This window comes from Copadichromis virginalis, linkage group LG13 (genome assembly GCF_057382275.1).
Source record: "Copadichromis virginalis isolate Kocher_CV1m ecotype Utaka linkage group LG13, C_Virginalis_male_GT1.1, whole genome shotgun sequence".
Lineage (NCBI taxonomy): Eukaryota > Metazoa > Chordata > Actinopteri > Cichliformes > Cichlidae > Copadichromis > Copadichromis virginalis.
The window spans coordinates 29,471,636-29,743,272 of record NC_140630.1 but is presented as its reverse complement, the minus strand read 5'-3'; the positions used below and the strand labels follow the sequence as shown (position 1 = coordinate 29,743,272).

At 41.0% G+C, this 271,637-nt stretch overlaps 16 protein-coding genes, 2 long non-coding RNA genes and 1 other non-coding gene across 27 annotated transcripts in view; 10 read left to right on the top strand and 9 right to left on the bottom strand.

Moving 5' to 3' along the window:
- The window catches only part of sertad2b (SERTA domain containing 2b), a 41,736-nt gene extending 16,542 nt beyond the window's left edge, over positions 1-25,194 (bottom strand). The window contains exon 1 of the mRNA XM_085478422.1: positions 25,022-25,194. The gene's annotated coding sequence lies outside the window, so the exon portion shown is untranslated. The remainder of the gene's footprint in view (positions 1-25,021) is intronic.
- Positions 25,195-28,569: 3,375 nt separating this feature from the next.
- LOC146695938 (alpha-internexin-like) lies at positions 28,570-37,533 on the top strand. The gene is made up of 5 exons (XM_085478420.1): positions 28,570-29,023; positions 33,575-33,805; positions 34,110-34,637; positions 36,392-36,516; positions 36,916-37,533. Exons 2-5 carry the CDS (start codon positions 33,596-33,598, stop codon positions 37,088-37,090), a joined length of 1,038 nt encoding a protein of 345 aa, XP_085334546.1. The 5' UTR covers positions 28,570-29,023; positions 33,575-33,595; the 3' UTR covers positions 37,091-37,533.
- A 1,219-nt stretch (positions 37,534-38,752) lies between these two features.
- pcgf6 (polycomb group ring finger 6) lies at positions 38,753-47,837 on the bottom strand. Its single transcript, XM_085478419.1, has 10 exons — positions 47,326-47,837; positions 46,967-47,066; positions 46,611-46,707; positions 43,920-43,975; positions 43,766-43,825; positions 43,076-43,193; positions 42,321-42,348; positions 41,805-41,903; positions 39,760-39,846; positions 38,753-39,641 (listed from the first exon to the last, which is right to left on the bottom strand). The coding sequence occupies exons 1-10, from the start codon at positions 47,398-47,400 to the stop codon at positions 39,591-39,593; spliced, it is 771 nt and encodes a 256-aa protein (XP_085334545.1). The 5' UTR covers positions 47,401-47,837; the 3' UTR covers positions 38,753-39,590.
- A 4,288-nt stretch (positions 47,838-52,125) lies between these two features.
- On the top strand, positions 52,126-53,504 carry LOC146695936 (uncharacterized). The gene is made up of 5 exons (XM_085476755.1): positions 52,126-52,403; positions 52,489-52,574; positions 52,652-52,906; positions 53,024-53,116; positions 53,238-53,504. Exons 3-5 carry the CDS (start codon positions 52,682-52,684, stop codon positions 53,409-53,411), a joined length of 492 nt encoding a protein of 163 aa, XP_085332881.1. The 5' UTR covers positions 52,126-52,403; positions 52,489-52,574; positions 52,652-52,681; the 3' UTR covers positions 53,412-53,504.
- A 4,251-nt stretch (positions 53,505-57,755) lies between these two features.
- LOC146695935 (RING finger protein 122-like) lies at positions 57,756-69,809 on the top strand. Of its 2 annotated transcripts, none has more exons than XM_085478417.1 (6): positions 57,756-58,719; positions 62,504-62,660; positions 63,808-63,850; positions 63,975-64,016; positions 65,901-65,983; positions 66,850-69,809. In XM_085478417.1, the coding sequence occupies exons 1-6, from the start codon at positions 58,695-58,697 to the stop codon at positions 66,962-66,964; spliced, it is 465 nt and encodes a 154-aa protein (XP_085334543.1). In that variant the 5' UTR covers positions 57,756-58,694; the 3' UTR covers positions 66,965-69,809. The 2 variants fall into 2 exon arrangements, with proteins under 2 accessions (XP_085334543.1, XP_085334544.1); XM_085478418.1 differs by lacking the exon at positions 57,756-58,719 and adding an exon at positions 58,732-60,586.
- A 3,610-nt stretch (positions 69,810-73,419) lies between these two features.
- LOC146695934 (uncharacterized) lies at positions 73,420-85,926 on the bottom strand. 2 transcript variants are annotated; one of them, XM_085478415.1, is made up of 6 exons: positions 85,810-85,926; positions 74,528-74,692; positions 74,350-74,442; positions 74,018-74,272; positions 73,808-73,900; positions 73,420-73,686 (listed from the first exon to the last, which is right to left on the bottom strand). In XM_085478415.1, the coding sequence occupies exons 2-6, from the start codon at positions 74,618-74,620 to the stop codon at positions 73,513-73,515; spliced, it is 708 nt and encodes a 235-aa protein (XP_085334541.1). In that variant the 5' UTR covers positions 74,621-74,692; positions 85,810-85,926; the 3' UTR covers positions 73,420-73,512. The 2 variants fall into 2 exon arrangements, with proteins under 2 accessions (XP_085334541.1, XP_085334540.1); XM_085478414.1 differs by lacking the exon at positions 85,810-85,926 and having other exon boundaries at positions 74,528-74,805.
- On the top strand, positions 84,633-109,906 carry xpo1b (exportin 1 (CRM1 homolog, yeast) b). 3 transcript variants are annotated; one of them, XM_085478411.1, is made up of 25 exons: positions 84,633-85,517; positions 86,977-87,108; positions 87,339-87,440; positions 91,399-91,471; positions 92,822-92,883; positions 95,013-95,057; positions 96,724-96,905; positions 99,973-100,021; positions 100,131-100,250; positions 100,379-100,507; positions 100,597-100,755; positions 100,875-101,072; positions 101,562-101,700; positions 102,806-102,987; positions 103,120-103,276; positions 103,392-103,555; positions 103,668-103,802; positions 103,890-104,073; positions 104,762-104,868; positions 105,297-105,491; positions 106,106-106,274; positions 106,541-106,675; positions 107,193-107,352; positions 107,430-107,526; positions 108,460-109,906. In XM_085478411.1, the coding sequence occupies exons 2-25, from the start codon at positions 86,983-86,985 to the stop codon at positions 108,604-108,606; spliced, it is 3,216 nt and encodes a 1,071-aa protein (XP_085334537.1). In that variant the 5' UTR covers positions 84,633-85,517; positions 86,977-86,982; the 3' UTR covers positions 108,607-109,906. The 3 variants fall into 3 exon arrangements, with proteins under 3 accessions (XP_085334537.1, XP_085334538.1, XP_085334539.1); XM_085478412.1 differs by lacking the exons at positions 84,633-85,517; positions 86,977-87,108 and adding an exon at positions 92,294-92,342 and having other exon boundaries at positions 87,375-87,440; XM_085478413.1 differs by lacking the exons at positions 84,633-85,517; positions 86,977-87,108; positions 87,339-87,440 and adding exons at positions 88,593-88,659; positions 92,294-92,342.
- A 1,634-nt stretch (positions 109,907-111,540) lies between these two features.
- On the bottom strand, positions 111,541-132,810 carry sanbr (SANT and BTB domain regulator of CSR). 3 transcript variants are annotated; one of them, XM_085478406.1, is made up of 21 exons: positions 132,059-132,810; positions 130,961-131,112; positions 130,634-130,808; positions 129,320-129,416; positions 128,901-129,139; positions 128,649-128,707; positions 128,066-128,226; positions 126,944-127,030; positions 126,710-126,820; positions 126,408-126,531; positions 126,122-126,274; positions 124,473-124,615; positions 124,287-124,383; positions 124,159-124,191; positions 123,926-124,025; positions 116,767-116,852; positions 116,339-116,391; positions 113,587-113,660; positions 113,400-113,488; positions 113,058-113,140; positions 111,541-112,981 (listed from the first exon to the last, which is right to left on the bottom strand). In XM_085478406.1, exons 2-21 carry the CDS (start codon positions 131,108-131,110, stop codon positions 112,945-112,947), a joined length of 2,151 nt encoding a protein of 716 aa, XP_085334532.1. In that variant the 5' UTR covers positions 131,111-131,112; positions 132,059-132,810; the 3' UTR covers positions 111,541-112,944. The 3 variants fall into 3 exon arrangements, with proteins under 3 accessions (XP_085334532.1, XP_085334533.1, XP_085334534.1); XM_085478407.1 differs by having other exon boundaries at positions 116,339-116,367; XM_085478408.1 differs by lacking the exon at positions 132,059-132,810 and having other exon boundaries at positions 130,945-131,001.
- Positions 120,153-123,392, top strand: LOC146695932 (uncharacterized). Its single transcript, XM_085478405.1, has one exon. It carries the CDS (start codon positions 120,231-120,233, stop codon positions 122,796-122,798), a length of 2,568 nt encoding a protein of 855 aa, XP_085334531.1. The 5' UTR covers positions 120,153-120,230; the 3' UTR covers positions 122,799-123,392.
- Positions 132,811-132,871: 61 nt separating the features above from the next.
- On the bottom strand, positions 132,872-138,521 carry pex13 (peroxisomal biogenesis factor 13). The gene is made up of 4 exons (XM_085478409.1): positions 138,233-138,521; positions 134,364-135,082; positions 133,976-134,098; positions 132,872-133,807 (listed from the first exon to the last, which is right to left on the bottom strand). The coding sequence occupies exons 1-4, from the start codon at positions 138,304-138,306 to the stop codon at positions 133,422-133,424; spliced, it is 1,302 nt and encodes a 433-aa protein (XP_085334535.1). The 5' UTR covers positions 138,307-138,521; the 3' UTR covers positions 132,872-133,421.
- On the top strand, positions 135,420-136,502 carry LOC146695930 (uncharacterized). Its single transcript, XM_085478410.1, has 3 exons — positions 135,420-135,984; positions 136,071-136,188; positions 136,320-136,502. The coding sequence occupies exons 1-3, from the start codon at positions 135,829-135,831 to the stop codon at positions 136,478-136,480; spliced, it is 435 nt and encodes a 144-aa protein (XP_085334536.1). The 5' UTR covers positions 135,420-135,828; the 3' UTR covers positions 136,481-136,502.
- An 11,721-nt stretch (positions 138,522-150,242) lies between the features above and the next one.
- rel (REL proto-oncogene, NF-kB subunit) lies at positions 150,243-163,825 on the bottom strand. The gene is made up of 11 exons (XM_085478403.1): positions 163,746-163,825; positions 163,292-163,330; positions 161,570-161,709; positions 161,314-161,462; positions 160,435-160,526; positions 154,739-154,879; positions 153,957-154,061; positions 153,559-153,777; positions 153,397-153,462; positions 153,226-153,300; positions 150,243-153,141 (listed from the first exon to the last, which is right to left on the bottom strand). Exons 1-11 carry the CDS (start codon positions 163,750-163,752, stop codon positions 152,312-152,314), a joined length of 1,863 nt encoding a protein of 620 aa, XP_085334529.1. The 5' UTR covers positions 163,753-163,825; the 3' UTR covers positions 150,243-152,311.
- Positions 163,826-165,765: 1,940 nt separating this feature from the next.
- Positions 165,766-184,673, bottom strand: papolg (poly(A) polymerase gamma). Its single transcript, XM_085478400.1, has 24 exons — positions 184,317-184,673; positions 183,458-183,616; positions 183,090-183,156; positions 181,744-181,825; positions 179,667-179,776; positions 179,511-179,564; positions 179,181-179,292; positions 178,977-179,066; positions 176,905-177,043; positions 176,739-176,811; positions 174,760-174,880; positions 174,558-174,642; positions 173,850-173,903; positions 172,474-172,593; positions 172,276-172,385; positions 171,119-171,240; positions 170,887-171,044; positions 170,601-170,761; positions 170,220-170,410; positions 170,059-170,142; positions 169,895-169,954; positions 169,706-169,809; positions 169,470-169,570; positions 165,766-168,228 (listed from the first exon to the last, which is right to left on the bottom strand). The coding sequence occupies exons 1-24, from the start codon at positions 184,331-184,333 to the stop codon at positions 168,053-168,055; spliced, it is 2,550 nt and encodes an 849-aa protein (XP_085334526.1). The 5' UTR covers positions 184,334-184,673; the 3' UTR covers positions 165,766-168,052.
- A 54-nt stretch (positions 184,674-184,727) lies between these two features.
- On the top strand, positions 184,728-194,847 carry haao (3-hydroxyanthranilate 3,4-dioxygenase). 2 transcript variants are annotated; one of them, XM_085478401.1, is made up of 12 exons: positions 184,728-184,764; positions 186,710-186,848; positions 187,425-187,571; positions 187,757-187,835; positions 189,199-189,282; positions 190,498-190,604; positions 193,011-193,100; positions 193,187-193,230; positions 193,305-193,450; positions 194,157-194,225; positions 194,308-194,390; positions 194,526-194,847. In XM_085478401.1, the coding sequence occupies exons 3-12, from the start codon at positions 187,483-187,485 to the stop codon at positions 194,596-194,598; spliced, it is 864 nt and encodes a 287-aa protein (XP_085334527.1). In that variant the 5' UTR covers positions 184,728-184,764; positions 186,710-186,848; positions 187,425-187,482; the 3' UTR covers positions 194,599-194,847. The 2 variants fall into 2 exon arrangements, with proteins under 2 accessions (XP_085334527.1, XP_085334528.1); XM_085478402.1 differs by lacking the exon at positions 186,710-186,848 and having other exon boundaries at positions 184,749-184,764; positions 187,422-187,571.
- Positions 194,848-198,390: 3,543 nt separating this feature from the next.
- Positions 198,391-201,860, bottom strand: LOC146695925 (transmembrane protein 229B-like). Its single transcript, XM_085478399.1, has 2 exons — positions 201,593-201,860; positions 198,391-199,000 (listed from the first exon to the last, which is right to left on the bottom strand). Exons 1-2 carry the CDS (start codon positions 201,639-201,641, stop codon positions 198,519-198,521), a joined length of 531 nt encoding a protein of 176 aa, XP_085334525.1. The 5' UTR covers positions 201,642-201,860; the 3' UTR covers positions 198,391-198,518.
- Positions 201,861-202,027: 167 nt separating this feature from the next.
- Positions 202,028-207,187, bottom strand: LOC146695924 (uncharacterized). The gene is made up of 3 exons (XR_014923644.1): positions 207,019-207,187; positions 206,852-206,939; positions 202,028-203,216 (listed from the first exon to the last, which is right to left on the bottom strand). It is a non-coding gene; the product is annotated as an uncharacterized LOC146695924 (long non-coding RNA).
- Positions 207,188-215,045: 7,858 nt separating this feature from the next.
- Positions 215,046-218,077, top strand: hcar1-3 (hydroxycarboxylic acid receptor 1-3). Its single transcript, XM_085478398.1, has 2 exons — positions 215,046-215,191; positions 215,742-218,077. The coding sequence occupies exon 2, from the start codon at positions 215,809-215,811 to the stop codon at positions 216,763-216,765; it is 957 nt and encodes a 318-aa protein (XP_085334524.1). The 5' UTR covers positions 215,046-215,191; positions 215,742-215,808; the 3' UTR covers positions 216,766-218,077.
- Positions 218,078-225,699: 7,622 nt separating this feature from the next.
- trnai-uau (transfer RNA isoleucine (anticodon UAU)) lies at positions 225,700-225,793 on the top strand. Its single transcript has 2 exons — positions 225,700-225,737; positions 225,758-225,793. It is a non-coding gene; the product is annotated as a tRNA-Ile (tRNA).
- A 38,582-nt stretch (positions 225,794-264,375) lies between these two features.
- Positions 264,376-268,086, top strand: LOC146695921 (uncharacterized). 2 transcript variants are annotated; one of them, XR_014923475.1, is made up of 3 exons: positions 264,376-264,465; positions 266,213-266,493; positions 266,663-268,086. It is a non-coding gene; the product is annotated as an uncharacterized LOC146695921 (long non-coding RNA). The 2 variants fall into 2 exon arrangements; XR_014923476.1 differs by having other exon boundaries at positions 266,660-268,086.
- Positions 268,087-271,637: the final 3,551 nt, after the last annotated feature.

Genomic DNA, 271,637 nt, shown 5'->3' with positions numbered 1-271,637 from the left:
GGCAACAAGGATGTGTCCTATTGTTTCTTAATCATGCAAACAGACCCGAATGAAGCCCCGGCTGCTGTACAGATAACCAGTGGGTTAGCCAGGGTGCATACGTAGTTTCTGTGGTGAATGGAGATCTGATTTTAGTAGCGCGTTCATCTCTCTGGACTCTGAGTTGACTCATGAATGCAGAGCAGCGAGGAGGGATGGCTCTAAATAAAGATTTCAGGTCAAAAACAGGAAATGGCTCAGTGAGCAGGGAGGGCAGGGCCATAGCAACACCAACTGGAGAGAGCTGCACCCACAATATCCCTCCCTCCCTCCATTTATCTATTTATTTCTCCTTTGCTCTTTTATTTCCCTCACTGAGTAAAAGTTTTTGCTGATGCCTTAACCTTAATTTTCTTCCTGTGCCTCTGTTTTTGTCTCTCCGATTCTACATATTTTCCTGCCATTCAATTATTTCATTTTTTCCGAGGTTCTCATGTCAGACCAGGAACTAGATAACTTACTCATCACATATCAGGTTGTGTGTGTCCGTGTGTGTGTGCGTGTGTGTGTGTGCCACTATAACTGTGAACCTGACTCACGGTGAGTTCACTGGTCCAACTCAACACCCAGCGCATGAAGCTGCATCCATCCATCACCGCGCTTTCATCCATCACTGTGTTGCACCTTTGGGTGGTAACACAGGGATTATGGCAGTCACCAGAATTAGATCACGAACATCATGTTCCATTTATACTCAGCAGGACAACACGAGGTGCATTTTCATATCATCAGGCTCTCTAAATTCATACAGACACATGAGCTGAAAAATGCCACCGAGCACAACAGTTGATTCACACTCGTGTGTCTGTTAATCATAAGTGCCGTTGACCTGAACAATGTATTGATTATGTCCTCAGGTGTGTATTTTTCTTAGTAATACAGGAAGTATCACAGCAACTTCCAACCATCTGCTGGTGACTTATTCACTGAAGTAAATGTGGTCCTGCATGGCAAGCAGTCTTGAGTTTAGTTGCTGTGTTAAAGGCACATTGCTGTGGCTGCTGAACCCTTTAACACCTCTGCTACTTGTATTACTACAACCATTACAACAACAGCCTACTGTACATTTCCAGTTATTACTGCTACAATTGCTGTTACTACTGATACTGAGTCCATCTGATACTTCATTTGCTTATTTTAAGGGGGAGGAAAATTCTGATATTGATATATCAAATTGTTTGGTTGTTTATCTCTCTGTGTTAATCCCGTAATGGACTGCCAACCTATCCAGCATGTAGCCCACCTTTCACCCTATTTAAGCTGGGATAGGCTCCAGCAATTTCCACCAATGTACATCACAAACTAGTGAAGACTGTGAAGACAACACCTGTCTTCACACCTTTAACTGATGCTCTACTGAATGTGCCACAGCTACAAATGTGGAAACAGTCAGATTTGTGCATTTGTGTTTCTAAAATTACCCTCTGAATGCATTATATTCTATACACAAGTTTTCCTGCATAGAGACAAATGCGATCAGTCGCTGTCACTATCAGCCTACTGATATTTGGGTCAGCTTCCAGAGTGGGTGAAAAAGAATCAGGATAATAAGGATAAGAATTTCGATTCTTGTGAATGGAATTCAGCTGGATGGTTACAAACGAACTGTCATTTTGAGTTATTTTTAATTGGTCTTCAATAAACAAATAAATAAATACTAAATCTTCAGTGCTTTTTTCATTCAGCGACTTAATAATTAACTCAACAATGATATAGTTTTTGAGTGCGTCATCTGTCGCCACTAATAGGCTGTATATAAAAGATGGAGATGGGCACTGTGAGGTCAACCATTGGTTTGTTACGTTTTGCTGTGAAGCCTTGAGCTGAGTGTTTCCACCATCGCCCTCTTCACTTTTTGAAACTAGAAGTCAAGAGGAGATCTGACTATAAACGCAAATCTTGTGATTGATACACTAAGTCGTTACCAAATTAGATAACAAATTTTTTTGTGTTGTTATAATAAGATGACCATCAAAATTTATTAAGACTTGAACATTTAAAGGGCGTTTTTTACTGGGATCATATAGCAAGAGAGCAAAGGACTGTTTTCTCAGAGACTTCTACAAAACCTGCGGGTTTTTTGCAACCACGGTATTCGCCCCCTGCTGGTCATTAAAAAGAATGTAGGTTCAAGACACTTCTGCATTGGGTTCGCCCTTCACAGGTCAATGCCAACTTTAATAGCCAGTGCATGAACCAGATGTAGTTATATGGTAATTATTACATCTTCTATAAAATATAATTCATATAAAGACCAGTACCATTGCCCCTTGATCGAGCAAGCAAATGGCTTGTGGTGAACTACATTACAGTGCTAAAATACTTTGTCCCCATTGTTTGTTATGGTAAAGGATTATTACTCTGTCATCCCACACAAGTGGACCTTAATCTAATGTCAAAGTACTTGTGATTTACTGTAAAGGGATTGTGCAACAGAATGTTTACGTTCTATCACAAGTGGAAACTACACCGCTGATCATCTTTGGTTATTCTTCTCCCCTTTAAGTTTATGTCTTAAAATGAAGAAGAGTAAAACCAGCAGAAACATCCGTGTGTGCTGACAGATTTGGGGTGGGTGTGTGAAGAGAATATTATTAACACTATTAGACATGGGTGTGGCACACAGGCCCAACATGGAGAAAACATTGGGGTGGGGGGAGCAGGGAGGGGAAGGGCTCCACACCAAAAAACACCCATCTGCTTTCTTTCCCATTCTCCCTCTTTGTCTCTACCTCCTCCTCTTCTCTCTCATTGTCTCTTTGCCCCGTCTCTTTATCAGAGTCCACCATTGCCCCCTCTTTGGCCCAGACACAGCTGTTACCTCGGTCACGTGCATACACACAAAATCCTTTATCCTTGATGTGATATATCCGCAGTTAGTGGCACAATTTTGTGCTATACAGTCTAAACTGATATAACTGCCCACACAAAGGTGGACAGAGCCTGTTCCTCCTTCTCTCTCTCACACACACACTTCATCATCTTTTTTCTTCTCATTACATTGAGACTTCAAACACTTGTTAAGTGCCTTGACTCATGCACTTCAAAAGGGGAAGTACAAGTAAGCAAGGCGACTCGGCCTCCTACAGTGCTTCCATTTTAGTCGAATATGCTTCCAAAATGCAGTCATGGCGCTTAAACTCCCTGATGGTTTTTCTTATAATGCTGGTGATCTGTGCACGCTGCTGTGACAGTCAATGGCCGGGTATGTCTGCCGATGTTATACGGAGGCTGTCACAAGCCAAATGAGCATTAATGAGATCTACAATTAATGGCATAGTCAGAAGAGCATTAATAAAATGTTGAATCTCCGAGTAGAAAATTTAGGAGCCAGTCCGTACTGCTGTAAGAGTGCAGCAGGAAAAAAATACACGAGTGCGAGCAGGCTTTTAGGACTTGTTGCACTGCATCCTACTGTTCTTCAATCACAGAGCAACCCTCACATCAAAAGAGAACACAAATCTTTAGGCCTCTCGCATGACTTGAAACTGCAATCTCATGGTTGACATGACCCAATTATATCATTACGTATCCACAGAGATGACAAATGGGGCTTTTCAGTCTTTTTAAGCCTATGACTTGACTGCACTTGAATTACTGCGCTGTTGCTACATAATAAAAAACTGTTGTCTAAATATGATAAATGTGTGCTTATCTTGGGACAACAAGCTTCTGTACACCATGACCTTTACAAGCTGCTTTCATTAAAGAGCTCTTCCCTTTATCCTTAGGATAAAGTTTGTTATCTAAACTAAATTGGACAATTAAGCGGTGATCCCGGGTAAACAGTTTATTTCACGATTACGGGATTAATTATCTTGAGATACTGTAACTCAGAAACCACAGCTGCCACTGGTTTTAGTGCAAAAGCTGAGATGTCAGGTTTTATAGCTACACTGTTGGCCAAGCAGTCCAAATCAGTTTCATTCATGAAAATAGACTACGTAGGCTTAAATAAAGATGAGCTAAAATATGTAAAAACATTTAATAATAATTTTAAAAAAAGAAAAATTCAACAATTCAAATGAAATTAACAAAAATTATCAGGAGAAAGTGAAGACTTAACAGCTATGATGTTGTGTAAACGATTATGAGAAGGCTATTAAAGCTAACCAGCAAGCGTTGAGTATTACCACTTTATACCTTGAGACTGGATAGTGACTCATTAAGGTGTTCATTCTGAAAATGCAGTTAAACAGGTAGTGGATGAAAGTACACGCAATGATGGGGAAAGTTCTCAGCTCTGCAAAGGACGAACAGGAGAACTAACCAGCTCGGGCTGGATTTTAGCCTTCCACCAGCATCAGGATGGCAACGAGGAGTCCAGAGGAGATGGTTCAGTTTCTCCATTTGGTCTGAATGGATAGTTTCCTCACTCACATCAATAAAAGAAAACTATAGCTGATCGCTGTGTGGTAACTAATTAAAGTCACTGAACTTAGAAGTCACTTAGAGCAGCGGTCCCCAACCCCCGGGCCACGGACCGGTCCGTGAGTCATTTGGTACCGGGCCGCGAGAGTCTCAGGTGTGAAATTTATGGTTTTCAGGGTTTTTATCGTAAACTCGGTTTCCCTGGGTCTTTTCCTGTGTTGTATATGTGTGTCATATATTGAAATAAATATTTACACGTTACCATAGCGACCAGAGAGCATTAAGGGGCAGAGAGGAGGACTTTACTCTCAATGTTGTTGCTGCATTTCAGGAGGACGCTGCTAATAAAGTTACAGAATTACAAAGTTAATTCGCGTTTATTATTATATTTACAAAATACCACAGTTTTTGTCTTGGTCGAATTATTTTATTTTGTTGTATTTATCCGGGACACCTCAATGGCCGGTCTGTGAAAATATTGTCTGACATTAAACTGGTCCGTGGCACAAAAAGGTTTGGGGACCGCTGACTTAGAGCATTTTGCTGGAATTGTTCTGTGTAGAACGCCTCATTCAATAAGTTTATGCTTCATTCTTGTGGTTTGAATTCTATTATTAAAAAAACAAACTACAAAACTCATGGATTGATTCATTGGCTACTCCATCATGCATATCAGAGTATCTGAGGACAAAATACTGATCCTTGAGTTTCTGCCAATGTGTGTACATAAATGGGTGGATACTAGTAAGCAGTGATGGGAATAACGGCGTTACAAGTAACAGCGTTACAATTAACGAGTAATCTAATTACTATTCCTATCATTACAACGCCGTTATCGGCACAGTCGCGTTACTATTTTTCAACAAACAGACGGTTGAAGCTGTGTTCAGCTTACCGCATCTTATATCAGTTGCACGGAAGTAGCTGTAAGTAATCTGGGCGCTACAGCTTTAAGCAGCTGTGCACTCCCGACAGCGGCAATCACTTTCTGGCAGACGATCACTTTTTGGCAGACGATCACTTTCTGGCAGACGATCACTTTTTGGCAGACGATCACTTTTTGGCACAACACCTGGAGCTAATGGGGCAAAACAGTCGCATGAGTGCTGCTGTTTGACTGAGGAAGAATAAAGTAGTCGTGGTAAGCCAATCACATGACCACTTCAAGATGACAAAGCAACAAGGTGATATATACCAGTTTTTAAATTGTGTTGATAGGCCACGTAAAACCAGAGTCATGATAAACAATATATATGCAGAGTTTTTGCTTATGAGCAACCAAAAAGCAGCCCGTTCGTGTTGGTGGAAAAATGCACCGTGTTGACCAATCAAAAATGATATGGCAACATGACATTTGGTTGTTTAGGAAGAGGGGAAAGTTTTAGGAGTGACGGTGAGAGAGAGAGAGAGAGACAGCAGAAAAAGAGAGAGAGCGAGTTTTGAGATGTGAGAGATTTGTGACGTTTAGCATGTTTGGAGTGTGTAGTTAGTGTGTAGTGTTGTGGATAGTTTTGTGTTGTGTGTTAGAACAATGAGGTGACTGCTGTCTCCAGGTAGAAACAGGCGCAGTGATACACCTGCTGCTGTCAGACCTGCAGGTATCAGGCTGTGATGTTCTCCTTTATAGTGGACAGAAATTAATTTTTTGGAGTGGCAGAAATAATTTGTGTGGCGTCTTATTGAACAGCTGGTTGTTGTGTAAATAGTTTGAAATGGTTATTTTAAAAAAAAAGGTAAAAGGTATATGGCTGCAAATAACTTTGTTGTTTGCAAAACTTGTGCATAGGATTTTAAAATTGGCAACTGCATTTAAAGTTATGAAAGTTATGAAATATGATTCATTAAACATGTTTGTGGTTGTTACAGTAAAAAAATTAACTTTTTCTACTCTGATTTTATGTTTTCTGTCTGATTTTAGATCAATTGTGTTAATACAGTGTGTCAAAATAAAAACATAACTGTAAATTCAGACACGTGAGGTTGTGCTGAAAAGAATGATGCCAAACAAGGCAAAGTAAATAGTTTTTAAAGGTGAAATGTGGAGGGAAAATCAAAAGTAGTCAGAAATGGCCAATTATACCCTGGACCCCAGAGGGTTAAACTTTTTTTTTTAAAGTAACACAATAGTTACTTTTCAAGTAATTAATTACTTTTAGAATATTGTAACTCAGTTACTAACTCAGTTACATTTTTGAAGCAGTAACTATAATTAATTACTTTTTCAAAGTAACTTGCCCAACACTGCTAGCAAGCAGCTATTTTGATAGGGTCCAGTTAAGGAAATCCGAAGAAGTTGATTCTGTTCATCTGGACGTAGCGTTTCACTCCTGCTCCAAAATTCAACACGGCAGTGACCAAAACACAGGCAGCAGACAGATGCATCCATCTTTTATATACAGTATTTAGAGCAACAGAGACACCATCTAGAAGAAGTTACTCTTCACGTTATACTTTTACATTTGTTCTCGTTCAGCTGTGATTGGATAATTCAGGCTATTTCAACTGGATGGTTTCACATCCCGCCCATTAGTCATGCAGTGAGATCAAATCCGCACACCTCAGGCTGCTGTGAATGCAAACATCTGCTCATAACCGTCTGATTTCTTCCTTCTCTTCATATTGCCATTCTTAAAAGTCAAGTTAGTCATGTTCTATTACTGTATGCACTCTCTATACTGTATACCACGTTTTGGCTGGAAATTGGTATTTTTATTGGCAAATCAAGATAATCCTCCAGTTTTTATGAGCGTTGTGATGGAAGGGTCAACCAGACTATATTTAATATATTTCTTATCGTCATATTTCCATCACCAAAACAATCAAACGTTTCCTGCTAATAGGCATGTCTAATATATCTCTTACCTCTGTGCCATAAAGCTCTACTGTTATTCCAAAAATTGTAAAAATTAATTTTTATTACAATGGTTTATTACAGTAGACTTAAATTACTTAAATTAGACTCAATTACTGCTGTAAATATCTAACCAGCCTACAGCACGCAGTACTGTCAGCGTTAATCCACAGCAGAAAAAAGCCACATTGGTACAAACTGCAGTACCTCAGTTTCAGGAAACGATTTCTGCTTTTTTATTCCTTTTTCTTTAAAAATAAAAAATAAAAAATTCAGATCTTAAAATATTTTGAGGCTTTTTTTCAAAATTGCATTTCATTGAGAGGAGTAAGCTCGAGGTTGAGATCCAAGAGCAAGGTGACCATTTCTTGTAAAACAGACACATTTTTTTTTACTTTTTCAAAACACAAAATGCAAAGTATGATCTTTAAATAAAAGACATTTCCGAGTTGCCATTTTTCCCAAACAAAATAACACCGCTTTTTTATTTTCTGTCCAGTGACTGAAGAATTCCGAGCGACAGCTCTATAAATAGAAAAGTTAGGTCGCTCTGCACAAAACTTTTCATCTTGCAAAGAGAGGGCTTGTGACTTGACTTGAGCATGGGTGAGAGAGCCATACAGAAAAACAGAGACAAAGAGAAAGAAAGGGAGGGAGGGAGGTATGTTTATTCACGACTGCTGTAACGCCTCCAGTGTCAGGTGACTTACAGGAAAGAAGTTGTTGTTCTCTCTCCCTCTCTCTCTCGTTCTTGCTCTGTTTCTCTTTCATTTGGGAACTTTTCTCTGTTTTCCTTGTTTCATAACTTCTGACATGAATTGTTTTTCTCTCTCAAGTCCCTGACTTTACTGCCCATGTTCTATAACGGATTAACAAATCAGAGTACGAATGCCAAAAACAGGCAAGAGGCAGATTACCAAAATTATATATGATAATGGACTTAAAGCGAAGTTGAAAGGAAAATAAAGCCATTATTTGAGGCTAAAACAACTATTTTAGATGTATCTTAGACCGTACTCAGTTATGTGTTTAATGAGGAGTTTCCCCAAACCTTTAATGTGTATGTGTGTGTGTATACCCATCCATAGCAAACCAGTGAGTGTGTGAGTGTCACACATTCCAACAGAAAAGCTTACCATTAGTAGTTAGGACACAGAAACCTCTGTCCACCAACTGAAAACACTGAATTCAGTCAGGGGTTAGCTCTAGCATGACTAGTCTGAACAAAGTTCTAAGTACAGAAAATAGCAGCTGATGTGAGAAATACTGAAAGTGATGGCAGTCATAGCAGTAAATGTGTTAGTCATAGTAAAAAGAGGTGGAGTAGTAATAGTAAAAACTTGAGTGTTATTGCTTTTACCAACTCACTGCAGTGTCATTTCATGTGTGAGTGAATTCCTCCCACATGCATATCTTTGACGCTTTGCCTCCAACAGTAAATTCTGCAGCATTTTCTTTCTTTCCTTTCCTTTTTTTTTTTAATGCACTTCATGTCAAAGCAAACTGCACTGAAAACTCTGTGGGGGGATATTGTAGCTGAAAACAGGAAGGTCATTAATCTTCGAGAGAAAGCGAGCTGACACACAAGTCAGGGCACACAAGGAAGCAGCTTTAGAGACTAGCAGCTAGTAGCTATACGGCCTAGCTGGTTATCCATCTTTCTTTTTCTCCCGATTTTCTGCTACCAAGCAGCTTCATTTTATGCGCCCCTATTCCTTCCAGTCACGAGATCCACAGAGAGATATTCTTCCTCTCTGGTGTAGCTTTTGAAAAACCAGGATGCACTCGGAACAATGTACAAAAGTAACAAGCAAAACAACGGCGATAAATTTATCGCTTAACACCCACCAAATCGCCGGGGGACTTGCCTGGGGGTTAGGGTTTCGTTTTTGCCACATGCAAAAATGGGCACATTTTGACAAACCTTTCTGTTAAAACAGGGGTGAAACATAAGGCCTAGGGAGCCAGAATTGGTCCTGCAAAGACTCCAATCAGGCCCACTGGACAACTTTGGAAAATGAGAAGGAGGGCATCAATTTTGGACTTTTTAACTGTATGTTAACAAATTTTACACCTAGTTAACAAAGACCTCCCCCACAGCCATTCATATAACAGCAATGAAGTGATAGACAAACATTTAAATTACACAAAAAAATCATGTGTTTTCACTATATAAGTATACAACAAAAATGCTGTACTATAGAATAATATGTAAAACAGTAACAGTAAAGTATCGCATTTTATGTGGATCATCTATTTTATTTAACAAAAAAATTCTGCTTTGTGATTACAGGAAAGTCCTTGCAGTGAGCTGCATTTAGACATTTATTTCTTACAACTTAAGACCAGTGAGTCATGCTGACAGGTTTCTTTCAGTAACTACTTCAGCATTTCTGTATTGTGTAAAAAAAAAGTCTTTTTCCTACATTGAGATACCTCCAGGATTAAATGAGCAGTTAAACTTCTTTACACTGACAGAAAGAGGAGTTTCACTGGTCCGGCTCGGCTAAGATCAAAGTGGGCCGTATTTGATTCATGAGGTAAAATGAGCTCCCTCTGACATCTGTCTGTTAAAGGATTTTCCATTTGGGTGTTCCAAAGAGACAAAATTATTGGAGACAGATGGAGATTAGCCTAACCCTACCTCTAATCCTAGATGAGTTGCCGGTGACTCGTTCAGTGCTAAGACATTGGAAAAAAAAGAAATTTCTGCCTTACACTTGTTTGCCACTGTCATCCAGACAAGTGTCAGTTTACTTCCATGTCCGCCTGAACTCACATGAAAACTTTGAAGTGAAAGCTGAAGGACAAAAGTCACGTCCACAACATCAAGATGTTACCAGTTCAGTGTTCCTGGGTGTTCCTGGGTTATCGCATTAAATAACAGCCAGAAACTTAACAGAGTTCCTTCTACTAATATGAATGTGATGGACGGCCATGGTTATGAAAAACAAAAATCACACACTTTCACATCTCCTTAACAGAACCACCCCTCACACCGCTTTGATTAAAATGTGCTTCTTTGGTTTTCAGTTCACACGATACACTTCCATCAGCAAAAATGCCGTCATATTTAGATGTTATAACAAAGTCTTTCACTTCAATTCAATTCAATTTTATTTATAGAACACTAAGTCACAACAGCAGTCGCCTCAAGGCACCTTATATTGTAAGGTAGACCCTACAATAATACATTCAGAGAAAAAAAAACCAACAATCATATGACCCCCTATGAACAAGCACTTTGGCGACAGTGGGAAGAAAAAACTCCCTTTTAACAGGATGAAACCTCCAGCAGAACCAAGCTCAGGGAGGGGCGGGGCCATCTGCTGCGACCGGTCGGGGTGAGAGAAGAAGAAGAAGACTTGTACACTTTTGTACACTTGTACAATACTGTCTTATTTTGTTTTTGGTCACACAGCACTGCAGTTGCAAGCCTGGTGAAAACCCTCACCGAGCCAACGGAAGCATCTTAAAATCACCGCTGTACACTCGTTTCCGTGACACCTGTGTGACACTGACAGAGAACAAAACAGAAAGTCACAGGGTGAGCTCGAGGTGTCAGAATATGAGTTTCATCTCTTACAACCAAGTGGACTGACGGCGTTTAGGGAGACAAAAGGTGGATTCTTGTACTGTTCACTCCGAACAGTGCTGTTTTCTGAAAGTCCAAATTTCCCAAATCTCTCCAGGGATCATTTATTAATCGGTTTACTGGAATAATCTGGCAATAGGAAAATGTTTGCTGTGTCGACAAGAAAAAAAGTGCATCAGAATTGTGGTTATAGTAATCCATCCTCAGTAATCTATTACTTCTTTCCGTACTGCTGCCCTCCTACACCAGACCAGACTGGCTGAGTCAGCTCCACTGCTCTATCACGATTCAGCCTGACACACTTTCCCTCCCTCCGTCTCTCCCCCCCAACTTTCCTTCATGAATCTCTTCATTCATCCTGAGCTGGTTCAAAACTTCCTCGCCTCTCCACTATTGCTGCGAGCCTCTTTCTGTTTCGCCTGATTGCGTTTGCTCCTTTTAAATCTCATGCAGAGATCCTGCGTCCACATACTCTACGGTTCTCTCCTCTTTTTCTTCCCCCCCAAACCTCACCATCTCTCTCCATCCCTCCCTCCCTGCTGGCTGCCTTCAGGGTAGCAGAAGGGAAGTGAATGGCTTCAGCCCTCCCAGCTGGTCCCATCACCCAGCAACCCAGAGCAAAACAAAAGAACACACACACAGAAACACACACACACACACTTGCACACAAGCCTCCAAACAGACAGGCAGTGTACACACGCGCACGGGTTCACCGGCAGATGAGTCTGCATGTTCTTAGACACATGCAGACAGATATGCAGATGTATGCACACACCCACACACACCCACCTTTGCCCTCACAAACTCACATCTATAAACATAGCCAGCCAGCCAGCCAGCCGTCCCCTGCAGACTCCCACCCATCATCCTTTCGTCCAGTCCCCCACCCATCACCCATCGTCCCCTTCTCCCCTCCCCGGCACCTTCTCCAGACACCCAGTCCTTTGTCCACATTCTGCTCGGCACATACACACAAAAAAGACATATTTGGGGGAAAACAGATGAACATGTGTTGACCCCCCTGCTCCCCTCCCACAAAAAAGAAGTCGACACAAAGCACATTCACACACATGCATAAAAATTGCGTTTGAGCAACAAAACAGAGCTCAGTTGTTATCTCAAACTCTGTAAGTAGTCTTGTAGCAAATCACAGCTCCAGAAACCTGCATGATCATGATGTGTGTGTGTGCACTTTAAGCCAAACTGCCAGACATCCTCTGCAATATATCATAAGTGTGCAGGTCGGCGCATTCCAGCAGATATGTTGTGATTACGTCTCTGACTACTCTGTTTGTTTTTCCACTGCCTGATTCTTCTGCCTGGCCTTTCATAGTTTCACCGGATGACTTCTTACAAACCCCAGAGAAGAACTAGCAACTTAAATGCGCCTCTGTTAGAAATGAATATGATGCAAGCAGAATACAACTCAATGGGAAATCAGCTTTTATCATCAGTGAGATTTTTGTTGTCATGATCAAAGTTAACGACAAAGTCAGGGTCACTTAATATCTGATCGTGGCCATGTTAACCCACCAGGGGGCCCTGAGTAAAATGTTCTTTTCAGAGTTTTAATGTAAAAAAGTGTTTTATATGTGTAGTCGTCGTAAATATATGGATCTACAAGGTTAGTGCATGTTTATAACTGTTCTACAGCACACCATCTACAACTGTACTGATGCTGAGGTGGGATCACAGTTGAACTGTGTTTTACACACAAGCCAAAACTTAAGGTGAACAGATGAAGTGAACAACAATAATTACACAATAAAACTGGTCCAGGATACCCACGTGATGGCGTGTGAATAGTTGTTCCCTGTGCTGGATGTGGTAGAAAACAGGCACATATAAAGGACCTGAGTCACAAGAGCCGTGTCATCATAACCATCTGATCTGAGCAACTCTGAAGCCCAACTTGGTAAGCAGTAGTCACAATCCACCGACAGAACAAAACATAACATAATAATGACAGGGAGGGTTTTGCTACTTGAAGACTTTACCGTTTCCTTTGAGTTAAATGAAAAGCATTTCATGCATGATCTGCAAGTTTCATTCTGAATCTGCGTGCTATGTCAGCAGCATGGCGGTGCTCAGGTCAGCACTGTTGCCTCACGGCAAGAAGGCTGTTGGTGCAAACTCGCCTTGGTTCTCCCCTGATATAGCTGCGAGCTTTTAGGAAACACAAAGGACCGACATTCAAGCTGAAACATTTCCCTGACTATTTCGCATCTACACCGGGCGTGGAAGTAGATTAAGTACGGCTGGGAATTTTACCCAGGTGTTGATCCACCCTTTAGTGTGGATGGCTGTAAACTTGCACCTTCATAAAGCTGAGGACTAATGGTGTCAATGAATCATGTGACACTGATAATAATGGAAAGATGTTCCTGGCTCCTATACATTTTTGGTTGCTGAGCTGGTTAGCAGTTGACACAGAAAGCCCCTTGCTGTACTGACTTGTATCTGCAACAATAATTCGAAAGTACCGATAAACATTTAGTGAAGATGGGAAATTGTTCTGACCTTCAGGGTGACGCTTTACAAATCAATGCAAGCTCCATGGTCCATTAATGGAGATGTCTTGAACTTCATGCAACTGATAGGTGTCTAGGTCACAATGAAACCCATGCCCAGTATTTCAGGTGGACTCCATATATGGGCAGACTGTCAAAACAGGTAGTAGTCTTTCACAATGAGTCAGCAGTCAACACAACTCATTTACCGCCCTATGATCTGTATGAGCACACCCTAAAAAAACCCCAAGAGGAAAACTGGGGTGATGTGCGACATCAGATGTGATTCAGTCATTTACTTAATGAGGCTGAATGAAAAGAAACACATGCACACTCACTCAGCTGTCTGGTAACACCAAACCAGAAGCAGACACAGCATTGAGGACGTAGACGATAATATTTACATGAGATGGAGCTAAAAGTTGGATGTTGACCTTGAAAAGAAAGGTTTGACCAGATAAATCGGACTCAGACTATTTCATGGCATATGAAAGTTATTTTCAGAGCTTTGAGAGTTTCCTTGTCTTTCCCAGTGGATCTCGTTGTGCTTGGTTTTCATGACTCATCATCGCTCAATATGAATACGAATGAATATTGAATATGGAACTAGTAATTACAAATGTTTATATAAGAACTGAAAAAAAAATGTCCTCCATATTTTTCTACAAACCTTTAAAAAGGCTCAATCAGGACAGGATCTTATTGTATATCCCATTTTTTCCATTTTCTCTTTTGTCCAAAACATGAGCACACAAACACATTAGCTGCAGAAAGCCAAAGCAGCTAATTATAGTGGACAGGTCTAGCAGGGGGACTAAAATAGAGCCGTTTGTGCAACAAAATAAAATCTGTCTTCATAAAATCAGGGGGAATGCAGTCAAAGCAATGACTGGAGGGGGGAAAAACACACACACGCACAAAGAACGGCCTGCTAAATATTTAGTTTAACTTTCTCCTTCACCATAGCAATTGTGAGCCAAACCAAACCTGTAAGAAAAATGCTTTGCTTCCAACCTTCTTCAGCCTAAACCGCTGAAACAAACAAACTACCACAGAAATGAAATGAAGTGAGATGTTTTGGAAGCACCACAACATGGAAAATCTGAGAATGTGAGCTGCTTCTTGAGGCATGGGAATGTTAAATAGGAAGGGAAACTGGGGAAAATGACTTGACTGAATAAAACCAAGACTAATCTGGTTCAATCCTGTCCGAGCACACTGTTCATGCACAGTTCTGGCAGCAACTCTATAGATAGATAGATGTAAGGAGGACTCTTCCATCTCTAGTACTGTACAGTTGGCTGGACAGCTCTGTTCACCCTGCACACAACAGAGCAAAAAATGTAAAAGAAAAAAGGGTGGAGGTGGGTTGCAAAGTGGCTTGCAGAAGGAAAGCAGGATAAAGCAGCTTAAAACAGCACCCCCTATATGCCAAATATAAGTGTTGCTGATTGTGACTGAGCTTGATTTCATGGCCTAGCTGAATTAACCACCAGTTTACCACCAGTCAGGCTCAATCCAGTCCACCGGAGACCAATCCAATCGGTTGGGGTTGGGCTAATCAGTGTGGTTTGACTCATCTTTAAAGTGTCCACTTCAGCCCAGTCCAAACCAGTATGTCCCAGTCTTGTCTACAACAGTCTTAATCAAATCCCTTTGTGGCAATCTGGCCCAGTAAACTGGCCCAGCACCAGTTCCAGCAGTAAACACAAGGAAACACAATACAAGCCAGAACAAACACCTGATCACACACAAACGCACACACACACAAACTGTCCTTATTCAGCAGAGGGATGTGTTTGCTTTCCTCCTCATTAATTATTGAAAAGAAAAATCCATCCAATAGCTACGAGTCATGAAAACCAGCTTCTGCCACACAGACACAAAAACACACAAACACACACAAGCAAACCTAAAACACGATATGGCTGCGGCCCAAGCTGAATGTTGATATTAATTGCAGGCACAATTCCACAGTCAACACAGTTTAAAATCAGGTGATTATTGTGACCTGTCGTGATGCAGGTGTCCATTTAAAACCAACCACATGGTTAATTATCCAAACAGTAACGCAGTTTCAGTTTTACTATTAGCAGAGAAATATTGGACAGCTTAGAAAAGCAGGGAGAGCTCATGTGAAATTCTTTGCAGCAGATACCGTCCATCCACGCAGCCACTGATTGGTTTTATCACACTAAAGCACGTCTTACAGCGCTCCCAGATATTTTTAGACATCTAAATTGAGAGATGTGAGGCTAGGATGCTGCATGGGGTCGAACCGACAGGTGCGTACTCATGATCAGAAACAAAAACAACGGGATTTTAGTTATTGTAGTTCGGCCAACTTATCACGGTCAGCAGTTGGAGCTGCAGCAGTGGCTGTGACACACAACACACAGAGGCATTAAGCAACATAAAAAAGGATAACAAAATTTTTAAAAAGCTGGCTGAGAATCATCAAGTTTTGAAGTTTTCTTCAGTTTGTCAGTAACTTAGCGACAACCAGCTTTGTTTCTCCAGGAACAACTACCAGCTGGTGCCAAAAAATGTGAAAGGATAAAAAAATAATACCAGTAACAAAAACAGATATGAGAAAAGCATTAAGTGGCCAACTAGTAGGTAAGGACCTTAATCCACTAAACAATGTGAGACATGCTGCAGAATACGACCGCTTTCCTGCTTTTCACTTGTTTAAAGCGTTCGCCTGACCAGCTGCGTGAGTTTGCTACCCAAAGGATACGCTACTGGCTTCCACACGAGTTTTAAATTATGGCGTTACACACATCATCATTCAGTCAAATGCCCAAACAGTAATCTCTCCAAATGCTACTCTGCACCACTGACACAGATATCAGCCTCCTGAATGGCAGCCAAGCTGACACAGCACTGTATAACAAAGTATATAATCATTAGGCCGTAATCATACAGTGACTGGAAGCCAAATATCCCAGTATCAGGGCTGGCATGTTAATGCTCCCTAACTGATTCGACTCATTTGCCATGCTGATTTGTTGTCCAGTTCCAGCTCAAAGCTTTCTGCAACCCTGTGTTACTGATCGTCCTGTAGGCTAGTGAGAGGAGGCTATAACAATACAGAGTTTGTACGCACTTTTAAAGAGAGTGTATATACTTAGCATACCCTTGTAATATCTTATGTTTCAGGAGGCAACGTGCTTTTAATGTCTCAGCAAACACTTTGAGTGAACACATAACATCTCAGCACACACCTTTGCAGATGGAGACTGAATGATTAACGAAATGTTTAAAGTACGACTGAACAATGAACACAGTCCTGCTCAACAGACATATTCATCTGCCAGACTCTCACAAAAACACAAATAATATAAATTGTAATTTAACTTGTTTGAAGATAGGATTCAAAATCTTAAAAGGTGTGTTTTGATATCACACAACTGTGTAGGTTTCACATTTTGGTGGAAGAAGATATGTGAACCTATATACATTTGAATTAAGGTTCATATAATTATTTATCATGGCGCTGATTATCGTTTTAAAATACTCTTACCTGGAGCCAATAAAATTCAGCTTACATACATCAAGTTCCTTAAAGGTCAGCTCACTGATTCATTGGCCAAAAACTGACAAAAAGTCTTATACCTGCAAATTTCTTAAAGCACTTTTAAAAAGAAAATACAGCAGTCTTTCTTTAAAAGTAAATACCCAGAGAGTGAGCTGCCTGGGTGGAGGTGTCCGCCCTCTGAGACCTTCTTGTTGCTATAATGCATCGTCCTTCACTGGACCATCTTTGATTAATTTGATTCAAGCCCATCATGTTTTCTTCCTCTTCTTCTCATTTCCTAGTGTATACGTAAATGTCAACAATGCAGTACTTCTGTGTGCTCAACCCTAACAGCCACCATCGCATGATCATGGTCAGAAAGTCCAACGTGGGCACATGGAACTTATTTCTCTCATCATTGCTGTCATCATCGACACGTATCACACACTCACAGAAGAAGCGCCCCCAACCCCACTCCCCTCATGACTCCCCTCTATGGTCTCTGCAGTTTCCCCAGGAGAATAATGCAGCTGACACAGAGCCCAACACACTCAGTCTCACTCCACAGCCTACAAAGTCCAAATCTGCTGCTAACAACTTGGTGCTACAACCCTCAGGCAGAGCCTTTGGACATGACTTACACCTATTCAATGTGGCTGATCTCTCTCGCTCTGACTTTGAACAGTTAGTCTTCGTTAAACAGCTGACTCCAGTCATTCCTATCGTGTTTTTCTTGCTATTAGCTTACTGGCCAGGTCATTGCAGTCCTCAATAACTTTCAGCTACAGCGAGTCTCTCGTACTGCAGATGAATCAACTTCAACTCCAGCATCATAACCTGCAACTTTATGGCTTTGGTTCTGTTCTTGAGCTCCACTGTGAGCAACAGCACTGCTCTAAGCAGAACCGGCAGCAGGTGGAGACCTGCTTTATGTTAACAGCAATGACTACAGAGACCAGCTGCTGTCCAAAATGTTGGCTTTGTTGTCCATAAGAAACACACTTGGGAGACAGAATACTAATAATTTATCACTTGTCCCGAGTTCTTGGTTAATAAATTACTTCTATCTGAGAACCTCAAAGGTCCGCTGCTGTGGCTGTAGGAGAGTCTTGAAATCTATTATGATGTAACTGGAAATGGAACTGGCGATCTTAATCCTAGACCAACGGTCACCAACCTTTTTTGCGCCACGGACTGGTTTATGTCCGACAATATTTTCATGGACCAGCCTTTAAGGTGTCACGGATAAATGCAACAAAATAAAACCAGTACAAGTACCAAAAAAAGAAGATTTATTCATAACACACGGGAAAAGACCCAGAGAAACCGAGTTAATTATAAAACCGATTAAAAAATGATGCTAAAAACTGATTTAAAAAAAACCCCTGAAGACCATGAATTTCACACCCCAGCCTCAATTCTTGCTGCCCGGTACCAAACGACTCATGGACTGGTACCGGTCTGTGGCCCAGGGGTTGGGGACTGCTGCCCTAGACCATAACCTTCTAATCCAGTAAGAGTCGCGGAGTGAGTCGTGCATTCAGGAAACAATGTGTGCTCAAAAACGGGACCTGTTCGGATATTAGGTTATTTTTGCACTCTACTAGAGCAGCTCTGAAAAATAATAATTTACAATATCGAGGAGAAAGCCCTTCAGTTCATCCCCCAGCTAAAATAATCAGTTTTTAGCTCCTCCTCCCTTTAAGCTCCCTTTATTCTGCCCAGCAAAAGATTTGAACAGGAAATGGGCGGAGCTGTGTGCCAGAGATCACCATATTAGGGATATCCCTTTTTTGTGACATCACACAGACCATAAGTTTAAAAAAGCTGTCTGAAATACAACATTTAGAGCAATCTCAAGTATGAGCTTCTGGCTAACAGGGATTACCTGCACTTACACTAACCTCATTATCTGAAACCTTAGGCATATCTAACATGAGCGGCCACAAACAGCACAATAGGTCCCCTTTAAAAAGAATATATTTATAGGACACTTGACTAAGGTGTTTACTGTACAACATTTTCTGATCATAATCTTTTCATTTCAGACGATCATCGCACCAAAAAAATTGTAGAACAGTAAACTAGTTCTGAAAAACATGCTGGTATTCATGCAGCATGATGAACCGAGTGTGTCAGAGTCGACCGCATTACGTTAGCATCGAGCAGCATTCTCGCTGTCTTACAGAGTAGGAGGAAGAGTGTGTGTGGGAGGGGGTATTCCAACTGAGTACATGATGTAACTCAGCGTAGTATACAGGTAGTGGAGCAATGAGTCAGTGTGCTAGGGGATGCAACATGATAACCTCCCAACGAGTCAACATCTGTGCAAGCGGCTCAGTTAGGAGCTCCTTATTTTCTCAATGGACACTGGAAATCTGCTCTTTACATCTGTCTGTCTTTCTCTGAATGCAGTTGTTGCTCCTGTTAAGAGGCCTGCTCTGCAAATGCTCCTTCTCTGACATCTGATCCCCTCAGTCGTGTGTGTGTGCGTGTACAGTATGTGTCTCCGATCTCTGCTTGTTGCGTCTTGTTTCCTGAGGATCTCTGAATCCAGCACAATGCTCCCTCAGTTATTAGATCCTAAGTGCATTGCGGTGCACGTCGTAAACATGCTGTAAGCGTAGCAGAAAACAACACCGACGCTGGTGTAATGCTGTAACACAACGTGCTTTTACCACGAGGTCTGTTCTGGGAGTTAAAATACCGCCTCGAGTTACAGTATTTTGTCTCACGACATTTCAACGCTAACTCTTGCACACAGACAAGCCCCAACGTTAAACCACCCCCTGATTTTTTAAATTCTCCTCCCATGCTGCTAAAACAGCTCTGACCCATCAGCACATGGACAAGAGACCAGTGGGCACGTTCTGTGGCGTCTAGCACACAGACGTTCCCTGGTGCCTGTGACATTGGCAGGAGTTAAAAACACAGGAATGGGGGGTGTTTTGAGGTTCAGGGAACATCTGCGGCTGTCCTGTTGGTGGATGGTGGATGGATGGTGGATTCAAACCCAGGGCCTTATTGCACCACCATGTTGCCCCTGCTCTGTTTGGCAAATATGAAATTATTCCACCACTGAAATTCTTGTCCGGTTTTCTTTCCTGAACATTTCCTGACTTTACAAGATCTCAAAAGATAAGAAAAAAAGGCATGCAGCATTCACACAATGAAGCCTTTATCGCAGCTTTACACATTCCCACACTACAAACTTGAAAAGCACATCCATGCCAATAAAAGCCTCTTAAACACATCAAAGTATCAAATATCTAAAATAAAATCTCCTACGATTGCCACTCTTTCTCCCTGTAATGTTGCACAGTTGATCTGTTGGTTTAAAAACATTAAAAATAAAGTTGTATCCGCGTCAACATGTGAGAAAGAAAGAAGGAATGAAACAAGAAAAAGTTGCTGTTTGTTTGAATAATGAAAAAGAGGTCAGTGCCTGAAGGGGCGGGGCGATGGTGAGCGCTCTGTTCAAAGTAAAAGCACTAAAAACAAAAATGCAGAGCTGCTACACAAACACACACACGACTGCTGACTGTGGCGATGGAATGAATGGTAAGGCAGCAAAATGCAAGTGTGTGTCTGTGTGTGAGTGTGCGTGTCTCCTGTTTGCACCTGCAAACCTGTAAGTGCAGTTTATGGACAGCAGTCAAACACTTACATCACACACAAGCGCTGCCACCATGAAACGCAGCAACAAAAGAGAGACGTTTTCATTACAGCTTGACAATCTGTGTCGAGCATGTTTATATCTGTGTGTATATAAAGGGTGTTGAAGGTCCTAAAGCGTGCACTGGCCCTTTAAGATGATCTTCACTACATCTGCTGAAGGTCATTAAGCTTAACACCAGAAATATTATGGAACAGCTTGAGATTAGTTCTTAAGATTGAGACTTTCAAATTAGTAAATCACAGGAAAAGCACGGATGGGCATTTTCATCAGTGTCATGACCACATTATGACTTCCTTAAAAAAAAACAGCAGCCACTGATTTGCCTTTTAGATATAGCTAATATCTGTTTGCATGAAGATTAGGCTTCTAATAGTCTCCAAATGTTTATATTGCTGCATAGCTACACCTCAAACAAAGACATTACAGGGACACTAAAGGACTGAGCTGCAGCTTCCCCCACTATTGAAAAACATGCTCGGTTAATACTATAATGACTGTGACAAAGCATTTACAGAGAACTATGTTAGCAGAGATATTTGCTATCTGCAGAGTTTGTCAGATTGATGGTTTTTATGCCTTTTGTGCAAAAGTACATCAGTCTAAATCAGGGGTGTCAAACTCCAGGCCTTGAGGGCCGGTGTCCTGCAGGTTTTAGATCTCACCCTGGGTCAACACACCTGAATCAAATGATTAGTTCATTACCAGGCCTCTGAGAACAAGACATGTTGAGGAGGTAGTTTAGCCATTTAAATCAGCTGTGTTGGATCAAGGACACATCTAAAACCTGCAGGTCACCGTCACGCGAGGCCTGGAGTTCGACACCTGTGGTCTAAATACTACAATACCCATGACCTCTAGGAGCCAGTGCTGTGGAGAGGGAGCCAATTACAGCTGCTTAATTTTATCGCATGAGATTAAAAAAAATTCAAACTGATTTTGATACACAGACTTAATTTCCTGACAGAATCTGAAGAACCCAGTTGTTCTTGTGGAAATGCAAATAAGGATTTAAGTTAACTTTCTTACCAGGAAGTTTTATTTGCACAACCTTACACTGTTGACTTTTTTTAATTAAAAAAAATTTATAAATACTTTGTAACACCATTGTTAATGGTTTGATGATTGAATCAGATGATTTTGATGGTAATCCAAGCTGTAGAGGCGCTCCAGCTATGAGTCACCTTACATTTTCTGTGGGAGAAATGAATGGGACTTTACTGCTGGATCAGGATTGCCCAAAATAGCAGCCACCACTTTGCAACTCTATAGCAACAGTGAGGCAGATCAAGATAAGCAAACTTTAAGTTCTATGGTAACACTGCAATGAAAAGCACTCTGTGAGTGCCTTCATTGATCCATTTCATTTGTAATTTTTGCAGTTAGAGCTTATAGTTAGCTTTCCAAGACAAGGAAATGATCTGTGGGTGCTGAAACTGATCATAGCCAATATTTGCTTGCTGAGATGTAGCTGATATGAGCGGGAGTCCAGGATGGCATTCAACAAATGGCAGTTTATGCCCACAACTGCAGGAACATGATCTGCCCCCCTGCCTGTTGTCTGACTGACCAGTGAGCTCCATCCACCCTCCAACCTGTTCAGGCTGAGTGAAACACGTTCCATATTACCAAGCTTAATACAGCATTTATGCACACAGACTTTTGGCATAAGGTCAAGGGTTCACAGGATAACCCTGCTTACTGTATAGGGGGAAAGTAGAGGGGATACCTGCTCCCTGTTAGAGCCAGCACAGTGCAGTGGAGCAATGCCAGTCTTGCTGAGGGATTATTGTGTGGTGATGCTATCATCACAACCACTCTCCCACTGTCTATTTATAGTTCACAGAGCTCTCCCTCCCTCTCTCTCTCTCTCTCTCTCTCTCAGTCTCTGTCACATTCTCCATACTGAATGCCAAATGCATTAAAAGCAGAAGGTCAGGAAAAACAGAACCACTAACCAGTACTTAGCGGTTTGAGCCTCAGAAACAAGTACAACACCTGTCCTCTGTCTTACACAGATTTGTACCCTGAGGTTTGCAGACTTCTTATGTTCACTTCTATGAGGCCAAGAATGCAACTTTCACCACTGGAGATTATGACACATTTGTAGGTCAAGATTTCTGCAGCTGGGAGCCAGTTTAGCTCACAGGGTGAGCAGGTGATGCTGCAAGGCTAAACGTAGCAGCCTGAGTCTGACTCCGACCTGTGGCCCTTTGCTGCTCGTTTTCCCAGGTCTCTGCCTCTTCCTGTCTACTCTTCTACTCTTGACATGAGGACAGTCAAAGAATCCTAAGTTTGAAGTGTATGGAAGAATTACAGTTGACCAGATCTGACTAGTGATTATATCCTTTTCTGATCTAACCTGTTAACATATACCAGGTCATTAGTTACCCATGTTGTGTTACAAGTAAGGGGTAGAATTTGTGTTTGGATACCATACAACCCCAAGAAAGAATTGTTTGCCTGCTTGGACAGCAGGAACATCTTTTAGTTTCTTAACATCCACAGAGTCACCGCTGACCTGTTTAGGGTTAGAGGTAGGTTCACACCTTCCTCTTTAAATGGAACTTTACCCCAGTAGAAATGCATATCATTTTTTATGTAGCATGTGGCTTAAAGGGAACCCTGACCCCATCCCTGAGTGGCTTGCTGGATATAAAGAGGCAAAGTTCATTTCCATAATGACTTAAAACACCTGAACAGATAAGTGTCCAGAGGACTTTCAAGGTAGCCGCTCAGTGGTGAGACTTGCTTCTGGAAGGGCTTTGCATCTGTTCAGTGTGGCTACTGAAACGTTTTTGGCCCAAAGCGACTCCAGATTTGATCATCAAGGTAGCTTTTAGCAACATGGTGTTATCTTTACTGTGACGGTCAGGTTCATGATTATACTAGATCAGGTATTTCTGCTTTTTAGTGTACTGCAGGATTGTAAGTACAGCAGAGTCTTGAAAGTAGGGAAAGCGACAGCTCATGCTGGACGGTTTGCTGATTTTGCCTGCCAGACGGGCCACAGTGTCTGAGACCCAGGCTGGGAACACTGAAGAACCACAGCACCTTAATCTGGATTAGCTGCTGAGTTAGAGGCCTGGATGCTTGTGTAATCCCTTTGCCAAAGTTCCACCAGCCAGCCCCGCATTGGCCATTTGACGGCAGGAGTGTTCATTCAGGCCGGTCAGCCCGGGCTGCACTCAGATATGAAGGTCTATGCTCCTAGTGAGCAATGATGATTTAAAAAACCCAATAAACACGATCCTAAACACGCGTTTCTTCCTTCGGTTTGACATCGACGGCACATAAATTATAAGTACATGTGTGTATGAAGTCCAGGCACGAGGGAATACTGTGCCGCACTGGAGCAGCGCAGCAGCGCAGCGCGATCTGCCTGTCAGTCAGTCAGTGCTGGTGTGTGAGAGCTTAAAGACAACTCGGTTATATAATGAAGGCAGTAGCAGAACAGCAAATGAGCGCTGATTCTGTGTGAGCGTCAACTGAGAACACCAACCTGAGTTCCTCCAACTCCAGAAGAATCAGATCTCCCTGAAAGCCCTTTAAAACTATACCCCCCCCCCCCCCCCCAAAAAAAGTTCCTGTGCTCCCTTCATGATTAAGAACTTGAAGTGACGAAGTGACGCCTTTTAATTATGGTAAATGGCCTGTATTTATATAGCGCTTTACTAGTCCCTAAGGACCCCAAAGCGCTTTACATATCCAGTCATCCACCCATTCACACACACATTCACACACTGGTGATGGCAGCTACATTGTAGCCACAGCCACCCTGGGGCGCACTGACAGAGGCGAGGCTGCCGGACACTGGCGCCACCGGGCCCTCTGACCACCACCAGTAGGCAACGGGTGAAGTGTCTTGCCCAAGGACACAACGACCGAGACTGTCCAAGCCGGGGCTCGAACCGGCAACCTTCCGATTACAAGGCGAACTCCCAACTCTTAAGCCACGATCGCCCGTTAAACTTTTTAAACACGCAAAAATTACAATGAGCGATGTTTCATTTGTCAAACATAGGCCGATTTCAAGAGCATCGTCATTTCACACGTAAAACACATCTGCGCGCTTGACCTGTTATGCATTATCGTTCAGCAGCATGTTCGCTCCATAAATCGCTATTTTTCCAGTGAAGTTTGGCGCTGAACTGTCTACGCGCGTTATGATCGTGCGTAACGGGAATTCCACGCTGCGCTTTTCCACTTCTGACAGCCTCTGCTGATGTACACAGGCAACGTACTTGCTCCTTCTTTGAACCAGTTTATGATGGGTTATTGTTTTTTTTTCTTACAATGCTGAAAGCTACTTGTGGAGATGTTTAAGGTGTTAAAGATAAGAAGACTCATAGAGATGGAAACATAAACACAAAAATACATCACTTACGATCACAACCAAGAGGAGCCCCAGACAGCGAGTGTCTGTACAAGAGTTCATGATGCAGTTTCAGACACTCACCCTGTATGGCAGATCCGTCCAGCACGGTGCTGAAGTAGAAAAATGGATTTGAAAAAATGGACTCTGAAGCTTCTGTGATGGGAGAAAGGTCACACGGCCAATGCCGGGATGTCTAATTTCTGTTCTACCTAAAATCTGGTGGACTACGTACGGGCTCAGTCCAACGTCTCCAATGTCACACAGACCGCCGCCAATGCGAAGTCTTGTAATATCAGCCAGCCTCGTGCTGCATTCAAGTGTCATGGGACAAATAATATTCTTTGAATTCTGCTCCTGAACGAAAAGAAATCACTCAGTGTGGAGGTTCAGTTGCCTACGAAAGCCTATTAAACATATTATACATGTGGTTCATAACACGGAGATGTGTTTTGTAAAATTCGCTATGTTTCAGTCTGACTTTGAGTCTGTTTATCAGTCGTTTGTTCCTGAAGTCCGTGAACGCGTCACACTTCGCTCTGTGACAGACATGTCGTGCAGTGACTCAGAGCTGAGTCACTGTTTCGTGTCCCGCCCACACAGCGGTGGCGGCCAATCGCGCCTGTGCGGAAGCGGGTACGGCGGCGAGGAGTCACGCAGCCCTCAACAGTAACTCAGTGTGCAGTTTAAAGGGACGCCAGCCCCGTACACACACCCACCCTCACTCCAAGCTCCCGCTCCGTCCACGGAAATCGTTCCCATTGACCATTAAAGGCAGGTGGGTGGGAGCGCAGGGGACACATTCACATAAATATAAAGAAACATGAAGGATGATTTCTGAGTCAGTGAATTCAGACCAAAGACTGACTTGCATTGGCCACAGTCTGTGAAATCTATGGATGACATGTATCCTCCCAGTTTGGGGGGGGGGGAAACAGATCTTGTTGGTCCAGATGAAACTTAATGCTTAATGCTTAACGTGCCCTGTGGAGCACCTTTTTCATTTTTTATTCCTAAATTCTGACCTGAGCAGGTAGCTCCTGTCCATTTATGCAGCTCTTGGTGGAAACCCTCTAAAAGAAAAGTGTCAGTGTGTAGAGAAGACTGTAAGCTAAGAACCAAACCCTCAGAATATAGTTGGATTTGAGCATTTAAATGGGGCTTTCACAGTTGACGGGTCGTGGTCAGTCTTCATTCTGCCTGGCTACAGGTTGGGGAAGGTGCAGGCGTCCTGCAGACTAGAGATGATACTTTGTGTGTCATAGGTAGGAAGACATATCACGGCCATCTGATGGTCGAGGTATAAAACCACTGTCACCTCTATTTCTTATATGAAATAGCTCTTTCACGCAGGAGCTACTTTGGAGAATGGACTTCATTTTTGCTGTCGTTACTGAGCTGCTTCTCCTAGAGTGTTGAAAGATATCCGTGGACATGCCTGATTGCACTCCACCCTGCTGGATCCCTTACGGGGCCTCATGCAGCTGGCTTTGGCTGGGAGATAATATCCTACTGTGTGCTGGCAGCATCACTGAGAGGTTAATCTTCCAAAACTGGAGTTTTACCCCATAAGATTGTTGTAATTCTCTTTTTCTTCCCATGTCCATCTCTTTTGTATCTACCTGATATTTCTGTCTGATGTCATAGAGTTTGTAGCGGCTCAGTTCTTCTGATGCTTGCCTGTTTCTGGGCTTCTTCCGCATAACAATCGGGGACTTTTACCTGACAGTCTTTGTCGTAACCCTGCAGAGGTCTTAGGGAGAAGCATTTAGTCCTGGGAGTTGTTCTGCATGGTGCACTTTGGTTGTGTGCCGAATGTTTTTGCTGGTCTGCAGCAGTTTGGGAGCTGTCAAGGATCTTCTGAAGCTACACTAATATATTTTTCTACAAGGACTTCTTCATCATTAACGCCCCTGTGTTAGCGCTCTCAGCACTGCTTAGTAAGGCTCTGAGGACAAGTATGAGTGGCCGACCATAGCAGGTAGTTTCTGGAGCAGCGTTTAGTTTCACTTTCCCACTGTAGAGTGATGATTTGTAGACAGCAATGAAGCTGGAGGCAGTTTTACAAATATGTCTGTGGAATAAAAACTGAACTGTAAGCTAACTGGGCCACACAGTGGCACAGCGATTAGCACTGTTGCCTCACAGCAAGAAGGTCCTCAGTTTGATTCCACCATCTGGCTGGTTCCTTGTGTTAGGTTAGGCTGCTTAGGTTAACTAGAGATTCTAAATTACCCATGAGTGCAAATGGTTTTAGCCCTTCGATAGACTGGTGACCTGACCAGGGTGTACCCTGCCTAGTCCTATGGTAGCTGGGACAGGCTCCAGCACCCCCACGACCCTAGTAAGGATAAGTGGAAGAAAATGGACGGATCTAAACTGTGGTCTGACCAGCAACCATAGTTATCTGACTGTTAGTGAGCTGAAAAATGGTTAAAAAAAAAAAGCTTTGCCACTCAGTAACTGGTGCTCCAACGAGTTTCTGACTTCACCTATTTCACTTCCTATAAAACTGACAAGAAACAGAAATAGCAGTGGGATGCAGTTCAAGTAATACACGATCATTTTGAACTCTCAAATTCAAGTCAGCGCTTCATTTTTAGATTTGTCTGAATGAAAACACACACACACACACACACACACACACACACACACACACACAATTGGACAGTATTAGCGTTGAACTTCTAAAGTGTGAGATGTGTGGAAAATAACTCTGGATTTCTGTGACATCTACTGGAAATGTGAAGGAACTGCATTATAAATTTCTTTTTGTTTTTATTGCCCCAGACCAGTATAAGTAATCATCAACCACAACAGTGTAGCTGTTATTGTTTTCACGTTGTCAGTGTGTGTATGTGTGTGACATTAAAAAAAGCCCTCTGAAAGTCCTCAAATGTGCCTTTGGAGTGTTTAATGCAGCAGTACCCAGGAGACAAACACGTGAAAAAGCCCCAAACTCTTTAGGGAGAGCTTCTGAAACTAATAAGAATCGTTACGGTTGACAAAAATCCACCTATGCTGGAATTTCCATTGAGTGGACAAAGTAAAAACATCCTTAGAGATAGGATCTTCGTAAGGATTACAAAAATAAAAACATTTACAAGCAGACACCAAGTTCCCCATGAAATGCATAATAACTGAGACATTTTACAATTTAATGAGGAATAGCCCACCTTGATTTTGTTGGCAGCAACATAACTCAAAAAAGGCCCTGACATTAACCACATCAGCCCTCCCTGTGTTGTCAGTAAGCTATGACACATTAAAGGACATCAGCTGAGCATTTGCGCACTGGTTGCAGTCTCCGTGCACGAAAATAAGAAAACTTGTGAGAAACTCACAACAAGAAACTGTGTTGATGTGATGTGCTGGAAGTGAGACGGATGAAAGAGTTAGTTTAGGTGAGCTGATATGTAGCAGGATTTATCCAGACGATTAAAATTTGGCGTTTACGTGGAGATCCACGATAAATATTTGTTTGGACTTTTTTGGGTTACCGCTTTCTGATTCGTGTCCTGCTGCGCCCTCAGGCGGTGGGGGCGTGCACAACCGCAAATACTCCTGGGAAATGTTGGCGTTCAGTCACACTGATTGTATTAATGTGACATAGCTTCAGTTTGCATGTGAATTCATTTAGAGGAAGTCTCTTTTACGGCACTGATGTTCATGTGTTTGCAGACACACGCCGGTTCGGTGAGCTACAGGCGACGAATGAAAAGATGTAAGAGCTGAACCACCACAATGGAGCAGCAACGGCTAGAGTTAGTGTATCGATCCATTTATGGTCCAGTAATATTTGTTTTCATCGCTGTTGTCATATCGCGTTGTTATCCTTAATGATGTAACAGGCGTTCATCACATCAAGCCCTCATTGTGCGCCTTTTTGCCTCTGAGACGCTCTGATCTGAAGCGGCAGACCTTTAAACTCAGACAGAAGGATGTTTGATCGTCCGAAGGAAATGCTCTTTGGATTCAGCTGAAAATAAACGTGCCCACAGCGGTGACAGAGCTGGACTCGTCATGGAGACGCGGCTGTGTTCCAGATGTTGTTTTAGACTTCAGATCTGCGCGTAAAAGCTGTCCGTGAGTAACAAATCACTGCACGTGAACACTGTGGGATTAATCTCGTGTTAGGAGATCTAAATATATCCTTCTGAATGAAGTTGCGGCTGCTGCGCCACGTGCGTAAAATGCGCCCCGAGAATGTGGAAACGTCATGCTTTGATTTTCATTTGGCTGAAAATAAACAAGACCAGGAAACGCTGCTGCAAAGACACGCGCAGATACAGCCATCCACTTAACTAACTGTCCACAGACTGAGAACAGAGTCAGGGCAGAAGCTGTGTGGAAACTTTCTTCCTCACTTGATAGGAAAAGGCGTCATTAAATCATCATCACCGTTTACACTCACTGTGTTTATACACCACTCTCCATTCATTTATTGGTTATTTTTAATTTATGGCTCTTTTCCACAGCATGTCTTTGTCTTGTCTTCCTCCCCTCATCCCAACCGGCCAAGGCAGATGGCTCAGCCAAATCTGCTGGCGGTTTCTTTCTGCTAAAAGGGAGTTTTTCCTTCCCACTGTCACCCAAGCGCTTGTTTACAGGGGGGGTCGTATTGTTGGGTTGTTCTCTGTATTACTGTAGGATCTTTACCTTACAACATAAAGCGCATTGAGGCAACTGTTTTTGTGGCTAATAAAGTGTCTGCTTATTTTTATTTGTTCTCTAAATCGCGTGAAAATCATTTGCTAATGTTGCCTATATCACTAGAGATTATTAGCGTTGACCTTCTGATCCACTAGTTTGCTGATATATCTTGAGTTGCCAGCCAAGGAGCTGATGAACTTTATTATTTTAGTTTGTTAAAATTTTTTGTTCCTATTCTGGTCGAATTGGGCGTCAGTGTTTGTTTAGCAGTTCCACATCCAGGAAGTCAAAATGACCTGTCTATGTCCAAATATTCAAACTGTATTCAGGCATTTTACAGGATTCGTACTCTGTCACTCTAAACGTGGCTGAACACGATGGTGCCACTACGTTCATGTGACGGAGTACAAATCTGTTCTCCACTCGTGAAATTGGGGTACATGATGCTTTATGCTGAGTCTGCATAATAAAGGGAGGGTTTGTATGAATTCAAAAACTTTAATATGAAACATAATATTACCAGTTAATATTTAATATTACCAGTTAGCTTGGCTTACAGGTCTGTGAGCAGCAGGGTGATTTTCCATTGTCTGTACAGAATGATGCTACTTTAAGTGCTTGATGATTTGGTGGACTGCCTCTATGTGATTAGCAGTCTGAAATAATGTTTCTCATTTTGTCTTCTTTGCCACAAATAGTTCTTTAACTTCTTTAATGACTGAGCCTTTGCCTCTGGTTTGATAAGGAAAAGCTCCACCCTACAAGAGGTGGATTAGATTGAAATCTCTGATTATTCACTCTGATTATTCTTAAACACTATAATTGGTCATCCAACTAATTAGATTAACATTGTGATGTTTATCCAACTGAATTGAGGCTTACAAATGTGAAAATAGTTGATTACATTTGCAAACAGCATATTCCATTAATATTAATTACAAGGCACTGCATGCAGTCCCCCTAAAAGTTTGAACCTAGAATGGCATAGAAAGTACAAAGATATAAATTTAAAAAAAAATGTTACATTTGACCTCTAACCTCTCCTTCAAGGTGAATAGATTGATCTAAAGTGATTATAATGTTATACAGAGCTATTAAAAGCTATTTTTCGTACTGGCATTGTTGTATTAACAACATATGTGAATATAGGACTGATACATGGGGATTTTAAATATCGCGTTACTTTGGACTTCTGGCGTCTTCTTCCATATAATATCAAACTTTCATTAAATGTGAAAGTTATAACTTTAAACATATTATTTAATGTTTCATTTAGTTCAGTTGTTAATAGCTTTAACATCTGACCAGCTCTGTCGGGTTCTTGGAAAGCTTTAACAACGGACACGGAGACACGAACCGCGGAAGCAGTGTTCAAAGTGGCAGAGAGGAGGAGCTGTTAGGGTGAGGATGCCAGTTTGGCATATTTTTATTCTTCTTCTTTTTTGTTGTTGAGCCTTTAAAAATGCGACCATGCACAATATTTGTGACTTGAAATCTGTAAAGTTTGGGACTGAGAGTCACAACGAGAGTGAGGAAGTTTAAACACGGTTTTAGGTTTGGCTGGGGTCCAACATGCACAATTAGGTGGGTGTTACAGCCCTGCACAGTGAAAAGAAACATCTAAAAACATACATACAAGTCAAAAATGGAAACCAGGAAACATGGAGCACTTTTTGGGTCTGGAAGAACTCCAGTGATTTTGACCGTGAGCCGTTGTTGTGCCAAAAACTGATTTCCAATGTTTCCGTGTGTTTTTTATGTGTAATATCGTTACGTATGTTGCTAAACAGACTTTGGTGAACAGGTATTACAAAGGGGTATATATAAAATTAAAAAATTACCTGTTTTTCAAGTATCTTTGTGACTGTGTTATTGTACTTACGTTATAATTTCTGTAACTGTGAGACATCTGCTGCTGCCTATCTTGGCCAGGTCTCCCTTGAAAAAGAGGTTTTTAATCTCAATGGGATCTTCCTGGTTAAATAAAGGTTAATAAATAAATAAATTATAATCAATCAGCTCCCTTTTGTCCACTTTATATATTTACAGAACTATTTTTGCATTTGTTGCAATTTCAGCTGTCCTCTTGGCCAGATTACTCTTAAAAGAGACATTTTTAAAGTCAACAATTTTTTTTTTAACTGCATACATAAAGGATACATAAAACTCACTGCCAAAAACTGATTGCGGCTTCTACCTTGTTACAGGAATGTTGTTTGTTGCTCAAGATGACGTGATATCATTCATGATACATTTGACATATGTTTCACATATTATACACCAACAAGTTATTTATAGCAGTTTAAATACAAGCAATCCGTTTTTGGCAGAACACCATCATTTGATTTGGGCCCGAGGAAGACAGGAAGACTCATGTTCGTCTCTTTCTGTCAGACAATTTTTTTCACGTCTCTGAATTTAAGCGACTTTTGCTTGGCTCATACTACAAACTTTTCTTCTTTCTCCCCTCAACCACAGAGCTTGATCTGCGCTAATAACAAGTATCCATCAAACAAGACACACACACGCACAAACACGCGCGCGCACACACACACGCACAGATAAGGAGAGGTGAAGTCTTCGTGGCTAATTCCATCTGTTCCTTCATGTTTTGTTTTCTCAGTGCACACAAAATAAAACACAGACGAAGTTGAAATATGGGAAAAAGTTATCAGCTTGATTTTTCTTTTCTTGAATGGCTAAACTTCGTTCAGCGTGTTCGTTCCGCTGGGCAATTATTACCATTCCCGCTGTGCGTAAATGGTTCGCTCCACCCGCAGTTTTATAAGCTCCTGAAAATCTCTTTACGCGTCACGGTGTTATCTCTGAGTCACAGCAAAGATGAGCTACGGAGACCGCTACACGTCGTCCTCCTATCGGAAGATTTTCGGGGATTCTCCGAGATTCCCCGTCTCTTCCTCTCGCATGAGCGGTGGGTCTCCGCGGGGCTCCCCGAGCCTTCGATCCATGGCAGCGTCGCGCAACAGCGCGTCCTCTGTGACCCTGTACAGACGGGGAGGACGGACCTCCACCTCTTTCTCTACGGTGCCTACCGCCTCCCTAGACTTGTCCCAGACCTCCGTGGTCAGCAATGAGTTCAAAGTGATCAGAACCAACGAGAAGGAGCAGCTGCAGGTAGGTGTGATCACAGCCCGAGAAACGAAGAGGAGTTGCAGGAAAGAATGCGCAGCAGTGTAAAGGGGCCACCCCTGACGACGAGCTCACCGTGGACCGTTACACCTTACTGTTTACTTACCTGCGTAGTTCAGACAAGGTTGCAAGACTTAATGACAAAGAAGCAGATACTTCCCTCCGAGTTAGATGAAGACCAAAATAGAGCCCAAAGGAAAGTGACAGATTAATTCTGAAGGGCAGCAGACACATTCTGGACATGGATACAACAACTGCTAACACGAGAGCCAACTTTGTTGGCCAGTAAATAAATAAATAGATAAATGCGCCTGTTTCTAAAGGACTTTGGGTCAGCTTCTGTTGTTTAAATGTGTTATTAACAAAATAGATGTGACAGTCAACAAAAAAGCTTCTGACATTTTTTACAGTGCATGTTTAAGGTATAATTATTCATTTATTATCAAAAAAAATATTTAACATTATAGAGTGGGCTACATACTGAAGTTAGAGGACAGAAACAAAGTGGACTGATTCTTATATAGCGCTTCTACTCTCCCAGAGCACTAAGCGCTTTATACAACATGCCACATTCACACAAGCACTTTCTTCTAAGTGATTTCTAACTAACATTCACACTCCGATCTATGCATTGGAGAGTAACTTGGGTTAGTATCTTGCCCAAGGATATTGGGCATGCAGACGGGGGGAGCCAGGAATCGAACCACCGATCAGCAGATGATCTGCTCTACTTCTTAAGCTACAGCCACAGGTAGCTTCCGGTTTGCTGCCTGTCATGTATTGAATATGCCAAATATTTTTTGGTAGTAAAAAAGTGTTTATTCTGTTGCACAGGGTCTCAATGACCGCTTTGCCATGTTCATCGATAAAGTCAGACACCTGGAGCAGCAGAATAAAGTGTTGGAGACAGAGCTGGTGACCCTGCGGCAGAAGCAGAGCGAGCGGCCCCACGTCGCTCATCTCTACCAGCAGGAGATGAGGGACCTGCGCTCGCAGCTGGAGGAGCTGAACAGGGAAAAGAACCGAGTGCTGATCGAGAGGAACAACATGGAGGACGAGCTGCAGGTGAGAGAAAAGGGCAGGTTTGAAGAGGCAAAAGGAAGAAGTTTCTCCTCTGTTCGAATTTGAGTTAAAACAAACAAAAACATAGACTGTACTTAAAAATGGACACAAACATTTAAATGGATGGTATTAAAGAGATCATCTCCAGCACAGTTGTTACAAAGGGGGGAAATAAGAGGAACTGCAGTTTTTAGCTTGATTCTTTCAGGCATGAAGGGGGCAGCTTATTTCAGAGCTAGAATCCACATTAGAATCAAACTTCTAGCACTTTCTCACTTCTTAACCCTGCTGTTTTGTCTCATTTTAGAAGCTAAGTGCAAAGTATGATGAGGAGGTGAGAGCGAGGGAAGAAGCTGAACAGACCCTGAGGTCCTTCAGAAAAGACGTGGACGATGCCGCCGCTGTCCGCCTGGACCTGGAGCGCAGGGTGGAGTCCCTGATGGACGAAATCGCCTTCCTCAAGAAAGTCCACGAGGAAGAAATTGAGGAGCTGAGCAGCATGATGGAGGCGCAGCAGGTCTCTGTGGAGGTTGAGCTCGCCAAACCAGACCTCACCTCAGCGCTGAAGGAGATCCGCAACCAGTACGAGTCCATTGCCTCCAAGAACTTGCAGTCGGCTGAGGAGTGGTACAAGAGCAAGTTTGCGAGCCTCAGCGAGCAGGCCACGAGGAGCAACGAGGCCATGAGGGCCAGCAGGGAGGAGATCAGTGAGTTCAGGAGGCAGCTCCAGTCCAAGACCATTGAGATAGAGACCCTAAGGGGTGCCAACGAGTCTCTGGAGAGGCAGATCTCAGAGATGGAGGATACACACAATGCTGAAGTCACAGCAATGCAGGCAAGCAAACAGTACCTTTAAAGCAGTCTTTTGTACATTATGTTATGATTCATGCATAAACCTACAGTTAAAGCAGAACTAGAACCACAAATTCCATGCAGTTTTTGTGAGACATAAACAGCAACCATAAGAGGCAGAAATACTGTGCTACTCATATACGCTCGCTGGATGAAGGATTATTCGATCAAATCTGAGTAAGAACTGAAACTGTAAAAAGCCAAAGTTGAGACAACTTTTTTTTTAAATCGTTTGGGAGAAATCCTGGAAGGAGGTCATAATTATCTATAAACCTGTAGAATAATAGGATTGAAAGTCTGCAGATATCAAGGTCAAGTTAATCATCAATTATGTCACAGCTTGAGTAAAGCTTTTGGCTAACATCACACACCCCGGTGTCCCCATGGTGTCAAGGATTTAGTAGAAGGAATCCAGCATACAGATAATCCTACAGAATAATTGTGATCAAAGACTCTCTGAAAGCTATTTTTTAAATACTCTCAGGGTTTACCGTGACATTCATTCAATAATTAGATCAGATTGATGGTGTGCCTGTTAATTAGAACCCATTTCTTATTTTTTATGTATCTCAACTAAAACCCAATCTGAACAACTCAACTGTAAACATAATGGAAAAAATTTACAGCCACACTCAAAGTTTTAGCTAAAGATAGGCTTAGCCTTGGTTGTTTAAACCCATAACTTCCTTACACTTCATGTAACTATTGCAAATTAACAGCCCTCAGCATCTTAGTGGTGTTCGCTTTATTAAATATTTTTCAGGCATACCTGAACATGACATGCACATCTGATTATCTCTTTCTCTAACTGAAATTTGGGGGCTTGGGTTTTATTTTTGTGTCTGCCACTACCAAACCCACCACTGACCACTGGAAATTGACCACTCATCTTTATTTGAGAAGATGCAATATTCACTACAATATAGTTCAATGAAGAAGAAAACTACCACTTTCATGTTTGTACTATTAAAAACGATGCTATGGCGGTGAGATTGTTAGCTTAGTTTAGCATAAATTAGATCATAAAGAAACAGGGGGACTCTGAGAGCCTCCTTATGAATCAGAAAAAAGGCATATTATTCAGTGAGCTTTAGAGATGCTAATAAAAGCATTTATTACATTTGGAAAGGTCCATGCTAGTTGGTTTTTTTTTTTTTTCATGTGCTAGGCTATGCAAGCTACTTGCTAGCTTTAGCTTCAGAATTAGCAACATTTTTTCCTCTAACAACAAAAAATTTAAAAACAAATTCACAAAATTATGTATTGAGGCTAAAATAGGGGGACACTTGACTATCTGTAAAAAGTTCTGGCTCTGTTTTTTGGGGAAATGAATATTTAAAACATGTGTAAGCTGTGGCACAGAGTTGACCTTTGGTGTGTGGTCGGCAGTCTAATCAGCCTCTGTGGCTGTAGCAGTTCTAGTGAATTAAGTCTGAATGTCTATTAGCTTAACATCTGACCTGCTCAGTCGGATACCGGAAGGCCATCTGGCTTTCACTGGCTTTTTACGGGCAGTAAAGCTTAGTCCAAAGGTTGTTGAGACAAAAAGGAAATCCCTTAATAAGCTTTAGAGGTGTCTTTATTACAGGAAACTACAGGAAAAAGAAATATCACAGAAAATGACTCAGAAAACAGAAAAAGTACGGCTACTGATTTAAAAAAAACAACTCTGTTTTGGTGTCATTCATTTGACAGTGCTGATATTCTACATCTATTGTCTCATTTCCATTGTAACAGGACACTATTAGCCAATTGGATACTGAGTTGAGGAACCTGAAGAGCGAGATGGCTCATCATCTGAGAGAGTATCAAGACCTGCTCAATGTCAAGATGGCCCTGGACATCGAGATCGCTGCTTATAGGTGCTAAGTGGATTCAAGAAAATGCAACCCTATCTTTTAGCTTAAAGAGCAAATAACATATGTATTGATTAAAGGTATTGCTTTAGTTCAAAGACCACGCAGAATAGCACTGTCTGATGAGGTTTTCCCAAAATAAAGTTCAAATAAACCCTCTTCAAGTTACATGTACTCCCTCAGTCTCATTGAAACTATAACTACGAATACATAAATATCGTTCCTAACAATTAATTGGCACGTCCATACAGTAGGGAGGCTTTAATTTACCCTCATACCAGTTGCAGAAAAGTAAATGTCAGTGTGTTAACCTTTTATTGAAGTTCCTCTGAAAATCAAACTGGCTATCTCTTGATGTACTCTATTTGTGTGCAGCTTGACATTTGTTTCCTATGATCCTATAAGGAAACTGCTGGAAGGGGAGGAGACCCACTTTAACTCAGGGATGTCCTTCAACTACACCTACCAACCTCGAGCCTCAACCAGCTCCTCCAGGAGGGAGAAAGAAGGAGGCGCGAAGGAAAGCTTCAAAGACGTCAGCGAGGATAAAGACGAGGCGGACATCAACTCCAACAACTGAAGATATACGGGGAAATCTGACATCATAGTTGTTAAGTCTGAAACAGACGTTTTGGAAGTAGTCTCTAAAGTCAGTGTTTTGAGTCATAGTCAGCATCCTGTATTTGACATTTTTGTTGTAGTTTTAAATATCTCCATTAACAACCGAAGAGAGCTAACATGACACTCCAAACATTAACCTTAGTACTAAATGTTAATGGGGAATCTTTCATTTTGCTGCTGCAGTTTCATGCACTCAAACCTGTATGAAATGAGGAAACAGACATTGCTTAGACTTGAAGGCATGGAGTTTATTTACCCACAAATTAAGGTTGTCAGTTCCACTTGGATATCACTAAAATGATAAGCAAATAAAATTACATGACTGGAACTGTGGTTTCTTATGATGACTCGAGGTGGCAGACAGATGTTATACTTTAATGAATGGAACAATAAATCTAGCTTCTCCAACTTCTTTCGTGAGTTTCTAACAATTATCAACAAGCTCCTAATCATGTGTTAAGCAAATAACTGTCGCCACATGCTTTCTATAATCTAATGCAGGGGTGGTGATCATAAGGCTTGGCTTTGCTTGGAAAAGACTCCAATCTGGCTCACTGCATGGCTTTGGAAAAATAGTTAATAGAAAATCAAATGATGGAAAGTTCATGTTTTTTTCACTACCTACCATAGAAAAAATATTTGTGAATGATTTTACAAGGTAATCTGGGCAACCAGAACCTTTTCTACAATTGTACACATTTATTTCTTACAATGAAAACCCAAAAAGTCGTGCTGGCATATTTCTTTCATTTACTATAGCTGCTTTGGTTTTTTTTTTTTTTTAAACATGTAGAAACACAGATGCAAGGTTAAAATTGTCCCTTTTCTTATATTAACCTCCTAGGACCTGGCGTCCACAAATGTTGACATCACACTTTGGGTTATTTAGACCAAAATACTCAATTTTGCTGTACAAGGGCCTGATATCCACTTACGAGGACATTATACTGCTACTGTTCTAGCAAAATTTTAAACGAATATCCTCATATGTGGCTCTTATTTTTGTTAGAAACAAAAATTGGGCAAAAAAAAAAATCTGCTTCTTTGTTTTTACATTCATCAGGACCCAATCAGCCCAAATATCAAATAGAAATTAAAAATGCATGCTGTGGAAGAGTTCGGGTCTTAGGAGGTTAAAACATTTCAGAGACTAAATGAGCAGTTAAACCTCTTTACACTGACAAAGAGGAGAGTTTGACTTTGAGACAACAGTTGTGATTTGCCACTTTATATATGACTGACTTGAACTGGAACGGTCCACTTTAAATGCAAAATGAGTTTGACGTCCCTGATCTACAGGCTTTTATTGCACAGTATGTAGTGGCAGTATGTGCGTCACTGGTGGAACATTGACACTAGTGTCATTTCCCCCATAGGAACCATGTAGGTTAGGTGTACTGTTTATGGACAAGTGGATCCATAGTGTAACGCTTTACACGTTTGCCTAACGACAAGCAATTTCACAGATTTGAGCCCAGAAGGAGACAAATGCTTTTGGATTTTTCATAGGAAACTACTTAATACGATAAATTATAAAATCTGAACAATTTAAAATGCTTTAGTCCATCCATTCATTTCTTTCTAAATCTCTAAAAACAGAGACCAAGGATGAATCAGGAAATATTTCTCAGTTGTGCTTTTATTAATTCAACCTGACAAAAGCAAGTACAAATATTTTTTTTACCAAACCATATCAAAGACTTTATACAAACTCCCTTTAAATAACTGTTTTTGTACTCAAAGTATTTTTGAGCTGATCAGTTTTTTCTATTAACAGCAGAAGGAAGTCAACAGCTCTTAAAAAACTATCAAGCTCTAAGAAGCAAGCGTTAACATACATAAATCTTTGGTAGTGGCAGTCCTTTTCTTGCAGCCCTTTAAATCACAGCTTTGTAGTCAACATAAATCATTAAAGACAATCCCTGGGTTGCAAAAAGTTGGGTAAACTAGACAGATGCTGCCTATACTGCTATAGCAGCTTTAAGAGTTTCAGATCCAGTCACAGTGGTTCAGTCCAGTTTCCGCTACAGAAACAGTAGCAAACAGTTTTAAACAAATCTTCAAACAACAGCCTAGCAGGAACAGAAATGTGTCATCTTCATTTATCAGGTCAAATTCATGTTATACACGTGGGTACCAAGTAGTTCAGATGGATGTCATCTGTGTCCAGCAGATTTGTGGTAACTATGAACTAAAGATAATCATCTTGTTTGTTAAAAATTCAATCAAAACAGTTCATTTTCCAGTCTGCTCAATGAAGAAGTAATACATTAAAGTTTGCCAGGTGCCAAATGTGGCTATGTTCAGGTTTGAATTTTATATGTTTTGTAATCAGCTAGCAACAATTCATTAGAGTCTAAAATCCAAGACCTTTATGAAGACACGAGTCTTATAAAGAGAAACAAAGACCAAAATGTCAGTTCAGCAGTTCAGATCATGGCTAAATCCACGCCTCATATTTAAGACTGGGAGGGCAGCACCAAGCCAAAGTGTAGCACCAACAAACCGTCCTGGAGGAAAGACAAACAAAAGCAAAGTGATTACTCACAGGATGATAACCCCCAGCCTTCTGTAAAACTTCCAATGTTATTACAGGTTAGTCCTACTACGTGCTTTTCTGGTTCTAACCTGTAGTGCATCTTCGCCCACAAAGTTCTGTACTTCTTTGAGTGACTGGTAGTGATCTAGGAGGTGATCTCCACAAACCACATCTACCTGCCGGACACACACAGACAGCATTACAGACCATCACAGTGATTCCAAGCGAGAACATTGGGTAAAAATCAAGGCATTCAATCCAGACCCCCAAGCTGAGGTACAAAATTCTGGATTCGCAGTTTGTAACAGATCCTGACAAAGAAAAAGACCTTCAGGAGGAGTGTGGCCATATTTATCAGGAGGAAAGGTAAAGTCTTTAATCTCAAGAAATCTGTACCAACTGTTAAACACGATGGCGAAAACAGCTTCAGTGGTTTAGATCTAAAAAAAGTTCAGGAAGCCTTGAGAAGGCTGAAGTTGGGACCTCAAACCTACTCACAATACAAAGCCTGTATATAAGTCCCAGCTGTGCTAGCAAAGCAAGCATTTTAATACAAATCCACAAATCCTGCGCAGAAGACAGGTCAAACATCCTACCAGTTATCTTACCACAAGTATAATTTGGACACTTCTCAGTAAACGCAAAATAAAGAAAACTTTGCATCAAATTCATGAGTTTTCCCCCCCTCAAAGACATAAACATACTTCAAAGAAATGATTCTAATAGCGACATCGCCTTGACATTTCTCAGTGTGTAAACTTTGGAAGCAGGACGTAGACACCTGGCAGTTATAAATTAAAGCGCAACAAGATGTAAAAGCTAAGGTTGAACCTCAGATTGTTGGAACATCTCCTTCATTAAAAAGTGACCTGCAGGTTTGTCCAGACAGGAAACCTTAGTGTCACACCGAGACCAGGAAATCAGTGTAAGCTGCTAATCCTCTCCCCTGTGTTACGAAATACAAAACGCACAAATACCTTAAAACTCTGATCACACTTAATGTTTCTCTTCTGGAAATGAGGACAATTCTGATATTAAGTTTATATATTTGCAGCACAAATCATCTCCTACTGCAGGTTCACTACTCTGAGACAGAAATATGGTATCACTGTTCTAATAACTAGACTCTAATCAGATTACAGTTGTATTTAAGGACTCTCTGTTGTCCTTTAGAAGCCGGCAGCCTGCTGAGTTTTGACCTGAGCTGCTGAGTCGTCAATGTTCAGCTTGTATTCCCTGACGTGTACACGTGCACTCCTCATTCCTCTTATATTTTGATGTCTGGATAACTTTTCCACTTGTCTCCCATCAAGATGAACCGTTGGGAAGTTCTCATCAGCCAGTGAAACTGAAGAAGCCTCATAGAAGAAATGGGAAACATCCTCCAGACAATCCTGATAAACACTCAATAATTCTCATCATACGGCTTTTAGCAGAGCTCAGACAGACAATGTGTGATGGTAGTTACCGGGTTACAACAAGGACCCTACAGCGCCACCAGACACCACTCCTCTCTCTTGCTTGGGCATTGTTTACCTGTGCTCAGTTTTCAATGTTCTCCAATGAGTTTCTGTATTTTAAACTACTCGACTGGTCTTCTCTCTTGTTTAATCCACAATGTATGAGTATAACATTATACATGTTATACTCATGTATAACAAACAAACGTATAACAAATGAGTCACCCTCGACATCCCTACTTACTATCAAGATATGCAGAAATGCATCTCTTGCCCCACTGCAGCTAATAAAGGGTCCGGTGAGTTTATGTCAACCAAATATCATTAAAATAAACTGCAGGAACAAATCAGAGCGTTAAAAAGCCTTAATGCTGTAACATTCCTGGAGTGCAGGTTTCCATGCAAAACAAACCGATTCAATGTGCATCATCCTCCACAGGTGTATGCTGCCCTGAAGTGTGCAAAATGATTGAGAATACATTTCTTTATTGGATCATGCATTTCCTGTCTGCACGCCCTTTGACAGCCCTGTGGGCTCATAGATTGTTCCTACTTTAGAATAATATCCACACACTTGTTGTTCTCTTTAGTGTAGCGCTAAATTCTATTACTGTCCTGCTTCCAAGTCTGTAAGTGTGCAGTCTTGCACCGAGCTGTAAGCCTGGCAGATTCACCTGGCAAGATGGGCTCAGCTCCATCTTCCTCCTGATGAAGAGCTCCACGTGGCGAACGGTGGCCTCACCTGACACACGGACGTACCGCCTCTCCAACGGCTAAACGGAAAAAACAGAAACTGTATAAGACACATTTATAAAACCAAGACAACATTTTCACCCTCTCAAACTCTGACACCGATTTCTTGTTGTTAAACGTTACACTGAAACTGTAAGTGAGGTACTTTTTGCTCACTGTTTCTTGTAGCCTAGCCATGTCAATGCCCCCTCCCACCCACATAAAACCCCAAACTAATGTTACAGTAAGCAGGCTTGAAGTTAGTGAGGAACGCGCTGCAGCTGCCAGCATTGAGTCCTAAAACACGGGAAAAGATTGAACCATTTAAACTTTGCAGCCTATAGATATATGAGAACCACAAAGGAAAACATGAGACACAACTAGCCTTTAACAGGTCCTGAAATCAACGGCACATAAGTGTTATAATCATCTAAAAGCCTTCATATTAAAGACTTTACCTTGTAGTTGCAGATGCCCTCTTCAGCCCTGAAAACAAAGAAGAGATTCAAGAGATGTTCCAAGTTTTTGGCTGTAAAGAAGCTGTCAGTTTGAGACAGTGGAACCACCTGCTGGTATTTCTATGTAACTGCACAATAAACCTGAAAAACCCATGTTTAACTTCATTCATCTCAATCGTTTTTCAAATCAGATCTTTAATGTAGGTCAGATTTGAGTATCTGGATGTCAACTTATCTATAAAACAAAAACATTAAAATCGCGTTCTGCTTGACCTGGCTGCAACTGACGCCGCCACCAGATTTAAGCAGCAGGGCTGAAGCACTGTCCAAATATGACTGAAGCACAGTTCAAACCACCTCCAATTGGTTTGGATTTTTCTAAAAATAGTATTTCATTTATTTTTTGTTTTTTCCCACCAGTACAGCCTTTTTCAATTCAATCAGGGAGCAATCTATAAATCTGCCCCCCAAAAAAGATTTGGACAGAGTGTCTAAAGAAAGCCTTGAGATGTGGAGCCAAAAACTAAAGGCACCCATCCTTTTACGAGTCTCTCATAAAAGCATAAAAAGATCGTCCACCATCCTGCTGACAGCAGTAACTGCTCTAATCAGGAACCACAAAGCAGTGACTGAACTCTCAAAACAAGAGCTAGAAAGACTGACCACAAGTAAATTGATTGGGAACAGTGTTATTCTCACTAATGATTAACAAATAATAAAATAAAAACAAACAACCATACAGTACAAATGTTTACCCAACAAATTCCAGGAGCAGAGACACATCCAGCTCTGGAGGAACGGTAAACACAGACTGAGGAACGTTGTCCTTCTTCTGCCTCTTTGTAACAGCAGGACATGGAGGGGAGACGATCACTGCAAGAGAGGAAGGAGAACCCTCAGCACTGCTGTGCTCCATCTTTACACTTACAGTTCTTGATCTGTAAATCTAAAAAGCATTTTTACTCGTTTCTAGTCTGACATTACTACGTTTAAGGAGTAACACAGGCTGCACAATTATAGCACAGCTCTAAAAATGTCAACCCTTAGCACTCCGTCTATCTTAAAGTAGCCCTTTAACGAATTCAAATCAGGATATGAGAGCTGACAGAGCAAACATCCACAGCAACAGAAATTACAGCGATACATCAAATTTGGATTTTGCATTTCAATCATAAGGCATCAGCAGCAGAAGAGAAAAATGCTTGAAAATGAGCGAGAGGGGGGAGCGCTGAGGCTTCGGGCTTCTCTTGGAAATGTGTCTGTGTTTAACATGACAACCCAGTGCTGTCAAATTATAAGAGAGAAAAGAAGAAGAGCACAGCAGCTCCTCGTTAAACACTAAACTGTCAAAGGTCATGTGGTCAGTTATTACTTTAGCTGGTACTTACATACTGTATATTACAATGTATTGGCCTTACTACACTTCAACAGTTGAAACATGTTACCTGGTTTTGGTACATCCAGTCCTCTCTCTTTGTAAAAGCTGCACATTTGTTCTCTTTCAACTGCATTTTTGGGGGGAGAAAGAGAGAGATCACATTAAAATGTGGACTGGAAAATGCAGCACATCAGTTATGCTTCATATGCCTGCATACTCACGCTCTTCCAAGAAGGGAACCATTTTATAAACTATATCCTGAAGTTGTCTGTCAGGCCTGCAGGGAAACGAGACAAACCTGTGAATCTCATATCTCAATGCATACTCGTATTAAACATGGCTAAAGTTTCCATTGGGGAGGTCAATGCGTGTTCAAGTAGTCCCTGGAAAAAGGCGAGCATCCCTTACAGCATTTTTTCACTAGTACCTACTCAGCTTGAATCGGTTTTAGGGTTTTTCATTAGGTGGTAGCACCTGGTATCAGGTAGAGCAGGGCGAGATGACCAAAAATATTTATCACGATATACATTTGAAAATTTGCGATAACGATATAACTGATGATATAATTGACACTAGACAAAATACTTTACAACTCCACAACTTTATTAGTGCAAAAAAACAAAACAAAACAAAAAAAAAACAGCTGTTTTTTTATGTGCATTAAAGTTATATAAAAATGTAACAGTGCAAATTTCTTGCTGACAGTTTAACCAAAAGGCATTTCCAGTGGAAACTGGCCGACATATCCTCAGCATAACCATGTATAATATCCACAAAACTTAAAGAGGTTATACACACACAATACGGTAATATTATGTTGAAGCACAGTACGCATCACTCTGCGAGGCTCCTGCCTACGATAGCCGTAATGCTCCGACAATCCATCAAGCATTGCGGCTTCGTAGCTTAGCAAAGTCGTACTAAAACATTTGACAGATTTTCGAGCGCCGTGTACATAAAATCGTTTCGAGGTCAGTAAACACAACCAGAACTCATACATAAGGCACACGGGATTATAAGGGGCGCTGTCGATATTCAGAAAAATCAAAGGATTGATTTTAAGTGTGCCGTATTTTGCAAGAAAAACACGGTAATAACGACGGCCTGCTAGCATGCTCTACCAAAAATAGTGCTTTGTTGTGTATCTGACGGTCGAAAGCTAAACCAGTTCCACACTGAAGTTGCAGCATTTTTACAAACCACTTCTGCTTCATCCGTTTCATTCAACGATCCGCTTTCGCCCTCATTCTCCGTCGCCGCCATGCTTTTTCCACCATGTGCGTATGAAAACAAAGGCACTGCGCATGCGCGTTTTACCCATTTTCTATCGCGATATTTCTTTTTTTTTTTCGTTGCCCAACATTATACAGGTATTACCGCCAACGGTATGATATGGCCCAGCCCTAGTACCAGGTACCTTTTTAGTGCCTACTCAGCCAGGGTTCCACGTGATTTGAATGTTCTGAAATGTGACATCAAAAGACTGACTGGGTAGCCAGTGGCATCATTCAAGTCATGAGAGCGACTCCATTTTTGGAGACATTTTTGAAACCCGGCTACACAAAAGCCAACACTGTGCTCCCAGAGTCTGATAAAAGTCATAGACAGAGCAGCAGGTATTCCATCACCTCGATGTCCTCCATTGTTGTGTTGTGTTTGTGTTATGTACAAATGACGTAATAAGACTTTTAGCCGCGTTGCTATAACAACCCCATGCACATTTAGGAGGTACTCAATTTTAATGGAAAACAACCAAAACTGAGTCAAGTTGACACTAATGGAAAAGAGACATTAGTTACACGTCTCTAGGCTCAGGCTGCTGGGGTCACTGTGATAGACTAAAGCACTCATTTCTTCTCCACTCCCCTGATTTCAGTCCTGTCCCAAAGTCTTGAGCCACCCTTATTTCATCATATTCTGCTATGAAAATATGAAATCGTTCCATTTTTTAAAAAAAATGTGCACATAATGGTTATTCAGCATATTAAGCACTTTACAGATGGAACTGCATGGCAGATCAGCCTCATACGATACAAGACAAATCAACATGATTGGCTGAAACGCAGCACCAAACCATGACAGGCTGTAAGAACTCACTGCTGTACCTCTCTCCTCACCTGCTCCGTACTCTGTACAACCATCTGAACCAAAACTGTCTACTGATAGTACTGATCTGGCATAAAAATCTGCCAAATCACAACATGAAGAGCTACTCTACTACTGACATCTGACCCACGTTAAACTCATGGACTGAACATACACACACCCACAATGGACAACTGTACCCTCAAACACACAATAATAACATGGACTGAACCACCACTCACAACCACTAGCACTTTATATAGCCTCTGTAGAAACTATCTACACCCTCACTTATCTTAACTGCACTACTGTATAGCTCTGTGTAAATAATCATTCTGTACATTCAATAATCTTTAATCCTACAACTGTTTACAACTTGCATAGTTCCCATTTCTGTATAGCTGTATATCTCAGATTTCTGTAAAGTTATTTATTTCATATTCTGTATAGTTTTTCATATTTATATCCTGTTCATAGCCTGTACATAGCTTGTACTCACTACAGCCTTTACATACTTAGTTATAGAATATTCACAACATACTTCATACCGTGTACATTATAACATACCATAATAGACCCATTTCTGTAGTATACTTACATATCTATACTATTGCTAATATATATTGTAATATATCTATATCACTAAAGCACTTCTGGATGGATGCAAACTGCATTTCGTTGCCCTGTACCTGTGCATGTGCAATGACAATAAAGTTGAATTCTATTCTAATTCTAATTCTATTCTACTCGCTGTGCTGACCCCTTTTGAAAAAAGCACCTGAAAGTTGCTTAGATGATTCCTATATGACCAAAATAGTCAGACTCACCTGATGTTGTAAAGAGGTTGCGTCTGATGGACAACAATGCTGCATGTGGGACACTTGTTGCTGTAGAAGAAGTGCTTCACAATGCAGCTTTTGCAAACTTGGGGAGGAAAGAAAAAGCACAAAAAATACTTTTCAGACATCAAATACCCATTTCTCACATGCCCACAAAATTTTTTAAGTATCATTTAAATAAATCATTTACAATGCAAACTATGCAAACAGACACTGCTTCATATACATATTTCATGTATTTGTGGCAGTTACAAGAGTTTTGCACAGCACTGCATAAATGCTGATACCACCATTATTCCCACCACATTAAATCATTAAACGCAGCAGATAAAGATGTAACTCACATGTGTGCAGACACTCTGTGATGGTGGTGGCATCTATGAGGAACCCACAGCAAAGGGCACAGCGGATGTATGGATAGAACTGATTAAGGGGGAGCGTGGGCTGTGGAAATATAAACAAACCAACGTAAATGATTACATGATTTAAAAAAAAAAATCACTATAACCTTATAATTACTTTGCGTCAGCTACTATTTATATTAACGTGTACATTCCGTGTAGTGCATTGTTCTGCTAAGTTCAGTGGGCAGGACAGCTCTTGAACAGTAGATATAACTGTCAGAACAGCATGAAAAGCCGCCTCCATTATGAATAAACAGCAGGAAAAAAAAACAGGTGAGGGAAAACACCTGTAAACGCACCTCGTCCTCGGAGTCGCTGTCTGATGCGTTCGCTGACCCTTCATGACTCGTGCGACCTAACGGAGGCGATGACATTCCCGCTTCAAAACCCTTCACTCGTCTCTTTTAGTTACGGCCAAAATGGAAACTTAAACAGCTTCCTCTGGCTAAATTTCAACTTTGCACTAACGAGCGACGTTTTCTTTAAGGCTGGCTAAACTTGTTTTTAAGTTAGCCACGCTCGGCTAGGCGGCTAACGTTAGCTGGCTTATTACATGCAACACCAGAAAAAAAAACGCACGTGAAAGCGGCAACCGTCTAGCAGCTAACGTTACTGAAAATGACTAAGTAAAAAACATCCTTCAGACGTACTAATGCCTAAAAGTTACATTTAACATAAAACGATATCACGTCCTAACTTAATGCACTTTGTTGCTTTCTTCATGCTCATATAAACAACTCAATTTCCCTCGCTCGTGTTCGGCGAATGGCGACTACATTACAACTTCCGGTCTGGGTACTTCAAAATAAATGTCATCTGACCCTAGACTTGAGCATAAATTATACATAAAACCTACTATTTTCTTTATCACTAATATATAATTAATATACTGTATTGAATATATAGTGGCTCCCAAGTGTTCTTTAAAGAAACTTTCAACAAACAATTGTATGCCTGTCTTTATGTGTTTAAGTAGCTGCTGTTGTTAGAAAGCAATTGAACCTTCACAGACTCTGACTCGTTAGGCAGGTTGACATGTGCCCGTGAATGACTCTGAAAGTGTTGTACCGAAGGGTTGGCTGCGCTGTATGAGATACTTATGGCTCATGGAAATGGACACTTTGTAATGAATCAGTGAAATTCCTGTTAATCCTCCTGCACAGAAATTGGCTGTAATTCAATAGGCGAACAGCAGAGGGTGCTTCTGAGACAGTCTTCAATGAATAGCTAGTAAAGGAGCTGAACGGCTAAACTAATTACCAGAGCTCCATCCACACGAAATAAAGTCCAGGCAATGTAGTGACCAGAGATCATAGATAGAAAGTTAACTATAGGCTGCTGCTTGACTGAAACGTGGCAACAGCCTATTGATTTTGTTTCACTTAATGGCTCTACTCCATCTGAGTTTGTTTACATCTGTCAACCTCGCAACTCCGGGCGGCCTCGCGATAATTCACCACAAGCACTGGAAAGTTCTCCCTGTCACCCTTCCACTCATTTGATAACGTCGCTACTTGGATCTACTCCCACTATTATATGTACTGTGTACCGGCCACCTAAGCCAAATAAGGATCTGATCATAAGTTTATTTCTTTTACTGTAAATACAACAGCCTCAAAAACCTGTACTCCCCGTGACATCACATTTAGGAAAATTAATAATATTAACCCTGCTGATCTTTCATCTGCCATTTATGATTTTCCATTTGTTCACAGCACCTCATCCCCAGATGAACTTGTTTCTCACTATAATGTCAACCTCCACAACCTTCTTAACATATTTGCTCCACTTAAACACCAAACTGTCTCATTTTCCCGTTCAGCACCATGGTTTACTCTTAACCTGCGCCATCGCAAAGCTAAAGGACGCCAAATGGAACATCTGTTCAAGAAAACTGGACTTACCATACACAAAGAAATGTATAACGATCATATCTGCATTGCTTCAGCCAAATCTGCATACTATTCTGGTTCAATCAGCTCTAGTAAAGGTAACTCCAGGTCTCCCTTTTCATTGTTTAGTAAAATTACAAAACCTCCGGACTGATTCCCCTCTCATATAGACTCTGCTGACTTTCGCAACTCTCTTATATAGTTTTTCACTCATAAACTGTGAGGTAGACTTTCTGTCTTCCTCCCAGTCATTTTCATTTTTACTCTTCCCTCCATAGCTGATGTATCAAATCTTATTCAAAAATCTAAATCATCCACTTGTCAGCTTGACCCTCTTCCCACTGTGTTAGTTAAAGCTTGTCTTCCCTCACTGGCTCCTCTCATAACTAGTATTATCCACTCTTCCCTTAACACTGGAATTATTCCTCTCTCCCTGAAAACTGCTCCTGTCTCTCCAATTCTCAAAAAGCCTGCTGCAGATCCCAATAATTCTGATAACCTTCACCCTATATCAAACCTCCCCTTTATTTTGAAAATCCTTGAGAAAGTTGTTGCCTCCCAGCTTCACTCATACCTCAATGACCATAATCTCTACAAACAATTTCAGTCTGGTTTCCGCCGCATTCATAGTACAAAAACTGCTTTGTTAAAGATTACGAATGACCTTCTGATGGCAGCTGATTCTGGTCTTTTAACCATTCTCATCCTTCTTAATCTTAGTGCGGCATTTGACACAGTTTCTAATAATATCCTCCTGAACAGATTAGCATCCATTGGCATTAGTCACACCTCCCTTGCCTGGTTCACCTCATATCTCTCAGACCACACTCAGTTTATCCAATTTAATTCCTACTCTTCAAGTCTCTATCCTGTTTCTGCTGGTGTGCCCCAGGGTTCAGTATTAGGGCCTCTTTTATTCATTATCTACATGCTCCCTCTTGGCCAAATATTCCAAAAATATAATATAAATTTTCATTGTTATGCTGACGACACCCAGCTCTATATTTCCTCCAAACTTAATTCATCCCTTCCACCTACCTCCCTCTTGAAGTGTCTTATGGAGATCAGATCTTGGTTCTCCTCCAATTTTCTCAAACTTAACAGTTGGCGTGTGTCGTTGGCACAGCCTCTACCTTAACCAAATCTCACAGTTTCCCCATTAATATTGAAAATTTCCCCATCCTTCCATCCCCACAGGTAAAGAGTTTGGGTGTCATACTTGACAGTACTCTCTCATTTCAGCCTCACATTAATTACATAACCCAGTCTGCATACTTTCACTTACGTAACATTAACCGACTTCATCCCTTCCTTACTCCCTGGGATGTTGCCATCCTTGTCCATAGTCTTATTACTTCCCAAATCAATTATTGCAACTCCCTCCTATTTGGTCTCCCCAGGAAGTCCCTCCATAAACTTCAACTTCTTCAGAATTCTGCAGCTCTGGTCATAACTCGTACTCCCTTTAGAGCACAGGTGTCGAACTCCAGGTCTCATGGCCGGTGTCCTGGAGGTTTTAGATGTTTCCTTGATCCAACACCGCTGATTTAAATGGCTAAATTACCTCCTCAACATGTCTTGATGTTCTCCAGAGGCCTGGTAATGAACTAATCATGTGATTCAGGTGTGTTGACCCAGGGTGAGATCTAAAACCTGCAGGACACCCCTGATTTAGAGACTATATCACCCCACTTCTTCAACAGCTTCACTGGTTGCCCATAGAAGCCAGGATAAACTTTAAAATATTAGTTCTCACGTTTAAGTGTATTCATAACCTTGCCCCTCATCTCTGTGATCTGCTTCATATCACCACAGTTTTCCGCTCTCTCATCTGCTACACACAGCCTCCTGCGTTAAGTCACCTTTGTTTCCATGGTAACATAGAGATAAGCAGTCCTAATGGAGTTACACGTTGCACTGATATGACCAACACAGTTAAGACATGCTGTTATAGATAAACCAAAGCAGCATTTAGAACAGACCTTACATCAGTGTTAGGGGGCCTTGTGTTAATGTAGCACCTCTCTGAGGAACATGAACCGGAAGGAACCACTGAACAGGAAAGTAAACATCACACGATCAGAAATAAATCTGTAGACTTACAGAAAGTACTCTCAGCTTACTTGGACTTTATCCTGTAATTTTTTAAAAAACAAAACAACAAACAGAGCTCGTCAGCTAATTCACAAGAAAGGTTTTTTCTGTCATTTTGTGAAATACCAACAGTAAAAACATATTTTTCTATTTTTTAACGGCTGAGCTCAATGATCTCTCAAAACAGGAATTGTTTTCAGTTATGTCGTCGTTTACCTGTAGGAAGTGTATTTCAGCAGAGATGGGAACTGATAAGAATTCAACCATCCTGATTCCTTATCAGTTCCCCGGGTTCTCATTGGCTCCACTCTCAGAGTCACCGTCGTCACTAAGCAGTATATCAGGCATTCATGCAAATTAATTGCTTGCTGTGGATGTTGTCTGTGCACATTGGAGCTGTTTCTGCTCTTATCAGTGTTGTTGTTGTTACTAAAAAGTAACGCAGTATGTTAAGTACCAACTCAAGGAGAAAGTAATTCATTACAGTACTCATGACATTACTTTCACACTTCTCCATAAGAGAAGTGAAACACACTGTGTCATAACTAGCATTTAACAAAGTAAACTTATAGGCCATAGGCTAAGCCTACAAAAATCCCAATCCTAATGAGAACACAGATACGATCTTTCTCCTGGTATTTAGATATGAAAACAACAATAAAAACCAGCAAAAAGAGAATTTAAAGTGCCAGCAGCCTCGGTGCGTAGCTGCAAATTAAAATGTTGGAAAAAGAAGTTGCAGAATTCAGTTTTCCAAGGACACAAATCATACTGTTCTGACAGCCACCTTTCTGCAAACAACAACAAACAAAAGGCATTCCCAGCTGTACTTTGTATGTCTACAGTCAAATATGTGAAAACCACTTTTCTTTTCATGTCATGACTTTAAGTAACAGTAAGGCATTTTTACATTCACGCGTCACTTGAGTCCAGAATTGCTGTTAAATAGTTGAACAAAACTCATCACTCGCCCTGGACGTGTGAGTCCATGTTTTCTATTTCACAACATGAAATATTATTTAGAATATGAATGGGGTCTGAATGCCAAAATTAAGTTAGTTCTGCTGTAAGGTGCAGATTTGCATCATGTTGCTAGGAAACAAACTGGTTTGAATCAAATTTATTTTCAAAGCTGTAACGGTGTCTTACTTTTAGGATTTCTGTCACAGGCCTACACTTGGTTACAACTCTGCTTATTTTACAAATTTGTTTTTGTTTTTCTTCAGTTGACATGTGACCAAATCTGCACTCAAAAGCTGTATTCTGAAATTACAGTTAAGTTTTGATGCATAATTGCAATGGACGCCATCAGATATGAAAACTGCTATGCACCCAGTGAGGTTTCCAAACAGATGGTTCCTTCAGACTGGAGAAATGTTGAGTGGACCGACGTACGTTTCCCTTCTGCTTTCTGAGGATCATAACAGGATGTCAGCTCTGTGCTTTGCTGTCTGACTCTGTGCTTTACTCTGACAGAAAATGAAAGTCTATCTGAATTCTGACCAAGCTGTTACTGCCAAGGATCTGCTCAGCATGTTTTTGGATGTGTCATCTCTGTTCAGGTAACTGTCTTACAAACGTGCTTTAGAAATGCAAAATTCACTTTCATTTGCTTCACGATTTTCCTCTCGTACTTCAGACGATTGTGAAAAACAATCACAGATACGGGATGGTGCATTACCGCAGTGCCGATGAAGCTGCCGTGGCTTTGAGGGAAATGAAGAGCAGCACCAAAGTCTTCTTCGTAGCTCAAGTAGGCATCAGGGAGGTCAGAGAGGGCCCCAAGGATAAAAGATCCGAACGTCCCCATCGAGCACCACCAGGCAGCTGTAGTTACCGCCCACTGCACAGACGTCCCATTCTGTGGGAACCACTGTTTCCAGCTTACAGACAGGTAATGAAACATTTGGACTCCCACAAAAAAGAAAAAAAATCTAAAGGTTTGTTTTTTTTATGGCTGATGATGGATGTTTTGATAATTTTATGAAATCTTTTGTTTTTCTCTCGTCAGACTGTGTCTATTGAAATTGATAACCTCCCACGATCTTGGTATGAAAGAGACCTGCTGCTCAGCCTCCTCCCTCCGACCACCATTGATGTAAAGGTGCTTACTCTCCAGCATTTAAAAGCACTGATTCAGAGAAATACATATGTACACAGCACTGAAAGTTTTAAATACTGTTTCTATTGTTTTAACATGTATGCTCTGTATTATGACCGTGCAGATATTTAAGAGAAAAGCCTGTGTGGTCTTGCCGGACTTCTCCAGTGCCTTGAGGCTCAGAGATTTGTTAAACAGTGCCCTTCACCACCTCCGCTTTATCTTTTCACCTCGTGGAAGACGGAGGTGCCCCACAGTGAAGATATCAGCAGCCGGCACCGTGCTCTGCTCTCGGTGACCTGTGACCTCTGCATGCTGTTACATATACAGATCAACACAAAAGCAACAATAACACAACTTCAGTATAATAATAAATGTAAATGCTGCTGTAGAGCTGGACCCATTATTTCTGCATTACATGTGTTACATGATTAAAACCAGAGAAAACAGGAGCTTAAAAGATGGGAAACAATAACACAACCAACATGCACAGTGATCATGGAACCTGAGTGGGATATATTAGAGAGCAAGTGGCCATTTTTTCCTCAAAGTTGCTGTGCTAGAGTCAGTAAAAAGCAAGGTTTCAGAATACACAGAACGTCACAGTTTGCTGTGTACTGGGCTGCATAGCTGCAGACCAGTCAGGCTGCCCATGCTGACCCCTATCCACCACTATGAGCACCAACAATGGGCACTTGACCATCAGAACTGGACCACAGAGCAATAGAAGAAGGTGTCCTGGTCGGATGAATCACGTCCTCTTTTACATCACATACATGCCTCGGTGCATGAGCCTGTGTGTAGGTGGCGACTGCCTGGTACCAGGATGCACCGCGGGAACAACACAAACCAGCGGAGGCAGTGCTGTGCTGGGAAAACTTGGGTCCTGCTGTAAAACTGGGGTTAATGATTGATGTGGCATGAGGGGGAAGTTGGCAGTCACTGATCTGAGTAAACAGAAAGGTCCAAAATGTGATGGCTGGATGGCTGGGTCAGCTTTGGGCATCTCCAGATCTCCAGTTCTTGTGGGGTGTTCCTGGTCTGCAGTGGTCAGTATCTATCAAAAGTGATCCAAGGAGGTAACAGTGGTGAACCAATGATCATGGGCCAAGACACTGATACACATGGTGAGTGAAGGCTGGTGGTCCAATCCAGCAGACAAGCTACTGTGGCTCAAACTGCACAAAAAGTTAATGCTGGTTCTGATAGGAAGATGTCACAATACACAGTGTATCGGTTTGCTGTGAATGGGGCTGCATAGCCACAGACAAGTAAGGCAAAACTGGTAGTAAGCAAAAATGCTTCAGGAACGGTTTGAGGAGCACAACAACGAGTTTGAGGTGTTGACTTGGCCTCCAAATCCTCCAGGTCTCAATCCAATCGAGCATCTGTGTACCGGGCAAACAAGTCAGATGCATGGAGGCCCCGCCTCACAAGTTACAAGACTTAAAGAATCTGTTGCTAACATCTTGGTGCCAGCACAAGGTCTTTGTTAGCAACACAACACAGTTTTAGGCAGGTGATCATAATGTTATGACTGATCAATGTATAATCAGGATGCATTGTGTAATACAGGAATTAGAAACACACCTTGCCACTGAACAGTTGACAGAATAATTATAATAATTTTGTTTTCTTTTGGCCCCTGTTACATTTTATTTAAAGCCAAGGGACAAGTTGCTGTTTTTAATCAACTGAGCAGCTTTTTGGAATTAAACAACTGCTTTGATGTCTTACAATTAGCAGTTTAACCACGTTTAACCTAAACATAGTGAATGGCAGATTTTAGTATCACAGGATCTTAGTTCTGCAACTGAGACCATCGACCACAAAGCAATAACAGATCAGATGGCAAACTGTGTGGGACTTCCTGGGACAATGCTAAAGGAGTTTGAGTCCTACTTAAAGGACTGAGATGGCTTTGTGTCTGGATAATTATTAGAGTCTCGAGTTTAATGTGAATGGGTTTTCTGTGAACTCAATTCTACTTTCAGGAGCTGCACTGAGCCCGTGCTGCACTTCTGCACAACAACCACTAGATGGACCATTGGATTCTCCGAAGCAGCCGCACAGACTGAACATGGAATACGTATACTTTACATTATTGTTTCTTTTAATGTTAACTGGATATTTTTCTCAGTTATAAATATTTCTGACATACAAAAACAAATAAATCACTTTTACCTCATTCTATTTCCATTTTAATTTTATATTATAGCACTTATATCACACATCAACTGAGCAGGAAATTGATTTTGCTAGACTCACTCAGCTTAAAAGGTACAATAAGTAATTTTTTCAGGTTATGTAAAGAAAAAAAGGAATGTTGTACTCATAAATATACACTGATTAGTGTTTAATTACATCATCCATCAAATTCATGCATTGTCATAAACTTGGAATGAAACCATTAAAAATACATGGGGGCAGGCACTGGTTTGCATGTTATGCTGACTTCATGTATACAGTGACTGAGGTGGATATTGCTGTTATGCCCAGTTGTGTTTTTTTGTCTGTGGCTTGAGACCAGTAACACATGTAGTATGTCTTAAAAGTTACTTTTAATTTAAAGACCACAAATACTTCTTTCAAACTATATGTGACCATTCAATATTTTTATGTGTATATTTTCATCGTCCTTCTCATTATTCCTCCTCAACTCAAGCGTCATCTCCTTAACTGAAGTTGAAATCGTGAATGAATATGTTTGGTTATTCTCAATACTGTCGCAATTACTTTGTCAGATGATAAACAGTTTGATTAAAGTATCAGATCGTGTAAGAGTTTATTCACTAAGTGGCCGAGTCCATTGATGTTAGATCAACAAGACAGTTTCAAGTTTCTTACATTGGCTAACAGCAGCTAACAGCAGCTAACAGCAGCGCTTACTGACAGAATATTCTGGAATATTCTCCATAACTCACCTTGGTATCGCTGAAACGGACACGTGAGCTTCACTGATTCATTGATGTCACAACGAACGAGTGAACTCAGGCGCAGGACTCTGTTGATGTTGAGAATAAACAGTTTATTTACACGATCACCGAGTGCTATATACAAAGTGCGTGGGGAATAGGGCTCCAGGGAATCCAGGGAAGGAGGGGGAAAGCCACACACTTCTTTGGCCACACACACCACTCACCAAAACAATCAAGATTGCAACTCCAGGGGTGGAAACGGGGATGGGTCCAAGAAGATCTATGTACAGGGGAAGACAATTAGAAGCCAGGGAAACACGAGAAACGACGATACACAGGAAAGAGTCGGGGCTACATTGGTGAGTGTCGTACAACGATCCAGTGATGAGAAACGCTGAGCTGTCGCCTAAATAGTGGCTGAAGTTCAGGACAATGAGCTGCAGGTGCGTGATTACTTGCAAGGGCATGGGCCAGAGGTGGGAACCCCAGCAGAGGCGAGCGAGAGAGAAAGGCCAGAGAAAGCAACAACAGCAACACCGAGATCGCTGGGGAGACACAGGGAACCATGACAATCAAGGCATATCGGAGTCTTTTCGGAAAGTTTTACAGCCTCCTTCGGAGAAATAGATGTGGCATAAACAGCTAACTGACAGCAAACACTCGCTACAATTGTACTGTTGGCCGAGTTGTTTGTCCTACAGTGGCCACCATAGACAGGATTATGCACTTAAATTGGGAGGAGTAAGAAAAAAGCATTCAGTTAACCGTAATCTGCCATGTACTGACATCTAGTGGTTAGATTTTACACGTTGTACCGTTAAGAAATCACAGAAGTCCCATAACCAGTTTTTTTATAGCTACTTAAATAACTTTTTTCTTTTTAATGTGATTCTTCGTGAGATGAAACATTTATTATTCACTCCTGAACAAAAGTATTTACTGGCCAAAAGCTGAAGTCATAAGGCGGGTTGTAATTTTTCTTCTATAAAAGCAGGTCTGAGGGTAGAAACTCATTGAACCCGTTAATCCTCACTTAGCAGAGCTCTACATTTCTTCCTTTTTTTTCCTGGCCCATAACCTCAGGCTGCATTTACAGTGGTTTTTCTGGACTGTTTACCTTTGGCTAGGTTCATTTGTACAGGTGAAAGCACTGGAAAGGTGAAAGCAACAACCAGCAAACACAGTGACACACCCATCCATCTGTCTGTCAATAACAGCTGTACTGAACCTTCTGTCTTTCTGTGTCATATTCCTTCCATGTTTACCTATCATGATTAGCTATCTGCTAACATCTCTCTTCCTGTCTTATCGCCTGCAATTGACACTTATCTTTACGATTATTGAGCTTATTGAAGCTATTTTTATACATGGGCAAGGGCCCAGAGGCAGTTACATTTTTAGTTCAGTTGGAAGTTGGCTTATGGAAGTTTTGAGGGATTCAAAATTCCCCTTTGGTTCGGGTTACGAGTTTTGCATAAACAAAGCGAGTTGCTGTTTATCAGTGGAAAACACTGCATCTAATTAATCAAACTATCTTTCAACTGTCATATCGCTGACTTTCCCCTCATCTGCCTGTCTGCCATCTGCTCTGCAGCTACTTCAATAATAGCTTGCAGCTGCATAGGAAGGTGGGGATGGGGTGGGGGAGAGAGTGGGTGGAAGGAAAACCCAGAGGGGTAAAAGGAGGGCACGCAGGCGAGCTGGGAAGGAGGGAGGAAGGAGGGGGCGGTGAAAGCAGAGCTATGATGCAGACAGCAAATCACATGAGCAGGGATCTGTTTACAAACTGAGACCTTTAGACAGAGAACGTGGGGAAGAGAGACGAGGAAGGAGAGTGAATGTGAGAAGAAAAGAGAAAAAAAAGAAACCACAGGCGGAGAGAGGAGACCCTAGGTTTGAGTTACCATTGGCTGCATTGTCTTCCTGCATTGACATACCTCCCCGTGTTCTGTGTTCACAGCAGGAAGCCGGGGGAAGAGATGAGTTGCTGCTTTCCACGGGAACACTGAGAGGCTGCCTGCCTGCTTGGCTGGCTGTGCTGCCGGGAGAACCCGTCCACGTCCCTCCCTTTGTCTCTCCATAATTGGCAACGGCAGGTTTTCACAGCCAGAGAGGACGAAAGCGGCGTGGAGATCTAAAAGGAGCGGACAGAGGAGTGAGAAGAAAGGGAAAAGAGAACAGAAGAAGAGGAAGGGAAGGACAGCCTTGTCACAGTGTTTTGAAGGGGGAAACAAAGCCAGAGGCTCATAACAAAAGTGCTATATGGGATTTGGAATACATTTCCTTGTCTTGTCAGTGACATTGGTGTCTTCTCATCAGCACAACTCGGATTCTTTGTCATTTGTGGGGAATGCACAAAGGAGCACTTTAGTTTCTACCTCTGATACATTCGCAGCCGTCTGGGAGTCAAAATCTCACATAAGTGGATGTTTTTTATGACATTCATGGGGTAAAATCATCCCAGCAGACTGAAACATTGTGTTCAAGGTCCTAGGTGTCTCTGATCAGGTGTACTGACTCTAGACCACAAGGATTTAACACAGGTATAAGAGGAACCTGGAGGCGGACATCATTTTCAGTGCTGGAAACAATCCCAGAAAAGTTGTGCAAATCATAGTTTGTGATACTGGAACGGCTTACTGGGTTTGCTATATGAACATTTGATGCATCCTGTCCACTGGTGTAACGGTAAGTGACCTGGAGCCAGTTTGCCCTCCTAAAAGAGTTATATTAAGCTGTTCCACCACGATTTCCTTATACATAGTCAACTGATTTTGATTGGATAATGCTACTGGTGTTTTCTAGCAACTGATTTATACATTATTAAGCTGTTTGTAGGTAAGACATGTTTATATATAATTGTTACTATGAGGTGAGGAAGGACTTTCCAGTCACTAGATTAGTGAAGAGCTGACCCAACCCTATCCTGATGTCATGAAGTTATGACAACAGTAACAACTAGGCCACAACATGTTTTACTATTTTTATAATTTTAAAAAAATGACTGCAAAAAAGTTTTTCCTACTTAATCATCTTAAAGATTTTTATGCTACACATTTCTACAAATTTTCCATCCAAAACACATCAAAATAAAACTAGTCATGTTTAACAATGATATAAGCCTATCCCCAACTAATGCATGTGCACAGTAGCCTAGCCTTTAGTGCTCCACTATCAATGATTTACTAGCATCGTGCTAAGATTACCTCCTTCGTCCAGACGTCCTCCTTAACCCTCCTCCTAAAACCCCCTGAGACTGTCACCTGCTGCAGTGACCCTTGTCCATTAGAGAGTGACTTCTGAACCAGACTTCCTCCACTGTAGCTTAACTTCTTGCACTTTAGTCTTGTGAAAACATTAATTACTGTGGTTTAAACCTGACGTTTGTTGCATGGAATGAAAAGTGCCTTGCTCAAACCCCTCAGGCTAAGAACTTGTTTCTCCCCAAGCTAAACTAAGGGGTGTTGGGCCAAAAAGCAAGTAGAACACATTCCTTTGTGATGCAAGGAGAGATATAAAAGTTCATATAAAGTTGGTCTATTTTAGGGTGTGGAAAGCTGCTTGTTTTCTCTGTCTTCATCATGAGGATAGCAAACATCACCAGAAACAAAAATCTGACCCCAAAATCCCACAATACTTTCCCACAACTTTCCCCTGAATTCAAACACTCTATCTAAGAATGCTAACAGGGTAAGCAGTTTGCAATTTGAGACAAGAGGCTACACAGATGTAGTGTGCAGCTCGTGTGCCAGGCTTTACAGACTGCACAGACACAAGAGTGCACCCCCTAAAACCCAACCCTACATCCACTGTGGAGTAGTGATGGGTCGGTCGCGAACGAAATGGCTCTTAGAGCCGGGTGTTTGACATGAACGACGCGAGCCGGCTCCTTATCGCTAGCCGTGGGTTTTTTGTTGTTTTGTTTTTTCTCTCTCACCCTCTCTCGCACTTTTTTCCCGCTTCACTCAACATGCGAGCCTTGTGCTTTATGCTGGGCAGAGGGGGGGAGGGGCGGTAGTTATGCTCAGTAGCACAGGAACAGAGCGGGAGGGAAAGACAGAAAGAGCCAGGGACAAAGGATTCAGAAAGTTTATTCATGCAGGTCCATATGACAGAGAATATACATGTTCTTTTTATTTTCATATTATAATTTATATTTAATTGTGTTGTGGTTTGCAGTGTTTTGTGTTATTTCACTTTAAATTTGTAAAAGGAAAAAGCTGAAAATTTAAATAGTTAAAAGTTGAAATGTGAATAGTTTATTTTTGTATTATATGATTTATTTATTACATTTTATGTGGAGTGAATAAATAAACGTATATTTACAGTGGCCCCTAGAGACAAAGCGCATACAAACTTCAAATCACATACGAACTCTGAAACACGTACAAACTCCAAAGCATGTAAAAACTCAGAAGCACATAAAAACTCAAAACACATACAAAAGACAACAGAAGTGCTCCAGGATGTTAGGGGCAGTGTTTAGCTTTTGTTACCTAGTGGCTACACAAGCCAGCAAGTACCAACCACCGGATTTGGTGTGTGGTAATAACAGGTAAATTAACATTTTTTTTAAAATTATTTGACTATATATGAATGCTTGTGTATAAATACATAAACAACACACATATGCTTTCATGCTTTCAATTGTGTAATTTAAGTGATCATGGTAGCTCTGTTTTGGAAGTTCAGTTCATGCTAGAAATGTGTTTTGGAGTTTGTACGTGTTTTGTCTCTAGGGGCCACCGCATATATTTATATATAAACATATATAAATAAAACCACTTTTTTTTTGTACATTAGTAATTCCTTTTGTGCATAATTTTATATTATTGTTAATAATAAATTAATTAAAGCAACAAAACAACCTGAAGAGCCGGTTCGGAGCCGAAAGAGCCGGCTCTTTTTAGTGAGCCCAACCGAAACCTCTGGTGGAGCTGGGTGGTCTAATACTCACATAAAAATGTGTTTATACACACAGGTGTTAAACTTATGTTGTTGACCTTCATTCCCTTGATCTAAAATAGCAACGTGACACACATGGGAAGTCCAGACTAGTATATTTTTTGAAACAAGTTTAACAGCCTGGTTTTAAAGGCTAAAATGTTTGCTAATGCAGGCAACATTAACAACTGATAACAACTCTAGGCTACTTGTTGTCCAACAACTGCCGAGGAAAGTTCTGGTTGTAGCTGCTAAATGTTACACGTTGATCAGTCCTTAGCTCTTAGCTACTACTCTGGTCAAGCTAATGGCTACATAGCCTTTAGCTAAGGCTACATAGCCTTTAGCTAAGTAGCTAATGGCAACGTTTTGATATGAAGATAATAGCTAGTGTTGTGTCTTCACTGCTTATGAAGAAATCGCCTCGGAGTCTTCATACTGATTCTTTTATTCCGTATATATAGAACAAGCAATCACGCAACTGTAAACTGCTAAGCTAGCACATGAACACACAGCCGGCGTACCTATCTACATCCGGTGATTTCAAAATAAAAGTTCGAACATTACAGCTAGGTAAATGGGCATTAGCTTCCTAGCAAAGGGATAAATTTATCTGCCACTTGATGCCGGGCAAGTAGGGTACATCTGGTTCATCAGAGTTTTCTAGTGACAAGTCTGAAGAGAACAAAAAGAACCTGTTAAACAGTATAGTTATGAAGCATTGCAAAAAATTGTTTAAAAAATTAAAAAACAATTGTGTATATTAGCTTTTCCTTTCCTTTTGTGCACATATATATATGTCTCTATAACATATTGGGCTATTAGGGTCATTTCAGAACTACAGACAAAGGACATAAATTGTTCAGAATAAAATTAAATAGAAGCTTTCCCACATCTTTATGAATTTTGCAAACTATTTAGGTCATAAATATTCTGTGCAGAAAAAGCAAGCATGCTTTCTTTCTTTCCTAATGATTTCTGTTGGCATTTTAATTCCACAGCTGAATTAGCTGACTAATAGCTTTGTTTATTGTGTTGCCATACAATCAGGCATGAGAAACCATGAATCCGTATTTGCATTATCACCAACACTATATTCATGAGTGGCTTGTTCTTTGTGTCAAGATATATGAACAGTGAGCCTTACATACAGGCCACTACCAACGTATTATGGAAATATTATACACTGATATTATAAAATGATCCAGTTTAATAATTAACTGTATTTTAATTTGAAACTATTCATAAATGATTGCTGCTATAGGTATTTATTATATAGCTCAAAATACCTTTTCATAAATCTGAACAACTAAAATGTTTATTATGTCATTAAAGCAAATTTCCTTAGTATAAAAAATCAGCTGTGTTAAGCTATTGTGGTGGGACTGGTTTACACTAACGTGCAAGTAGTTATGGAAGTAGTTTTCTTGTGAGCCAAACTGTGTTGCTCTAGCTGTTTTAATACAGGTTGAGGTAGTTTATACACTGGGTGCAGTCTTTTTCCTCTGTGTGTATCCTATTCTCTTAGGGTGTCTATGTAACCTCGGACTGCAGAACTCTGATCCTTACTGCAAGATGACATCAGAAACATTGCACGAACTGCCGCTCAACGTCTACATAATCATCCTGGGCATTGGCCTCTTCATCCTCATGCTCAGCCTCATCTTCTGCTGCTACCTGTTCAGGTACAGGACAAAAGGCAGTGCAGCTTTAGAGCTCCTGCATCAGATAGCTCTACAAAACTCTTATATTTGTGTGTTTCTATGAACTAGTCACCATTTAGTCATGTGCATTAATTCATTCTAAGTCTGTCAGACTCTCAGCGGAATTGGTCTCTAATTCCAAATAGTAAATGGGTCTTTCTCTTTTAATAAACATCATAAAATCTGTTGTTAAGTAGGCAGAATTGTACACCTAACTTACAAATACAAATAACAAAAGAATCAAAAATAGTTCCAAGACATATTTAATCCTCCATTCACTTATACAGGATTTTTTTTTTACCTATATTGGAGTGTGTTACAAAACAAAACATCTTATTTCTCAGTTTCTTGCAACTGTGTTTCATCCACAGCCAGACTCATTTCTTCGTATCATCTTTTATCATTTGGCATTCATATGGGAGTTGAAATGAGTCACATGAAACTATCAGTCCAGCTGAAACAAGCTAAATTATATTATGGGGTGGGTTCACATGAGCAGATCTTAATGGCTGACTCTGAACATTAGGAGATAGTATTTTCCGCTGTCATTGCATTATGTGGAAATACATGGAACATTGTTGTTTGACAAAATGAAGTGCTGACAGAACAGGTTTAGGACAGGGTGCTGCTTTCAAGCACTAGCATTCCTGGAAAAAGTCCGTGTAAATGGATTGATGAAGTCATGTTTCATCAGTCATATTGTGGTTTCACTAGCAAAGGTGTAGCGAAGATACCCTGGAGACAAAGGTGCTTTTACTTATCCTTCAAATTTAGTAAGGGATTGGTGAACTAGCTATTTGCTTGTTCCCCAAACCCAAAATAATGCTAATCTATTTATGCTTTACACAGCTTGTGATCAGTGCAGTAAAACTGAATTTCAGCCAGATTTGTTTCCTACAAGCGCACATTCCTGACAGAGTTACAGTTCTGCTCAGTACAAGAGTGGATGGACAGGCTGATACATGAATTTCACGTTGTGTGAATTCCAGGCCTGCTCAAAGTACTATCCCAGCTGATTCCTACAGCATGACAAGACTTGTAATGGTGAAGACAGATGTGGAAGCATCAGACATAGTTTAGAGCTTTCATGTATCTAAATAATAATATGTTTCTTATTTGTGCTTCACAGACTGAGGCGACGAGGTGCTAGAGGGAAGTACGGCTACAACGAGGTAATATATTGATATTGTGACCAATATGACAAGTGCCAAATTGTAATCCAGTTACACTTGCGCTTTTTCTAGAGAACTGCCATTTATATGTATATATTTTACACAAATCCCTTCTTCTCAACAGGTTGTTTTAAAAGGAGCGGAGAAGAAACTGAGCCTACTTGGTGTAAGTTAAAGGGGCAAACTGGGCTGAGATGAACAGGAACCAGAGCCAGTGTTAACTATTTAAAAGATATTTGTTATACATCCTTTTTGTTAAGTGATTTAAACTGTGAAAAGCAAAACCAAATAAAGGGATTAAATGGAAGCCTAATTTACTGCTGAGCTGTAGTAAATCTATAATTCAACCAAAGAAATAGGGAACCATTGTTTGGTGTGACTGCAGCGTAAATATAGGATAGGATCAGATAAGTGTAAACTTCATCCTACTCCTTTGACTCTTATGACAAAATGCCATCATATTTTTAAAGGTCAAATAAGAGGAGACCATGTAAAAGCATTATACATTATGTAAAACCTGCCAGTTACTTTTAGAACTACTTTTTTAACCATTAGCTGCTGGTTTTGAGGTTTAGCTAGCTACAGCAATTACAGTCATGTGAAAGTTTTCACTCAGAGTAATCTAGGCAGTCCTGTGAAAAACTAAGTACACCTGTACTGCTTCATTGAAATTATGACAGTAAATAACAGCCACATTTTAAATAGACTCTAAAGTCTAGCATTTACCCAGTATATATGAAGGGAAGGTTTTTTATGATAGTCAGATAGTCACCTGTCTGATGCCATACTCTTCAGCGAATATTACAAGTCATCAGATGTAACTAGCAGATTTTGTTGAATATGATGCAAACTTCTACAACAAAAATGAAGTGGCAGTATGTTCTTAGAAAGAATTTTTGTCTTCTTTGCTAGAGTTATTTTTCGTTTTCCCACAGGAGGGAACTATGGTGTGAACTAACACAATGATTTTTGGGGTCATAATTGGATAAAAATGGCAAAAATTGTCAGATATGGCTGAAAAAAGTATGCCAATCTATGGATTTGGCATCTAGATTTAGATTAATCAAAAGTGAAACATACAAACTGCTGAAATAGCAGTGAAATAAAACAGGTGCATAGTTGGCCCATACATAGTAATTTACAATCTGGTAACATGCACAATTGATTGGAGTTTTATTTTCAAGTTCGACGTGACAAATTTCAGTCTACTTTTCAGCGTTGTCATCCCGCTTTCTCCTACACAAAAACAGTTTTTGCCTCACATTTGGCTTTTAGTGATCTGGTCAGTCTACAGGGCCTGGGCACCTTGCAGTCACTGAGTCAGCCATTAACTCCTTTGTATACCAAAGTATTCTGAGTCAAATATGCCATCTGTCTGACAGATAAAGCTTGACCCAAACTGGGTCATAAAACAGGTCAGTGATCCCAGGTACAGATGCAAATCTACAACCCGCATGGGTAAAAAAAAGAAAAGAATCAAAGTTACCCAGTCAAAGTCCAGACCTCAACCCAGCTGACACGCTGTGACAGGACCTTTGTGCATAAACAAATGCCCACAAAACTCAGTGAACTGAAGCCACATTGTGTAGGAGCCACTGATAAAGTCCTGCAGACTTTACTTGAAGTTATGGCTGTTACAGGTGCTCCACGGGCATGGCTTCATGACTGTAGCTACCACTTTGTGCTAGATGTTATGTATTTATAATTCATTATTTTAGCAGTTTGATACATCATAATAAGCGTAACTAGATTTTGGAAAAGTAAAGCAATCGAATAACTGATTAAATGCCAAAATTGGTATTGTGGTTATTCACCCAAGAGAAACAGGCGAGGTACTCACTGCTAGCAATAAATGTGTGCTTCAGGAGCTTCAGGAAGATCTCTGAAAAATTATAGTAACTGCTATATCTTAATGTAACTTTTAAGCTACCAATGAGCGAATGAAAAGATGGTCTCTATTGTGAAATCACACCCAGATGTTACACAATAAGTGTAAAAAAAAAGGTAGTCGTTTTGAATTTTGAATTAAACCGTCATTTGGCCTTTTCAGCAAACATGTGCGGTGTGCTTGGAAGAGTTTCGCAGCAGGGACGAGCTTGGAGTGTGCCCGTGTTCCCATGCTTTTCACAAAAAGTAAGTTGTTTAGTACATCATTCCATGGTAATTATCAAACCTTCATGAGAGCAAACAACTGACTCCATGTTACGAAAACTCCAAACTCAAAACATGTTTCATTTGTTTTAGTGGTTTCACAAACTTGTAATCATGCACCTAAGCTGACTGCCTGACCGTGGCTCCATTCGTCTTTTTTAAAGCTTAAAAGTTTTAGTGAAATGTGCAAGGATCTCGACCAGCTGGAGAAATGACATGTGCAAATTTCTTGCTGGTCTCTGCCTTCAATTAGCAGCTGACGCAGTCACCGAGGCCGTAGAATTTGGAAAAAGATGCCCAGCAACGCTCGCAGGAAATGACTACCAGATTTCTAAGAACTCTTGACCGTGCATGTTTGAACAGGAGGACCTTTGTAACTGAGCCTTGAATTTACCCTGCAGCTTAGGTGTGACAATAACAGCAGCAGTTTTAGACCAGCTTCTGGAATGTACATGCTGTTTACAAAGTGTGTGAGCTGTCACTGTTCCTGTATTTCTCTTTTGTTGTGTTTTTAACCACTAAACCATCACTGGGTCGCCAGGGATCTTTTTTGGGGCAGGGTAGGTTCAGTTCATATTGACCCTTTTATATAGACTTTTCACCTACTTGGTGTATTCAGGTTTAAATCTTAAAATAGGAAAGCCGAAAGGCCAAAATCCATGTAAAGGAGCTGAGTTAAAAGGTAACATGATCTTGCTTCTGGGACTGTGCTTGTTTAACATGTTGCTAAAATGGAACCTTAAGTATTTCTCTGGTGATCTGATGGATGCTACGTGGTTAAAACTGAACCTTTTCACATAACTTTGCAACTTTGTGTCTTTGCCTCATGTCTATCCACATTTATGCAGGTGTCTGCTAAAATGGTTAGAGATTCGCAGCGTGTGCCCCATGTGCAACAAGCCCATTTGTCGCCTCCAGCCTGACCACCAGCAACCAGTGCCTCAGAGTCTCCTGGAGGTCTGAGGGTGGAGCGTACGTCCAGCAGCACTCCACGGCTCTTCAGTCAATTGACCTGTCACTGTACAGAATCCTGTTCCACAATCTGACACACAGTACTTTTAGTAATGTGAGTATTTATGAGGCAGAGCTCTTCTGAAAGTGAAAATAAATATAGATATGAGAGTAAATAAGGAAAGCCAAAGAACATTCCCGGCAAACTGAATAAGGTGAGAGATTGGAATGGTAACCACATTTAATCTGTATGTACACGGCATTCATGATAGAGTTGCAGTAGGTTGAAATCAACCAAAAGGAGAAAGTTCAAAAATAACCAGCCATCTCATATGGCTTTCCCATCATTGAATTCACAGAACTCAAACCTCTCTCTCCCACCTGAAGGTCCTGCATGTTCCTGCTTGGAATTCATTTCTTTAGATAAAAGGTGTACACTTGCAATTTAGAGTCTATTAATTTAGTTTGGTGTTATTCTCCCTTTGTGCAGCCATGCACAGCTCCAAGTGCTCTGGGTATGTTTGGATCACCCACTCATGACTAGCTTTGCAGACACAAAACAGACTTTTTTTAAAGTCAAACTAACACAACCATGATAGCGATGATCATCACTATCGACCATAGCTGGGAATGGCCCAGAGACCAGAAAGCAGTTTCTAGTGGAGGACTTGTTTAAGGCCAAAAAGGCATATGAGGTCAGAAGGTAGCACTAAGTTTTTCAGTTTTGGCTCTCTTCAAGTTTGTCCTCTTTTCCCAGCTGGCATCAAGTGAGGTTTGACTGTTTTGAACAGAGGTGGAAGAGATTCAGTGAGCATGGGCACACCAAGAGTTAGCAATCCAAGTGGAGCAGACGTGGAGGGAGAGGTGCAGCACTTCACAGTGGGATAATCTGGAGTCAGATTTAAATAAAGCTACTTTTTAATGGTGTGGTCACAGAATTATTATTTCACCTCTTGGCGATCAGCTATTCCAGTCTGTGCGGATTGCCTCGCCGATCATGAGCTAGCTTTTTAAAGCCTGAAAACAAAACCCAGAGAAAGTGCAGCAGTCCACTTTCCTCTGCAACTGCTGGATTACAGCGTGCTGGGAGGTTATCGATTTTCTTTTTTTTCATTGTTGCCAAAACGATTTTGTCCACTGTAGCTTTAACACAGTCAAGCCAGATGTGTAAACTAATGGACAAGTGCCTTCAAGATGCATACAATGCAAAGCCCACTAAAAACAGATGAAGTATTTAAGAGACTTTGTAATATAAAAGAGAAAAAGAAACTGGATTTGAAGTGAAAAATGTAGCATCCATGTAGTTTTGTCAAAAAAACAAACAAACAACAAAAACAACAATAACTCAGACCACAAATCATGCTTCCCTTCATCAACCTGTGATGACAAAGTTGTTACGATTCGTGTTTGAAATTCAGTTTGCTGGTTATGGTGGAAGAGTCGGTGCTACATGTGAACAGTGAAAGTGAAACTTGTCAGACATAAGTCTAAACTTCAGACTTCAAAAGGCTCCAGTTTAATATAGACACAAGTTTTGCTTCAGGTTGTTGATCAAGTGGGGTCAGATAATATAGCTTTACTATAACTGAACTAATGAGATTATTTCTGCCTTCAGAGCAGCTCTGCCTCTGAGAAATGTTTGTATGACAAACTCCAGTCTGCTTGTTTTTTTTGTTCTTTTACTTTACCCAAAAATGACATGCAGCTCCTTGTGAACATGATTTGCTTTGATCGTTTGCTACATTTTCATAGAGCCTGAGAAAAAAAGTGCAGTCTCTTGACAATGTTATGAAGAGATCTGAACCTCCTTTGTCTCTGTGTGATGAGACGACAACGATGATGATGATGATGATGAATGCAGAGACTGTAAAGAAAGTGCAAAATGACCCACGGGGCTGATTTAACTTAAGGAAATGGGATTATTTTGAACTAACAAGAGGAAGAGGTGTATTTATTCAGGTGTATCTACTATTTCTCAGTCAGCTCTGTACTATACTGGGTTGCCAAGCTGAGTGAAGGTAGCCATGTCCCAAATGTCTCGAGTGACTCACCCACTAAAATATACCTGATTTTGATATTTGTTTCTTCTTCTTCTTCTTTAAAAAAAAAAATCATAACAAGGTTTCAGTAAAATATACTGTGAGTCTGTGATGACACAGCACTTTTGCAGGAGTGCTAACATGAACTAATTCATCTTTAAGGCAATCTTAGCTCCCCATGTGTGAAGAGCTACACTTGCTAAAGTAAGAAGGGACTGCAGTGACATGAAAGAGCCTGTCCGAGAACAAGTGAGGTACATCATAATTATAATTCTCTGTGTTCACCATGTTATACAGGTTAAGTACTGTGTAAACTGTAACTATAACAGTTTCTGACTTCTAAAATATATTCAGTACAATCAGCTTTTTGATAAGGTTGTCTGGACCCACGTCTTTTTTTTTTTGTCTAGATTTGTTACATGTACACAATTAAAACTGTTTATTTCTATGTTGTCATTTTAATATATGAAAGAAAAGCCTGTTGGTACTCTCGCTATATTTTAGCAACTCTGATCTTTTACAATGTGTCCTCATACAGAATAATCACAGTGTTATAACCAATGAGGTGCCACCTTATCGGTGCTATATAAATGTACCCACCAATAATTCTGTGTAAGTTTAAATGCAGTTTGTTGTTATCTTTTTAGCAGTGTCTTTGGTGTTGACAACCTCAGCCTGTTGGTTCGTCTCTCCATCAAACACTTTGAGCTTTGAAGAAACCAGACAATTATTGTACCGCTATGGGATGCTGTAAAAACCATAACTGGTCCCCAGTGGGGATCCAGATTACTTTAAAATTAAAGTATTCACATATCTGTTGACGTTTATCCAGCACCTTCATTCAGTCAAAAATTTAATCTGTGTTACATTTTATGGTTTGTGCCTAAATGTCTGTGTAGGTTCTCAGTCATAAAGTTCATGGTAGACTTAAATGCTTGAAATGAAAGCAGCTGGACCTCTTTTTGGTTTCACCTTTCATCCAAGAGGCTTCTTTGGTTTAATCCAGCAAACTGAAGAAGCCTTAATGGTTTGCAGCCACATATCAAAAGAATTACAGGCTATTTTCATCAGCGTACCTGCTAATCCACTGACATGCTAAACTAAAATAGCAAACATTACTTTTGAAACATTAGTAATGTTAGCATTATTACTGTTAGTTTGCTAGCATACTGACCTCAGCATTCAGCTTCAAAGTTCTGGTGTGCCTGTAATAACAATCTGATTATTTCATATCACCATTTCTGCCTGTATTTATTACAGGAAGTCACGATATACTGAACTCTCAGACAGTCGATTCTGTTCATCTGTAATGTTTTCAGAGGGAGAAACATTTCCTCTCTCATCCAAGTGACTTCTTCTGACTGCAAGCTTCATCAACCTGTCTCAACCCCAACCTAACAGAAACTAGCACCACTGACTAGCATTGGGCCATGAGGTCAGTTTAATGATCAATAATATGAAAACTGTCACGACCATTGATCAAACGTCATGAGTGCCTTACAGAGAGAGTTGGAAAATGGCTGCATATGTACACTTGGGCGCCGCCCTCAGTTCAGAAGTGTGTGTTTCCTTTTTTCATGTAAATGGTCTCACTGACGTCCCGCTCAAACCAGCGTTCCTCCCTGTCTAGGATGTGTACAAGTGAACAAGTGCCCACTGGCCTGTAGGTGTAACAGACTGTGGAGTCCTGACCCAACGAGGTAGTTCTTCTGTGTTGTGCCATCCACTTAGCCGGAGGTTGTTTGGTTTCCAGGAGTTAGAAATCACAGGTCCTCCTGGCTCTTCACCGCATACATTATAATCTGCTTGTGCCGGGGGATCGATCCTTGGGGTGGACCAGTTTATAATGTTTACATCTAAGTCTTCTTAACTCATAAACAGAATTTCTGGTCTACTACAGGGTCTTTACAGGGACAAATAAGCGACCGTACAGGTACAAAGATGCACGTCTTACTGCATAAATATGCACAACACAAAAGCAGAGACAAAAGAAAGCTGTTGCACAGAGTCAGCAAATGTCTGGAAATTCCCTGCTCAGGTATGACATCAGGGTATTTGTGCAAGAACACATCAATTGTGTCACGAAAAGGTTTTCAAAGATGCTAACTATTGATTGTTGACACTGATTAACCGGATTACCTGCAGACACTTGAAAAGGCAGAAATTTCATTTGAGTCCCCAAAACACCACACTACAAATGTTCTAACATCTATATTCCCACATGCCCTGAAAGTAGTCCACAGTTCCTCATAAAGTAAATATTTAACTTCAAGAAGTCTCAGATATCAGCATGCATTCAGTGTTCTGCAGACAAATTACCTCATTACAGCAAGTGGAGAGAATGATTAGAAGATAGAGAGGATAATCGCAAAGGGAGGGGATAAGCTGGTTCACAGGTTCTCTCAGTACATGACTTGTTGCCTTAATTATAAATAGATATCAAAGAGCATATGGTTCTATTTATGTTTTCGTCTTTGTCTGGAATGGTTGTTTTTGTTTCCTTGGCATCCATGCGTGTATAAGCAATCAAATCTCTGGGCTTAGTGACTCACCTAATGTCTCTTTCCTCTTTCTGGGTGCACAACTCTAAGTGGCTGTAGTCTCTCAGTCAGCAAATGGGCTGATTGTTATCCTCCTGCAAGATGATGCCACATCTGGCATAACCTGACTCGAAGAAAACAAAACAAATAAACCAGGAGGATGAAGAAAAACTTTATCGTATTTGAGAGTGTAATAAAGGATAATACATCCATCTACTCATGATACATATTGTACTTTATGGTTCACATAAAATGAACATGTGTCACATGATCTCAGATATACAATACACAAGCTAGTCACTGTTATTCCTGCCTCTTCATTCCCAGGAACTGACTGTTGTATTCCATCATCAGCACAGGGATGTACCAGAAGTCACTTCCCTAAACAAAAAACACAGAGGCAACCCGATGTCACACAACTCAACAACAACTCACTGTTGTTGCTATTTTGACTTTGTGGATTATAAAGAAGATGTGATTGAAGTTCAGCTTTAGTTTAATGTTTTTAACAAAAATAAAATGGCAAAATTGTTTTTTTACTCGGATGAAAATCCCTTGCAGCTGAAGACTGCAATACCTTAAGCTGCAGCTTGTTTGTGAGTCTTTTCGTTAACTGAAAAGTATACTAAAAAAAACAAGTTGGGTTTTTTCCATTTTTAATAAAACAAAGAGTGGAAATACCTCCAACACACAAACATTTGACAACCCAGCATGCAATTAATTTGCACAAATGTAATGTCTTTGATATGCTGCTCAGAGATGGTCGTGACTCTCAAATCGGAGCCAGTGATAACTCTTCCTCTATGCTGTTGCATGCTGGGGCGGCAGGTGGGGTGTTGCAGATGCCAACGGTCACAGGAGCACGCTCAGTGAGAGACTGAGATTACACAAATGCACCACAGAACGACACAGGAAGTCATCCATGCCTGTACAACTCCTCCATCTAATGCACAGTACACAGAGCAATAGTTACTTTTGCACATGCTCTTCAGTGAAATTAAGAAATAATAAAGTTTGACAGGTTAGAGTAAAATGTCAGTCATATGTATCTCATCTCTGTAATATTCTGGATATTTATAATTGAGCTATTTATATATATCACAGCTATTTCTTATATATTGTAAACTTTATAATATATTTTATTATTTAATTTAGTTCAGTCGGTTACTGTTCTAATTGTCTTGGATTAATAAAGATTCCGATTCTCTCCCCTGTGGAACAGAAACTAAATTAGAGTTCCTAGGCTCATTTAAACTTAGGTGGCATTGTTGCAAGGTAGCCAGAATTCTGTCACTAGTGGGGCATTGTTTTGTAAGCTTTCTGTTTACTCAGATCAGTGACTGCCAACTTCCCCCTCATGCCACATCAATCATTAACCCCAGTTTTACAGCAGGAACCAAGTTTTCCCAGCACAGCACTGCCTCCGCTGGTTTGTGTTGTTCCCGCGGTGCATCCTGGTACCAGGCAGTCGCCACCTACACACAGGCTCATGCACCGAGGCATGTATGTGATGTAAAAGAGGACGTGATTCATCCGACCAGGACACCTTCTTCTATTGCTCTGTGGTCCAGTTCTGATGGTCAAGTGCCCATTGTTGGTGCTCATAGTGGTGGATAGGGGTCAGCATGGGCAGCCTGACTGGTCTGCAGCTATGCAGCCCAGTACACAGCAAACTGTGACGTTCTGTGTATTCTGAAACCTTGCTTTTTACTGACTCTAGCACAGCAACTTTGAGGAAAAAATGGCCACTTGCTCTCTAATATATCCCACTCAGGTTCCATGATCACTGTGCATGTTGGTTGTGTTATTGTTTCCCATCTTTTAAGCTCCTGTTTTCTCTGGTTTTAATCATGTAACACATGTAATGCAGAAATAATGGGTCCAGCTCTACAGCAGCATTTACATTTATTATTATACTGAAGTTGTGTTATTGTTGCTTTTGTGTTGATCTGTATATGTAACAGCATGCAGAGGTCACAGGTCACCGAGAGCAGAGCACGGTGCCGGCTGCTGATATCTTCACTGTGGGGCACCTCCGTCTTCCACGAGGTGAAAAGATAAAGCGGAGGTGGTGAAGGGCACTGTTTAACAAATCTCTGAGCCTCAAGGCACTGGAGAAGTCCGGCAAGACCACACAGGCTTTTCTCTTAAATATCTGCACGGTCATAATACAGAGCATACATGTTAAAACAATAGAAACAGTATTTAAAACTTTCAGTGCTGTGTACATATGTATTTCTCTGAATCAGTGCTTTTAAATGCTGGAGAGTAAGCACCTTTACATCAATGGTGGTCGGAGGGAGGAGGCTGAGCAGCAGGTCTCTTTCATACCAAGATCGTGGGAGGTTATCAATTTCAATAGACACAGTCTGACGAGAGAAAAACAAAAGATTTCATAAAATTATCAAAACATCCATCATCAGCCATAAAAAAAACAAACCTTTAGATTTTTTTTCTTTTTTGTGGGAGTCCAAATGTTTCATTACCTGTCTGTAAGCTGGAAACAGTGGTTCCCACAGAATGGGACGTCTGTGCAGTGGGCGGTAACTACAGCTGCCTGGTGGTGCTCGATGGGGACGTTCGGATCTTTTATCCTTGGGGCCCTCTCTGACCTCCCTGATGCCTACTTGAGCTACGAAGAAGACTTTGGTGCTGCTCTTCATTTCCCTCAAAGCCACGGCAGCTTCATCGGCACTGCGGTAATGCACCATCCCGTATCTGTGATTGTTTTTCACAATCGTCTGAAGTACGAGAGGAAAATCGTGAAGCAAATGAAAGTGAATTTTGCATTTCTAAAGCACGTTTGTAAGACAGTTACCTGAACAGAGATGACACATCCAAAAGATGAGAACATGCTGAGCAGATCCTTGGCAGTAACAGCTTGGTCAGAATTCAGATAGACTTTCATTTTCTGTCAGAGTAAAGCACAGAGTCAGACAGCAAAGCACAGAGCTGACGTCCTGTTATGATCCTCAGAAAGCAGAAGGGAAACGTACGTCGGTCCACTCAACATTTCTCCAGTCTGAAGGAACCGTCTGTTTGGAAACCTCACTGGGTGCATAGCAGTTTTCATATCTGATGGCGTCCATTGCAATTATGCATCAAAACTTAACTGTAATTTCAGAATACAGCTTTTGAGTGCAGATTTGGTCACATGTCAACTGAAGAAAAACAAAAACAAATTTGTAAAATAAGCAGAGTTGTAACCAAGTGTAGGCCTGTGACAGAAATCCTAAAAGTAAGACACCGTTACAGCTTTGAAAATAAATTTGATTCAAACCAGTTTGTTTCCTAGCAACATGATGCAAATCTGCACCTTACAGCAGAACTAACTTAATTTTGGCATTCAGACCCCATTCATATTCTAAATAATATTTCATGTTGTGAAATAGAAAACATGGACTCACACGTCCAGGGCGAGTGATGAGTTTTGTTCAACTATTTAACAGCAATTCTGGACTCAAGTGACGCGTGAATGTAAAAATGCCTTACTGTTACTTAAAGTCATGACATGAAAAGAAAAGTGGTTTTCACATATTTGACTGTAGACATACAAAGTACAGCTGGGAATGCCTTTTGTTTGTTGTTGTTGTTGTTGTTGTTGTTGTTGTTGTTGTTGTTGTTTGCAGAAAGGTGGCTGAATACTGTGTTTCCACAAATTAAAATGTCCTCGTGGTGATGACCAGAGGGAAATGATGACAGACAAAGTCAATATCAGCAGATTAGTGCCACATTCATTCTGCAGTAGAAACAGGAGTTCTTTAAAAGATTGTGATTATTTCTGTATTTTCACAGATTAAAAGAAAACACTGAGCATTGATTCATTGTTGCCTTCAGGATCCCATCTGAACCCTTTCTTAGAGAGCATTACAATGGCTTCATTGTAGCTGCCTAACTTCCTTCAAAACTCCTTCATCACTTTAGTTTGCTGGCTTACGTCACATAAACCCTTTTCTCTAAACACCCCAAATTACTAAATACTTAAAATAACTTACAGCTGTACAGTGTAGGAATGTTTTTTTAAAAGTACTTACAGTATAATGTGTTTCTCCTCCCCCCTAAAACCCTCTTGTTCCACTGTACCTATCAAAACAGCGTGATTTGCCGGGAGTGTCTCCTCACAAAGGTGAATTCTACTTCTTTTTAAAACTTTTTCATTTGCAGCTATGCATCAAGGCTGCCGTCTGCGACATCCTGCAATTGTGAAACTGAAAAAATTTGTTGGCTTTGCAAGCAATGTTGGAGCTGCTGTGAATGGCTGATAGAGACACACTCAGGAGAGTCACACTCGTGTATAAGAAGATCAGCCTTTATACCATTTTTTAAACGAGATTAATGAGCCTCGTCTTGGAACACTTCTTTGCTTCTGCTGTTCCACTGCACCCGACTACATTTACTTCCTTTACTCACCTCTTTTCTATGTATATTCAGTTGGTCCAGCTGTCCTTTGTCGCTGATCTTAGATCTTTTTCACCCATTAATTAGATTTCACAATAAAAAAAATCTACTAACATATGATCCTGTGTAAAATTGTTGATGCATAGTGACCTTCTTATCACTTCCACAGATGGTCTCATGTGTTGTTTTGCATTTAGAAGCTGTTCTTGAGCACATGAGCTGCTGAAGGTTTGAAACTCAAGTCATTATTTTATTCAACAGTGCCACCTGCTGTTGAATTCATGAACTACCAGATGAGTTTAACTTTTCCCTAGGGGTCAGGGGTCAGATCATCCTCCCCTACATCCACAAATCTTCTCTGTGATCTTCTTTTCCTCCTGCCTGGAAGCTCCATCTTCAATATCCTTTGTCAAATATATCCACTATCCATCTTCTCAACATGTCCAAATCTCAGTCTTGCCTCTCTACCTTTATCTCCAAAACACTAACTCTGGATTCATCAGGTCATCAAAGTGCCTCTTCTATCATCTCAACATACTCTCTTCAATAGTTGAATTGTCTGTGTCCATGTTTTTAAATCCCTCCAGGCCCTGTTTGCACAAGGAAGCAGTGACAGAGCTGAGGCAGAAAACAAGTGCCAATCAAACCGAACTCGAAGGTAAAGAGACTGACATTAAGAAAAAAACATGTAATCTTAGTATTGTGCTAGTAAAACGTACCAGCACTTAAAGGAAAATACTAAAAACTGAACTTATTTAACAATTCTTAAACACACAGCTGTGTTTCGGCAGCTTTACTTTGAAAATCACAGTGGCTACTTTGGCTCTGCTCCTGCTGTACAACATCCAAATGCATTTACTGTGCGCAGATCAAAGTGTAAGAACTACACTTTCTATCAGCTACCATCCAAATGGAGTTGAATATTCAGTGTGTGTGCCGTATGACGTAGGCTGGCTGCCTGGGCAGACAGTTAATTTTTTTTTCTTTTTGACTGGCTAAACTTGACTAAACAGACAGTTGTGGCTAGAATCTGATTTGTTACATCTTATACCTCTATGGCAGGTATAAGTCAGACTCGGATCATTATAAGGCCCATTGCTTTCATCCTCTTTGCAACTGCCAAACCCAGATGTTCATTGGATTGTCAGACTGAGAAGCGTGATTTGTCACTCCAGAGAACACGTCTGCACTCTACAGTCCAGTGGCAGTGTGCTTTACACCACTACATCCAGCATTGCACTTGGAGATGTAAGGCTTAGATGCCATGAAAACCCATTTCATGAAGCTCTCTGTGCACTGTTCTTGAGCTAATCTGAAGGTCACATGACGTTTGGAGGTCTGTAGTAATTGAATCTGCAGAAAGTTGGTGACCTCGGTGCAGCACGTGCCTCGGCATCCACTGACCCCGCTCTGTGATTTTAAGCGGCCTAACACTTCATGCCTGAGCTGCTGATCATCTAACATTCATAAATTCCAGCTCCTCAGGGTACTGAATTTGAGCTAAAAAACCCAAACAAACAATCTTCAGTGTAAGCTTTCAACAGGTAACCTCTGTCGCTAGTAACACTATGTGACACTTGGATTTTAGCACTGAGCTTTTGCACAACATTTGCCTGTAACTGATGTGTTATGTGCATATACAGGGAGTGCAGAGTTATTAGGCAAGTTGTATTTTTGAGGAATAATTTTATTATTGAACAACAACCATGTTCTCAATGAACCCAAAAAACTCATTAATATCAAAGCTGAATGTTTTTGGAAGTAGGTTTTAGTTTGTTTTTAGTTTGAGCTATTTTAGGGGGATATCTGTGTGTGCAGGTGACTATTACTGTGCATAATTATTAGGCAACTTAACAAAAAACAAATATATACCCATTTCAATGATTTATTTTTACCAGTGACACCAATATAACATCTCCACATTCACAAATATACATTTCTGACATTCAAAAACAAAACAAAAACAAATCAGCGACCAATATAGCACCTTTCTTTGCAAGGACACTCAAAAGCCCGCCATCCATGGATTCTGTCAGTGTTTTGATCTGTTCACCATCAACATTGCGTGCAGCAGCAACCACAGCCTCCCAGACACTGTTCAGAGAGGTGTACTGTTTTCCCTCCTTGTAAATCTCACATTTGATGATGGACCACAGGTTCTCAATGGGGTTCAGATCAGGTGAACAAGGAGGCCATGTCATTAGTTTTTCTTCTTTTATACCCTTTCTTGCCAGCCACGCTGTGGAGTACTTGGACGCGTGTGATGGAGCATTGTCCTGCATGAAAATCATGTTTTTCTTGAAGGATGCAGACTTCTTCCTGCACCACTGCTTGAAGAAGGTGTCTTCCAGAAACTGGCAGTAGGACTGGGAGTTGAGCTTGACTCCATCCTCAACCCGAAAAGGCCCCACAAGCTCATCTTTGATGATACCAGCCCAAACCAGTACTCCACCTCCACCTTGCTGGCGTCTGAGTCGGACTGGAGCTCTCTGCCCTTTACCAATCCAGCCACGGGCCCATCCATCTGGCCCATCAAGACTCACTCTCATTTCATCAGTCCATAAAACCTTAGAAAAATCAGTCTTGAGATATTTCTTGGCCCAGTCTTGACGTTTCAGCTTGTGTGTCTTGTTCAGTGGTGGTCGTCTTTCAGCCTTTCTTACCTTGGCCATGTCTCTGAGTATTGCACACCTTGTGCTTTTGGGCACTCCAGTGATGTTGCAGCTCTGAAATATGGCCAAACTGGTGGCAAGTGGCATCTTGGCAGCTGCACGCTTGACTTTTCTCAGTTCATGGGCAGTTATTTTGCACCTTGGTTTTTCCACACGCTTCTTGCGACCCTGTTGACTATTTTGAATGAAACGCTTGATTGTTCGATGATCACGCTTCAGAAGCTTTGCAATTTTGAGACTGCTGCATCCCTCTGCAAGATATCTCACTATTTTTCTGAGCCTGTCAAGTACTTCTTTTGACCCATTTTGCCAAAGGAAAGGACGTTGCCTAATAATTATGCACACCTGATATAGGGTGTTGATGTCATTAGACCACACCCCTTCTCATTACAGAGATGCACATCACCTAATATGCTTAATTGTTAGTAGGCTTTCGAGCCTATACAGCTTGGAGTAAGACAACATGCATGAAGAGGATGATGTGGACAAAATACTCATTTGCCTAATAATTCTGCACTCCCTGTAGATGTTAGAGCACGTTTCATATGTTTTAAACTTCACTGTTAAAAGACAATATTTCATCACCACTTATAAGTCGTGTTTAAACTCAGTCTGAGGACGGGTAATAGGGTATTCCAGACAGCTTGACCTTTATCTTATTTGGCTTTCCAGATGTGAATGAAAAGTTGAAGCATTTCATGAAAACTTGAACACACCCGCTGACCTGAATGACACTTGCTGTATGAGAGCTGTTTGAGATTATTTGAGTGTGTTATCCTGTTGGAAGCAGCCGTCAGAAGATGAGAACATAAAAGAACATACATCGTAAGCAAAAACAATCAGACAGGCTCTGGAATTCAAGTTATGTTCAGTGGGTACTAAGAGACCAAAAATGTGTTAAAAAAATTCCCCAACAACTTTACACAACCACCACCAGCCTGAACTCTTGATACAAGGTAGGATGGATCCATGTTTCCATTTTTTATGCCAAATTCTGACTCTAATATCTGAATGTTGCAGCAGAAATCGAGAGTCATCAGAACAAGCGATGATTTTCCCATCTTCTGTTGTCCAGGTCTGGTGAGCCTGTGTAGCCTCAGTTTTCTGATTTTAGCTGACATGCATAGCACCCAGTGTGCTCATCTGCTTCAAGGTTCAGCATGTTGTGTTCAAGATTCTGTCTTCATACCTTGGGTGTAACAAGCAGTTATTTCAGTTACTTTTACCATCCTAGTAACTCAAAGCAATGTTGCCATTTTCCTCTGACCTTCGACAACAACTGCTGCTCACTGGATATTTTCTCTTTTTCTTACCATTCTCTGTGGTCGTGTGGAAAAATTCCAGTAAGTGAGCAATGTCCGAAAACTTACCCCCCTTGAGTTGCTGCCGTGATTGGCTGATTAGATATTTCTGTTAATGATCAAGTGATAAGGTGCTTCCCAAAGAGCTGTTAGTCAAAAACCTGGTCTATCTGGGCACGATGTGCATTTTTTGCTTAAATTGTTTTTTAGGAAAGTGGAGGTCAAAAAAAAGAAAGAAATGTCAGGCCTATCTACATCAGATGGACATTTTCCAAAAGTCATGTCAAAGGCTGAGGCATGCTAAACTGCACAAGAATTGGACTGAAAATCAGTGGAAATAGGTCTTAGAGGTACAGCAGGGAGTATCTACTGCCATCTGTAAAACACGGTACAGGCTCTGTCAACCAGTGGTGTTTGAGAGCTTGTTAAACTTGATGGAGTTCAAGTTTCAAGACTTTCAAGCTTATTAGAATAGTCTTATACACTGTGTTTCCAGTTTTGTTTGGACATGTCTCAGTAAAAAGCTGCACCTATTTTGGCAACAAAATATGCAGGGAGTGCAGAATTATTAGGCAAATGAGTATTTTGTCCACATCATCCTCTTCATGCATGTTGTCTTACTCCAAGCTGTATAGGCTCGAAAGCCTACTACCAATTAAGCATATTAGGTGATGTGCATCTCTGTAATGAGAAGGGGTGTGGTCTAATGACATCAACACCCTATATCAGGTGTGCATAATTATTAGGAAACGTCCTCTCCTTTGGCAAAATGGGTCAAAAGAAGGACTTGACAGGCTCAGAAAAGTCAAAAATAGTGAGATATCTTGCAGAGGGATGCAGCAGTCTCAAAATTGCAAAGCTTCTGAAGCGTGATCATCGAACAATCAAGCGTTTCATTCAAAATAGTCAACAGGGTCGCAAGAAGCGTGTGGAAAAACCAAGGCGCAAAATAACTGCCCATGAACTGAGAAAAGTCAAGCGTGCAGCTGCCAAGATGCCACTTGCCACCAGTTTGGCCATATTTCAGAGCTGCAACATCACTGGAGTGCCCAAAAGCACAAGGTGTGCAATACTCAGAGACATGGCCAAGGTAAGAAAGGCTGAAAGACGACCACCACTGAACAAGACACACAAGCTGAAACGTCAAGACTGGGCCAAGAAATATCTCAAGACTGGTTTTTCTAAGGTTTTATGGACTGATGAAATGAGAGTGAGTCTTGATGGGCCAGATGGATGGGCCCGTGGCTGGATTGGTAAAGGGCAGAGAGCTCCAGTCCCACTCAGACGCCAGCAAGGTGGAGGTGGAGTACTGGTTTGGGCTGCTATCATCAAAGATGAGCTTGTGGGGCCTTTTCGGGTTGAGGATGGAGTCAAGCTCAACTCCCAGTCCTACTGCCAGTTTCTGGAAGACACCTTCTTCAAGCAGTGGTACAGGAAGAAGTCTGCATCCTTCAAGAAAAACATGATTTTCATGCAGGACAATGCTCCATCACACGCGTCCAAGTACTCCACAGCGTGGCTGGCAAGAAAGGGTATAAAAGAAGAAAAACTAATGACATGGCCTCCTTGTTCACCTGATCTGAACCCCATTGAGAACCTGTGGTCCATCATCAAATGTGAGATTTACAAGGAGGGAAAACAGTACACCTCTCTGAACAGTGTCTGGGAGGCTGTGGTTGCTGCTGCACGCAATGTTGATGGTGAACAGATCAAAACACTGACAGAATCCATGGATGGCAGGCTTTTGAGTGTCCTTGCAAAGAAAGGTGGCTATATTGGTCGCGGATTTGTTTTTGTTTTGTTTTTGAATGTCAGAAATGTATATTTGTGAATGTGGAGATGCTATATTGGTTTCACTGGTAAAAATAAATAATTGAAATGGGTATATATTTGTTTTTTGTTAAGTTGCCTAATAATTATGCACAGTAATAGTCACCTGCACACACAGATATCCCCCTAAAATAGCTAAAACTAAAACCTACTTCCAAAAACATTCAGCTTTGATATTAATGAGTTTTTGGGTTCATTGAGAACATGGTTGTTGTTCAATAATATTCCTCAAAAATACAACTTGCCTAATAATTCTGCACTCCCTGTAAAGAAATGAGGGGTTCTTCATCCTCTGTTATGTGCTTTAGAGATGTTAAATCTTTGTTTTTTGCATTTAAAACTAAAAACTTAAGCATAGATTTAGAAACAAAATATCTATGTGTATTGCCTACAGCAAAGGTCTCCATATGAGCACTGATTTAAGCTTCAATTTGATAAGTTAACTTTGGTTTGGAACCCAGAATTTTTTGGTAACCCAGATAACCAACACACACTTTAAGAGACCATTAGACTTTCTACAGCTCATTAAAATGACACCCAAGATCCAAATTTGTAAGACTGTGGACAAAGCTCAGAAAATTATAATACCTCAATATTGCAAATACAATGGAAATAGAAATACTGCTTTGAGATTTGATCTCAGCGATAGCAAAAAAAAGAAGCCATTTCTCCAGCAGATGGCACTCCAAAATCACATCTTAGACGCAGGAGTGTGAAACACTTCTACAGCAGGAGATGGCGCTATTAATTGTTTATAAGGTCCTGACTTTAACATGGGCTAGAGTCAGAGGCTAATCAAAAAACAATGAGTGTTTTTATTCTCTGTAGCACAGATTAGTTTCCTGTACCGACCAGCAGCTGGTACAAGCAAGTAAAACGCATTGTTTAAACAGCCCACAGAGTTGACAACAAGTTGACTTTTTCTGTCACACTGGAATCATTGCGCAATAATACCCTGAAATTATGCACCACTTTTCATTTCTCCTTTTCCTATCATAGACCTGCATGCCAAAGCTGACCATTCGGGCACTGGGACAAGAGGAGTATGAGCCAGCACAACAACTTTCAATATGTTTTTTTTTTTAAGTTGATTGCCACATAGAGGTCAGCCCACTAGTGTGGTGCAACGATAATATATGTAAATGGCCTACTAGGCTCCAGCCAGAGAGAACAAGCTTTAACCAGCCTGTGCCTGATCGAGCTTGGTTACCTCCAAACTTCACACATGTTTGAAAATAAATTCCAGCACCGCTCTACCAGAGAACCTCATTTGTGTGGACAGTGAGGCCCTGCGGGCAGCTGGGCTCGTGTAGGGTGGGAAAATGAATGACACGATGAGGATTTTCATAGTACTACATCTATTTTTAATGATATCAGTGTGACATAAACTTTAAACAGTGTGGCCTACTTTCTATGATAAGGGCACTGGTGGACCCTACAGTGAAGACACGGCTGATGTTTAAAAAAAGCTTTTCTGGCTTTATGGGGAAAAAAAAAAAAATCAGCCTTCAGCTGTGGTATGGGTTTAGATCCATTTTTCAATATCTGAGGCTTCGCTATAAATTGTACCTGACACTTTTTCCTGCAGAGGTCACACACCTACTTGGAGGTTTGTTGATTTGCACTTACACTTTCCTGTTGGGCATTAAAAATAGCAGTCTATCATACTTACTTATTTGTTTGCATATATATATTACAACTGTCAAACTCACAAGGGTGGACAACTATGTGCATGCACTATATGTAAATGATAAGCCACCACAGTTAAAGCATATCCCAATGTTAATATGTCTTACCTTACACATAATATAAATTGGACTTCAGATAGCTTTGCCTAGTCTATTACATTCCCAAAAAGCAGGATGACCTGTTTGTATCTAGAAATGTGCACATCCTGTCCTCCTGAGGGTCAGGCACTCTGTGACAGGACGGAGGGCAAAGCAAATGGCGTGCATGACTCCACACATAGATAATAGGCTTTGAAATCTTGTTTGTTAATAACAAAGGCTCGGATATAGGCCAACTGTCTGAGGTGTGAGGCTGATCCAAGGACACTGGGACGCCATTGGCACACTGGCAGAACAGGTGAAATAACATAACTTATTTTCGACATGGAAAATATGCAAAAAGAAAAAAAACTTTTCATTAATACGAATAGCTTTGACATTACACTGCAAGTTGTGTGCAGTCAGTTCCCCTTGTAGTGTATCATCATGACATGCACTATAACATAACACATACGCTTCTCATGAGCAGCGTGCAACTCTGAAACAACCCGACTGGTAATGGTTTTTCTTGCAGTTTGCGCAATTTCACTGACTGACGTGCATCTCAGTCCGACTTGGACTTTAAAAATAGATATTACTTCCCACCTCTGACTACTTTGACATCATCATCATAATAATAATAATAAAAAGCGAGTCTTACAGGTTTCTAAGAAACATAAAGAATGAGCGGTAGATAGTGTTGCTGGGTAAACATTCAAAACGCCCTTCGAAATATCCTCTCAGAATGACTTTACTGGGCTGTGTACTGTCTCCGCTACACACCAAATCCAGTATTTTTCCATCAAGTAGCGCGCTGGACCACGTGACCACAGAGGAGGGAAAAAAAACGCTGTCACGTTTGCGTCCTCCATTGACAGCGGTGCATTGAATATATGGCGCTCAAATAGGAAAATACAAGACAGCGTTTCTGCATTTACCGTCCGGCTGCTGCTGACACTATATATATATATATACACATAATGTCCCCCGTTCACTTTGGTAGCGTTACCCATTCGGGGAAACAAATTCTGCTCCAGGTCGTTTTTCTAACCCCGTGCGTTCATGATCATGTAACCACGCCCACTCGTGGCTGGTGGAAAATTACCAGCTTACGAGCAACAGGCAAAATGAATGGTAGTTGCGGTTTATCACATCATTCAAACCAACAGGCTACCTGCATGAACTAGGCACTCTGCCTTCTGGCTATATTTGGCTTCAAAATAGCAAAACTTCCACAGAGAGGCTTAAATGGATAACAAACATCAAACGCCATTACTTTTGCTCCGCGTGCTGCACGCTCGCGCTCCAGTTATTTCTTGTAATTGCTCAAATAATTGAAATGTTTATGTTAAAGCTCAGTTTTGACACGAAAGTCGGGTCGAGAAGTTATTCGCCATTCTGTAAAACGGAGTCGTGTAGAAGTCCATTCTGCAAGGGAGTCTGCCCTCTTTTTCTCTCCGGGCGGAGTAGTCGCGTGGGCGCTTGTGCGAATTGAAATAAACTGACAGGCCGATCCTTCAATGGGACGCCAAGTAGGAAGTCTTCGCCAGAGACACAGCCAATCACAGCGCGGCCTGGGCGTAACCTAAGTCCAAACTTTACGCGGCGCCATCGGCTGAAAACTAAACCGAGATGGAATCTCCCAGTCTGAACCGGTTTCAACCGGTTGCGAGTTAGTTGCTTGAGAGGAGAGAAGAGAGGAGGCGCAGGCACACAACCTCTATACCACCCTGCTGGAAAATTATTAGAGTAAAGAATAAATTAGTGAATCAAGGTTTACTTAGTTTCGTAAAATGTATCGGAGTAACAGATTGTTAGGTCTACTGTGATAGTAGTTTTGGAATCCACATCAGTGGTTCTTACCAGCCAGACATCATTCACTACTGGAGCTGGAGATAGTCAACGCTGCAGAGATAGGAAATCTTTTGTAATCATCAGATACTCTGAAGTACTCAAAGTACCTAGTAGCTTTTTTTTTTGGCAAACGCCACTCTTTTCAGTCAGAGCCTCGGATATTAGGTAGGTAACTGGGGTGAAGTACGAACCTGCCATGCTGTGATTAACGTGTCTTGGCTTTACCCTTTATAGAGAATAAAATGCATCTTGGTGTGCACATTAACCTGTGTTATCTTGTAATTTGCCTTTAAGCTCATGTAACGACATGCTAATTCAGAATGCAATGGCATCAGTGGGGATAACCAAATAGCCATCGGCTGTCCGCTTGCTAGCATTTGCCACTTAAAAATAAGCTAACGCTGGCTGTCAGAGAAAGTGTTGTAACTTTACTGAACTAAACGCATAATCAGGCTACCTCTTTTGACGTTACGTGCGACGCTGCAGACGAGCACCAAACTGCGTGAGATTAAATCCGCGCCTCTCCCACCGAGGCAGCATCACTCGTGTACGTGATGCGAGCGGATGTCGAGTTGATGTTGCTAGGTGCTAAACGGCGTCAGTATTAACTTTACCGTACTGTACCGGAAAATGGCCCATAATCGTTTCTAGTCTTTGGAGTAGAGTCGCAGCAAGAAGCGCTAACTTCTCTAAACAGCGGTGACGACACAGCGAGTAAAATTTATTTATGAGCACCCTCCGTCCCTGGTATCCTCGGTGGGAGTGGTTGGAGTGAGAAGTGAGGGAGCACATGTGTGGGGTGAATCCTAGTGGCTGGTTAATGTGTGCGGGAGACGCGCTTGTGCTCTCTCTCTCTCTCTCTCTCTCTCTCTCTTTTTTTTTTAAATTAGCGGGTGATGCTACTAGGTAGACGTGGTTGTAAGATGCGTTTGTTGTTTTTTTAACTGTTGCTGCCAGTCATTCGCGGTGTGCTCGGTGTTTTACAGACGTAAACAACGTGACGTCGGATAGTATATGCGGCACGTGGCTCATTTAATGATACTAATGCAGTTGTAGAAATGAGTGCTTGGTTAGTGAAACAACGCAGGCACCACGGACGGATTAAAAGCCTGCTTGTAACTGTGTCTGAGTCAGCTGTTAAGTTGTTTGTTTAAAGCAAAAGCGCAGTGTCATTGACTTCGGCTTTCTGAATAGTGCACTCATCTGTTTACGGATCAATACTGGCCTGTTTTTTTTAAAGATAACGTGGCGCTGTAACTCTCTTTCTCTAATAAAAGGTTTGGAATTATACTGAGATTGATTTTAAGTTATTTTGGCTTTTGCTGCTCGAGTCCCTGGGCTCCTGGTGTAAACCAGAGTACTATGTCCAGCATTTTCAGCCAGTTTGAAGTTTCCTAAACGGAGTCCAGCAAAGGAACCAGGAGCTTTCCTGTACTTTTTGAACATGACAGGCATGTGACACCATGAGCCTAATATCTTAAAATGACATCTCAGTGGTTGGTCTAGCAGATGTTTGTTACACGGTCAGCTGTTAAGAATGGTTTCTAAACACACAGTTCACATGACTTTGTCTGTTAAATGCGTTCTGTGCACTCATGACCCCCGCCCCCTGTCCTTGTTGCAGAGCTCTATGCCAGCAGTTATGACAATGTTAGCAGACCATGCAGCACAGCAGCTGCTGGACTTCAACCAGAAACTGGATATCAATCTGCTGGATAATGTGGTGAACTGTCTGTATCATGGGGTAGGACCACAGGTATGTTATCCTTTTCTCTCTCTCTCACTCTCTCTCTCTATCTCTACACCATATCTGAAAGAAGCTGCTTGTAAATTTCTTCTTTTAAGTTCCACTTTACATTCACCTGAGAGTAACACATTGACTTTTTGTAAGACAGACAATGTTGACTTTACTGTTGCATTTTCCTTGCAATTCTTTTCATATCACCTCAGTGTTAATTCTAAAGTGTTATCCTCATCGATTTACAGCAAAGAATGGCACAAGAAGTGTTGACACACTTAAAAGAGCACCCAGATGCCTGGACGAGAGTGGATACCATCCTTGAGTTCTCCCAGAACATGAACACCAAAGTAAGTTAACTCTTACCTGCAAAATGCTGTTGAAAGGAAACTTGCATGTACTTTGAGGAAGAAGTATTTTTAGCCAGCACACAAAACAACATAAAAGCTTCACCCTACGTCACAGTGGTTAGCCTATACCATGCTTTCATTTATATAAAAGATACTTTGTAGTGGATCTTTTTGTTGGAAGCAGCCTTTATGCACTTGCAGTGTTTGTCTCATGCCCTAACTGCTGAGCTATGCAGGACCCCTGTCCTTCTGAATTCTGTTGGATCTGAACCTAGCAGACAAACAATGGAGGCTTTCTGTCATCTTACTGTTGTATTATTAAAACGTACTTCTCTAAATACAACTATCATAAAACTCCATGCATGCCAATCCTGTTTGTGTGGTAATATAAAGGGTTATGAAAGATGGTTAAAGTAACTTTCCACACCTGCTAATAATTAACATTTACATAGATGTAAAGTGTATTTGGCATTTCTGCTTATGTGGTTGTATGTTTTTTTGATTTAAGAAAACCGAATGAATCTTGGTAACTATTTAAAGATTTGGGTCTTGTGTGTTTCTAGGACATCTGTTTGCAAGTGTATGTTGTGCTGCTTCTGCATGGTGGTACCGCTAGTTAAGCAACCAGTTGTGAATGGTAAACGTTTGACTTTGTAACCATTCAGATGTCAAAGATTTACAGATGAATTGTGCTGTTAAAGCCAGTACATATCCATAATCAAAGAATAATATTTACATGGTATGAATTAATTGAAGTGCAAATCATACACAACTTCCTCAAAGTAATGTTGATACTTGTTTTTCATTTGTATTTTATTTATTTTTGCTTGCTTGTAAGACTGCTTTTAATACTGACATTCAATACTAATCTGAGTTCTTGATGTATCAATATCACTTTAAAATTCATAAATTTGCCAAATAAATAGGGATAATTGAGGAAACAAGGTAAACACTTCTCGAATCCTGCATTCTATCTTCAGTGATAAGTTTGAAAAATGCCCAGTTTCAAAGCACTTTGGGTGTCTGCCTTTTTTTGTTTGTTTGTTTGTTTTTTAATTAACTACAGTAGCTATATTTGAAATTGTCATGATTTCAAGTTGTGACTTTTTGATATTAATCACAATGTTCCATTATGTTTATGGCTTGTAATAGGAAGAGAAGGGGTGTGTCATCCTGTGCATCATGACACAGCTAGGCTTTGACGGCAGGCCTCCACAAGGTCTACCCTTTTTAAATTCCCTTTGACTGAATTCTGTTCATCCGTTTTTATTGCATCTGTTTCATTGGACAGAGGGTGGGTGCAGGCTGCAGTCAGTAGGATCTATTGTAAAGAGACACGAAAAGATTTAATTTCAACTGTAGGGATCATGGCACTGTTCCCACCTCGCTCTCATGCTTTTCCTTTTTTCTTTTTTTTCTTTCTTTTTTTTTTTAAACGGTACAGCTGAGTTCTCTCGTCATGGCCTCTTCTTAAGATGCACCTCTGTGAGCTGAAATGTTGCAAGGCATTTCGCAGTTTCCTACTTGTAATTTCTCTCTTCTTACCTTGCGCGGTGGTTTGTGTAGTCCGGTAATTAAAGGTGAAATAAAACACGGCAGAATTTAATGCAGCGCTCCAGGTGACACCTGCGAGTGGTGTACAGTCAGCTTGTTATAAGGAGCTTTCACCTTTAATCTTCCAGCATCCATTGTCCGTAGCACACTGTTAATCTTGCTTTAATAACATCCTGTAATACAAGTCATTTCTTACTACTATTTTTTTTTCTTCTTCTTCTTTTTTTTTTTTTTTTAATTTATTGACTCATGGTCTCAAGTGATGATCCCTACAGTTGAAACAGTCAGCTGAAGTAACATCAGATCATAAACTAACTTGGATTAACAAATTATATTTTTATTTCTTTATGCTTCACAAGTAAGTGATTTAAATTAGTGTAATCTGTGGTGGTCCTGCTGTTCTTTATGACACACCAGGTAAAGTTGAATTTAAGTTAGAAATGAAGCATTGTAAAGAAAATGGACTAGAGTTTAGGGTTGGGTATCGACAACATGATACTGTTGTTATTTTCTTTTCTTTTTTTGTAGCTAGGTTGGTGCTTCACTTCCTTAAATTCTGGTTATTATAAAGAAACGACCTTTAAAGGCAAAGTTTTGTGATTTGTCAGTGGGGATAACAATTTTGAATTTCATAGCGATCTGTGGCTTTAGCTTTTTGTGAACATGCTGCGTCTGGGGAAAAAAAAAAATTCAGATGTTGAAAATACTGCAATTTTAAAGGGCTTTCAGTCCCAAAAAAAATCTCTGCTTTAAAATAAGCGAAAAAATGTATGTCTCTGTTGGAGGGCCACAGTGAAATTTGATCCACGAGATACAGTTTGAAAAATGCAACTGAGTTTGATGGATTGTCAGTCTGAAGGAACTTACAATGTTATGAGGTAGTTCTGGCAAGTTATTGCATGAGCTGTAATTATATTTTTCATAGGAACAGAGACAAACCTTTGCTATTACAAAAAGTGTCAAATAAATGTGTGTTTGTATATATTTGATATCTGCAGCATTTTCAGCTAAAACTGCTTATTTGTTGGTTGGGTTTTGTTCCTTTTGTCTTTTTTTAATTGCAGGAACTAGAGAAAAAACAGATTGACTTCATACAAGTAATGACAGAGTTGTGAACCTGAGAAAATGGCATGCCTTTAGTGAAAGAGTGGTTATGTAGAATTGTGAGCAACCTAGACAGTCACTGTGTTTACACAGACTGTTAGTATCGAGGAGTTCTCAAGGTTTGATGGTTGTTAATGTTGGCATTGTTGTGACACTTTTAACAGGTATGAAAAATAGCCACAAAGTATATATCCATAAATTCTTCCTCAGTATGTATGAGCTTATATTGAACCTCTGTTTTATTTCACTGTAGCGATTGGCTGATATGACCCATTTTCCGATGTGTCAGTATCCTTTGATGAATGAAAATGTAAAAACTAAAAGAAAATGAGGTGAGAGAAACACCCTTCAAACATGTTGCCCACCAGTGGGTGCGCTGCAGCCTCCCTGTTGGCAAACACAACAACCAGCTGATCTGAGCAGAAAATAAATTTGATTTTTATATTTTGTGTGTCTGAGGTGGAGAAAAGAGGGCTATTGTCCAATATCTAATTTTTTGGTCAGGCTCTAACTAAAATGTTGCTCTTGCTAGTTGGCAGCAGAAACGCTGGTTATATTTTTAGGATATCCGGTCCTATCGACCCCACAGCAGGTTTTCCTCCCTGAAAAGAACAACAGTCAGAAAGGTAATATGAGTTCTGCAGTGGAAACCTGTACAGTTGTCCAGTTGCCCCAGAACATCCCACAGACTCCTGTGGTGGGTACTTGTATGATGCATGCTCCACCTTTAATGTAGACTGAAGCACAGTGGGCTCAGAATTTGCTTTAAGGGGTCTTAAAGCACAATCAGTTTAAGGGACAAAAGAAACCTGTAGCAATATTGCACTTGAACAAATTGTCCTTTAAAAACAGTTCTCGATGCCCAACCCTACAAAGGTCCATGTAGCCTAGATAGAGGCGTTTAAACCTTGTTGTGTCTTCTAGGCCATTTGACTCCCTTTTGAAGCAATCTGTGACAAAGCTGGTTAATGGGTTGCCTTTTTTCTTTCTTTTTTTTTTCTCCTTTTTTTTGTGTCTGGTGTGATGCTGAGAATAACAGCAGGGCTTCTGCAGTGTTCCAGCATAATGCTGCTTGTACAAATATATATATATCTATATTTTTTAAAAAAAAGAAAGTTGAAAGTGTTGCACACTACAAAATCTGCATGAAATGTGGTTCAGTGCAATCTAGTTTAGAAATGCAAGTTATTGCAGACTGGTCCACTTCATACTGTTTTTGGATTAAAGGTGGGCACTTCTTATTGTTGGATGCTGTCATAACAGCTTTGTCCTAATGCTGCTTCTTCCTTGCGTGTTACAGTACTATGCTCTCCAAATTCTGGAAACGGTTATCAAAACCAGATGGAAGATTCTTCCCAGGAATCAGTGTGAAGGTAAAAGTTTCTTTTGTGGAAAAATTCCTGAAACATTTATTCCCATGGTGTTAGTGTGTTTTGTTTTTGTTTAGTTTTTTTCTTTGTAAATGTGACGTGTGGTTGCCATGTTGAGGAGTATTCCCCCACTAAGCATGCTGGTTTGTTTTCTGCTCGACTGACTCGAACTGGCTACTCAGAAAGGTTGGATTCTGCATTTGAGCAGTAGTTTTAGAGAGGAAACAAGGAAAACACCCCAGCACTATTTTGTTTTTAATGCTTTGTGAGGGAAATTTTTTGAGAGGAAACAAAGTAGATACGTTGTTACTGTTGTCTAGCCTTACATTATTCTGATGGGATATGTTGTTGTTTCTAAAATCAATGACACATTGTGTGTGTTGCTTTGAGCCAGTTTTTCCACATTGTACCCAGGGAGGAATGAGAGATGGGTTAATGGAGTGCGGTAATTGCTGTCAGTTATATTTTCAAAATGTTTATTGATAATTTTAAACGTTACACGAAGTTGTTGACAAGGTAAATGTGCGTATGAACCTATATAAAGTGTTGCAGTGTTATCAGTATATGGCTATAGGTTCTTAATGTTCAGCCTTTAATTATTGCCTAATTGTCAATTGGACACATCAGCATTAGCACATAGCAGAGGTCTCAACACAGTGGAACAGAATTTATTTAGAAAAACATTTCAGAGGAAAAAGCAGTGATAATGAAATAAATTTGATAATCATGTGCAAATCAGATGATTCTGCCTCCCTCCATTCTTCTATAATTTTGCTCAAAATTAATTTTTTCATTGACCTAAGACTTACCTGCTTCTGACCGTAGATGCCTGAATTTTGTTCAAGTGGCAAACCCAGTGCAGGGCGACTGGCAAGTATGTCTTTTCCCCCCTTGTGTCAGAGTATTGCCTTGTTTTCGGCTCCTCTCACCACACCAAAACACACATTTTCGTAGTCAGCTGCAGTCTAGAGAGAAATGCGAGGGAGCTGAAAACGCATTTTAAAGATGCTCTGCTCACTTTGACAATCTTGAATGTCTGTGAAAACACGTGGGGGAAAATGGAACTTCCACTGAACCGACCAAAGGGTTTTGTCCTGTGAAAGTTCAGTGGCAGTTGCTGCTCACGTCCACGTGTTTATAAACTGGCTTTGCAACAGTGTGTGTATATGGAGAACCACACCTTTTTTTTTTCTACAGTACAAATGTGGGATATGATTGGCAGATTCAGCTAGTTATGAGCCCGCAGATTGTGTTAGGGTTACTGACTAATGTGCTCCAGGCAACTGCTGATGAACACATTTTTATTGGTGCATGCTAACGGACATCTTCTGATATTCTCTGTGTATTTGCCAGGTATAAAAAAGTATGTTGTTGGGCTCATTATCAAGACTTCATCTGATGCATCAAGTGTAGAGGTGAGTAAACTTTATATTTTATAAATAGGTTGTATTCTTGGGGTAATAGTACGAGATGGAACAACAAAAACAGTTCCTACTTTGTTGCAAAACCTCTTCTGTTAGAAACACCCCGTAAGAGTTGGAGAATTTGGTTTCCCATTCTCGTGACTGGATTTCAAATAGTCAGTAGTTCAGGACTGCCCGTGTCACATCTTTGTGTCCATAACGCCCCAGATGTTTTGAGTGGGTCACAGGTCTGGGATGTGCCCATGTGTCCACGAACAATTTCCCATTTTGATTCAGATCACAGGATAATTTTCCACTTCCCATCAGTCTGCCTTAAACGAGCTCAGGTCTGGAGAAGAGCTTTTTGTTCTTCTTTAAATAACATTTTATTTGTGTTTGTGAATGCATTGATGAACTGTATTCATAGTAATTTCTACAGCAGTGCAGTGCTGTCTGAGGACCCAAAGTCCATGGCTGTTAAACATTGGAGTCTTATCGCTTATGTGCAGAGATTTGTCTGGATTCTGTGAATCTTTTAATTGCTCCCGGGTTCTTTACAATTGGGCAATTTGCCCATTCAGTCAAGAACAAGGTGGTGAGACCCTCCCCATCGTAAAGTTGGAGAGATCCTGCCTGCGGTGCGTTTTTTGTACTCAGTAATGTTACAAATTAGCTTAAAGGCAAAGAAGTTCCACCAGATTCTTGTTTGATTGTTTGAGTTTCTTTTGTAAAGAGTTTAGTCCACGTTTCCAGGATTTTGGAAGCATGTCACTGGGAAATTTTAAATGGGTATATATTATAAATCATAATAAAACATAAAATGCTGGTGTTTAATATGGCTCTTATTATTTGCAGTTCAGCAAAGGGTTTAAATGATTAAAGTGTACATTTTACACAACCTCCCTGTGGTTCAAGGAAAAGTCAGACATATTAGAAGATTCACTTTAAAAACAATTTATAACAATTTATAACCTCGTCGATGTTAAAAATTTTTTGCACAAACAGCCTCTTGTTCCCTCTCTCGTTATTTGTGTCCATGTTTTATTGCAGCAGCACTTTAAACAGGCAGGTTAGTAGGGCAGCCATGACTTAAGCTGCTAAGAGTGCTGTGTAATTCAGAACAACTATGGTGACTTCAGCAGCTTTTCTCACTGTTTCAGCCATTGTGAGCACTCAAGCAGTTAAAAGGCTGGAGTTGTAAAATGTTTTAAATTTAAACTGACAGCAAGCTTTTCTGGTGTTCATTAGGAGAATGCAGTGTTTTTCTCATAAGTACAGAGATTGATACATGAAAATATGACATGCTGGCCTAGCTTTAAGGTTTTTAAGTCCAATGAAGCTTGATTTTTCTTGGTGGTTGTATTGCTGTTATAAAAACAGCAAGAAAGGGGGGTAAATTGAAAGGTAAAGGAAAATGTAAAATTTTGTTTTAGATTTGATTAATGGAAAGGATTTGTGCTTTGTAAATGTTCCTTAAATGATTTTAAATGTGAAGTCAGAAGAGCCAGACGGTGAACACTGTTAAATACTTGTTTGCTTTAACAAGAGGTTAGCTGAGGAGAAGAAGACAACATAAAAATGAAGGAGTGCAGATGCCACCTACAACAAAATGATGTCTAGTTAGTATTTAACTTCCTGCTGAGCAAGCAACTTTCCAGCCGTGTTTCAGGTGTTTGCATCATTCTCAAGTATGTAACTCTACAAAACATGATATATTTACCAAGTTTATTAAGGTTATTAAACCAACCAGATACACCAGACTAGAGGTTTTGTGAGGGGATTTTCCAAAAGAGCACTCAAAAAGAATAATTTCAGTGAGCTTTAAAAACCATAACTCTCCATTATAGAAATGACTATTTGTGTCTGGCTTACTTTACTGCAGGTTATAATTGTAGGATAAATTCAATTCTTGGTGTTTACTTTCAAATACACATGACCAGCCTTGACATTTCTGTTACAAACACCTGTGACTTTATCTCGTGGGTGAAACCCAGCCTTTACTAATTTTATATAAAATGTCAAACATCAACATGTTCATACATTTTCTCTTGTTATACCTTACCTTTTCATGATGTGTTTAAAGGATATGGTTGTGTAACTGAAACGTGTTCCTTGACTTACTTCTTTTTATTTCTTTTTAGAAAGAGAAGGTGTACATTGGCAAGCTGAACATGATCCTTGTTCAGGTAAGAGTTGCTTGGGTTCGTTTTTGGACCTACTCAGTCCTTTGTGGGGGATGTTTTCTCTTCATTTTGCGTTGTTACTGTTAGTTTACTGAATGAAAAATGTGGCCTGTCTATTGTCTGTGTGCGTGCGTGCGCTTAGATGTGTCTGAGCTGCATGTGGTAAATGTTTTCTATTTGCAAAACAATATCAGAGAATCCAAGAATTGTTAAAACAAAGGATTTGATTGTGCACTTTCAGCCACAGATTTTGTTTTCATTTCAGACCTGTTAAATATCTAACTATATCAAACATATAGTATTGGTTACACTGTAAATAATAAAGTGTGCGTTACTTTTCTTTTAAATCTATCAGTATTATCTTTACAGAGCCTCAGTAACACTGAGAAACACTTCATTGTGTTTATAACTGTGATGTTTTCCTAACCCTCAGCGTTCATGTGGGTGAATAGTGGAGAGGGATAAAGAAAGTGTCAGCAAACAGTTTCCAAGAAGCTATTCACTCTGACAGCAGTAGCGTACATCAGAGCAGAGATTCACTTAGCTAGCTACGTGTGTTGTACTCATTGCCTGGAGCATGGTAGAGCCACTGAGTCACAGAGTACTATGATATGTACTATACAGCCTGATTCAGAGCAGTATATACAGTAAAGATAACACAGCAAATGTCATAATTTTCACTGGAGACCATGTTACAGGTCCATGAGCAAAGTGGTTCTTGCTACCAAAGACACAGTGCTTTGTTAATGTCTAATAAACAAGTGGGTGTGTATTATTGACCATTATCGACTCCTAAATGGTAAAATTCTGGGTGTCGTCATATGAAGCAGTAAATCTAAAAACGCTGGGTTTGAACCTTATGTTGTTGTTGCCTCAGTGCTTCTCTTTTGCAGTGGTTCTTTTTAACCTGAAGATGTCACTCTTAATTGGTAGATCTGGCTCAAAAAACATCAGTGTCATTAAAAAGGGACATCAGTACTACTTGAATGTCTCAGCCGAGGCAAACGATGCTTAGAAAGTGACTGTGATCTTGTGATAATAAAGGATATCATCTTGAAGAGTGTGGCAGAAAAATGGATGTATGTGTCTGTATGGAAACATACAAATTAGTTAAAAACTGGCAAAGTGGAAATCATCATGGAGCTGTTGATGGCAGTATCCTTAATTCAGCAAGGCACTGAAATCTGTAAATGCAGAGTTGTAGAAATATCAGGACCATGAGACCAACAACTTAGACCTTAGTGCTTCTAAATGTGCAACGTGACATTTTTCCCATGTTTTTGCGTTTGATGAATGTGTGAGTGAGGGAGCGAGAGGCAGAGATTGGTTCACTGACTTCACAAGTGACTTTGCATTAATGCCAGTGAGAATGAGTCACCCCTTACGTCATTTGAGCTAACGTTGTTTTGGCCTGGAGGGGCTGAAGAGCTCCAGATTCCACGTTCATCGTCAGGAGGCTGGTTAAAATGGTTATGTTCAATATGGACAATTAAGTATGGAGTTTAACAAAAACGGCATTTTCTTCACTACGGGATGCTTGTAAAAGAAATGTTTTTGACTTGAGACTGATGGGGAGTTGCAGTTTGATCTCGTTTTTTTCTTCAGATTACACATTCTTCTCAGTGTGTGCCATCTCTCACTAACATGTCTGTGTCCTCTACGTCTGCAGATCCTGAAGCAGGAGTGGCCCAAGCACTGGCCCACCTTCATCAGTGACATTGTGGGGGCGAGTCGTACCAGCGAGAGCCTCTGTCAGAACAACATGGTCATTCTGAAGCTGCTCAGCGAGGAGGTGTTTGACTTCTCTAGTGGCCAAATGACCCAGGTCAAGGCCAAACACCTAAAAGACAGGTCAGTTTTGAGAGCATGGATGCCAAAATGTCTTTGATCATTACCCCCAACATACCTTAGCATAGGAAAGCTTTTCTATAGAAGGTTCACACCGAAATCAATCAAATCAACTTTTTAAAGAGTTCAGTCCTGCAACTTTGTGTTGCCACATTATTTCAGAGGCTCATGAAACACGATGTCTTTGTGCTGGCATTTGAAAATGGATTTCACTTTAAGATGAAATGTGGCTCCATGTTATCAATCAGTAATGTCAGGGCAATAAGGTTGTTATACAGTTTCTTTTATATTATTAATATGCAGTTGTGTACTTGCCTGAAAATTCTGCTATGGGGGGAAAAAAAACACAGATCAAATAAACATAGATATTTTTTTTTTATGAATATTCCTCATATCTAAAGATGTGGGTTGATTGTTTAGCACAGTTGACTGTTGTTGATGTTTAATAGCCATCCATCCATCCATCCATCTTCTTCTGCTGCCTCCGGGGCCGGGCCCCGGAGGCAGCAGCTTGAGCAGAGAAGCCCAGACCTCCCTCTCCCCAGCCACCTCCTCTAGCTTATCCGGGGGAACACCAAGGCGTTCCCAGGCCAGCCGAGAGATATAATCTCTCCAGCGTGTCTTGGGTCTGCCCCGGGCCTCCTCCCGCTGGGACATGTCCGGAACACCTCGCCCAGGTGGCTTCCTTGTCAAATATCTGAACCACCTCAGCTGGCTCCTTTCAATGTGGAGGAGCAGCGGTTCTACTCTGAGCCTCTCCCGGATGGCTGAACTTCTCACCTTATCTCTAAGGGAGACGCCAGCCACCCTTCGGAGGAAGCTCATTTCCGCTGCTTGTATCCGCAATCTCGTTCTTTCGGTCACTACCCACGGCTCGTGGCCGTAGGTGAGGGTAGGGACGTAGATCGACCAGTAAATTGAGAGCTTTGCTTTTACGTTCAGCTCTCTCTTCACCACGACGGACCGGTGCAGCGTCCGCATCACTGTCGCCGCAGCACCAATCCGCCTGTCGATCTCTGGCTCCCATCACATCAACAAGACCCCGAGATACTTTAACTCCTCCATTTGGGGCAGGAACTCATCCCCAACCCGGAGTGGGCACTCCACCCTTTTCCGGCTGAGAATCATGGCCTCAGATTTGGAGGTGCTGATCCTCATTCCTGCTGCTTCACACTCGGCTGCGAAACGTTCCAGTGCGGGCTGGAGGCCACCACCTGATGAAGCCAACAGAACCACATCATCCGCGAAAAGCAGAGATGAGATTCTGAGGCCACCGAAGTGAAAGCCCTCCGCCACTTGGCTGCGCCTAGAAATCCTGTCCATAAAAATTATGAACAGAATCGGTGACAAAGGGCAGCCCTGGCGGAGCCCATCACCCACCGGGAACGAGTCCGACTTATTGCTGGCAATAATCGTATAAGGATCGAATGGCCCGTAGCAATGGGCCAGACACCCCATACTCCCGTAGTACCTCCCACAGGAGGTATTCCTTCTCCAAGTCCACAAAACACATATAGACTGGTTGGGCAAACTTCCATGCGCCTCAAGTATCCTTGAGAGGATAAAGAGCTGGTCCAGTGTTCCGCGACCAGGACGAAAACCGCATTGTTCCTCCTGTATCTGAGGTTCGACTAGCAGACGAACTCTCCTCTCCAGCACCCTGGTATAGATTTTCCCAGGGAGGCTGAGGAGTGTGATCCCCCTGTAGTTGGAACACACCCTCCGGTCCCCCTTCTTAAAAATGGGGACCACCACCCTGGTCTGCCAGTCCAGTGGTACTGCCCCTGATCTCCACGCAACATTGTAGAGGCGTGTCAACCAGGACAGCCCTACAAAGTCCAGAGCCTTCAGGAACTCTGGGCGGACCTCATCAACACCAGGGGCTCTGCCACCAAGGAGTTGTTTAACTGCCTCAGTGACCTCGTGTGCCACATGCATTTATGGACACTCTTATGTTCGAACAAGGTGTTTGTTATGGGCAAACTGTGATTTGCACAGAAGTCCAATAACAAAACACCACTCGGGTTCAGATCAGGGAGGCCGTTCCTGAAACATGAAGCTTGCGTGATTGGGAGCTTCATGTTTTATTGTTTCCTCATCCAAAGAATCCGAAATATGTCCACTGGGGCTGAAGTCATTTTAGATTTTAGATGTTTTGGGGTTTTTTTTCTCTTCAGATGACTAAAGAAGGTCATCCCGATTGACTGTTTGGAACTACATTCAATGACAAATGAGGCTTATTATGTTTAGACTCGGTGCAGTTGAATTTACCAAGTCTAGTATAACTAAACAAGCTGTAAACTACTAAATCTGACTAAACATTTAATACACTGCTACCCAGGAATACCGTGTCACATGATACACACAAACGCCAAAGGAAAAGACATTGATAGAATATTAAAACCATCTTTTATTTCCTTCCTTTTATATGCTCTCACTTTATTTTAATGCCATCTTAAAGCCTGTAATGTATTTTCTCAAAACGTCCCTGTTCTGCTGTCACCAGACGTCAGAGTGTAGCCATTTTCTTACATGGCCTGGTTCCCTGAGTTTTTCTGGAAGTCACCCAACATCACCCAGTGCATTTACTATTGGCCAGTTGGGCATCGTGTGTGGTACCTCCTACACAGTCTGTCTAGGCAGCACCCTCCACTAAACTACAGTGTTTTTCCAGTGGTGCAACTGTGTCTGAAGCAGACCATGTCCCGTTGTGTGCTACATGTGAGGAAGGACAAATGTGAGAAATATTAACTAGACTCTCCTGAACTGGCCCAAAGTTCATGTGTGAAAACTGCTGCATGAGATGGGTGGAGTGTAACACTGGAGAGAGCGGGATAAGAGAGGGCGGTGTTACTTGAGTAGGTGGCAACTTGTTAGCTGCTGTCAGTGCAGCAAAACCTTTGAAACGGTGTTGGTTTGAAACCAAACATGAACAGACATAAAGTGATCAAAAGAAACGAACCACGGTTATTTACATTGTTTCAGGGCACAGGTTGTACATGAAACTTTCAGATTTGTCTTTCATTATCAGTGTCAGATGCTGTTTAACATGTTGTTTGTTTTCTTTCAGCATGTGCAATGAATTCTCCCAGATATTCCAGCTGTGTCAGTTTGTTATGGTATGCATTCATCTTTTTCCTTGTATCGTACATTCTTTTTATCATCGGTTACACACCAGTGTTTGTTCTTCAGCTGATTTTACTGATTGTGTTGCTGTGTGCACCTCAGGAGAATTCCCAGAATGCCCCCCTGGTCCATGCCACCCTGGAGACACTTCTGCGTTTTCTCAACTGGATTCCTCTGGGATACATCTTTGAAACCAAACTGATCAGCACATTGGTGTATAAGGTGCGGCCGCAAAGACGCACACAACACACAAAGATGCAGATTTGTGTGATTATTTAAAATATTCGATGATGTGCATAAAATCGATTTATAATGGATATTTAACATATATATATTTTTATTTTAAACAGTTCTTGAACGTGCCGATGTTTCGCAACGTGACGTTGAAGTGCCTGACAGAGATTGCGGGCGTGAGTGTCAGCCAGTACGAGGAGCAGTTTGTTACCCTCTTCACGCTGACCATGTGTCAGCTCAAACAGGTGGGTTACCCGGTGACATCTGACAAAGCCACACTGACACGTTGCTCGGTTTGAGACTCTAAGATGAATTTTAACTCTAATCTGTTCAGATGCTGCCTCTGAACACCAACATTCGGCTGGCCTACGCCAACGGGAAAGATGACGAGCAAAACTTCATCCAGAACCTCAGTCTGTTCCTGTGTACTTTCCTTAAAGAGCACGGGCAACTCATTGAGAAGAGGCTCAACCTCAGAGAGACATTAATGGAGGTAAGGGAAGCACGGTATTCTGTATTTTGTTGTTGCTCTACATAGGCTGCACAGGAGAAGATTATGGTAATTAGCTAACATGTTCACGTTACATTGCAACTCCCCTGGTTCTCCTTCAGGCCCTCCACTACATGCTGCTGGTGTCAGAGGTGGAAGAGACTGAGATCTTCAAAATCTGCCTGGAGTATTGGAATCACTTGGCCGCTGAGCTCTACAGAGAGAGTCCCTTTTCCACATCCACGTCCCCTCTGCTGTCTGGCAACCAGCACTTTGATGTGCCTCCACGCAGACAGCTCTATCTACCCGTTCTCTCCAAGGTACCTCTTAGAACAAGATGGTATTTATTCATACCACATACATGATCGCAGAGCCCCATGATTGAAGTTGAGTTTATAAATGCAGACTCTTCTTTAAGAAGCATGTCTTACGTTTATAGTGAAGATGACACAGAGGTTGCTGAAGTGTTTCCAGTTTGTGGAACCTGAAGCGTCTCAGCTCGCAGTCATACTAGAAAGACTTGGCTCAGGCCAGCGACAGGTGGCTGCTTCAGAGCTGCCAAAAGAGATGCTGGTTACAGTGTTACTAAAAATCAGCAGCTACTAAAGTAATACAAACATTTTTTTTCTACTTAATGATATTTTACATTCCATATGTGTGAAATGTGACTATAACCAGGAGACAAACCACTTGTATCGTCCTTTTACATTTATGAGAACACAAGCTAAGCTATATTTTCCTGTGTGTGTGAAAGGCAGGTGTTTTGATTTGTGTACTTGCTGACAGGTTTTTTTTATCTGGAGTAACAGGTGCGTCTGCTGATGGTAAGTCGGATGGCCAAGCCAGAGGAGGTCCTGGTGGTGGAGAATGATCAGGGGGAGGTGGTCAGGGAGTTCATGAAGGACACAGATTCCATCAATCTCTACAAGAATATGAGGGAGACCCTTGGTATGACTTAATGATAGCTTCTAATATTTTATATCCTTAAGCTTGATTTATAGTACTGTGTTAAATCTGCAGCATAATCTACGCTGCAGCAGTTGTGTCTCCGCTTGCTAGTAAAATCCTGTGTAAACGAGGTATAATGATTAGCAAAATAAGATTTTGCTAATGCAGGTACATGCTGGTTTCTTGTTTTAAAGCTCGAATAATCTGTGTAAAGGCTCGATCGCTTCTGAATTCTTTTTGGGGGGGGGGGGGGTTTCTTTTTCTTGCATTTCGATGTAGCAGTGGTATGATACTATTAGCTTGAAGTGAATGTGATTGTCTCAGTTTACCCTGGTGATAGCAGACCAGTGCAACTCAGCAGCGCTCAAGTACAAATGCAAATGATGACGACGCTACTGCAGCGTAGGCTCTGCAGGGATTCAACACAGGACTGTAAATCAAGCTTTAAACTCTCTTTTTTTCTAGGCCACTTGTCTTAAGAAGCAGTGTTTAACTGATCATAACCACAAGAAGTCATATTTTTGAATAGATCTTAATTAATGCATCCATCCAGTGGCTTCAGCAGCTGGATTTGTATTTACTGATCAGACACATCCTCCAACAGGTTAGGCGAGTTGTTCTCAGCACCACTGTAATATTTAAATATTGTAGGAGAATCGGGCGGCACCATGGCTCAGTGGTTAGCACTGCCGGCTGGCTGGGGCCTTTCTGTGCGTCTGCGTGGATTTCGTCCGGGTGCTCTGGTTTTCCCCCACAGATCCAAAGAAATGCAGGTTAGATCGATTGGAAACTCGTAGACTGGCAGAAGGATAAGCTGTTTGAATAATGGATGGATGTAGGGAAAGCTTTATCTTTGACTGTAGAACTGACTGACTATAAATTTACATTTGACTAAATTGGCTTGATCAGTGTCACTCATCACACAGGCGTCAGTGTTTTTTAGGGAAAATTCATTCCGCCATTTCTTCTCATATATGTTTCTTTCTTTTTTTGTTGTTTTTATCTCTCTCTCTGTCTTGGTTCTGAACTGTGTCTCTAGTTTTAACTCTTAATTTAGCAGAAACTGTACTGTACTCTGATACACATTTCCTCTACTGTCCTGCAGTGTACCTGACTCACTTGGATTATGCGGACACAGAACGCATAATGACAGAGAAGCTTCACAACCAGGTAAATGGTACTGAATGGTCCTGGAAGAACCTCAACACACTGTGCTGGGCCATTGGATCCATCAGTGGGGCTATGCACGAGGAGGATGAGAAGAGGTTCCTTGTTACTGTCATTAAGGTATTGATGTGTCTGTGTATTTAGGTTTAGGTGACAGCAGTCCCTCACTCATGCTTACGCCTCATATTAATTATTGTCTCACCCATAAGGTTTAACATTAAGCCTAAGTGAATCCTTTGGTGTTTGCTTCAGGATCTGCTGGGTCTCTGTGAGCAGAAGCGAGGAAAAGACAACAAGGCCATCATCGCCTCTAACATCATGTACATTGTTGGCCAGTACCCTCGTTTTCTTAGAGCCCACTGGAAGTTCCTCAAAACTGTTGTGAACAAGCTCTTTGAGTTCATGCATGGTGAGCTGGAGTATTTTTATTTGTTGAACTCCCTCTTTGCATCTATTTCAGGCAGATGGATGAATAGATGGATACAGCTCTAATGCATTTTTATTTTTCTGTCCTGCCCTCACAGAGACCCATGATGGAGTTCAGGACATGGCGTGCGACACCTTCATTAAGATTGCCCAGAAGTGTCGGCGCCACTTTATCCAGGTGCAGGTGGGAGAGGTGATGCCCTTCATCGATGAGATCCTCAACAACATTAACACGATCATCTGTGACCTTCAGCCTCAGCAGGTCATTAAGTGTTCTTACCCACAGAAATCCATCAGAGAGAGGCACAGCTGTCTCTTATTTGCCCAGTTGAGTGTCCGTGCTGACTGTTTTGTTTGTTTGTGTGTACGCACAGGTGCACACGTTTTATGAGGCAGTAGGGTACATGATCGGGGCACAGACCGACCAGGCTGTTCAGGAGCACCTGATAGAGAAATATATGCTGCTGCCCAATCAAGTGTGGGACAGTATCATCCAGCAGGCCACCAAGGTAAGATGGTGTATCACCGTTTATTCACATTTCAGAGACACACAAGCTGTTTGTTAATGGCTCTTCTGCTCCTCTTCCGTCCATGAGAACGTGGACATCTTGAAGGACCCAGAAACCGTCAAACAGCTGGGCAGCATTCTTAAGACCAATGTCAGGGCCTGCAAGGCAGTGGGACACCCCTTTGTTATCCAGCTGGGACGGATTTACCTTGACATGCTCAACGTGTACAAGTGCCTCAGCGAGAACATCTCTGCTGCCATTCAGACAAACGGTAAGACCGGCATATTTGTTTTCATCGTGCAGCAGACTGTCACAGTTGCATGGTGGTCACTGCAGACAGATGGTTGTAAACATGCTTACTGTCATGCTGCTGTCAGAGCAGTGAGGTTATAGCTGTTCTGTAAGCAGCACACAAACTGAGTTGATTTTCAGAGGTTTATACTGTTTGTTTTACTTTTATAGTGTTCATCACACTCCAATCAGGGTTAAGTCAGTGTGGTAGATGAGATGAATATCAGCCACTGTTTCAGATAATTGACGTCTTATTTGCTGATACCAGTCATCGAGAAGAATAGGGGCCAGTGTTTAGCTGATAAATGGGTGCAGCGCTAGTATAATATTTAATGATCTGTAATTATATCATACTTCTTCATTCCAGCCATTTTTCTAGCAGACTTCTGTTCCAAGTGGGCTCTTAGTCAGCTACAAAGTCTTTTCTCTCGTTTTTTTTTTTTTGCATTACAGTAATTAAGGTAATTCCACGTGTGAGATATGTGTTATGTAACATGGGATGGGTTTCATTGGCACAAAAAGCTGAGATTTGAGAGGTGTGCAGTGCACATTAAGTTTAGCGAGAGCTACACATTTAGACCCAGCTGCTATGTGTGAGACTTTTGTTGTTTTGTTTTTTTCCCATCCTCATTAAGAAGTCGCATGTTCTGCTAATGTCTGTGTTGCAGGTGAGATGGTGACAAAGCAGCCACTGATCCGGAGTATGAGAACAGTGAAACGGGAGACTCTGAAGCTGATCTCAGGCTGGGTCAGCCGATCAAACGACCCACAGATGGTGAGAAAGGCGCTCACATATGTCACTGCTGAAGGAGACAAACCCAGTTGGGGCTTTATGTTGACAAAGAATGAAGGAAGAAAGCTGCTGTACTAAAAATGCTGATGATATCAGAAGTGATATATTTACACTCTTGTGTCCTCCTGAGTTACTCCTACTGTAGCAGCCAGTGGAACAGCTGACTGTGGAACAGCTTTCGAACAATCCAATCGGTATTTTTAGATCAGACACAAAGATTGTGTTCCCCTGCGGCAGACTTTTCTGCCCCCCCCTGTGTTTGCATCTGCACAACCCTTTAATATTCACAGTTTGTCACTGTACTGAGGGGTTGGTCACCTTTCATAGTTTTATTTAAAGCATGTCTGCTCAGGTTTTTGTGCGTCACTCAAAGCTTTCTTTGCTGACGCCTCTTGTTGTTGTTGTTTCAGGTTGGTGAGAACTTTGTTCCCCCCCTGCTGGATGCCGTCCTCATTGACTACCAACGCAATGTCCCTGCCGCCCGTGAGCCTGAAGTCCTCAGCACCATGGCAACTATTGTCAACAAGCTGGGGGGGCACATCACCAGCGAGATACCCCAGATCTTTGATGCCGTCTTTGAGTGCACTCTAAACATGATCAACAAGGTACGACCCAGTGAGCCGCTGACGCATCATATGTGGATATTTGTTTTTAAATCTTTCCTGCACACGTGACCGAGACAGCAGTCTTTGTCTTTCTGTTTATCAAGTGGCCGGCCGTCTGTTCAACTGTTCGTAGTTATCAGCAGCTCTTTTATTACTGACAGTAGTGAGTAAACACCTCAGTCATCAAATCAGCAGCTTTCATTTGCATTGGGATAAGCAATCTACCATGCGGCCTTCACTGCAGTGTGTAAATCACTGGGCGGATAATTACATTCATGCACGTCATCATTGTTGATAGAAAACAAAAAATCTATTTAACTGCAGCACTGCATTGGTTTTAGTCACTATCAGTTAAGTGCTTGTGTTCTGCAGGAAAAAAAATGAAAATCTTAAATTCAGTCGGCTTCAGCTGTTGTTTACTCTGACCTGAGCCTCTGTTTCCACTCCAAAATACAACTGGGACCCATCAGGTGCCTCTCAAAAACTAAAAACCTGCAGCAGTGTGAGGCCAGATTTAAGTTAGACTGCTGATACGTTATTTCATGTGTAGCATTATGATATAACTTGGTTTGTAGATTTAAATTTTTCATCATCTGTTTGTATGTTTGTACCAGAACTTTGAGGAGTATCCAGAGCACAGGACCCACTTCTTCTACCTGCTCCAAGCTGTAAACTCGCACTGCTTCCCCGCATTCCTTGCCATCCCTCCAGCCCAGTTCAAACTAGTGCTGGACTCCATCATCTGGGCCTTTAAGCACACCATGAGGAACGTGGCTGACACTGGTAAGGGCTCAGAGATGAGTACACTAAGGTGTTTATGCTCTTATTGACCAACAACATCTTAAATACTGATAATGGGAAAACCCACTGTGGGATCCACAGGCAGAAACGTGACATGAAGGTGCACTGTGATCCTTTTCACACTGAAACAGACGTGCATCAGAACAGCGACATCACTGTGCAACCCGGCTGTTAACAATAAGCTGCTGTGGTCTTCGAAGGATGTGCAACTATAATTTTGTGTTGTTTTGTGTCTTGTCGCTGCTCAGGTCTGCAGATTCTGTACACCTTGCTGCAGAATGTGGCCCAGGAGGAGGCAGCCGCTCAAAGTTTCTACCAGACGTATTTCTGCGATATCCTGCAGCACATTTTCTCTGTGGTCACTGACACATCGCACACTGCTGGTGAGCTCACACACAATTGATGCCGTTCAGTTGTTTGAATCTGCAGTCGTCCAAATGATATTTATACTTTCAAAAAATGTTGGCGTCTGCTGTGCAGGTCAGATGAACATGTTTATGTTAAAATCATTGGCTCAGATCACAGTAAGGCTGTAGTAGTTCAGTACAACCTTTTAAAGGCACTAGTTTGAAAAATGGAAGTGACTTCTTGCTTAAAAGATCACACATTACTCAGTACTGATTTATTTAGGAGTTGATTGTAGTGTTGAATCTTCCTGGTGATGGGATCAAAAACATTTTTAAAAAGACACATTCATTATCTGAACTGGATTAAAGTCACTAAACCAGGCCAGGTAATATTAACACCTCCCCCAGAGAACTAAATCAATTTGAACGTGGCTTTACAAAGACGAGGGAATTAGGGAATCATTTTCTGTGTGTGTGTGTGCTGCGTGTGTGCTGCGTGTGTGCTGCGTGTGTGCTGCGTGTGTGCTGCGTGTGTGCTGCGTGTGTGCTGCAGGCCTGACGATGCACGCGTCCATCCTGGCCTACATGTTCAACCTGGTGGAGGAGGGGAAGATCACTGCAGCGCTGAACCCCGCCAGCCCCACCACCAACCAGGTGTTCATCCAGGAATATGTGGCCAACCTGCTTAAGACTGCCTTCCCCCACCTGCAGGAGTGAGTGTGAACATTACGCATATAAGTGAGTCTGTTTTTCAGTCGATGCTTACGTGTGTGTGTGTTTTGTCTGTCAGTGCTCAGGTGAAGGTGTTTGTGACAGGGCTGTTCAGCTTAAACCAGGACATTCCTGCCTTCAAGGAGCATCTGAGGGACTTCCTCGTCCAGATAAAGGTGAGCTCGTCAGACTGTAGCAACTTTGATTGGAGGTGTATTAAGTATTCCTTTCAGTGTTGAGGAGGTACACAAAGTGTAAGTTGTGAGACTGAGTGTATCTCAGTTGTGTATTTGAGCTGAAGCACATGGAGCCTGTCCCTCTATGGAAGCTTTGTCTCTCCTTATCACTGACTACATAGCTAACTGCTTAGCTGTTGTTTCCACAAATAACATTTTCCTGCCACTTCATGGTCAGGCGGCCATGACTTTATGGAAGCTTTGTGGGTGCTGTTGGAAACATTCAATGTTGTGTCATGTGTCCTGATTGGTCTGATTATTATTATTTATTTATTATTTATAATTATTTTTTGTTGTTTATTTTTGTGCACTGAAGTTGACATTTAGGTGGTAATTATGTCAGTAAATCAAATACTGTTAAACCAATTGCTGAGGTCAAGCATGTTGGGTTTTTTGTTTGTTTTTTGTCTAAGAGGGCGAAAAGAAATGAAAGGGAATATCTGAATGATGGGCATCCCAAGAAGCCCAACCAATCAGCCGATCAGATCTTTTGTTTGTGAGCAGCAGCCAATCAGAAGGAAGTTATCTCAAAGAAAGGGAACGTGAGCGGCTCATGCAAATTTCTAAGAATATAAAAATGTAGAAATGCTGGAAATGAGCCTAATACATGCTTTTAAATGACTTTTTATTAAAAAGCATGTGCATGCTAACCCTGTTACAAATAAAAGTCCATCATTTGGAAGAGTGAGTTCAATTACCAGCACCCATAGTGAGTATTTGATCCCTCACTCCCAAATGGGGGTTTAGTAGTGTTGCAGTTAATTGAGCAGTCTAACAGTAAAAATTAGGATCTCGGTCGCTGTGGTAGAAAAGCAGCATGGCTTTCAAACCTTGTAGCTAACAGCAGCTTTCTGTGATTGTGTCGCTGTTCAGGAGTTTGCAGGTGAGGACACCTCGGACCTTTTTCTGGAGGAGAGGGAGGCTTCACTCCGACAGGCCCAGGAGGAGAAACACAAGATCCAGATGTCGGTGCCCGGCATCCTGAATCCTCACGAGATCCCAGAGGAGATGTGTGACTGAGCGCCTGCTCAGTCTAACTGTACAGTACTCCAAACTTAACCCTAACCACAGCAAACACAACAAAACCCAAGAGAGGCACTTGAGTGTGGTGGGAGGCCGTGGGCCATCCCATTGGATGTTTGTTGACCAAAATAATGCCAATACTCTGTAAATGATTACCGCATCACCCTGTGGTCCTTTTTACATGATCTGCGTTTTCTATGGAGACTTTTTGTGTAATAACTTTCCAAAACTGTTAATCTAGCTTACGTTCTGTTGGTCTCTGGCCCTTCTCAGACCTGCAAGATGAAGTTATAACGATTAGGACAAGTTAACCATGTTGTTTTGGATCAGTTTCCGTCACTTCCCTGGTTCTATTTCCTAGTTCTTCCCTCTTTCCCATCTCTTTGTTTATATATAGATCTATTCTACACCCGGTGTGGGCAGGGGAGGGCGGGGGTGTTGTGAAAATCGGCCCATGTGTTGAGTTGGCATAGAAGCTTCTAGACCCGTGTTGTGACAGAAAGTGGTCTTTTAGAGGCGCACGCACCGCTTGTTTGGTGCCCCACGGCATTGTGGGAGAATGTGAATCTAATGGAAAATGAATGAAGGCTAAGAGACGCTGCTCGTGCAGCAGCATCTTGTTGCTCATGACTTTCTGCTTCACCCAAAAAACTGAGCTGCTGCTGCCAGCGTGAGGTTTTTCAGGGAAAGCAAAAGCGAATATGTGCATATCATCCCAATTGTATAGCATCTTTAATACCATGGGAACATTTTTTTTTTCCTCTTATTCTGTTATTTCTTTTTGTTGTGGGTGTGTGCGCGTGTGTGCTGTCGCCTAGTCGACATCAGCGTTTTGTTTTCCTCTAAGAGGATTGTTGCTCATTTGTGAGCCTTCATTAATGGGATGTTTTAAGGAAGTGGCGGAGGTATTTATGGGCTCTTTGGTTGGTTGCATCTTTATAACAACTCCTGTTTAACTCAGATGGCTTTTGATTTTGAATTGTACTAATTTAGATTGTTTACCATGCAGTAGTGCTTCAAGACACTACCTTTAGAGCAAAATGAGAAATAAACCTGGGTTTACATTTAATTTTGTATTTTTGCATTTTTCATTTGTAACTGTTTGAGTTTTGTCCAAATAAAGGCTTTTTTTTTTTTTTTTTGTCCAGAGAGTAAATGAATTGCCAGTGAGTTTAATTAGGAAGAATGTATAAATCCAAATAAGCATCCAATCTCTAATGGCAGATTTCCCTTCTCAAGGTGTTACATTTGTTGTGAACTTTTTGAACTGATTAAAGGTGAGAATTTTATAATCCTGCCTTCGCTCAGATCTCTTCATTCCACAGCAGAGACTCGAGTTTTATATGAGCAGATATTGTTTGTGTGTCTGAAGACTTCAGTGTTGGCCTTGATCAATACTGAGTAAGAATGCAGTCTTTATCGTGTTACGATACAGCAGGCTTTTTCTGTTGAATTTTAAGTCATCGCTGCCATAGCTGACTAAACTCTAAACCTAACCTAACATTGTAACATACAGCCTTTGTTAGTGAGAGCTTTGCTCACTAGCTTTTTCTTGTGTCAACAGTTGAACAATGACACTGACGTTGTGCCGAATTCAGTTGTGAGCTGATTGAGTCATCAACTCTGAGAACTTGTCCAACCCCACCTCCTACAGTGCAGGCTGCTTTCGCTTTCACTTACTATAAAAGACGATTTGCCACATGGAAGCTGGAGTAGAAGACATCTTGTGTCAGATTTGTTGTGTGAAACTAAAGCCAACCTAAACAGGTTTGTTGCGCTTTGACCTGATGCACTGTTAATCAACTCTGGAAAATGATTTCTGACCACATGGTCGTTAAGCATAGTGACTATTTTGTCCCATCTCCTGTTAGATGCATACATCTACGTGTGAAGAGGAGCGTGCTTTGAAAAGGTTTGAAAACACAAATCCTAAAAGGAAAGCTCAGTGATGACGGATGGCATCCGTCACGCAGGCAACGCGACATCCAACCGTTTCCGCCTGGGCATCTTTAGCCAAGGTTGCTGCTGTGTAAGTGGACTCCTCCACTAATCCCTGTTAACATACTGGTATTAGATTAAAGGTTATGCTGACGCCGTGCCATTGAAAGTTGAAACGCTCGTCTTACGCAATCCCAACAATCTTGTCAGCTCTGATGTAACCAGAGAGGGAGATGGAATTCTAATTTCACTCAACTTTTCATTTCCTTGTGTCCCAGAGCCAGGCTTCAGAGGAATCTGCAGCAGTAACATTTTAGTTCTGCAGGTCTTGGCACACTGAGCATCTGTCAGTTTGGCGTGTTTGCTTTGATGCTCTCGTGTCCAACCATCTCTTTATCTCTGTGGGACCATAATTCAGTCCAGTTGTAACAGGACTCCCCCACCCCCCCTTCCTGACCCAGATCCACATCCTCAGCCATTCTTGGCATCTGCTGTTGAGGAGAAGATAGAACAGCTGGGGTAGCGCCCGCCCACAGGGAGAAAAAAAAAAGCCCACATCACCTCCTCTACGCTTTATGCCCCGTTAAGCCCTGCTCTGGGTCTGTGTTGTGAGCAGCCAGGGTTATTAATACCCCTGTGAGTAAGTCTTACAGGAAGAGCCAGGTTAGCACGCCCATTGGTCAGTGCCTCTCATGCAGAGAGGAGCGGCGTGACCCCGAACCAAGTGGCACATACCAGCCCTCTCTGGGACTTTCAGTTTCCACAAACTGCTCTGGCTTCTTTTCATACAGGAAACAACACTAACACTCTTTGCTAAAGCTGAGAACCAATCAAGTGCGTATTTTTCACCTGGTAGATTGTTGGAGAGGTGAAAGGTCATGGTGAAACTGGGGCAAAGGTTGTGTCTTGGGAATCCATAGTTATTCCCCCAGTGTGATTTGCTGCCACCCAGTGGATATAAACCAGAAACAAAAGTTCACATAAGGCTCTGAATGGATTTAGCCACTTGTATTTTATTGGCCTAGGTGTGGTACATGGCACAGTCACGTTCCAGTAAACACAGGAAAGACTAGAACTACATCTCTACCAGAACTTGGTGGAACAAATGTGGCATCCTTCTCACCTACAGAATGAGCTTTACACAGAACGCAGGCAGAATTACAGTGTAAATGTAAGGCTGGGTGTAAATTTCAGTTGATGCAGTAAAATTTCCATGCGACACGTCTGACCTTCCACTATGGTGGAAATAAGATGTCAGTTTAAGAAGGTAACATCTTCAATTAGCCATCCAGGAAGATAATCAGTGCCAGTTTAAGAAAATGATTTTTCTTTTTTCATACATTTTTCTCATGACATCTTTTTGACCGATTTTCATATAACATACAATACATTTATCTCAATTTTACTTCTTAACCTCAAAATTAAATTTGATCTCAATTTAGCATTTAAAAAAATGTCACTGGAGCTTTAGACACACATGTTTTCCAGTATCCTGATGTAGTTTTTTTCTTCAGTTCAAGTCAATTTGATTTATGCTTTTTTTCCCCCTTTTTTTTTTTTTAATATCAAAACTTTTTTTCTGTTGTGGCATTTTTGTAATTTCTTTCTTTTTTAAATTTACCTTTACTACTACAGCCCATGTCCTGCTCTACTACATAAATGTATTTTTATTCTGTTACCAGGTGGTTGCCAAGCAACACGATGATATTGCATATCAAAATATTCACAACTATAACATCTGATGTAAATGAGATGCTACTGTTGTGAAACTGAAATGATACAATGCTTGTATAAGGTGAGATAGGTGCATAAACACAAAGTGTGTCCTTTTAGTTGGTCAGTAGGTAGTTGTGTAATGTGATTACACCATAGTATCTGATATAGGTAAGAACTTATAGGGGCCTAAGATGTACCTGTGTGCCAAGTTTGGTTGATTAACTCCTGATTGTGTAGGAGTTGGTGGACAGACAGAAACTATGTATTTTACAATAAGATACATGTTTGTCATTGCTATGAAATATTTTCTGAAATACAAATGACTTTTTCTTTTCCCACTGGCATGAGTGGACTTCCATACATTTCTCCTGTTGCCTTCTGTAGAAATCCCCACCTGTCCGTCTTTAAAGAAACACTGAGGAAAGTCAAAGTGCATTTCTAATGAGCCGAGATGGGTCCACAGTTCTGCTGTTTTTGTGGACTGGATGCAGCTGAACAAACACACAGTGGGCCGAGTGAAAGGAGATGTGGTTGACGGTGATCCATACATAGTCACCTGAGTTAAGCAGGGGCGGGTGGGCTGACAAGTGCTGGGGTTGAGGAGCGAGTCTCTGTCCTCTTCATCGGGTTTAATGCTGGTCTATTTAGCAGCTCCACTGCCTTTTTCCCCCATTAGCTTCTTTATGTTGTTCGGATTTGAGCGTAGCGTGTTTTAGACCTGCAGAGGTAAAGAAAGAAAAAAGTGCTTAGTTATTGAGTGAGACACCAGGGTGTGTGTAACACTGTAAATGTACCTGGGTGTCTTTTCTGAACTCTGTCTGACTTGAGAGGAGCTCCTAAATTGCACTTCAAGTCTGGAGTAGATCCCCCCTGCAGGCTGTAACACACACACACACACACACACACACACACACACACACACACGCATGCACACACACGCACACACAGAGAGAGAGAGTCCGGAAGAAAAACAATCCAACATGAGGCAGCTGCAAAAACAAGGACAGCAGGTCTGACAGCTCAGCACCAATCTTGACCACATGATGTGAAGAAAGACAATAAATCCTGGTCAAAGTCACATTTCCTGCACCCTGACAATCAATCTCATTTTAGGTGTACAGTAAATAAACAGCCACCTCTTTAGTATCCTTGGATTTACTCTGTTCCTGGTCTCCAAACCTCATCTTTGTCAGGTAGCCAATGATCTCCACCATGCGGCGCTGGTCTGGTTAACATGCAAAGAAAGTGGTTAATGCAAGACTGAAAGAACGTAGTCTGACTCAGTGGCTTAAAATAGAAAAGCATCAATGAGTCCTCCTTTACCTTCCTCTCGCTGAGCGTCCTGGTTGTAGCGCATAGAGCGAGAGCTGTCCCACTTACTCTTCTGGACGCTTACTCTACAACACACACAAACACCCACAGAGCGAGCACCAGTTAACTTCAAACAGCAAACACGAGAAATAGATTATACGTTTTTTCAATCAATGTTATTGATCCAGATTTACAGCAGAGAAATTCGTTCAGATTATGTTGTTATATCAGGTTGGTGCCGTACACTTTCAGCCCCACATGGAACAAACAGGCACTGAAAAGGAGCAGCTTCCCCTTAACCACAGAGTATTTCCCAGGGTGAGTACCCAGCTTAAGGGGACTATCTCCAGTTAAGTGTGAGAACAGGCAGCCAAGGACAATGTCCTGACCTGATTCTCCACACCTTACCTGTAACTCCTAAGTCAAAATAACTTGTGCCTGTGACGACAACCAATCAGGACACAGAGCGCCTTCCCACATGCAGTAAACATGGCGCAAACGCAGACTGAAGGAGAAACATTTCAAAACAAAACACCGCAACACACCTCTGACCAGTTGCTGTTGACATTCTTGCTACCAGAAGTCAGATCCTGCTAACTTCCACATGAAGATGGCAAAATGATTACTGACTGGGACTAATGTGTCTCAGAACAGTCACTATATCAACTTAAAATTAAACTTTATTCATATAGTACCACATCCCAACAACAGTGGCCTCAGGACACTTTATACTGTAAGGCATATCCTACAATAATACAGAGAAAACTCCAACAATCAAATGACCCCCTTCAAGTAAGCACCTGGTGACAGTGGGAAGAAAGAAATTCCCTTTTAACAGGAAGAAAACTCCGGCAGAACCAGGCTCAGGGAGGGGCGGGGCCATCTGCCACCACCGGCTGGGCATGAGGCAGGAGAGAAGAAACTGTGGAGGACAGCTTAGATTGATAATAACTAAGAATTAAATGCAGAGGGGTGTATAAACACAGAGAGTGCAAAGAGGCGAGTAAAGTAGAAACAGTGCATCATGAGAAACCCCAAGAGCCTAAGCCTATTGCAGGGTAACTAAGGTAGGATTCTGGGTCACTTGATCCAGCCCTGACCATAAGCCTTATCAAAAAAGAAAGTTCTAATGTTAAAACCAGACTGGTTGGGCTGAAGGTCGGAGGTGGGTTTTGTGTCGCTATTTCCCTCACTGCCGGATTTCAAAAATGTCAGTTTTGATTTTTGTGAAGGAGTCTGAAGCCACTGACTGGCATGCAGTCTGTTGATGTCTGTTTTCAAATTGATTTGGATCACTTGGAAACTCGGCTGAGAAACTACAAAAACATTACCTGGTACCAAGTACTACCACTAGAGCAGGGCGATATGACCAAAAATATTTATCACGATATATATTTGAAAATTTGCAATAACGATATAACTGACGATATAATTGACACTAGACAAAATACTTTACAACTCCACAACTTTATTAGTGGAAAAAAAATCAATGTATTTTCACTTAAACAAGCAGCTGTTTTTATGTGCATTAAAGTTATATAAAAATTTAACAGTGCAAAATTTCTTGCTGACAGTTTAACCAAAAGGTATTTCCAGTGGAAACTGGCCGACATATCCTCAGCATAACCATGTATAATATCCACAAAACTTAAAAGAGGTTATACACACACAATACGGTAATATTATGTTGAAGCACAGTACGCATCACTCTGCGAGGCTCCGCCTACGATAGCCGTAATGCTCCGACAATCCATCAAGCGGTGCGGCGTCGTAGCTTAGCAAAGTCGTACTAAAACATTTGACAGATTTTCAAATGCCGTGTACATAAAATCGTTTCGAGGTCAGTAAACACAACCAGAAAAATCAAAGGATTGATTTTAAGTGTGCAGTATTTTCCAAAAAACACGGTAATAACGACGGCCCGCTAGCATGCTCTACCAAAAATAGTGCTTTGTTGTGTATCTGACGGACGAAAGCTAAACCAGTTCCACACTGAATTTGCAGCATTTTTACAAACAGTTCTGGTTCATCCGTTTCATTCAACGATCGCTTTCGCCCTCATTCTCCGTCGCTGCCATGCTTTTTCCGCCATGTGCGTATGAAAACAAAGGCACTGCGCATGTGCGTTTTACCCAAATTCTATCGCGGTATTCCATTTTCTTATCGTTGCCCAACATTATACCAGTATTACTGTGAACGGTATGATATGGCCTTAACTACCACCTAATGGAAAACCCTAAAAGCTGAGCTCAGGGGATCCACTGGTTTCTACCCAGGACTGGTTTACCTGTTGTAACTGTTTACCATCACCAGAGGGCACCAGCTGGTCTATGGGCTACTATCGTTCTCTGTGGCTCTTCTGCCACAGACAAGAGCCGAGTCATGCTAGACAAAGAAATTTTTAATTGAAGTGAAGTCTGGATAGCTTGAATACCCATAATGCTTTATTCCTTCTAGCCAAATATGCAAACAAACACAGATGTGGCAACATGAATTCTGTTTCAGTCGGAGCCACGCCCAGTTTTAAAACACCAAGACTGTAAAGGCAATGACACACCCCTCACAACAGGACTTCAACAACAAGTTACTGAGAACATGGTGGCTTCATCCATCTTTTCTATACAGTCTATGAATGTGATTAATACAAAGTGCTGAACCCTTATGTATCCTTAGTTATTTTAAAGACATTTTAAAGAATTAAACTTCAATGCACAGCTACTGCTTAGCAAATTTGTAAGTAGGATAAACATGTAGATCTACTCACGTGAAAGGCGTGTTGTCCCTGGTCTGTGACTGAGGGAGGAAAAAAAGCACATTCTGAAGACAAAATAATGAATGTTGTAAAATTGAAGTAAAAAAGATAAGCAACAATTATGACAGAATATCTAAAAGGAAGTATAAGTCAGTGTGTGAGATCTTTTTATGGACACACAATAAGATATTGTGGAGTATCAATAATAAATCCAGCTTTTTCCTGTAGGATGTCTACTAATATCAGATATGCACCAAAATGCTACAAAGTCAGTTCTGTATCCATATTTAGGGCATTTCAGTTATTTATAAGACCCAGCTAAAAACAATTCATCCTGTTGTAGGTTACAGATAAGATGTGTCAGATATTTGGGTTGAACTCTGCCGTGTTTGACTCCACTAAGGAGCCGCAGTGAAATATTCATGAAACTGCTGACTCACTTTCTCAGATTTTTCTTTGCGTTGGAAGTTTGGCGAGGACAGCTGTTTTTTCAGAGGTCTGTGAGCCTTTTTGGCCTTCTTAGCAGCTGGAAAACAGAAAAACAGGATGAGATGTAGTGAAGGACTGCAGCGCCATCTGCAGGCTGAAAAGAGAAATGCCTTCAGTTTCCATTCTTAAGCTGTGAGGACTGACAATGAAATGTTAAAAATAGATGAGGTGGTGGAGATGAGGGTGGAACAGCGGTGATGTGCTATGAATAGATCGTGTTTCGTCAAGTGTCCTCATTTTGCTTTAATCACTTAGAGGCGCTCGGTGACGAGAGGATTGCAGGACTGTCGGGTTAAAGGAAATGAGTAAGCATAACATTATGCGATCATTAGTCAGAGCACATGGTAACATGAAGCCATCACGTGATTAAAACCAGTCAGTGATGAAAATAGGATGACTTTGGGTTTTTCAGCTCTCACACTGCCAACATCAAAAGCTACTTCTGATAAGCTGCCAGTTCAGCCCAGTATGTAACAGCCATGTATGTAAAGTTTCAGCATCTTGTGTTCTAAGCTGTCAGTCAAACCTGTTTTGAAGACGAATAGGTGTGCCATTTTTTTCTGTCCAGCGATTCTTATTAAAAACTTAACGTCTGAATTGCTCCTCCTATTTCTAAGTTCTAACAATATCTCTTCTTAAGCTCTTTATTAAGACCAGAGTAAACTAAATGGATGAATGGACACTAGAAACAATGCTCAGAGAGTAAAGTATCTCTTATTTTATGATGAGCCTCATCTATTTGAACGACGCAGTGTCTGTTTTGTAAATCATCAGCCTTTTACATCTGAGAGGAAACAGTCAGCTTGAGGCTTCAGAAAGAGTCATCCCTACAGCTGCAACACCCAATACCAGTATACCTGGGACTTCTGATCCTCTCAGAAGTACTACCTGATGCAGCTAGTTTTGGGTACTATGATCACCAAGCATTTAAAAAAAATCTATTAGAGGATAATAAAGTGTTTTCACTAACTTGGCCAAAAAGAAAAACATATTTTAGCATATAAATTAGCACTCTCTTCTAAACAAGTCCTTCAACATGCTGATGTTAAAAATATAATAAAAGGCATCTATCAAATTGTTAAAAGTACTAATTACAGTGTATTTTAATTGTTTCTAGTACTTTAATTCTAGCAGTGTTTTGTTTACGTAAAAGACAAAATATGTAAAACAATTAATAATGAATGAGTCTGTTTAATGAAAACACTTTACGAAAGAGAAAAAAAAAAATATCCAGCTGTAACTATAGCATTCATCAGCTCAGTAGTTGAGATCACAGCTCACTGCGAGGAAAGTCTTTATGCTGGTACACAAATGAGCCTCGAAACTGCAACTAAACTGTCACTGCGAGGCAGAGCTGTGGTGGTAATAAGGACAATGAAACCTCTGCACAAGCATTTTCCTGACAGGAACAGATCCATTATTACTATTAATATAAGATTATTTCATGTATCACAGATTATCATCACATATTATTGTTACTTCCTACATCCACCTATGAAAGTACTAAAGAAGAAGCTGAAGGCTCCAAGATAAGCTCTTTGTCTATACAAAGGATGTAGCCCTGAATTTATGAGACAGGTAAAGATACCAAAATACAAAAAAAATGTTTTTTTAAAAAGCTACATGAAAATGTAAATGTAACACATGTATAAAATATATAGAATTAAAAAAAAAACATAAGAATACAATAAAAAAAAGTTAATAAACATAAAGATCTATAAAAATATGTACAAAAAACAAAATATGTACTGAACTCCTGCTTTAAACATGTTTCCCAATGAAGGTAAATCAGATGTTGTCCTGACTGTGTGACTAAATTTTGTGCTGAACGCATCAAAATCAGATTTTACTTCATACACCTTTTTCAGGGTGACATTCAAGCAATTTGTAAGCACTATCAATCTCCATCTTCAAGCTTTTCCAGCACATTACCAAAAAAGGATGACTATTTCACTTCGCATCACCTCAGTCAGATCATGAGAAAGGCCAAATTAATAAGTCTTCTCATCAGATATTGATGCTTCTTTCTTACGTGACACAAAAGAATAGGAGACAGATGTTTGCTTGTCTTTTTTCATTCATTCAAAACTAACTGTAAGATGCTTAACTACATTGCAGTCTGTGTTGCTGAAGTCCTAAATTATCACCTTTAAACAAACAGGCAGCCTTAAGGTATGAAATATTCATTTGTCTACTGTTTCAGTGGCTGATAGTGTCCCACAGGCCTTAATGTGAGTTTGAGGCAATTATGTTTAAGTTGTTTAACGATAAACAGATTTTGAATGAAAGCGAGGGAACTTCGGTAGCATAAAAAAGTCTATATTCTTTGTGTCCATATGGATCAGCCATATTACCATTATTTCCCCGTAAGGTTGCCAAAAGCACCAAGTTAATACTTGAAAAAACTGCAGCAATACACAAAAATATAATCAATATTCTATTTATTCGGTGACAACGCCGCTTTTAGCCTTTAATCAGAAAGCCTTAAGTTGGCTAGTTAAGCATCGGGCTAACGTTTAAAGCGTTCACTTTGGGGAAGTAACTCGCAATACTGCTACTGCTGTGTAGTCTTGGTTAAATTCACAGCATATTACATAAATTACCCTGCAATAACTAACTGTTATAATAGCGGCACCGTATTGCATCACACTGAGTACATTTCAATCATTTATCCCGGAGTTTGCTAGCTAGCAAAATAATAAAAACAATTCCAAAATTAGCATGTGTAACGTACACACTCGAGAAAATTATTTACTAGCACTTACGCAAACTCCCCCATTGTGAAAACGTACAAATCCATCTTGCAGACTCCTTGTATTTTTCGTTTTCCAGCAAACACTCATTAAAACGGCAACACCGGACACGTTAGTGCACTCACCCCCGACTGTTCGGGGAGGGAGGGGGTCACACATTGAAGAGACAACGTGCAGAGCTACAAGGCAGCCCAGGCAGAGAAATGTTGGTTTTAGACTTCTGTATCTGATAAGAAAACTATTCAAAATCAGATAGTGATTTATGGTGAATGAAATACGGTTACAGTTTCACGAAGTTTTAAGCACCAAATCCAAGATTCTTCATTACTTTATACAGAAAAGCTGGACATGGTATGCAGAAAAAACAACAACAAAACAAATACAAATAAACGAAAAAAAGTTTTGTAACTGTCAGTTTCCTTTTAAAATTCTTAGTGTGAACAACATTACACAAACAACCACGTGTGTGCGCATGCGCGCATATATTAGAACGCTTTGATTCCTTGTGATGCGGCAACTTTGCTTTGATCCTTTCTGACGTGGCAACTTTGCTTTGATCCCAAAACACATAAATAGGAGCGCCCACCTATTGTACTTTATCGCTTAACGGACATTGACCTGACAGCAACAAAAACCCTTTCGAGAAGTTTTGAGAGCATTTTATGACAGAAACCAAACCAAGTTCAGTTTTGTTTCTCACCAATTCACAAAACAAGCAGACACGTTACACCATGTCAGCCAACCCATCCTTTGGCTCAGATGAGCTTGAAATAAGTCGTGGATCAGAAAAATTCAACTGCAGTTTCCAAAACTCAGTTGACTTTCCACAAAAAGAACATGTCAACACCTCAGCAAACCCATCTTCCTCTGAAATATCATCTTCCTCTGAAGATGATTCTGAAATATCATCTTCCTGTGAAGGTGATTCTGAAATATCATCTTCCTCAGAAGGTGATCTTGAAATACCTGAAGGGACCATTTTGGGAGATCACCACGTGGTAGAGGCTTTCCTTGGGGAAGGAGGCTTTGGTGTTGTGACCAAATGTCGCAATACAAAAAACAACCAAACTGTGGCTATCAAAGTCAACAAGGGTAACCCTAAAATTCAGCAACAGGCAAAACTGGAAATTTTCATCCTGGAGCAGCTGCGACGCTTGGATCCAGACAGGTGCAACATTGTTGAATGGAACGGCTATTTCCTCGATGGAGAGCGTATTTGCTTAAATTTCGAACTCCTCGACCAAAGCCTGTGGGACTACATAGGGGACCGGAAAAACCAGGGTCTCCCAATAAGAGAACTCAGTCCCATTTTGCATCAGCTCGCAAATGCTCTGTTCCACCTGGGTTCTGTGGGAATAGTGCATGCTGACCTCAAATCTGGAAACATAATGGTTGTGAATCGCCATGAGTCTCCCGTCAAAGTCAAAGTTATAGACTTTGGCCTCGCACATCCCGCTTCTGCACTGATTCCTGGTCACCGTCTGGGGACGGTTGGTTATTGTGCACCCGAGGTTATGCTTGGCATTCCATGTGATGAAGCAATTGACATGTGGGCTCTGGGGCTGGTAGCTGTGGAGCTTGCTACAGGGGTGCCTCTCTATCCTGGGGAAGACAATTATGATGTTTTGAGATTCATAACTGAAACCCAGGGTCAGCTACCAGATCATCTCCTAGATTCTGGCTTCTACACTGATTGGTATTTCATCGAAGATAACTACAACGAACAGCGCTGGACATTTAAGACCAAAGAACAATTTCAATACGAGACAGATTATCAATCCAAGGAAACTCGATATATAAAGCTTAAGTGTCTCGATGACCTCGAAAAACTAATGAAGGTTAGGCGAGGACCTGAAAATGGCCAACAATTACTTGTCAGGCTAATCAAACAGATGTTGGCCTTGGATGCAAATCAGCGCATAACACCCTCAGAGGTTCTGAAGCATCCCTTTTTCAACACTGGCCTCTCAGGGAGAGCCCCCTGCACTGACATGAATAGCACAGGGGGAGAAAACCTTGTGCTCTCTCAGCAGCCTTCAAACTGGGAAAGTCATGGATCGCAAAAATTCAACTGCAGTTTCCAAATCTCAGTTGAATTTCAGCAAAAAGGACACGTCAACACCTCAGCAAACCCATCTTCCTCTGAAGATGATTCTGAAATATCATCTTCCTGTGAAGGTGATTCTGAAATATCATCTTCCTCAGAAGGTGATCTTGAAATACCTGAAGGGACCATTTTGGGAGATCACCACGTGGTAGAGGCTTTCCTTGGGGAAGGAGGCTTTGGTGTTGTGACCAAATGTCGCAATACAAAAAACAACCAAACTGTGGCTATCAAAGTCAACAAGGGTAACCCTAAAATTCAGCAACAGGCAAAACTGGAAATTTTCATCCTGGAGCAGCTGCGACACTTGGATCCAGACAGGTGCAACATTGTTGAATGGAACGGCTATTTCCTCGATGGAGAGCGTATCTGCTTAAATTTCGAACTCCTCGACCAAAGCCTGTGGGACTACATAGGGGACCGGAAAAACCAGGGTCTCCCAATAAGAGAACTCAGTCCCATTTTGCATCAGCTCGCAAATGCTCTGTTCCACCTGGGTTCTGTGGGAATAGTGCATGCTGACCTCAAATCTGGAAACATAATGGTTGTGAATCGCCATGAGTCTCCCGTCAAAGTCAAAGTTATAGACTTTGGCCTCGCACGTCCCGCTTTTGCACTGATTCCTGGTCACAGTCTGGGGACGGTTGGTTATTGTGCACCCGAGGTTATGCTTGGCATTCCATGTGATGAAGCAATTGACATGTGGGCTCTGGGGCTGGTAGCTGTGGAGCTTGCTACAGGGGTGCCTCTCTATCCTGGGGAAGACAATTATGATGTTTTGAGATTCATAACTGAAACCCAGGGTCAGCTACCAGATCATCTCCTAGATTCTGGCTTCTACACTGATTGGTATTTCATCGAAGATAACTACAACGAACAGCGCTGGACATTTAAGACCAAAGAACAATTTCAATACGAGACAGATTATCAATCCAAGGAAACTCGATATATAAAACTTAAGTGTCTCGATGACCTCGAAAAACTAATGAAGGTTAGGCGAGGACCTGAAAATGGCCAACAATTACTTGTCAGGCTAATCAAACAGATGTTGGCCTTGGATGCAAATCAGCGCATAACACCCTCAGAGGTTCTGAAGCATCCCTTTTTTCAACCCTGGCCTCTCTAGGAGACTATCCTGCACCAACATGAATAGCACAGGGGTATAAAAACCTTGTGCTTTCTCAGCAATCATCTGATTGTCTGGGTGTCCAAAACTCTAGGGAAGCTAGCAATTCTTGTGAACAAAAGCCCAAAGTAATAACAACAACAAAAACAACCAATGAATATGGTCTTAAACTTAGGCACAATTGGGCTTAAAATCTATTCACTAATCACTCAATATTCAAAGCGGAGCAGCAGTCAACTTACCATCACATCAGTCCTTCGATCAGACCTACAACAAATGTCTTCCTTCTCTCACCCCAACCGGTCGCAGCAGATGGCCGCCCCTCCCTGAGCCTGGTTCTGCTGGAGGTTTCTTCCTTTTAAAAGGGAGTTTTTCCTCCCCACTGTCGCCAAAGTGCTTGCTCATAGGGGGTCATATGATTGTTGGGTTCTCTGTATGTATTATTGTACCATACAATAATACCATCTACCATACAATAATACATACAGCCTTGAAGTGACTAATGGTGTGATTTGCTGCTATATCAATAAAATTGAATTGAATTCAAGATGAATTTGGAACTAATTGGAAATAAACTGGATATTAATTAATTAATTTGAGCATCAAATAATTGTTGTTTGTAATTCTTTATAAATATAGTGCTACTCTTTTACTGTTTAAATTGCTACTGTTTAAAACTGACTCGTTTATTCATTCACTTGAGCATAAAAACACACACACACAGACACACACACACACATATACCAGTCAGTGCTTACATACTAGGTCTTTGCCCTACTTTTTCATGCTCACTGGTACAAATGCCTGTTACTAGAGCTAAATGCTCTCAGTGTACTCTCACAGTTATCGAACTGTACAAATGCATACAAAATAACGCTCACGTAAACATAATTGTGCACTAGTTTGCCCTTATTGCTGCAGTTTGTTTTAAATCACTTTGAATAAAGCTCAGCTTCTGTCAGTCTCTCTTTCTTACACACACACACACACACACACACACACACACACACACACACACACACACACACACACACACACTTTTTAAGCACTTTCAAGGCTCCCCTTCAGCCGTATGAAATAGAGAATGAGATCCTGCTGATGCAAGAAAACAAGAATAAATTCTCCACCTTGCTTCTTAGAGAGTTCCTCTTCATCCCCAACCTCGTCTTCAGTGACCTCTGACCCTGTGGTGTACTCCTCATCCTCTGACAGAAGAGACTGCTGTCTCTGAAAGGGCAAAGGTCAAGGCTTTTAGACACACACTTCTTTCTCGTCTAAAGCAACATTTGCAGGTTCCTCATTTGTAATTTTCAATCATTTTAAAAAAGTAAGCAGATATCATGAAAAAAGAGTGTCCTACCAGCTGAAGACTCCAGTTTTTCAAAAGGGAAAACTGGTTAAAGACACAAAGTAGACACAGTAAGAACACAGAAAGGCTGAGGGCAGACAGACAGAAGCACACAGAGAAATGGGAAGTGTGCGACTTACGGTGCTGCCATCTCCTCTCAGAGATCTGAGGACTGTTGGCTCCAAGAGAACGTCACAGTCCTGAACTTTTTCTGCACTGGACTGGCTCTCCTCAGCACTGACACACACACAGGAACATTTGCAATTAGTGCATCGATAACACACACAATGAAAAAGAACATTGTGAAAGAATCCTCACACACTCACCCCTCTGCCGATGGAGAGTTTGACACACACACAGCATCTCTGTGCAGCAGCAGGTCATTGAGGACTCGGGTCTGGGCTGAAGTCTCCTCGTCACAGTTCTCCTCATCGGGCACATTCACTATGTGATCCCGCGTCTTACAGCCCTGCACACACACACAAACACGAGCAAACTGGATCAGGATTTCTTCTGCAGGGTAAATTTGGGTGTTTGTCAATTTTACCCACCAATCAGAGAGATGTCAAACAAACTCTGCTGCAGCCAGAATGAGACTGCTTGCACAGTGTTTAATTAACATGCACCACGTCACAGGTGCACGCAAATGAGACGAAAACTGTCTTTAGCCTGTAACCACAAAACTGTGGGGGCCAACATTGGAAACCTGAGGGATGTGGCCTTGGAAGTGTTTGCTGAGCTAATATCACATCTGTACACAGACTGAGTCTGCTTAATTTCTGTTCCATATTTAATCCTTACTCTCAGGTTATTCTCCAGATTTTGCATTAAAATTGTCTTGAAGTCCCAAGTTTTCACTGATTCTTCCAATGGTAATTTGGTAAATTGTAGAAATATTTTTATACTGTATTCTACTCTGCTGCTGAGACTCTTTCTACATTGGAAAACGCATCTACTAGCACACAGGACACACACCAAGCATTTCTGTTCAATCAATCAGACTAATTTCACTTTGATCTACCGACAAAATGAAGCAATTTCCACATTTTATTTATTAGGCTTTGGGGCAGTAACCTTTGAGCCTTTATAGGGCGCTATAGTTTAGATCTTTATATGACTTATGACAGGGTTAATGTTTAAATGGATCCAGTTTAAAGTTTCAGAGATCTGATGTGCAACCATGTGTAGCATTCTGCTACAAAGTTCTTAATAACATTCTGGGGAAAAGTCACATGACCTGTGAACCACCACTTTTAGATCAGTCAGATGCTACCAACACCACCAAGTCCAGATTATAGAACGATATCCTGGTCATGTTGAACCAGCTGTATGCTACAGCAATGCAGCAGAAGCAGCATCAGCTCAGTGTGAAAGAGTACTGCTCCACTTCATAGTGGTTTTAATATGAACTCAGAGGCTTAAGGGGGTAAATTATTTTCCACTAACATATACTACTACAGTGGTGGATGCTCGCATTAAGCATTTCATTTTCAAATAACTATGTCAACGCATGTACGAGAAATTCCCGTGAGCCAGAAGTTCAGGCTTAAGCCTGATCTACACACTCAATTCAAGTAGTCTTTCTCCTACTCTTGCTTCTGAATGATGTCAGTGCTGTTTTTGAGGGGCAGCCACTCAGAAGAAGGTTGCCGTAAAGGACAGAGGATGGCAGAACAGCTTGTTTTAGACGAAGATGAACTAAGGAGCTGTACAAGTATATCGGTATCGGATAAATATGGATTAAGTGAGATATGCCTATAACTGACTTATGCCTATCTATATGTCCTCACATTTACTTGTCCTGTTTTATCAATAAAATGTGTGTTAAATGAACTCCAAGTGTGAAGGTGCCCTAAGAAAGTAAAGGCAGTATTAATGCATTAAGCATTACCTTGCACCTAGAATAGGTAAGTGTGTGTGTGTGTGTGTGTGTGTGTGTGTGTGTGTGTGTGTGTGTGTGTGTGCACATGCATACCTTTGGTATCCCAGTGGGGTCAAAGCGGAGAACCCGCTGGTTGCAGCACGGATATATTCCTGCACCGTGCCAGCCTCTCTCTGTACCCATGCCAGGGTACAGGACGCTGTCTGGGTGGTACTTGCACTGCGTCAGCTCTGCACATACAAACACCTACACACACACACACACACACACATACAAATGATTTTTAAAAGTATATCCTGCACGCACTCTTACTCTGTTCACTTTCTCTTTATTATTCATTTTGCTCATTTGTGCAACACACACACTATAACACTCCAACCTGCTGGCATCGGAAGCAGGTGAGGTAGTTGATGGTACCCCAGATTCTCCAGTAAACCAAGACCCAGGACTTGAGCTCCTCATACAGGCCTGTGATGTATTCGTGCACATCCCAACTCTTCTGTCTGCACACACACACACACACACACACACACACACACACACACACACACACACACACACACACACACACACACACACACACACACACGATCACTCACACACTGTGATCAGGAACTCAGCCAATCAAGTAAAAGGTTAAAGTAAAAGGTTTAAAACAGCCATTAAAACATGCTGCTATACCTGGTGTGTGTATAGATGATTTCTCCACGAGCGTCAATATTGATTTTGCCCGGAACACAAGAAATTTTCCTCTCTGTGTCTTTGGTCAACAGCTTAAGGCACAGACCACACCTGGGATGAAATGCAAGGATGACAAAGAATATAAATTAAATTAGCAGAGAATATTCACATGCTCGCTACACATGTCAGAGCATAAAAAGAAACACAATGCAAAAATAAAAAGCTTATACTCACCTGTACAGAGTTGAGGCATTTCCCGGTGAATCTCTGTTCTGGTAGTTTGGGTCAAAGAGACGCTCAATTTTTTTTTGAAACAGTTTGCTTTGAGGGTGAAAGACAAGAAAGGATCAAACTTGAGCTGATATTGCATATATCTTAATAAAAGGTTATAAAAGTATAAGCCACTGTTGCTTTAGTAAAATTATACCAGGTGCTTTTGTGACAGTAGCCTTTGTGCTTGTGCTTCAGTTATTTAATGCAACACATGCAATATTTCTTTTATTGGTGTTATATGGAGAAACTGTAACCTGACAAAACTTCAGCGTAGGAATCATGTAAAAAAGTCTGACACTTCCTAGATCTTTAGACTGAACTGGCTAAAAAGAGAAGTCATCGAATCTGTGGAGCTTAAAGAGACCATCTGTCTGCAGCTGAACTGCTGCAGACATCATAGTGTTACTGACAGAACTTTTAACTTCTCTGTGATCATTGAGAATTCAAGGAAATATACTATTACACTGGCAGATGCTCATACCAAAAGCTCAGGCTTCAGTCAGCGCTGAATGAGTTTAAGTTTTGGTTCGTGGTTATTTAATTAACATCTTTCTTTGCCTGTGGTCTTCATTTGTCTCAGCTATAGTTACTTTTTTACACTTCTCCCTGTGCATCTTTTGTAGATTTATTCCCAGTCTTTTCCTACTTTTTTCCTGTCCCACCTGTTCCTACCTGTGTCCCATTTCCCTACAAAGTCTCAGTGCATATATTTGTCTCCATCCCCTGTCTCCATGTTGTTCCTGGTGTTGCTTATCTGCATTTGAGTCCTCATTTTGAACTGAAACACAACTGCATTTAATGGCAGAAGAAGATGTTCTCTGCGGTTCGAACCTTCTGTTTGCTATGTGCAACAAATCAGAAGCAGTTAGCACAAATGGAGGGGTAAGAAGCTAAAATGGCTTGTTTTAGATTAAGACTAACCCTAACTGAGGGTCCACGCCGAGGCCCGGCGTTAAAAAAGGATTATTTTGAAATGCAAATGATGCAAAGCTGATTCACAGCTTTGTCCAAATATTTGTATTCACAGAGACCCAGAATACAAATACGGTGCCGAGAATAAGCAAAGCAGCTCGCCCCTCTTACCTTTTAAACTTGTCTTTTTTGTCCCTGATGTCGTCGGCCTCATTGTGGCTGAAGAGTTCAGCGATCCGTGTGGCCAGGTTGCTGTTTATGCAGTTCATGTTGCAGGGAGTAGCCACAATGGCACTCATGTGCTTGTGGCAGTACTGGATGCACTCCTCCACCTGAGCCAGACGCATATACAGAGCACTCATCAAACAAAAATGGGAAATGTCCTTTCAACAATGCTCCGTCCAAACCATGTCAACACTTCTTTAGCAGTTCTAGCTCTTCTGAGTAGTGGTGAGAAAACACTGCTACCGTAACTGCACGGGGGCAAAAGAACATCTGCACTTTCATGCAACACTAACTTAACAAAGCTCTGTGTGTAGGCCTCTTGTTTTTTTGTGGATTAGGAGCAATTACCCATTATTACCTTTGAACTATCATTCTACACACTGCCTGCGCCTTACTGGGCAAATGTGAGACTTTTGCACCTTTGCTGTAACATTTTTTTTGGATATATCTAAGAAAATGTGTTCACAGCTGAAAAACAAAAGGCCCGATGCACATCACCACACCTTGCGTCACATGTCACAACACTTACTAACGTGTCCATCTTCAAGAACTCGGAGGAGATCAGGATTGAGATCACATTGCTGGGCTCTGTAACCGACAAATACCACATGACCAACCAAGCAAACCCCACGAACGACAAACAACACAGAACACGCAGCCAGTGACGCACCAAACACACACCACGTTTAGTGACCAATAAATCAAGCGCCACAGGTGGTGTAAATGACAGCTCAGGGATGTGTAATAATGTTGATTGTTTTCTGTTCTTGTTTCTTTTTACCAAGTCGGGGTTTGTCCTTGTTTCCCTCTCCTGCTGAGTTCCTCCTGACGTAGTTCATAAGCCAGTCAAAGATCTGCACGTCACAGTGGACTGAGATGTCAACTTCCTCCCACCTCTGGGGGTCCACAGATAAATATTCAGCAAAGTAACGCATCTCCTTGACCAGAAGATCTCTGGGACAAGTGAAGTCCTGCTTCAGGTTCTTGGTCTCATCGCACACATGGATGACCATGTTGGGACTGTAGGGAAAAGCCAAAATAATATTCAATCATATTCATCCACAGGGTGTGTGTGATTAACGCTGAAAACATTTCCACTTTAAGATGGAGTCATGTTTATAGATTCGATTTTCAAAGGATGTGTGAGGAATCTCTCTTAGCTCGGTTCACTGTGGTATGAAAAGATATCTCCCAGCGTACTCTCGTGGTTTCTGAGGTTTTTCATCCTCCTCTGCTGACACTCCTTTCTCTTTCTTCTCCACAGCAGCACTTCTTCCTGTGGACTTCAACTTGGACCCTGTACACAAAAACGTTGGAAAAAACAAAACAAAAGTAAGGTTGTCATGCAGCATGAGAACAAAAATCATACTACACCCCTCTAATTTATTAGAGTCTTTCAATTATGTGTTTCATAGGGGCCTCGGAGCACTTCCGCAAGCTAAATAGCTGTACTGGAACTTACACCATCATGTAACCCATAAAAGAAATCTCTTATTCAAAAAATGTTTATGTGTTTGTGTTTATGTTAGTTGAAGTTTTCAATTTAGAGAAAAAAAGGATTAAACTTAAAATATAACCTGTGATTAGAGTAGAATGACATTTAAACTGCTTATAGTAATTCCAATCGATTATACTGTAACACATAAAATCACATCCAGAATAAGTATCTGGATGATTTTTGTATTTTTGACTCTATACACCATCTGATTGGTTCTGTAACTCAAGCTAGCAGGTCTAATTAAAATGCAGACTTAAGTTACAGAGGGTTTAACAACAGGATCACATTCATTGTTCAGGAATTGGAGCTATTTTTATACATTTATACATTTTTGGTTACTTTTGAGAGACACTCAGAAGTAACTGGACAGCATTCCTCATTATTTGATGACAGTTCAAGAAAGATATATGGCTTCCCATGTCTTTGGACTGTGGAAGGAAGCCAGCATAAAATAGGAAAATATATAAAGACCAAAAGTGGTCAAATTATATAAATAGGTTTCATAATTTCATATTTACTCAGCACTTTCTAGTAGTATGTAACAAGACAATAAATTATGTTATTATTATACTTATGTTTGCCTATTACGCTCATTTCCTGTGGTGCGTTTTTATTCTTTAATTTCACGGTGCAGCCCCCGAGTTTATCCACTGTCTGAAAGATTATTGGTTGCCTCTTGCAAACAGAAGGTTTGAACAGCAGGTGGGTGGGGCTTCTGTGCTCACAGCCAGAACTGTGTGCCTGAGATGACCAAACTTAGTATATCCTCCCTCACTGACATCATGCAGAGCCAAAAGTGTAGGAAACTGTGTGAAACAGCATATTTCGAGCAGTCTGAAGCCTGAGCTTGTGGTTCCCAGGGTTTAAACGCACACATACAGCTCTTGCTCCCCATGTACAATGAACTGTGTACTGTCCACTGTGAAGTTTGAAAGACATGAGTAAAGCTATCGATAAAACCAGTTCCTGCTGATTAAACTTATTGAAGGTTTTATCTGTGGGTGAAAGTAACTGACCTGTAACTTTGCTGCTGCTGCTCTGGCCGCTTCCTCTCTCCACTATGTCCCGAGTGTCCAACAGTGTGGAGAGGAGGTCTGACGGGGAGCTGCTTCCTTCTATCAGGGCATTGCATTGGTTATCCACATGAGGAAACCCCCCCATGCTCTTCAGCTCCTCAAACCGATGGGCACACTGCAACACAATTGCATCAGAGCCACAGAATTATTTCTCATTAAAAATTCAGGTCTCTTGTTACTAAAGCATGGAACGAACTATGGGCGGGATGGGATGGATGGAGAGGCAGGATGGATGAAGGGGTTCTAGTTACCCAGTGATCCAGTTACCTCCTTAGGAGTAAAGCCTGGTACTAGCTTGGCCACATTGTCCCAGTTTATGGGCTGGGGCACACCCCACAGGGAGCCCAGCACCATGTCCAAAACCAGGACGTTGTTGTCGTAGGGAAAGTTGTTGTTATCCGAACAGAAGCGACTCATCTCTACACACACAGAGGGCAGGAAACAATAGGCAGCAAGTCAACAATAAATTCCTTCATCTGTTTGATCATCATAGCCAAATTAGAGCTGAAATCACTGTGCAGTTAGCACCCATTTTAATTGCCTTTAAGCATTCTGCGCATAGTCAGCACATAGATTAATACAAGAGTGGCGTGATTGGCATTTTTTTTGTAGCAGTATTCAGACGTGTTATTGCAGTTGGATAAAAGCTGTGTTTAAGTCTATTAGTCCTTACACTAATTGCTCTGTACCGTCTGTCTGAGGGCAACAGGTCAAACAGGGAGTAACCAGGATGTGAGTTATCTTTTATGATGTTTTGGGCCTTTTTAAGACAGCGGGTGTTGTGTAGATCTTCCAAAACTGAATGCTTTCAGGTTTTGGACTATTTGTGAGGTAAGTAGAGTGGGCCAATAGCGTCTGAGGGACCGTTTTGTAGCCCAGATAATAAATTGCTGGATAAAAGGAATGGACCAGTTGTGAAACTGTGCACCACTGCATAAAATAATAAATTTGGCCAACTACTGAGACAAATGTTGTTTCTTTCTTTAGTATGATTTGGTTGTTATGCCTCAGAAACACATTTTCATTGAGAAAAAAAATGAAGTTTATTGTAAAAGACTTTGCTTGGCGGCTGAACTTGCCATTCACTACTATTCAAAGTTCCTGTGTTTTGTTTTTCTGTTATTAAATGCATCACAGGCTAGAGCATACTGGTGACTATGTATGAGCTGAAAGAGGAGACTGATCATTCATGTACTGTACATGATACGGGTAGATGCTGTACGTTTATGGGATGCCGTAGAGGCACAGATTAGGGTAGGCCGAGTGCCTCTGCCCTCCTGCTGAATCAACATCAGATGCTTTCAGGTCACATTAAAATCCTCAGATTTCCTAGGACACACATCCAACAACAGAAATGACACTTACTGTTCTGGTCTGTGAGATAATCCTCACCGTCGTCTCGTACAATCTAATAAGCGGGTAAATGTTTCATCTCATTGTGCGTGTGGATGATGCTGATGCTGCGGTGTTCTCCTACCGGCTAATGCTAGCTAAGTTTGCGGGACGGGACAGATCTGCTGCCTTCAGGTACTCCCTGTAAATATCAAACGACGGTCACTAGTGATGTGGTCCGTCCTATTGCGTCATACCTTCTGGTGGGATTTACACCGACGTATTTAGCTCTCTCTCTCAACGCGTTTGAGCACGGTGGCTATGCGATGACATTTAAACCAAAGGCGAAAGTGAACTAGAACATCAAAAATGTGCCTTCAGGCTCAACTCTGCCTCAGTAATTCCGATAGCCATGGAAGGTAGCATTAGCTTCTAGCTAGCATACAGTTAGCTGAGCAAGTGGCTACTTAAATTGCCGTATGTATGTCATTAAGCCGACAACACAGAAAATGCTATCGGCAGGTTACACTATCAAAATACTACATAAAAATCTACCCCCAGAACACTTTCGATTAACAAAACGCGTTTATTCGGTCTGTATCTGCAACGGTGACTCGTCACTGTTGGCGCAGTGCAGCAGGCGTCCTGTTGCTTGGAGACAGTGGTCGCAAATCAAGTGCTTCTGCCATAAAGTCAGACTTAAAAACAAATTAAATGAAATTATATTATACTAATGTGTCATTTAAATTAGCATAAACTAAACAGTTAGGTCCAAGTTTTGAAATTGAAAATCTTGACAAAATTTCTAACATTGTCACTTGATACCTTATAGCACAATGGACAAAAACGATTTTTAAATTATTTATTTTCATAATAATCATATTAAATATTCCAAAAATTTCTGAATGGTAACTGTTGAAAATGTGCAAAATTCGCCCCTTTCTTATTCTGAATAGATCAAATTAACGTCACAGAAAACTATACAGAAACCCAAACATGTGAGGGTCAAAACAAAATGTGATCACATGATCAAACAAAACACCTTAACTGTGTTCTTACACTGTCCTTGTACACATAATGTGCCAGTGCGCCTAAAAACACATTTTAGAATACTCATTTGTTTATTTTTGTAAAAGCTTTGAGTTTAAAAATAAAAATTCAGCTCAGATTTTCAGACGCAGTGAGCCTTGTGCATGGAAACAATTCTTGGCAAGTAATAAGAAGGTCCATACTGCGTTAAAAAAAATTGAATCGAAAATTACTTTAACAGTTCCTGATGAGGTCTGTGGATTGTCCACCACCCCAAAATATGAACTAACAGCAGATTATTAGTTAAGCTCCAGAGTTACACACTGAGCAAACCGCTGTTATGAATGAACATTTATGGACACAAAGATCATGGATCAGTCTTTTCAGGGATGTTAAGTGGTGTGTTGGAGGGCATGGTGGAGGTGGATGATCCCTGATTGAATGAAGCAGGTGTTTCCCTGTACGCTGACTCCAGAAGGTCCTCTGAGGAAGCCGAGGCAGAAGAAGAGGCTGAGGCAGAGGCAGAGGCGGGGTCCGGGGTAAAGCCTTGGGCTCCAGTTGTCTGCATTTGTGCAGCCAAGCTTGTTTGGGGTTCCTGTGTGTTCGCCCGCTGGGCCTGAGCGAGCCTCTCCATATCTGCGGCCCGGCGGCCTCTCCTCTTGCCGAGGATCTTAACGTAGTTGGCTGGGATGAGCCCTGTGGTCTCACCGTCCACACTGGCCAGGAGCCAGCCACGCACACGGGGCTGTAGCTCTACACACGAGGAAGAGGAAAACACTGTGATAGTTGTAAACATGGTGCACGCTCACACAAAAGAAGAGCCCTCATCTGTTATTCCCAAGATAAGGAAAACAAAAATAGAAGGTTTTTGGTCAAAGCACTCAGAATCAAATGTCCCGCAGCCAGTAAAAAGCTCATCACCTTTAGGAGCGAGGTTGAGCATCTCTCCAGCTTGCATAGAAAGCTCCTCCTGAGAAGCAGCTGTAAAATCATATTCTGCTCTGGCCACCACGTGGTCGTCCTCCCCACTTGCCCAGTTAGTGTCTAAATCAAGCAAGGAAACTGAATTAAAGACATTCATAATTTTAACTTGTTTTAATTAAAAACAAGTCCACTTGCTTTGTACTGTCAGTTGTAAAGTGACTAATGGCATATGGAGCTATGATACCCAATTTATTTGCCACAGAGTTACAGAAAGGCACATGATGTCATACAAGCAGACTCATCTTTACATGTGTATTGCAAACAACAAAACAAAATGTATCTTTATGAATATGTGAGTGCTTGCTGTTCCATCTGCAAGCCTTACCTTTGATTTCAGAGTCAGCAGTGGAGCTCAGCTTCCAGATAAGGTAGGGTACACCCAAGACTAGAGCAAAAAACATTAAGATGGGCCAGGATTTAACTGCCTGGTCCTCCATCTCTCTGGATGATCTCATACCAGTGGCCTCACTGGGGTTGGGCCACAGGGCTTCGACCTCAGGGTCTAGCCTCCGCCCAAGCAGCTTCTGCACCAAGCGGTACAAGTAGTGCAATGTGCGCACCAGAGCAAACTTTGACAAAACCCGGGTGAGGTGCACGCGCAGTCGTGTGACGTGGTTGACTACTTCCAGTACGGCACGGAAACCGTTATGTAGCGCAGAAAAGGTGGCGTCCATCATCATGCTTATTGAAGCAAACGCATGGACGATGCTCTCGATGGACTCAAAGGCACCGCGGCTACTTTCTTCTGCCTGCTGCACAAACCTGCTGGGGGGGACGTCTTCAAGGTGAGGTGTGTGTCTGTATCCTCCCAGGCTGTAGCCGCCACCATAGCCGCTACCATAGCCTCCACCATAGCCGTAGCTGTAAGGACTGTAGCCACCATAGATGGAGCTCCCATAGGGGCTGTAAGATTGGGAGAAGGAGCTGTAGGATGGACGGTAGGACTGCTGGACCTGACGAGGGGGCACCGGGGGCGCCATCCTGGGCAGGACAGAAGGGCCAGCAGAGGTGGAGGAGCCTCTAGCTAGTCCCAAATCTGTAGATCTGTTTGGTGACAACATAAAGATAGAATATCAGTAAAATCCACCCATAATTCATTGCAACATTAATTGAGCAAAGCATTAGTTCAGAAACGTCATGGAGTCAAGCTAAACCACAGTCCACAAACTGCTCAACAGCTCAAATATGTAAATATGTAAGAAAAATTGTGTACGTTTCTGTCCTGTGTACTGTTTGTTTGTATATGTGTCTTTCTGGCTGCTGTTACAACCAAATTACCCCTTGTGGGACAATTAAAGGATTATTCTATTCTATAGAGTGGCTCTCTTCCACAGCGTGTCCTTTGTCCTTTCTCCCTCCCCTCAACCCCAACCAGTCCTCAGAGGCTGCCCCTCCCTATACCTGGTTCTGCTGGAAGTTTCTTCCAGTTAAAATGGTGTTTTTCCTTCCCACAGTCACCAAGTGCTCGCTCAAAAGGGTTGTTTTGATCATTTAGTTTTCTCTGTATTACAATAGGGCCTCCACCTTGCCGTATAAAGTGTCTTGAGGTGACTGTTGTTGTGATTAATAGTGATGGGACGTTCTGTATCGAGGCTTCGGAGCGTGTGTCGAGTAATGGAGGGGGCGTTTCCGCGAAGCGCGTATCGAGGCTTGCTTCATTTATGGGAGGAGCTGAAAATGATGACGTCCGAAGCCTCGCTGCCCGGCTGTACCACGTGACTGGTTCATGAAGTGGTTCGAACTTTGCCGCGAGATATGACAGCGATATAAACCCTCAGACTTCATTCAAAATGTGGGTGTTTGATGGAGAGTTGCGGTTAGTGAGAGTTAGAGACAGTTTGGAGGTTTATGAGTGTGAGGAAAGTCAGGAGAGAATGGAGCCAGCTAAGAAGAGGAGGATGTCCTCCCCTGTGTGGGAACATTTTGATCTTATTCCTCCCAACAAGGTATGTGAATTTCTACAGAAGATGTATTTTCATGATACTGATGGTGCAATACAATTTATGTTGAGCTGTCTTGACTTTTGTACAAGGTGAAGTGTTTGCTATGTGCCAGGGAGCTGGGATATAACAGCAACACCTCATCCATGCTTAGGCACTACAGAGCTTTGCATGAGAATAAGGGGGACACCGATTGTGGAGCAAGACCAGGTGAGCCATCAAATGCAATGATAATATAGGATGCAGTAATGTTACTAAATGATATAACAATATTATACAACTGTTATAAGTTACGTGTGTGATATTTATATTTGTGCTTTGTCTTTATTGTCTTTCCTCAGGAGAACAATCTCAAATAGATGAAGACCTGGTCAGCATGGTGATTGAGGACTCCCAGCCATTTAGCATTGTGGAGGACAAAGGATTCAAAAGATTTGTTAAATCATTAAATCCTAGCTATGTTCTCCCCACTAAAAAGGTCATAAAAGCAGTGAAAATTTAGTTTTTACAGAATAAAATGTGAACAGGCCCCAACCACACCTCACCTCACAGTAAATGATCATTTCCATTTCAAGCATTTCCAAATAATCATTTCCCATACTGCCACTATAAATATACACAGTATACTGCCATCACTACAATATACATGTTTTACACACTCCTTTTGTTGTTGACATTTACAGGCTGTGTGCAAAATGCCACACTCTTCAAATTCATGCCAGCTATTATTTTTACGTCCAGTAGGTGTCCTGCTAGAGCAAATGAAGCTTCGCGTTGGGGTGAACCAATTGGATGAAAAGCTTCAGTGCTTCATGGGGCTTCATCTGCCCATCACTAGTGATTAATGCTATATACATAAACTGTAATTGAATTGAGTCAACTCTTCCTCCCGTCTCATCTCCAGCTCTGCTACTCTTCATCTGTACAGACTGTGGAAAATACACAGTAAATTCACAGTGCCGCTCACCATCAACCGGCAACTTTTAGCATGGGATGTTTTCTCATGTGAGCTGACGTTATGAACCAGTCAACACACCTCAAATATCATTATCACAGCTCTGATTGTTCAGCTTCTCCAATCTGATGACCATATTCTCTTAACCTTAAAAGGATATGTTGATATGTCCAAAAAAGATAAAGATGTGTGCAGATTTAATTCCATTTCCCCCCTTAAAGTGGAAAAAAGTGTCAGGTGGGGGGGGGACTGATTGAACTGTGATTGTGGAATTTGCCTCACACTGGTGCGTTCACTATTGCTTGTTTGAGAATACTGCTGTATATACACAAATGCCAGCGGACAGCATAAACAAACTGTTGTACATATATTTTTATAATTATCCGAATATAATAATAAGACAATTAAAAAAATATGACTTGCAGCAGCAAGCGGAGGAGTTTAATCTTCTCTGGGTCTTGTTTACGAGTTTGGGGACAGGTGAGCAGAGGACTGACAAATGGACAAAAAACCAAAAAAAACAAGAGCTTCTCTAAGGGTGGCTGGCCTCTCCCTTAAAGACAGGGTGAAGAGTTCAGTTACTCGAAAGGGGCTCAGCGTAGAACTGCTATTCCTTCACACTGAAGAGAGGCAGATGAGACGATTTAGGTATCTGGCAAGGACGCCTCCTAGGTGAGGCGTTCCAAGCATGGACAACCAGGAGGCCCCGGGCCAGACCCTAGACGCTCTGCAGAGGCTATATCTCTATATGCATTTTCTGCAGGAAATTGTCGGGCGAAGGAACTGAGTTTGTTGGCAAACAGCAACAGGAAGACAGCAGCTACATTTTCTTCTGAATTGACTGTTAACAACTACAGAACAAACAAAAATGCAATTCAAATATTTCTGGGGCTTTTATTAATTTCACTTGTTAACCAGAATTGCAACAAAACAAACAAACAAAAACGCTCAATCAACAGAAGAGAGAGAAATCTAGCGAGACGCACTGCCTAGGACACGGCCTCAGAGGACCAAACTAGCAGTTAGCCACTTATACGGCTGTGCAGATAAATAATTAGTTGCCGTTTTTGTTTTTGGGGCATTTTTAATGGCAACCAATTACTCTTACAATCGCAAACACGACTCATCGTTTTGCAATAATTTTCACCATCGTGTCAATTATTAAAACAAAATGTCAACTGTCGTCTAACAACTCCTGCACGAAGTGACAGCGACAACTTTAGCATTTCAACTGCGAGCAGCTGCAGCTGTAAACACGAGGGACTTCTCGCGACTGCGGCCCCTCCGAAATTCGCTCACCTGTAATTTAAAGGTGCACCAACTGAGCCAGGAATCCGCCTTTCCCATGGCCGTGTCGGGGGCTGTGAATCCATAGCAAAATATATGTGCACAGTACACAAATAATATAGAGCCCTCGCAGAATCTCCTTCCACTACTGCCTACCCGTATTTCCTCTTCTTCTTCTTCTTCTTCTTTCTTACAGTTATATTGGCGGTTGGCAAACAATTGAAAGGTGCATTACCGCCACCAACTGGTATGGAGTATGGTCTGGAACGACGACAAAAAAAAAATCTCAAATCCTGCCAAACAGGTTCGCCTCTTTTAAAAACTGAAATAAGGCCTGATAACTTTTACTTCCTGATTCCATTCGCAACAACTCAACCAGATCCAGTTTGATTTTTAGGTTACTCCGTATTTCCACTTCTCCTTTGGTTTTTTTTTTTTATCGTTGTTTAAAAACATAGAATAGACGCTTTACCGCCACCATCTGGTGTGGAGTTACACTGCAGTAACTGAGCTCTCACTGTCAAAAAAGTAGCCCAAAATTGGTGTTTGCCCCCGCGTTCCACTCCACTGTTCCACAGAGGAACCTTTTGACAGTGATAGCTCAGTTACTGCAGTGTGAAGTACTCTGTGGACCTGTAGTGTAATGTTGACAAAATGCATCATTTAAGTAAATTTTCTATCTATTATGCCAAAATATGACCTTATGCGGTTAATTTTGTGAGTTCTCTGACATCTGTGAGGTTAGACTTAACTTTTATTTTCTGAAATAAAATAAACAGGAAATATCTGTTTAAGGAAAAGTCTTAGTCTTGTCCAAGTCTAAATATTAATGCTGAGGTCTTTCTTGTTTCTTCATGCACATTTCTAATGCTTTCCTTTAATTCTATGAAATCATTTTTGGTATTTGAAAGTCTTTTTACATTTTATTCAGAGCTATTTTCTCTGTTTCTTTCTCTGTGTTTGCTACCTTTCCTTTCATTTCTGCCTCAAAATGCTCCTGGACAAATCATTGTCCTTTGTGGCTTCATTTTAAATCTGGAATCTTAATTTTATTTCATTTTATTTTAATTTAAATCCAAATGCCATCCATATGATTAAAAACTTCCCCACTCTTTGTCCTTAATGTCTACAGTGTTGCCTTCTGGTAGTACATTCCCCTCCTGACTCCTTTCCCTCTCTTTGTTACCATTTACACTTCTTCCAACTACAGATCCCACACTTGATGGTGACTTGTGGTATTGGCTCAAAGTTGGCCTCTAGTGATCAACAAACTCCTGATGAAGGCTCTCAGGGTCCTGTTGATCTTGTTAAACTTTCTTGGATGTCTTCCACTGTGATGCTTACTGGTTCCTGTTCAGAGAGGTTGCTGTGGTCTGGTCTTAGCTCTGCTAGCCACTGAGCATTGTTGTTATGGGTCCCTTCTCCCACATGCTCTTCCAGTATTACTCTATCTCCAGTCTCGGTGACACTGTTTTCATATTGTTCCCCTGCACTGAGTGTACACCTTGGATGGTATAAATTTCCCTCTCTCCCTGCAGGCGGTCTTTATCCTTCATCCTCCGGTCCTCTACCAGATGCTCAAGGCTCCTGCGCAGTATCTTTGCTGTTCCTAGGACTGCGTCTGATCTCCTAGAGTGACTTGCCCAGGTTGGGGGGGGGGGTCACTGTACCGAGTAGTCAGATTACCTGATTACTGAGACCACTGTTGTCTTTATCCTCCACATCTTCTCAAGCTATTCTCCCAGCCCTTGGTACTTGTTGAGCTTCTCGACTTCCTTTTTCCTGATGTTGCTATCATTCGGTATAGCTACATCTGTCACTACAGCCATCTTCCACTACTTGTCCACCACCACTATGTCTAGTTGGTTAGCCATTACCAGTTTGTCTGTCTGTATCTGGAAGTTCAACAGGATGTTAGCCTGGTCATTCTCATCCACCTTAGGGGGCATCTCCCATTTTGACCTTGGGACTTCCAGGCCGTGCTTGGCACAGTATGACCTGTATGATACTATGCCAGCCACTTGGTCATGACATTCATGACATTCCATGTATGCCCTGACTGCTAGCACCTTACACCCTGCTGTTATGTGCTGAATTGTCTCAGGGGCATCTCTACAAAGCCTGCCCCTGGGGTCTTGTCTGGTGTGGTGTATATATTTATACACCACCATATATACCGTATATATATATACAGACCTGAGTCAAAAATTCAGTATTTACAGGTAAAACAGTCATTACACCCCTGAGAGGGGAAAAAAAGCAAAGGCAGACGAAATTGGGTGACGTGTGAGGTCATCTCAGAATGTCATCAACTTAAAAAACATTTGCACCTTGTGCTTTTGTCCAACAGAGGGTGCTGTGACTCATCAGATAAGACTGACGCAGTTCTGTGGGCTTTAATATTACAGATGAAAGGGAATTTCCCCTGTTTGTACTCTGTAATTAAACAAAGAACACGTTTTTGTTTAAAAACCATGGTTTTACTAACTAATATGCAGTCATTTTTAATATAATCTGACGAGAGTCATCAACACGTTGCTGATGTTTGGATTTTTATTACAAAACCTATAACAGGCAGTCAGAATGTGAAATGTGAGTGAACAGCTTTTGGTAACCAAAGAAAATACAACACTACAAAGTCTCCTGTCCCCACTCTAATGCACCCAAGATGACACAATTTCCTCTATCTAGACAGTAAAGTTGCTAAGACCTGATAACATCTCTGTGTTATCCTCTGTAACCTGCTTAGCAAAAAGAAACAACATGCCGCTGACACAGTTTCACACCTCTGACACTAACAGAAGATGGATACTTGTTTGCCGAGTAGAATATATATCTATATATATGTCTATATCTATAGATATAGACATATATATATATATTAGCATTATAAGACTTCTGTTGTCAGAAATATTGCTGACAGCAGCTTCAAGATTTGACTTTTAACCTGTTGTGTGAGATTGGCTTGAGGATGCGTTCACTAGCTCTCGGTAACGTCAGTTAACTGAGGGGGTGATCTGTGACTCCGCTGCTGTGAGCGTGAGCAAAGGAGGTGTACAGTGTGGTTTAAAAAACCACTAAGAACCAGGAGGGAGTCCTGTGATGTCAAGCACTGTTGGTGCATGTGGGTGGGTGGGGGTGGGGTGTGCGCAGCATTGTCACATTAGATTCCCTAGGGTGGGACTACAGAAAACACCAGTGTGATCTCACAGCGTAGGTGTACAATACCGAGGCTGCCTTTTTGTGGCGTGATGGTGTCAGAATCCAGGGCCAAAGGTGCGAATCCAAGTCTCTGCCTGTGGTGACACTGAGTGGGGGAAGACTGTTGAACTGATGATGCTTCTGATATTTAGGGGTTCGTGCCATGCAACTGTGACCTGTGACCTTTTCAGATTGTGATGATATTGGAAGAAGAATGATTTTTACACTTGAGTTAATTCACAGAACTAAAGATATTTAATTTATTACATGCTAAAAGGTTGTGGATTTGTAAGTGTGATTGTTGGTTGTAAAAATACTGCATCTGCCACTCTTCTGGGAAAAATCTAATCTGGAACTTTTTGTAAATCTTGTCCCACATGATGCCAAACATGTTGGGTTGTATCAAGCTTGCATTCTTTGGTAAACACTTTTTGATGATGCACAAAAATGCTGTAACACCGAAGCAGGACTGTGAAAGCAAATTGAAAGAATACTATTATCGAAAGACAGGTTTTTCAAAATAAGGGTTAGGTAACCTCTATGGCAGGGATGTCAGATTCATTTTACGTTGTGGGCCACAGGCAACTCACTTTGATCTTAAGTGAGCCGGACCAGTGAAACGCTCCTATCTGTCACATTAAATACACTTTAAACATGAAAGTAAAAACATTAAATACACTTTAACTACACATTTAATCCCTTAGATATTTTGATACAAGAAAAAGAAGAGCAGTTTTAATGATACTTCTCAGTATTTCTACATGATAAAGAAATGCTACTTTGGGCTTAAACTGTCAGAAACAAATGTATCAAATTATCAGTTGTATCTCAGCACGACCAACACATTTTAAAAGGCTCTATTTTTTTTTACTGTAGATCAATATTCTCTGCTTCATTTTTGTCTCACACTTCTCACTGTTTCACTAGTACTTGGTTTAGTGTTTGCAGACAAGTTGGTGTCTTCAGTGCAAACTACAGGTGACTGCAACAATCTGCTAGTGACTAAAGCAATAAGATTGAGGTTTTTGCCAACCTAGTCAGGGAATACACATTTTTCCATCGTGAACAGTGGTATGTGACCAGTCTGTAGGCGTATGTCACTGGGCCCAAAGCATCACCAAAATTTCAGAAAAGTTAACATGTAGCGGTTACACGACTGCAAAACCACAATAGCTTAGCTTAGGCAGCTTAGCTTAGCATAAAACTTGGGAAAAAAAGCAACCTTTTGACAAAGCTAGATAAAAGTTTCTAGAGTTGCTTAGTTTAAAGAAAAAAACTAACCTATGAAGCGGATGCTGATTAAAGTTCAAAAGAAAAAAAACAAACCCTGACATCTGCTAGCTAACACACATTCCAAGCTCTGGTTATGTGTTGTACGCTATCACATTGTTGGTCAGCAGTTTCTTCTCTCCCACTGGATATCACTTCCACCTTTTTTTCAAAACTGAAAGAGTTTAGTTGAACTCAGTACCCACCCACAATTTTTAGCAATGACAGTAACAGTTACTGTAACTGTTCCCTTTATAAAGCTAAAAATTGCTATTTTTTGTTGACGTTCCAAGGGTTCTGGTTGCTTCATACTTCCTAGTCCCTTTTTGTTTGTTCTTCTCTTTGAGCACAAAGAACCCAGCAGTATAAACTTGGTTTGGGTCTTGGAGCTGTAAGACAGGCAATCTATTCCCCGCTAATGCTGAATGAGCAAGAAATCACCAAAATGAAGAGGAACCAAAAGAAAGTTTTTTGTAAGAGCCTCTGAGATGTACATTTAAATCAATTGGAAATAAATTTGGCGGGGCAGCCAGAAACTTGCCCTGTATATTCCTGTGTTTACACAACCGAAATAGGTGGTGATCATAGTAAAGATTAGTTCAAATAATCCCTAACCTTTCCCCAGTGCCGTATATCTGACATGTCAATTTCAGCACTCATTCTGAACTTCCAGGGTTCCTGCTGTATTTTTTATGGGCAGCACGCTGGAATGACCTGAGAGTGTTGAGCGTACTTTTTTTACACACACAGCTTCACCCTTCCTCTTTGTGTCAACTACTTGGTATTGTACAAATATACATGACAGAGGGGAATAAACAAACTCTAACAAAAGTGGAACTGCCAAGAGAAAAATGTTGGTGGAACGTACAGAAGCTATTCGAAGTCCGTGTCCACTTAATGCGTCTGTCTGCCACATTGTGTTGACACAGTTGAGTGGCTGCTTGTCAAAAAAGGGAAATGCAGTAATGTCACGACTGTAGAGGCAAAGGAGTCAAACTAGGTAACTGTGTTGTAATGCAGGCAATTATTATTAAGTCATCTGATGCGAAGGCATCATGACACTGAATCCTTTTGTTCTGCAATCAAATAATCAACAGCTGAACCAGTATCAGTGCACCAGCCATTTGCAGTTCCATGTTGATGCAGTAGGCTAGTAAAGAGCTGCAATAGTTTCAGTGGGAGCAGGCATATCTCCTTATCACAAGTGCACTTAGGATTTTCTTGACTAACCATATTGATAAATTGAATCAGCATGACATTTTTTTCAGTGGTGAGACATGATTTGGGAACTCTGGAAGGAGCTAGAAATGAAACCACAATACTCAAAAAGCAGCTGTAGTAAAGTAAATAACCTATCGCAAAAAATATATCAGGCCATGGTCAGTAAGCTGCAATCATTCTAGTAATGAATGATGGCAGTTTTGGCTTGCTTCAAGAACTTTGTACTCTGTTTTAAAGGACTAAACTAGTAAGCTCTTAGTGCTGCATTTTTGTTTGTTTGTTTTTTCTATAATATATTTTTATAGCATATTCTATTTAAATTGTATTTTTAGTTTCCAGAATAAGCTTTAGTACAATAAGCTTAAACTTAAACCTGTCTATTGGAAAATTAGCAAATTAAACTTAGGTCCGGTATAAGCTAGCTTATTCAGTTCAGTTATGTCTGGACTGAATAAGCTAGCTTAAATACTGTCCTTTCTGTTTACATTTTACTGCTTGTTCTATTGGATTAACAAGGCTTAAAGTTAAAGCTGTAGCAGTGTAACAGTGTGGCTGTTTTGTTTTTTCAAGCAGGTTCATTTTAAGCCAGTTTTTGACTAGCCAAATTTAGCATCCTTTGTAATTGCTAAACAAACTAGCTAGCCAAATAGCTGTAGGTCATTCAGCTATGGTCTCTGATTAGAAAAAACTAAATGTGGTGATTTGAAAAGACAAGTCACACAGACAAACTATACACTTGATCATGATGGAGTTCAGTCCGTCTTTGTTTGGTTCCTGCTCGTTTTAAATCGTGTTTTTGAATGCTATACATTTGGTACCAATTTTCATTGGGTAACACTGAAGTACAAAAGTCAACTCCTTTGTGTGCAAATTTGTACTTACTGCTACTTTAAAAGTATTTTCAGCAGTGGCTAATACACTTCCTGATTTGGGTTGGATTGGGTGGATGTTTGTGTGTGTGTGCCTCACATGAAAAATAATCAGTGAAAACAATGAGGCCACACATGTCTGCTGAACACTCATCAACAGACAGGTATATACTGTTTCTAGTCAAACATTCACAGCAACAGCTACATGGGATTTTCCCTGCTCTGAACATGAGTTGGGTCTTGCATAAGGAGCTGTTCTAGCAACACATACTGTACAATACCTATCATTAAAATGTGCAGCAGGAAGTTTGGAAATTGTAGGATCAGAGAATGGAAGTAAAGGCATGCTCCAAACTTCATAGACAAATCAGTGGGAAAGAGAGCTAGTTTTGATCCTGGCATTGTTATTGATCTGTTAATTCAGATCAATATTAGTCACAAAAGTGAACGGACTCTTTAAATCCCCATGCAAAACTGAGGTAACTGAAAAACACAGAGCTTTATAGTGTGAAGTCAGCTTTAGTCTAAATTTCTTATTTGTGCACAGGGTAGGACAAAAATATCCAGTTTTTGTTTCTATATTTAGTAATATATTGCAATCTGATAAATTCCCATAACTTATGTAATCGAGAAGTATGTAAGTAAATAAGGGAAGTGTATAAATGCCATTAAAATAAACCTCCTGTTTATAATAAATGCAATGAGGAAAGGACTACCCTGTAGTAATTTCTGTCTAATTTTGTGAGTTGATAGCAAATTCATTCAGGTGGAGCTGGTGTAGTCAGCAACTATTTACAGTGTGAAGGGAGAAAGAGAAAGAGGGGGAGAGAAGGGGGAGGAGGGGACCTGAGGGAAATGGGAGGAGACAGCAGCAGAGGAGGGGCATTACGGGAAATAGGTGGCTAAACAGGTCTAGCTCGCCTTTTCCAGGACATGGTTAAGAAATACTCAAAGACATACGGTGCAGTGAGTACCTGGGACAAGCTGTGTCTATCACACAGAGATCCAAACACATGCATGTGGAATCTGTGTGCAGCTAAACTCTCATTCAGTGCTGATGTTGTGAGGACCGTGTGCCTATCTCCATGCAGATCCTTGCAGAGGTGAAATGTCCTGATGAGTTACTCCATTATTTTGTCAACGTGAGGACATTCTGTCCTGTAATTATTTACCAATAAATATGATGTTGCAATATAGGACAGTTCTAGCTTAACCTGTTTCCACTTGTTTTTATTAAGTCATTAATTAAGTGCTGGATTAAAAGACTGGAAGTTAATGATAGTAGAAGAACAACAATCTTAGAAGACCAGAGTTGCGGTCTGAAAGTTTGAGAAAACTGTACTGGATATGGTGGTTGTGACATTGCTGGTGTTTGGGATTCAAAGTTAATGAAGATCTAGTAATCACAGAGCACCATATGTTGGTTTTCATCCAATTCAGAGCTTTCAGAGTCTATATAAATGGTTTGCTTCTCTGTGGCCTCCACAACATATGGAGTTGCATCTAAATAAACATCAAAAGGAATGATGTCAGCCCAGTTCGAGTATGTTATTATGAATGTTCAGTCTGAATGTCAGTACAACAGCACCATTACAGGAACCAACATCTTACATCTTTCAGCTGCAGATTTAAAAAAGCAATAAAGAACATGTTACTTACTTGTGGTTACTCTTTTTTCTTTTAAATAAAATCCAACACTGTCTTGTGGTATGTTTCAAAAACTTAGAAAAGCACAAAATCTGATTTTTTTTACAGTTTTTTTTGTCTTGTCAGGTTAATGAATATGGATTAAAGCAAATTAAATATGCATTCTTAAGTGTAATGGTAAATTCGCCATTTATTTAGCTGTCACAAATTACTGCTGATGCAGTCATCTCTGGGGGTTGTTTTAGCCTCTTTGAGCTCATTGTTTTGGTGTTGTCACTTGAAACTGACCTATTTTGCTTTCCTTAATAAAATTAGCAGCAACTAGCTGGTGGAGAACAGAACTAGAAAACTTTTTCTATTAGAAGACGTAATAAACACCAGATGAGGTGTAAACTTGAGATTCCAATAAGAATATGCTTTGTGTCTACCAATAAGTTTTGGGGGAATAAACCAAAACCAATATAACCTGTGAGTGGATTGTTTACAGTATCCTGTGCACTGAGGTTAAATTAGGGTTCGCTGTGGTTCCGTTCAACGCGACAGGAAGGAAGCTACACAGAGCATTTCTTCTCAGCCTCCTGATACGAGAGAAAACAAACGTCTCCCCTGTAGTACATCCTGGGTTCCTTGGTAATGACGCTTCAGGACACACTGATTGTAAACTACCTTGTTGGCAGTGAAAAACTGAATTTTACAGGAAAAGATGATAATCAGCTGTTGATTTGTCACCTATCGACATCAAAATCTCTTATTTGTGATGAAAATGTGAATGGTACTGATGTAAATATGAAATTCGTGAATTCCCTTTAGCTGCACTTGTTTGATGTTTCTTTCGTCATAATGGCTTCAGTATTGTCTAAGTGAGTTAAAGGTTAAGCTGTATGCCAAAGCCTTTCTCCTGATGTGACGTGTTAACCTCATAGAAACAACAGCGTCCATAACTATCTGTAGGCTCTGTCATTTTGGGCCTGCATTTTAGCCAGTGGTGATGAGCAATTTGTCAAATTGGCTTATGACATTTGCACTGTACTATATTAATTCTCCATTCTTAGTTCTTCTTGCAGCTTTTGGAGAGTTTTTTTGAGTAGCACAGAGCACACTGATATGGATTTTTCAGTGTGCACCATCTGACTCCTTTTAGAAACTGTAGGTTATTTCTTATGTTTGTATGAAGTGCTACTGAGCAAAAGGCCGAAAATTGCAAGAACCACTCTGTTTTGAAAGATTTAAAATATTCAGCAAAAACTTTACTTTCTTGCCGCCAGCTTATTGACACCTTGAGATAATTCAGTTTCACATGTGTCAGAACTGTACGTCATACGTTGAATAGGCAGAAATATGTCAGGAGATGACATAGTGACTTTACCATTGACCAAAAACGGATGATAATCTGTTTTTGGTGGTGAGGAAATGTCATACTGATAAGAAATCAAATTAACAGATTTCAAGTAAATTGCCTTATGACAATGTATTTAGCTATAGTGAAACTAAACTAAGCTTCTCTTGAGAGTGGTTAAGCCTTTACTTGGAAAAGATCACCTGGAGAATCATTGAAACCACACAAATATCAAACATATAGATTAAAGGGAACAAAATGATTTATGATTTGGTATAATACATGTAAAAGACTTTCTGCAGGATGGTTCTATGTACCTTTTTTACTCAGAAATTGTAAGTAATCAATAACAAACTACCGCACTATTCCAAAGTGTTTGGGACAAACACCGTGGCCACTTACTCAACCTACGTTGCTCAACAATATTCAAGTCACTACATTTCCCCTGTTGTGCAACTGGTCAGTCCTGATTTTGTCCATATCATGTGCAGAAACCTGACCTACAGGAATACTGAATAAAAGTTGTTTTTCTTTGTTCAGCAGTGACAGTGTTAAGGCAACGCAGCCAAGCTTGAACTTAGCATAGAACAGGGATGGAAAATGGGGAAGATTGTTAGCCTGGTTTTGTCAAAATGTGACAAAACACCACCACAACTAAAAATACAATCTCTACAAGTCTGCAAAAATGTTGTTATCTTTAGACATGAACCATGTCTGATTCGAGTCTTTTAAGTTAAGCTAAACTAGCTAAACCAATCTTAACGGTTAAATAAAAATAAATGTCTTCGACAGAAAAAATGAGACTTTGCCCAAATAGGGGAGATCATTTAAGTATAACATTCATTTTAACATTTATGTGATAATATGCCACACTACTGTTAAGCTGAGAAATTCTCCTAAACCATTCACTCTTGTTAGCTTTTATGCTAAGCTAAGCTAGGCTCGCACTTTTTTTCCACTTCACTCCGCATGCGAGCCTTGTGCTTTGCGCTGGGAAGAGGGGGGAGGGGCAGTAGTTACACTCACAGTAGCACAGGAACAGAGCGGGAGGGAAAGAGAGAGAAAGAGAGCCAGGGACAACAATGTCACATTAGAAAGGTATAGTAATCATCCACAACTATTTTTAGTTGAGGATGATAAAGGATTCAGAAAGTTTATTCATGCAGGCTCATATGACAGAGAATGTACATCTTCTTTTTGTTTTCATATTTTAATTTATATTTAATTGTGTTGTGGTTTGCAGTGTTTTGTGTTGTTTCACTTTAAATTTGTTTAAAAGGAAAAATTTAAATAGTTAAAAGTTGAAATGTGAATAGTTGTTTTTTGTATTATATGATTTATTTATTAAATTTTATGTGGAGTGAATAAATAAAAGTATATTTACGTTGCCCCTAGAGACAAAGCACCTACAAAATCCGAAGCAGATAAAAACTCCGGAGCACGTATAAACTCCAAAACACGTAAAAACTCAGAAGCACGTAAAAAACTCCAAAACACGTACAAAAGACAACAGAAGTGCTCCAGGATGCTAGGCGCAGTGTTGAGCTTTTGTTACCTACTGGCTACAAAAGCCATTCAAGTACCAGCGACCGGATTTGGTGTGTGTTAGTAACAGGTAAATGAACATTTTTTTTTTTAAATTATTTGAATATAAATGAGTGCATGTGTATAAATACACAAACAATTTAATTTAAATGATCTGGGTAGCTCTGTTTTGGAAGTTCAGTTAACGCTAGAAATGTGTTTTGTATTTTGTACGTGCTTTTTGGAGTTTGTACGTGCTTTGTCTCTAGGGGCCACCGCATATATTTATATATAAACATATATAAATAAAACCACTTTTTTTTTTACATTAGTAATTCCTTTTATATTGTTGTTAATAATAAATTAATTAAAGCAAAACAACCTAAAGAGTCGGTTCAGAGCCGAAAGAGCTGGATCTTTTTAGTGAGCCGAGCCAAAAGAGCCGGTTCTCTAAAAAGAGCCGGAAATCCCATCACTACTAAATATCAACATGAGGATGGACTCGGTCTAAATTGAAAGTTAAGAGTCATGTGCTTCAGTCTACTTATTGTTTTGTTGTTGAGACACTAATTATTCAGGAAAACATCCTCTGACAGGCTATCGACCCCTCATTATTGTCTCAAGAAAAATCACAGTGCCACACCCTGTTCATTAAATTTTTATATCTACACTATTAACTGATGTTTAATCTGGGAATTTAGCTTTAACACAGCTATTCAAATTGGGTTATTTAAACTATATTAAGGTTTTTATTTATCACATTATCACATTAAGGTAGCACTGGTGGATTTAAAATGTATTTCTTTCTGTCATGTCCAGTCACATCTATGCCTTCACACAATATCACGACCATCTATGAAATAATATGCCCATGACAATGCATAATGTTTGCAATGAGCTATAACATTTTACCATTTACAATATTATAAATAAATAATAAACAATGACAAAAATATTTAGAAATGACCGACTTTGTTTATTAAGAATTGATCTCATAGAAAAAATCAAAACAAATAAAAAATAGCAAATCTTACAAAGTAGTCATCAGAATATACGTTTATATTTTAGACCATAAAGCTTTTGGAAGGCCTACAAAGTTTGTCTAACATCAGCTTTGTGCCGTCAATGCTTTAACAAGATACTTTCAGTGATGTTTCAGAGAACATCGGCTGAATACATAAAACAATAAAACTGACATCTTTATCTATAAAACATCTGTTAGAAATGCTCTGAGAACTCTGAATACATGCAATCTCTGGTATGACATAGTCATTACAGAGGAAAGACACAGCTGAATGTGTTTCCTCCCACTTCCTCAATGGAAATTTCAGTACCTTGCCATTTCTTGAGTGTTTCGGCATTGGTATTGCTGTAACTCTCAACTATGGCTAACATGTATGTACAGAGTGCACTTAACAGTAAATGCTTTGGTACCAAATAAAAAAAAGAAAACAAAAATCAACAAAAAAGTATTGTACTATAATTCATATGTATGAAAATTTTACAAAGAGATCAATAGTAAAACAATAAGCAATATATTCCAGCATTACACATGTAATAGGTGGATTCACGGGTGGTAAGTCCAAACGGTGCAGAAACCAACAGTCCTGTCTGCCTCTTCATTCTGGTGCCAACTAAGAAAGGAGAGAGGGCCAGCGGCAGTCACCATTTTTAGATTCCACTGGAGGTTCGTTTTAGACGGGATGGATCGGGACTTAGCCCGGGGATGGGCAGAGCTCCTAACTCCGGCCGCCACAGTGTTGTGCTTCACACGCGTAGCCATAATCTCGGCGTCCCGGGGACATAAGGCACCACCCCGCTGCCTCTCAATCCCCTGCCGTGGGCCTCTCGGCGAGGAACTACCTTCCGTCAACACCAACACGGACCTCTCTGCTCAGCCCCGATCACTCTCTCCAGTGCGCGGTCATCCGCGATCTTCGGTCTCGTTCTCCTTTGCTGCACGCCTTGGGCCTCTGTGCCGCTCTGCGCGGCCGTCGCCCACACTGGTTACCACACCATGTCTCTCCCCTTCTCTCTCTCACGCTCTCTCTTATTAAATAGCTGTTGCCAACCCCAGGTGTGCCAGGTTAATGATCAGGAGGGGCGGTGGAATGGGCATCCTCCCAGAACAAATCACATAACAAAACAAAAGCATGCAAAAACCCAACAAAATAAAACACTACGCGCTAAAAAAATATCAAAGAATAAAACACATCACTACATGCAAGAAAATAAAAATACCAAGTTAAACTTTGTCCATTCCACTTTATGACATACAAAAACAATAAATTTACTCCTTTGTTTTCTCAAGATCCAAGAAACCTCAAACAAATCATTTATGTTACAGTATATTGGTAGTAATTCTAACTTTACAAAAAAATATTCAAGAAAGAAAGTAGTACATTCACTTCCTCAAAGGCATAACTTTGGCTTGGAAGCCAACGCTACTGTTTTTTTCTTTTATAGTCATTAAAAACATGGATCGTCCACTTAAAGATCCTACCCCCTAAAGAGACCAGATGAATCACTTCAACTGACTAGTATGGTGAACACCAGCAGCTGAAAGCTGAACCCCCACAAATAAAAGGCTTGTTAGACAAGCAACAACAAATCACAGGTTACAAGTTGGGGCTGAACTTTACAGAATCCCACTGTACAGAATTATGAAACAATGCATCACCAATTTAAATAGGACAAGCACTGGGAATAGCTTGTCTCCAGTTTTTCAAGAAACTAAATTTACCTGATAATGTTGATGACTAACTGGAAGTAAAGACCAACCACAAGGTACCATGTTGTTAGAATCAGAATCAGGAAGTACTCTTGCTAACCAATCAAGTGATCAGTAACCAGTTGTATCTCTGCGAAACATTGCCTAAGGCTGACTGACTGTCAATCATTTTGGTCCCACTGAGGTAACAACCCAAGCAAAGGCCTACTGAGCATAGCAGGGCCAGCGTGAGTAAAGAAATTTCTGCTCTCCTTTGAGCTGCTACTGTTTAAAAAGAAGAATTTGAGCAGCTTTCAGTCATTTTGATTCATCCAGTCCTCCAAAGTTGCATAGTGGGCTTCTGCAGTCGTGCCGTTGTTTACGTAAGGACTATGGAGATTTTTGATGGCAGTACCGTCTGGCCGCATTGGATCTCTGTTGGTGCCATTGCTCATTGGACGGGGCAGCAGGTTAGTATACGTATTTCCTTGACTTGGGGACTGCATGAGGGGAGTATGGCTCTCTTGTCCCACTGAGATCTGGGACTCCTGTTTCAACTGGAAGCACGGCTGAGGTGCTCCCGCCATGTTCTTCAGAAAATCATTCTCTTCTATTCCCTCTAAGAAAGGGAACGACCCTACCCCCTGTGATCCCCCTCCACCTCCAGATCCATTAAAGGGGTTCGGAACTGAACCCATGGTAGTAAAATTGGACCACTGAATACCTTGGTTCTGGCTGACCAGATGGTTCTGAGCTTGGTTTGGAGTTTCTGATCGGAGCTCCTCCCTTTGATTCTGCTGGTGGAAGAGCTGCTCTGGTTCTCTCATTACAGGGGCTTGAGAACCTGTATCCAAGCACTGCAGGTCCCGCATGGAGAGCTGAGGGAGGGCATTGTTCTCACAGCTGTTGTGGTCCACACGGTGTTGGTAGCTGCGGTTCGGTGGCTGTTGCCTGCTAACAGGACGTGGCAGATTGCTGGCACCTGGGTTTATGGTGACTGTGTCCATAGAGAGCGTTGGATTGGAATTCGCCCATGCATGGCTTAATTGTAGATTGGGTGCCATTAGATTCTGAGGAGCCTGTTGATAGGCTTGGGTGAACATAGAAGGTTGCTGTTGTTGTCTTGGGTATGCATTGCCCATGTCTGTAAAAAAGAAAAGAGTTTTAGTTTCACAGCAATGAAGTATATCGCCATCCTCCTTTTTATGATGACTTCAAACGTAGTTACCTCTTTTCAGGTGACTCATGGTACTCTGTGGTACTGCCTTGGGCCTATTCATTGTCAGACCGCTAAAAGGACCACCTAAAAAGAGACGGGAAACCTTAGCTGCGATGCAAACTTCGCAATCACAATGATATCACATGAGGTGTACTATATATAAATTGCCACATTGCTTACCTGACAATCCCGATATCTTCATCAAGTGCTCTCTTCTGCGCTTTTTCTCATTGTATCCATAAGGATCTGATGGAAAAACAACAATATTAACACTACGTGAGTCTAACCGGGAACTAGGTGCCACTAGTAAGCCCCCGCAGAAATAAAGCGATTGCTGCTCACCTTTGTCATCAGGCAGATACCGGAAATCCATTGGTTCACTGACTTCCTGATCAGAGGGCCGGCGTAGCTGCATGTGCACGGTCACCGAGTCCGTTATGGACGTGTTGTGGTAGGGCGGAGTCTTGAACACGATGGCAACTTGGCGATGAACATCAGCCTGAGAAAAGGAGCCTTTGGCCTCCCAGCCATCAGGGGAGAAGAACCGCACCTCAATGTCATCTGGAGCAATACAGGAACAGAAAAGTACATCAGCATGCAAAGAGACAGGCACTATGGGTGTGGGAGGTAAACTAAATCAGTGGACTGAATAAAGATGAAGAAAGAGAAAACAGATGCAAATAAATTTAGTACAGTGTGCAAAAATGCAAAGGTCTATAGTGCAGAACATTTTGATGTACCTTTTTGTACTTTGTCACACAGTAGGAAGATTTCGTCTCCTCCTCTGACACTTCCGCTATTTCTGTTGACCCGGCAGATCCTCAGCTCTGCAGTGTTTGGGGCCCCTGGTAATACAAAAAACAAGTTCTAAACACACAACGCAACAAATACTACAAGTTACAAGTTGCTCAGTACAAAAACAATATAACCAGGATCTGCTTTTGTTGACACGGTGGGCCTAGCTTAAAAAGCTGCCTTGGTTTTGAAGAACAATCCTCATTCAGTTTACAGCTAAAGCTTCAGCAGGTTGAGTCACATGTCACATGCCTGGAGCGAGAAGAGGAAGTGCTCCATGGTAACAGTGTTGTTTGAAGGTTGGTGTGTATAAAGAACTTCCCCTTTCTGTGTGTTTGTGTATGTGTGGAACAGTGAACTAGTTCACCAACTGCAACACTTGAAACACTAGTGGACACACGTACACAGGTCTTGCAAAAAGCACTTGCATTCACATATGCTGCAGCTGCTGGTACACACTGTATGTACAAACACGACTACATGTGTCACTTCTCAGTACTTACACAGTACTGTTATACTCACACAGGAAAGGGAATTAAGTATGTACTTAATCTTATATAATCACTTCTTGAAGTCTGCTGTTATCTGAACTCTACAGGTGTACAAAGCTGACCTTGGGGAGCCCGTGTACTTGTCAGGGCAACTATACGGCTATTTCATTATGTTCTCATGCAATTGCATGATGTGACGTCAGTGTATTTGACACAGACGGCGCTCGGTCACTCACTGTTGTCGTAGATGGGGTTGGTGACGATGGGGTTAAGCGCTCGGGTGTAGTGGCCGTTCTCATCCTGCAGGAAAACCTGAATGCACAGGCGAACCACATTCAGGTCGTACTCCTCTGTCTGCAACAGCTGCTCCCGTGGCACTACGATAAAACACACATCAGTTAGATGAAGCTGGTAATAAAGCAAACATTCAGAAATATAAACTAAGAAACATTTACACCAGACTTTCCCTTTAAAGGGCCAGTGCAAGTATTACCTGGTGGTTACTGTGGACCTAATTTGTAGAGACTGTTAGCACCCTTAGCACCTACCAGGTTACTGGCAAACCAGCAACATTTAGAGTTGCAGTTTGTTTAATGTCCAGCCTTTTCTTTTTTTTAAATATAATTTATATTTGTGTGGAGCACAGCTCTTAAGGATGGATGACACATAAATTGAAACGTAACATGTTCTAGTTTCTCTGACTTTGCCTATTTAGCATGGGGATAAAAATAAATGCCAGTCATTATGTCTTTTCTTTTTTGTTTCAGTGAAACAATATTTCATTATAAAAAAAAAGCTAAAACCTGCAAACTGGATAAACATCGGTCATTGTGACTAGTAAATGTCATCTGCTATTGGCTCACTGATATAGGTTACCTAGCTGCACACTGAAGTACCGACATATTTCAAACCATCAGCACAACTAAATACTTGCATTTCAAGTGCACACCATTGTTGAACAGACGTTATTACAGCAATAACAAAGGCATGCTATAAGCATACGCTCCTGCTTTGAGAAACAGGCAGACAGTGTAGTTATGCAGTCACATCTGTAGGCTGTCCACAAAACCTCACCTTTGGATCAACATAAAAACGTCACAGATAAGCTTTTTCAAACGTCCTCAGCCTACATGCTCATCTGCATCACCCGCCTTCAGAAGCAACACGCAAACACACACACACATAACACACACTCTATACTGAGAGACGCCCACGTGCCGACACACGCACGCATGCACAGAGCAGGCTTTCACATCTACCTACTTTCTATCTTCCGTGCTCATGAGGCCATCCCCACCTACAAAGTGTCGCCACTGTGACGCTCCACACGTCACCTCAGAGTGGAAACAAGTATGCGCCTCTGTGTGTGTGTGTTTGAGTGTCTACACCGCACATAAGTAAAGAGATGAGACTCTCCTGCACGAGTGACCAGGGAGCCTCCTGACGTATGTGAAAGTGGTGTGACATGAGAAAATATCTTATAAGCTTTTTAGTTTTGATTCTTTAGTAGCGTCTTACTCTGTATACTCAAGCGTGATCATTTTTTTGTTATTTTAGGCATATAAGGTGGCAATTATATGTGCAAAACCCAAACAATACAACTGCAGTCACACATTAGCTGTGTAGGGAAAGTCGTCATCCTTAGTGGGCATGCTGAGTGCCAATAGTGAGCCAGCTAGCTCTCCTGCTCTGTCTCTGCATGTGCTGCTGGCACCGGACATTAATCTTCTCTAGGTTCACAGTCTGCTTGTGTTTAGTCAGAAGTAATCAGATTCATGCTGTGAATCTGACTTGATTTCATAGCAGTAGAAGCAACAAGCAGGGAAGAACATGACATGTGCCTTGATGTGTTTGTTTGTTTGGGTTTTTCTGAGCCAGAAGTGGGCTCACACCAGGTTGCTATGAAGAGGTAAATTAGCTAAACACATAAAGAATTGTTTTATGGACACCATGACTGCAGCCCGTAGTAATGTTATTGTCATTGTTGAAGTTTTAACGCAAGAGTCTGTGCTAATTGACTTGCTTTTCCGCACCTTTTCGCCTGTGTGCATGACTACCATTCAAGAATTTTGTATTTATGTGGCATAATTAATACGAAGCATTTACCCGATGAGGGATTTACTGTTAGTTTAAAAAAAAAAAAAAACTTCATCGGCACAGTCAGATTAAAAAAAAGCAAATTCCCTATAATGCTTCTTTCTGGTCTGGTGCCAGTGTACTCTATCAACGTAACAAAACATTATTACAAGAGAGCCTCTAGAAGGAGGTAGCGTAGGTCTCCTCATTGAGAATGCACGACAAATCCTGCTAGCTTTGGACGTCTAATTGGTCTCAAATACTCTGTTCTGCGGTGTGGAGCACTGCTCTGTTGTGCAGCTTTCTGTTGGGTCATCAGGTTTGCCTACTGTAGGTGGCAGAGACACGCAGTGAGTGGAGAAACTGAAGGAGGGAGAAGTGAAGACGAAACCGTCAGAATAAATATTGATGGAACATGCTGTGTTGGTCTGCGTGAGTGTTGGTGGAGTGTCGCTGACAGAGGGAGAAGCTTGGACGGACAGGTGCAGGAAAGTGGGTTGTAGGTAGCAATGGTGGTTGATGTTTGAGAGTGTGTGGTGGAAAGAAACTGGGCCCAGGGTCATAAGATACACTGGGCTGCAAGGGAGGGGGGGGTGGGTCATGTTCAGTGACAGCGGAGGGGGGGGTTGCAGGTGGTGGGGGTGGTATGTGGCTCCGAAGGGGGGGTGTTCAGGGTAAGTGGTTATTATGACTGTGAGAGCAGAGTGTAAAAGTGAGAAAGACGGGGAGGCAGGTGCCAAGTCTCACCACAAACAATGTCTCCACTGCATGACTCACAATTTCACCACGTTTTAGGACGTGGAGCTTTTGTGTCTGGCTGAGGCTGAGGCAGTCGCTACATGAGAAGTCTGCTGTTGCATCATATAACATTATATGAACGTGTGTGCATTTACAGCACATGAGGAAGTTTCGTTAGGGAACAAAAATAAAAGCGGACCGTTTGGAGCCGAACATGATGGAAGTTAGTTTAAAGGACAATCACTGCACCTTAATCCTCTTCGGTAAAATGTTCATTTTTAAACAGCTTATTTCTAATAGAAAACTACTGTCTGCAGTGCACTGGAAAATGTGTACATGTCCACTGATATTCAGACATAATTTCACAATTAAATCTGCAAGAAATTGTGATCGTGCTGTGGCTGAATCCGATAGAGTTGGGATAAAAGCAGGATCTGTGAGATTTTCAGTTTGCGAGAAGAATGGTAAAATTCAACGCCGGTAACTTCACAAACAAAAAAATCAAAGGATGTTTAATTGAGTAGTTTTCCACTTGTTTGCAGAAGATATTTCAAAACCACAGGCTTCAGCAGAATTGTACAGGCACTTATCTGAAGCCCCGCTGTGCATTTTCTTTGGTTGTCAGTGCGGTTATAGCCACATGTATTTCTTTGAATTAATATGGACGTCGTCTTACGGCAGATTTATGTCCCGTGTGAAATAAACAAACACTTGCCAGGTGTGCAACCACAATGTTAGAATGTGACGGAGCGGTACTACAGAAAAATCTACTACGCCCTACTCAGGATGGCTGTTTGTCATCACTCGTGCAGGTGAGGGGAGCTTTGGGCCAAGAACGGACAGTGCTCACAGAGAGTCTTTTGAAAGTGCAGATGCATGTATTCACAGACAGGGAGGGGAAAGTGCCTCCAACCCCCCCTACCCACTCCACCACACCCCATCCTAACACAGGAAGCAGCTGAGTTTCAGAGCAGAAGTGAACTTAAGAGAAGGGAAGGTTTGAGCCATGTGAAAAAAAAGAGACATCAAGCTGTCCATCGCACACGTCTGTGGCAATAAATACGCCGAGTTTCTGCAGCTAAGGACATTTTAACACAAGTGCTTATAGTGGGGCTTCTATATGGCCTGACACAACAAGTAGCTCAAGTCTTTTAAGGGCCAAGTGGCTATTAACAGGGGTAAGAAACAGAGATATGATCATATCTGAGTCAGTGGTGACAGGTGCTAAAAATGTCAGCCAGGCTTACTTTTCATATTGTGCAGGACACATCTGTGTCACTTGCATATTTTGGTCTGCGAGAGCGCTCAGGCTAAGACAATTATCAGGTAAAAAGACTACAAACAAGTAAAAGATGTGCACTTTACAGCAGGCCCGGTTTTAGTAATTAAAGGCAATTCAAATTGCTCTTTATTGCCACTTGCTACCATGCAAATGTACTCAGTGCACTTACACGGTTTCTTTTCTATAACAACTGTGAGAGCTGAGATCTAAACAAAAGCTAAAAGCACACTCCCTCCACAGTTTTACAGACCTGTAAAGCACCCTATTCTACTTTTATCATCATCTCTCAGGGCTGGGGAACCCCCTCGGTCCACCCCCTCCCCCTTTTAATGAATCCTGCATTCCCAGCTCTCACGTGGCATCTCTGCACTGTGCTGAATTGAGCAACTGTAACAAAGAATGGGGAAGTAGCTCAACGCCTGTTTGTACACGAGAAGTGTCTGTCTGCTCTGGAGGACCGCAGAATGAAAGCACAGAGAGGAAATGGCATTGCTGTAGATAGCGCGGTGGCAAGAGAGCGGATTTGTGACTTGATGTTAGGAAAATCTGCTAAACTGCCTGAGAACTAGGTCAACCAACATTAGAAAACAATTCTTGTGAATTGTTTTTGAAGCTGCTTAACAGTAACAAGATCAGGAAAAGCAGCAGCAACAGGATTGATATTTATATTTTACCCACATACAATTCCATTTGCTGTTTTGTCAACTGCTGACTTTAGCGTGGATCATCCACTGGGGAGATGACAATATCAGCTAACATCAGGCTGGATATTATACCAGCAAAACTCTAGTTATTTATCTATTATTTCAATCACACAAGCGTTTGCACTTTTATTACACTTTAGCTGTAGCTACACATAAGAATCATAAAGCTAGCAAAGAATCTCTGTATGTACATTAGTGAATATTACCTGCTGCAAATGTCTGGTTATACACAATAACTCTGAAGCAGAAATACCACTGAAGTTAGCTGGATGTGTTACTGGACATAATGCTGGACAGGTTTCTTTGAAAGGTAACAGTCTTGTTTTAATTTACATATTGGCGGCACAACAAATGCTAGCCTTATCCTCTGGAGTACTAACACACTGCTTAGTAATTTACTTTTTGCTAAGAAAGAGTGTAAAAGACTCCAAGACATTCTGTAATTACTTTTTACCAAGTCCTGTAAAGCTCTGTTAATTTACAACTCCGCTGACTTGTTTGATACTTTATTAGGAGCTAGAAGGTTATTAGCCTGTTAACTACTACATGTTCTTTTAGATTAGTCCCTTGGGATTGAAAAGAGGGATTATATGAATAACTCATTTCAAATTCTGCTCGATGGGCTACTATTAAATTAAAAAAACCAAAAACATTTGCAATCATTTATGGTTTGCAAGCCTGCAAAGATTGACATATAGTTTCACAGAGCCGCTAGCATTGCTGTACACTCAGAACTGAGATTAGCTTAACTTTACACGGCTAATTTGGATTAGCTCATTTTCATGGCTGCAAGGTGCCTGAATTTAGGCCCATTAAGGCAATAAAGTCAACTTATTTTCCAGCTTTTACAAATAAAGGTAACATACAAATATGAAGGCTGTCAATTTAACTTAAATGATTCTATTTGGGGGAAATTGTACGGTTTGGGTGAGTATTTTCAACTGCGGCTTAATACACATTTGGGTTTCAATAATAAATATGTAAATAAGTAAATATAACATATCTACCAATTTTTTTTATTCAGTTTTTTTTTTCATTTTTGTCTAAAAACATGTTTTTTTCTCTCAAACATAAATAACACTGACCCTTGATGTAGTTATAGAGCCACCGTATAAAAATTCAGAGCACTCACCATTGAAAGGGTTGATTCCTCTGGTGATCCTCTGTATGATGGCCTCTTTCACTTCTCTCCTCCTCACACACTGGATACCCAAATTCTGGAAACTGTAAGAAATTTAAAAAAAAATGTCATGAGGAAAATGACAGCACTCAAACATGCTGAATAAACCCTGAGTGAAGGGATCTCTAAAACTGTAAATGAACTCAATGATTTTGTTGTGCTTAAAGGTCAAAGTAATGACGCAATTACTCTCACCTATCCAGTCAGACCGGCACATTTTTCAGTAGTAAAGAAAACATTCAGTAATGAATCTACTGGATTCATTCTGTTTGTTTACCCAGAAGGCCTGAAATTCAAAATGATTCTGTATTTACTACAGAAGTCTGTTTGGGATTTGCAAATTATACACACCAAAAGATACTGACTCATTCACACACTCACACACATGCTCCAGCACTCACACACGCGCAAAATTTTGTTTTCTCTCTCTAACACACAGCAAATATGGGTGATGTCACTTGGGGAATTCCCATATTGCCATCCTCACAGACATGGGTCGACAAATATGCTTTGTGTGTGTGTGTATGTGTGTGTGTGTGCAGTGTGCTGTAAGAGCTTCTTCAGCTGTGTCTGAGAGGACATCAGTTTACACATGATGCCTCCCGAAACCATCAAGCGAAAGACGAAATACTGTTAATAGAGAGCAATTCGGTTGTGCAGTGAGTGGCTCTGTGAGTGCGTCACAGAGAGAGTGGTTACTTATTTCGGTGAAAGTGTGCTGATTAAGATTGAGACTAGGGCTCTCAACGATAACAACTGGCAGCGAAGTAAGCAGATGCTGATAAAGAGCGAGTTTGGACAGGTGGAGGCGACCGTGGGAGGAGCACTCACGCGATCACTCTGCGGTCCGGGCCAAACTCGGCCTCGTAGAATCCATCTTTGCAGTCCTTTCCCACCAAGTCGTGCGGATGTGGTCGGTACGGCTCGTTCTTCGTCACCAGGTAAACGCGCACCTTTCCCTTCCCGCAGTAATTCAGGATCTGAGGAGAAGGAGGAATGGTGTGCGTTCAGACGCATGTAGAAAGACACATGCTTAGGTGCTTCTACGCACAAATACACAGGTTACACAGGAGGATTGGGGTCGAACCTGCAGGCTGGGGTACGTCCTGTTGTTGTCAGAGCTCTTCTCTCCCGGGATGCTTCCGGCTGAGCGACCCTCACACTTGTACCTGAAGCGCATTCCTCTCTGCTTGGGCTGCTCGAAGATCTGAATCCCTGGCTCAGGCACTAAGGAGGGGGTGACAACAAGCAGACGATAAACAGATTTGATAAGACGACAAAAGAAAACCCGAGTGTGAATCTGACACAGTTATCTGCTTTAGTTTTTTCCTGTTTGGGCTGCCACATGAGTGGTTTGGTGCTGGGAGGCAGGGGGCTCAAAACCTACATCTAACACTCAAATTTCTTTTTCTCAGCAAACATTTCGACATGTCGCAGCAGTAAAAATGCAGCTGTACAGGATAAAAAAAAATTGCTGGCTGCTTTCCATTTAGCTGCCTCAGTTTCAGATACAGTCATTGCCTTCTTGGGAACCATGATTTTAGTGACACCTGAACCTTTCCCACTATGTCGAGCCTGCTGTGAAAAAGGTTTATTATGGTTTAATACTAATCTTTAAGTACTGGTCTATGAACCTTAAAAGGAACCTATTAGGCCATTTCCTTTTTTTATTTTATATACTCTAACAATTGTGAACCTTCATATTAAATCTAGTGATTTACATCAGCACATGTGTAAATTTTTACTTCAGACTGCTTTTAAGGCTCCATTTTAGAAAGTTCATCTTGGCTCTGTGTGATGTCACTGAGAGCATCTATCCCTAATATGGTCATCTCATGCAAACAGTTCTGGCTGTGCGCACCTACTGCTGTTCCCTTTCTGAGGGGCAGCAAATGTCTCTTTACACGAAAAGGGCCTAAAACAAAGGGCCTGCACCAGTGTGATATTAAGAGGCATTATTTTGAGAATCAAATCATGTTAAGCTATTTCAGTAGAATCTGAGACTAAAAATATGGAAATTAGCAGGTCTGTTAGAAAGTGATTTCTACATACTAAAGATTGCTGCATGAACAGACCTATTGAATTCAACCCAGATGTGTAGAAATCTTTCAGCTTTCAAACAACTTAATGCTGATAGGACGTGACTGCAAATCTTAACACAAGTGTTAACTCAGAAAAGCACATTTCAGCCGTTCGGCATAATGACAAGGCATGAAATTTGTTTCCTCAACCTTTTTTTTTTTTTTCTGGGAGGAAATAAAACCGACCCCACATGATGCCCGTGCAAGAGAGGAACTAAAACTGATCCGGGAAGCGTTTCAGTTTTTGCTGTACACTGTTTCCACTGAAGTAACAACACAAAACGTGGTTATTTTTGGACATGACAGCAAGCACACAGATCAGAGTGCTGCTTGTTATTCCGGCAGGCCAGTATGAAACAAGTCAAGTAACATTTTTTGAAATGATTAAGAGAAAAAAAAAAGGAAAAGAAAAGAAAGAAAAGTGGCCCAGTCAAGTTTTGCCCTGATCACTTTGCAGTAACTGAAAGATCATGAGGCTCAAGCGCACTCACTACACACTATATAAACACACAGACCGGTAAAGACAAAGATTACAAGAACCTCAGGCTCTCTCACATCCTTACAACATAAGTCTGAAAATACAATGCTTACCAATAAAACAAAAAAGAGGAAGTGAAAAGACACTGTTCAGTGAACCATCACCCCCCCCCAACACACACATTTCTGCACTTTTAAGTTTTAACCTGTGAAGACTATTTTTGTCAGGAGCACAAATGAAATTGACTTACGTAGGTGTGCTTCGTCCCGCAGCACGGAGGACATAAGAACTGGGGAGGAAAATGTGACACAGAAAAAATTTAGGCAAATAGATATCCAAATCACACACAGAGGAGTTGTTCTGTGGCAGTAATGGCGCTATTGCTAAAACTGGTCTTGTAAGCCCAATCAGTTTAGCTAAAGCTGCCCAACCAATAACACTGCTAGTCATGCAACAACGAGGAAGTTCACAGCATTCAGCAGTGACAGTACACACAACCAGTGTCGAATACTATCAAAGTCAAGAGTAAGTACTCCAGTTCGTGGTGATACTGTACAGCACGATGACCTATAGCCAGTACTACATTTTCGACTTTTTGACTGACACAGGTACACAGGTGTGGTTATTACCGTTTGTTTCCTACCCGCTCACTCTACACGTTTATCGCTGTTATTACACAGGAAATAAAAGGTGTTGCTACTCACCGTCCATGATGCAAACACTCTTTCACTCTGTCACGGGTTATTGTGTCTTGGAGAACCTCGGGCTGAATGAGTGACAGCGGGCAGAAAACTATTTTTTGTCAAGACACTAGCGGGGGAATTCCCGTCCGTCACATCTGATCTAGCCAATGAGAAGCTTCCGTGAAAAAAAGGGGCGGGGTCCAGACGGTTCACTCTCAACTATGCCTCCTCCCTGCCCGGTCGCTCGAGGAAATGCACGGCGCGGTCCACGGGGGTCGTTCCTTCAGGGCTGGAGGTTAAAGTGGGTGGCGGAAGTGCGAGAATGAGGGTGGGCTCATACGTAAAGAAGAGCCACGCAACAGCAGCCGCAAATAAAGAACACGAAAAATTAGAGATAATAGATATCAATTAGGGAGCACCACACGCACAGCCACTGTGTGTTTACATATACACACTGTTATACACAGCAGCCGTATATATAACATATACAGCAGATATGAGTACTGAGCGATACCAAGTAAACACAGGAACAGTGCTGTCACTACCAATACTGATACTTTTAACATATAACGGCGGTAGAGGAGAGCAAGTATGTCATGATTTACGAGATGAATTTGCAAAATTCTGAACACATTTGAATGACCACCAAGTCACTGTGATTCTTTACTTTACACAGTAGTTAATACAACAAAACACACAGCTCAGCTTTTCATGTATGTTGTATCTAGGTTGTAAATGCGCTCGTCTCTAAAGCACTTTTTGTTGGCTTCTGCTGTGAACCTGTCCTTTCTGGGCTTAACTAAGCATCTCTGAGATATCCTATATGTTAAAATTTTAAGTTTTAACATATATTTCAACAGAAATAAGTCTATCAGTAAAAATATATTGGTTTAAAGTTAAGTAAATGTGCAAAATTTTATGACTCTGTAACTTACTTTGGTGTGGCATAAATGGGAACACAGAAAAAAAAACTTATGAAAATACAGGTAGAAGTCAAAAATTTCTTTATTCCTTCACATTTTCCAAAATCATCCAGTAGACCAGATTGAATTCTTTACCAGCCGATTCTGGACCCTATGCCATATGTTTGAGGTGTATTTTCTTAATTTCTGGGGGAGGAAAAAAAAAAATCGTATAAAACAATTTAGTGGGTTACATACTGAACTTAGAGGATCAAAGCAAAGTTATTATTGTTGTAGTACCAGTATCAATCCGATACCACTACCAGCATTGGTATTTATACTTTAATCAGCCCAGCTCCAGTGTTTTCTCTGCTGTTTTGTAGTTGATAGTGTAGGCAATTGGCTATTCTTTATTGAATCTGCAGCTCAGAAAAACATCTGGTATTTGTTCATGACTTTTTTAGCTTTAGAGTTGCCAGTATGCAAGTTCTCAGGTTAAGCTGCCGCACTAAGTCACATTTGCAACCTTTATGACAAGCTGAACGCTCTGTGCAAGCATGAAATTCAAATTGATTTTATATTTCTTCTAGATGATTAGAAAAACAGTACATTTGTGAGAAAGTCTTAGTGAGATTCAAGGTTTTTTAAAGATTACAAATATATTATGTTGAGGAATCAAAATGATGATGGGAAACACAAGGTGAAGGATGAGGTCAGCAGCTAACTTGGGTAAAGATGCTATACCTCATTTTAATATAGTAATGTCAGCATTACACTGCTTCTCACTAAGACAGGATCTGCTTTGTTCATTCCCAGATCTATATTTCAGTTCTTGGACTCCGCTAGAGCAGTTTTGCATCTTATACCAGGCTTTGTTATTATAGTTTCATATTTTCTAATTAGTTTTGATTTCATTTTTGACAATCCAGTTCAGTTGTTATATTAGATGTAAAAAATAATAATAATAACAACAACAACAATCGTATGGGGTAGTTGCCAGAGGAAAGATTTAGGAAATTGTGTCCCCCCCCCCCAATCTAATGATTTTTTTAGTTAACTACTGTAACCTTGGCCCCTTCAGCTCATCTGCTCCCTGACCTGCTTTGGCTTTCTTCCCCATTGCACACAAACAGACTGGATTGTATAGTTACTGGCTCTCATTTATTAATTCCTAGAAGACATTTTTTTACTTCAACGATAAACATTTCCAGGAAATCAAACACGGCACATCAGTTATCATCCAATCCCATCGCTCCCATTACGGCGTTGTCATAGGTGTAATTATAAAATTGAGGAAAAAACAAACCAAACCACAGACAGCACATTGTTTTTAGGGGTTTAATAGGTGTACAGTTGTTTAAAGGAAGTGATAAACACATACAAAAATACCCTTTCAATACATTTTTAGAAACAAACATCTAAACGACCTGTTTTGTTAAATGTTTCTGAACAGTAAAACATGAGTTGTCTGAAACAGAGTGGTGCAGATTCAAAAGACCTACCTGCTATGAATGCTATTTAAAAAATAAGAAAAAAATCAAAAAGAAAAAAAAAAAAAAATCACATGGTACAAATATGCAAATATAAATAAAGTGATAAGAAAACCCCCAAATAATGAAGAATATGCCTTTTGGAAAAAAAACTGTTCTCTGTACATTTAGTTGGGGAAACTGATGCTAGAAAGCCTATGTCCCAACTGTCAACCTGCTCCAATGAAGAGGGCGCCCCATTAGCATCGCTTTACACTTTACTATGTTTATATTTATATATCCTCTGTACTGAAATCAAATGCAAAGACACCCAGCTTCAAGATGGAGGGTTGGGCAAGGCAAGGCAAGAAAGTAGTTATCTCCCGACCCCTCTCCTCACCACCACCACTGCCACTAGTGGCCCCAGGAGATGCCTTTTAAGAACCTCCACAGGAGGCGCAGAGGGTTAACACCCATATAGAAGGGAATTTTGTCTCTCTCCAACACATAAACACAGCCATCTATGCATGCACGCTCACACACAGTCAACCAGATATGCATGCATACACTCACAACTCTTCAAAAAGCTTCGAACCATCTTTTTTGTTTTGTTGGGTTTTTTTTTTCTTGTCACAAAGCACCACAAACTTCCCAAAAGGACATGAAATGCACTCACAACCGGGACCTGGTTTTTATAAGGATCACACTTCACAAGCAAAACCAGACCACAGTGAACAGGTGGAGGGGTGTGTGTGTGTTTGGGAGGGGGTCAAGCAGTATTTCCAAACATTTTGTTTAGTCCTCCTGATGGACTAGAGCGAAATTACTACGTGTCAGACAATCAGCCAATCACAGACATAGAAAGCACTTCGGGGGAGGGGGGGGCGGTGTCTAAACCGTTCAACGCTCACTTTTTTGTGTCGGGACACTTTTCTGACATCTAGGGATTGAACGAACGTGAGCAGAAAAAGTCAGCCTTCTTGTCCAATCAGAGACGGACGGGTGCGACACTGAAGCTCAGACAAATAGAACTATAAGCGTCTGTGGCACTTTGATATGGTTCTGGTGACCGTTCCTGTTGTCATGACAACATTTTCTTGCCCTTACCAGCCCCTGAGAAGCTCTTGTGTTGCCCAAGATCATTTGCGCGCCTACACCTGGAGTCCATGCTGGTCCAATGAGCTGTGGTTTTAGTATCCAGTCACATCCAAGCACACCCTCATTAAACCCTCCCTGCAACCTATGCAGTATCTACTGAAGATATCCAGGGCACTGGACAGTTTGTTTTTGGACAAGCAGTAGAGAAAACAAAGAAAAATTACATTTTTTTTAATATACTTTTTTTCCCCATTTTTAGATAAAACTACAATAGAATGGTCAAAAGTTTTAACGGTGATCTTTTGCTCCTTTTTAAGACAAAAAAAAGTTATGTACATCAACATTTACTGTACAGGTTTCTGTTGAGGACAAAAGAAAATGAAGGAGTAAAAGAAAATCAGCATACACCAGAAATGTGTGTAGCAAGTGCTGATAAATGATCAGGGCCTTTTTTTTTTTCTTTTTTTTTTTTTAAACTGGAAAAAAGGAGACGATGAAATAGAAGGACAGCATGTTTTCCTCTTGTAATGTGTAGATTTCTAAACACAGAGTTAAGAAGAAGAAAAGAAAAGAACAAAAACCTGCTGCTTTAGTTCTCGTGTCATATCTCCGAGACTGCGGGAGGGGGGTTAAACTCCCCTCTGGCTGTGAGTGTGTGACAGCAATGGCCGAATCCCCTATCCACTGGCAAGACTGTAATCTCCAAGTCTGAGGTGAGGTGTCTGTGCTGCTTCACGCTTCAGACTGACTGACCTGAACGCCGCCGCCTGTCCCTGTGTGAAGTCACGTCCTCGGTGTTTGACTTGACTTAAAGCCCCTCACCTCGGTTATCTGTGTGAATCCAGTCTTTGTTGGCAGTTCAAGCTATATGGATTCTGGCCTTTTCTGTTTCTTTCAGCCTTTTGGCCTGTTCCTCCGACGATGGGGAGTGGGGTCTCTTGGAGGCTGCTCCGTTCAGAGGGTCGACTACTCGACTCACTAGCGTGGGGATGGAGCTGCCGATGGGAGGCACCACATGTTTGGATGTCACATGTTCTACAGAGAGAAAGATTGGGACAGAAATGGTGAGTTTTTCCACTAGCCTTTGTATTGTATCTTAGCTTAGCATGTGCTAACAAACTAATGGAGAAATTATGCAATACATTTGGATCTTCATTAATGGATAAGATAAAAAAAAAATCACTTTCTTATATACACACAATACAATCTAATAGATCACAAAGAGTAAAATCTTACTTGACCAACTCAACATCGTAAAGGAAAGCAAAACAAAGCTCTGCTTTTACTTTAAAATGATATGGAAAATGTGGTGTTTAGTGGGGCAAATCAGAAACGCAGCAGGTCGCTAAAGAACACCTGTAGTGAGCAGCACTGCAGATGCACGAGTGTGGTTTGCGATTAGCAGCACTGACGCGTCACCAAAGTCGACAGCTGAGCGGCGCGATGGAAAAAACATCTGAACTAATGTAGTGTGCATCACTCAGAAATGAGTGCAAGATCACCGTTCTGGAGGTCACAATTAATTCTAGGACAGCTGCTGGTAATGTAGGCTGAGGTGATGGTTACCATTTAAAACAAATGCTGTGCTGTAGTGCGGCTTTGGGGTTTGTTACTGCGTTTGCTCCAGCCATTACATGCTGGTTCATAAGTATTTTGTCGAAAAATCTTTAATCCAATGCTACTGCGAGCTGAAAAATAAAAGAATTGGTTGAAGTTGCCTAACCTCATTTTTTTATCTGATTAAAAAGGTTGATCTTTTTAAAGGAGTTGTTCATTTTACTTTAGGGCATGTCTTTGATCCAAGAACCAGGGTTGCTAACCCTGATAACACACATCTGGGTTATTTAGCTCTTTAAAATAAAATTAAATAAATAAATAAATAAATAAATAAATAAAAGCACAGGAGAATTTGATTACAGAAGCTTGATTAAATGATTTGATGCAATTGATGATATATGACCCTATTAATTCTTTGATATTCCACAGGCAGCAGTATGCCATGAGTGTTTTTCAAACAGGTGTCGGATTGTTCTGCCGACCTGTAAATGACCAGATCGCAGGGTGATTAATCTCTTGTCCTTTTAAAGTAAACAAGAAAGGTAAATATAGTCTCTGATAACTGACAGGACGCAGCAGTGACTTTATTACAGGTTTATTAAAAAAATAAATAAAATCTTATGGACATCGCTGCCGTTTGTTTGTTGCTTGTAATTTATTTGATTTCTAATTAATGATGTGCAGTTTTATGAAAAGAAGCTATTGAAACAAATACTCACTTGAGCCAATCACAGGAATGGACATGCCCTTTTCCTCGCTGGCAGCAGGAGCGTCTGTGGTGAGGGCGTCCTCAAACACGGGCGGCTTGGGAGGTGTGATACTGCACAGACACGTTGAAAAACAAGCAGGACAACACATACAGCACATCAGAATTGCATCAGTGAAAGCAGCACTTTCAACTACTAAATGTGATGGGAGAAAAACTCCATACATACAAATAACTGATGAAACTCACTTGTGGCGGTTGAGGGCCAGTTTAATGGAATTTTTCACAACACGACAGCTGTTACTGGCAGGGAGAGGCGAGGAGGCATCAGGCAGCTCCATGCTGGGAAGTCTCTGAGGGAGGAAGAACAACAGCAGTGTTAGAAATCACCTCAAGTCTTTTAATAAGTGATTTAACAAGTAAAGATAAAGAACTTGCTTGTGTTCTTGAGGTATCGATGGTTGGAATGGGCTTTGCCTTTGATCCAGCAAGAGAAGTCTAACGAAGAGAAAATGTAATTTGTTTTTATTGCTTTACATTACTGAGAAAATCCTTTATTATTAACAGTTAACAGAGGCAGACACAGCAGCAGTAACACCTACAATGCTGGATGCTTCTCCGTGTGTTTGGGGGTCAGACGAGGGTGGATATGGTTCTTTGAAGGCAGCGTCATCATTTGACACCACCTGCAGCAGCAAAACACAACAGTGTCAGCATCTGGTCCATTCTTTTAAATATGTCAATAAGTTGTCCAAATGCTTACGTCTGTGTTTTTTGGCCTCTTGGCCGGGTCCTCTTGTGTGGGCGAGTGCGGTCTCTTGGAAGGAGCTCCGTTGACTGAGTCCTCCAGGCCGTTGGGCTCCTCTTTGGGGCTGCTGGTGGCGGTAGGCTTTGTGCTGCTGGTGATGGAGCTGCTGGCTGGTGGGGAAGGAGGCTTTGCTTTAAGAGGAGGTTCTTCAGGATGAGGAGGTGATGGAGTTGGGAAATCAAAAGAGGACATGTTAGAGACCAACTTAACAAGTGCACAGTAACACTTTCTGCATTTCCTTAATTAAAGTATTGCAGTTTAAATCGACATTTCTGTTAGGAAGCAAAGTAAAACATGCATTATACACAGTCCCTGTGTGATTTTATTTTAACTCACTTGTACCAATAACAGGGATGGACATGCCCTGGTCTTTAGCTGCAGCAGCAACAGGAGCAGGAAGAGGAGCAGCAACAGCAGCAGGAGGAGCAGCAGCAGGAGGAGCAGCTGCAACAGGTGCTGGAGAACCCTCCACAAAAAGCTGCTTAGGAGGACTGACGCTGCAAAATGAAGAGCAGAAAACATGACAACAATTTGAAGACAACTGTATTCATGAGGTAAAAGGGGATTAGGAAAAAAAGGACAACACTAACAGTAAAAATTACACACAAGTAGTGCATCATACCTGTCGTCTGTGTCAGATGTAGGCTTGGAGGGTTTGCTGGGCGGGGAGTTAAAGGGAGTCCCTGAGTCTGTGTCTCTGGAGCTGTCCAGGTGACTGCTGTCGAGGGAGAGCCGCTTAGAGCTGCCACCATTAGAACTACGGTTCAACTCTGCTATGCTCTGCGGGAGGACAGATTTGTTAAGGAGGAGAACAAACCTAAAAACAAGACAAGCATCGCAGAGCAACATCTTACTCTCTTTTTCTTCTGCACCACTTCAGGAGGCAGGTACTGATGGAGCTGCTTCTTCTTCACATGTGTTGCTTCAATCTTCATCCCATCCTTCAGCATGTTGATGTTGTTGGCTTGTCTGTACACTGATGTGCACAATGTCACGTTAACATTGACAGGACAGACAACCTCTACAGGTGTATATAAATGTTTGTTAAACATATAAAAATCATACAAATAAGCTCCGGTCATTTCTGCCAATTTACTCAGTGAAACACCCGAGATGTATCTGTGGTATGTTTGTGTCCTTTTTTTAATGTTAAAACTCCATTTACACTAAACATAACAACATAACTACAGCAGCAGAAGCACACAACCTACACACCACTATAAACCACAGTAAATGATTGATTGTTAAAGTTGCAAAAACTAGTGTTTTTTAAAATTTTTTAATAACCATAAAAAACCAAACAAACCCAAAAACATCTCCCCCCACTTTACTTTGCCGTCAGCCCATTTTCAGTGGAGAACTGAACTCATCACCTGCGCTTTTGAAAGCCACCAGATTTGTTTGACTCATACAGAAACTTTACGTTTCAGAGCTGTATGTTACACAGCCGCACGAATGATTCATCACACTGTGTGAATCTGAGTAGTAGGACTCAAAAGCCTAGCTAAAAAAAAACAAACAAAAAACAATCTACTTGTGTATTCTGGAAATAAAACGACTGTTTCTGTGTGGATAGGATGGAGAGAGTGTGTGTATGCTCTGTTGGGAAGGACTGCCGTAAGATATGGTGCAGCAGTAAAAACATTTTTTGCCTTCGCTTCGGTACCATTACTCTCTTCAGCTTTTGCAAACTGCGGACATAGAAAAGACTATAAAGACTAAGCACAACACGGACATCTCATAGGATCCCTTTAAAAAAAACCCTCAACAACAAACATCTGAACTAAACCTTTGGAAAAAGGAGCTAAAATGTTTGGAAAGGTATTTTCTGCAGCAGTTCCATTCAGTTCATTTATAAACTCACCTGTTTTCCCTGATATATACACTAAAGTAGAGCACATGTTAATGCTGAACAAAACAAGCCATTGTCCTTTTTCCTAGAATGTTCGAAAAGATTTAGCAGCAATTTTTCCTTCAGCTCATTTAAAACGCAGAGTGAGGTTAGACCTACCAGTGTCTGTGAAAGACTGGATGTCATATGTCAAGTCTATGTTCACACTCTCTGCATTCTCCACCTTCTTAAAGATGATCCCAATAAACCACATCGACACAAAATCGTTCCTGTTGGAGAAAAACACAAAAAGAGCACGCTCCCTTAGAATATGTCTCGATGTTCTGGTTGAGCGTCTGTGGATGAAGCTGGACTCACTCGTTCCGGTTCTCTTTAGATCCCGGGAATGACTGGGGGTTTACATGAGCCAGGGTAATGTACTCGTTCCTCTCCAGGTTTCCCACCAGAACACGGATCTTTGACTCCACCAGGCCGATCCTGGGGAAAAAAAAACAAACAAAAAAAACAACAACATTAAGACGTGGTCAGGGAGGGTACACCACAAGGCTGTGCTGACAGGCAATGATGTCATCGATCGATGATGGTCACAGTTAAAGGTGATACCTCACCAATCAAGGTGATTTTTATCTATACTTATCTGATGCATGAGAGCCGCATTAAATTCAACCTACAAAGCTGCAGATTCCCGTCAATTCTTCACAGATAACTTATGCTTGCAACACAGCGCGCACACATCTACACTCTGACTCCTGCGTGCTCTGAGGTTGGCGTGTATGTGACGTGGCAACACTGATTCATCAAATAAGAGAAAACAGGAGAATAATTCTGACTGCTCAGCCTCGATTACACTTTCCGCGTCCATGAATCTGGTCTGAACGACGCAAATATGTGCACCCCATGACAGTGGACCCAGGATAACAGTAATGACTGTTATACTACTAATGACAAGTTTGCATGTCAACATACAAACTTTTCTGTGTGTTATAAATGTGACTCTTGCTGCAGCTGCTACGCTTTTTTCCCCTTTGTGTGCATGTATGAGACGTATTGTACGTTATGAATGGTGAACGGCAGCATAATCATAATGGTAGACTTCTCAGGCACCCAGTGGCAATGCAACAGGGGGAAATAGGACGACTACACTATGAAGCAAATCGCCCAGTTACAGTGCACTTGGTACAGTTTTCCAACTGATGTGCAGGACAAACTGTATACGATGGCTGGATATAGTCACTGTAACATCACCCATTAAGTGAAGGCCTGTTTTTGAAGCTTCAAGCTGAGTGTTTTGGCTCTTGCCGCAAATCTCAGAGAAACCTAAGGAAACCGGATGGGGCTCACAATCACAAGTTAGGCCTGCTAAATCCTTGTTTTGGACTTAATCGGACAAAAATGATCATTATACTGTCTTCGATAAGACCTGACACTAGTTGCTGAGACTAAACTCATCAGGAAAGAGTTTACTGAGGTTCTAGATGAAGACCTATACATCTAAACAATTTCACTTTTTGTTTTAAAAAGAACAAAAGTCACACACCGAAGCTACATTCACCTTTTTCATACACACTTTACATAGATGATCCTGTACCATGACTGTAAATACAGATGAAACTAAGCTGGCATGCAAACTGGCAGGCTCAAATGTATCAATTAATATCAAAGACAATGATGGCTGATGGTGATTTACAGATTTAGAGCTCCTGAGCTACTAGATCTTGATCTTTGACACTCACCATTCCAAGTGGTTTTCTTCTGTCGATGCACTGGCAGTGAGAACAATGTAATGTCTGCCACAAAAAAAGAAGAAAATAAATAAAGTTAGACAAGTTATGGTCAGAGTTTACCCTGCTTCTCGCCCTGAGACAGCTGGGATAGACTCCACCCCCCCTCGACCCTAAAAAGGATAAGCGGAAGAGAATGGATGGAAGTTATGCAAATAATAAATCCAGAGGTCCTGAAAGACCTCAGGCTTTCACAGAGACTGGTGTTGGTCTGCTGATGCACTACTGTGCAGTCTTAATGATCTTGTACCAATCCTCAATACCACACCGAGGAGCAAAATCCACAGTTTTTGGGCATCGACAGTCCCACCACTACTCAGGTGACCATTGTAGCTCCAGTAACAGAGCAGCACCAACAGAAAGCCAGCAGAAACTGCGTGTGGGAGGAACATTCATAAACAAAGTGAGTCACCCTAAGTGACCACAGAATGACTCAAATTTGCCCACACCACAGAAACAATAACTTGCTGGGGGGGGGGGGGTGTAGAGCAAGTTGCACTAGTTTGTTTCAGCTGCATAAAGCATTTGTGTTTTTTTAAATATGCACCTGGCAAATTCAAAATGTAGAACAAGCAAAAAGCAAAGGGGAGGGGTGTCCCACACAGGTACACTTACATTGCTATCCTCAGGCGGTTTCAAAAGCACAGACAGAGCACTCACTTGTATTTTTGGAAAAAGTTGGGCGGCTCAAACAGTTTGGACCACTCTGCTTTGCCCTGAAGAATCTCATCTGTGACGCTGAGACCTGTTCATGATAGAACGAAGATGGATTTGATGACTCAGCCCTCGTGTACACCCAGTGTAAATTGGAAAACACTGATGAAGTGACTTCGCAGTGCTACGTTGCTGATTCACTCTTTACCGTATTTGAACTCCTCGCTCATGATGGTACGTGTAGACGTGGAGACGTTGTATGTGGAGTTCTGCTGGGGATAGGCAGGTGTGATGATGGGCATCAGGTGATATCTGTCAGCTGGGTTCACCTAGAATTTAAAAAGGTCGATTAATTAAGGAAAGACGCAGCACAGGGGACTCTTGTTGGGTTCTCTGCAGATCAGGGAGCTGTTGCGTCAGTGCACTCCACCCACCGAGCTGAATGAGAAGATCAATTTCACCACAACCCACACCCACACAAGCAACATAAAGCTAAAGGTACACACATCCCACCCACCCACACAGTACATCCCAATTCACTCTGCTTGCCTTAAATTTCCCTCATTTGCATTTTTTCCCCTCAGGCAATGTGAGGATGGCGGAATTAAAGAAACTATTTCTAAAAAAACAAAAAATAAATAAATAAATAAAATAAAATGGAAAAAAAAAAAAAAAAAGGCTATGAGCCATAACTAATCTTTAACATCAAATGAGAGCTATTCATGTTTGCCAGCATTACAAAACACTTGAAATTTTATGTGCACAATGAGCCTTAACACCAGCTGCATGATAAGCATCACCAAATCTGGATTTAGCCTGTCACAAAAGTGGGACACATTCTTAAGTATCCTGCATATGATTGGTTTTACACTGGATACTTGCTTTTCTGTATTTAAGAGAGAGGGGAGGGCCTACGGCCAAATGCCAACTTACCACCAGGAAATAAACAGTTTGTGCTTTTAACAGTCCACACTGTGATGAATGTCTCAGCGTAAAACAAACATGTGGCATGAATAAAATCTAAATGGTATTTTCAGCCTACAGCTCAGCAGTCGCCAAGTGACTGAACGGAAAGGACACCAATATGCAATTAAAAAGTGTTTATTGCTGAAGGCACACAATAAACATGACACAGTAGTTACAAAGGGCTTGAGTGTTTTCAATTAAGGCAAAAAGCATTTAGTTTGAAAAGAGATTTATAAGCAAAGTTATAAAAACAAACATATGACAGCTGGAAAAGGAAAAGACTGAAAGAGACGAGCTGCTCCTGCTCTGACTGTAAGAGAACAGGCTCAATACCCCCTCTCATCAACTCTGCAGCACCCCCTGGTGTAAGGATGCGATCACCTACAGTCATTTTACATTCAAAAACAATTTGTTTTTTTACATCAAAACGCAAAATTAGGAGGCCACGTTCATTTAAAAGCCACCAAACCACCAAATACTGTTCATTAAAAACCACCTAAACTATCACAGGAACAACAAATGTTCAGACGAAAAGATTTTTTTCAAATCCCGAGAAAGTTTGATTAAATGTTCTTTATTTTTACACAGATCCAAGTCATTTATTAATAGCTTCAATGTCTTCTTCAGTTTAAGTAATTTCCCATGGCTCTGTGAGGTTGACAAGATAGAACAGAGTTACATTTGCAAAAAAAAAAAGTCTCAATATGTCCTGAAATATTCTGTACACACACCATTGCCCCACTCAGCCCTACCACTTATGGTACGGTTACCATATGTATACTAGCGCTAGAAGGTACGAAGGGCTTAGTCTCCAAAATAAATGAGACTCCCATAAAAAAAGATTTCAGCTCTATTCTGTATCTAATGCACTTTCTATTGTAGGGGTGTGTTATCTGACAAGACGTCCATGTGGGAAGTCTTCCTTCCTCCAAACTGCTCTGCTCTGGGAGGCCTCCTCCGAGCAGAGTTAAGAGCACTGGAGCTCATGAGTGGGACCCAATCAATGTCGTGGTCACGTGAGGACATAGGGATGAGGAGACATGAAATAAGAGATGTGAAATGTACCTACACACTAGCTGTCGAGCCAAATTTAAAAAACACACCAACAAACTTATCACATCTCCATCCAGATAGCTTTACCAGTGTCTACACAGCAATACATGTGCAAAACAGAGGGCATAACAATACCATAAGAAGGTAAAACACTGGTGTAATACTCACTCTCGGGTCCCACACAGGCAAATTTAAATTACTATCCTCAGGCTGTTTCAAAAGCACCGGATTCGGCCACTCCCTACAAAAGGAAGGTAATGAATGCAGTAAATAAATATATTTGGGCTGTGAGACGCTGCCAAAAAGCAGAAGACGATAAGTTGCAGAATCTCACCATTTAGAGAAAACCAAGAAGAACTTATGGACAAGTGTGGCAGCAACAGCGTTGGGGTAGAGCTGGCAGGTCCTGGCTACCAACATAGCCCATGACACTCCACCCAGAAAGCCCAGCATGTTGGAGTAGATTCCTCGACCTGCAGCCACAGGAAATGTTACAGGTTATTGAGAAGAGCATCACTAACCACTCTGAGTTATACACTGACATGTGAGAAAAACAGGAGGAGCGCTTTTGTAGTAATAATAATAAAAAATTGGATCTATATAGCGCTTTTCAAGGCACCCAAAGCGCTTTACAATGCCACTATTCATTCACTCTCACATTCACACACTGGTGGAGGCAGCTACAGTTGTAGCCACAGCTGCCCTGGGCAGACTGACAGAAGCCAGGCTGCCATATCGCGCCATCGGCCCCTCTGGCCTTATGTGATAGTAAACACAAATGTTTACATAAAGGATTTGCAGACACGTGACCGCTTACCACGTGGCATTAACTTATCGGCCATTTCGGACATGTAATTAGCCTGAAACATAGTGAAAAACCTACACCACATATAGATGAGACACACTATAGCAGCTATGAATAAACAAACAAGTGTATATACTCTCTCAGAGGAAGTGAAACACTTTGTGACAAGCATCTTGCTCGTTATGTGGAGAAACTTGGCAGCGAAGAGCTGAAGATGGATGTTAACTTCCCCTCTCCTGGCGTTCTCCCCAACATCACACCACACGATTTATATCAAACATTATATTGAACGAGATAAACATTCAAACTTTTGTCGACTTGTATATCAGTATTTTGTGTCAAGATGGGTAACAAACTCTAGTTACTGGACTGTAGTCACTGGATCAAGTGGACCACGATATTGATATTGGCACCTCTCTGTGCATTATCCCTTACATTATCAATGGGTCAACGTAGCTCATTTCTGATTAACGACAGTCACACTGAGATGAATTGTTGAGGATATCTGTAATTTTCCGTCAGTAAGTGCTGCTGTTATTTCCTGTTTGCTGCCATTTATGGTTGTTCCTGAAACTTTGGATCTTATGTGGGCAGATTCGAACTTAGAACATAAACTCTGGTGATTTGAGAATGTAATCAAAGTTTTGATCAGAGGGAAAGCAGTTAAAAGTCTTTGGACGCTAGAGTCTAATGTTAGCTGGCATGATGTTAGCTTGTGATGTTATATTGTTGTTTAGCCATCTCTTGTCAGCTGTCCAGAAACGGGAGGGTCACATGTCTGATCTGGTACCGTTAACCAATTGCAACAATATAGAGATTAAACTAAGTTTGTTCACATAGGATTACTCATGTTATAACCCTAACTTGGGGCGATCGTTGGCAGTTAGTCTTGTAATCGGAAGGTTGCCGGTTCGAGCCCCGGCTCTGACAGTCTCGGTCGTTGTGTCCTTGGGCAAGACACTTCACCCGTTGCCTACTGGTGGTGGTCAGAGGGCCCGGTGGCGCCAGTGTCCGGCAGCCTCGCCTCTGTCAGTGCGCCCCAGGGTGGCTGTGGCTACAATGTAGCTGCCATCACCAGTGTGTGAATGGGTGGATAACTGAATGTAGTGTAAAGCGCTCTGGGCTCCTTAGGGACTAAGTAAAGCGCTATATAAATACAGGCCATTTACCATTTAACTTCAACTCAGGAGTGAAGCTTAAGATGAGGAGGGTGAGAAGCTGAGTGTAGTGGTGAAGAAGGCAGATGAAGATAATAATAATAAAATAAATTTAAAAAAAAAAACAAAACGAGATAATACATGTAAAAATTTTAAATAGTCAAATATTGTTTCAAACAAACACTGGTGATTTTAAAAATTCAAGTAACTTATATTTGTTACGCCATTATACTGTTTATTTGATGCCTGTATCCAATTTCTATTTAAACTACTTGAGTAATTAGACATGATTGCTAACGCTTATTATGGCCAATATGGCAGCTCTCAAGCGATGTGTGCATGACGCCACGTCCTAAACCTCTATACAGGATACACAACCCAAGTGCAAATAAATACAATAAACGCAAACAACGGCAAACACATAGAAAGTGCAAGCACACATACGTTTTGCCCAGAGTTTGATGGCTCTCAGTGTCAGTCTGAAGTTCTCTTTGTTCGGCACCAGGTACAAAATTTCATCAGTTACTCGACAACCTGTAAGAAAAAAAAAAGGCAGTGTTACAGTTGTGGAAATTACCATTAGGAAAACTTTGGAGATGTGTCAGTTTTAACTTAAAGCCTCAGATCAGCAGTGACCACTGAGCGCACCATTAAGGCTGCGGATACATCGAATGTCCAAGTTTCTCAAGATGGAGTCTCCCCTCAGGTCCAGGTTGTCTGGAATGGATTGTAAGGCCAATCTGGCAAAAAGCAGGTCAATCTGCTCACACAGAGACATAAAACATTAGAGATAAAAATGTTTGCGTCATGGGATTAACCCTTCATACTTGTTGAAATGGGAAACATGACCAAAGCAACATGGCACAAAGTACCCTGCAGCAAGCATGTTACCAACACAGTAGTGTAATTAGTTTACTTTAATCAGTATGCATGCACTGATGTAATCATGATTATCATTTGGGTGACAATGAAACTCACCTCAATTCCATCAAATTTGAATTTTATCACTGGTACAAAAGCATCCTCAACAGCCTTGAGGGAGTAGAGAACAAACAAGAGGCCTCATCAACAACAAAGGACATCTGAGGACACTGTAGGTCAGTCTGCCCCCCCCGCTGTGTCAACAAGACTTACCCTGAGATCTTTAATCTCTTCATGCTGTTTCAATTTCTCAAAGAAAGACTGGAAAAAGTCTGTTCTTTCTACATGCCGTGGAGCCACACATAAGGCATCAATATCAGCTCCTGTAAGGAGGAGTTACTTTGATCAGTGTCATCTGGATTGATCAGCAGGATAAAGGGTTGATGAATCAAATGATAGTAAAGTTGATTCAGTCAAGATTACATGATAAAACGTTATGGTTTAAAGCACAGACTTAGGAAATACTAAACTAGGTATGTAAACATCCAAAGAAGTTCTGCAACTATTGAGCACAACAGGCCTAATGACTGCTCATGTTTAGTGTAGAAAATGTTATGGGTTTAGAGGAAGTAGCAATGTTCAAGGTGACTAAATTACTGAACATTTACATGAGGGGAAAAAAAACCTGCCAAGGGGACTAGAAAGGAAGAACACACAGGGAACATTCAAACCTGAGCAGATTTTTAACAAAGGAGTTTAAATATTGACCATGTTGATGAAAATGTTTTGATAAACAGTTGGAATTTTTGAATCACTTAAGAGACAATTTGTGGCCAGCATAACAGAAACTGTCGCATCAGTTTGTCGAACAGCAATGCCCTTCCTCTGTTTATTACACAAATTTCAAATATAAATTGAATTTTAGCACTACAATAATAAAATCCGTTGCTTTCTCAGTCTACTTGATGGTGCTATTGGTTTTTTTTCTAGTAAAGTCAGCAGAGGCAACTGTAGGTGTGTGGAAGGAAGTTGGGAAAACATTTTTGTAACACTTTTATAAGAGTGAGACATGAGATTGATGTGATACATGATTTGAAAGTGTCATATGGCAGTAAAATAGAAGAAATCTACAATAGAATTCTACGAAGATCCCAAGATGGAAAAACAAACAAAACCAAAACAAAATCAAACACACTGTGCACCCTTAGCTTAACAGAACTATCTCCAAATTTGCTCAGGATGGTGGAACTTGGGTACGCGATGCTGCAATGTTTGTGACCATAACAGCTCATTATCTCACACAGGACTGGTAACTGCTGTCTCACATTAAAACACCAATGCATAACAGTAGTTCACACGTGATTGCATTAAGTTGGACTAAACTGTAATACAGATCAGGCTGTCATACGTGACATCGCAGGTTTTTAATGACAGCATGTTTGCACTACATTTTCATTCCGCAGCAACTAAAATTACTGAAATGAAAGACAAAGAACTTCATTTGCAGTTTTGCAATATCTGATTGCTCATTACTAAGAAAAATATTTACAATTACAATAATATATAATATATATATAATATATTATAATATATAATATATAATGTGGGGCAGGGATAGCTCAGTAGGTAAAGTGGTCGCCCCATGATCGGAAGGTCGGCGGTTCGAATCCACTTAACGGCTACCCTGAGGTACCCCTGAGCAAGGTACCGTCCCTACACACTGCTCCCCGGGCGCCTGCTTAGTGGGCTGCCCACTGCTTCACAGAGTGAATGGGTCAAATGCAGAGAAAAACAAGTAATTTCCCCATGGGGATCAATAAAGTATCCATTATTATTATTATTATCATTATTATTATTATATATCAATATATAATATATTCTGTCCGAGAAAGCAAAAGGTTGAAATATAAAATACTGCAAAGTTTACATGCTAACCAGGTAACTTTAAAAAATGAGAAGAGTGCAAATCACTATTATACTCTTGTATTTAAATAAAGATTTTACCCTTTTGTCACACTGGCCAGCTGTTTAAAACAATGGCAGACTCAAACCACATTCACACCAGTGTTTGTTTACCCAGTTTTCTGACCCCAAAACTAGCCTTTTCAAAACCACTCAATAGCACAGGAACATGACAATGACAGCGACAGCCTTGTGTTTCAGTGCCGTCAGGGAGAGCTGAGCTTTTCAAAAACAATGTTGCACACCTGCTTGTACAGGGTTCTGCAATAGGTGGTAATAATGCTCAGCTAACACGCTCTTTTTGTGCCAAAAGAACCAGCCAATCATCATACACTACAGGTTTCACGTTGACAAGATGTTAAATTATTAGAGTAACAGATACACATACCTTTTGTGTGCACTCCAAGTCGGTATGAACCAAATGTAAATATCTTGCCCCCAACACAGCTAATAGCTGATGGTGGAAGGTTCTGTAGAGCAGAGATAAGAAACTGAAGTCAGTATGACTTTTAAAAAAACAGAAGAAAGTGTTAGTGTCACTTTAGTGTCTGATTAGACAGTTTAAGATTAAACACTTCATAAAGCACTAAGCCCCATCATCTTCACACAAGACGGGGAATACACTTGGTTGGAAACGTAGAGAGATGCAGACACCAAAGACCATTTGTGCTTTACTGCACAGGTATTTATTATTTTGTAGTGCAGCTGAGTAGTCACAAAAATTGGCAGGCATGTGGATGTCGTCATATGGCTCTGCATATTTGTGGACGAGGAAACTTTAAAGCAAAGATTATACTCTGCTGGTTCAATAGACACCTGTTATTTATTCTTTAAAGGGTGCTTGCGTAGTTGGTGTGTCTGTAGCACAGTGTTTCTGTGGGGTCACAAATAAAGTGCTAAACACATGGACATCTGCAGTGATACTCATGCATTGTTGATAAAGCTCATTTCAATTGAGCGCTTTCCCCTGTTAATCCAATAATTAATGTCACACAACTATAGAGAGTGGGAAATTCTGTAAAACTCTGCAAAAATTTTGCCTAACTCAATAAACAGTTAAAAAAACAAAAAACAAAAACAAGCATTAGACAGTAGAACAGCCCTAGTCTTAAATGGGATTTATGGCCCAGTGGTGGTGGTGCGGTCACTGTCCACTCCAGGCCTGCAGACAGGTTTGTCATCAGCGTAGTGGAGGTAGTGTACAGAGTATGTGGTAGAATTGATCTGTGGGCCACTCTTGCTTGTAAGATTGTTGTTCCTCCAGAAACAGAGAAGATCAAACTTCTGATGCACAAAGAGCTGAAGTGAAACCAAATGTTAAAAAAAAAGAAAAGAAAAAAAGTAGTGCCTACAGTAGCTAGGGTCTGTGTATTTCATGCTGTATTTTTTTTCTTTTTATCTTCGAATTCTTTTTCCACAGTTCACCCGTTCCCAGCGAACTCCACTGTTGCTCCCTTCTCTATTCTGGCCCACTTGTCAACTAATCAAGAGTAGGATGACACATCACCCACTTCCAGCGACAGGCAATCAGGACTTTGGAGGAGTGTGTGGAAGCAAATATGATTTAGGACAGTAGGTTTGGGGTGGGTGAACAACCCCCAAACAGAGATGCGCAAACAGGCAGACAAATTTTTGGGACCGTAAATCTCAGTTCAGCATGACCATAAAATGAACTCTGGGGGTGGAAACTGGTAATAGGGTTAGAAATCATTCAGCTTCCCAAGCAGAACCTACCTTTAACTCACTGATCTCTGCAATCCATTCTTTAACAAAGTTATTCAGCTTCCCAAGAACTGCAAGTCTGAAAAGAAAGACTTTTTAGCTGACACTTCTTTCACAATCCTTCATTTCCACAAATTCATTGAGAGAGTGAAAATGATTTTCACAAGGTCACCTGTCCTAAGAGTTTACATGCCCATGTACATTCACTTAGTTAATGTGCACATCAAATAAAATGCAGACAATAGATATCAGAGAGGCTTAGTCTAAATGCTTATAGCTCTTCAAATCATAGGTTTGTAATCAACATATTCAAAAACTGTATTGTGGTGATTGGTATATTATTAACAAAGAAAGAGGGAGAGAGAACATGCATTCCTCACCTATGGTTGAGTTCTTCTTCATCTTCAAACACTCCAAAAGGTTTCATTGCATCGCAGAGCTTCTTGGTGTAGTGGTGGTCTATTTCTCGTGGGGGCGCGAGGCTAATCGCAGAGGTGATGCCATAGTGTTTCTGAGGCTGCTGCCCACTAGGCATGGTGCTGCGATAAACGTGGTACAACAGATCAAAAAGCAGATACTACACCACCACTTAGCACACTTTTTTTAAGTTTCAAGCTCAGTAAGAACAAGACATGAACCATTCCCCAACGCGTTAACAAGACTTTAATAAACACCAGTCGGGTTTTGCAGTTAGCTTGTTCTGTTGCCGCGAACACTATACTGTGTAAACACTCCACAGACAGCAACCTGATTAAATCACATCTCCCACACACAGCAAGCTTTAAATCCATAGTTGTGTGCAATGTCGAACTTGGAAAGCGAGTTGACCAAGACAGCAAATTTAAAAAGTGCCACTATTCAACCTCTCCTTACAGCGTGCGAGCGTTAGCAGAGATGCTACAAACACGACGGGAAGCTAACAATTTGGCTAATTTAGCAAGTTGGCAAAACGTTAGCCGGATGCTACGGAAGAATTGGTTTAAGTAACGACTCGACAGAAAGACATTTTAAAAGTTGTCATTTTCCCAAATAAAACCAACAAGTGGAAACTATGCGGGTATTTTGACACATTTACTCTGCAGTTTCCCACCAGCGACAAAGCGGGACAGCCAGCAACCGAAGGCTGCAGGCCTTGTTGTGACAGTTTGCTAACGTTAGCCTTTAGCCTATTCTTCAGAATAGTCTTAAACGCGGGCAAAATCATTCATGAGGAAAAAATGTGTCACATGCATAACTTACCTTGACATTTCTTTCATGACACTCTAAAAAGCTTGCGCTGTTTTTCTGCTGCAAATCCGTAAAAAACACAAAGAAAGTCAGCAAGTGGAAATGATAACAGCCTCGACCTGATTACAACAATGGTCACTTTCCAGAAAGCAGTTCAAAGCTTCCCAGTGAACCGGAATTAGTTCTTATGTGTGAACATATCGGTTCGTGTCTCTGAAAGAATATTTATATCTAATTAATCCGCAAAAAGCAAGGACGTTTCGGTTTCTATCAGCTAAACACACGTCCAAATGTTATATGGAATTTTTTGAACCCCAAATTACAAATGTGACGGTGTTTGCTGAGACAACTGCGTGCAGCACGCTGAGCAGAAGGCACCGCCTCAGTGAGGCCACAAATCACGTGACCACCGAGGCCTAGCTTGAACCTGATGAGCCCAACAAAACACGAGCGGATGCAGGTAGCGCTAACATCCAATTTTCTCTTTAAAAAAGTGTATCAGGAATAACATATAAACTATAATCAATACTTAAATAAATAATAAGCTTCAAAACGACTAAGTATAAAAATATATAATACGTTGATTAGAGGTCACGTTACTAATTTGAGTGTACACAAGCTAATGTTGGTTGTGATGGGTTAAAAGGAACACACAGGAAGAGAACCAATTAAGTCTTTATCCCTTCATTGAATGACCCCGCTTAAACAGTTTTCATAAAATTAAAAGTACATTAAAAATATTAATTGAATTGTAATTGATAGACGCGTTCTGACTTTATGTACAGTCTGTCTACAAAATAAATACTTCGTAACTGTTGTATTGGGATGATATTTTATTACCTTTGTGACCACGAGGGGGGGACCGTCTCACAGAAAAAAACAATAAATAACAGATGCAACAAAATATAGCTTTAGTTACAATAACTAGATAGATAAAAGTATTTTCTTTCTTTTTTCTTATTTTGTTTATGGCATAGAGTTAACTCAGACTTTCACTCTTTGAATAAACTGGCGGAAATTCCTTTAAAAGCATCTACAGCGAGTTTAATATGTTTTTGGACAGTGGTAGTTTAACTTTGTACACCTCTGCACACCAGCACGATGGATTTGAAAGGATAAAAAAAATGTGCCTTAAGTGTAGACGCAGCTTTTTATTGAATGGGGTTAACAGAAGTAGTATAACCATGTTCCCAAGCTCTTTTTTGGGACAAAATACACTTTAACTGTCTAAAACATTCCACATGGCTGTGTGCACTTACACGTCTTCATTTATATACAGTTTGATAAGTTACCTAAAATTTCGTTTAAACAGCAAAATCTGTTTATGCTCTCGATAACTTACAGCATATACTTTTTTGCTGCATATGTTTAAAAAATGTGAGCTACTTGTAAAACTGTCATTTCAAGTGGGCCCACTAGGAGGCAGGTTTTTACTTACTAAATATCTCTGAACAGCACTTGAAGGACTTCTTTGTTCATATTCCACTGAACTTTAAATTTCTGATGTACTTGCTGCTCACTGGTCACATAATTCTTCAGCAAAGAATATATTAGTCACACAATATAATACGATAAGGAAGAAGCAACTGCTCTTGTGATGAATCTTGCTCAACATATCTTGGCAAGAAAACACTGAAAACACGACAGAGCTTGCATCAAAAACATTGTCAATAGTATAGTTAATTGTTTTGTTTTCATACTGAAGGTTAAGTGATTACCAGTTGATTAAATGTCTTAACTCTAAGCACACTTTGTACAGCAGATATGATACTGAACAGATTAAATTACCATTTTCACTTCAGTTTTCTTTGTGGTGGATGTTTTTGTGGCTTTATGTAAACTTGGCTGACTAAACCTGACTCTTTTTATTGGTCAGTGTATTGTTTGCCCATGACCAAATATCTCACACAGACTTTCATCTTCATTCATCGTTGATTCTCAAAAGTTAGTAAACCCTTTAGAATGTCATCTGCTGCGACCTGTTGGGGTCAGGTTCAGAGCTCTTCCGCATGCCTTGGTTGTAATGATTATTCAGTTACTGTTTCCTTTCTACCAGCACAAAGCAGCCTGGTTTTTCTCCCCTGACCTCTGGCACACACAAGGCATTTTCCCCCAGAAAAGTGTTGCTTTCTCTTATTTGGACCATTCTTTGTAAACTTCATAGATGGTTGTGTTGGAAAATCCAAGTAGATTTGCTATTTATCTAGGGATTGAGAGTAACGCAATTTCTATTCTCTGTATGTCCTGTACATGTGGCAGAATCGACAAATAAAGTTGACTTTGACTTTGACTTTGACTAGATCAATGTTTTTTGTTCACCATGTTTGTACACCCATGTGTTTTGTAGCTTTTGAAGTGTGTGCTGATAATGAGCCAGAATGGCCTCTGGTCCCTCTCCTCTTCAGGCTGGAGGATGCAGCATCCACAAATCCATCCATCCATCCATCCATCCATCCATCCATCCATCCATCCAGAAATAAAATAAAAAGTTTGATTGGTCTGACTGACCCCAGGACAGTTTTCTGGTTCGAAATGAGCATACAGGTCGGATTTTTAACCTTTATGCTATATTGAATTTTAAGAAGATGCTAAATATTTTACATGTTATACACAACCCCCCCCCCCCCCCCCCCAAAAAAAAAAAAAAAACACCACTGAAAGAACAGAGAACTTAATTTTATTACATGAATTGGTAGCATGATTTAAGCAAGTTTTTTGTGTTTGTTTTAAAGTCAGATTAACCCAACAGTTTTAGATTACACAAAATGCACAATAAGTGTAACTTGTGTGCTTTCACTTAAATAAAAATAGAAAATTAAAGGAACGGACTTTAATTACAAGTTGATTGAAACCCAACCAAAATATACAACCACCAATGAAGCAGAAAACTGAGTGAGAATAATTTTTTACCTCAACTAGACCTCAAATACCCTTTGTACAGCGTAGGCTGGGTAAAAACTGCTCCCATCGTGGCGTGCACGTTGCAAAGGATTCCATTTGGTCTGCAGGACAGCATTATGTTACTTATTAAACAACAACCTTTAACCCTTGTGCTCCACCCCGATTTGCTTACTCCCACTTCTGCATTTTGGACTTTATGTGTCCTCTTGCTTAAAGCAGTCATAACAGCTGACAGAGAGTCCCAGAGGCTACATTCTGCAGCACAAATCACATCAAAATGAACAGCAGTACTCTTCAGGTCAATGTGGAACACTGGATTACAGAAAATCAGAATGCTTTCCTGCCCCCAGTGTGCAACAAACTCATGTAAGTAACACATTTACTCTTAGCTACACTCTCACTCTTTATTCTTTGCAAATGTGAATTGAGTTTTGTAATTATTGAGCAATGTGTAATTTATGTGGCAGTTTGAACACTTGGGATTCAGTGAGTTGAACTGCGAGGACACGCAGTGCATGCACTGACATGATTTTAATTCCTCTTTGTCTCAGGCACTTCTCCCAGCTGCTTGTCATGTTTGTCGGAGGCCCTAACACCAGGAAGGATTATCACATAGAGGAAGGGGAGGAGGTGAGAGTTGGACTAGTCTCTTTTTTTCCCCTCATTCCAGCAACAAACATGGACCATGGAAGCAGAAGAACCTACAATTTAATACAAAAGACAACATTAGTTAGCTTCTTACAGTTTTTCGCAAAGTTGCTTCATTTGTCCTTTTAGGGCCAGTTCCACCCACGTGTTGCAGTGCTTGGTTAGGCTATTTGGCCAGCTGCTGCTACTGGGTTTTTTTGCTTCTGTGTCAAAGTATAAAGTGTGTCAGCTGACAGCCACTTTCACAACTTTAAACATTCACTGATACTGAATCATGACTCAGGATACCCTTTTTAGTGTTGTGGTAATTTCTGACATGGTCTAAAAATACAGATCTTTTCTGTCTTTTTTGACAGTTACTCATGATTTTTTGTGAAAGCTGCAAGTTTCTGCACATTTAATTTTAAGCTTTAAAACAAAGTTGTTGGCTTTAATTAATTTAAGTTGGTTCATATTAATTAAAACAAAGCATCACGAAGGCCCACGGTGGGTGTTGACGCAATGTGATTTCTGCCCAATGCTCTGAATGTTAAAGTGAAGAAATTCAATGAAGTGCAGTCAACGGCGGGAGTAACTATGACTCTCTTAATATAACATAATTATATGGAAACTACAGTTCTTGTAACAGAGTTTGTGTTTAAAAATAGAAAGGAAGAAAGATTAGATTAGAAATGCCATCCAGTAAGTTTTGAGGCGCTTGGCAGATTGTGGGAAAAAAGAAAAACCAAACCCACTAAATGCCTGAGCCAGTCTGAGGAATCTGACTGTCATAAATATTTATGCCATAACACAGGAAGATAAGCTTCTGGTTTGGCTCATGAATGTTATTATTATTATTATTATTTCTATGGGTTTTCTTCTTTTGATTTTAATTGAGGCTGATTATTTGATTATCCATACATTTCTTGTTCAGTGACTGAGAGAGAAACGTGTGCCTACATCCTGGAGACTGTTTTGATTTTGATCAATCAGTGTAGGATCTTTTTGTTCCTAACACGAAGCACGGAGTGTCTACATTTCTGCCAATGGAAATACTTTTGACTAAAGTAGCTGAAAGGATTCACTGCCCTTTAAGAAATATCAAGAAGCTAAACATAATATTGACATTTGATTCCTTGCATTTGGGACCCTCTGTGTTATAGCTCCCTCTTGGTTCTTTCAGTATTGATGTACTACATTATCCAGACTGAGCCTTGACTGGTTGGTCTGAGATGTCTTTATGTTAATTGTGACTAACCGTTTTTCCACAACTGAAGTATCTGCTGATGCCTGCAAATAAATATTTATAACATGTATTTAACCCACTGCCATTCTTCGTTTGTCTTTCTCTCTCTGTTTTAAGTAGTTATTCTACCAGGTGAAGGGGGACATGTGTCTGAAGGTGATTGAAAATGGTAAACACAAGGATGTACACATCAAAGAGGGAGAGGTAAGCTCTAAACTTTTATGTTTCTGCTTCGTACTTTGCTGTGCACAAATACACATTCATTCATTCAGATGGAATTTAACTGTACAATTGCATAAAACATAAAGAACACTTTTTTAAAAAGCATTAATTAAGCTGTTTATGCAAGAGCAGCTGCAGGATTCTACCTCTGGGTGGGTCCAGAGTAAATTGGTCTGGGCCTTTTAATTGCACAGATTATTATTTTTAATACTTCTGCTACACATGTGTGAAAAGATTAAGAAAACAATTCCCAATCCATCATTATTAATTGTGAAGACTGAGACAGGCCGTCTATTCACTTAAACAAAGAGATTGTAATTAAATATCAGATGAGTGAGAAAGAGTGAGTGCTGCAGAGCCACTGAACTTTACTGAAACTTTCAGCTCGAACAACCATTTATTCTCCACATTTTTTATACTTTCAAAAGAAAATATATTTGATGCATTGACTTGCATGCTGTAGCCCCTTCCTCCCATTTTACACTGACAGACCCTGAAGTATACTCCTCCTGTGAAAAGGAGGAAGAAAACCTGCGAAAACCAATTTGTTAACAATTGGGTTTTTCCCGATGAGACTGGTGTAAATATCTTTTAGACATAAGGAAGTCATACAAGTTCAGTAACCCATGTCACAACCTGAGCCGTCTACAGCAGCGCCCAAATAAAGTAGAGGAACGTTTCTTCACATTGTGCTGAACCGCGCTGTGCTGCTCAGATTTAACAGGTAATTGTAAATGTGAAACAGGCTGTAGTGAATAGTCAGAATTTGTCAGTGATAATGTCATAAAAGCCGTCTACTAAAAAAACAAACAAACAAACAAAACCACATTTAGTAACTGAAGATAAGACCTAAGAAAATTCTTCTCACAGCCAGTCGGGATGGGCCCAGGTCTCTTAGGCCCCCCACAATGTAGTGTGTTAGCTCTAAATTTGTAGTAAGATACTTATTTAACAGAGAACATAGAAATTATTTGGTCATCTTTCAAAACAGGAATACATTTTTTTTATACATAATAGTGAAATGCTGGTTGAGATAGACAACTGCACTAAACCCTCCTGGAAACTATTTTTCTGCTCCAGTTCCCATCGCTCTCTGCTGATTAGAAATAAGGAAGCACAGCAAGCTTGTGCAATAAGCTTTATCTCAGGTGAATCTGCTTCACTGTGCATTCCACTACTTTTTGTCTCAAATTCTAGATGTTTCTGCTGCCAGCTCGGATCCCTCACTCCCCCCAGAGGCAGGCTAACACCGTGGGCTTGGTGATGGAAAGGAGAAGACTGCTCACTGAAACCGACTGCCTGAGGTTCACTGCTGTGGCAGTTTCGATTTTCTGCATTTTTTCTTAGAGAGTTGTTGACAACAGAAAAATGATGAATGGTCATAAACATGACAGGACACTTAAAAAGAAAAGATTCTTTGCCCTCATAAACACGAGGCAATAAGTTTAATTAAAACTCAGCTGACATAAAAAGAGGTTTTTCAAAGATCAGTAATGAAACGTGTGGTATAAACTGTAAACCAGTTAAATATATTTTATTTGACCAGATTCGATGTAAACTTGAATGTTTACCTTGTAAGTATGTAACAAATTTACATTTTTACAACAAATAAAATCAAATTCAAATCTGACAACATAATCAAATTACAGCAGCAGCATTTTGGGGATTTAACAGTCCCCATGTCAATTGGAGGGCCAGGAGTGCCAAAATCATTAAATAAATACACAATTAAATATTAGGGGTGCAACAATACACACGGTTCGGTTCGATACTTTGGTGTCACGGTTCGATATTTTTTCGATACAAAAAAAATGTTCATGCTTTTTTAATTTGTCATTTATTAAAATTATAAATATATATTTTAACTCAAAAGTACAGTTTTTAAATTTAATGTTGCTGAAACAACAAAGTAAGAAAAAAATAAGTATCTGATTGAGGAATCACTCATCTTTGGAAAAGAGAGTTTATTACAGAGAAATGTCTCTTTCCAAAATAAAAGCTATACTATACGCTTCTTCTGGGCTATATTCTCAGCAGCATATTAAACATATCAGGTCCCCATAAGGAGAATCATGTGCTAACGGCTGTCTAAATGACTCGGGTAAAGTTTGTAGCATGCGTGCTTGTTGTTTTTGTCTGCTTCCACTTGTCTTTGCACTAGGATGATGTCGGAGTAAATGTGCAGTCATATTCATTTTGTTCCCACTAGTGCTGTCAGCGTTAATCTGAAATGACGTTAACGTCACAACACGGCAAATCTCTGTTAACGAGCTACCGCCCCGTGCGTGGGGCTGGACGGCGTCAACACGTTAACGAGCTAACTGCGCTAACCACTAGTTCCCACCCATGTAATTGAGCATTGCGTGGCACATCCAACATACTGTTTTACTTTAGTCCATGACGCGCTTACCTTCAGGGTCATACTCACATGAAAACCAAAATAATTCCAAACGCCAGATGTGAATGAGGGTGGGGGAGGTTCAATTTGCCATGTTGCAAGGTGAGCTTAACTTCTGCCTGCTAGCTTGCGCTGCTCTCAGTGAATCTGTGTTCGACTACTCCGCACTGTCGAGCGCAGATCGACTGAGCGCTCAACACAGACAGCATCATCAAAAGAAAAGTTGATAAAATAAATTAAAAATTTTGTATTGTTCGATACTTATGCGTACCAAACCGAAAGCACTGTATCGAACGGTTCAACATCGATACGAGTATCGTTGCACCCCTATTAAATATATAATTTCATTAATTAAACATGTCATTAATTAATTAGAATAGGAAATAAATAAATAAATTATTACATGTTTTGAATAAAATGAATAGGCAGTAAATTAATTATTTATGTAATTAATAAATTCCAAATTTAATTAATTTAGTAAACATTTAATTAATAATTTAATGGTATTGCTAATTAATTCATTCTGGCACTCCTGACCCTCCATAAATCACAACCCGGCTATACTCTAAAGCAGGGGTGTCCAACTCCAGTCCTACTACCACTCCAGAGCTACTGTCCTGCAGCTTTTAGATGCATCCTTGTTCCGACACACCAGAATCAAATGAATGGCTTGTTATCAGGCCTTTGCCAACCTTGATGCCATGCTGAGGAGGTAATCCAATCATTTGATTCAGCTGTGTTGGAGTAGGGTTGCATCTAAAAGCTGCAGGATAGTAGCTCTGGAGGGCTGGACTTGGACACCCCTGCTCTACAAATACTCTCCTTACTGTCTGTTTTTCTCTATACAGGACCATCATTTACTAAATAGACAGCATGCTGTATTAAGTAAGACTTAAAACTACACTCATAAAAATGTATGAATTAATCAATTTTCAAGTACAAGCAAGAACAAAAATAAGTACAATGTAAAATGTCTAACTTTATTGAATCTGGTCAAATAAAATTTATGGGACTGGTATACTTCAGATTATACCCAGCACATTTTGCTTAATGATTAATTATTTGAACAAATAAACCTTTAATGATATGTATTTACACCACTGGCTACATTTTTTATATATAAATGATAAATGTTAAGTGATGCCTTGGATTTAATTAAGTGGCTATCTTCATCAGCAGCTACTTTGTTCAGTTTTATTGTAGGGTCCTACAATAGATAAATAACAATGTTATTGAATTGAGTCTTAGATCTTAGTGAAACACATTTGTCCTGTAAACAGATTTTTATGTTAGCATGTATTTGTGCTCTCAGGTACCATGTAGACAACACCACTGACATCCTATTTGAAAAATGGTTCTACTGTCAGGATCTAGGAACCCAGCTGGTGCCAATAATCAAGGAGTAAGGCATCTTTTCATCTTTACAAGTCATACTCAGATCATGCTCTTTCTTTTAAGTATGTTGACTTGACTGTATTTTACTTTCAGGTTCATGGCATCCAAGCAGTGCAAAACAGGAAAACCTGATCCAAGTGAGTTGTTCAGAAGAAATTGTAAGTCCCTGTAAACTTTGAGCTGGTGTCAATGTTTATTATTGGATGGATAGATGAAGTCTTCAGGGAACCTCCTTTCCAGCTGAACACCATGAACGTGATGACGCCCTTCTCCTTCAAAGACTGGCTGGAAAAACAGAGGCCGTCTTTGGGGAATGGCAGGCCCATCGACATGTTCGGAGCTCAGTTTGAGACTGAGGTAAGAAACCTAGTGTCAGGTAATGATCATATATGAGATGGTTGATCAGGGTTTTTTTCAGCCATTTTCAGTAAAACATTTCATTTAGGCCTGCACTCATATATAGTTACAATTTTGGTTTCTTAAATCCATGCAGGGTCAAACGTGTACAAACACACTCAAATATAAACATACGTTCACTTATTTCTTTTAATAAGCAATCCTGAAGGTTCTGCAGTGTCCTTGAAGACCAGCTTCTTGTCAGAGATCGTGGTTGACTGCTGGCAATGGTTGTTTCTATTTGCCAGTATAAACAAGATTTGTTTGAAAGCACTAAGTAACTGTAGGTTGCAAGATCACACCTTAAATAAATATTTGTAAGTACAGGTTTAATGTGTGTGCCACCACAAGAAGACACAAATTGTCTCCCTCACATGAGAGGGTATTGGCTCGGACTTTCAGGGACAATCCAGGGGCCACAAAGGCACAAGCCTACCCTGACCTGGAAACTACTGGAACAAAATTACTATGACAAAGTTACATGCCCATGATGAGTGTCTGTAAACTTCTGACCACAACTGTATAGTACGGTCTATCCGGCAGAAAGGATGTTTTGATACTAAAAGTACAAGTCAAAGGTATAATTATTGTTGAAATAACAGGAGACTAGACGTGTTGTAGGTAATGATAGTGATAAACAAGACTCTTTTTACTGCCTCCCCAACAGGCGATGGTGTTCGGACCTGGACTCACAGAGATGACAACACCCCAAACTGATGTGTGGGTTTGGCAGTTGGTATGTATGCAGAGTCTGTCCCAACAGTCTGTCCCTGGACGCACATGTAAATCTCCCTTCCTCTTCTACATCTCTTTCTTAGGAGGGATCTTCCACAGTGACTATGAACGAGCAGGAGTTCAGTCTTCCTGCAGGAGACAGTTTGCTCATTCCCGAGCAGAGCCAGTAAGTCAATATCAAGTTGTCAGTAAATCACAAACTCTTTCACTGAGTGTACAAATTATTGGATCAAAAGTGTTGAAAGTGAACTCTCCAGGGTTTCCAGTGTGGTTTTGCATGCAGTGACTTTCTCTGTCGTAGATACCAGTGGCAGAGAGCTGAGGGGACTGTCGCCTTGGTTGTGATCCAAAACCCAGAGAGGAAGAGACCTTAAGCATCAACCGTCAAATCACACCTGCATTGAAACATATGCTGGGAGGGGAGCACGAATTCTTTAAATGAGCTCGAACAACTGAAAGTGTTTTATGTATAAAACAAATACAGTAAGTAGCATAGACCATTTAGTAAGGGTAAACAGTATTACTAAACAATTACAAAATGATGCTATATTCTCGCATTCATCAATCACTACATGTAATTTTATGTGAGTAAAATGCATAAATAAAAACATCCTCATGTCTGAGCATTTGTCTTTTCCTTGTAAGTTGGCTGTTACTCATAAACTGCATTTCTAGTGGCTCTAATGACTTAAAAACACAAGTTTCAACAGGTATCGGGAACATAACACTGTTGTCAGATGAACTTTTCCAACGAACTGCTTCATAGCCACCTACATGTTTTGCGTAGTTTCTTACAAAACTGACATGTAGAACCTGCTGCTGTTTCAAAAACCTTTTAGGTGGAGGTGCATGGAGGTGAACTGATACAGCGAGCTAACAGGAATTTGACTCATTAGCAGGCTGTCTGTTCACGTCAACCAGCAGGCTGACAGTTTCGGAGCCAAACCCAATGCTTTGTTTGGATTTTTGTAACCAAATTAATTCAGTTTAATAACATTACGGTCATATCTAGTGTTTCTTTTACAATTACTTAAAAGAAATGAATTTGATTACTTCCCAGTAAAAAGTAATTTGTTATGCTGCTTTTTGTTTTTATATTTCTTTCATGTTGCTCAGTAGCATGTCCTGAAATACACTGTGACATAATTACCAGTTACCAGTATGAACCTTCGGCTACAGTCCCAGATAATAAGATAAATCCTTTTCTTAAAAAGAGCAGTTTTTCTTTTAAGGTTACATTTGAACACAAAACAAAGTGGAAAACCACCACATAGACTTCAAAGTGTTGCCACTGTGATTCTAAAATGAATGCTACAGCGCTCTAAGCTTGACTACTCATCACTCACTTTGTTACATGGTGGTAAATAAGATGTGTCTCCGCTGGCTCTGTGCTGGCACGTTGTTTGTGTAGATGTCTGCAAAGACCTGATGTTGTGTTAGCAGTACAGTGTGGCTGTTTCTGTCCTGGACACAATTTGTACTTTACCATCACCCTCCTGTGTTTTTATGCAATGAAAATAAAAGTAATGTTGGTATTTCCACTCCTCCGTTGTAGACTGCTCCGCCCTGTCTATTCCCTGCACATCTTAGTACAACTGCACAACTGATGGTAAATGCTACTGCGCTACGTCCAGTGCAACTGTAACGCAACTGCAGGCTAAACAGAAAACCATGTTTCATATTTTTCTTTCCTCTCGTCATGTAGAAGATTGCAGGAAGACATAATGATGATGTGATTTCTCAATTTAGTACTGTGAGGCATTACATTGCTGTGTTCATGAAAAACCTATTTTATACAAAAATAGATGTAAAAACAAATTAATTTAAGCATCACACCCCAAAATTTACATATATTTGTAATATAAGTAACCTCTATGTCATACCATTTCCCTGGTCACCAAAACAGTATGGAGAAATTTACAAGGAAAATTTGATATTAAGAAAGACACAACAGCAAGTGTTTTTAGGTCTAAAATAAAGTCTTAGCAAAGCCTTTTCCTTCTGTTACCCTCATTGCTGCTGTGAGGTTTTCCTATAGATTTCAACCACCTTCATTTCTTAAAATGTCTCTGATTTTTGTGTTGTCTCACTCTCTTTTCTTTTGTTTCCTTCCCCCCGGATAGCAGAGGATGATTAAAATGAGAAAATTAATTACATTTTAAAGTATTACAACCATAAATGAATATAACTTCTTGCTCTGAAAAGTGAGTAAATCTTCATGTAAAAATTATTTATGGATACTTTTCTTTTTACTTTTCTTACTTGTAGCTGTATTAATCGATACCCTCAATCATTAAATACTCCTCAATCCAAGCATGAACTCTAAGTCACATCTGTATTAGAAACCGCTGTCCTGCTCACTGAGAAGCATTTCATGGACTAACACATAAAGACTAAAGGATGTAAACCCTGCAATAAAAGTGATTAAAGAACGTGAAAGCTGTACTCTCCCATCAGATGTAATTGTATGTGAGTGCTGAGAGAAAAATAAATAAATATCTACAGAAATAACATTATGTGCTTTCCTTGCAAGATGACTGTCACTCATAAACTTCAGTCCCAGTGGCTCAAAGGACTTAAAAACACAAGTTTCAACGAGTATCAGGAACGCAGCCTTGTTGTCAGATGACACTGCTGTTAGGTGCCAACTGCCAGGTTCCTATTTAATCACCACTGTTTAATGGAGTACGGGATTTCCCCCAGTAATGCACAAATGACTGTAAATGAGTTCAAAGCATATTTGGCTGTGAGATGCCAGTCATAATTATCGATGGCACCCAGACTAAAAAAACAAATACAAATATTTTTTTAATGAACATTTTCTGAATTGTTTTCACTACACTTTTCCCATGGACGCGTAAGCTATAAATTAAGATCCAGGAACGTTGCCCTGCAATAAAACGTTCCAGCTAGGTGGGACAATATTTATTAATAAGTAATGGGAACTATGGGTGTGGAGCTTGCTGCGCTGGACATTTCTGATTGGTTGAGTACTTGTCTTCTGCTTTTCAACCACCTACATTTGTCATGTAGTCTCTTACAAAGCTGACATTTAAGAACTGGTGACACTTTATAAATCAGCAGTGTAATTAGCCTTCGGTCGACAGTCTGAAAGAGCCTTTCAATAAAGATTTGAATTGTTCCAGATACTTTGGGGGTGGCAGTGCGTAAGCTTAATGATGTTATTGTCATATATGAAGATAATTTAAAGCCCACTTATTAGGTTTTGTCTACTATTTTATTTACCCCCAGTGCTGAAATTTGAGCTTGTTTGAATTCAGAATTTTACTGCTTTAGATGCACCAGCAAAAAATGTTACCAGGAAGGCACCAATCACAGCACAGCCAAATGTACAGGGCTAAACGCACAACGCAAGGTACGTGTTTGTGTTTTTGACTAACTGGTTTCTGGTCTGACACTTACTTTTCAGCATTTAGCTACATTTGTGGACATTTCCTGTTTTTTATTCTCACTGTTTGTTTAATTTTTGCTCCCATCTACTACTTTGCAGGACACGTTATCTGTGGAGACTTAAATAGGCTTGTGTCTTGTCTTGCATAGACAGAGCGTAAATCTATGTTTGCCTTTGTGTAATGTGCATAAAAGTGCTGAACCACGTGTGCTGTTATTGTTCAGGTTTTTTTAAAAAAAATACATACACTAACTTCCTCATTGCAAATCGGTACAAGCTGTTTTAAACAATCTTTTTAAAGGATGAAATATTGGAGAGTTCCTTGTACGCTTACGTGCATGAATTTGGCCTTGAAGCTACAAAGAGAAGAGTATTTATGTTGCATTGAGAGAATAGATTGCTGGAGTTTCTTCTACTTTCAATGAGGCTAAACGTTTAAAGTAAAACTGCTTCTTAAAGCAAAGATATAAAAAGGTGAGTGTTGACTGTATTAAGCGATTGGATTCTTTTAGCTTAGTGTGAATAATCCTTTGGGAAAAGATCAAAGGATTTAAGAAAGCTGGCTTCACTTTCTCAATAGTTCAAAGCTCATTGTTGATCATTCTTTCTGTTTTTATTCACTTTACTATAAAACTACACCTGCTGTTTCTTCATAATATTTTATTTTTCCAAGTGTCCAGGCTAATTCATATCTGTGGCTTTGTGTAGAGACTTTTTGTTATCTTATTTTCCAAAATCAAGACTACTCCTTTAATGTACTTTCCCAGTCAGGTTTATTATACTGCTAAAAACAACAGAATAGTTACTTTTAATATAATTAATATGAAATTAATTAATCAAGTGTTTTGGAAGCACATGAGTCCAGATCGTCACAACAGCGGTTCAGTTATGCAGTCTTATTCTTAAAGTGTGCCTGATCACATGCTGTTCTGCTATATATGCAGCCACAGCCCAGGGAAGTGCATAGTCCAGAGTTATCAGTCCTCTCAGGTTGTACCTATGGCCTGAGTAGTCCCATGGACAGGCTCCCAACAAACTAAGCCCCACACCCCAGCTGAACTCCCACAGGTAGATGAAAACAGTGTAGAGCACGAGCCGCACAGTCAGTGGGTGATTCTGAGCGAGCATCAGGGCCCTCAGCCTCTCCATGAGATAGATTGCTGTGGCATACATGGGCAGCGCCCACAGACTGCTGTGGCCTGCCAGCCTCCTGTCCTGGGTGCTGCACCAGTCCCACACAGCAGTGAAGGCCACCTCGCAGAGGCAGCCATGCAGCGCATACACGTAGAGACGAACAAGAGCAGAAACAGGTCGAACAGAGCTGCTGCCATGTGGTTCTGCTGGGGAGTCATTTTCAACAATCCCTGTCAAAAAGAGACAGAAATTACTGGATGTTTTCGTCTTTTCTTTTTTTTTTTCTTTTCTTATTTTCAGTTGTTACAGACGGGACAGACATGAGTGAGGGATAGGAAAGGGAGAAAGAAAGAGGAAAGAAAAGAAGAACAGAAGGGGAGAGGGACAGTGAGAAAGGGAAAAAAATCTCCTGGATCACCTGTTGAGAGAGAAAGAATAGAAAACAAGCAAAAAAACCCAAAGCAACATACTAAACACAACACCATCGCATTAATCTAGCTAAGTGTAAACAGCAGTAAATACTAAATATTCAATGTTGTTGTGCAGCACACAGGACAGACAGCGCACAATGTGCTTTGAAGTAGCAGCCAAGAAAGGTGTAATTTAAGTCTACGAACAGTGATCACGCGTGTGCACACCTGTGTGGATCAGCGCGCTTGTATTCAAATGGTTTCCACATGTAATGGTCTGCAAGAGGATGTAGGGAGCCATAGCCCCGTCCCCCAGGGCATGAAGCAGGCATGGAGGAGATCCAGGCTCCAGACATCCAGAGGCCCCAGAGTGCGAGAGCCCAACGAGGACCACCGGAGGGGCATCCGTGCCACCTTCATGGGAAGGGCTGAGGATCCCCAGACGAGGCGTTTTCGTCTTTTCTTAAACTATTTAATATGTGTAGTTTTCTAAATAACTTTTCAAAGATTTTTAATAGTTTAGAGTAAACAGATTAAGCCTGGGCTAATAAATGATGAGAATAAATTAGATGAGTGCTCTCATTTCTTTGCTGTAAATATTAAGGGCATCCAGATATTTAGCTCAGCTTAGCAGTAAGACTGTTCAACTGATTTCTCTCTGTTTTTGCAGGGTTTCACGTTATAATGCAAAGTAACTAGAGGTGCCTGTTGTTGTGATTTGACAGAAACATTTAATTGAATTCGGCACTAGTGCTGTCAGAGGTATGAACTTCTATTTGTTTCATTTGTTCAACAGTTCAAATATTAAAAAAGCCGTCAGACTATTTCTTTGCCTGGGGCACCCTTTTCTTAGAGTTGTCTGTCTACCTGTCAGCCTAATAAATTCAGTTCACTTCTAATGTTTACTGTGCACAGACAAGACTTTGACAGCCAATTGGCCATAAAGTGTTTTTATTTGAAATAATTTGTACAGAATAAAAATAAAAATTATAATAATTGCTTTACGTTAGTTTTGGGTTGTGTCAGACTAACTCCCCCCCCGTCTCCAGCTGTTCTACAATGTTCAGTCAGCCTGTAGGTTGAATGTACAGTATTACATATATTGTTATTGTATCTTTATTTCAGACATATAGAGCAAACCACTATGTACACGTACACATACTTGCATTTACACATACAAATACGAATATATATGTACACACACACACACACACACACACACACACACACACACACACACACACACACACACACACACACACACACACACACGTATGTGCTACATGGACTGAAATGAGGTTTTAAAGGAAGATGCTGCCTGGTCAGAAATATCACTGAAAATTAATATTTAGGTTGTGAAACAAATTAAATGTAAAATATGTCGAAGTAAACATCAGAAAACAATATTTACAAAATATTAACGTTAGCTGGGGGTAACAGCTAGCCTTAATTAACCAAAGTTCAAAGACTATAGTTTAGTTTTCACTTCCTATTTTCTCATTTTTTGTGGAAGGGTCAAGCTTTTGTATTATAAATTTTATCGAGATGATTTACATTTGTAAATGTTAATACAACTATTAAAAGCCAAACTTAAGAAGTTTACTGATTTCAACAAACTATTCTGTGCCACGTTTTTTTCTCATAATGTCTCTGGATTATGGGTTATGTCTCTCACTCTTTTGTTTTTCATGGATGTAAAGTAAGATGATCAAAATCAGAAAAAAATGAAACGATAAATTACTTCAACCATAGATGGAAATAGCTTCCTGCTCTGAAAAGTAATCAGATTATTTACGGATAAAAGTCTGTTTTAAAGACATTTCCCTTCCTTTTAATTACATTATTCAACGCTCTCTTTCATGAAATTGTAAAGTCTGAGCAATAAATCCTGTTTTCATAATTTCTTGAACGGGTGTCGAAGGCTGTTAAGTCTATTAATATATTAAACAGCGTGTTTAACATTAATCTCTCTTGCCAGCATTTTCCTGTCCAGATAAAAAAAAAAAATCATAAAATTTTAAGAGAAAGAAAAGTTTGTTGAATTTTGTTCTTTACATTATTACAAGTTCAAAATGAATTCACTCGCTCATTCTCAGGCCATGCAGCACAGCTGACAGCCTCTCGTGTGGATTAACAGGCTAATAGCCCTACTTAGCAAATTAAAGGCTTAGACTGACTTCAACAAGTTTTCACTTTGCTATAAATATCAGCTAGGCAACTTTCACGGTCAATTATTTTCCCCAGTCAATCCAATCAGTAATAATTTACCATCTGTACAGAATTGAACTCCATCACTTTGCTTCTTCACTCAGTGCAGAAGAAATAAAGATGCAGTGGCAGGTAGCACCACCTCAAGTTTTTTCTTCTTCAGTCATTACACATTTTAAAATGCTATTAGCAGTTATAACTCACCTTGATCGTTACCTCGCATTCGCCTCACATTGAGTTTACTCGTCTCCATTGCTTGTCGGCATATGGGTCTCTGTGCCTTTGTAATCTCTTAGCTCTCTAGTGTGTGTGTGTGTGTGTGTGTGTGCATGTGCATGGGTCTTGGGCTAAACATTAAGCTGCTCCATGTTATCAGAGTGAGACAGTGATGTCCCTGTCACAGGCTGAAGCTGTGAACTGAGGGAAAACTCGGGAAGCAAACCTGGACCACCTGAGCAGTAACTGTGTGTGTGTTGTGTGCAAATCCTAGTATTGATCCCACAGTGGCTGTTTGAATGTTTTAAGCATACAATAAGTGAGCGAAGAATTGTATCGATGAGTGTTTTCAAAGGGCAGACACGGAAGCGCCATATAATGCTGTATCTGAGTCATGCAGTGGGTCAGATTGGCGGTTATCAGTGAACTACAGTACCTAGGTGTGTCAGAGAAGCGAGTCAGAAATCATATTAATAGATCAGTTTAATATTTACATTATATAATCAGGTAAATTAAAGAATGGCACTTTGGTTGGCCAGTCCACCACTTTTCCCACCTAAGACACTTCAACAAGTCTGAAGCAGATTGCCGTGAAATCCAGAAATTTCATTGTTCAGTCATTATTTAGGACATATTAACTGGGCATTTACCTTTAAAATGATTAGTAAAGATTAGCGCAATAACACAAATTTAGAAAGTGAACAGAAAAAACAATACACCAGACACCCAGTACAGACTAATACGTTTGGTCCAAGTACAGCCTACATTCAAATAGCTTTCAATATTTTCATAGTTACATCATATTCAAATGTATTGTATTTATTTGGTGTGCATAAAAACCTTTCACCGTCCTCTCTGTAGCTAGTTTATGCATTTCTTAGTTTATTTAGGGAGCTGAATGGCTCAGGTACAGGGGAGAAATTTATATGATGTTATCATGTTTTCTTTTCTTATTATAGAAATAAGGAAGTGGATTACGCTCATTAATCACTGACACCAACTGACATGTACACAAAGATGCCAATATACAAATAAAAACATATGATACAAATATGGAAGCGAGCTCTTAACAGCCTGGTTTCACACATGCATAGTATACACTGCAACCATAAAGTGGGTCTGAGAGCAGATGTCAGTCCTGACGTGGTGGCGCTGCTTGCTTGTGTGTGTTTGTTTTATGTGTACGCTAATAAAACAGTTGAATGAATGGCAGCCGTCCAGATCAGAGTCCAGTGATTCTGGCAAACACACAGCTGACATTTTATAGTACGGCATGACAGCGGACGGGACGAGTGAATTCTGGTAGATCATGAAGTCAAGTATGGTGTAATCCAGGAAGATCAACTGGTCTCAGTGTCAGCCCACATCAGTTGATGGCTTGATTATTCTTCTATGCGTCAAAAAGAGGTCACACTATTTAAGCCGCTTCAGCCTGACTGTGTTTGCTGTGCATCTGCAAGCTACATTGCAACCCACCTATACCCTTGTTTTCAATGTTGCCTGTTGTGCTCTGTGCTGGGGTCTTGCTGCTGCTGTCCTTGCCTTACACTTCCCTTGTATGCATGTGGAAGGGAAGCACCCAGATCAGAGCAATGCCACTAAATATGAATTCCTGCAGATAGAGATAAAAATCATTCTTTGACAGCAGTGGCCCTGGCTCATTTGAAGAAAAGACAAGATTCAGTCCATAAAGGTGACTCTGTTAATCTGGATGTATCATTGATTAGCAACCATTGATCAAAGATAAAACAACCTGGACTTACCAGAAGCTGAGGACCATGAGAGAGAAAAATCACACAGACACACCAACCAACCAACCAACTTTGGACCCAAGGTGCTGTACAACAAAAGTGGAAACAACCCACCACCAAAGGTTCCACAGCTACTGGCTTATCCTCGGTTCACCTCAGTAAAAAACAAAAAAGAACATTAAAAGTCCCAAAAATCTAAAGTCTAAATGACTTACCTTATGTAATAAAGCATAACCCACTGATATATAATGCTATGTGGACGTGGGGAAAACTGAGAAAATCTTTTAACGGTAGTCTTCCGTTTAATATCTTGTCAACGTTTATAAATAATCCTGACCTTCTGCCGCAGAACGTAGGGTCAAGCTTTGTGGGATGGCATAAAGTAGGTGTAAAGAGGTTTTATGACCTCTTTAAACATGGTGAGTTTAAATCATTTGAATCCTTGAAGACAAGACATAGAATCCCAGTATTCTATGTCAAAGACTGAGTTTTATAAGTATTTGCAATTGAGAAATTATGTGTTAAAAAATGCTAAATCATTACAAATCTCAACTGCCTCTTTTCGGTTGGAGAAATTTTTTCTGGATAATAGGGAGCATAAACATTTTGTATCAAAGTTTTATTCCGAGATTTATGCCCTAATTGTGGATAAACTGGCATGGTTGAGAAAATCTTGGGGGACGCTGCTTAAATGTGAAATAGATATACAGGCATGGGACAAAATCCTGGTCCTTCCATCTAAAATCTCTGTTTGTAACCGATTTAAAGAACTGCAGCACAAAATTTTGCACAATGTGTATATTTCTCCGTATATTTATAGTAAGTATAATATGGGAACATCTCCAAACTGTCTCAAGTGTAAGGTCAGAGTGGGCACTAGATTCCACTGCTTGTGGGAGTGTGCTATTATCCAGTCATTTTGGAAAGAGGTCTGCGCCAATATTAGTACAGCCATTGGTCATCAGGTGACAGAAAACCAAATAATGTGTATATTGGGATATATTCCTGTCTCACTGGTACAACATGAGCATGTAATTCAGTCACTGTTAATGTTGGCCAGGAAAAGCATTATGTTGAGATGGGTGGGGGCTGAGCCTCCCTCCATTTCTCTATGGAAGTCGCTCATCATTGAAGTTAAGACTCTGATCAGGCTGGGACACTATATTGATGGGAGCTCCCGAATTTTTGTGGACAAATGGAAGAAACCACTGGAAGCACTGGGAGTAACCTGTAAACTGGATCCTAGTGGACAACAATTATGGACATAATGTTGTAATATTCTAGTGCTGTGTAGTGTTATTATTTTGGATGTGAACAGGCTTATATTTGTTGGGGAAAAAAGTTAAATAAAAGTAAAAAAAAAAAGTCTCAAAAATCTAATAGGACACTTAAGCCCCTTTTCCATTAGTACCTACTTGGATCGACTTGGCACGGTTTACTACGGTTTTAAGGGTTTTCCATTGTGGTCATAATACCTGCTACCAAGTACTATTTTAGCACCTCCCCACCCGGGGTTCCAAGTGAGCAGGTACTAAAATGTGACGTCGTCAGACTGCATGCCACCAAGTGGGGAGAGAGACCACACACATCAGGCTACATCTACACTAATCCGGATAAATTTGAAAACAGCGTTTTTGTCTAAAAACTCTCTGCTTTCACACTATCGTTTGTAATCGTTTACGAACAGTTGTTCATCCACACTGAAATGACTGAAACTGTTCCTGTATTGCACATGCGTGAAATGTAAGACAATTCGACCTGCGTTATTTCTATCTGCCATTTATATTTGAAATGTTGCTGCTAAATGTCGAGGAAAAGCACCGAGCTTTTTAAATGGGCTGACTGCGTTTTTGCAGTCCACACTGTGACGTGAAAACGGCGTTTTCAAATGTATCCACTTTGGAGAGTTTTTTCAAAGAGTTCAGTTTTCCTTGACTAAAAACGCTGTCTCAGTGTGGACGGAAGGCCAAAGCGGAGACATGGCCTTAGGTAGTACTGCATTGTAATGGAAAACCAGTCAACCTGAGTTGAGTCGGGGCGAGCCATAGTGAGTCGATTCGAGTAGTTACTAATGGAAAAGGAGCTTTAGCACCAGGTTCATTGCTCACAGTCAAACTAAAAAAAATCTACTCCAAGCACACAATAATAAAAGACGCACACTCTTTTAAAACAAAGAAAGTAAAGTACACAAGCCTAGGAATTTACACTCCACGGGCAAACAGTTGCCTGCACCGATGATGGTCGTTATGACATTTGATCCTAGCAAACACTCCAAAAAGGCGCTCTCTGTGGCGACTGGAGCAAGTCAAACGTGCAAGTACAAATATCAGATGTAAGTAAACACCAGCAAAATAAACGGGCAAGAGATCACTCAAGCTAGGGCTGGGCGATATGACCCAAAATTCATATCTCGATATTTTTTAGCTGGATGGCGATATAAGATATATATCTCGATATATTTTTTTAAAGCCATAAAGTAAGAACAAAAAGAGAGTTCTTAGTCAAAGCTGTGTCCCAGATGTCACACAGGCACTTTTATTAACATAGAGCAGATGTACATCAAATTTACTCAAAAATAAATTATGAGCATTTATTAAATAATAATGCTCCATAAATAAAAGAAAACAATGTTGTTTTTGTGCATAACAAAAAGCTCACAATTGTGCAGTCAAAATGTAAACTAAAAGACGCTGAGCACAATAACAAAGACAGATTTCACAGCTGCTCTGTTCCCAACTTGTACTGCGTGACTGACAGCCTGGAGTTTGAAATCCGCTTCGCAACCACGTCTCTCAACAGGTGCCATTTATGGTCCTTATACACAGTAGGGTAATATTACGTTGAAGCACAGTACGTATCACTCCGCGAGGCTCAGCCGTAATGCTCCGACAATCCATCAAGCGGTGCAGCTCCGTAGCTTACCAAAGTCGTACTCAAACATTTTTGACAGATTGCTGAACGCCGTGTTCCACATAAAATCGGTTCGCGGCCATCAAGCACAACCAGAATTCATACATAAGGCGCACTGTCAACTTTTGAGAAAATGAAAGGATTTTAGTCTGGGCTGCATGGCGTTAGCGTGGTTAGCTCGTTAGCGTGGTTAGCTAGCTAACACGTTGACGCCGTCCAGCCCCACGCACGGGGCGATGCGCAGTAACTCGTTAACGGAGATTTGCCGTGTCCATCTTGTCGCTTCCTGTAGGTGAAGCGATGGGGGAGGAGGGGGAGTTGTGTTCAGTGAAGGAGAGGCGAGGCCGAGTAACGTTGCGTAAAGACGAAAGTGGACGAAAGAGAGGCAAACTTGCGGCTCCACAAGTATAATTATAACGTAACATAGACTATATCGATATAAAGGATATTGTCACATCTTATATCTCGTATAAAAATATATCGATATTTTTTAAAAACTCGATATATCGCCCAGCTCTAACTCAAGCCCAGCTATGTTTTATTCTAATTTATAGTCAGTAGCAAAATAATGCCAAATGCTACTTACCCCAGAATTAAGGACGCTATATCAGTTGCTAGTAGTAGTGCAGCGGCGGCCCTCTCCACAACGGCTGGAAATAAGTAAGTCGGCCAATCTGTAAACAGGACAGCAATACGCCACTATACCACTTATTTAACCTTTAAAGTGGATAGGAGGATACACATACGGCCTACCTGTAACTGTTGTAGAGCCTGATCGAAACTGCCTGATTATCCCAAGAAAATAAGTGCATTGGTGCCTGATACTGCACTCACAAAAGGCAAAGAAGCAATTAATAGGGAAATGAAGCCTGCATGGCCTTATACTGACAGTCGCCACCCTGCAATTAGAGTGCAGGTGTGTTTCCACTCAACCCAACCCGAACAGCAGCCAGAGAGAGAGAGAGAGAGGTGGAGAAGGCAGAGTAACCCATCTGGCTACATTAGGTTGGGGAAACCTGCAGTCAGCTGAGACTGAAGAAGTCACTTGGATGATTGATGAAATGTTTCTCCCACTGAAAACGCTACGTTCAGATGAACAGAATCAACGTCTCAGATCTCCTTACCTGGATGACTAAGCATGCATCAGGACAAGTTCCAGTAAGGGGAAATGATGTTTAAATAAGATCCAACAGAGCGATGCAATGACATAAATCAGGATGAGAAACAATGGGACAGAATGGCTCAAGCTCAAAGGCTTCATTACATTAGTGATCTCATGAGTCAGACCCTATTCATTGCCAAACCCCACCATCATTTGATCTCAGATACGCACGTTGTATCTTAAACTGTGGTAACATGAAAGTTGAGAAACTAACATGTTACCAAAATCTGTTGCCAAAGTTTTCAAAAACACTTTTGTCATAGTTCCAAATAGAGAGCATGCCTTCAACACTACTTTTTGCCATGTTGACACAGAGACAGTTTCATAAGATGGTAAACAATACCATCTTATGGGATTGTAAAAAAAACCCCCAAAACCCTAAGATTGATTGGGCCAAAAGGTATCGAGGTTACAAAGAAAAATGCAAAAAAGAAGATTCGTTTTTTATGGTCTCTGGAATTAATTTTTTCCATTACTAGATGTAAAAGATGCAGTCATTGTGATATTATCCATTGATAAGCATGTTGGCCGTTACTATTTTAGTGCTTTGAAACCAGAGTTGATAAAAAGGAATAGATCTGAGTGAAAGGGACACTGTATGCTCATAACACCAGAACCTGTCAATCATAAACTCCCTAGGGCAGCCCCGGCCTATAGTATAGCCCATTTTATTATCTGTATTGTGGTCCTTAATGAGGGTAATAATGTCAGTCAGTAAGTAAGGCTTGAAAGTGAAAAGGAGAAGGGTTGCTTTCTCATAGACTTCTATACAATCAACGTAACTTTATTCTTTCATGAGTTATTTACAAGTTTCTGACCACTTATAAAATGTGTTCAATGTGCCCATTGTGTTGGATTGTCAATGCAACCCTCTTCTTCCACTCTTCACACACTGATAGCAACACCGCAGGAGAAATGCCAGCACAGGCATCCAGTATCCATAGTTTCAGGTGCTGCACATCCCGTATCTTCACACCATAGACAATTGCCTTCAGATGACCCCAAAGATAAAAGTCTAAGGCTACGTCCACACGTACCCAGGTATTTTTGAAAACGCAGATTTTTCTATGCGTTTGCACCTTTCGTCCACACGTAAACGGCGTTTTTGGTCACTGAAAACGAAGATTTTTAAAAACTCTGGCCAGGGTGGATATTTTTGAAAACTCTGTTTTTGCATTTACGTGTGGACTAGAAAAATGGAGAAAATGCAGCGTCAAAGGTGTGCGCATTTTTTAACGTCACACTGTGCGCCACGTTATTGTTTCGGTGAAATGAATTTCTACAATACTGTTAATTCTACTCTCTGCAGTGTTTAAATGCTTACATATACACACAGTTACTGTCCCTCCACACAGACGACTCGGTTCTGCTTCTATGCCCCAGCTTTGTTTACTTTTTCCCACCGAGGCTTCTAGACTTCTGATTGGCCAACATTTCGGCACGGTTAGGAATCTAGCGCCACCTGCTGCTTTGGCATGTTCATAGCAGCGTTTTCCTTCATTTCTGCCTTTATGTGTGGACGGGATTATTTTTTTAAAACGAAAACGAAAAATCTCCGTTTTCAAAAATACCCGTGTACGTGTGGACGTAGCCTAAGGGGGTCAGATCGGGAGACCCTGGAGGCCATTCAAGTGGCTCACGACGACCAATCCACTTTCCAGGAAACTGTTCATCTGGGAATGCTCGGACCTGGCACCCATAATGTGGTGGTGCACCATCTTGCTGGAAAAACTCAGGGAACGTGCCAGCTTCAGTGCATAAAGAGGGAAACACATCATCATGTAGCAATTTCAAATATCCAGTGGCCTCGAGGTTTCCATTGATGAAGAATGGACCCACTATGGTTGTACCCCACACACCACACCAAACCATCACTTTTGTTGTTCCAACAGTCTTGGAGGGATCCATGCAATGTGGGTTAGTGTCAGACCAATAGCGGTGGTTTTGTTTGTTAACTTCACCATTCACATAAAAGTTTGCCTCATCACTGAACAAAATCTTCTGCGTGAACTGAGGGTCCTGTTCCAATTTTTGTTTTGCCCATTCTGCAAATTCTGTGCGCCGATCTGGGTCATCCTCGGTGAGATGCTGCAGTAGCTGGAGTTTGTAAGGGTGCCATTTAGCTAATATCTGCCTAAGGGATGTTCGACTAATGCCACTCTCCAGTGACATGCGGCGAGTGATACGCTGTGGGCTCTTGCTGAATGAAGCTAGGACAGCCACTGATGTTTCTTCATTAGTAACAGTTTTCTTGAGTCCACATTTTGACCAATTCAACACTGAACTGTAGCGTGGGAGATGGGTGGTCTCGTAGGGTGTCTTGCATTGAAATCTGCTGCAATGACCCGGTTACTGCGTTCACCAGATATCAACACAATTTCGATCCGCTCCTCACGGGTTAACCTCTTCGACATGTCAATGGCTGTGAACAAAGAGAAACTTGTAAATAACGCATGAAAGAAGAAAGTTACGTTGAAACCAAGCACACCATTGTTTTTCTTGTGACATTAGCAATAAGTTTGATGTGTCACATGGCCGTCTTCCTATTGAAAAAACAAAAGTTGTATCCAAGATGGCCGACTTCTAAATGGCCACCATGGTCACCGCCCATCTTGAGGAGTTTGCCCCCTCACATATACTAATGTGCCACAAACAGGACTTTAATATCACCAACCATTCCCATGTTATTACAGTGTATCCATATAAATGGCCCACCCTGTATATCTCTCATGTATCTTTAGATGTTTTTGTCTTTTCAAACAAATAATTGATTTAACAACTATACACAACAATCTGTAGTGGTAACTAGAATTGCCAGTAATCAGGAAATCATATGACACATATAAGAAAAATCTACGATGCATCCATGTTTGAACAGTTTGAAATCTCTTCACATTTCAGCCTCACTTCATATTATAGTTTACTTTATTGTAGAGTTTTGCTTGGAGTATCAAGCTTAAGAGTACACGATTTTCTTTATTTAAGGATGATTGAGTGTGATATGAGTATAATATGATTTATGAAATGTTATATAAAAAAACCTTAAAAATACAATTTTATTTTTGTAGCACTTCTAATATGATCTGTCCTCGCTTCATTATCCCCATTACCTTCAGGACAATTTTCTCTCTCTTTTTACTTACTATCGTCTTCTTGCTCACTATTTGGTACACAGGCAGACCTTTATTAACGCGAGGACTGATATCAGTCTATCTTCTTACAGCCTGTTTCCGTTTTCAACCTGATTGTGATACCCAAAAAGATAAGTTAAAAGTAAGTAAGTAACATTTTATTGGCCATATGCTTTCAACCTTTCAAATGCCAGAAGATAAAACCAAATGTTAAGCAAAAGAGACCACTGATTTCCCAGATCTTAAACTCAAAGGAAGAGAGACCTGCTCGGGATGTACAGTGTTCCCCAATGCTGGTTCTTGTCCATGGAGAGCTCTAGAAGGCAGAATCTTAAAATGCTGTCTATGTAACTGAGTCACTGCATGCTGTGAGTAATTGGAAAACTTAGACGACGTCACCGCAGCATTCTGAACAACCTGATTCCCAGGAAGTTTTGCTTAAGACAAATAAACAAAGACTGCAATCCAGACGTGATGAAATAAATGTATGAACAACAATTTCCAGTTCTCAGTACGACACAATGGGAATTTGTGAATATTCCTTAAGTGATGAAATCAAGAGTCGGACTTGTTTCCGGGAATAGCACTGTTAGTAATGGTGTTACTTAACTCTAATGGATTACTATTTCTATCATTACAACGCCGTTACAGTTACTAACAAGAAAATGCGTTGCGGATGTGTTACTTTTTCAACACACAGACGGTTGAAGCTGTCTGCTTTATCTTACTGGGACCTAGCGGGGCGAAACAATCACACAAGTGCTGCTGATTGGCTGAGGAAGAATAAAGTAGTCATGGTAAACCAATCAGATGACATACCAACAAGATGCTATGTCAACCCAAGGCAACCCTGATTCTCCATGTTTGTGTTAAAAGTGTGGACTTCAAACTTTATACTGTGGAGGTAAGCATCAACGACACAGAACTCTCAGTTCTCACTCCTTCTTTATTCGTCTCCAACATCAACTGCGCATATCGCACCACAAAACACAGGAACACACTTCCTATACACTGGGTGTGAGTGGAGCCCTCTAGTGGTCCACCACACATGCCCCCCCCGAACACCCAGCAGAACTAGTCCAGGACCCGGGGCTTAAGCAAACGGCCGGAACGGCTGAACTGGGGGGGGTGGGGAACTGACAGAGGGCAACCCAGCCCGGGAGCGAGGCTGGCACTGGTGGTCAGAAAAAGCTGCAGACGACTCGGAGCTCTCAGTTCTCACTCCTTCTTTATTCGTCTCCAACATCAACTGCGCATATCGCGCCACAAAACACAGGACCACACCTCCTATACACTGGGTGTGAGTGGAGCCCTCTAGTGTCCACCACAATACCAGTTTTTAAAATTGTGCTGATAGGCCATGTAAAACCAGAGTTATGATAAAAAATATAAGCAATGTTTTTTCCTGAATACATCTCCACTCTTTCCTACTGGTGGAAAAATGTACCATGTTGACCATTAAAAAAATGAAATAGCAACATGGCATTTGGTTGTTTAGGAAGAGGAGGAAATTTCAGGAGTGATGGCGGTGAGAGAGAGAGAGCGAGTTTTGAGAACTGAGAGATTTGTGATGTTTAGCGTGTTTGCAGTGTGTTGTTAGTGTATTGTGTTGTATATTTAGTGTGTAGTGTAGTGGATAGTTTTGTTTTGTGTGTCTGCTGAATGTCACGGGTGCTGCCAAAAAGCCACCAAAGCCAGACGCCGTCTGTAGGTGGAAAACAGGAGTGATACACTTCCTGCTTTCATGCCTGCAGGTATCAGGCTTGTGATGTTCTCCTTTATTTTACAGTGGACAGAAATGAGTTGTTGGAGTGGTACAAATAATTTGTGTGGCATCTTATTTGATGCAGAACGCCTGAGTGTAATGTAAATAGTTTGAAATAGTTAAAAAAAATGCCTTGGCTGCATTTTTAGGTAAGTAGCTGCATATAACTGTTGTTTGCAAAACTTGTGCATAGATTTTGAAAATTTACAATTTATATTTGCATTTCAAGTTAATGATTCGTTAAACACGTTTGTGGTTATTATAGTAAAAATTACAACTTTTTTCTACTTGGATTTAAAGATTTTTGTGTCTGATTTTGGATCAATTGTGTTAATACAGTATGTCAAAATGATAAAATAACTGTAAATTCAGACATGTGAGGTTTTGCTGAAAAGAATGATACCAAACAAGGGAAGGTAAATATTTTTAAAGGTGAAATGTAGAAGTAAAATCAAAAGTAGTCAGAAACAGCCAACTATACCCTGGAGCCCAGAGGGATAAACATTTTTTTCAAAATAACATAATAGTTACTTTTCCTAGTAATTAGTTACTTGTAACTCAGTTACTATCAAGGCTGGGGCGGCAGTGGTGTGGTGTTACGAGAAAAGAACCCAAAATGCAGGTACTGGCTGGGGTGCCAGTGGGTGTTTATTTACAGTGAGGGTGAAGTACAAAACAGGAAATAAGGAACAGGGAGCTACTAAAGCCTAGACTGGGAAAAAACGAATAAACAAACCTGAAAGCATAAGGACACAGGATGATACACAGAGATGACACGGAGAAAGCAGAGCAGAGACGCGGAGAAACGCTGAATAACACAGACGAACCGAGAAGGAACACAGGCAGGCACACACTATATATACACACAAGGTAATGAGGGAATGACACACCAGAGGGGAACACAGCTGAACCTAATTAGACACGACGAGACACAGACCTTCAAAGTAAAACAGGAAATTCACAAACTGTTCTACAACACTAACTCAGGGACACGAACAGAGCACAGGAGGGAGAACACTAAACAACACTGCTGGTGAGTCATGGACTCTTCCAGGGCTGCCCTTTGTCACGGATTCTGTTCATAGTTTTTATGGACAGAATTTCAAGGCGCAGCCAAGTGGTGGGAGGGGTCCACTTGGGTGGTCTCAGAATCTCACATCTGCTTTTTGCAGATGATGTGGTTATGTTGGATTCGGCCTCCAGCTCCGACTGGAGCAGTTTACAGGCCAGTGTGAAGCGTTGGGAAAGAGGATCAGCACCTCCACATCCTCAGCCGGAAAGGGTGGAGTGTCCACTCCGGGTCAGTTCCTGCCCCAAGAGGAATTTAAGCATCTTGGGGTCTTGTGCACGAGTGAGGGGAGAGGGGAGTGAGCGATTGACAGACAGACTGGTGCTGCAGTGATGCAGATGCTCTACCGGGCCGTCGTGGTGAAGAGAGACCTGAGTGTATAATAAAGGTTATCTTATCTTATCTTATCTTATCTTATCTTATCTTATCTTATCCTATCTTATCTTATCTTATCTTATAAGCGAACCTCTCAGTTTACTGGTTGATCTACGTCCTTACCCTCTCTTATGGTCACGAGCTGTGGGTAGTGACTGACAGAACGAGATCGAGGATACAAGCGACAGAAATGAGCTTTCTTAGAAGGGTGGCTGACCTCTCCCTTAATGATAGTGTGAGGAGTTTGGCCGTCTGGGAGGGGCTCAGAGTAGAGCCGCTGGTCCTCCACATCAAAAGGAGCCAGTTGAGATGGTTCAGGCATCTGACAGGGATGCCCTCTGGACGCTACCTATCTTTTTTTTAATATATTAAAAAGCAGTGTCATTGAGGTATTTTAAAATGCCATTTCATCACGCTGAAATGCACTGGCTTCCTCAAAATCCTCTGCTTACCTCATGGCACACCGGCTGAGAACTATTAAAATAACATTTAAAGCTACTTTGTGGAAGTCTTGCTAAGCTTACTGCTGAAAATCTAAGTGTACAAACGACTGCTTGGACTAACGTTAAGTTGCCACTATATGAGCTCACCTTATGTCACATTGTTTGGAGAGGGATCTGCTGCTGCTCCGCTGGCTGTTTATAAAATGAAAGTCGTTTCGTCATGGTTTTGTGCTGGGTTATTTTGGTAGTGGCACAGCTACATTGGCTCCCTATCTTTAATAACTGCTCACAGTTACACTAGTCAACATGGTCACTCTTGTTTTGAAAGAAATCTCCTTTCTTTTGTCTTCTTGTTAGTTTTATAGTCTGAAACTGTTTCCTTGAGATGACATAGCAACAGTCACCTTGATAGAGTAAATTAGCTGTACTTTAAAGGAGAGACCAGGTGTAGAGTGGACTAAACACATTTTCTGCCATTTGTAGGGAGGCAATTTATAGCAATTTAAGTCACATACTAACTGTGTAGAAAAAAAAAGAAAAATAAAAACAAATGTTTTGCATTCCAAGCTTGCCGTGGCCCCTCCTACTGTTAGGGCCCTGGATAGTCTTTCCCACATTTCCCCCACTAAGCAAACAAAAAGAAAGGTATCATCTCCCCATAATGTCATATGTCATAATTTACGATTCTCTCAAAATATTAATTATTACACAATTTCCTGACATATTGTGTGTCATAAAATGTCAAGAAAAATGTCATAAAGGTGCTTATTACACGTCACCGTCTATAATAGCAGAAGTGGTTCAGCTGCAGAGCCACTTCTCTGGAGCACTCATAACCCACAAGTTCTAACAAGCCCTCAGACAAAGACAGCAGTTATAAACTGCCAAGGATCTTATCACATCACATCACTTTCACTGCACAAGCTGAAGACACATCGCCGTCTTCTCATGCGGAAAGCAAAGAGTCAGTGTTGACTGCTGGTGAGTATGAAACTTTCTACTTTATATCTGTTTAGCATGCAGGGCATAAATTATGATTATTTGTTATCCACGGTGTGCACATAAATGCTGCCATGGCAACTTTTAAAAACAAAAGTTGTTAGTCTAACATGAATCCTGGTGTTTTTTAATGGTTAATCCTACGCTACATAGAAAGGAAAATGTATCTTTTATGAAATCATTTTCATAACTTACACAGTTTGCAAACTGCTTTGTTAGACTGCATGGGAGATTCGCACTGAAGTTTAAAAAACAAATAACTACATGGTATGCATAAATGGAAATCATTAAATGAGCTTCTTTATTTTCTTCCAAAAAGTTAGACGAAAGCTTCTAACAATAAACTAGTTACTGTATTCAAGTTTGGCTTCAGATATATATCTTACTGATAGATGCTTTCATCTAAAGGGAAACAGACGAATAAGGTAGAACAGAAGGATGTGTAAAGTTTCAGGTGTGTGTGCTAGTATTTCACAAAATGTTCAATAAAAGGAAAAAATTATTTTCTTTGCACTTCTCTCTTTTATGACAGAACACATGACCTGCTGAAAATAAGGAAGTACGGATAAACCAAAGAGCTCAGAAGGCACGTAACTGAAATGAAGGCAGTAAATAATTCTTCACTGCACTGCAGCGGGCACATGAAAAATAATAAAGAAAATATGTTCATGGAAATAGGCTTGATAATTGAGATACTGGGCCTGCCGGGAACAATAGTATCTTTGTGGATTTTCTGCTGTTGCATGAAGTCATGGAAACCTCACACCCTCTTCCTCTTCAATCTGGTTCTTGCTGACTTCTTGGTCCTCATCAACGTGCCTTTCCGCATCGACACCCACCTGCGAGGGAAGTGGGTGTTTGGATGGGTCTGGTGCAGAATCAGCCTTTTCATGCTGACTGTCAATCGCTCTGCTAGTATTGGATTCATGACAGCGGTGGCACTTGATCGCTACTTTAAGGTGGTCCACCCACATCACTGCATCAGCCAAATGACTTCAGCAAAGGCGGGCTGGCTCGCGGGCTTGATCTGGGCTGCTGTGGTGGTCCGCGGGATTCCGCTGCTGACCGCTAACCTTTTCCACCAGGCGAGTGGCAAGTGCCGTAGCTTCAACTCCTATGAAGAAGACCCTGTGCCGATTAAGCTGCATTACATTGCCTTTGTTGCAGAGTTCCTCCTGCCCTGGTTCTTGCTGCTCTTCTGCTCAGCAAAGATAGTCTGCCGGCTTCGCCAACGGCGAGTAGGCAGGAAGCTGAAGGGACGGAAGGCCATCAGAGCGGTCATGGTGATCATTCTGGTGTTTACCTTGTGCTTCATGCCAAGCGTCATCACAGGCCTAGCGGCGGCCTACATCAAGGGAAACCACCCCCATGACTGCGAGTCCTACACTAATGTAACCCAGGTTTTCATGATATGCATCGTGTTAACCTACCTCAACAGCGCTTTGGACCCCATCGTCTACGCTTTCTCCAGCTCCATGTTTCGTGATGCCCTCAAGACCTCCATCTGCTTCAAGAAGATCTTCAGACCGGTTAGCACGAGAGTCCCCAACAGCTGAAAGGCAAAGATTTTGAAATACAATGAATGTCTGCTTCAATGGAAGACTGGAAGCAGCATGTGTGCAAGATGCTAAAGACTCTGAAGACTTCTGTGAGTAACGAGTGAGGAGTCCATGAACTGTTTGGTTCATATATTGTTACTGACTAAAAAAAACACTGTTAGGCAAACTTTATATAACGGCATCCCCCAAACTACCTTCTGCTTAGCTGAAATAGACAAGTTTATAAACTAGCTAACGCTTGTTAGATAAAACATCAGTGGAGAAAATTTAAGTAGAGAAAAAGCTAGCTTAAATCACCTTCTTACTATGTTAAAGATGAGTGACTGATGTGGGGAGAGTGTTTCTTGCCAAGAGCCACTAACTGCCACTAACTTCTCCATGTGTATTTTCAGATTCGTACAGCACACATTCGACAAAACAAGCTGTTTTGTCAAGCTGTCAAAACAGCGTGTGAAACGCTTTTCAGTCTTTGGTGGAGTTTGTAAATGCTGTTTGACATTAAGGAGAATGTTGCAAGAATAAGCTGTCTACAATTTGAACAAAGTTTGGTTGTATACACCTTTGTGACTCCATTTTTCATTTTGTAAGTCCACACATGTGGAAGAGCCTATCTAACTGTCAAAACCTGCCAAGCCCATAAATGCCACAATTATTGCTGTTGTAGAGCACATTTCTCAAGCTTGAGTCAACAGTTTCTTCACCAACATAGAGGATAATGTTTTGGTAAACAGTTTATCACTCCACGAAACCAGAAGAGCAGTAAGCGTGTAGAATGATGTAGCAAGAAGATGATAAAAGAATATGGGACGATGCAGAAGTGTGTAGAGGTGGGATACTGGTCAAAGCACCATCTTGCTACTGTAGTGCACTATTGCATATTTTTGCTGTTTCCAAATTGCATTTTGTACTGGTAGTCTAGATTTTTTCACCGCTTCTGTGTTGTTGCACAAATGTATATGTTAGAACACATATTCTGACAGAACCAGATGAAAGTGCCTGCTTTCTTTAGAGAGTAGCATGGAAAATCTTGTCTTTCAAATAAAGAAATCAGGAAATAAGACACACATTGCCTGAGTTAAACATCCCTACAATCCTGCTTTACACACTGTCGAAGCAACTTGTAATTTTGTGTGGCGATGATTTTAATACTTTTGACACGAGTTAAAGATTTTGGGTGATTAACGGCCTCTTGCAGGTCAGGTTGTTCTGCTGTATGTTTGCACTGTTTCTTTCACAGGTACTCCAATCGCCATTGAAGTACCTGTGTTCATCCTGCAATGTGGATATAATAAAATCAGTAAAACATGAACGTTCATTTTTTCTGTTTTTCCCAGACCTCCATCCATCAACCACACACACTTTACTCAGCAGAAGAATGACAGGGATAAGAATCTTTTCCAGCAGACATTTGGCAATAGTAGAGAAAATCCTGAATGGGCCCAAACCCCAAACTCACATGTACCTGCACGAATTTAAAGTTTTCAACAGTGGGAAGAAGCTGGAATCTCTCTTCTCAGATATGTGATAAGAACAAAGCAAAGTTTGTTCAGACAAATGAGGAAAGAATACATAACTCATGAAGTTCAGTTATTTAGCTTGCTGTGATTTGCCGACCACATAATTTGTTATTAATTATTTAACTCCTCAAAGGGCATCCTGCTGATCAGAGACGTTTACTTAACATAATAAATGGAGCCCTGGATAACAAATGATGTTCGTTAATTAAATCTGTGTTGCCTAGTATGACTCATCTGGCTTACTAACACCCTGGAACGTGATGCTTAAGGACCCACATCACTACATGCAGGTGGACTTAAATGTTGAGGGCGGGACTCTTCGCAGGCCAGTCAAATTCATCTACACCAAACTTGCTCATCAATGTCTTTATGGAAATGCTTTGTATATATACATATATATATATACAGTGGGGCAAAAAAGTATTTAGTCAGCCACCGATTGTGCAAGTTCCCCCACCTAAAATGATGACAGAGGTCAGTAATTTGCACCAGAGGTACACTTCAACTGTGAGAGACAGAATGTGAAAAAAAAAATCCATGAATTCACATGGTAGGATTTGTAAAGAATTTATTCGTAAATCAGGGTGGAAAATAAGTATTTGGTCACCTCAAACATGGAAAATCTCTGGCTCTCACAGACCTGTAACGTCCTCTGTAAGAAGCTTTTCTGTCCCCCACTCGTTACCTGTATGAATGGCACCTGTTTGAACTCATCATCTGTATAAAAGACACCTGTCCACAGCCTCAAACAGTCAGACTCCAAACTCCGCCATGGCCAAGACCAAAGAGCTTTCGAAGGACACCAGGAAAAGTATTGTAGACCTGCACCAGACTGGGAAGAGTGAATCTACAATAGGCAAGCAGCTTGGTGTGAAAAAATCAACTGTGGGAGCAATCATCAGAAAATGGAAGACATACAAGACCACTGATAATCTCCCTCGATCTCGGGCTCCACGCAAGATCTCATCCCGTGGGGTCAAAATGATCATGAGAACGGTGAGCAAAGATCCCAGAACCACACGGGGGGACCTGGTGAATGACCTGCAGAGAGCTGGGACCAAAGTAACAAAGGTCACCATCAGTAACACACTACAACGGCAGGGAATCAAATCCCGCAGTGCCAGACGTGTTCCGCTGCTGAAGCCAGTGCATGTCCAGGCCCGTCTGAAGTTTGCCAGAGAGCACATGGATGATACAGCAGAGGATTGGGAGAATGTCATGTGGTCAGATGAAACCAAAGTAGAACTTTTTGGTATAAACTCAACTCGTCGTGTTTGGAGGAAGAAGAATACTGAGTTGCATCCCAAGAACACCATACCTACTGTGAAGCATGGGGGTGGAAACATCATGCTATGGGGCTGTTTTTCTGCCAAGGGGACAGGACGACTGATCCGTGTTAAGGACAGAATGAATGGGGCCATGTATCGTGAGATTTTGAGCCAAAACCTCCTTCCATCAGTGAGAACTTTGAAGATGAAACGCGGCTGGGTCTTCCAACATGACAATGATCCAAAACACACCGCCCGGGCAACAAAGGAGTGGCTCCGTAAGAAGCATTTGAAAGTCCTGGAGTGGCCTAGCCAGTCTCCAGACCTCAACCCCATAGAAAATCTGTGGCGGGAGTTGAAAGTCCGTGTTGCTCGGCGACAGCCCCAAAACATCACTGCTCTCGAGAAGATCTGCATGGAGGAATGGGCCAAAATACCAGCTACTGTGTGTGCAAACCTGGTAAAGACCTATAGTAAACGTTTGACCTCTGTTATTGCCAACAAAGGTTATGTTACAAAGTATTGAGTTGTATTTTTGTTATTGACCAAATACTTATTTTCCACCCTGATTTACGAATAAATCCTTTACAAATCCTACCATGTGGATTCATGGATTTTTTTTTTTCACATTCTGTCTCTCACAGTTGAAGTGTACCTCTGGTGCAAATTACTGACCTCTGTCATCATTTTAGGTGGGGGAACTTGCACAATCGGTGGCTGACTAAATACTTTTTTGCCCCACTATATATATATATATATATATATATATATATATATATATATTTTTTTTTTTTTTCCATGGCTCCTCCACTGAGGGCGCTGCCAAAGCCTAAAGGCAGATGTCTGGCAGCACTTTGGATTCAAGAACTGTGAATACAGTGAAGAGCTGGACAAAAGCAAAGCCATATGGTAAAACATTGTGGAAATACCACAAATCTCAGAAATCATTTAGCAAGGCATCATCCAGATATGCTAGCAAAAATACCCAACATGAAGCAAAGCTCACTCAAAAAGGCATTTGCAGTGAAGTTTGCATCCACTTTTCCACGTGCTCAAAAAAATAACCCAGTTTATCAAACTTTCATATGTAAAGACATACATCTGTCCAAATCCACGCTACATTTTCAGCAGCAGAGAAAGTCGCTATGACAGCTGGACATCCAGAGCAACAGATAATTACCTGACCGTGTCCCATGTCTTACAGACAAGAACAACTGAAGCAAGCCACACAGCAGTTAATTTATCTCAAATAATGTCCAAGGCAATAGAAGATTGTGAGCTTACAAACAAAACTCTGTCATCATAACTGACAATGCTACAAATATGGTGTGAGCTGTGGAAATAACGGGCTGGTTGCACATTGGTTGTTTTGCCCACACACTCAATTTGGCTTCAGAAGTAGGTCTGAAAGTTCCAGCTGTTGCTCAGCTGCTTGGCCGAGTGAGACGCATAGCATCCTTTTTTCATAGCAGCACTATTGCAAATCGCAGGCTTAAAGAGAAGCAAAAGATACTGAAGCTGCCTGCCCATAAGCTGGTGACTGATGGGGTGACCAGATGGAACAGCACGTTGGAGATGCTGGAACGCTTCCTACAGCAACAACCAGCGATCTCTGCAGCTCTACTCTCACCTGAAGTGAGGAGAAGTGACAGTAATCTCTGTACTCTTACAGAGGCTGATGGAGAAGATATAGTGAAAGCTTTGAAACCACTGAAAGCAGCCACACTGGTTATGGCTGAAGAAAAATCCCCAACTCTATCCATCACCTCTGCACGCACAACTGCTGGACAAGAGGATCAGTGTCTCTCACTGAAGTCAAACAACTTGAAGTCAAAGTATGTTTATGAAATGTGTGTATATGCCATGCATGTGTGTAACTGTAGGGATGCATGTATGACATGAGAAATTATTAATATAGTGCAAAAATGTAAATATTTTAAAAGTGTTAGTTAAAAAAAATTTATTGTTTCTTTGCACTACTCAAGTTTGAATACAAATAGTCATTTCCTTCCATTGCCAGTATTAATATGTTAAATTGTCTGGAGAGTTCAAAATTATTTTGCAAATTAATTTCTCTTTATCAATTAAGTTTTCATTTTTCTACAGCAAGAGTCTGATGGTGACAGAGTAGAGGAAACTGTCCCTGACATCTCCCTTGGTCATGCTGAAATGGATTATGCCCCTCCAACTAAGATATCAAAGGACTCTGCATTCATGTTTCTCCTTGGGCCAGTCCACTCACCAAAAAAAAAACCCAGCGTCACAGAAAACACTAACTGAAAGGGAAAAGGAAGAAGTGAATCGATACAGGGAAGTTCAACCTGTTCCACTTTCTAAGGATCCTTTGATCTGGTGGAGGGACCATGCAGGGGAATATCCTCTTTTGGCTCTCTAAGAAAAGCAGTATCTTTCCTTACCTTGGACCAGAGTTCATTCTGAACAAGTTTTTTCAACTGCTGGTGACATTGTTACTGCACAAAGAAGCTGCATGACTCCACAATATGCAGACCAGCTTCTCTTCTTGCAGAGTCTCCAAGAAGGGAGACGGTAGTTATAAGACTGACTGATTCAAACTTGAATCGAATCGGAGATTGAATCGGGACCTTGTGAATCGGAAGTGAATCGGTTGAAGAAATCAGTGACAATACCCAGCTGTAGTGTGCATGTCTAGGATTATGGTGTTGAACACTGAGCTGTAGGCCACGAAGAGCACCCTCACGTAGCTCTTCCTGTTCTTCAGATAGCTTAGGGTGATGGTGATGGAATCCTCTATGGACCGATTTGCTCTGTAAGCAAACTGGTGGGAGTCAGTCGAGGGGGGTAGACAGTCTCTGATGTACTGAGACAGTGTCCGCTCAAAACACTTCATGACTACAGACGTGAGGGGTATAGGTCTGTAGTCATAGAGGCTGTCTATTCCAGTCTTAAGGATAGGAATGATAGTGGAGGCCTTCAGACAGGTGCAAACAGTGGCATACGTCACGGAGAGGTGGAATAACCTGGTTAGATCCCTCTCCACACCTGGCGGGGGTTGCTATCAACGAGGATGCCCTCTATCCTCCTCCTGTAGGTTTCCCTGGTCTGTTTATAGTTCCTTTTCTGTTAGTACCTACTCGGGTCAGCTAGCCACGACTTGATTCAGCTTAACTGGTTTTCCATTACCACCTAATGTCCGTGGTTGTTGTCATAGCAACGAGGCTGAGCATGACGTAATTAGTATGCCACACGAACGCTACAACAAAGTTGGTTGTTGAGGCAAAGATATAGCTGCTTTTTGTCAGACTCAGGGATCACGGTGTTGTTTTTGTAGCCATTTCTCTCATTGACTCATTTAAAAAATGGCGGTTCTCATGACTCATCAAATGATGCTACTGACCGGTCAGTTGGCATGCAGTCTGATGGCATCACATTTTAGCATCTGCTCAAATCACTTTCGAACCCTTCCTGAGCAGGTACCATTTTAGTACCTGTACCAGGTAATATGACCTAATGGAAAACCCTGAAAACTGTGGCAAGTTGATTTGAGTTGGTTCTAATGGAAAAGGAACTTTTGATCCCCCTCCTCAGGTTGGCCCTGGCAGTGCTGTACAGAGAACTGTTCCTCAGTTTTGATCAGAACCTGTACTTCACTTGTCATCCAAGGTTTTCAGTTAGGAAAAACCTGGATGGTTTTGGTCACTGCCACATTCTCTTCAGAGCACCTAATGTAGAATAAGACAGACTGAGTGAATGTCTCCAGGTCCTGCTGTTCAAAAATGGAGCAGTCTCTCAGATTAATACAGTCCTGTAGCTGGAGAAGAGCATCATCTGGCCATGTTTTAATGACCCAGGCGCTTGGAGGGGTTTGTTTTTTGAGGTGGGGGGGGGGGGGGGGGGGGGGTGCAGGCAGGGATGAGGAGCAGAGAGAGGTGGTCAGGTTGTTCTAGGTGGGGGAGGGATGTAGCCCTCTAGGCCTGCTTGATTTTAATGTACACACGGTCCAGTGTCCTGCCTCCCCCGGTAGGATACTTATCATGTTGGTGGAATTTTGGGGAATACAGAGTTCATACTTGCCTTATTAAAATCCCTGAGCTGTGTGGTTTTACTTTGCCTACTGCTTCCATGGCTGAGTTGCTGTTGTTCCTAATTGCTTCCACTTTGTTATAATATGACTAACAGCTGACTGTGGAATATGTAGTAGTGAGGAAATTTCACAGTTGGACTTGCTGCATAGGTGGCATCCTATCACAGTGGAGTTTTCGGAGTTCCTGAAAGCGATCTATCTTTCACAAAGGTTTGTAGAAGCAGTCTGCATGCCTAGGTGCTTGATTTTATACACCTGTGGCAGGAAGTGATTGGAACACATGAATTCAATGATTTGGAGGGCTGATGCTTTTGGCAATATAGTATACTTTGCTCAACTTCAGCATCAGTTTCTCACAAAGCAAAGCAGTGCAGGCAATCACTGTACTACCGGTCACTCTGCTCCCTTTGAGCAGAGAGTTTCATCAACCACAAACCTAATGCTATCCCTAACAAGAGCACTCTTCTTCTGTTCTCATGTTCTCTCCTTGCTGCACTACCATGCATCCTTACAGCTCTTCCTCTGTCATCGGCAGACTATGTCCCTGCTTAAAATTTATCTGATTGGGCTCCTCTATGCTGCAACTTTTCTACACTCGGGCTCTACAAAATAGTTTTCAGTACTCATACAATAACACTTATTGACAATACTAATTGACAAAAAACCCCCATAAATAATACTGCAAACCCTTAATGAGAAATGCTCTCTCTGGTTTCCACAGGTGATATTAGAGGTGATATTTAAATTTGATGTAATCGTGTGTGTATGTGCGTCTGCCATTGTTAGACGACATATTTCTCATTTATCAAAATTACCATGTTGTGGCAAACATGGTTTTCATTGTAAAAAAGAGGAAGGCAGATTCAAAATATTGAAACTGTTTCGTTCCTCTTCTATCATTGCTTCTGCATTCTGCATCAGCGTATTTTTGAAGTTTTAACCTTGTGAAAGATTATGAGTTATAGTATAATGATCATAGTTAATTTTAAAAATAAACCTCAAACATGCACTATGACAAATGTCAGAACCTTTTTGTGGTCTTTAGAGATAGAAAACTTTACATTCCAGGTCTCCAAAAACCCTGTTTCAAAACAAATGAAAAGCTGAAAGGTGTGGGGTTTTTTTGTGTTAACTAATTACTGTGGAAAGCAACAATCACGGTGATATAGTGGTGATTAAAATGTGTTCAGAATTTGCAAATTGAGAATATATCTTATAAGCCATAGCACACTACTCTCCCCCAATTAGCTGCCTAAATAACTTAAAATTAGTCGTACTGATATCGGCAATACTGGCCCTATATTTACTTGATATTGGATTGATACCAAAATTTGTAGTGTGCCACAGCACAGCTGTGAATGTGGGAAAGTGTGAAATGTCCAGGCAAGTATATACATGTTAAATGACAAGATATGTGTGTTCAGATAGCGTCAATTAACAAACAACTTAAGGTTTTTTATTTCGATATGATAATTCTTCATAATTAAACAATAAGAACAAATAGTCTGATGACCTGTAGTCATTATGAAACGACCAACAAAACATTATGAAGAATTTGAAATACAGTAACACATTAAATTTTTGTACAAAGTATCGGTATCGGACCAGTGTCGTTGATACCACCCTGAATTTTACTTGGTAACGGATCGGAAAGGAAATCAGTGGTATCGCACATCACCAGTCAGCGCCAAAATTCAGCCAGCTCTTCTTCTTCGTGCCACGCAAGTACTTCCGGGTCACGTCATACAGCCATATCATTGACCCAACAGTTACGCGATATAAAGCAGCTTTAGACACGTTAGTTTGTTAGGCACTAAGACCTTCAGCTGACATGTTATTTAGCCATAAGTTAAAATGTCCTTGAATCATGACGCTCCTGTCATTACCGCTGTTAAACACGTCTTAGCAGCTTTTCTCAACATAAGTCAGTAAATGCACCGTTGGTCGTCATCGCGTTTAAACAAACATTATTCTCTCGATATATTCAATCACTATATCAAAGGTGTAAAATCAGTAAACATCAGTGACGTGACACCACATCTGTTTCAGGGTTATAAGCTCAACTGCAGGCTTAACACAGTGAGCTCCAGTGGCGCAATCGGTTAGCGCGCGGTACTTATATGACAGTACACTGTAGAGCAATGCCGAGGTTGTGAGTTCGAGCCTCACCTGGAGCAGCCTTTTGATAGTACGCCCTGAAGTTACCGGTGTTTAATCTTTTTTTGTAAATCGACCTCTGACAGCTTGTCACGCGCATCACAGGGTGATTGATAGACTTATTAAAAATTCACTGTAAACAATTTATTGTCGACGCTCAAAGTTTGTACGCTGGCTCCATTTAAACTAAAGATAATACAAATTTAAATATGACAAGCCTACTTTTTAATCTAATTAGTTTTAATTATTAATTATTTAATTATTAGTTCTAATTATCTAACTTACAGTTTTAAATTTGAATGCAGGACTACGTAGTTATTAGACAGTTAAGCGACACTTGCGCTTCAACGCCAGCAGGAGGCAGCAACTCTCCATCTCTGCGCCTTCTCACTCTGACAGGGAAGTGAAATGTTGAATTCGTATTCCCCCGTCTTGCACGATGTGATATTTTATATGATATTTTAGAAAATATAAAAACTTTAAGAAATTAATAGATGAATACATGAATATTTTTGCATTTTTGTGCAACGAATTTATTATATATACACAGTTTATTCATTCCGTGTGTGTGCCCCACCCCCGCGGTTTCAAACCTTTTGCTTCCATTACAGAGCTTGTACTCAAGCTGCTGATATGAACACCATAACACGGTTTGAATACAAAAACAAATTTCAAAGCACGTGATTCACTGCTGAGCGACAAGTGTATGCAGTAGATTTATTTTTTATTCCTATTTATTCTATTTATCCCCTTTGTATATTTTATTTATATTTGTCTCTGTATTTATATATATATATATATATATATATATATATATATATATATATATATATATATTACATATTACAGAATTGTTATATATATATATATATATATATATATATATATATATATATATATATATATATATATATATGTATATATATAAAATATATATATATATATATATATATATATAACAATTCTGTAACTGTAACTTCGGTCGTTGCTGTGCTTTTTGGAAGTCGAATTTCCCAGAGGAACCCACCCGAGGGATTAATAAAGTTCTATCTTATCTTATCTCTTATCTTAGATTTCCAAAACTGTGACTTCACGTTTCCCCTTGCCCTTGTACCACTAGATGTCGCTGTTGTCCAACGTTTGGATTAGCTGCGCTGTTTTTCCTGACGTTTGAATCTGACTGGCTGTCTCTGCTGTTTGAATAAAAACAGTTTCCCCCCAACGTCTTCACATGTCTGTACTCTGTGTGTTCTCATCTGTCTGCACGTTCTGCACATATGGATGTCTGCATTTTATTATTGTATTTTTAAAAGACTGACGAAACTATCTTTTGGAGTAAGTCATGACTGAGGTCTATCTTTGTGACGCTGTACATGAAAATACATATGAGTAGAGCAGGGGGAAAAAAAGCTGATTTACTATATTTGTCGTGTGTACGATATAAAAATGGACAGGCAGTGCTACAAGATGATATGATGCAAAGCTGAAATCATTTGCCTCAGATAAGTCGAATACGAGGTCTACTGAAAGACTTTCACTGTTCAAGACATTACCCGTGTCTCCTCCAGTCCAACCAAACACACTTTGTTAGTTTTCTTTACATTTTCATTGCAGTGCCTATCATCACCACACCTTGCCTGTTTGCCCAAACATTTGCAGGAGTGTCCTTTCATTCTGCCAATGTTATCTTTTCACCCCCTTCTCCCTTCACTTGGTGTCCAGTGAGAACCAGCTTTATTCTCTCAGCATGTGCTTTATCTATATTAGAATAAATGTGTCAGAGCAGGAAAAGCAAAAATGGTTAAGCAAACAGTAGATTTCTGTTATCGTTAGAAGATAAGAGCCAAAAACATACAGTCTGAGATATAATTATGTGAGAGGAATTGTAATGCAGATAAAGAAAATAGCAGCATTAAAGCTAAATGCAGTCAGTGATTTTATTTACATAGTGCATTTGTGTCGACATTACAGCATCAGAGAGAAAGCTCAACAAGCAGAAGTTACCCAGTGGGGTGGACGAACTCCACTGCAGAAGAAAGGGAACTGCAGGGTTTTCTGGATAAGGGGGCCACTAGAGAAAACAGAAAAGAGGAGTGCAGGGTGACTACGACCAACAAAATAGATAGGAAAGCATAAACTATGGGAGAGAGTAGACAAATGTTAGAATGTAAATAGTTTTAAAGTGTTGGCTCACAGTCATTAAATTTATGGGCTAAAGTGGTTGATTAAGAACTTGTTTTGGAGTGGCTGCAGCTCAGGAGGTACAGCAGGCAATCTACTAATTGGAGGGATGGTGGTTTAAATCACTGCTGTTTCAGTATGCATGCCAAAGTATCCTTGGGCAAGATACTAAATGCCAAGTTGCTGATGTGTTCATTGAAGTGTGGACAGTAAACAGAAAGTGAGTGACACAAGTTATTTAAAGAAGAAAAACACTGTATGTGAACCAGCCTACTTACTTGTTTTGCCCAAACACACCCAAAGGACAAACCAAAACGAGTATCATATTCACAGAAAACAAGCTCCATGTCATCTGACATGTTGACAATTTGCCTTTTGATTGCATTTTCACATAAAGGCACTTCATAGCTTTGGCTTGCTGGGATGTAAAAGCGGAGCCATTTCAGTGATTTAAAGCTTTGCTTTTGTGGGAGTTCGTGTGTATGGCTGATATTTAGCAGTGAGAAAATAAGTGACTGAAAACATCTGATGGGAAAGGAAGAGTGGTGAGTGTGACGAAGAGAATAAACAGGATACAAAGGCGCGATAATTGCGAGCCTGTAGGTGTTGTGGCCAGACCTGTTCTTAGATCTCTAACCTGATCTGGCTTGCATGCACCAATCAGAGCAGAAACTGGTGTGGTCTTTTATGATACAAATTAACCACAGAGACTTTTATTTAATAAATTCCAAATTCATTTTACACGAGTGCAATTTATGTACCTGTTGAGACTGCCATCTTTAGAATGATTGCTTCCCACAAGAACGGTTTGTGCCGGAAGCGTTGCATGTACATATACATGGAACGAAAATCCCTCAACTTCAGTGCAGCATTTCAGTTTTGAAATGTATCTTGCAATAGTATAATAGGATCTTTAGATCCCCGACTGCCCCCGGGCTGTTACTAACCACACAGCTATGTGTCACAAGCTGTAATTCACATCTGTCTTTGGTTAGCAGAGTGCTCACTCACTATCTAGCCGTCTGACAGCTCCCAGGCCCAGCTGTTATGTATTGTGGCCCGTGGGCTCTGCTCTTCGTTACGTGTGAAGGTATAATTATTATCATTATTGTTTTGTTTTGCTTTTTTTCTTCCACTGCTCTCTCAAACCCAGAGGGACTTTACTGATGGAGTGCCTGTCAAGTCACCGAAAGGAAATGATGTCATTTTTCCTGGCTGCACACCAGTGAAACTTCAGGTCAAAGGTGTGTCTTGTCAGAAGGGGAGATGTGTGTGAGCTAGATGTGACCCGCAGCTGGGGAGGGTTGAATAAGTTTTTGAGGAGGACGTGAGATAATGGTTTGTTCCTGGGAAGTCAATTATGTATGTGGCTGGTCTTTCTGGGGAAGTGTGTGAATGTTGGGAGTCATCTGGTGAAGAATTCCCAGCCGTGCCATTTACATTTTTTCAACTTCTGCTTTCCCAAGGTAAACTGTGAATGTCTCCAGCACTTTATTATTATCATCTGCCTCAACAGCTGATAGTTTGCCTGTCTGTGTGATTGTGTGTGTGGATGGATATGGGACATTGTGTAAGAGACCTGGAGATTGAAAGTAGTAAAATAGCAAAGTCACTCAAAGGGCTGTCCTTACAGTTTACAAAGTGGTAAAGGAACAATCCAACACTTTCCAGAGGTGAACTGTGGCCTCAGAAGCAAAAGTATCGACTTCTCCAGTCTGAACAGAAGATTCTGCTAAAGCTAACAGGACGCTAGCAGTCCACAGTTTTCCAGTTTTCTTACCCCAGCTGATTGTAGGTGTTCCCAGGTCCAGTACCTCAAGTTCTTGTTTGCCAGTGGTGGTAAAATGGAAAGCCAGATGGTTAGATGGACTGATGTTTGTCAGCCGATATCACTCAGTCATGAGCTGTGGGGTGTGATCAACACAGCAGGACTGTGGAAACAAGTGGCCCAAATTATTTTCCTCCATAGCCTTACACACAGGTTGAGGGACTCATGCGTCTGGCTGAAGCTTGGACTAGATCCACTCTTTCATGTCGAAAAGAGCCAGCTGGAGTGATTACGACGCCTGGGTTTTCCATGTCCTGATGATGGGAAACCTGCAGGTAGACTCAACAGAGTGTCCTGGTGTGATTCAGGATCAACAAGGAGGAACTGGGAAAGAATATTATGGAAAGTACATTTAGCAATCCCTGATTAATCTTCTGCCACTTACATGGAAATGACTGGATGAAGAAGCGAATACTACGGCTCTTTCTAAAATAAGAGGCTGTATGCAAGTGTAGTACATTACAGCCAAAGCTGACGGCATGATCGTACCAAACTTCTTGGTACTTCTTGTACCAATACAATATGTTTCTTCATGGTCAAAAGTAAGGTTTTAAATAACCGTGGTATTAGGATCAACAATTAAAAGGTACAAAAATGGATATGTGGTAAAGTTTGGGCAGTTTATTATATACAGTGAAAAGAAACCTTGTGAGTTTACCTGAGTTTGTCAATAATATTTCCATCTTCTTTCTCTTATTCAATTCAGGCTTCACTAGTTAACAGCACTGGTAATTTAGATTAATTTAGTTTGTAAAACAAACCCTGCTAACTGCATGTCTTTGGGAGGAAGATTGAGTACCCAGAGAGAACCTATGAAGACCTGAGGAAAACATGCAAACTACCCACAGAAAGGCCCAGCTAGTGGATTTGAACCCAGGACCTTCATGCTGTAAGGCAACAGTGCAAGCCTGTCAAAGTTCTTCCAAACCATCAGCGCGACAGCAACATTTCTCCTTCTGTATTATTGTACACAATGAACTTAGACAGTCTGCTGCTTTTCTCCTTGCATTGATTTATATCTTGACACACTGGACAAGTGGTAAGACTAACATCTTCTAACTAAACAGGAGCCCACTCATACAGCACTAATCAATAGGGAACCTTTACTGTTCTTTATCAAAAACCCAGCAGAAGCTGTCATAGGAGTATTCATGTATTTTAATCTTTACTCCTAACCAGCTTGTGGGGATAGGTTAATTGGATAATCCAAATTGCCACTAGGTGTGAATGTGTGAGTGAATGTGAGTGCGAATGGTTGTCTGTCCCTGTGTGTTGGCCCTGCGACAGACTGGCGACCTGTCCAGGGTGTACCCCGCCTCTCGCCCTATGACAGCTGGGATAGGCTCCAGCGCCCCCCGTGACCCTGAAAAGGATAAGCGGAAGCGAATGGATGGATGGACTCCTAACCAGTCCGGGATGCATTTTAGCCACACGCTAAGCAACTATAGTTGAAGTTTCCTTGTTGCAAGGCTTCGTTTGGATGCCAAGTAGGTAAAAGGTCCATACAAAGGGATAGGCGTAAAGCTACTCCTAATGCACAAACAAGTTACAAGTGAAGTGGTAGATATTTAACATCTGGTTAAAATCAAACCACTTCCTGGATTGAATAATGAGATTTATCTTCTGTAAAGTGTAAACACTTCATCGAATTTTCTGTTGTTGCACCTGCAGTATGCTCGACATATTTTATGTTTGAAGAGAATTTAAAGCGCAAAATTGCTTATTCTACACTCCTATATTAGCTTTGTCAAGCTGTTAGAAACTAAAAATAAACGTGATGACGCCAGTTACTGTAATTTGTGCTGCACATTCTCACTCAGGAATAATGAAAAGTGAGTCCAGCAGCAGGTGGGATCTGGAAAACTTGTAACAGTAGTCCAAGTTTTATGTGAACTGAACACTGTGCTGCGCCCGACGAGCCAGATGCACTTAAGAAGTGAAGAGTTAACAAGTGTGTGTATATGTGTGTGTCGGGAACAAGGGTGTGTAAGGCTAGTTGGCTGTCTTCCCTGCTGGACCTCCTTAACCTAATTAAACATCCCTCCAACAGGCTGGTTCCTTTGCCAACTCCAGCCACACACACACACACACACACACACACACACACACACACACACACACACACACACACACACACACACAGAAATGTATTTTGGTCTGAAACTAATAAAGATCACACTAAAGTGATGGTTCATCATAGAAAGGAAGGCCTTCTCTGAATGAGACAAACTCAGAATCTGTGTCGTTCTTTTCTTGTTTAGAGACTTCAGGAACTTCATTTTTTCCATATATGATGATGATGAATTATGATCACAGCTGGCTCACAGCTCAGTGGACATTTAGATGAGAAAATATATATTTAACACATTTAAGGAAAATACTAATAAAATAAAATAAATGTTTATTAAGCAATTTTGATAGGAAATTGCTTAATTTTAGAAATGTTTTTGCTCTTTTTTGCTGTTTAGTTGTTTTCTTTTAGAATCATTCATCTTAGCAGTAGGATTTACATGAAAAGAGAAACAAATTAAGTTTGAGTGAAAATGTACATTTTTTGCACGCTCTGGTCGACTGACTCAGTGAATCAAATGACTTAAAAAACTCGATTCACTTTGGTGAGTGACTCATTAAAACTCGATTCAGTAAAAAGAATCAAATTTACCATCACTAGCCCTTTGTTTGGCCTGCTAAAATGGCGCCCCGGCGGCCACGCCCCCTGCCTTGACATCAAGCTCCAAAGCCTCATAGACAATGGAACCAAATTTAAAAAAAAAGAAAAAAATGTTGTTGTTACGTTGACATCATCATGATGTCATAACATGCCTTAGATCTGTGAATCCTTAAATCCGGGTAAGAAGCCCAAACTGTCAGTCCGTTTACTTGTAACACTCGAGATTGCAGCATTCAAAGGTACGCCTGAGAAAAATTTTAAAATAGTTGAATCTTTAAGACAGTCACTTCATCAACACTCTGACATGTCTCAGAGTAAACACAAAAGCCGACAAGCTTACGCTGGCTTTACTACAATGGACCACCAAAATCCAGAGCCAAATTCTGATGAAACACATTTCCAGCTTCCACTCAAGAGGAAGCGAGGCCCGAATTATGTCGCACAGAATTGCAGAAGTGACGACAGCTGCTCTCCACCAAGGAAAAAAAGACGAATCTGTGAAGAAAAAACTGTGTTGAAAAGACGATACAGTCAGATTTCCAAAGGCAGCAAAAAGAACTCTGAGAGCTACTCTCCAGAGAGAAAGAGGATGAGAGTAGACACTGAGAAAAAAGAAACAGCAGTGACTCGGAGCATCCAAAAAAGTTCTTCTTCAAGGACTATCCAACTCCAAGTTCAGAAAAAGAACAATATGAACTTGAGTGATACCAAAAACTCTTAAAACACACCAAAAGACAACAAGAGGCCAGAACAAGCAGCAGTGACACAGAACATCCAAAAAAGTTCTTTGTCAAGGTCTATCCAAGACCAAGTTGAGAAAATGGACGTTACGACCTCGAGCGATACCAAAAGCTCTGAAATCACACAGAAATACAACAAGAGGCCAGGACAAGCACCAGTGACACAGAGCAGCCAAAAAAGTTGGACGCCAAGCACTATCCGACTCCTAGTTAAGAAAATGAACAATATGACCTTGAGTGAAACCTCTGAAAACACACCAAACACACCAAAAGACAACAAGAGGCCAGAAGCAGTAGTGACACAGGGCGTCCAAAAAAGTCCCTGAGCCAGGACTATCCATCTCCCAGGTCAGAAAACAAACGATACGGCCTTCGGCTGAGGAAAATAAAGAAAAAAAAATCTCTTACTGCTCTGTTTATTTCTTTAAATGAACACTTGTACTTTTTTGTCATAGAAGAATAAGAATATTAATATGAATATGAACACCAAGGCGTTTCCAGGCCAGCCAAGAGATATAATCTCTCCAGCCTGACTTGGGTCTACCCTGGGGCCAAATCCCTGGTGGCACCCTTGCCTCCATGGGCACCTTAACTCATCACTTTTGACGCAGAGAATGTATTTTATTGACTAATATTAGTAGGCTGAAGCCTTTTACTTCTACTTACTTCTGATTGGCTTTTACTATATATTAATATGCTTTTTTAAGGATCAAGACGTGGGTGTGTTTTTCCAGCTTCATTAACAGTAGTTTTTTCAGAGATCAGATGTCCTCACATCTTCAGCAGTAACGTTAATCTATATTGCACAGAGTGCATGTTTTGTATGATAAATTTTACCCATACCCTGCAGAATGAGAGACAGAGCAGCCGGGCTATGTAAAAAGTGTAAGGGGGCGTGTTCACGGTCACGTCCAGTGGGTGTGTGGGCAGAGACGCTCCACCACGAGTTACTACTGAGCAGACTCTGGCTCCAAAAGTGGAACATGGCAGCTCCCACAAGCGGGATATTTTGGCTTCATTTTTGCACAATGGGAGGAAGTGCTGTCGTGTCGTTCATCTTTTATACAGTAATTGGTTAGGACCAATCAGCAATCTTCTCCTTAAGAAATTTCAAAAATATACAAAACAATATATATAACTTCATAAGTCAACAAAAATAAAATCCAGAAAAATCAAGTAGCTTTTCAGATTCATGATTCTTTCGGTTGCATCATAAAGATGTTTCAAGTTTATACACTTAACCTTAAGTTGAGGTCTTTCATGTCTCTTTAAAAAAAAACAGAAACAAAATCCCTATTCAGAAATCTCTCTTCTATATGATGGTTTGTGTGTGTAAACGTGTATGCGTGTCTGTGTGTCCACACACAGCAAGCATTTGTTTGGCCTGCTGATATGGCGCCTCGAGCAAAAATCCTGGCCACGCCCCATCCCTTAAGATCCCGCTCCAAAGTCCTACTAACCTACAGATTTAGAAAGAAGACGCTGCATTGTTAACTCTGAGGGAGATGGAGAATGAGCCTATTTCCAAAAAAGTGGAGTGTGTTCCTTTAAATACTATATATTGTTAAAAACTAACACACACACACACACACACACACACACACACACACACACACACACACACACACACACACACACACACACACATTCTTCTTGGAAATTACAGTGGATTTAAAGGATTTGCAGGATTTCGCTCCTCATTTACGGCCTCTTGGATTAGGTATGCGACATGTTGTATGAATCAGTGTTATAGATGCATATGAATGCATTCATTTTAGATCCAGGAAACTATTTCACTCCCATAGCTGCCAGGAAACTCGAACCTCCTTTAGTTGTGCAGCTTCCTATATGTTCCCTGCAAGATTTAAAGTTCTCATTTGTCAAAAAAATTGCATGGGGAGTATTATCATCCATGCTGGAGAGTTTGTTTGGATTCCAGCGTCCGCCCTGCTCCCCTAGACTTGGGATTCTGGCCTAACGGTGCCTGGTGAGAGACCACATCCTCTAAGACTGGCCTGCCCATCTAGATAGATGTCACATGCATGGTGAGGGGAGGAGGTGTGTTTGATTTATGCGTGCAGAGAGCCCTCTGGAAGAGGAAGAGTGTGTGACCTGATGGTAGGCCAGAATCTCTAAAAAGGTCCTTCCTGAGAGTTGGAGCCAAGCAGCACTCTGGGTTGGAATGATCTGAAATCACTGCAGGAAGAGGGATGAGAGTTCGGAGATGTGAGTCCTCACAGTTGTCTCCTTGATAGTTGTTCTCTTTTTCTTCCCACTAACGGTTTGCATAAGCAGATAAACACACACATCCATGCTTTAGATCTCTAAATTCCTTAAAACATCTGCTTTTACCACATAAGCACACACACACACACACACACACACACACACACAGACACACACACAAACATGCATGCACATACTTCCCTCCGGTCACCATGACTTGTGTGTTTGTTGCTTTGTTGCTATAACAAATACCATAATCTTCATTTTCGCATGAGTCAGGTGCGTTTCATCAGTCCTGCAAATTCTTAATATGGACCCGATCGTTTATAATACATCCATTGTGTCCGTTTTTGCTCACTGTGTAACGACAGCATGAGTCAGATACGGATAGTATAAATAAGAATGATGACCTTTGATAGAGGAAGCCGACTGTCTGATTGTGTGCCAGTGCGATTGTGTACTCTACCTGCTGCGCTGCCAGCTCAACGTCACTGTGGCCGGAAAAGAAGGGAAGGATGCCTGATTAGTGCATTTGTGAAGGAATAGGGATTCGTGTGTATGTGTGTTTGGCTAGGGAAAGGCGCTTGGCATAGCTGGGCATATTTTAACATGTTTTTACAACTGACTACATAATCTGCTCTTTCATGTTTATGTGTAGTTTTGTGTATACAATGACAGCATATGGTTCTCACTAGTGCATGTCAAAGTTTCTTTTTACAAAGTATAAAGTATGTAATGGGGTAGGATTGTCTGGGAGGGAGTCAAACGCTCATGTAAGGATTTTTGTTAAGGGGTCATTACAGACAAATCAATGAGTTATTTGTAGGACATATGGATGCCATCCCAGAGCCACATGTGCAACTAGGGGCAGACAGCAGGACTTTAATCCTATTCCATGAAATGTATCCCTTGCACATGACTATAAAAGTACATAATTATATGAATACAACAACTTTCATAAATGCTGCTCTGTAAGACAGGAGTACAGAGTATGCTGGTGATATGATTGCTGACCTTGTGGCACATTTACCATTATTGCTATGAGATAACACAGGAATGTGGTATTTTGTCATTATTGAGATCTAATTTAGTTTTTCCTGAGAATTACTGTGCAGTTATTCGACCAGCGCCCCCCTGCACTCCCTCTTAAATGACTGGGAATAGCCGTTGTAGACTTGTGGCATGTTACCTTAATTGGACCTTGTTTTTTGTCGCCCAAGAAAGCTTTTGGCTTTGCATGTTTGTCCTACATGGATCTCACCACACTATGCACATTTTATGGGTCTAGCATTTGCTAGTTGCTGTTGTTTTGGTTGTGCCTTTGTATGTTAAAATGCCATTAAAATGTTCTGAAAGACACACACAGTGAAGAGGTCCAGTTTAATGGCTCAAAATAGTGAATGAGGCCTAGCTAACACAGGCTGGCTCCAGCTGCCTGTAAGTGAACGAGTTATAAAAAGAAAAATTTACCCCATTTAGAATTATTGCGAAGGAAGAAACTATCCATACAGTGCCAAAACTTTCATTTGTACTAGGCTAAAATTGTTATTGCTCTTTTTAAATGCAGTAAAGTTGCACATTTAGCATGGCAGCCTGTGGAGATTCATTCCCTTTTGGACCAAGCCTCAAGTGGCAGGAAGAGGAACTGCAGTTTGTCCACAGTGGCTCATTTTTCAGCCTCTGCTTTAAACTCTCACCAGAAGCTTTATTAGGTACATCTTGCTAATACAGGGTTGAATCCACTCTTGCCTTAATTCTTGGTGGCATAGATTCAACAAGGTGCTGGAAACATTGCCCAGAGATTTGGATCAGTATTGGCATGATAGCCTGATGCAGTTTCTGTGGATTTGTCGACTTAACACCAATGGTGAATTTCTCCCGTTCCACCACATCCAGCAGATGCACTTATTGGATTGAGATCTGGTGGCTCATTATCTTGTTCAAGACCCTTGTAACACCTTCTAGCCATTAGAAATGGGTATACCATGGTCATAAAGGTGTGGACATGGACAGCAACAATACTCAGGTAGACTGTGGAGTTCAGAAAATATCTCCCACACATTTCACCACCACCACCAACAGCCTGAACCACCGACACAAGGCAGGATGGATCTATGCATTCATGCTGCTTATGCCAAATTCTATGTATGGCGTATGGATGCAGAAATCAACACTCATGACACCAGGCAGTCTTCTAAAAGTGCTAAAGAGTCAGATTCAGGGCTTCCCTAACAAGAAGACCAACAGCTAAAGAATAAAGCATGGGCTTCTGTTCATTGACAGATTGAAACATGACTCATTAGTGTTCATTATTCATTTTCTTGAAGGTTGCTGCCGACATGGTGGTTAGCACTGTTGCCGCACAGCAAGAAGGCCCTGAGTTCAATTCAACCATCGGGCCGGGGTCTTTCTGTGTGGAGTTTGCATGTTCTCCCCGTGTTTGCGTGGGTTCCCTCCGGGTACTCCGGCTCCCTCCCTCCGTCCAAAGACATGCAGCTTGTGGGGATAGGTTAATTGATTAATCCAAATTGCCCATAGGTGTGAATGTGAGCGCGAATGGTTGTCTGACTTTGTGTGTTAGCCCTGCGACAGACTGGCGACCTGTCCAGGGTGTACCCCGTCTCTCGCCCTATGACAGCTGGGATAGGCTCCAGCACCTCCTGCGACCCTGAAAAGGATAAGCAGAAGTGCTCCCCAACCAGCTGCTGGTTGTGAGCACAGCTGGAGCGGCTCTTCCTGTGTGGTGAAGCTGGGGCTAAATTTGCGGTTAGCGTTCTGACTTCTCCTGCTGCTGTGTCTCAAACTTTGCTTCTATTGACATATCCAGCTGATGTAGGTCTATTTTTTTAACGCTTTTTGCAACCCCTACAACATGAAGTTAGCATTATGCCCATTGTGGCCAATTAAAAAAGAAACATCCCGCAGCCATAAGTATAACAATCATAACATGACTTCGGCAACAGTCACTATGTTGTGCCAAGTCTTTCATCATGATTACAATTCCAGTTTGTCTAGCAAGTCATCTTGTCTGCTTTTTATTTTAAATGGGATGGTGCAGACTTTTTACTCTCACAACTATAATATAAGTATAATAAAGACTGAATCCACTTCTTCTTATGACTGTTGATTGCTGTACACTGGAGCAATAAGCAGAAGATAAGTGAAACTACTGCTCTGCTTTCCCTTGGATATAACAGGAGGAGGGATGCTGTGAAGAGGACATTTATTGTTATTGCTGTAAAGGCAGGGTTTGGCTCAAATCCAGTTTGTGCTTGCTAAATGCAAAGATAAAGCCAGGGCCCATATTCCTCCAGTCTCTGTCTTTCCCATGTGTTCCGCACATGCCTCTATCAGCGTCTCCTGTTGGCAGACAGGGCACAACCCAGCATGTGTGTCTCTGCGTTAGTCCTGTACGCTGTGCGGATCTGTCGGCGCCCGGCCTATCACTCCCTGTGGGCACATGAAGGGCGATATGGTGGCTGGGGGCTGGGAGCTGCTGACACGACCGCCCAGTTCAAAGAGATCGAGAGGGAGATGCAGTCGGAGAGCGAACACTGCAGCTTTTATATTCACCTTGGCGGAGCCTGGGAAAACTCTCCAGCCATCCCCCCACCCCACCCCACCCCTCACCCTCCTGTCCACAGTGCGGTTACAGGCAGGAAGGCAAGTGGACTTACAGGTGCTGCATAGTACTGCTCAGGCACTGTAATACCCCAGAATCTGTAATCTGTCAAAAGAAAACAACAAAAAAATACCTCTCAATATCTCAATGAGAGCTAAGTGCTGAGAGATGGCACAGAGCGCCGTGGGTTGTGTGAAAATACCACAGGCCAGTCTGTTGGTGAAAAAGAGCTTGATGCTCCCATCATAGGCAGAGCTTAGAAATCAGGCTGAACACTCATGTCTTCTGGCTCCAGGTTATCATCCCACATCTGACCTCCTCCCATGCAATACCAAAGCTCATATTTTAGCTATTTTCTCATTGCATTCACTGCAAAGGTATCATATAGACCAGCGGTCCCCAACCTTTTTTGCGCCACGGACCGGTTTATGTATGACAATATTTCCATGGACTGGCCTTTAAGGTGTGGCGGATAAATACAACAAAATAAAACCAGTACCGGTACCAAAAAAAAAGAAGATTTATTCATAACACATGGGAAAAGACCCAGGGAAATCGAGTTAGCGATAAAAACGATTAAAAACTAACGATAAAAACCCTGAAAACCATAAATTTCACACCAGAGCCTCAACTCTTGCAGCCTGGTGTCAAACGACTCACAGAACAGTACCAGTCCATGGCCCGGGGGTTGGGGACCGCTATTATAGAGTATGCCTGAGTTCTAGTCGATTCAGAGGCCTCATAGTTGGACAGAAAATCCTCCTTCAATCCTGTTAAAGCAGCTGTCATGTACAAAATGTCAAGTAAAGCAGAATGTACTCTGTAAATGTTTAGGAGAAGAACAGACCAACCACTCTAGTTCAAAAGCAAAATATTTCCCCATTCTTCAGCTGATGAAGTGTTTGGGGCCTCTTTAGTCATATATTATGTTTTAAATAATGCATTCCATATGCTTCAAAATGTTCGAATGGGTAATATTATCTAGACCACAGAGAGCCCAGCAAAGTATCTGGACTCTTTCTTTAGAGCCATGCTGTTTTATTATTATGTGTACTTTGCTATTGTCTTGCTGAGATAAGCAAGGCCTTCCTTCTCTGAAGCGCGGATGCTGGCTTGTGCTGACCAAAAGTGGGATTGCTCCAGTTTCCCATTTTTTGCAAAAACGGTTTCAGATATTGCCACACTGAAGGATATTTTTACTTTGGAAGGTGAATGTCAAACTTGGGAGTGACATCACTCTTGAGTTGACAGTCGTAGTCGTTGAAGAAAGAGACTTGAGCACATTCGTGGACAGAACTTGGAGGATGCATGACTTATGTAGCGAATCACAGACAGCGGTGGTAAAGATTTAAAGTTTGGTTATTTATTTATGGTTTAGGCATGATGCAAGATTGCCATGTTGCATTGTGAAGTCTGGGTTGGTGTGGTCAGTCCATGTCAAATGGAGCACAGTATAAGTCACAGTCCATCTTGAAAAGTCTCATGTTGCTTAGATCAAAATTCTCAGTTTCAGCATTTTATAAGTTAGCTTTATTCTATTTTCTATAGAATAAAGCTAGGCTTTAAATGATTTGAAAATCACTGCATTGTATTCTTGACATTTTACGAAGCATCCCAGCAATTTTGGAAATGGGGTCCTGCTACAAGCAAAAAAAACGTGACGTAAAGGCATGACACGTGAAAACTTCTAATTGAAATGTTATCAGTGACTTTAGAGAGGAATTCAGGCTGGTAAATGGGACTAGCAGCTGTCAAACCCTTTCTGTCATGCCTCCCTTCAAAAGCCCGAAAGCAGTCATGCCCCACCACCGTCGACTGGGGTGTGAGTTACATATGTAAGTGCAGCATTATAAATTCTGCGTGACTGGAGCAGTTGTGTGTGCCAGGTTTCGAATGTGTTTGTTTGAATTTGTCAAATGGGCGTTTCCAAACTTAAACAGTGCGTGAAGTTACTCTTTGAGGTCCTAAAACTGGAATTTGCTGATTTTCTGGCCAAAGATTTTGCATCACTGAGACAAACGGCAAATGATTGCTGTCATTTCTCCAGCCCATAGCTTTGCATGTGGAACCACAGCGTGCTGCACAGGGGCTCTTTACCTGCTGTTTCAGAGTGGCACATACGTTAGCAGACCAGTTAAACAGTGATGATTAATTGGGATGAACGAGACAAAAAGACCAGCTTTAATCTGCGATGACGCAGTGACTCCAGGTCACTGTAGCATTCACTCTGGGACCTACGGTGCATTCCCTCGCTTCCTTTTTTCCTAACGTCTGCTCTTCATCATCATCATTATCATCATCTTATTCATCGACTGCTTCCTCTCCTTTCTCACTCTGGCACATCCACTAGCATGGCACAGCTTCATTTTCCATTGGCTGCACGCTGTGGCGGCTCACTAAAATGCTCCCACTAGTGTTATTCCATTGGCTCTCTATGTAGCACCATTCTTCTCTGCCCTATATACAGCCTGGCTATCACCTCCGACTCTCCACGCTGGACATTTACAACATGCAGGCCATGCACTCACACCTGGCTTTAAATACTGTTATACTTGTTGCAGCACAACCATCCTCCCCCTTCTCACATGAAAAACGACCCTATAGGATCTTTATTTTTCCTGAATTTTATTCTAACCTATTTTTTAATGACACAGTTCTTAGGGCAGACTATGATAACACTTGTTGCTAGAACAGGCTTAGGTGTACATTGGCAGGGTTGGGCAGGTGTCACTCAGCGGGCCCTTGCTGTTTTATTAATAGAGTTTTATGCTTCGATGCAGACGGCTATGAATGCAGCTATTCAGCAGAGGAAGGGTTCAAAAGCAAAGCGAAGGAAGCTGTGTGCATGTGTGTGTGTGTGTGTGTGTGTTTTAAAGGACTGGCTAAGGTAGGCTATTACACTGTGCCAGCGTCTGATGTTAACGATCCAGGGGGCATCAGTTGTTTGCTTGTGTGCATGCGTGTGAGTGTGCGTGTCTGTGTGTGAAAGGAGAAGAGAGGCTGACATCACTCCTTCCAGAGCTGAGGGGGTTGTTATTGTTGCCATTCTTGGCTTAGAGAAGCCGGAGCCACAGCAAGCATGTCTATGGAACTTCACATCACAGCGGCTCTGTCCTTTCCTACCGTATACACAAACACATATTGACGGAGACTGGCATACGCATTCTCACACATACGTAATTATGACAAAAGACCAACACACACACACACACACACACACACACACACACACACACACACACACACACACACACACACACACCAGAAGACAATTTCCAGTTTAATTACAGTGCAAAGGGCTGACACTGCTGCATTATCACTCCTGGCGAAACTGCCAATTACAGATCAATATCAGCTGTAAATCTGCCTTTCTTAATAAGTGAAGGGGGTTGGGGTGGGATTTGAGGGTGGGGTTCAGCGTACGCCCAAGAAGAGCACAAGTAGTTGCTTGCTTGCACATGTTGCCCAGACTCGGGGCTTAAACGCATTAGGCTGCATGCAAAGAACATGTTTTCAGGGGAAATTTATGAGGCCTGACAGCACAGTGCGGGCGAAGCAGTCATTTTCACTGAATGGAGTTAAAGGTGCAATCTGGAATTTATTTGACCATGCACTCTTGCATATGCATTGAAAAGTTTCGAGTTTGGGAAACGGCTGCTGGGAAATGACTCTTTTTAAAAACCGTGTTAAACCAATAGTAACTCAATGCAAATGTTCTGTGCCACGACACTGACACGACAGTGAGTAAAAAGTTATGAAAGCAGGAAAATGAAAAGAAAAGGTCATCTTCTTTTGTCGTTTTTCAGCCTGGTTGCTATTTACAAATCTCAACTTCTGTCCTGTCACTTTACACTTGTGGGCCTCTGATGGGCTTCAGCAATCCTTCAAACTTAATTTTTATTTTTAAGAAGTGAATGAAATAGACAAATGTGGCGAGTTGTCTGGGAATGACAAGCTTCCTCTCAGCCTCGCTCTCTAGTTATTCCAATCCAATACCAGGTAAATACAGAGCCGGACGATCTGATATCCTCGTGTTGGCGTTGTTCCCATCGTCCATACAGAGCCTGCATTGCAGATACTGATACAGACACCACTGCTTCTAACCTATAAAGCCAGCTTATGTAGGGGAGAGCAGTGCATTATAATTTAGGAGATGAATCGTTAGCAATTTGCCAATTCTGACTGTATATTAATGACAACTAAACTGACTAAAATGACCACTGTGACGTTACTTTTACTAACTAGGTAACACAATAAAGCACATCTTACAGCTTTTCATGTATTTTGAGACCTGCAATATAAATGCATGTGTCTGTAAAACACTTTAGATCAACTTCTGTTTTAAATTAGAGTTAAACAGACTTGATAGTCAACACAGAATTGTTCAGACATTTTTCATAGTGCATGTCTGAGGTACATTTTGCCATTTCCCCCCAAAATATTTTATTTGAAAGAGCCTGAGATTGCCGCCTTGAATGGGAGATCGACTAAATTTATTTTTTTTGAACATCTTCTTGGATCTTAAAACATCTACTGGGAATATTTAAGTGCACTCATTATTACATAGCTTAATTTGTTTGTTTGCATTTAGGTTGCTAACCTTTAGCTCAGTGGAAATATACTTTGGAAAATGAGAGATTTTCACACTGTGAATCTGCAAAAAGTGGTCAGCCTTACAGAGAGAGTAAAATGTTATGCTGATGACAGTGTGTCTTCCTGACAGTGTTAATGTAGGTATTTGGTTATATTACATGGAACAAAAACATTTCCTCTTCCTTTCCTTTTAGTTAGGAATGAAAACAATGATTTCACCCCAACAACCTGTTTCTCTGGCTATCTGTCAGTCTCCCTGCACAACCTGATATCATGACAAAGAGTGTAATAAACACACCGGTCCGCTGTGTCCATTTCACGCTCTGCCTCTTCAAAACGCGAAATGTACACGCATGCAGAAGTTGCAGTAATCTGCAGTAACAACAGAGGGAGCTATTTCAAGCCAGCATTAAGAAATAATCACGGGAAAGCGTTTAAACAGACATCATTTACACATTTACCCGTAAATACATATTCGCCCCCTAGCTTAATCGATTCTGATGATTAAGGAATGAACTTAATAACTTTTTTGCTCCGACACGTACCGAGTTTGTGGCTTTAAATATAATACCTCCCCTGCTAGTAATGCAACTTCTGCACATTTGTCGCTTTGGAGAGGCAAAGTGTGAAACAGACATGGAGGAGTGGCGTGTCTAGCACACGTTTTATTGTGATACTGGGTTGCACTGTATGTGAGTGTGTGTATAGTCGGTGCCCAGTGTGGAGATTAAGTCTGGTATTAATGGGATGTCCCCTGCTGCATGTCCCCCCTCTCCTCTCTTGCATTCCACCGTCCCAAACATACACACTCGCATACACGGCCTTATGTGACCCCTCTTCTCCCTGCCCTACTTAAACACACGCATGCGAGTACAATCACACACACTCCCCTTTGGCAAGGCTTCACTCCCTCACCCTCCCAGGCCTTTGCACATCAGAGCAGGCATCCCCAATCCCCCTTTAGCAAGCATGCAGACCTGTTAAACCAACAAATGGCCAGGTCTATTGTCCCACAGCTTGATCTGGAGTGTGTGTGTTGGTTTGGCCTGGCTGGTAGGTTAAGATAAGATTTTGACAACAGGATCCCCTCTAATCCCAGAAAAGCAGAAGTAAAGCCGAGTCCAGGAGGACCTCCGGCACTTTCAGCGCTACGCCCTCCTTCGCCTACACACACACACACACACACACACACACACACACACACACACACACACACACACACACACACACACACACATTCAATGTTATGATTGCCATAGAGGGCCCCAGAAGATTGGCAGTTATGTCTCCCATTACCTAAAAGGTCCAGTCCCTGCAGAAAGTAGCAAAGCAAAAGGCATCTGTCACACTTTGATCTCAGGAACACTTCACTTCAGTCAATAAAGAGTTGGGAAAAGAAGCTCTTCAGGTTAGTGTTGCTGTTGGTTTGTTGCTAATGGGACAATTAGATGATTTTATTCTGTCCTACATTCAGTCAGGATTGGTCTCCTGGTTAGTAATATTGATCTGCTAAGAATCTCATTAGTTTTGACCAGCACTTTAATTTTGAATGTCACATCTCTAAGCTGGCTCAGTTCTTTCTGTTAACCTAACCTATGTGGACAAAAGTACACATTTGTCACGGTCCTGGGTCTTATGACCCAGTGTTTTGAGTTTCAGTTCTTTTGATGTTCATAGTGTATGTTTAAGCTTATCAGGTTTCCCAAGTTTATTTGTTATCATGCCTAAGTGTTTCTAGTTATTATTTCCCCCTCGTGTTCCAACTATGTTAAATCTCCCTTGCCCTTCGTGTGTTTCATGTCTGTTGTCTTATGTTGTTATGTCTGCCTCTCATGTTCCTGTTTCATTTTGGAGAGATCTCGTGTTTTTATATTATGGATTATGTTTTGAGTCCTTTGTGGTACTGTTTCGTGTTTCCCTAGATCTCAGTTATGGTTATCTTAGGTTTTGCTCTTTGGCTTCGTCATATGGCTTCCCTGTGTTCCATGTTATGTCCACTGTGATGTTTTTGTACCATATTTCAGGTTCCTATATTCTGTCTCCCCAGTTGCTGTTAAGTTTGCATGTTTAGAATTCAGTCAGTGTGTTTCCTGTTTTACTTTGAAGGTCCATGTCTCATGTGAGTGTTTCTAGTTTTGCTTCCCTTGCCTCGTCCTGCTTTATTACCCTCAGCTGTTCCTCCATGTGTTCCCACTTCCCCTAATCACCTCCTGTGTATTTAAGTCCTCTGTTTTCAGTGTGTGATTGTCAGGTCGTCTGTTGTCCACGCCATGTTTCCTATGCCATGCTTCCAAGTTTCTTGTCTAGGTTTTTCTTATTGTTTAGATTTCCCAGTTTGGGTTTGTGTTAATTTTGCTTCAGTTTGCCTTGCCCTTTGTTTGTACCTTTTTTTCCAGCCATATTAAACGTCTCGCTTTTTGTTAACATTCAAGTTTTGTTCCCTGTTCCTTGGAGTCTGCATTTTGGGTCCTTTTTCAATTCATACAGTCTGCCCTCGCCAGACTGTGACAACATTACATCTAGAGGAGCTACCTGGCCATAGAAACCATGCCACGAAGCTCCCAACACTAAGTTCTTGTGCTGATGTTAATTCCAGACGGCGTTTGGATCTATACAGTTATTAAGTTACCAGAGTGTTGGACACGTTTACAAACTGTGTGCCTCAGCACTCAGAGACCCTGCTCTGTAACAGTGTATCTGCAAAAGGATGTGAATACTGATGTATATGTGGTATTTTTGCTTTTTATTTTTAATACATTAGCAAGAATTTGAAGCAAATTTTTCTCACTGGTGTAGGTGAAAAATGAATTTAATCCTAAATATACCCACTTTGCTATAATACCATTCAGAGATGACTGTGGAATATCTAGGCGGATTTCACAAACAGACTTGTTGCTACTTGTAATAATAATGGTTTGCATTTATATAGCCCTTTTCAGGACCCTCAAAGCGCTGTACAATTCCACTATTCATTCACTCTCACATTCACACACTGCTGGAGGCAAGCTACAGTTGTAGCCACAGCTGCCCTGCAGACTGACGCCCCTCTGGCCATCACTAGTAGGCGGTAGGTGTCTTGCCCAAGGACACAACGACTGAGACTGTCCGAGCCGGGGCTCGAACCGGCAACCTTCCGGTTACAAGACGAACTCTTTGAGCCACAATCGCCCTTGTGCATCCTATTACAGCAACACGGTGAAATAGTACTTATATAGTACTTTTCTCTTATAGGTCAGCACTCAGGGTACTTTCTACCACAAGCCTGGTAGTAGAAAATGGTGGTTTTGATTTTCAGGACCGAGACGCTCTCATGACTCATTGAGTGACGCTACTCACCAGCCAATCAGTGGCATGCAGTCTGACAACGTCACATTTTACTTCCTGCTCGTGCCAGGTCCTATGACTTAATGGAAAACAGTGAAAAATGTGGCAAACCGAGCCAAGTCCATCCGAGTAGGTACTAATGGAAAAGGGACTTTAACACATTTTTAGTTTTTTGTTAATTCAAAAGTCCTGTATAGCCAGGATACTTCTTATGTCTCTTGCTTAATGGAGCAGTTGGCCTCTCTGATGATCAGATTTGGTCATTTTATTTTATTTTAAATCTAAAGGTTAGGATATGGCACCTAAACTTTGGAACAGCCTTCCTTATCCCACTGGTTTGGCTGAATCCCTGGTTCACTGTAAACACCTGCTGAAAATACAGTTTTGTAGATTAGCTTTTTCTGCTTGTTTTAGTTCTCCTGGTCATGTGACTGTTTGTGGTTAAACAGCTGTCATTAACCAATGGCAGACATCCATCTATGGAAAGTAATCTTTTAACAGATGTAACAGATCCTAACCTAAAAGTCTGATTTTAACCATCCAGGCCTATAAGGCACATCACTCCAGACAGCACAGCGACATATGAAAAGCTGTGGCTAACTTTGCTTAGAGGAACAAAGACACATCAGAAAGAGAACACTAAAGAGAAACCAAATGATTTACATTATTCATAATGGGCACCACAGTCATTGCCACTATATCTCATTCTTTCTGTAATCTTCATACCTTTCATTTTCCACACTTTCAGACTCGACGGTTACCTTCTCAGGGTTTTTGGGGCCATGAATAATACATGGTGAACATTCAAATAACTGTACATTCAAAACAAGCTTTATTATTACCCCCCTTCCTCCTTGTGTCTTGCTAACCTCCAGCTCCTGCACTCTCCTCTTTGACTGTTTCAGGAGGAAAGAGTTAAGCCGTGGGATGTAAGTGTAATGCACACTACCCCAGTGAATTGACTTTAAATGGGGGAAAGAAAGTCAGAACACGGCAAACGGTTTTGATTTATGGGAGCAGAACCACATTTGATATTCATTTCCGCAGCTGTGGCCAGCTAAAAAAACAGCCTGCAAATAGACCCATACTGACAATGGCACAGTGTAGCCCTCCTGTGTGTGTGTGTGTGTGTGTGTGTGTGAGAGAGAGAGAGAGAGAGAGAGAGAGAGAGAGGCCATGTGTGTCTTAGAGTCTGCGTGCGTCACTCCTATTTTAGGAATGTTTTGGGGCTCTTTCAGTCAGATTCGCCGCAGATGTTTCTGATTCGCCAAACACACATAATAAGTAATTATTGAAAACACCTTTCGGTTGCCCAGGGTTGTGTGGTGCTTCATTTTGTGTAATCGAAGCTGCGGTTTTTTTTCAGAGAGGTGCAGGATCCAAGAGTTTATTGAAAGCCAGAAAAACAGCCCCGCAGTCAGAGTTTCCTGAGAGAAGAGAAAAGGGAGCTTAAGGAAATATTCCCGCCTCAGTGAAAAGACAGAAAGAGAAAGGAGAGGGAGGGAGGTCTGGAGATGGAGAGATGGAGAGGGAAGGATCAGCAGCAATCAGAGCCAGCCAGGTGGAAAGAGATGAGGAGATTTAGGCTTTAGAGACTGAGGGAGGAAAACTCATCATTGACTAACTAAGACTCCAAATTAGCTATAACAGCACATAAACTGAAACATTTACTCCTGTTAGTTTCCTATTATAAGAGATTCATCATTTTAAGTGTTACCAAAAGTCTATGTGCAGGGGAAAACTGATGAAACATTAAACGTAGCGAAAGTAAACCGCAACATTTGTAAAATGTCAGATTCAGACTAAGTTGTGAATCATATTTGAAATTCAAAACATATGAAGAGTGTCATGAACCTGAATGCTAGTCTAATAAAAGATGCACCCTGTCTCTGAAGGCCTGGTTTCGCTGTTGATTTAAAACGGGAAAAACTGATAACGTTACATATTCACACAGAAGTTTGATGAACCTTTAAAACATTGAGAGAATGTGGACTATTAGTGAACTATAATAGCATAAATATAACACAGTTTCTTTGAGTAGCCCTACTTGCTTACTCTTTATGCTAATCATTAAAAAAGCCAAACTTCTAATCTAAATGCTGAAGTGCTTTGAGTGATTATTAATGTCATGTTTAATTAAATTTGTAGCTGTTTTGACCTGTTGTCATGGGTGACTGTACAGATTGACAGGTAAGTACTTCACTTCTGTTTCTTTGCTAGCCAAAAATTAGCATACTTTGCTAACTAAGCAACCAGGTAACGCTAGCGTTGGCAAACTAAAAAACTTGGAAGCTCATACAAGCTAATAGGTGATACCATAGTGTTTTTTTAATCTGTTAGACACAGTGTCTTCACAGACAGAAGTAAAGGAAGCAGTCAGAGTTGATTGTTATTCACACATCAGTTAGCTGGTGGTATATTTGTGCCTTTTAAAAAAACTGTCTGTCCTCAATAGCATTAGCAAGCTTGCTAACTGACACGTTGTCAAATGATGTTCATGTTCAAATGCTGATAGGAACCTTGTTGCTTTCTCATATTTGAGATATGTTTTTAGTAATTCCAATAATGCTGAGAAAGACAGCTAGGGTAAAGAAATATAGAAGTGGTTAGCACCAAAGACTGATATCTCTGTTGAAGTGATTGAGAGGTCACAGAGAGGTTTTTGCCAACCACTGAGGAGTAAACACATTTAAAATTGTAACTGGTGATTGCTAGGGAGTGACAGGTCTTCAAGCCTGTGTGACTGAAACTTTAGCATGTAACTGCCATCAATGGGGAATAGACCGTTTTACCTGAGGATTGGCAGTTGCCAGATCGTTGCAGACTGCTTTTTAGACCAGTGTGACTGGGGTCTTATTCCTTTATTCCCTTTTCTTTATTATTCCTTATTCCCTTGACCTTCCACTCTTGCCATGATTGTTGCCATCATGTCCAAAATGGTGAAAATGTACCAAATTACAAGTGCCAAGAAAAAAAAAAATGCAACTACCTTCATCTCTGCTGCAGACGCAAATAGATTTGCTGTGTATGTTTGTCAGCACAACATCACTGGGTAAAACTTGTCTCATTTTCCCTCTTGATGAGCTCTTTGTGGCAAGACCAGAACAACGGCCATCTTTAGAGTTTACAAATCCTCCCACAGATTTCTACTCAGGATTCCTTGAGCGCCACGTCTCTCTCGCGTATCTGTGCTAGCACGTTCCCGCCTCTTTACTTATTTTGTTGTGATACTTTCTGGTGTAACCAGGCTTTTATAGTATCCATTACTCAATTACAAGTAAATATGAAAGAAATGCTATGAATATGTGGAATACTTTGATTTAATTACAGTATCAGTTCATTCTTTTTGTGGGCTTTTTCTCCTTTTCCCACCAGATGCATTTACTAGTCACTTTGGAACAGTGTTTGCACAAGCTTACATGTCTACAAATTGATGTCTGTGATTCTGCGTGCGTGCATGCGTGGATGTCCAACTGCTTGTTCTCTATGTGGGTGTTTGTGTTCTTCGTGTGTGCATGTCATTTAGATGGAGAGAGGGGGACTGAGAGGTGAAAAAAGAAAGAAAGAGGGGGAGAGAGAGCTTGGAGGCGGGTTGGATCTGATTACGGGCTGGAATGGCTGGGAGGGTTTGCGGTGGAGCGCTTTCTCAATAGTGCATTCCTATGTGCGTGCCGAGGCAGGATCAGCAGCTCCACTCTGGCCTCTGCCAGAGGGATTGAGCAAAAAAAAAAAAAAGGAAGAAAAAAAAGAGAAAAAACAAAGGACGTCGTCAGAACAAACAGCTTGTCAGGACTCACATTTAGTGGGCTCTTGCTAAATAGCAGGATAGAAGATGAGTCATTCACACATCCAGTGCCAGCCTCCATCATACTGGAACATAGTTTTAACAGGCCTCCTGTGTTATATGAGGCCTGCTGATATTGTTGAAGATAGGACCAGGATGGTGTGTATTGTTTCTGAATGCTCAGTGGATGCTGAATTTTACATGCCCACTGAAAGTGTCAGCAATGAGTGGAGTGACCTTTAAAGAAGGAAGCTGACTTTTTTAGACGCCCAATGGTTTGCGTGGGCCAAAATTGTGTGTATGTGTGTGTGTGCTCCAGCAGGAAACTTTTGACAACTGTAGAAATCAGCACTTTAGTCAACACCTGTATGCTAGCGTGACCCCTCACTACAGGAAAATTCAAAGACTCACCTGCTCTGTCAGGGAAAATGCTAAATGTCGCCAATGGGCACCTGGCATCACATGCACATGCTCACACACATGCACCCACACAAACACCACTTAACAAATCTGACCTTTGCCTGTCGGTTTCTTGGTCTAACCGTCTGGTTTGCTGTTTTGTCAGTTAACGCCAGACTGTTTCTCTTCCTGTTTCTCCAGATTCACCACTTTCTCTCTTCTCCTTTCACACACACGCACATACGCACACTTTCGAGTGCTTCCTGTGCATCAGGTTCAGATTTTTGACACAACTCAGTGAGCAACGCAGAGGTTCCCATGCCTAAAACTGATAAGGAGGCCTTTCTCCTCCTGCCATCTCCTTTCTCTCTCTGCCCTCTTCAGTACCAGGCAGTGTGTGTTTGTGTGGATGTTTGCATCAGACAGCCGGGAAAATCGAGTGGGAGGATGAAGAGGTTGACGCAGGCCTTCGCCCAGGCCTTTTGTTCCCTCTGACTGTTTCTGCCACCGTCGCTGCTGATGATAAACACCTCCACAGCCTCACAAAAGAAATCTGCTTCTCCACCTCCTGCTTGCCGTGCAGTTTGATTTACTACTCGAAGGAAATAACATTAACTTGTCTGCGTGCCCCTCCCTACCCCCTGCTCCCGCTCTTTGTTCACAGGTTTGTTTACTATTCTCTGTATGGAAAATCCTTCAGGAATGTAGAGGAAGTGGGTGTTTCCTCCAGGAGCTTGAGTTTTTTTAATGGGGTTGGGTGGAGAAGAACAAGAGACGTGGGGAGGATGGGGGGCAGCTGTTCCAATATCCCACAATACTTCAGGTGGCCAGACAGGCAGGCTGGTGGATGTGTGTGCGTAGCTTCAGGTTACCTGAGGGAGCAGGGTCTATTTTTCATCGTTCCACTGGTTGCATTAATTAAAGGTCCAATAAGTTAAGCTTCAGTTCTCAACTGCAGGGAGGAGGCAGTGTGGGTCTTTCCACCGTCCTGTTTTAACAGAAAATACGATAATCACACAGTATTTTGATATAACCTTCTAATTTTTTTCGAGATTTTACCTTTTTTCCAAGCACTATGAAACAGTGTTCCCTTTAACTACCTCTTTAGCAATGCTGAAAACAAAGATTGAGTTTGAAGGATGGAAAAAAGGACTTTACAAAACAGGCTCACCACAAAGTCCACTTCCCAGGTCAAGAGTAAACTTTTGGTCTTAGCTTTTAAGCTAACATGGAAAAGTGGTCAGAAAGAGCAGGAGAAGCTGGACAAAGATGAGCACTTCTCGAGCTGGGAATGTAACACAATGTAACCAAAGCTTTGGCTGTGGGATCGCTTTGTCATATCAAGGATGTTTATTAAGATTATTTGGCTTTTGTGGCTTATAATGTAAAGGCAGAACACAAAGCCTCATCTCAAAATGCACATGTATATGGTTGGAAAGTATATTAAAATACCTGACAAATCCCAAATCACCTTAAAGGTATTAGGATACGCTATATTGGGGTTTTCTGAATGCCCAAGCCAGTGATTCTCATAGTTTTTCCAGCACTCCTCTTATCAGAAGCCAAAAAAAGTTCATGCCCACCCTGCCCATACCCCCATTTTCTTTTTCTTCTTCTTCCATATTTACCTTTAGTTTCTCTCCATAACTATCATCCATACACCAGTGCAGCATCCCACCAGGGGGGCTGCCTTACCAATGGCTAAGACAAACCTTTTAAAACACCTTGAAGTGGCTCCAAAAAATGTTTTTACATTAACAATGGAGCAAATGAGTACGTGCAGTATGGAAAGGTGTTGCTACAGGGGCAAACCCACAGAATAATTAACTAATTATAGAAAGCCCTTTAGCGTCTTTCCACTCATTGTTAAGCTTTTACAGCCTTGCAGTTTTACTGTTTTGGTTTAATCACATATCCAAGAACTGTCATTACCATTGTTTCCCTTGGCAACAAGCTGTGAAAACCGCCTAAATCAGGGGTGGGCAATCTCAGTCCACGAGGGTCGTGTCCCTGCAGGTTTTAGATCTCACCTTGGGCCAACACACCTGAATCACATGATTAGTTCATTACCAGGCCTCTGGAGAACTTCAGGACATGTTGAGGAGCTAATTTAGCCATTTAAATCAGCTGTGTTGGTTCGAGGACACATCTAAAACCTGCAGGGACACCGGCCCTCGTGGACTGAGATTGCCCACCCCTGGCCTAAATAGTATTTCACTAATGGGTGTGTTTAAAAGTTTCTGGACACATGCTGCTGTTCTTTTCTTTCCTGCTCTAACTCCATTTCTACAATTATCATTGTGTTCTTAATGACTTGTGTGGTTGTCTCACTATACCATCTTGAGGTATACATTTTTTATTACACAAACGCATTGTGCTAGCTCCACTTCAGCTGGTCAACACAGTAGATACGTGTTTCAGACATTAGGCCATAGTGACATTTGTACCTCAGGAGTTTAAGCAATGCTAAAAGTGACTTACACTCATCAAGTGCTTAGAAACAGGCCTTCAAATGATTGCTAATATAGTTTTATTGCTGGAGATATTTTTATACAGCACACGCTTGTTTTCCGTCACCCCCAAGCAGTTGTGGCAGATGGCTGCCCCTCCCTCACTCTGCTTTGGCTTGAGGTTTCCTCCTGTTAAAAGGGAGTTTTACCTTCCCACGATCGCCAAGTGTTTGCTCACAGGGGGTTGTTTTCATCGTTGGGATTTACTTTGTATTATTGTAGGGCTTAGAGTACAAAACACTCTGAGACGACTGTTGCTGTGATTCGGCGCTATATACGGTAAATAAAAATTGAGCTGAACTTTTAAAGTGCACCACCTTAATCTGTAAGGCCCATAACTAAATAAAGTGATGCATAATAGTCCTTATTTACAGACTTATAATAACTTATTCAATTACTTTCCTGAGGAGATTCTCAAAAGGTCAAAACCAAATCATTTTAAACATTTTGGTCATGATACTAAGTAGAACTATAACAGGATCTTAACCTTCCTTTCGTTGCTTTAAAACGTTGATAAAAGAGTTACTCTTATTTGAGCCTTACGTTAACATATCTGTAATTTAATGGGCCTTTACTTTGTGCACTTAACTGTTTCTTATGTTTTCAAGATTGCAACTTTAAAGCATTAACATCTTCCTGTCTGTTCAAACTCCAATAAAACATAATCCACTGGAATCAATCCTATTTTACAGTAAACTAAATTGCTTGTCATGATGACAGCAAGTCATTTCCTCTTTTTTATTCCACGCAACAACGTTTAGTCAGTGATTGTCTCCAGTTCATTATTGGATTTGACCTCTGACCTGCTTCTTCCTGTAAAACACACCTCTGAGATTACACGCACTCACCTGTGGTCACCTGCAACCTCCTTTGCTGACCTCTGACCTCTGGCGATTCAGTAGCTGCATGTAAACCTGCATTCAAAGATGTGTTTATGTTGAAGCGATTACACGAGAATGGAACAGCTGAGGAAAACATGGCCGTCGTAGCAGGAGTGCAATAATCATTTCCTGTCTCCTACTATGGCACTGATGAACATATGTGGGTCACAACCTTCCATTGTGCTGGACGGTGCTCTCACTCCCACTTAAACACACACACACACACACACACACACACACACACACACACACACACACACACACACACACACACACACACACACACACACACACACACACACACTCCCAGTGCACTTCCACAGCATTGCCTTGTGAAAAGGGGCTGAATCATCTGGGCTAATGAGGACTTTAGATTGCCATGCCGCACTCATTCTGACTGTGTTTGCGTCTGCCTTGACCACTTAAGAGCCACAGCTGCCCACAGAAATGCCTGCATCCTGACTCTCTGTGTGTGTGTGATTTAGAGCCTTTAAAAGCAATTTATGTACTTCTTTTTGTGTGTTTGTTTCCACATTAGCCTGAAGCAGCTAATGCAGAGGGGGCTGAATTGCAACATCCAAAATAAAGCTCTCTTTTCAAAGTTCATTTGCTCTGGAGTGACTACCAGGAAAGCTTAGATGCTCCCAGAATAGTTAGAATAGTCTTCTGTGTGATGTCCCCATGTACCTGACACGGCCACTGAAATGAAACAAATCCCAACAATGCTTTTCAATCAGTTCCAGTCTGGTTTTATGTGCAGCATACTCAGTATAATCCCTGTGGTTTATACTCGTTTCAGTGGTTTGTACATGTGGAGTCTGCCTCTGCAGGGTGTGTGTGTGTGTTTCATATCTGTGTGTGTGTGTGAGAGCATCTCTCCAGGTTATGATCTGATCTCAGGTGTGTGATTGTGTTCGAGGAATCCAGCTCCTCATCTTCCAATCTGTTCATCTCTCAGCGCTCATGTAACAACAGATGAGAGTTCCACCCGTCTGCCACAGGTGATCACAGGACTCCTTTAACTGTTTTATGGAAAGCAGTCTGTCACACTGGTATGTGGCCTGTCTGTCAACGTTTAGCATAACAGCAAGACCACAGGTCCCTGCTTTTAATGTAACTTCACGTATCTGCTTTTATCTAACAACTTTACAAATAAGAAAAATTATTTGTGAATTGAAATATAACTTAACTTGTAAGGTAGAAAAAAAGATCCTCTCTGTATTAAAAGCTTACAAATGTCGATAAAAGTTGACTCCTCACACACAGATCACTCTGGAAAAGGTGGTAACCAAATTTTCAGTAGGTGTGATGTTTCCTAAATTGTTATAAAATGACTCCCTGCAGAATCTTAAAAACTTTGGGAATACTACATATTTTTATTTGGTGCCATTAACTGTTGTCACTGTTAACTGGTCTAGTACTTTCTTTAGTGACAAGAAACCCTCAAAGGTAACAGCATTTCCACAAGAGTTAGCTGCACTGGGTGTTTAGAACTGATGAGAACATACTAGCACATTATATTAGCAACTTCTTAGGTGAAACACCAGCGGTCAGAGAGTGATGTCCTCCTGGCAAGCATGTTAGCAGTCATGCTGGTTTGCTAACTTGGTGAACATGATTGCTAATGTAGCTCCTGAATGTCCAAGCATAGCCACAACAAACTAGCTAGCATGGTTGCTGATTCTTCTTAAATGAAGAACTAAGCTAACTTTCATTTGCTTAAGCTAAACTTTGCAAGCAGCAGCTAAAAGAGGAGACTGCTGACTGCGCACCTCTTATTTACTTGGGCTGAGTAGCTCTGGCAGTCTGAGTCAGAGCTACTCAGCCACGAGAAGCTACTGACTAGCTTGGCTGAGTAAAGCCTTGCTTTTCCAGTCACTAGCAGCACATTGTAGCATTATGAGGTGGTTGTGTAGGTGTTTTGGAACCATTTAATTTCCAAAAATAATTCACAAACTTCACAAGAAGTTGCTAAAGAGGCCTGTTAGTGTATTAAATATTTCCTACTGCTGTCAGTGTTTATAGAACAATTATAAATTTTAGCTTAACAAGCTGGAAACTGAAAAATGCACACAATATTCACTGTCTCACGTTTAGTCCTTTCCTGTTGCACACCCAGGATGCATCGTGGAAAATGATTAAAATGCTTTAACGTGCTAGAATTAAACGAATGTTTTGATGTAGTGGCTCATGGCAAGGTGTGCTAATTAAGTTCAATATTAAAGTATAATAAATTGGACTTTGTTAACAGAGGTTTGAATGCGTGAATATCTAAGTTCACAAGAGTTTAAAGAGCTGTCAAAGTTTATTCCTACTTGTCAGACTAACAAAACAGTCTGCTGTGACAATGAACTGTCTTGTTTTTATTGCTGTTACTTTAATCCTCACTACTTTCACAGGGGCGTGAATGCTGCAAGTGAAAGTTCATTTCTGATTATATTTTTTGCATTACTGACTGTTTCAACTTGCAGGACTAAGATAGAGGATAAAACTAAGGGAGCAGAGGCAAAGATGAATAGAGCAGAGTGCGCAGAACATGCAAGAATACATCAACAGTATTACTGTAGTCCCGGGTTCATTTCTATACTGGCACCATAAACCTTTCAAGAAGCTGTTTCGCATGAATGTCATCTTTAAACTTTTTTTTAGGCTATGATATCCAATAGGTGACTGTGATGAATGAAATTAATTATAGTTCAGATTTACTTAGTGCCATAGCAGTTCACATGAAGAGCTATAATCCCATGGCCTCTTCCCAGCTAAATGGAACAGGGCCAGAGTTAATGTTATTAATTACATGTGTGTAACCTTTAATGACATCTCAATAAGGAGAGAACATTAGAAGGAATTGAACGTGATTTATTGAAGTACAGTTTAAGATTTGGATGGCCCATCACAGCAGAACAGGTTGGTAATAGGAATCAGAGCAAGACCTTCCGGAGTCTAGATGCTGGTGGTGGAGATGAAGGTTGAAGCTTGAACTGAGCCTGAGTGACGAGGGAGAGGTGGTGATGGCGAGGAGGTGGGTTGTATGGAGGCATCTGCAAGGGAGAATAGCAGATGGGCATTGAGATTTAAAGTACGCAGAGTGAAAGCCGATTGGCCTGAAGAAGGCCAGCAGAAAAATGATTGGAGTGATGTCACAATAAACTTGACAGCATGGGAGAGTAGAACTTAGATTAAAGCTCAGATTAGCCGCCAGCACCTGGGAAGCGGAAAGATGTGTTACTATAGAGCTTCCTTACTGAACTTACTCATTAGCTTCATTTCAAAAAGGGTGAAAAATAGGTACCTCTTTAAAGTAGAACATAGAAAACACATTAAATGTTTAAAGTGAGAAATTGCAAAAGCCATTATTATTTGATGGCAGAAACATGTCTCAAAAAAGTTGGAAGAGGTTTAAATGTCCTGGTCTGGTCTGACATAAGTTCCGAGTTGATCAAAAGTCCTGGATTGTCTTTGCCATTCTTGAGGCCATGCATTTTCTGAATGAATCATGCCTGTTTTTAAATGCACAGCCTTCTGATTGCCCTAAGATCACAACTACTATTGAGGAATATCATTCTGAAATTGTTCCACAACTTGGAGACAGACATTTTTTGCAGATTGTTGAACATCTGCCCAGCTTTACTCTTTTTAAAGTGCTCTTTATATAGCCAATCAAGTTACTGACCTGTTGCCAATTATAATGTTCCTTTTTAGTACAACTTACTTTTCCAGCCTTTTGTTGAACTAGATATGTGTACATATCCAGTTCAATGTGTTCAAACAGAACTCAGAGGAGAGGAAGTATCCAGGGGGGGTGGCTGTGGAGATGTTGTCTTTCATAATTTTCAAGCCCTGCTTGAAGAGACAATTCACCAAGACTGCCTTGGTGTTTGAGGTCAATCTTGGATATAAAATAATGGTGAGGTTAGGTGTGTTTTGGATCAATAGGATTACTGTAATTGTCCAGCATGATTGCGGTGGCAGAACAGACTGGATGTGCATGGCTGAGCAGACCATGACCTAACGGTTGATGGAATTAAACACATGCACATGGTTGGAAATTAAATTTAGGAGAAGAAGAAAACAAAACCAGCCTATAATCCACTTTAGGATTATGATTGTCTGTCATAGCTTGTCAAGCAAACTGTGTGAATGGAGGGAGTCTTGTTTTGGACTGACCACTCTTACCTTCGTGCCAACCAATACACACAAAATCACAGGTAGAGCATTCAGCCACAGTGTTTACCATTATCAGATGGCTCTGTAATCTGATCTGAGAGAGCTCAAAGAGAGAGGGAGGAGGCTGAAGAGTTATAGCAGGTAGATAGTGAGGCCATGCTCAGGAAAAAGGTTTAGGGACATGTTGGTGGTTTAAGTGGGAGTGCCTGTAATTGCTACCTAGTGAGCCCTGTGGGGTACACTCATGATGTGTGCTCTGAGTGGGTGTTACTGATTAGGTTGGGGGTGTTTCTATAATTTAACCAAAGCACTGACCACTGAACCTCTTGACAACTCAGTCCTGCATGATAAATCAGTCTAATCTTTGAAATGTCAGAAACATCTGCCTTCTTTGTATAAATGTGGGTGATCACTTGATTTAAATGTATTCCAGGCAATGCACTGATCAGGCATAACATTATGACCGCATGCCTAATGTTGTGTTTCTCCCCGTTTGATGCCAAAACAGCCCTGACACATCGAAGCATCAACTCCACTAGACCCCTGAAGGTGGCACTAGGGCTGCGTAGATTTGTCACGATTATGTTGACTATCAAAATTGTCGATGACTAATTTAATAGTCGATGCGCCGTTTGAAGCTTCGTATGATCCTAAAAGATGCAGGAATAAGTAGTAGGATTTAAGAGTGTAATAACGGACTGAAACAGAAGATGGCAGCACTGCATCTACAAGGTTGCCAGCTGCTGTTAAACGCCAAAGAAGAAGAAGTTGCTGTGTCCGGTATTGTAGCTGTGTCCAAACTCAGGGACCGCATCCTTCAGAGGCCACATTTGTAGGCCGATTACATGACAGAGACGTGGCGAAGGCTGTTCTAATTCGTAGACTCCTCTAAATGCGGCCAACAAATGGGTCCTCCTTTCCCCCAGATTTGAAGGATGGGTCGGGTGTATCCTTCGTGACCCAACCTATCCCAGAATTCATAGCGCGGCCCATTGTTGGTGCTTTTGGCCGTGGACAGGAGTCAACATGGGCATCTTGACTTTAACTCGCCTGTTGAATCAGACTACACAGGCCAGCCTTTGCTCCCCATGTGCATCAGTGAGCCTTGGCTGACCATGACTCTGTTGCTGGTTCAACACTGTTCCTTCCTTGAACCACTTTTGGAGATGCTCTGACACAGTAATCTAGCCATCCCAGTTTGGCCTTTTCAAATTCACTTAAATCCTTATACTTGCCCATTTTTCATGCTTCTAACGTCAACTTTGAGGAGAAGATGTTCACTTGCTCCCTAATATATCCTACCCATTAACAGGTGCCACGATGAAGAAATTGTGATATTTTCACCTGTAGCATTCGCGTCTTTCAACAGACAGAATGACTTCTACATGAAGCTTGTAGAAGCACTTGTAGCAACAATAACTTGAAGTGCTTGTTTTCTGTATTTTTGGAATTTTGGCCCAATTCAGTTTTATTTATACAGCGCCAAATCACAACAACAGTCGCCTCAAAGCGCTTTATAGACCCTACAATAACAGTACAATAATACTTACAGAGAACAACCCAACAGTCATATGACCTCCTATGAGTGAGCACTTTGGTGACAGTGGGAAGGAAAAACTCCCTTTTAACAGGAAGAAACCTCCAGCAGAACCAGGCTCAGGGAGGGGCGGGGCCATCTGCTGCGAGATGACTCTGTTGCTGGTTCAACACTGTTCCTTCCTTGAACCACTTTTGGAGATGCTCTGACACAGTAATCTAGCCATCCCAGTTTGGCCTTTTCAAATTCACTTAAATCCTTATACTTGCCCATTTTTCATGCTTCTAACGTCAACTTTGAGGAGAAGATGTTCACTTGCTCCCTAATATAGCCTACCCATTAACAGGTGCCACGATGAAGAAATTGTGATATTTTCACCTGTAGCATTCGCGTCTTTCAACAGACAGAATGACTTCTACATGAAGCTTGTAGAAGCACTTGTAGCAACAATAACTTGAAGTGCTTGTTTTCTGTATTTTTGGAATTTTGGCCCAATTCAGTTTTATTTATACAGCGCCAAATCACAACAACAGTCGCCTCAAAGCGCTTTATAGACCCTACAATAACAGTACAATAATACTTACAGAGAACAACCCAACAGTCATATGACCTCCTATGAGTGAGCACTTTGGTGACAGTGGGAAGGAAAAACTCCCTTTTAACAGGAAGAAACCTCCAGCAGAACCAGGCTCAGGGAGGGGCGGGGCCATCTGCTGCGACCAGTTGGGGTGAGAGAAGGAAGACAGGATAGAAGACATGCTGTGGAAGAGAGCCAACGCTTTTGCAATGTTGCTTCAGTTCAATGAGGTTTGCAGGTGCTGCCATAGCATGTCAGCCAGGTTGAGGTCTAGAGTTTTAATGGTTCAATGCAGGACTTTGATTATTTTCTTTTTCATTCATTCTGTTGTAAATTTTCAGTGTAATTGGGATCATTGTCCTGGTGCATGACCCAGCAGATGGACTCAAATTTGACTCTTGAAAAACTTTAGTGTATAGAGTAGCTGGTGGTTGACTCGATGATTGCAAGGTTCCTGACTCCCACGTCTACAAAACAAACCCAAATCATCACCTCTCCACCCCGTGCTTAATGATATGAAGCATTTTTGCTGATATGCAAAAATGCTTGGTTTTTACCAAATTTAGTGTTTTCCATTATGGCCACTTTGAGCTCGTCTGTCCAGAGGACATCACTCCAGAAGTCTTGCGTTTTTGATCAGATGCAACCTTGCTAACATAAACTGTTATTAACATGTTATTTTTTTCAGAGAGGAGAGGCTTTCTCCTTGTGGCTCTTTCAAACAAGCCATACTTGTTTAGCACTTTTCTAGTTGTAGTTTCTTGTGAACTTTAACATATCTGGCGTTTGTCTTGGTTTTCTCAACTATAAACTCTTAGGCCTTAGTTGAGTTTGCTCTGACCCAGCATCTCCTCCCACCGGGTCCCACAATACAGAAATGGTGCCAGGGGAAGTGTAGCTCGGGTTCATTGTGTTTCCAGCATGCCACATCCACAATGGCATGAAAGACGTCTTGCTGGGTGAGACGGGTGAGGGAGGAAACCGAAGCAGCTGGAGCACACTCACCCGAGCGGTTTTCCATTGCAACGAGAAAAATGTTTCACTTTTGTCTTGCTGTATCGTAACAATAACAATAAGAACTCAGAGTTGGTCACAATGCTTTTTCCTCGATCCCAAATATCTCACATTCACAGAGAGCTGTTGTTGTCGCCGGCTTTCACCGAGCCATTCATTTCATGTCCTTGCTTTCTGCCTACGTCACAATGATTTAGGCTCTTCATGCTATTTGGAGAAATAATGATGTGATAGTATCAATGAGAAGCAGAGAGGAGGCTGGAATACAAGACCACAGACTGAGCTGACATTTCCTCGGATCACGTTTGTTGTTGTACACCCATAAACAAACAATATAATATGGTTAACCAATGAAGTGACCACCCAGGTTTAGGGTTTAACTTCGTTCTTGGAGAAAACCCAACCCATCCTGTAATATGTTCCTTTTTGGACAACGGTTTCCCCACAGAGGCACATGCCAGCTCATATTTTTATGTGAAGTTACTTTAAATCCTATTTTCTTATTAAATGTTTTGAAAAGTTTAAACAAATGTTTGTATGTGCCCCTCATTCTTGCACAGGTTTTGTTTCGGAGCTCGTGGCCTGTTTTCTCCTAGAAAAGACACACGCTTACTTAATCCCACCTATCTCTGCCCAGGACAAGCCTAAAAAAGATTCTTTTATTTCAAATATGTCACTACTTAACAGTGAAAAAAGTTCCTTTTAAATACTTACCTTTCTGTCCTTTAAATCACTGCTTACTCTCCTTGTTATAAACGCACTGCATACATTTTAAAGTCTTGAGTGTGGTATTAGAGCCTCAACATTTCTTATTTAAAGTGACTTTAATGTCAACAATTAACCAACAAGTAAAGCTAATGTTGTCCTTTGCTAATAACTAAACTACTGGAACATAAGTTAACATTTTTATTAACTTGAAATATGTGCAAAACACAAGACATAAATATATATATAATTTAAAAATTTTTAAATGCCAACTTTATTTGCTTACTATACTATGCATTCTCATGTCCTATGGATAGTCCCATATTTTGCCAATATCTGAGTTTTACCCACGTTTAGAATGAATTCCTTACAGATTATTGTTAAATTAGGTCAATATTATGTATTTTTAAGTACTAAAAAGACTAATAATGTTGAACAAATTCAATTTAAGACATTAAATTCTGAATATATGCTCTGATTTACATTTTATTTTTGCATTTTGATTGCATTTTATTGGTCATTGCATTTAAACGAAACTTCAGTATATTATAAAAAATGATTGCGTTACCTAAATTGTGCTTCTCTGATAAAACTAAGTCACTGTTTCAAAAAACAAAACAAAACAAAAACCAGAGTGAAAAAGTGATCTGCCCTTGTGATTTGGACAAAGTGCAGCACGCATCATTAAATAGGAAGAAGATAAATAAGCATAAGAAAATAAACATGCCTCTGTATATTTGACATGAAAGCCTCCACTGTTCGTGCAGACAGGTTATACAACAAACAAGACCCGGTTCACCTCAAATCTCTGTTTTATAAGGTCAACGACGACTGACTGTTGTTGTTGAGGTTTGATTGATTTAAGCAAATCGCAGCAGAGGGTGTTATTGTGGGTAAGTGAGTCACCCTCATTTGGGCAACCGCAGGCCTGTTCATGTCTCAGAACTTCAGTTGGTAACCAGTAAAGTCAGTTATGAGTTCACATGATGTGACAGTTATGCACATGCTGCATGCTGTTGTATAAAAGAGGTGAGGGTGTACAGCATTGCTCAAGCTTTGTTGAAATCTGTCTCTTGTGGAAGTGAAGATCTTAAATGTATCAAATTGCACGTTAAAACCCTTCTTGTTTGTGTGTTTGCTTGCTCGGTAGAACAAGGCAGAGCAAGCTGCAAGAGCTATCAAGCTAGCAACTGGGTACGAAATACATGCACACAGAAACAACTTTAGATATGCACGATTAATAGAGCTGCACTGCTAAAGACGATGCATTGCTAAAGGAGAGCTAATATCATTTATTCTCCATGCATCAACCAACAAAGATAAAAAAAAATGCCTTCAAAAGCTTTAGTTGTGAAAAGGCATTGAGAACTGTGGATTTATCTTCCATATGGATGCAGGCTTATATTCCTTTACACATGAATGGAGAAGAATAGCACTAACAGCCACACCTGCACACCTGCAACTAAGGTTACATAATATTTAATACATTATATTACCGCATATTATCTGAACAATAGGACACCTGCTTTTTCCATTTTTAAAAAAAAGATTTACAGTCAAATGAGTGCATCAGCATAGGATCGCACTGTAGAGCAATTGTATTCCTTGAAAATGAAATGAAATTGTATATTTTCACATAAAATCATCTTAAATATTGAGAAGTTTCCCATTTGTTTTCTTCCTCAACCTATTCAGACATGTTTCTGTTTGAAAGGCAGACACCTGTTACTAATGCCTTTGGCATAGTAGAGTTCAGATCTTTAATTTCAGAGTCCACCAATCACTGATGTTTTAAGGTCAAACATGACACACTTGACTCCTCATCTCTCTCTCTTTGCAGCAAGTCTTTGCAGTTATAAAGTGCAAATTGATTGATGGGCAAGCAAGAGCAAGCTCCACATCAGCCTCAAGTGAACCTCGAGGCCAAAAGCTGGTATGCAGACGTACACACATGCAGATTTATAGCCCTGGTCCCAGAGGCATGAGTTACTTTCTGTCTACCCCCTAAGACATGGTCATGCACTCAGTAAAATAATGACTCTTTGAGCAGCAGTCAGTGATTGCTGGCCACAAAAATTTCACTTCAGCTCAGAATTTATGAGAGGAGTCATATTATCTGGCTTTCCCATAGGACACCATCAGGCCCTGTTAATTAATGGTATACAAGCTACCTGGGGTTTAAACAGATAATGGCTGTAATCTAAAAAGATTTGTTGGATGCAAGGTTAAATCCAAAGATTGCAGCTGTTTTTCACTGTTCATGTAGCATAGCAGGAGTGAGCATGTGAACAGCCCCACTCTACAGCTGCCCTCGGGCTACTACTCAAAATAAGAATGAAGTTACTGAACTGCTTTGTCCAGATCTACATCTCTGTAGTCGGTCTGATATAAAATAGACTTAATTGTGTCCTGGCTCGTCTTCGTTATGTGTGTGACGATATTAAAACCGCTTAACAAAACAAAGGAAACTTTAAATCTATACGTATAATTATCGCTTGAGCCCTGCTTACCTCATCTGTCAGGGAATGACTCGAAGCCAGTGGTGTCACATTTAGCCAAAGTAAACCTGCCCTGATTGTTTGTGGATCAACCAGTCTAATTAAACAAGAGCAAATCTAGTCATGTTTGCCAGGAGCAGGCTGAGTCTTGTTTAGCCTCACCTACAGCAGAGTTCAGTAGTTCTGTAATCTGCCTGGTGCTCAGAAGCAGAAGGGATTTCCTTTCTGCTTTATTGGTGTTTTCTAGAAGATGAGCCTGTTGGACACGTTTAATTGCTCGAAAGTAGACATCATATTTATAATCATCATGCTGATAATCATCATACTGATAATCATCATACTGATAATCTTGCATCACATTTTTTATTCTAATAGCTTTTCTACATTTCCTAAGACTGTTTCACTACAGGCTGGCTATTGTCTTGTATGTTGATACAAGACATTTTATATTAAATCATATATAAACCTATATAGTTTTTTGTGTCTATGAAATCCTGCTGCAGTTATCAGCTATGTTACTGCTCTGATGCAAGCTACATTATTATTAGTGGTAAACCACTGGTGGGAACCACACTTGCGTCTCATTTAACAGACAAAACTTAGCAGTAAGGAGGCTAAGCAGGCTGTAGCTCACAGATCAGCTACTCTATCTTTGAAATGTGATGGTCATGGTAGATCACGGTCATTATTTAAGCTTTATTAGTCTGAGCATGTACAAAGCTTGGTACAAATTCAGACGCATGTTTGACCGACTGATAGCTAAAGGTGTAATATAAAATAGAGAGAAGAATGCATAGATATAAGTAGAAATAGAGCAACTAGAACTAAATAAAAGCAAACCTGTACAGACATATCTTAAAAGATTTATATGTGATATATAAATCTCACAGCAATCATTATAAATGTTTGAATTTTCCAATATTCAATTTTTATATGAATCGGAGTAAGCTGAGCAGAAGGCTTGGTTGATTAGAGACAGAATGACCCAGCTGGGTAGACTCCAGACCTCCATGATCCTGAACTAGATAAGCATGGATGGAGTGAGTGAGTGAGTTTTGGTGACTATTTACTCATGCCTTGATGGCTAAGGTATTGTTATATTGATATGTTTGTATAACACTTGAAAATTATCTGTTGAATTAGCCTGTTCTGTGGATCTGTCCTGATTCCTGTTTGCGTTAGGAGGCAGCAGGGTGGAGACTAGCGAGAAGTACTTTTCCAATGGTGACAGGATCCGTCAGCGCTCGCCAAACCCAGGAGGAGATAGAATCAGTCAGCACGGGCCGAGCCTGGTGTTAGACAGCTAGCTTACTTACCCTCTGCTCAGAGCCTAAAGTCTCTGTTTGGAAGAAGGGGGAAAGTTCTCAGCACTTTTCAGCAGCTTCACTACTTTTCCGTACACTAGGCCTCTTCTTTCACCATCATCATCATCGCTGTGTGGATTCCTGCCGACGGTCCAACTTGTGAGTGACACTGGGGTGTTGTATTCATGAGCTCTTATTGCTTTTTCACACCTTTGCATGTGCGTTAGTTTTATGCATTATGTTAGTGCGTGATCATCTGTGTGTGCCTTTTCTTGTCTAGTGTGTTTTTCTCTTTTAATGTGTCACAGTGTGTTTTTTTACCCAGCAGGCCGGCGGTATGGCTGAAGGCCCGGCCATGAGAAGCAGCAGGATGACATCAGGGGACAAACTGTACTCATAACAATGTTGGTTTCCACGTAAACGGCCAGCCACTTTGGTCCTGTCACCAGTGTCAACCCTTCTCCTCCAGGCAGTTGAATCATCATCGCATTTAGGGGCCTGTCTAATCGCGTTGTCCGGCTAGCCTTGACCTCCACGCTGACGGCAAAATATCTATTTCACACTGACTTCCTTTTGTTTTCCATTTGTCTCTCTTTCTGTGTCCCTCTGCCCTTTTCCTCTCCTCTTTTTCCATCACTCCCTGTCCATTTCTCTTCCTCTTTCTCCTTCAGCAATGCCTGTTTTTCTTGGCAGGTGAAGACTCACGATGGAGGTTTGGTCTCAGTGACACTGCACATTTTCCCCTCTCCCCTCGCTTCCTTGCTTACGGTCTATTCTCGGCCGATGACTCTGCGTCCTCAGCAGTTTAAAGGCGTTGCTCTCCCAAGGCGTTGAGCTAATTGATGTTCCATTTCCCCATCTCTACGTCACTGCATCTGAATGTGTGACTGATTAAGTTTATGTGTGCGCATTTTTCTTTTTCTGCTTGATTGTTCAATCACCTTTGTGTATTTGCAAAGGGGCGCCTTTGTACGTGCTCCCTCCTCTGTGAGTGCACACTTGGGTTGTCATTTTGTATATTCATATGTGCGGCGTGTCACTTATCATTGCATGCGTCTCCTGATTTAGGAAAACCTGACATGGCTGCTAGTGTTCCACAGTGACTGGAGCAAGTGTTATGTAATTAGACCTACTTCTATAGATGCTGCAGATGTCTCTCACTCTGTGTTTCAGTTTGCGTACGTGTGTGTGTGTGTGTGTGTGTGTGGGCGGGTGTTATGGTTAGCGATCCATCTCCCAGGCATCTGCTCTCTATTATGTTTTAATGGATGTCAGATAAGAACATGACAAACGGATACAAAATGCCTGAGAGACGCCTCAGCTGTCCCACTGGGGGAGCTCGAGTCTCGTTCAGGAGAGGATAACTCTCCCATTTTTCTCTCCTTCCTTCTCTTCCCACCAGGGGCCCAAAAACCAAAGCCAAGCAATTTTTGACGATAGTTTTTATGATTTGTGTTGGCTCTGCTTCTGTGCCAGATGGGTGGGATTTGCCACATAGAACAATAAAATGAGTGCCAGAACTATTAGTCAATCATTTTAAAGTATTTGAATGTCACTTTGTTGAACTTTTCTGTGACTGGGAACTTGACTTAACACTATTTGTGCTGTTTTAATGGTGTGAACCCCTCCTAAACTGCTGGTACTCCAAGCAGGTTAAAGTAAATGCTCAAAAATTATTTGACCACAGCTTTGTTACTCTGCCTGTTCCCATTTATAGGATAATTTTCTTTGGTCGTTTCTCTCTTCCACCATTTACAGCTTCATATTACAATCAGCTAATTACTTATAACAATAGCACTTCAATAGCACTTCAATAGCACCAAGAAGCGACACACTAAAAAACACTTTTGGTCAAATTTCTTGATTAACTTCACTTATGAGGTGTCAAAATTTAATTACTGTAGGGTTCATTAGCTGGTATCTAACTTTTAGTTAGCTTCATCCAACTACAGTGAAGTTTAATGTATGCACGTGATAATGTATCACTGGGGTTTTCTTTATAATAATGGAACAATAAACATGGTATATCCTTGTAGTTTAAGCAAGTAATAGTCTAACTAGACAACACAATGGCTGGGTTGTGGCATTAGTTGTTTTAACAGAAAACACAGTAGTATAACATACTTTTCATAATTGAAAATTGCAAGACTAATTTTAAAAGTTGGTTCAACTGGGGTTCATGTGACACAGAGCTTTCTGGAAACCCAGCTGCTAACATCAGCCTGCACAGTGCTAACCCTAACCAACCACTGGTGGATGTTAAGAGGTTAGCTGAATATAACCAAATAGACAAGGAAAGGGTCATTGTGAGTTGAACGAAGGACAATTTTAGATCCAATTTCAAAATTCTGACTTGTTGAAAAGACAAGAATCTCAGAGTTTTGTTGTGGTTTAAAAAGCACAAGCAATGGAAATCTATAGCAGTTACTTATATTATGGAAAATCATAGACAATATGAACATAAATAATAGATGTAACTACATTGGAACTGAAGATTGGTTACCAAACTGCTTTTGTGTAGCCTTAAGATTAACCAACCTATCAGATAATGTGCCTTTAAGTTGTAGGATTTACAGAGAAAGAAAAAGAGACAGGACCCATTATTGAACCTTGAGGAACTCCAAAGGTTAGAGAATCACACATTCTCAACATTAAATACAATAAACATGCATAAAAATAATGCAAGAGTTATAATGGTACCTTAGCTGATATTCTCTGAATGATCTTGCGACAACTTCAAAAGTAAAATTTACTCCTAGAAGAACAAAATTTTGTAACAGAGCTATTTGTGCTGTGCCTTTAATGGTAACCCCACCATTTTCCCTTTTACTTTACATCTCTCCTTTCTGTCCTATTTTTTCCCCTCCTGGATCACCTCTCATTTTTCCAGATGGTCTTTTCACACTCCATTCATTCTGCTTGGACAGCAGGAAGTCAAGCCTGTAAGACTGGAACATGAATGTGTCCCCATTGGATGTTGATCCACCCATCGGAAAAGAACTGGAACTCTGGGTTCTCTGGCATCTTCCAAGTTAGCACTATCAAACTGGCTACCAAGCCAAGAAAATGAGTTAGGGTGTAGTTTACCTTGATTTAATACCCTTTTGGTCTGTTGCACTACTCTGCTTTTTAAAAACTTTTACTGGAACTCGATTTTCAAATGTGCAATTTAAAAAAAAAACTTCATCTGGCTCTTGGTTTGGTATAAGGATATTATATCACTTGTATGGCGTATTATATGTCACCCAAAAATATATGTTACAAATTAAATTCATTCACACACATTCTCTATTTACTCCCTCATGATCTTTACCTTCACTCCTCCTCCTACCCAGCCACAGTCTGCTTCTCATTGCTGCACTTTGTTGGAGAGCCAGCATTAGAAGCTCCCCGTGGCCTCTTCAAATAAAGACAGTAATGCACATGACTTAACCAAGTGCTGTTCCAGTAACCATCTTCCTGACACAAATCAGCTGCACTGGTTGGGCTCCTGTCCCATGTTAGGACCCCTCTTTGAGCCAGGCTGGTATCCTGGAAACTACGTGGTTTATGACTGCTGAGTGTATAAAACACAGCACTGCTTACGGGGAGTCCACAGCTCTTCAATGAAGACTCCATCCAAACTGTTAGATGTTATAGCTAAATTCATGTTCGGGGTCCTATGATGCTAAAACCATGCTGCAGTTTTTTTTAATTATTAGAAGGGCTATTTTAAAAGTTAAAAACATACTTTTTATATCAGAGATAGGGTTCGGCCCGATTTAGGAAAAAATGACTTCTAAAGTTGATCTGGATTTTTTTTCAGTGATTACTGAAAGATCATCTTGTTGTTTGTGAGAAAATATCACCAGCTACTAACCAGATTAATTTGATTAATACCAGGGGATTGATTTGTGCAGGATGAGGGGGGAATTTTCAGTTCTGGGAAAGTTATCCAATCCCTGCTGAGTCACATATATATTTGTGAGTGCATTTGTGGAACCTCTGCATGGTCACCGTTTGTACCGATGTAATCTAGTCATGCAAAGATTTTATTCACACATATGCAAATCCGTGTACGTGTGGACACAAGCATACTTGAATTTGAGTGACCCTGTGTTACTGAGTAAGCATGTAAACAGTGATTGCAACAGTTTTAACAAGCCTGGACTTGTGCAATCAGTGCAGATCTTGTGTGTGTGTTTATTAGTCAGAGATTGGAGGTTGGGTAAAGGTGGTGAGAGACACCTAATCCACAGTTACAGAAGACTTAGCTGGAGCATTGCCAAGGACAGAGGTAATACTCTTTGTTTTTCATGTTGCTGCACGAGTGTGCGGCGAGAAGATGGCACTACTGTGATTAAAAAAAGGCACTTCTACATAATTTACTTTGTGCATCCCAGCTGAGTGACAAAGGAATAAAATGAGAATCAAAAACACGACTGTCACTGTTTCACTACATTTTATAGGATATCTATAATAGCTTTTTAAGATTGCCGTTGCACTTTTCTTTTTTATGTTCATGATGATGTTCATTGTGTAAAGTCACAGGATTTCCTAAAACTGCATTTCCTCTAGTGACCACTTGAGGTTGACTCCTAAAACAAAGCAGTTCTCAGACGTTTTCACAGTCTGGTACAAAAGTCATGGAGAGTTTTTACCCTTCATAAGAACTTTGGATGTTGTTAAAGTTTACCTTTGACTGACAGGTGTGGTAACAATGGCAGCTGTAGCTGATCAGTGTGTGTTAGACCTCACCTCCTCTTCTTAATGTAACTAGAACTAGACTTTTTTTTGTGTTGCTGGTTCGTACTGGGGCGTAATCTGACAAATAATAAGCCCTGAGCCCATCAAAGAAGTTTGCGCTCCAGTTTTAGGGAGTGAGATTCGATCATTTTATTAATCTGTTACGTTTCAAAATGCAAAGCTGAGAAACCAATGGTTATAACACATTGAGTACATACACCTTTATATACAGTCTATAGGAAAAGTTTAGAGTACCCCAAGACTGCAGGGTTTGTACCACTGTGAGAACTACCACATGTTACACTGGACAACTTTAAAAAAACAATTATTGATTTTTTAGTTATTCATCTCAAAGACAAAGCCATGCTAACACAAACAGAAAGAAATTTTAACACACTCATGAAACACATTCTTATAACAAACAGCAGTGGCTGTCTTTGGTAACATAGTGACCCAAAGGACAAGCACTGGTTGCCTCAGACTCTGCTCACGATTCAATCTTCCTGTCTCTGATTATTGAGTTGTGGGCGTTCTCCATCTTTTGTCTGTGGTGGTTGGAAATGCAGATGCTTGATGAG

Bases quoted from the DNA above. Each gene is read 5' to 3' on its own strand.
- LOC146695938 (XM_085478420.1), top strand. From the start codon at position 33,596: ATGTTCATCGATAAAGTCAGACACCTGGAGCAGCAGAATAAAGTGTTG. The intron at 34,638-36,391 runs GCAAGCAAACAG...CCATTGTAACAG, and splicing joins CTGAAGTCACAGCAATGCAG to GACACTATTAGCCAATTGGA. The intron at 36,517-36,915 runs GTGCTAAGTGGA...TGATCCTATAAG, and splicing joins ATCGAGATCGCTGCTTATAG to GAAACTGCTGGAAGGGGAGG.
- pcgf6 (XM_085478419.1), bottom strand. From the start codon at position 47,400: ATGTCATCGCCTCCGTTAGGTCGCACGAGTCATGAAGGGTCAGCGAAC. The intron at 43,194-43,765 runs GTAACATGTTTC...CCTCTCTTGCAG, and splicing joins ACTGGATGTACCAAAACCAG to TGATCGTCTCCCCTCCATGT. The intron at 39,642-39,759 runs GTTAGAACCAGA...TCTTTCCTCCAG, and splicing joins TGGGCGAAGATGCACTACAG to GACGGTTTGTTGGTGCTACA.
- LOC146695936 (XM_085476755.1), top strand. From the start codon at position 52,682: ATGGTGCATTACCGCAGTGCCGATGAAGCTGCCGTGGCTTTGAGGGAA. The intron at 52,907-53,023 runs GTAATGAAACAT...TTCTCTCGTCAG, and splicing joins TGTTTCCAGCTTACAGACAG to ACTGTGTCTATTGAAATTGA. The intron at 53,117-53,237 runs GTGCTTACTCTC...ATGACCGTGCAG, and splicing joins CGACCACCATTGATGTAAAG to ATATTTAAGAGAAAAGCCTG.
- LOC146695935 (XM_085478417.1), top strand. From the start codon at position 58,695: ATGCATCCTGTCCACTGGTGTAACG. The intron at 62,661-63,807 runs GTACAGGACAAA...TGTGCTTCACAG, and splicing joins TTCTGCTGCTACCTGTTCAG to ACTGAGGCGACGAGGTGCTA. The intron at 63,851-63,974 runs GTAATATATTGA...TCTTCTCAACAG, and splicing joins GGAAGTACGGCTACAACGAG to GTTGTTTTAAAAGGAGCGGA.
- LOC146695934 (XM_085478415.1), bottom strand. From the start codon at position 74,620: ATGGACGCCATCAGATATGAAAACTGCTATGCACCCAGTGAGGTTTCC. The intron at 74,443-74,527 runs GTACGTTTCCCT...TTACTCTGACAG, and splicing joins GAAATGTTGAGTGGACCGAC to AAAATGAAAGTCTATCTGAA. The intron at 73,687-73,807 runs GTGCTTACTCTC...ATGACCGTGCAG, and splicing joins CGACCACCATTGATGTAAAG to ATATTTAAGAGAAAAGCCTG.
- xpo1b (XM_085478411.1), top strand. From the start codon at position 86,983: ATGCCAGCAGTTATGACAATGTTAGCAGACCATGCAGCACAGCAGCTG. The intron at 100,251-100,378 runs GTGCGGCCGCAA...TATTTTAAACAG, and splicing joins TCAGCACATTGGTGTATAAG to TTCTTGAACGTGCCGATGTT. The intron at 100,756-100,874 runs GTAAGGGAAGCA...GTTCTCCTTCAG, and splicing joins TCAGAGAGACATTAATGGAG to GCCCTCCACTACATGCTGCT.
- LOC146695932 (XM_085478405.1), top strand. From the start codon at position 120,231: ATGACAGAAACCAAACCAAGTTCAGTTTTGTTTCTCACCAATTCACAA.
- sanbr (XM_085478406.1), bottom strand. From the start codon at position 131,110: ATGAGTCGCTTCTGTTCGGATAACAACAACTTTCCCTACGACAACAAC. The intron at 130,809-130,960 runs GTAACTGGATCA...ATTGTGTTGCAG, and splicing joins CAGGCTTTACTCCTAAGGAG to TGTGCCCATCGGTTTGAGGA. The intron at 128,227-128,648 runs GTAAGTGTTGTG...CGTCTGGCTCAG, and splicing joins TCTTGAAGATGGACACGTTA to GTGGAGGAGTGCATCCAGTA.
- LOC146695930 (XM_085478410.1), top strand. From the start codon at position 135,829: ATGTGGGTGTTTGATGGAGAGTTGCGGTTAGTGAGAGTTAGAGACAGT. The intron at 135,985-136,070 runs GTATGTGAATTT...CTTTTGTACAAG, and splicing joins ATCTTATTCCTCCCAACAAG to GTGAAGTGTTTGCTATGTGC. The intron at 136,189-136,319 runs GTGAGCCATCAA...GTCTTTCCTCAG, and splicing joins CGATTGTGGAGCAAGACCAG to GAGAACAATCTCAAATAGAT.
- pex13 (XM_085478409.1), bottom strand. From the start codon at position 138,306: ATGGATTCACAGCCCCCGACACGGCCATGGGAAAGGCGGATTCCTGGC. The intron at 135,083-138,232 runs GTGAGCGAATTT...GTCACCAAACAG, and splicing joins GGTGCACCTTTAAATTACAG to ATCTACAGATTTGGGACTAG. The intron at 133,808-133,975 runs GTGATGAGCTTT...CCTCGTGTGTAG, and splicing joins GCTCAACCTCGCTCCTAAAG to AGCTACAGCCCCGTGTGCGT.
- rel (XM_085478403.1), bottom strand. The intron at 154,880-160,434 runs GTGAGTGCTCTG...GTTTTATCGTAG, and splicing joins AGGAATCAACCCTTTCAATG to TGCCACGGGAGCAGCTGTTG. The intron at 153,301-153,396 runs GTAAGCAATGTG...GTCTCTTTTTAG, and splicing joins GAAGATATCGGGATTGTCAG to GTGGTCCTTTTAGCGGTCTG.
- papolg (XM_085478400.1), bottom strand. The intron at 174,643-174,759 runs GTAAAGAGTGAA...TATCATGAACAG, and splicing joins GAGCGAGGAGTTCAAATACG to GTCTCAGCGTCACAGATGAG. The intron at 171,045-171,118 runs GTAAGATGTTGC...GTCCTCCCGCAG, and splicing joins TGGTGCAGAAGAAAAAGAGA to AGCATAGCAGAGTTGAACCG.
- haao (XM_085478401.1), top strand. From the start codon at position 187,483: ATGAACAGCAGTACTCTTCAGGTCAATGTGGAACACTGGATTACAGAA. The intron at 193,101-193,186 runs GTAAGGCATCTT...TTTTACTTTCAG, and splicing joins CTGGTGCCAATAATCAAGGA to GTTCATGGCATCCAAGCAGT. The intron at 193,231-193,304 runs GTGAGTTGTTCA...TTGGATGGATAG, and splicing joins AACAGGAAAACCTGATCCAA to ATGAAGTCTTCAGGGAACCT.
- LOC146695925 (XM_085478399.1), bottom strand. From the start codon at position 201,641: ATGGAGACGAGTAAACTCAATGTGAGGCGAATGCGAGGTAACGATCAA. The intron at 199,001-201,592 runs GTGAGTTATAAC...TCTTTTTGACAG, and splicing joins AATGCGAGGTAACGATCAAG to GGATTGTTGAAAATGACTCC.
- hcar1-3 (XM_085478398.1), top strand. From the start codon at position 215,809: ATGAAGGCAGTAAATAATTCTTCACTGCACTGCAGCGGGCACATGAAA.